The following is a 288358-nucleotide window of genomic DNA, read 5'->3' on the forward strand; positions in this document are numbered from 1 at the left end:
GCCAAACTTTGCTCGAGTCTTGCGTACATCTAGCACTCAGTTGCTTCCCTTCATGATGTATAGCCAAAGGGAAACATCCACAAAAGGGAATTCATATTTTGGAGCTCTCTTAAGAAAGGTGTTTCAATTCCTTAGCTTTTTTGTAGGATGACAGAACTGTCCACATAGCTCAGAAGAATACAGATGACATTCCTGGGTGGGTCTGAAAGTCATTCTAGCAACGACTGCCGTTCTCTTGACCCTCGCGCATTAGCAAGATATTATTGAAGTGACCTTGATGTGTAAGAATGTTGTTGAGCGGCTTAAAGGGGTACTCCGCCCCTAGTCGCATAAGACCCCGCTGACCCCTGCAATCTCGGCTACGGCACCCCAGACATCCGGTGCACAGAGCGAACTTCACTCCATGCCGGATGACTGGCAATGCAAGGTGAAGGCTCGTGACGTCACGGCCGTGCCCCCATAATGCAAGTCTATGGGAGGGGGCATGATGATCGTCACACCCCCTCGCATAAACTTGCATTCAGGGGGCGTGACGAATCACGAGTCTCCGGAGCTGCACCTGACACTAAACGAACGCCGGGTGCAGCAGGAAGATCACGGGGGTTCCCAGCAGTGGGACCCCTGGGATCAGACATTATCACCTATCCTTTGGATAGGGGGATAAGATGTTGAGGGGCGGAGTACCCCTTTAAATGTAAATGAGCAATGGTAAATTGGGTGTCTTGAAGTGCTTCTACCCTGCCTCTAATATGTTTTTATATCTGCTGTGATGTCATAGTTTCTTAGACATGTCAGACAACTGTTGCTTCACTGCAGATGAGGCACTAGCCTATTACACGATGGAAGGTTTTCTTTTCAAAGTATAATTGAGCATTTGAGTTTGTATCATGCTCTCCTTTTGAAATAGAAAATTCCCCATTAGCAGTGTACTTGGGGACACTTACAGAACACATGATGGCATAAAGAAAGTCCACTGCCCAGTGCAGGGGCCCAGATATTTGTAGGAGCAAAAAGGAATAGAGCAATCCTCCAGTAACCACAGGTCACATGGTGTCAGCGAGAGCAACAGAGAAATGTAAATGAAGAAAGGATGGGCCGCACTCACCAGCTTGAAGGTGAAAACAATGCTATTTCTTTATTTTAAAGGTGCATAGATTCACATCGAATGGCAGGACAGTTCACAAGATCCATAGCATAGAAAACAGGTGACAGCTGTTACGCGTGCGCACATCAGACCCTGCCCTCCTCAGTGTGTATCACCTTAACCCGTACAGGACCCAGGGCGTATGGATACGCCTTCTGTACCTGGGTCTTAAGGACCCAGGACGTACCTGTAGGCCCGTGGGAATTCCGGTCCCCGCCGCGCGCCGGGTGTGGACCAACCATGGTGACTGCTGATATCGATCAGCAGGCACCCCGCTCAAATGCCTAGGGGGGTCATCAGACCCCTCCATGTCGTCGATCGGCGCAAATCGCAAGTGAATTGCGGGTCTATGGTGATCCTGAATATAAGGTGATTGCAGTTGTCCATGACACCTACGATCCCCCTGATGGGATAGGAGTGAGGTGGCTGGGGTGCCACCCCTCATATCCCTGCTATTGGTCGTCAAAAGCGACGACCAATAGCAGATCGGGGGCGGCGGGGTTAATTTTAGTTTTCCCCGTTCGGCCCACCCACAATAGGCGGGGCAGGACGGGGAAACCGAAGGGGACCGGGCGCCGAAGTCCACTTACCCATCGGTGGAGGCTGCGGGATGCGATCGGCTGCGGTGATCGGTGCGGGTGGCATGTTGTGCGGCTGGCTCCCTGGATCCTATGGAAACCGGTGAGTTGCCTAGCAACATCTGGAGGGCTACAGTTTGAGACCACTATACAGTAGTCTCTACACTGTAGCCCTCCAGATGTTGCAAAACTACAACTCCCAGCATGCCCAGACAGCTGTTTGGGCATGCTGGGATTTGCAGTTTTGCAACAGCTGGAGGTCTACAGTTTAGAGACCACTGCACAGAGATCTCTATACTGTATCCCTCTAGATCTTGCTAAACTACAACTCCTAGCATGCCCACACAGTAGTTTGCTGTCTGTGCATGCTGGGATTTGTAGTTTTGCCACATCTGGAGGTCCAAAGTTTGGAGATCACTGTGCAGTGGTCTCTAACTGTAGCCCTCCAGATGTTGCAAAACTGCAAATCCCAGCATGCCCAAACAGCAAAAAGCTGTCTCAGGATGCTGGGAGTTGTAGTTGTGTACCTCCAGCTGTAGCATAACTACATTTCCCAGTATGAGTACATGCTGGGAGTTGTAGTTTTGCAACAGCTGGAGACACACTGGTTGGAAAATACTGAGTTAGGTAACAGAACCTAACTGAAGGTTTTCCAACCAGTGTGCCTCCAGCTGTTGCAAAACTACAACTCCCAGCATGCACGGCCTGTCAGCACATGCTGGGAGTTGTAGTTTTGAAACAGCTGGAGGTTTGCCCCCCCCATGTGAACGTACAGAGTACATTCACACGGGCAGGTTTACAGTAAGTTTCCTGCTTCAAGTATGAGCTGCGGCAAATTTTTCGCCGCGGCACACATTTCTAGCGGGAAGCTCACTGTAAACCTCCGCAAGTGCGAACGTACCCTAAAAACACTACACTACCACATAATAAAGGGTAAAACACTACATATACACCCCCTTACACTGTCCCCCCCCCCCCCCCCCCCCCCCAATAAAAATGAAAAACATATTGTACAGCAGTGTTTCCAAAATGGAGCCTCCCAGCGTTTCCGCACAGCCACTGACTGTTCAGCCATGCTGGGAATTTAGCAACAGGTGGAGGCACCCTGTTTGGGAATCACTGGCGTAGAATACCCCTATGTCCACCCCTATGCAATCCCCAATTTAGTCCTCAAATGCGCATGGAGCTCTCTCACTTCGGAGCCCTGTCATATTTCAAGGAAACAGTATAGGGCCACATATGGGGTATTTCTGTACTCGGGAGCAATTGCACTACCAAATTTGGGGGGGCTTTTTCTCCTTTTACCCCTTATGAAAAGGAAAAGTTGGGGGCTACACCAGCCTGTTAGTGTAAAAATTTAAGTGTTAAAAGGAAAAAAAGACCCCCAAAATTTGTAACGCAATTTCTCCTGAGTATGGAAATACCACATATGTGGGCGTAAAATGCTCTGCGGGCACACAACAAGGCTCAGGAGTGAGAGCACACTATGTACATTTGAGGCCTAAATTGGGGATTTGCACAGGGGTGGCTGATTTTACAGCGGTTCTGACATAAACACAAAAAAATAAATACCCACATGTGACCCCATTTTGGAAACTGCACCCCTCACAGAACGTAACAAGGGGTATAGTGCGCCTTAACACCCCACAGGTGCTTAATGAAAATTCTTCAAAGTTGGATGGAAAAATGAAGAAAAAAAAAATAATAATAATAATAATTTCACAAAAATGCTGGTGTTACCCTAAATTTTTCATTTTGACAAGGGAAAATAGGAAAAAAAAGCCCCCAAAATTTGTAACCCCATTTCCTCCTGAGTAAGAACATACCCCATATGTGGATGTAAAGTGCTCTACTGGCGAACTAAAATGCTCAGAAGAGAAGACGCACCATTGGGATTTGTGAAGAGAAAATTTGTCCGTAATTGAAGGCCACTTGTGTTTACAAAGCCCCCCGTGGTGTCAGAACAATGGACCCCCCCCCCACACACATGTGACCCCATTTTGGAAACTACACCCCTCATGTAATGTAATAAGGGGTACAATGAGCATTTACACCCCACAGGTGTCTGACAGATTTTTGGAACAGTGGTCTGTGAAAATGAAAGATCCAAAGATCTGTCAAACGCCAGTGGAGTGTAAATACTCACTGCACCCCTTATTAAATTCTGTGAGGTGTGTAGTTTCCAAAATGGGGTCACGTGGGGGGTCCACTGTTCTGGCACCACGTGGGGCTTTGTAAACGCCCATGGCCCCCAACTTCTATTCCAACCTAATTCTGTCTCCAAAAGCTCAATGGCGCTCCTCCTCTTCTGAGCATTGTAGTGCGCCAGCAAAGCACTTGACGTCCACACATGGGGTATTTCCATGCTCAAAAGAGATGGGGTTACAAATTTTGGGGGGCACTTTGACCTATTATCCCCTGTAAAAATAAATTTGAGGGAAAACCAGCATTTTAGTGAAAAAAAAAAAAAAATAATTTACATCCAACTTTAACGAAAAGTTGTAAAACACCTGTGGGGTGTTAAAGCTCACTGGACCCCTTTTTACGTGCCTTGAGGGGTGTAGTTTCCAAAATAGTAGGCCATGTGGGGATTTTTTTTTTTTTTGCTGTTCTGGCACCATAGGGGCTTCCTAAATGTGACATGCCCCCCAAAAAACATTTCAGAAAAACTCACTCTCCAAAATACCACTGTCGCTCCTTCCCTTCTGAGCCCTCTACTGCGCCCACCGAACACTTGACATACACATATGAGGTATTTCCTTACTCGAGAGAAATTGGGTTACACATTTTAGGAAGATTTCGCTCCTCCTTTTACCCATTCAAAATGAAGATTTTGAATTTTCTCATTCAATTTGCTGCTATTCCTGTGAAACACCTAAAGGGTTAACAAACCTTTTGAATGTCATTTTGAATACTTTGAGGGGTGCAGTTTTTATAATGGGGTCATTTATGGGGTATTTCTAATATGAAGACCCCACAAATCCACTTCAAAACTGAACAGGTCCCTGAAAAATTTCGATTTTGAAAATTTTGTGATAAAGTTGGAAAATTGCTGCTGAACTTTGAAGCCCTCTGGTGTCTTCCAAAAGTATAAAAACATGTCAACTTTATGATGCAAACATAAAGTAGACATATTGTATGTGTGAATCAATATATCATTTATTTGGAATATTAATTTTTCCTTATAAGCAGAGAGCTTCAAAGTTTAAAAAAAATGCAATATTTTCAATTTTTTCATAAAATTTTGGAATTTTTCACCAAGAAATGATGCAAGTATCAACAAAATGTTACCACTAACATAGAGTAGAATATGTCACAAAAAACAATCTTGGAATCAGAATGAAAGGTAAAAGCATCCCAGAGTTATTAATGCTTAAAGTGACAGTGATCAGATGTGCAAAAATGGCCGGGTCCTACAGTGAAAATTGGCTAGGTCCTTAAGGGGTTAAGTACTCTCACCTGGTGATGTGCACGAAGGAGGGGCACCAAGGTTTACAAAAATGTAAATTTCAAAAATACAACAAAAACAAATTCCATTATTTATGCAATGCAAAAAGATGAAACTTTACGACAAATCATTAAAACTTTACAAGACACTAAAATCCAGTCTTTCATTTAAACCGAGGTTCCCCTGTGCATTAGTTTTGATTATCCATCGAGCCTCTGTCTGTAGGAGGATTTTTCTCAAATCACAACCTTCTCTTTTAGACTTGTTCAAAACCTTGAAACACCAGATCCTTGCTGTCTCCACCGTGCGCCTCATTCATGTGAGCAATGAATCTAGGTGAACCTTTTCCCGAGCGCACGGAGTAGACATGTTCTCGGAACCTGGTGTGAACGGGTCTTAGTGCTGTAGAATCTTCCACAACTGCAGGTAAGTACATATATAACCCATGTTGTAACTACATGTTGTTAGAGATTTGACTGTTATGTCCACTCCTCCAACCTTTGTATATTTACCTGGTTTGAAGTTGGGACACCAAGAACAGGAGCCACAGCAGTGGTTCCCGATCGGGCCCAATCTGCATTGGGTTTCTATTCAGATTGGAACTTGCTTCTTGTTACCTGGTCTTTTATATTCTTACACCTTTGGAAGGTAATCATGGGTCTGTGGGGAACAATTTTATTAAGTTCTGTATCGTTTTTAATTAGAAACCAATTCTTCTGAATTATTTTCCTTGATTCGCCATTGGGCTAAATCTTAAAAGAATAATTCATTCTTTGCAGGAGTGGAATTGTGTCTGAGCTCTTTTTTTCTTCTTCCATTTCTTCCTCCACTTAGCAGATGACTTCTATCCTGCGACAAGGCTCTAGCTAGAGCTCTGTCTAATGTTTCCTTAGGGCAACTGCCCATAAGGAACTGCTTGTTTAACATGAGAAGGATGATAGCTGTCACGCCCCCTCCCATAGGCTTGCATTGAGGGGCGGAGCGTGAAGTCACACGGGGGCGGGACGTCACGCCGCTGGCTCTGCGGTCGACCGTAATCAGACCCGGAGCGAACACGCTTCGGGGACTGATTACAAACGTGGTGCCGTGTGCATGATCACGGGCGTCCCCAGCTGCGGGACTCCCGCGATCAGGCATCTTATCCCCTATCCTTTGGATAGGGGATAAGATGTGTAAGCACCGGCGTACCCCTTTAATCTGTCCAGCTTACCTCTTGATAATGCCTCAGTTTCTGTTCTAAAAAAAGGTTTAAATATTTGTATGGTTGAAAATTTTAATGTGGTTGATTTGAAAATAGACATGTTTAAAGCCATACGCAAGGAAAAGTTATTGACTCTACTATAAGCCTAGGGTGGGAAATACATCAACCCCCCCCCCCTTCATCATCCCCGCCTGTCATCATCACCTTGTCATCATCCCCCCCCCCCCCTTCATCATCACCGCCTGTCCTCATTTCCCCCCCCCCCCCCTTCATCATCACCGCCTTTCAATCCCTTCATCAGTGGTCTTCAACCTGCGGACCTCCAGATGTTGCAAAACTACAACTCCCAGCATGTTGTAGTTTTGAAACACCTGGAGGTCCGCAGGTTGAAGACCTCTGCAGCCTTCGTCATCATTCAGACCCCCCCCCTTTAGTTTTCTACTCACCTCCCCTCGGTGGCAAGGAAGGGTGAGCTGGTCCGGGCCATCTATGCTGCAGGGACCGTCCGGTGGGGAGGGTTAGTCGTTCCGGGCTGTCCATCTTCACTGTGAGGCCCTCTTCTCCGCTCCGGGCCCGACACTGGACTAGTGACGTTGCCTTGACGACGACACACAGGGACGTCCCTGTGCGTCGTCGTCAAGGCAATGTCACTAGTCCGGGGCCGGGCCCAGAGCGGAGAAGAGGGACAGCCCAGAACGACTAACCCTCCCCACCGGACGGTCCCTGCAGCATAGATGGCCCGGACCAGCTCACCCTTCCTTCCCACCGAGGGGAGGTGAGTAGAAAACTAAAGGGGGGTCTGAATGATGACGAAGGCCGCAGTGGTCTTCAACCTGGGGACCTCCAGGTGTTTCAAAACTACAACTCCCAGTATCCCCGGGCATGCTGAGAGTTTGTTTTGCAACATCTGGAGGTCCCCAGGTTGAAGACCACTGAGAGGGGATTGACAGGTGGAGAATTCACTTGAGTATAAGCCGAGGGGGGCGTTTTCAGCACGTAAAATCGTGCTGAAAAACTCGGCTTATACTCGAGTGTATACGGTAATCTAAAAAAGATGTTTGCTAATAAAAGGAATGTTAATTCTGCACAAATAAGACCTGAATGTGAGGTTCCTGTGTGTATCGGTCCCCTGGGATTCAGTGTGCTTAAAGATGCCCCAGAGAAGGATTTAAAATGTCTGGCTAATCTGGAAGAAGGTGATCCTGACTCCAGTAGCTCTACCAGTGGTCCTAATTACATACAGGTACAAGAATTTACGGGAGGGACTAGGTCTTTTTGTCCCCCACTCACCCCTGGAGGTAACCTCAATCTTTTTCAGACTAAGGTGGTTGAAGAAGATAGAGCTTTGATCTTTCCCACAGACCCTCACAATCTTAGCAGGGAAGAATATACTGCCCTGGAGAACTTAAGGAAGAGGAATGACATCGTTATTAAAAAGTCCGATAAGGGCAGTAATATCGTTATCATGACCAGTCAATATTACAGTTAAGCGATAATTGTACATATTTAAGATTGCGGGGTAACCCAGTGGAAAAGACCAAAGCAAATTTGCAAACATTGTTGAGAGGTTTTGTTGAGAGAGGCTATTTACAAAGCCAAGGCAGAGAAATTAATTCCCCAACATCCTAGCTTTCCGCGCTGGTACTTCCTGCCAAAAGGTGTATAAGACCTTGATCTCACCCCCAGGGAGACCTATAGTCTCGGGGGTGGGCTCCGTCACAGAGCCATTATCCAGGTATCTGGATTGGCTTCTGCGACCCCTTTTGCAGGAGATGCCAGCGCTAGTAAAGGATACTAACCAATTTCTGAATTGTTTGCAGAACTTAGCCTGGCCTGAGACCTGTCTGCTCGCATCAATCGATATCAAGTCGCTCTATACGAGCATACCACAAAAATTGTGAGTAGACTGTATTAGGGAATTACTGGAACATACAGGCAAACAAGAGGGTACCATTCAGTTTTTGTGATGCACTCACTTTTGTTTTGAACAACAATTCGTTTCAGTTTGACGGGCAGTGGTACACGCAAACGGGGGGTTTGGCTATGGACACCCTTGTGGTGTGTACCTTTGCCAATTTACACGTGGCTTTTTTTTAAAGTAAACTTGTGTTTTCGGAAAAAAATCCTTTCCTCAGGTTCGTCAGGTGCTATCTCAGGTTCGGGGATGACGTGTTCATGGCCTGGGATGGCACCGTGACGGACTCTGAGGATTTTGTATGGTATCTGAACACAGTAAATGATATGAATCTTAAATTCACGTATAAGATTGACAATGTGCAGGTGGAATTTTTAGATGTATTGGTGAAGATTAACAATGAACAGGTCACTACAATGAGTTATAGGAAGCCGTCAGCCTTCACTTCTCCAGCTATCATCCTTCTCATGTTAAACAAGCAGTTCCTTACGGGCAGTTTTTAAGGCTGCGCCGAATAAACAGTACGGATGAAGGTTTTATAACGGAGGCTGGAGAATTGAGGAAGAGGTTGCTTGCGAGGGGTTACCCTAAGGAAACATTAGACAGAGCTCTAGATAGAGCCTTGTGGCAGGATAGAAGTCATCTGCTTAGGAGGAAGAAATAGAAGAAAAGAGCTCAGACACAATTCCACTCCTGCAAAGAATGAATTATTTTCCTTCTCTTTTAGATTCAGCCCAATGGCGAATCAGATAAGGAAAATAATTCAGAAGAATTGGTTTCTAATTAAAAACGATACAGAACTTAATAAAATTGTTCCCCACAGACCCATGATTACCTTCCAAAGGTGTAAGACTATAAAAGACCAGGTAACAAGAAGCAAGTTCCAATCTGAATAGAAACCCAATGCAGATTGGGCCCGATCGGGAACCACCGCTGTGGTTGCTGTTCTTGGTGTCCCAACTTCAAACCAGGTAAATATACAAAGGTTGGAGGAGTGGACATAACAGTCAAATCTCTAACAACATGTAGCACCCCATGGGTTATATATGTACTTACCTGCAGTTGTGGAAGATTCTACATAGGTAGCAATAAGAGACCCGTTCACACCAGGTTCCGAGAACATGTCTACTCCGTGCGCTCGGGAAAAGGTTCACCTAGATTCATTGCTCACATGAATGAGGCGCACGGTGGAGACAGCAAGGATCTGGTGTTTCAAGGTTTTAAACCAGTCTAAAAGAGAAGGTTGTGATTTGAGAAAAATCCTCCTACAAACGGAGGCTCGATGGATAATCAAAACTAATGCACAGGGGAACCTCGGTTTAAATGAAAGACTGGATTTTAGTGTCTTGTAAAATTTTAATGATTCGTCGTAATGTTTCATCTTTTTGTATTGCATAAATAATGGAATTTGGTTTTATTATTGTATTTTTGAAATTTACATTTTTGTTAACCTTGGTGCACTGGTTTTGGCGCACTGCAGCAGGTGCATGAAAAGTGTCCCACGTTCCCCGGTTTGTCTGATTGCTCTGGGCTGACTCACGACCTGAGTGGAGCAATACAAGAGGGGTTGGAGTGCCGACTTCTGTTTCTTTTTGTACACTGAGAGCAGCAGAAAGCTGAACAGATAAGATATTGATATTAGAGATGGGCGAGCTTACAGTAAATTTGATTCGTCACGAACTTCTCAGCTCGGCAGTTGACTTTTCCGCCATAAATGAGTTCAGCTTTCAGGTGCTCCGGTGCGCTGGAAAATGTGGATACAGTCCTAGGAAAGATTCTCCTAGGACTGTATCCACCTTTTCCAGCCCACGGGAGCACCTGAAAGCTGAACTCATTTATGCAGGATAAGTCATCAACTGCCGAGCGGAGAAGTTCGTGACAAATCGAATTTACTCTAAGTTCGCTCATCTCTAATTGATATGTTGAGACTTCTTACACAGGTGGTCCTACCACTGTCACAACTGCTGTAGAGCTGGGGTAAGATGACTTGGGTTCAACCATAGAGACTATCTGCATACTATAGATAAAACAATGCTGAAGGCCACATTTATCTTTATAGCAAATTATGAGCGTTTCTCAGCAATGGCACCAATAATTAATGTGTAGATAATGCAGGAGGCTTAGTTAAGCTGTGGTCGTTTTTTTCGATAGAATAGCATAGTGATGTAATGAAATATGGAGCAAATGCAAAAAATGGCCATTAGATGGCACTACAGGGCTGCAAGAAAATGGGCAGAGTAATTTAGTAGTGTACAAGAATGAGTTATACATTTACTGCTGATAAATGTAACAGCTAGATTTAACTCTTTATATGCTGTAATCAACTGAGAATTTGGGGTACAGCTCTGAAAGAGGGGTACAGTGTTGCAAAGTCACAGGTGCTAATTCACAAGTGTACCAGTCCAAAGTTTTTCTGTACTCGATCCACTCTCCTGTATGTGCAAATGTGTGCTGCTAGGGAGTTAGGCCAGCAATAAAGTGACACCCCCTGTAGGTAGCCACTTACCAGTAATACTAAAGGTGTTCTAAAAAGTCCAGAAATAGTATAGTCATAGACACTCAACCTTGTGGGTCACACTCTGCAGTTATAAGCCACACTGAAGGTGGGTCCTCAACCCGGGAGATTGAGGTACTGGAGAGCTCCTTAGTAGATGTAGGACACTATGGAAAAAGCTACCATTAAAAGCTTATCGGTGCAGACAATAGAGGGTGGCAGTGAGAGGTGGTATGCAGGATGGCACCACTGCTTCCGTACTGCATCACCGGTTGTTGTAATGCAGGCCTCAGGTCCCTTCCTTCACATTGTCAGAGCGGGTGTGCTCCTCTTCTATATGATGGTGGCCACTGAGTCCACTATGCTCGCTACTGCAACTAGGCAACCCTAGTCTGTAGGGCCAGCATGCCACAGCTATATCAATACATGCCGGTTCAGAGCCACCAGCAAGCCCAGTGGATCAAGCCATGCAGCAGAAGATAGGAAGGTGGCAACAGAATCGGGTGGCAGACAGGTCAAACTACTTCTAGACATCCAGTCAGGCTCACTAGGGTGGTATGGAGCAGGAAGGCTCCCATTCATGGCTCTCCTTTCCTTGGCTGCTGGCTTTGCACCGGTAATCTGCATGGAAAAGAAGTGACATGGTCTCCCGCCGTATTGACCAAAGCTCTGGAACCACTACAGTACTGCATACAGGTGAGATTTTTACCCTAAGAAACTGAATGACATGGGACTTGCATATAGAAAAGACAAATTATTAAAACTAACACCTAAGGCTTCTTTCACATGGCCATTAGGACACTGCAGGGTGATGGCTGTTAAAGGCTGGAAAAGAAAAAAACAAAAATAGAGCCGAACGTCTGTTTAGGGTCGTGGCACAACGACATTGTGAGAGTAGCTAAAAAGGGAGAAAACAGGGTTAAAAAATGGCCATGGAATGGCCGAAAATAATGTTATGTGACAAATCCCTAATCTGTATTGGTGTTGTGCATTAATAACTCAATTATGAATTATGGTCATAAAAATTTATTATGAAAAATTATGAAAATTATTACAAATCTCAAAATTATGACCTGGTGAATTGTAGACAAAGCTAATCAATACAATTCACATCTGAGTCCGACTATTTCCTCAGATATCAACAAGTTTTTTTTATGACTGGATGACATTAACGCTGAAGGATGTCGTTTTGCAATATACAATAATACACAGGTATTATAAAGTATGCAGATTTATTGGTTATAAGATTATAAACATAAATGAGTAATAAACACAATGATATATGCAAATGAATATCAATTAGATATTAGTAAACAGTATAAGCTTGTTAATTGACTACATATACTGTATTTATTGGGGTATACCACGCACCGGCCTATAACGCGCACCCTCATTTTACCAAGGATATTTGGGTAAAAAAAGTTTTTTACCCAAATATCCATGGTAAAATGAGGGTGCGTGTGTGTGTGTATGTGTATACCCCGATACACCCCCAGGAAAGGCAGGGGGAGAGAGGCCGTCGCTGCCCGCTTCTCTCCCCCTGACTTTCTTGGGGTCTAGAGCCCTGCTGCCGCCACTTCTCTCCCCTGGCTATCTGCGCCGCTGCCCGTTCTCTCCCCCTGACTATCGGTGCCGGCGCCCCATTGCCGGCGCCGATAGCCAGGGGGAGAGAAGCGGCGCCGCAATGGGGCAGCGGCGCTGACAGCACGTCATGCGCCGCGCCGTGCAGCACATAGCAACGACACAGGAGACGCACACCAGAGGCCTGAAGCAGCGCGGACCCGACCCCGGCAACAGGTAATTATGCAACTGGGGATGGGGGGAGGCAACGGGGCAGCGGCGCCACATTGCCGGCACCGCTTCTCTCCCCCTGGCTATCGGCGCCGGCAATGGGGCGCTGGCACCGATAGTCAGGGGGAGAGAAGGGCTGGCAGCAGGGCTCTAGACCCCAGGGCAGGCAGGGGCAGAGAAGCCAGCAGCGCTCGCTTTAAATAATTGAACTACAGCGGTTTATCGGCGTATAACACGCAGGTAGACTTTAGGCTAAAAATTTTAGCCTAAAAAGTGCGTGTTATACGCGGATAAATACGGTAAGTAGAACAATACATGTGAGTAGTAAGTAACTTGTTAAAATAAAACAAAAGCCACTAGTTTAGAATATCATACAAGAAAAAGGTTACATATCACTCTATTCAGAGGAACCTCATGATATTAAGGTTGGCAATATCTAATCATAGACATATCAATATTTAGAATGCTAAATTCACTCCCCGCCCCCTTCTAACCACTACAAATTACATGACTCCAAGAATGGGGAAATCATCTAAGGATATAAATATGGAAGAAATATGATATATTTCCCCCCCCCCCCATTCTGGACTATTTTCTATACATTATCTTGGTAAGACAATTAGCAGAGATATATGATCTTGTTAGGAGGAAGAACTTGAAACAAGTTTCCTGTGTGGGACATATAGTTATAACACTTAGCTTGGGAAGTAGGAATTCTATCAATATGTCTAAGCAATTATTTCATGCTTTGATAGATTATTAGTCTTGATTCTTCAGCAGATAGAATGAAGTCTCACAAAACTATAATCTCAATATCGAGATAATTATTTTATTTTAATTTATATATTTGCCACTCTAAATGGTATAATACCATCGACATTTTCCCAATTAGTCTTAATTAAATGGAATACCATTTTTGTGTCTCTTACCAAAACTTTGTAAGAACCTTACTTCTGCTCTGAGAAACACTGAACTGTCCTTCTCATCGTCAGGGACAGCCATTGGGTCGGTACCATTTGATCAGTCTGGCTGGCAGGGATCTCACATGGCTTTCATGGCTTCCATCTTGTGGATCTCTTTGTGTTGTCTAGAGTACAGCCCTCAGCACAGAGAGTCTCCTGTCTCCAGTTCCCAGTTAGAGCAGTTCAGACTTCACCTTCAGAATTAGCTTTCCCTAACATCTGGTTTACCAGACTTTTTAATTAGTTAGACACACACTCCTAAATTGGAATTCCCCAATGAATGTAGGTTGGGCGTGTACATATGGTAATCATTATGACATCACTATACTACCCAGAATGCATTGAGCACATCACCCATAATGCTTTTCCTGTGGTGTAATGTCAACTACCCATCCACTAGGGGTTGCTATTGCATAAGCAATTAGCATCATTACCATTAAGGGTTAACTTGTCAATAATTGGTCTTAAACCAACATTCCACACGTGATTGATGGAACCATAATTAACAATTCAGGTCTTACTTTTGACATCTATAAGTAATCAAAACCTGGATTCTCATAGACATAGAGTCTCCAATTAGACATTTAAAATTTATTGAAGAGATAAGAGTTTGATGTAGGTCTCTTTCACAGATGTGTGAATGTTTTAGAGAATGTAACCAGACCCCTTATCAGTCTCTTGTCTAAACACCATAAATAAGCTGAAGTAAACATCTGTACTCCCCGACTGGCATTTATACCGTTTCCCCAAAAATAAACCCTACCCGGAAAGTAAGCCCTAGCAGGATTATCAGGGTGGGCTGCAATATAAGCCCTACCCCAAAAATAAGACCTAGGCCAGGAGTAATCAACTGGCGGACCACGGTCGCCAGTAATGACTGCAGACACCATCTCCCCCCACCCCCCGGCCACCTCCCACCCCCTCCTTTGGCTGGTCCCGCGGCATGTTACCGTAATTGAGTTGGGGCAGGGACGCTGTCGCTTTAAAATGTCCGCCCGTATGCACGGCTGACGTCACGGACATGTCCGTGCCCCCAGCTGCTAAGCAACAGAAGGAGATCCCAGGAGCTGCAGCTTCCATACAGTACAAGTTGCGGACACTACCGTATGAAGGTGGGGAAGTGCTGGTCTCCGCTGGGGATGAAATGCGTACCGTAGTTTATTATGGCAAAGGGGTGGGGGGCACTGTAGGAGAGTGGAGGATGACGGGGGAATGGGAGGATGGGGGGCTGTAGCAGTGTGGAGGATGGGGGGCTGCAGGAGTGTGGAGGATGGGGGCTGCGGGAGTGTGGAGGATGGGGGGCTGTGGGAGGATGGGGGGGCTGTAGCAGTGTGGAAGATGGGGGGGTGCGACATCCTCCACACTGCTACAGCCCCCCATGTTGTTCAAGGTACATACCGTAAATAAATAAGCCCTACCCTGAAAATAAGCCCTAGTGTGTTTTTTGTGACTAAAATTTATATAAGACCCGGTCTTATTTTCGGAGAAACACGGTAGTTGCAGTAAAGATGAAACTTCACAAATGTGGCCTACTTTAATTATACGCAAAATGGCCGACATCATGCTCTTATACTATGAAGCATATTAAACATAGTGATTCATTTTTGGGGCTCAATTAGCTGTACTTAGCACGACATTGGTCAAGGAGATGATGCCGAAACCTGGTGATAGTCTGATGAAACCTATTAAGATGGACCCCTAAAGAAGACAATCACATTTCCTCACTCATTTGTGGTGTAGGGGAAAGGACCAGGGGAGATGCCAACTATCGCTCCAACGGTCAAAGCACAAGTATACGTAAACACATTTCTTGATAGACAGAAGAAAAGGGTAGATGCCAGCGAGTAAAAAACTTCACCTTTATTTAATCATATTAAAACCATTGACATGCAGAATCTTCAATACAGAACAAGGATACAATCTTTGGAAAAGGCGCCCGGCATGTGTTCAGGTCATGTGACCTTTCATCAGATACATTTCTTGATACTTTAATTCCAGATCTCAAACTGATTAAAACCTTGACTGTAAAAAAAAAAATAATTGTTCCATGATAACATTCCATCCTACAAAGCTGATCCTTCAGCCTTGGTTTGTGAAAACTAGAACTAGCGTGATGTAGGGTAAATGTTAGTCATGTCCATGGCTCAAAGAATTCAAACTGTTCCGAATGCTGGAGCAGGGAGCTCGTGATGTCATAACCCTGCCCCCTCATCTCATCACACCCCGCCCCTCAATGCAAGTCTATGGGAGGGGGCGTGACAGCTGTCACACCCCCTCCCATAGACTTGCATTGAGGGGGAGGGGCGTGACGTCATGAGGGGTGGGGCTATGACGTCACAAGCTCCCAGTGCCAGCTCCAGCATTCGGAACAGTTTCTTCCAAGCACTGAGCAGCGGAGTACCCCTTTAAAAGGAAACATGAAGCTCAAACTAGGATTTAATTTGTTGATTATTTCATATGTTTTTCCTTCTACACGTTTTGATGAAAGAACACAAGGTACTGACATGGTGTAGTAATCTAATCTAAATAAATGTCTAGCTGATAAAAATATTTACACTTAAAAATTACTTCAGAGAGAATGCGGATAAACGGAAATTTTATTTACAGGTACAGAACTAACAAAACACATGAAATGCAGTGCTAATGCAGATACAGGTAAATAACACCTTTTTGCTCATTCCATAAATGACTAAAACTAAATACTGCAAACACTGTTAAACGAGCGTAAGAAAACTATAGAGCACAGCAAAAATTTTTCCACCCCCCCCCCCGATTTATTTGTCACTATGTTTGAATACCCTTAGACATCTTATCCCCTATCCAAACGAGAGGGGATAAGATGCCTGATCGCGGGGGTCCCGTCGCTGAGGACCCCCGTGATCTTGCACGCCGCACCCCGTTAAAATCAGTCCCCGGAGCGTGTTCGCTCTGGTTCTGATTACTGTCGATCACGGGGCCGGAGCATTGTGAAGTCACGGCTCCGACCCCGTGTGACGTCACGCTCCGCCCCCTCAATGCAAGTCTATGGGAGGGGGCGTGGCAGCTGTCACGCCCCCTCCCATAGACTTGCATTGAGGGGGCGGGGTGTGACATCACGCGGGGGCGGAGTCATGATGTCACGTTCTTCCATTCCCGTGGTCGGGGGCCAGAACCTCCAGCGCTGCCGGAAGCAGATACAGGTGGGTGCTGCATGCTATATTGCGGGGGTTCCCAGCGGCGGGACCCCCCGCGATCAGACATCTTATCCCCTATCCTTTGGATAGGGGATAACATGTCTAGGGGTGGAGTACCCCTTTAAGCTGTAGTTGTATTTTATATGTCAATACATGATACACATTTCTTTGCAGTTTATCCTTTTGCTTTTTGTTGAACCAACAGTTATCATTCCTGTACCCCACATGCACATCTGCTTGGCCACACCTTCATGTGTTCATAATGGAGAAAGGAAGGGTAAGCTGAGAACAATAGGTTTGGCCAGTTTAAATCCACCATTGCTGACATCACCTGCTGGGGGAAGTGTCCGGAAGCCCCCATACACATAAGCAGTCAGCTGGTCCTATGAAGTCGGAGATGGCTTGACTGACTTTTTTTTGACTGTCGTGTATGGAAGCACTCTTCAGCTGGTCCCAAAAATTAACCCTGACTGTGCCTTTAACATATTTGGCTGAATGTATTTGTAATTTATGGCTAAGGGTACATGTTGACTTTGGTCATGCGTCACAAAGATCGCAGTGTTACACTGATGTTGCATGTAATGTTAGTGAATGGTATTGCATTATGACACTGCGACACAACAAGTCGAAAAACATGCATTGTTGACAAGTTTTTGGTCCTAAGTTGCATGCAACTTTGCTACTATTGATCTCAATGCAAATCCTATGCGGTTGAAACCTGCTTGCGACTTCTCTGTAATGTTTTTTTCTTCTTTTCATAAAAACAGCTAAATCACAACTATAATAAAGTTAGTTGATATAATGCAAGTTGCTGTTGGTGTGTATCCCTAGCAATATGAAATAGGGTCAAAAGTCCCAATTAGTCAGTGTTAGTTCCCCAGGGTTGAATCAAACCTGTCCATATCTGCCAAGCCTGTAGATAGTGAGATCAGTTGCCAAGAACCTAATGTTTGTGGTCAACCAAAGGAGCAAGACCCTTCAAGAGCAAGAACACTACCAACTTGATTTTTCTAAAAAAAAAAAAAAAATCTTTTTGGCCTACTTGCTAAGTTATAACTCGCTAGTCTCTGTGTGGTTTTTAAAGTACTTTATATATTAACGGAGGCCTATCTTTCAATATCATATCGGTGGTGGTCCAACTCCTGCCAACCACAATGATCAGCTTACTGGGGCAGAGCACTGTGCATTATGTAGTGGCAGTGCCTGGTATTGACACGCAGTTCTGTTCCCTTGTACGAGACAGCTGCGGTATCAGGTGCTGTCAGTACAAAACTTATGGGCGCAGATTTATCAAACTGTGTGAGGAAAAACATTATTTTTCTATCGCAACCAATCACAGCTCAGCTTTCACTTCTAAAGCTTAAGATAGGAAAACTGAGCTGTGACTGGTGACTGAGGGAAATCACTTCTGTTTTTCTCTAACACAGTTTAATAAATCTTGGCCATGGAGCTGTAGCTGGTGGTTAATAAAGAGGACAACATTTTCAATACTCAGCTGGTTAAGAGGATCAACTTCTGGCACTTCAGCCAAAAAAAGGCTTTCCACCATTAATGTAATTGGAAAAGCTGCAGATTTTGGCGCATGTTTTGTGGAAAAACGTGCATTTATTTTTCTGTGTTATGCAGCACTCTGCTATGCCCTACCACTAAGGTGGGGGTCTTATTGCGATGGTGTGGCCTAGTGCCATGTAGATCTGATAAAGTGCACATGACCCACAATCCCTGACTGTCCATTTGTTGTAAAGTTTTTACCTGCATCAAAATAATGGAAGTTTGCTGCACCTCATCTGTGAGTGCTACTTGTTTTCTGTTGCTGTCGTAGGAATTTTTGCATTTCTTAAGTTAGAGCACCTCGGCTGGTGAGCGGTAGAATCTTTTACCATCATTAGATCCTGCCTTTCTGCCTTCGTGTGTGGTAAATGTTGGTTGTGCTGACCACTTTTCTTTCTTATGCCCTGTATTTGCCTGGTTATAGATACAGTGGGGCAACTAAATTATTTAGTCAGCCACCAATTGTGCAAGTTCTCCCACTTAAAAAGATCAGAGAGACCTGTAAATTTTATCATATGTATACCTCAACTATGAGAGACAAAATGAGAAAAAAAAATCCATAAAATCACAGTGTCTGATTTTCAAAGAATTTATTTGCAAATTATGGTGGAAAATAAGTATTTGGTCACCTACAAACAAGCAAGATTTCTGGGTCTCACAGACCTGCAACTTCTTCTTTAAGAGTCTCCTCTGCCCTCCACTCGTTACCTGTATTAATGGCACCTGTTTGAACTTATCAGTATAAAAGACACCTGTCCACAACCTCAAACAGTCACACTCCAAACTCCACTATGTCCAAGACCAAAGAGCTGTCGAAGGACACCAGAAACAAAATTGTAGACCTGCACCAGGCTGAGAAGACTGAATCTGCAATAGGCAAGCAGCTTGGTGTGAAGAAATCAACTGTGGGAGCAATTATTAGAAAATGGAAGACATTCAAGACCACTGATAATCTCCCTCGATCTGACTCCACACAAGATCTCACCCCAATGGTGTCAAAATGATCACAAGAACGGTGAGCAAAAATCCCAGAACCAAACGGCATCGGGGTTGGGCGGTTGTTGTGGTTTCTAGTGAATGACCTGCAGAGAGCTGGCACCAAAGTAACACATGCTACCATCAATCTCTCCAAAGGAAACAGCAACAATCGCCAGGTCCAGTATAGTAGCAAACTGATATTTATTGCATCAATAACAGCAACGTTTCGGCTAAAAGTGAGCCTTTCTCAAGCATAGTTCAAATGACAATGAGTCAAACTTATATATGCTACCATCAGTAACACACTATGCCATCAGGGACTCAAATCATGCAGTGCCAGACGTGTCCTCCTGCTTAAGCCAGTACATGTCTGGGCCCATCTGAAGTTTGCTAAAGAGCATTTGGATGATTCAGAAGAGTATTGGAAGAATGTGATATGGTCAGATGAAACCAAAGTAGAACTTTTTGGTAAAAACTCAACTCGTCGTGTTTGGAGGAGAAAGAATGTTGAGTTGCATCCAAAGAACACCATACCTACTGTGAAGCATGGGGGTGGAAACATCATGCTTTTGCTGTTTTTCTGCTAAGGGACCAGGACGACTGATCCGTGTTAAGGAAAGAATGAAAGGGGCCATGTATTGTGAGATTTTGAGTGAAATCCTCCTTCCATCAGCAAGGGCATGAATCTTTCAGCATGACAATGATCTCAAACACACCGCCCGGGCAACGAAGGATTGGCTTCACAAGAATCATTTCAAGGTCCTGGAGTGGCCTAGCCAATCTCCAGTCTCAACCCCATAGAAAACCTTTGGAGGGAGTTGAGGGTGTTTCCCTAGCGGCAGCCCCAAAACATCACTGCTCTAGAGGAGATCTGCATGGAGGAATGGGCCAAAATACCAGCAACAGTGTGTGAAAACCTTGTTAAGACTTACAGAAAACATTTGACCTCTGTTATTGCCAACAAAGGGTATACAACAAAATATTGAGATGAACTTTTGTTATTGACCAAATACTCATTTTCCAGCATAATTTGCAAATAAATTCTTAAAGAATCAGACAATGTGATTTTATGGATTTTTGTCTTCTCATTATGTCTCTCATAGTTGAGGTATACCTATGATGAAAATTACAGGCCTCTCTCATCTTTCTAAATGGGAGAACTTGCACAATTGCTGGATGACTAAATACTTTTTGCCCCACTGTAATACTGTAGCCTAAGAACACAAATATTAAAGGAGAAATGCGGCAGAAAACTTTTACCTTCCCCTGTTCCTGGGCTGCAAAAAAAAAACAACTTTAGCTCACCTTCCTATGTTCCCCCGATATCGGCGTCCCGTTCCTCCAGTGCTGCTCAGGTCCCTGCTTCTTAGGCTCGAAACGTCACACTGCGATAAGCTGAGCGCACTTTCATTTAAGGAGCTCGGGCTTGCTCCTTACATGACAGTGCACTGAGCCTATCACCAGCCGAGGCAGGACATCACTGCGGCCAGAAACACGCTGACCGCAGTGTGACGTTTCAAATCTAAGAAGCAGGGACCCGAGCAGCACCAGAGGAACGGGACGCCGATATAAGCACAACGGGGAAACATAGGAAGGTGAGCTAAAGTTCTCTTTTTTTGCAGCCCGGGCACAGGGGAATGTAAAAGTTTTCAGCTGCATTTCTCCTTTAATATTTATTTATTTGCTGATTGATTTATTACTTTTTTCTCCTGAACTTACTGTGAGGTGCAGCAGTCTGCTGTACCCGTCCAGCTTCATAAGGCTCATAGAGTTGAATGGAGTGGCAGTGTGTATGTTCATCCAGATGGCTGTATGACCTCTGTTCTCCTGATCAATAATGGTTCAGTCAGACCCCTTCAACTTAGACACTCCACAGGGTAGGTGATGTGTTATTTTTGGGAAACCCCTTTACGAATTAATTGAAGAAATCCACAACAAATCCATGCAAATGTAAAAATTTACATTGTAAGTGTGCAATGGCATCCCGCCTGACATATCTTAAATCATGGCAAGGAAGTAGCAGGAAAGAGCGCAAAGGCAGAACACAGCACATCACAACTTGCTGCGGGCAGCAGATTAGTGTTCATTCTAATTTCTGTCCATCTCGGAAGCGAATACAATGGTAGCGTAAACCTGAAAACTGGACCAATGTTAGAATGTATGAAGAATGACTTTTTTATGTAATGTGTCTGGGTATGTGTTGTTGACCTGAGGAAGCAATGGCACCAGGATACACAATGGAAAGAAACCTGCCGTGTGGGATATGGATTATAGTGACACCACATTTCCTACCATGAGAGCACCTGATTAGAAGGCCTTTGAAGCAGGGGTGAATGTGTAACTAACTGGCAGTGAGCTGTGGGTAGAGAATAATGCCTATCCTGGAGTAGAGACTGAGTAAGTGGCCTGAGAGAGAGACACTTATGAGGTAACAATAGCGGAAAGTTCCTGTTGCAGATGTCCAAATGACAATGTTTACACATTGCTTTCTCAGCTGTCTTTTATACCAAAAAGGTTAATTATTTGGTTCATTAATGGTCCAAAAGATGGGCACAAAATGTTTTTCCAGTTATTGAGTTCAGTAGAAAAATGTACTGGGTTTTATGGTTTTATGTGTTTTTTTTGCGCCGAAAATACAGGAACCTGATATTTCCTCGGGAAAACCTGGACACCTGCTTAAATCCATATATATATAACACAGTGTGTGTGTATATGTATGTATGTATGTGTGTATATTCCAAAATAACTTACAAACAGCTAGAGATATTTCGATAATATTTGGTCACATGTTACTTATATGTTAAACAAAAATATATAATAGTTAAATTAACCCCTAACCTACCCCATATGTGAAGTATGGGGTTTTTGTTTTAAGTCCCATGCAAGTATATAGGACTTCTGGTGCCTTACTCCTCAAGCTCCACATCTCCTGGTGAATGCGTCAGTCCGGCCACATCCTCCCTGCATTCCATGCCCGATCTTGCAATGACACGCTCACCCGTTAAGCCACACCCCTTTTATTTTCATCTTACAATATCTTTACCAAAACGCAGCTCCACCTGAGGTCGGGATATGAGGCTTAGATATGAGGATGGGATATGGGGTTGGCATATAAGGAGGGGATATGAAGACGGGATATGAGGTCGGAATATGAGGAGGGGATATGGGGTCAGGATTTAAGGATGGGATATGAGGACATGTCCTACATGTCCTCCCCCACTAGGACATGTAGGAAAAACTCAGCTAGTTAAAATATATAAAAGAAAAGATGGCAATCTTTTGGAGCACAAATAAGCATTTTGAAACTGCATTTTGAAACTGCAAGAGACATTGCTTCAGGGAAAAAATTACAATGGGGAGATTCTCAAAAAAAAAAAAAAAAACTACTGTAATTTCTGTTCCAGCGATATTATTTACACCTTTTTTTTTCTCCTCACATTTTCAAAGGTCTTTTGTGCTGCTTAGAAAATATGTGAAAATTAATTTTCGCGCCACCTTTAAAAAAAAAAAAAAAAAATTTCCGCACCAATTTTTTTTAAGTTGTTGCAGCCATATTGGATTTTTTTGCAACAAAATTGCTGAGTATGGTGCCAAAATTTACATCCCATTCCATGGTTACTAGTGCCGAGACAAGCGATAACTGTATGAATAAAGCATTTCTTAGCTTAAATGTGAGTGCAATCACAACAACAAAAAATCCCCAGGGATTCCAGGGCAAATTATATGTAACAACAACCTTTAGGGGTCGCCCCCCAAGGGGTTAACCCTAAACTAGAAACCCCCCTTAAAACTGAATTTTATTAAGTCATTTAAAATGTATGAGCTCTGGTATAGTGATTAAAAACACAGCTAGTAGTTGCTTATATAGTATGCTTGCATCCTATAACTTCTTTAGTAGTGATAGTATGCTTTAACAGCACTGATCTGCGGATGCCGCTGTACTAACAGATGAGCACTGATAGCTGCTAGTTAAAATATGAATAGCCCTCCGCTTCCCGACGTTTCGTTGGATAGACCAACTTTATCAAGGTACAGAGGCTAATGGCCGTTCGTTTGATCCGCTCTCCCTTTTATATCCTCTGTTAGTGATGTCAAAACCACTGCATTATTGTGCGACGATTATTCAGCCTATCTAGACTCAAATGACGTGACTGACCAATCCGGTCATGTCACGTCACTGTATATTGATATCATCCCTACCAATCATCATTCTTTATCCCCCGTTGCTCTCACTACGTGTATATGGTGCGCGGCGCATGTCTCCGCACTTAACAATAATCAGTCACAGTTGCGGACAGTTGCGCATGTCCGCTCCACGGTAATCTGCCATGTAGGTCTGTCGCGCATGTCAGTGGACTTAGATTCAATCTTAGATTCTGTCAGTGACTGCGCCTGCGTCCAACCCAAGATGTCCCGGTGGCAAACTCTGCGCATGTCTGCGGACTTAATTGTTTTCGCCAATGATGGTAAATATGGAATGCATTTAGTTGTTCTGAGAATGCTATTGGTGACTTCCGCACATATACTATCTGCGGATTTAGTCCTTTTCACCAATACAGGTAGTGAGTTCCATAAGTACATCGCATATCTGCAGGATTTGTTATTCTAATAGATATTATTATGCCTGTGTAGACTTAGTTGTGCCGGGGATCATAGTGATGAAAATTGTTAATCATTAGTCCTGGATTTAAAAATGTGAATATTGACAGTGGGTGTTGGTGATGCTAGAAACTAGCTATATACATAGAGTAAATATTTTATTGTACTTCCATATAGAGGAGTATTTGCTTCTGCTGATGATGAATATTATTCATCCAATGATTCTAAACATTTAAAGTATAGATGCTAATAGTGAATATTTAAGGAAATACTGTAGACTGATACTAAGATCTAGTCTTTTTAGGAGGACCATCCATAAGGCACCCCGAACAGAAGCCGAACACCACCACAGACTCCAACCCCCCACCACCACAGACTCCAATACAGTGACGTGACATGACCGGATTGGTCAGATACGTCATTTGAGTCTAGATAGGCTGAACAATCGGCGCACAATGATGCAGTGGTTTTGACATCACTAACAGAGGATATAAAAGGGAGAGCGGATCAAACGAACGGTCATTAGCCTCTGTACCTTGATAAAGTTGGTCTATCCAACGAAACATCGGGAAGCGGAGGGCTATTCATATTTTAACTAGCAGCTATCAGTGCTCAGTGCTGAATTAATAAAATTCAGTTTTAAGGGGGTTTCTAGTTTAGGGTTAACCCCTTGGGGGGCGACCTCTAAAGGTAAATGTAAGTGCAGGTGCAGTGACCTAGAAAAAAAAAAAATATATATATATATATACATATATATATATAAGAATAATTTTATAACATTTTTCAATAATAAATATTTCTTTAACCCTTTAACGACGCAGGACTTATATTTACATCCTGCGCCGGCTCCCGCGATATGAAGCGGGGTCGCAGCGTGTCGGTCCCGGCGCTCATCAACGGCCGGGACCCACGGCTAATACCACACATCGACGATCGCGGCGATGTGCGGTATTAACCCTTTAGAAGCGGCGGTCAAAGCTGAACAACTTGCAAAAATAAACATATGTGGTATCACCGCGTGCATAAATGTCCGATCTATAAAAGTATATCATTAATTAAACCGCACGGGCAATGGCGTACGCGCAAAAAAATTCCAAAGTCCAAAAAAGCGTATTTTGGTCACCTTTTATACCATTAAAAAATTAATAAAAAGTGATCAAAAAGTCCAATCAAAACAAAAATCGTACCAATAAAAACTTCAGATCACGGTGCAAAAAATGAGCCCTCACACCGCCCTGTATGTGGAAAAATAAAAAAGTTATAGGGGTCAGAAGATGACATTTTTAAACGTATAAATTTTCCTCCATGTAGTTATGATTTTTTCCAGAAGTACGACAAAATGAAACCTATATAAGTAGGGTATCATTTTAACCGTGGACCTACAGAATAAAGATAAGGTGTCATTTTTACCGAAATATGCACTGCGCAGAAACGGAAGCCCCCAAAAGTTACAAAATGGCGTTTTTTCTTCAATTTTGTCGCACAATGATTTTTTTTTCCGTTTCGTCGTGAATTTTTGGGTAAAATGACTGATGTCACTGCAAAGTAGAATTGGCGACGCAAAAAATAAGCCATAATATGGATTTATAGGTGGAAAATTGAAAGGGTTATGATTTTTAAAAGGTAAGGAGGAAAAAACGAAAGTGCAAAAATGGAAAAACCCTGAGTCCTTAAGGGGTTAAATAACTTACTTAAAATATTACTTAAATAACACCTTTTCCCCAAAAAAACTAAGAAAACATAAACAATAAAATTACAACCATTTCTGTGATTTCTACACTCAAAAAGTTGGTGAACTTTTTGATGTAAACTGGACTCTCACCTCTTTGAAAATATCATGTAAAGAAGACAATATACGTGGACACGCCCACTTTTACAAAACTGAGGTGAACAGTGTAAACCACGGCACAAAGCTCTTTGAAAATGTGGTTGATACTTTTTGTGCCAAAATTTTGGCACAAAATCGATTTTTTTTTTTTTAGCTCAATATTCTTTGAGAATCTCCCCCAATGTGCCAGATAAATGACAGCATACGCCACTTTCTAAAATCAAGCTGCCGGGAACCTCTGCTTACTTTTCATTTATTCCCCCTCATTGTATTATTTAACAGCTGTTATTTAACAAAAAGACACCATTTTTAAGCAAAATATGGATGAAACAATTGCCCAATCCTTTGTCCACCATTATGCTCCTCCGGAACACAACCTTCATGCTAGTCACGTAACTTTATGATATACAAAAATGTATTGTTCACATTACAATTCTTGTATTTTAAAATGGTGTTTGAACCAGAACACACAAAATCTAAAAGATACAATACTGAAACAGCATAAACAGGTCGATCAGAGATCACACTTTGGTCACAACAGCTAGAGACACATGTATTTACAGCTCTGACCAGAAATACAAATGAGCAACTAATACTTAAATGAGTTAAACAGCCCCGATGTGGAGGATTCCTTAGGCCCGGCTCACATATACAGTACTTGGCAGTTCAGAACCCCTCCACTGTTACACAATCACAGAAAAATTGTCTGACATTGTTTTCCTCTAAAGAAATAATTCCAGAATCTAAAATGTATGTGCATTAATTCTCTAAATCTGAAATTTGATAAATAAATGCCAGACAGAGCTAGTAGTGATTTTCAGGAAGAAGAAAAAATAAATACTTTCTCCATGATACGCCTGTGTGAAATTAATAAACCTTTATATTTTACTGACAACTGACTTTTATATGCTACATTTTATTCAAATGAAAAAGATACTGAAAAAGTATCAAGAAAATAGCATGTATAAGCCAAGAGCCTTCTCTCTCGGCTTCATCTGGAGACCAAATTAGATGTTATGTTTGGCCCCCAAAACAGACTACAGTAAAGAAAGGACCCTGACATGTCATTTAAAAATTTTACATTAAAATTTATTGTGCACACAGCAAACTACTGTATGCCAAAACCAGTGATTGGGTTTGTTTTTGTTTAGTTGAAACTACACCCAAAGGATAGGGGATAAGATGCCTGATCGCGGGAGTCCCGCCGCTGGGGACCCACGTGATCTTGCACGCGGCACCCCGTTTGTAATCAGTCCCCGGCGTGTTCGTTCCAGGTCTAATTACCGGCGACCACAGGGCTGGCGGCGTGTGACATCACGCCTCCGCTCCCGTGTGACGTCACGCTCCGCCCCTCAATGAAAGCCAATGGGAGGGGGTGTGACAGCTATCACGCCCCCTCCCGTAGGCTTGCATTGAGGGGCGGAGCGTGACGTCACACGGGGGTGGAGGCGTGATGTCACATGCCGCCGGCCCTGTGGATAGGGGATAAGATGTCTAAGCACCGGAGAACCCCTTTAAGTGTATGTAAAGCTCTAAAAGTGACCAGTGCATGAGACAATTAACATCTAGAAGGCACAATGATTGTGGGACTAGCATGTCCTGATAGCCAGCGTCTCATAAAATATAGTAGGACCCCCAACTGGTTCCTAAACTAGTGATTGGAGAAAGAGTAGGCCCTCATGCAGTAGATTTTTCCATTGTAAACCCATAGAGAATGTGCAGCAATGTCACATTTCATGAGGATTTTTATGCAAATTCACTGTGAATTTTACATTGAAGAGCAAATCCATGGGTTTACTATCAAAATCGGTCACGGAAAATTCTACAACATATCTCCTACATGTAGTCTTAAATATTGGCACTGCATGCCAATTTCTGTGCCGAAAAATTCTGCAGTTGTGGATGAGACTTCATAGCAATTCCACCATTTGAGAATCAGAATGACCTTATCTAGAATGGTTTTCCGACTATTCCATCCACTACCAAGTTGAAAATTCTGAGAGAATCATTGACATGTAAGCACCATCTCCTCTTAAAAAACAAAAACAAAATGACAGTAGTGTATAAAAAAAAAATAATAATAATCACACTGTGTCAAAGACAGTTTCACACTATACGTTAATATGTGTTAAAGTGGCTCAGTGCAGTGCCCTCCAGTACCCTCGCATTTAGGGTTTCTGTTTTGTACATAGAAAACTATATTCAAGAAATCCACTTTATCACTGGTTTTAAAGGGGTACTATGCTGCTCAGCGTTTGGAACAAACTGTTCCGAATGCTGGAGGCAGGAGCTCGTAATGTCATAGCCCCGCCCCCTCATGACGTCACGCCCCACCCCCTCAATGCAAGTCTATGGGATGGGGCGTGACAGTCACCACGCCCCCTCCCATAGACTTGCATTGAGGATGTGGGGCGTGATGTCATGAGGGGGCGGGGCTATGACATCACGAGCTCCAGGCGTCGTCTCCAGCATTTGGAACAGTTTCTTCCAAACACTGAGCAGCGGAGTACACCCGTTTAAGATTCTTTACATATTTCACTATATATTTTAGTCGCTGCCATTTAAAATGAATATGCAGAACAGGCTCCGCTACAGCAGTACCAGACATTGTGCTGAGGAAATCAGAAACACAGCACACGTTGACTATTGATACAGACGGATGAATGTGTCACCATATATTACATGACATCTGTATCCATTACTTTTCGCTATGTTAATGGACTTGTTTAAAAAGGCACAAAGCCTAAAGTCTGTCTTACATACATTTGTTTAGTGCTTGTATGCAGTTTATTTTTCCTTATTCTTCAGTGACATCACTGACAGGACGAACAACAAAATCCCTGCTCCTGCGACCACTACACTATCTTACAGACCTGCAGTTCTGGGAACCCTATTTGTCATACATATTCGTGTATTACATTAGCGGCGCTTTACCTTAGGTTTACTGTTCTTTTACACTTACTCTTGATACACCTTACATGCTACATCACTGATGTCTATCTGATTTACCGATCAGACTCCTATAGAAAAAATACCCAAATGTTCACACTAGATACAGTACAGCAGTTATACAACCTCTACATTTAAGAAATGACATACACCTAGGAGGTAATAACTATACAGCGATGTACAAAAGATAAATAATTTAAAATTTGGAATGTTTTTCCTATATGTTACACTTTACATTCTGTATCTCTACAGGTCAGACATCTCTATAGTGTTAATTGTCCAGGCCAAGAATTTTCTTAGGCTTCCGGTGTTTGGAGATTGCCTTCCAGATCCTGCACAGAGGTCCACCCCTGGGATATGGAAAGAAGCATCAGTTTCTGCATGGAGTTTATTACTGCAATCTATTAGTATTAGGCTGTGTTCATAAGAACTTTTTTACTCAGTGTTTTTAGCTAAAACCACAAGTTAATCCAAAACACAAAAAAAGAATCCAAACCTTTCCACTCCTGAGTCTGCTTAAAAAATGTCCAAAATAAGGACTAAATGCTGAGTAAAATACTACGTGTTACCCCAGATCCCCCACTCATCAGTCACCCTGAAAAAGGAAATGAAGTATCTAGATTGGATTATGTTTTTCTCTCTGACCTATAGGGTATGCATAGGTATTACATGGGGTCCTAAACCTTCCTTACCTCCATCCCTCCCCATCACTTGGACTGATATTTTCACATTTGTCATGATTTAGAACTGTGCCATACCTGAGTTTTAGATTTTTCAGGTCTTCTTTGGTGATATCATGAAGAACATCATTAAGAGTATAATCTTCTTCAATAAACTGGAAAATGAATACATATAAAAGAAGTCAGACAACATTAAAATGGTACAGGATAGAGAATGAGATGTGATGAGTTACCTGCTCCACAACCTCTTCGCCAGCCCCTTGCTGTCTCAGCCAGTCCATTAGTTCTTGGTCTCTATTTATGCCAATTGACACAAAAGATGCAGATCTTGGAACATCTAAAAATGTTAATCAAAAATGCAAATACAATGATCCATATTGTTTCATAAAAAGCTCTGGGTAGAAACCAAGAAATGTCTTAAGTTGGTATACGAATATTTACCCATACTAGATTTGATCTGAAGGAGGTGCAAGTCATGGCTTCTTTGTTCCAGGCATTGTTTTAAAAGAAACTGGTATTCTTTTTCCTTTTGAACAAGCTCTTCCAATAATCTATGATAACAAAAAAAAAAAATAATTGGTCCCTGAATGAGGCAATTAAGGAAAAATTGTCAATTTTATTAGATATAAGTTACAATATTAACTATGGTCATAACCCACTCTTTATTAAAAATGTTTTAAAAGTATTTATTTTACATTTTTGCATTTTAATTAACAAACACCACCAAAAAGGTGGAACAAGGTAGAACATATACAACAGAATACGTAGGTCCCAGAGACCGGCTCTAGCACAGTGACAGAGATTCAGAGTATGCAAAAATATGCTCCAGTAAAACAGAAGGGCACATCTGAGGCCCAACTGTAGGAAGCCCAACACAGACAGAGAGACACACACACACACACACACAAGCACTCATCCCTGTAACCCCAACTCAGCCCCTTCTCGTAAAGAACCGCAGCACACTACAGAAGACCTACTGGGATAGTCTAGTCAGGGGGTCTGTCGACACATCCAGCAAAAGCCAGGGGGTCCATACCTTGTCAAATTATTTAGGGCACTTACAACTCACATATAGAGCCTGGTATAACGGGACATATTTATTAAGCAAAGTTAGCCAACGAGACATCACTACCATCTTACGGGCACAGAATAGCAGGAAGCGAATTATTGAGCGTCTAGGCGAACCAGAGACCACCTCATTAATGACTCCCAGCAGGCACACCACAGGGGTGAGTAAGAAAGGGAAGTCTAGATTATCAGCCATAAACCCCATCACCTCCCTCCAGAAGAGAGCAGTGACAGGACACTCCCACAAAGCATGCATAAAAGTACCAATTTCCGAAGAGCAACGGAAACACAGAACAGACGGAGAAACACCAATGCGCTTCAGCTTAGCAGGAGTATAATACCTCAAAACATATCTAGACTGGATCAGCATATCTCTGCTACTGTCTACAGTGGAATAATAAGAGCCTTCAACCTCCTTCCACTGACTCACAGACAAATCCGGGATATCAGCCACCCATTTATGCAAGGCTTGTGAAAAAGGGCTAGGCTCCAATGTCTGGAGGAGTGTATAGGTCTGTGTAAGGGGTTTAGAAAGATCCGTAGTGCCCAGGAGAAGATCCACATCAGAAAAAACAGGAGTAAATTCCTGGGAGCCAAACTCCGCCTGAACGTCATGCCGAAGCTGAAGATAACTATAGAAGGCATTTCCAGGGATATATAACGTTCCTTCATGTCCGAGAAGGATAAGAAAATCTGATCCTACCCAAGCAAGTGGATCACAAATTTGACTCCATGAGAATCCCAGAAACTGGCCTCCTGTAACCCATGAAGGTGAGAAAAATTTACATTTCCCCACAGGAGATACCGTATATACTCGAGTATAAGCCGACCCGAGTATAAGCCGAGACCCCTAATTTCAACCCAAAATCCCAGGAAAAGTTATTGACTCGAGTATAAGCCTAGGGTGGGAAATACATCACCCCCCCCTGTCACCATCCAGACCAGTCATTAACATCCTCATCATCATCACCGCCTGTCATCATCCAGACCCTCATCATCATCACCTGTCATCATCCCCTTGTCATCATCCCCACCCCCTTTCATCATCCCCACCCCCCTTCATCATCCCCTTGTCATCATCCCCACCCCCCTTCATCATCCCCTTGTAATCATCCCACCCCCCCTTCATCATCCCCTTGTCATCATCCCCACCCCCTTCATCATCCCACCCCCCCTTCATCATCCTCTTGTCATCATCCCACACCCCCCCTTCATCATCCTCTTCTCATCATCCGCCCTCAGTGGTCTTCAACCTGCGGACCTCCAGAGGTTTCAAAACTACAACTCCCAGCAAGCCCGGGCAGCCATCGGCTGTCCGGGCTTGCTGGGAGTTGTAGTTTTGAAACCTCCGGAGGTACGCAGGTTGAAGACCACTGCGGCCTTCGACATCATCCAGCCCCCTCTCACCCCCCTTTAGTTCTGTACAGTACTCACCTCCGATCGGCGCTGGTCCGGTGCTGCAGGACTGTCCGGTGAGGAGGTCGTCCGGTGGGATAGTGGTTCCGGGCTGCTATCTTCACTGCGGGCTCCTCTTCTCCGCGCTTCCGGCCCGGAATAGAGGCGTTGCCTTGACAATGACGCAGAAGTACGTTGGCAATGAACGTACCTCTGCGTCGTTGTCAAGGCAACGTGACTATTCTGGGGCCGGGCCCGAAGCGCTTAGAAGAGGCCTCCCCGGTGAAGATAGCAGCCCGGAACCACTATCCCACCGGACGACCTCCTCTCCGGACAGTCCTGCAGCACCGGACCAGCGCCGAGCGGAGGTGAGTACTGTACAGAACTAAAGGGGGGTGAGAGGGGGCGGGATGATGTCGAAGGCCGCAGTGGTCTTCAACCTGCGGACCTCCGGAGGTTTCAAAACTACAACTCCCAGCAAGCCCGGACAGCCGATGGCTGCCCGGGCTTGCTGGGAGTTGTAGTTTTGAAACCTCTGGAGGTCCGCAGGTTGAAGACCACTGCGGGTGGAGAATTCACTCGAGTATAAGCCGAGGGGGGTGTTTTCAGCACGAAAAATCGTGCTGAAAAACTCGGCTTATACTCGAGTATATATGGTACCAGAGTCTGTGCCCTAGGAGATACCAGAGTCTGTGGAAATTTACTTGACACCACGGACCACACTTTAGCTATAGTTTGAATGAGAATAGGAAAGGAAGAGCAAGAGTGATACCTGTAGAAAGTATTAATAAGAGCTTCATTGGAACCCATAATTGCTCCAGCCAAGGCTGTCGCCGAGTTCGACAAATCCAGATCGATCCAACATGCTGCATAGACCAGTTGGGAGGCAAGAAGATATTTATAGACATCAGGGGCAGCTAAGCTGCCATGCCACTTAGGAGCCTGGAAAAGAGCCCGACAAAGTCTGGGAGGTTTTCCCTGCCAGTAGAAGGATCCCAGAGCACCACATAATGTAATAAAATATTTCCTAGGGGATCATGGGAGCTAAATGAAAAAGATAAAGGAATTTAGGGAGGTAAATCATTTTAAATATATTGATCCTGCCAGCTAGGAAGAGAGGAAGTGAGGACCAGGCCTTCAACCGCTCCACAGTGGAGCATAAAAGCGGCTCCAAGTTCAGGGACATATAGTCCATCAGGGAAGCAGTTATCTCCACTCCTAAGTATCTAAAAAACCACCTACACCCCTGCCGGAAAAGATGAGAGGAGGGGGACTCCAGACGAAAATGCCATTAGGGAGGACTTAGCCCAGTTGACCCGCGAGCCGAAATCTAACTAAACCGATCAAATAGGTCAATAAGGGACAGGAGAGAACCCCCAGTGTCCGCTAAATACACCAGTGTGTCATCTGCAGAAAGGGAAACCTTCTCTACCATAGACCCCCTGGGAATACCACAGATAGCAGGGACCCTGCATTTTGCTGCCGCCAAAGGCTCCAGCGCAAAAAGGATGGGTAGCAGGCACCCCTGCTTTGTCCCACGACCCAGGAGAAAGGGAGTAGAAACATCCAAGTTAGTGCGAATGCGGGCCCTAGGACTATCATATAGAAAGATAGAAAGTGAACCCAAGCACAAAATCGGGGACCAAACGCACCAAGTACCTCCCCCAGATAGGGCCACAGCAAAGGCCTTGAAAATAGCCAGACTAACCACCACACCTGTAGGAAAGCCCTCCCCTACCGCTGGTATGTTGAGCTGTAGACATTCACATTCACATCAGCACTCTTCTTTAATAACTATGCATTTCAACACTGTAAATGGACCAGCAGTATATTTCTGTATGATGTCAGAGTTAACATGTGAAGCTGAATTGAGGTTCAGAGTCTCAGGAACTTATAGATGCAGACTGAATGACACCTTAGACTCTAGTCAAGCAAGCCACATATTAAAGGGGTTATGTCAAGACTAAAAGTTATCCTCTATTCACCGGATATGGATAACTAACTGATCAGTGCAGGTGTGACCACTGGGTTCTCCATAAATCACAATAATGCAGGTCAGTTGTCACCATTATGAAAGGAATTAAAGCACACATGACCACTATTCAATTTACTTTCAGCGCTTGGCAATGTTTGGAAGTCCCATAGAGATTTATTGGAGCAGTGGTTGAGTATGAACCCGCAGCTACATTCATTCAGGGGACAGCTGCTCTTAGGTCTTCTGAAAGTTTGACTGCTGAGATTGTGGCATAACCTTTAACGTGTCTGAAGAGTTTTCTAAAGGCACAGGTATGCTTTATGTTATGGTTGACTTTAAAATGGTTCCCTGCTCTTGAAAAAAATAAAGTGAAACATTTTGGTGCACTTCTCGCAACAAATAGTAACCACTTCAGCCTTTCCTTTCCATTAATTTCCATGTTTGATGAAAAAAATAACAGATAAGAAAAACTGATCTCCCACAAAGTGTAGATTCATCTTTATTTTTGGTAAGGCTTTAGTAATTTTACCTGTTAGTCTCTTGTTTCAGTTTCCCAAGCTGTAGGTTTAGCTGGTGACCCTGTGTCTCATGTGAAACCACTGAGCTAAGTGTGCTAACACCAGATGTGATGACAGCCTCTTCAGAACTAGTCTGCTGAACAGGCTGGTACTCTTCATCTTCCACTTCTTTATCCACTCCCTCACACTCTGATGCAGGTCCCAGGTGTGTCCTTAGCTCTGTGCAATATATGGAAAGATGACAGGATAAGAGCTTCTCAGTACTTCAATATAAGAGCTTCAATATACTGACTAAAAACAGAAAAGGAGCCCTCAAAATCTGGTATTGCCACAAAAACAGGGCCGGTCCTACAATGGGCCCTGCTGGGTCCATTGGACCCAGGCGGCACCTTCACAGGGGTGGCAAATCGCCGCCCTGGGAAGATTTTTAACAGGCATTTTAATTTAAGATTAATTCTATGCCCTCCTCCTGAACTCACCACCTGTCCTGACTGATGCTCTAGTCTAAGTTAGACTAGAGCAGCATTCAGTACAGGACAGGTGGTGAGTTCAGGAGGAGGGCATAGAATTAAGCTTAAAGTGTACATGTCATTAACAAAAACTTTGTACATAATGTAGATAATACCATTATATGTATATTTGTAATATACATTAATTAAAAAATGTGCTGTTCCTGCAGCTATTGCATGTATGTGTCTCTGTGACAATGCTGAATGTAGGAAGTGAGGGTAGGACAAGCAGGGCTCTGTGCAGGCTCTCGAATTGGCAATCATCCTGCTGTGTGAGCCATGGGCATGTGACAGAGCCTCACTGCACAGGGTCCTGCTTGTCCTCAGTGCACAGAGCCCTGCTTGTCCTCAGTGCACAGAGCCCTGCTTGTCCTCAGTGTACAGAGCCCTGCTTGTCCTCAGTGTACAGAGCCCTGCTTGTCCTCAGTGTACAGAGCCCTGCTTGTCCTCAGTGTACAGAGCCCTGCTTGTCCTCAGTGCACAGAGCCCTGCTTGTCCTCAGTGTACAGAGCCCTGCTTGTCCTCAGTGTACAGAGCCCTGCTTGTCCTCAGTGTACAGAGCCCTGCTTGTCCTCAGTGTACAGAGCCCTGCTTGTCCTCATTGTACAGAGCTCTGCTGGTCCTCAGTGTACAGAGCCCTGCTTGTCCTCCGTCTACAGAGCCCTGCTTGTCCTCAGTCTACAGAGCCCTGCTTGTCCTCAGTCTACAGAGCCCTGCTTGTCCTCAGTCTACAGAGCCCTGCTTGTCCTCAGTATACAGAGCCCTGCTTGTCCTCAGTGCACAGAGCCCTGCTTGTCCTCAGTGCACAGAGCCCTGCTTGTCCTCAGTGTACAGAGCCCTGCTTGTCCTCAGTGTACAGAGCCCTGCTTGTCCTCAGTGTACAGAGCCATGCTTATCCTCAGTGTACAGAGCCCTGCTTGTCCTCAGTGTACAGAGCCATGATTGTCCTCAGTGTACAGAGCTCTGCTTGTCCTCAGTGTACAGAGCCCTGCTTGTCCTCACTGCAGAGCCCTGCTTGTCCTCAGTGTACAGAGCTCTGCTTGTCCTCACTGCAGAGCCCTGCTTGTCCTCAGTGTACAGAGCCCTGCTTGTCCTGAGTGTACAGAGCCCTGCTTGTCCTGAGTGTACAGAGCCCTGCTTGTCCTCAGTGTACAGAGCCCTGCTTGTCCTCAGTGCACAGAGCCCTGCTTGTCCTCAGTGCACAGAGCCCTGCTTGTCCTCACTGCAGAGCCCTGCTTGTCCTCACTGCAGAGCCCTGCTTGTCCTCAGTGTACAGAGCCCTGCTTGTCCTCAGTGTACAGAGCCCTGCTTGTCCTCAGTGTACAGAGCCCTGCTTGTCCTCAGTGTACAGAGCCCTGCTTGTCCTCAGTGTACAGAGCCCTGCTTGTCCTCAGTGTACAGAGCCCTGCTTGTCCTCAGTGCACAAAGCCCTGCTTGTCTATTCACACTTGCTATATTTGGACTCCTCACAGAGACACACATGCAATTTTTTAACCAATATATATTACAAATTAACATATAATGTTACTTTCTACATTTTATAAAGTGTTTTTGTTAATGACCGGTACACTTTAAATATATATATTTTAACATTTATATTTGCAAATATTTTACTGTTAGTTGCATTTACCACCCCAGTACAGTCCTCTCTTACCCTTGGAGCAGTCCTATATTGCATATTTTCCCCCTATTGTACACATTACTGAATTGTGCTGCCTTGGTGCTCTGTGATATTGATATGATGCAGTATAATGTGAATTGTATTGCTGTGGCGCTCTGTGATACACTCATATGCTGCAGATTCATGTGAATTGTATTGCTGTGGAGCTCTGTGGCATTTACTTGCTTCTCTCATATACACAATAGGTGGAGGTCAATCCACTGGGATGCCACCAACTCTTAGAATGAAAGGCCTAGCCCCAAGTAAGTTGATTTTGTTTCGTGTAGGATTAAACATGTAAAATCATTTTGACGTTGTAGATGGATTGACACAATATGACCAAAATGTTCACTAAAACCTTGGATTTATATGTAAAGTAAATAAAGGAAAAGCATTTTAAAATAATCCATAATATTTACATATGTCTTTGCTCTTGCTGACAGCTGCTATAATTTTTATGTATGTTTACCACTATTACTACCAGCATCCTGTCCACCTACCAGGAATAAGAATAGTGACAGCTGCCTGCACTGCACGTCGAATAATATTATCCATTGCAAACATCCAATGAGGCCGGATTAAGTGGTTCCTTAGGACTTTATTAACCTGAAAAGATATTTAACCAACAAAGAATACATAAAATACAAGTGCATCTTAAGCTACATATACATCATGTACATCTAGTACGTTGGGAATATACATAGGGGGAGCTATTTATCATTGTATGTGTAAATCAAGTTATTTTTCCTGCCATTTAAATGTGTCTATGTCACGTGTAATTCCCTCATATTTATCAAAAAACACACATGTTCTTCATGAATGGCTTAAATTTAAGCAAGTTTCAAGGTGTCTTGGCTGGAGTGTGATTGAACAAAAATGTGGGTGATTGCGCAAAAATTTGTAACAATTTTAAATTGTCTCATTTGATAAATCAGCTACCACTGCAAAAGTGACATTTCTTTTGACTTTAACCAAAATACTTATTATAAAATAACATATGTGACCCTCATTGCGTCAACATTTACCACCAAAAAAAACTGGGTAAGGGTGGTTTCACACCACGTTTTGTACTTTCGGTTCCCGTATATGGCTGGGAGTAGGGGGCGGGGCTTAATCGCGGCGCCCGCATTCAGCCGTATGTCTCTGAGCCGACCGGAGTGAACCGCAGCCTCTGGTCGGCTGCGTTTTCGGCCATATGTGGTTTCCCGACCGCCGGCAAAAACGTGGTCGACCGCGTTTTTGCCTACGGTCGGGAAACCGCATATGGCCGAAAACGCACCCGACCAGAGGCTGACGTTCACTCCGGTTGGCTCATAGACATGCATTAAATACGGTTCCCCTATACGGCTGAGTGCGGGCGCCGTGATTAAGCCCCACCCCTCCTCCCAGCTGTATACGGGAACCGTAAGTACAAAACGTGGTGTGAAACCACCCTAAAAAAAAAAACAATAAATCTCCCTCCCAAGAAGTCTGCCAATGCTTACAGTATGGTATGTGTGCAGTGTGCCCATTCACTTTTTAAGTTTTTGAACCTGGCAAAATAACTTAGTCTTTAGCAGGCTTAATTTGGGCCATGTATGTTGGTACAATTTTTTTTCTGGCATCCCAACAAACACTTCTGACATACTGCCCGAACATGATGTAAATCCAGCTTTATGATACTACTATATTACTGTATTTTTCTACAAGTAAATGAAAAACATCAGTAACTCTGCAAAATACAAAAACTGAAAATACAGCACCTTTTTTACAATAATATAGTAACACCAGCATCATATCATGAGTCATACTAACTACTTACCGCATCCTGGAAACCGAACAGGACAAGCTGGATTTGATTTATAGATGTGCTGTCAAAGTCGAGATCCACTTTGAGCTTGGATATGGTGGAAGCCATAACTCTGTGCTCTGGAGAGCGGATAAAGTCCCTCAGGATACTAATAATCTGTTTGATGTGAGTGACTGACAGCTGCACGTCTTCTGAGCTCTACAGGATATAATGTGTGACATTATTTCTACTTATGTATCCAACCATATAGTACAAAACACTTTGCTAACAAGTTCTTTTTATTGTTGGTAACTTCTAGGTTAAAGGGGTACTCCAGTGAAATATTTTCAAATAAACTGGTGTCAGTAAGTTAAATAAATGGAAAAGAGAAGACCAGCTCACCCCGCCCTGGACAGATGGAGCACGGATCCAGGTGCTGGACACCACTGGTAAACAAAGAAATGTAGAATCCAGCTCTTGTGCAAATAAAATCCAAGATTTATTCCATTAAGACAACACAGGAAGTTACGTGTTTCAAGCGCAGAAAGCGCTCTTAATCATCATCCTAAGTATGACTAAGAGTGCTTTCTGCGCTTGAAACGCGTAACTTCCTGTGTTCCTGTGTTGTCTTATAGGAATAAATATTGGATTTTATTTGCACAAGAGCTGGATTCTACATTTCTTTGTTTTCCAGAAAGTTAAATAGATTTGTAAATTGCTTCTTTTTTAAAATTTTAATCCTTACAGTACTTCTGCTGTATGCCCTGGAGAAAGTTGTACAATTCTTTCCAGTCGGTCCACAGTGCTCTCTGCTGCCATTTCTGTCCGTGTAAGGAACTGTCCAGAGCAGAAGAGTTTGCTATGGGAATTTGCTCCTGGCACAGACAGAGGTGTCAGCAGAGAGCACTGTGGTCAAACTGGAAAGAACTACACAACTTCCTCTGTAGTATACAGCAGCTGATAAGTACTGGAAGGTTTAAGATTTTAAAATAGGTGTAATTTACAAATCTATTTAGCATTCTGGCAACAGTTGGTTTAAAAACATTTATTTTCCACTGGTGTACCCCTTTAATGGGGTTTATGGGGTTTAGGTAATTTTTACTCCAATTTATTTTAAACAGAAAACAGTTTTTCCATAGTTTATTGCTTATACCAGTCTTTTCCAAACAGTGTGTCTCCAGCTGTGGCAAAACTACAACTCCCAGTATGCCCAGACAGCCTTCGGCAGTACATCTCCACATTTATATGTAAATATAATATAATATAATGGCCCTGATTTCCTACGAGTGGAGTGGAGTTTTTTGTGTGGGTTTTTTCCTGACAGGAATTATTCCATGGTAATTACTAATTTTTCCCTACATTTTGCATTTTTATTTTTAATGACTGTTCTGAGCTGTTGGGATTTCCAGAGCCCAAATCCACCACATTTTACATGGGAAGATTACTAAATTTGTTAGGATCGTCAGGAACACACACCTTTTTTTACAGTCATACCACTTTTCCTGCGGCCATGCACCCTTTTCATCGATCAAGTGTAGCTTCTGTTCTTATCAGTGCTAGATTTGGGGCATTTATGTAGAATGGGTGCTGCATGGAGGGGACAGGTGTACCAGGGCGTTCCGGGGCTGGTTCTGAGGAATCAGTTTGACGACTGCCCCGATGTGACCGGTTTCCCTCCGGGTATCGCCATGAGGCTGAGAGGGTCTAGAGCCGTGGTACTTTAGTGCCTCGTGGAGTGGTGACCCCGAGGTGCCGAAACTCACTGTGAGAATTGGCTCACTGAGTGGAAGCACTGGCACCATGAACTCTTCACCTTTGTGGCACTCACCTCTTGATTCCCGGCTTTCTGGGTAGGATCAGAATTTTTTTTATAGATCCGGATGGATGTCTGGGCAGTATACCTGCACACATTCACTTATTTCTTTCTTTTTTGTCACGGTGTCACTTTTTGCGTGTTGTGTGTTCACAGGATTGTTAGGATGTGGTAACCCTTCTGGGTGTCTCTCCTAGCGCAGAAAGCGCTCTTAATCATCATCCTAAGTATGACTAAGAGTGCTTTCTGCGCTTGAAACGCGTAACTTCCTGTGTAACCCTTCTGGGTGTCTCTCAAGCGCAGAAAGCGCTCTTAATCATCATCCTAAGTATGACTAAGAGTGCTTTCTGCGCTTGAAACGCGTAACTTCCTGTGTTCCTGTGTTGTCTTATTGTCTCTCCTAGCGGTCTAGGGGAGGTGTGTGTGGCCATTAGGTTCCTCACCTCCCTGCAACAACCCCGGGTACTCGTGCATGGGCAGGGTACTGACCGTTATCGGCTCTGTTGGCAGATACCTTGGCTAATGCCAAGGGAGATGCCGGGAGAATTTGTGGTCCCTTAGTAGCTTTGGCGAAAAGGGACATCGAACCTGGAACCTTGCAGGTACCTTTTGGTCCGGAGGCGAAGGGTTAGGTTTATTGGGGGCCTCTCTCCTGTCGGAGAAGGGCTTGCAATAGACCGCATCCTTGGTGCACGTTTTTTTTTTTTGTGTAACACGTTTGCCCTTTTTCTTGCACTTTGGGTGATTCGAGAGCACGTTCCTCGGCTCTTAAAAACATGCACCCTTTTCAGGTTTTCTAACTAAAAGGTTTTCTAAGTAAGTTGGTCAGGGTTTTTTTAGATTATTTTGGTCACACGTTCTGGTGCATGAAGGGTGCAACAAAATTCTGGAGAAAAAAAAACAAGAAAAAATAGTTGGGATCACATTAGTAAATGACCCCCATATATATATACTTTCTTGAAATGCCTCTTTTTTCCCAATGTCATCATTAAACTCTTAATTTCTTATTTGCCAATAGGCAAACAAAAGAGCTTGTTTCCCATAAATACTCATTAAAACCTAATTTTTATTATATTACTTATGTAGTATATGACAACAGGATGACAAATTAAGAATTTCAAAAGTCTATGGTCCAGATTTATCAAACTGTGTGAGAGAAAAAAATGTTTGCGATTTTTCCACACCAACCAATCACAGCTCAGCTAATGAACCCTGGTAAAGTGAAAGCTGAGCTGTGATTGGTTGCTATGGGAAAATCTCTCCACTTTTTCTCTCACACAGTTTGATAAATCTGGGCCTATATCTCTTTGTGAGAATTATTACCACCTCAGTGTGTAGCTGACTCAAGCTGCGAGTAGATATTTACTTTAAAGAGAAGTGTCACATACAAAAACGTATCCTCCTGTACGGGCCCAGGCTCTCCCCAGAAATGGAGCGTGTGCACCCCTGCACAAAGCGGTGGCTGACATGACCCCTCCATACGTCTCTATGGGAGAGCCGAAGATAGCTGACCCCTGCACAAAGCGCCATCAAGACGCCCTAGCCGGGGGAAAGCTGGGGCCCTATACAGGAGATCGCGGGGGTTCCCAAAGCTTCAGGAGGACCAGCAATGCTCCCAGCTTCTACTTGGGTATTAACCAAAGTCTCATCCAGAGAGCCGTAACCTAGCAGGAATCCCTACCAAAGCAGGGACTTGGGGTTGCAGGCAGGTGATAAACCTGAGGGCCACAGACACCTCCCCTAGACCTCCAGAAAGACACAAAGAAGAGCATTGCACACTGAAAAAGTTCTTGTGACTCACAATAACAAAAAACACGCAAAAAATAACACAGTGACAAACCCCCCCCCCCAGAAGTTAAATAAAGTGGATGTGCACTGTGACATACAAACTAGACATCCAGCCGGATCTACAAAAGTTCCTAAAGTGAAAGATGCAAAAAGTGAAACAGTGCCCGAGACTAAATGAGGAATGCTATAAAGGTATAGAAGGACCTATTATCCTTGTAGGTCTGAAGTAAATGCTGTATAATATTGTACCTGCATAAGACATTCTTGCAGATTTGAGGACACTTTATTCTGCTCTTCTTTAAGGATTTTGAATAGTATCGCACGACGTTCACTATCCTTTCGGAGGAGAAACAGACCAGAATCCCGTTCATCAGGAGAAGGGGGGGTACTTCTGTCTTCTGATACCGAGCCATCATCCGGCACACTGTGTGTTAACACAATGATTTAACAGAATAAGGACTATCTGCATCTGTAATTTCCAGTCTCACAATGGATAGATAACGTGTATTGAGTACTTTTGCTTGAAAATTCGCTTTTGCCATAGAAAATCTTTGTTTTCTAATTATTTGTGCCCTCCAAGTTTCAAGGAAATCAGACATCAGGGTTGCCCATTGTAACCTGCTGGCACTGGGGAATAATTTATTTTTGTCTACATCTTGCAGCAATGAGCAAAAAAAGAGCATATAGAAGCTACATCCCTGCTGAGGGTTTTCCTGCACATTTATTAGAGGGCATTCATAATGGACCTGCTGGACGGGCATAGCAGTGTCCTTAGGGGCTAAGAACATACTCACGGCAATGTGGACAAAAAACACACACAAAAAAAAAAAAAAAGGAGGGGGGGGGGGGGGGATGAGCATGACCAACATTATTACCCAGTACCAGCAGGTTAGTATGTGCGACCTTGATGTGAGATATCCTTTTATTCCATGGCTGAGAAGCTAGAATTCATGAAGGTACTTACAATACTACATGCTTGAATGGAATTTATGATTTCTTAGTAGTTTTTACACTCATAGATCAACGGTGAAGGGCAAACATAACATTTTCTACATTTGTTTTAACTCTGTTTATGACACAATGTCTACTGATATTCCGGCTGAGCCACAATCTAACCTACAGTAAAAAAAACAAAGCAAAACAAACATCACCAGTGCAAAAAGATGGATATACTGAAGTGAACTTAGCTTAAAAATAAAATACACAATGCGGTATGCAGTAAGTACTTCTGAAATGCTGCTATTTTAACCTATGTTTTTTAATACTTGCCAGTTTTAGCAATTACACCGTAAATGCTAAATAGCTAAAACTGAAAAAAAATACAACGGCACCATTTCAAATACGGCCAACCACAACACAACGAAATGTGTGCTTTCCCTCTTAGTCTGCAGTGTCATATGTGCACTCACCTTAATAAGTTGGACACAGGAGCTTTGTTGGAAGGACTTTCAGAACTGGATCTTTTAGCCTTATCAAAGAATAGTTCATGCTTTGCATCAGAGTCAGGCGATACTGATCCATGCTCACTGCTACTGCTACCAGCCAGTTCTCCGGGCACTGGCAGTGGCAGAGATGCACTGCGATTGTAATCTGTAACCATAATATCGGCCTTATCACTATGGAATTAAACAGTTTTTTTTTTAAATGCAAACCATACTGGTTTTGGAGACATTCTGTTTGCAGTAAGGCCGCTCAGACATGCACTGCGCTTCCATTGACGGCAATACATTTTGGGGACTCTAGAATTTGAAATTTTGAGGCAAAAATTCAGCAGTGTGCACAGCGCAGCAGAATACCATTGATGACAATGAGTGGTGGAAATTCTGTAGTGTGCAAGGGGCATTATTCATGTACATAGTCACTAATACATTAAGGAAATCTTCTAAAAACAATTCTTATTAGAAAATCCAATAACATTTTATAAAGTTTGTGTCATATGACAATAAATTTAATAAATGTTGCTGAGAAGCATTAGATCATTGTACATGTTGTGGATGTGCGACCATGTCTGTTTTCTTTATTTGAATTCACATTGTGTTTTCTTTTTTTGTTGTTTTACTTGGACTGCACTCTGCCTCCCCCTCAGCCCAGCCCTATATAAATTTGCAGGAAGCTGCACAGGGCCCCTTCCTTTCTGGCCGTCTCCCAGTCTGACTGGGAGCACATGGTAAGTGAGCTTTTACACCTTGTTCACACTGGTTTGGCGCTGTGTGGCATCCATTGCTGCTGTGGCACCGTGTCTATGGGGAGGTGCGGCCCTTGGACTGGTTTGAGTGGCATTGGGGTGCTCTGCCAGTGGGTCATTCCCCCTGTGGGCACTGGTGTTGCGGCGGTGGTGGTCGCCACCTAGTGCTATGCCATTTTATGCTAGAGATGCTAGGGACCCGCTACTTATAGGTGGCCGTGATGTGGCTAGCGGGCTTGCACTTCATGATCATAAAGTACACTAACGACCTGTTAGTTTAATAAATGTTGCTGAGAAGCATTAGATCATTGTGCATGTTGTGGATGTGTGACCATGTCTGTTTTCTCTATTTGAATTCACATAATAAACAACACTACTGGCATATTGCAGTGTATAATGAAATTGGATGATAAAAATTCAATAACATTTTAAGAAATATAAACAAATAAAACATTCCAAGTTCATCTCTTAAAAAAAGCTTTCCCATGGAGAAAAAACAAAAAGCTGCACATACACTGGTACTGCTGCATCAGTAACAACCCAGACTATAAAATTGTTCCACACAAAAAACTAACAAAAAAATTACTTTTTATATTCATCCTGCCTTCAATAAGTGGTATGTATCCTAACATAGTCACAATGAAAACTTCAACTCATCCCGCTACAAATAAACCTCTATACTATCAACTATCATGTTATTTAAATCCCAAAGTGAATCATGTAAAAATAAAACTTAAAAAACAAAGGTGGAATTCCGCTTTTTTCCACATTAGATGTACCTCAAAATTGTGTCATTTAAAAAATGTCCCACAAAAAAAATCCATAATACAGCTCAATGTAAAGAAATAAAGTTATAGTGACAATAAACAAAATAAAGGCCTTAAAAAAGGGATACATAAACTATTATTAGATACCAAGTAGCAATGTATGTAAGAAAATTTGGTAGGTTTGATATAACTTAAAGGGGTACTCTGCTGCTCAGCGTTTGGAACAAACTGTTCCGAACACTTGAGCCGGCGCCGGGAGCTTGTGATGTCCATGATGTCACGCCCCGCCCCCTCAATGCAAGTCTATGGGAGGGGCGTAACAGCCGCTACACCCCCTCCCATAGACTTGCATTGAGGGGGCGGGGCGTGGTGTCATGGGGGCAGGGGCTATGACGTCACACGCTCCTGGTGGCGACTCTAGCGTACCGAACAGTTTGTTCCAAATGCTGAGCAGCGGAGTACCCATTTAAACCTAAATGTGATAAAGTTACCACTTACTGCACCAATTTTACTAGTAAAAATGTCCTATGGCTCACACTGTGCAAAAGTCTGTGTAAAAGAGTTTAGTTACATCTCAGTAATCTCAACTATTTAATTACTTGAGATTTAGCACATCGAAGCTAAGCCTTACCAAGGACACCGCTCTGGATCAAGCACCTTACATAATTTTATAAAAGGAAAGTATCTGAAAGTCTTTGTGAAAATGGTTGTCTATCTGACGGTGATGATTATTCAACCCCAGTAACTTCAGCTTATTCCTCTGCCTGAAGCAATATATTGATATACCATCCCCCTGATTGGGATAGCAGCACTAATCATGTCTCATGTTCACACTTAGTATCTACTGTAGTAAATTTTTTTAATTCTGCTAATTGTGTATGTTACATCTGGTTCATATAGGAATTCTGCATGGACAGGAAATCAATAATTTCTATGGGAAGAAAAGAGATGCTTTATTGGATAAATTCATTCATATAACCTATGGTCTGATCCCAGTACTTAAATGTGAATTGAAAGACAGTAGCCAAAATGTTTAGAGTCTAAATACTAATAAAACCCCCTAAGCAATTGAAAACTTTTCATGCTTCAACCTTTGGTGAAGTCTACAACATGTCAACCAGCAGACACTACTATGGGGAAACTGGCAATACCTGTAAATATGTGGCTTCTAATGACCTTGATGGGAGCTTTATGAATCCATACTCAGTGAGCTCCCATGTAGAGACCTAAATCAGGATTGAGATCCTGCAGGACCCAATAAAGAAAACTTGCGGGCGATAATGAGGTTGTTGTGGATGGAGCAGGTGGTAACGTGTATGCCTGCCGATGCCACTGCAGACCTGACCTGGCCTGACCCTAGTTATACGGCCTACCCAAACTTCTGTCCCGATTCCTAGCTGAGCTTACCTGGGGTCATGTTCTGTTCATGCACTGCGCAAGCATAGCCTCTTGTCCTGCATTGCTGTCTCCTTCCATCTGGTACTAGCGTGGCACTGAAGAGATGATATGCGCCATAGTATGTCCCATTCGTACTACGTATAATGGCCACAGCAGAAGTGAATTTTTGTGTAGTAGAAGCCTGCCCTGGAGGACCTATCACCTCACCAGCTGGTACATATAGTAATACAATACAAACAAGTACACTACTCATGGTTTTACACAGCCACCTTAGTGCCCAACTGCCCACCAGACAACACCATATACTGACTGCAGTAACACTTCTATAGTACCTGAGGGGGACAGTTTGCCATTCAGGAGCAGGAGCTGTCTCACCCAGCTGAATAGCAAATCTGCTTATAGCTGTGTCTGTAATGACTACAGATTTAAGAGTCATTACAGGGTCTGATTGTCACACAAAGCTTTCCCAGTTGTGAAGTTCTTTCCAGTCTGACCACAGTGCTCTCTGCTGCCACCTTTGTCCATGTCAGGAACTGTCCAGAGCATGAACAAATGCCCATAGCTATTCTTTCCTGCTACAGACAGTTTCTGGCACGGACAGAGATGGCATCAGAGAGCACTGAAAAGAACTACAGCAGCTGATAAGTACTGGAAGGCTTATGATTTTAATATAAAAGTAATTTACAAATCTGTTTAACTTTCTGGCACCAGTAGATTTGAAAACATTTTTCGTCTGGAGTAGCCCCTTTAAAGTAGTGGAGTACCTCTTTAAGTATGTAAACACCTGTGTGTGCTGCATATACATCAATGTGAACTTACTCACACTTTATGTGCTTAGCCATTAAAAAAATTACATTTATTAGCCATAATGTCTATAGTCTTGCAATGTTTTGTAAGTGTGCAGATGGAAATATCTTTTATTGTAGACACTTGTCCAATCTTTACGATAACTAGGTACAATGAACAAGGTTATGTAAGGTAATATACTGCATCTCAATGGGTTTGTTATTAATGGGAGTTTACCTGCAGGCTTAAATGCTATTTTACTTTTCTTTCCTTTATTTGCTTGCTTCAGAAAGAAGTCTCTCAGCAGGTCGGCTGCTGTTGCACGCTTTACTGGATCAGGCTCAAAACACAGCAATATAAAAGCTCTGGCCTCAGCAGACAAAGACTCTGGAATTTCTGGGTGAATTTTAAACATTCCCACCTGTAAAACAAGGAAAACAGAAGCCATATTTAGTATCCATATATGTAAATAATAGAAATAAACAAGGTGTCCTAGTAGCCACAAAATCTACCCCTCAAACTTCCACAGTAGTCACAAGAGTTGTCAGGAAGCTATAGACAGACTATTGACAGCTGCTGCACATAACTTCCTGCATTGGTGTCTGCTACAGAAATGTATGCACCCAGCATATGCAAAATGTGATTGCTTCATATATTTAGATCTAGCTGTCAAAATCGAACAGATCTCCGATGGAAGGGCAAAATGTCAGCATGAACAGAGCCTTACTGATTCTGAGAAATCTCGAAAAATAAATAAATAATAACATATACAATGTACCTTAAACATGGCAGCTTGTGGTTCTCCCAGCTCATGGAATGGAGGCCTTCCTGTTGCCATTTCAATAATAGTACATCCGAGAGACCAGATATCAGCAGGAGCACCATATCCTCTAGGCCCCTTATCAATAATCTCTGGAGCCATGTACTGTAAAGTGCCTGAAATAATAAGATTATATTTGTAAATTAAAGCAGAAAAAGTTCATTATATTCAGGAATAGTATTTGGAAAATAAACAGAGGTAAGGTAACATAAACACCTTACTAAGAGCTTTCTGAATTACTGCAGTTATTGCTTGTTTTACTATTAGGCCATTCAGATTATCCAGCAGGTATTTTCTATTGAAAGCCTTATTGCTGAATCCTGCTCACCTTAGAAAACTGTGGATATTTAATGTACATAAAACGAGATGGAAGGCTTCTAATTACAGCTTGCCAATAATAAGATTAGGGATCCAGTCCAAGCAGTCTCCTGGGAAGGAGTCAACACATTCCGCAGCTGTCACTAACCTGCAGTAGTAACTTTCTGCAGCAAGTAACAGTCAGAAGTTCAGACGGCTTAGAGGGAACAGTAGTCTTTATGTTAAGCGTTCAGTTAATGTACACTGCGTTTACTTAAGGGCCACTAAATTCCACAAAAGGAGTCTGAGCTGTGAAACTAAAGTAATAGGATAACACGTAGTTGACAAAAGCATTTAGAGGCAACTGATCAATCTCCTGATGAGACCCCAGAGATCAAAAAGCAGATCAGAAACGTGATTCAAGTCATATGACCTATATGACAGACTGCCCTATGCATTCATCAGTGTGTCCTCACAGAAAGTCTGCCGAACTGCACTATGCCTGCTTTGTTAGATTGGCACTTGCTTTCCACTGAGAGATATGAAAGTAAATTTGGACGAAAATAGTAAATTTATTGTCGACACCTAATAAATAGTATTTTCATCTAATGTGCAACAAAACACCATTAAAGTGCCATTCATATCTCATTTCCGTGCCACAATACTGGTATACATTGGAATACAGGCAAGAAGGTAGTCCAACACATAGCACTGCATATGTTCATGTATCATGCTTATTGATTACATTGCTTTCATGTCAAAGGGGTACGCCAGTGGAAAACTTTTTTTTTTAAATCAACTGGTGCCAGAAAGTTAAACAGATTTGTAAATTACTTATATTAAAAAAACTACATCCTTCAAGTACTTATTAGCTGCTGAATACTACAGAAGAAATTATTTTCTTTTTGGAACACAGAGCTCTCTGCTGACATCACGAGCACAGTGCTCTCTGCTGACATCTCTGTCCATTTTAAGACATGTCCAGAGTAGGAGAAAATCCCCATAGCAAACATATGCTGCTCTGGTCAGTTCCTAAAATGGACAGAGATGTCAGCAGAGAGCACTGTGCTCGTGATTCAGCAGAGAGCACTGTTTTCAAAAAAGAAAAGAATTTCCTCTGTAGTATTCAGCAGCTAATAAGTACTGGAAGGATTAAGATTTCTTAATAGAAGTAATTTACAAATCTGTTTAACTTTCTGGCAACGGTTGATTTAAAAAAAACAAACAAAAAAAAAACCCTTTAATCCTGATTGTGTAATTATTTGGGTATATTTTATATTAATTTCTATTTACTATCAATTATTGTTTGGATATGCATCTACTTATTTTTGCTTTACCTTGGGTCCCTCTTCCTATGACCAGGGGCACAGTACAACAGTGTGGGCTATAACTATCTGTATGTGCCTAATAGACAGATGCACTTAATGGTCCTGTTTAAAAAAAAAAAATTTTTTATCTCATTTATATTTATTTTAAACAGTTATTTCTTCTGCAATCATGCCAAAGCAATATAACAACGGATGAAAAGTATGCTGTATTCACTCACACTGAACACTAGGGGGCAATCATGGAGAGATTTTAAAATCTGTACTGGGAAAAAGCACTCCTAACTGTAGCTGCACTAGGAGTTATATATGAGTCATCTGTGATCATCACTGCATGTAAATGGATCCCAGATTTATCTCCATTGAAAGTTCCCATTTCAATTGACATGAATGGATTTCCAGCTTGGAAAAAAATCCCATCTTTACAAACTGTAGTGTTTAAAGCCACCTTTACACGGCACTTAGTACACAATATGTGTCTAAAGTATGAAATATCAGAAATCATCCTTTACTTGCAAAGGGCATAATTTGGCCACTTTATTTCTGGGGTATGTCTGGTTATCAGATACAGTCTATTAGTTTTTCGTAAGCACTTCTTTAACTTTTCTTTAAACCTCATCCCATGAACTGTACAGTACATTGTACTTTCATTTCTCATCATCTCATGTATTTAGGTTGTGGCTAGGAAGATGTGCACCCACCTCTCGTATCAAAGAGATAATGCTCTGCCATGTAATGACACGGACAGATGTATCCTACGGAAATAAATATGCTTTTACCTCTCCCTGAGGTCATCCCTGTGATAAAATCAAAGGCCTTCTTCACATACATCAGCTATCTGTCAACGTTTCCCTCAGAGGTATACCGGAGGAAAACTGATGCTAGAACTGATCCCATTTACTTGAATGGGACAGTTCACAATCAACCAGCATCTCAGTTTGGGCGCCGGATGGTTGATCTCGCCGGACCAGGTGCGGATGCTACACAACTGATGCCAATTGATGCACTTCTGGCATCAGTTGCGATGAGTCTCCCTGGATCCGGATGCCTGATATATGTAATTCTAGCCAAAGTGGGATATCCCTTTCTTGTCCCCTTGCAATCTGCAATCAGATTTGATTGTGACATTTTACATATAGGGATCCTATGATCTATTGACATCATGTTATAGGGGAGGAGTTGAGCAGACAGTTTTTTAGGGAAAGTTCCATAATAAGTTATTCATGTAACTCTCTGGGTTAAGTGGGCGGTCCTACTCAGTGATTGACAGATATCAGTGTATTTGAATGCATATAGAGAGCTGTCAATCACTGATTACCACTCAACTGACTGTAGTATGACATAAAAAAATACAGAAGAACAGTCTTGTCATTTTTTATAATGCCTTGCTATACAGCAGTGGTTTCCCATCTAGGAATCTTCAGTTGTTGCATAACTACAACTCCCAGCATGCACTCACGGACATCACTACAGTACAGTTTAAAGGGAAAATATAAACAGACACAAAGTGAAGACATCAAAGAAAAGAGTCTAATAAAATGATTAGGCACTGAAAGAAAAGAGCTAATGATGCTGAACTTACAGTCATCAACACTGACCTCAGTAACAAGGGAAACATAATAAGCAAATTATTACCAGTAAAGGTCTCGGTGCATGGGTTTACTCCAGCAAGCCGCTTTGATGTCCCGAAATCGGATATTTTTACTACTCCACTGTATGTGTTGACTAGGACATTGTCACCCTAGATAAAAAGACACTGATTATATAATTGTGACATGATAATTACAGGATTAATTTCACCCTAAATGTACTGCATGGAATAAATAAACAATGAGGTTCTATCAGCTATACAGTAGCAACGAGGCAAATGTACACATTCAAAATATCAATTTACATTCTACATTAAAGCTGGCAACACATCAGAGATGTTAGATGGTCATTATCTGTTCACATGTGTGGCTTACCAGTGGATTTGTTGTGGATTTTCACCTTAATCTTAAAAACGAAAGCCAAAATTTAAGCAAATCTACAACATGTGAAATACCCTATCACTGGGGCATGGATTGCACATGGGCGTGTGAAGTCGAACTGTGAGCTCCGGGACCTGCTCACTTTTACCAGGACTTCAAGCTATTCTCTGCTCCTCACAGCATGTGCAGGACATGCAAAACTGATCCTAAACCGCTTCATTCCCCTGTGCAGTCCCGTGTTTGCTTCACCTGCTGGCCTTGGATCCAAAATGGTGCTGCCTTTAGTGGTGCGCCAAATCAGGGGACTTCCCTGCCGGAGCTCAGTCAGCCCTTTCCACAGCTCCTCTCTACCCTGTGCAAGAATTCCATACTCCCATCCATCTTGCAGGACTCAGTCAGCCATTGGGGATATAATGCCAGCTGAGCAAAGATAAAGGCCATGATGCAGGCCCTAACTGTAGGTACTGTGTTCTTTTCTTTGTAGGCCTCATTCTGTTTTCGGTAAACAGTAGAATGATGTGTTTTACCAAAAAGCTCAATCTTGGTCTCATTTGTTCACAAGACGTTTTCCCAGAAGGATTACTGCTTATCCATTATCCGGAATTTCCTTCGTTGACACCTTTCATCAATTTTTATCTTCCACGCCCAGGGAGATTAGCTACAGTGCCATGGGTTGCAAACTTCTTGATAATGTTGCGCACTGTGGAGAAAGGCAAATCTAGATCTCTGGAGATGGACTTGTATCCTTGAGATTGTTGATATTTTTCCATAATTTTGGTTCTCAAGTCCTCAGACAGTTATCATCTTCTCTTTCTGTTGTCCATGCTAAGTGTGGGACACACGGCCCCATGCAAAGACTACGTGAACTTCTCTCCTTTTTATTTGCTTTCAGGTGTGATTTTTTATATTGCTCACACCTGTGACTAGCCCCAGGTGATTTTAAAGAAGCATCACATGCTTGAAACAATCTTATTTTTCCACAATTTTGAAAGGGTGCCAATAATTTTGTCCAGACCATTTTTGGAGTTTGGTGTGACATTATGTCCAATTAGCTTTTTTCCCTCCCTTTTTTTTTGTTTAGTTCCAATACACACAAAGGGAATAAACATGTGTATAGCAAAACATGTGTTACTGCAATCCTTTTCTGTGAGAAATTTTCTAGAAAAGTTTCAGGGGTGTCAACATTTATGGCCATGATTGTATCTCTCGCCAAACCCTGGTGATGCTAAAACCCCTGCTGAATGCCGCTAGGCAGTATGGAGCCACATACCGCTGGGGTCATCCCTTCCATCTTGTTCTCCATAAAGCTGGGGCAGAGTTCCTTCTCAAGTCTCCTGCTGATCTGCCATATGCCTTCCTTTTCCTGAATGGTGCTCCGATGCTTCACTGCTCTTCTCCGTCTGCAACCCGTAAATCAAGCCAACGGGACAGAGCCACGGCTGGAGCAATGGGGAATGACAGGAATGACAGATATAACTTAATATCTTCACCATCCCTGGGGCAAAAACATCCCGCGGGGATGGTGAGGATACTGATTTCCGCATATATAAAGCGTTATTTAGCGTTAAATACGCTAAAATCTACTGACTGGTTGCCTTTAACACCAGGAACCACTCTGAAGATTGGACTTTTAGAGAGAATATTTTGGGTCTGGAGTGTATGGTATGTACACTTTCTTATATTTGTTTGGGGGGTGAGAATGATTATACATATGTTTTTGCACTCCTGTTGATTTTCTCAACCTGTATGCCCTCCCATACTTCCATGCCCACTCCCTTACTCTAACTACCGTACTTCTTCCTTATCGGGCCCTGAGTTGTCCTTGTTGGTCCCCTCCCTCCTCCCTACTTTGGAATAGGTTTTCTCCGATGGCTCCCATCGCCGTGGTCTCTCTGAAAGCACAGGGCCTGAATATCCTTAAGAAGCGCTCGGCTCTTTTGTGGCTATTATGGAGTAAACAAGCCTCACATTTATGCAGGAAACCCATTTACATGTCGATTAACTGCCTCGCCTTTCCAATCATAGGTTTCCGGACACTTACCATAGCTGCTTTCCTGACTCTTCCTGTGCTCCTGCCTGACAACAGAGACAGGAGGAAAGCACATCATTTATGGGGCCCCCTGAAGAGGCTATAATGTCAGGGGAGCAGAGATTCACTGCATGTGGCAGCAGCAGTGACACCTTAAAAAAACTATGCTGTGCTCCCTGACATACTGTGAAGCTCTGCCTGCTGTGAGACACTGTGCAGCTTCTCCTGCTGTGTACTATTTACAAATTCTTTATTAATGAAGATCAACCACGCCAACCTGAGGTTTTAACACCTCTCTCTGTGACATCACGAAATTGCATGACCAATAAGATTGTCAAATACTAGGTATGCCCCAAAATAGAAATCAAGTCCACAAATCCAATTGTTTATACTTCGTGACAAATAAGGAATACTTACTTCATCCTAATTGGTATCCTTGACCAGAAGGTCCCTGATGACGGCCGTGTTTCAGGCTGTGCAGATCAAGCTGCACGAAACCTTAGTCTCCGAAGACCGGATAAAATATGTGGAGCACTTGCATGGGAATATATGCGCACAGTCCAATGCGCGCCGACTTACTTTACAGAAGCACCTGCCGTGAGTGTGATTTCACTGATGTGTATAAAGAAGATGCACACGGACTTATTCTCAGTAAGTATCAGTTTTGTTAGCTGCGCACCACAGTGATTTGCATGGACATGAGATTTATCAAACCCTGTCTAGAAGAAAAGTTGCCCATAGCAACCAATCAGATTGCTTCTTTCATTTCAGAAAAAGCCTGTGAAAAATGAAAGAAGCAATCTGATTGGTTGCTATGGGCAACTCAGCACAGGTTTTGATAAATCCCCCCCTATGTCTATAAATACTAGGATTCTGAAAGTGGTGTATCTTTCTATACAATGTAGAACCTATGGAACTAAGTCATGGTGAGGACTCCCTAGTGCACTCACCTACATAACAAGTAAATGTATATGTGTGTGTGTAAATAAAATAATGTATGCGTACCTATGTTTACATAGCTTTGTATCATTGAACTTATTAAAAAATTACACTGCTCAAAAAAAAAAATAAAGGGAACACTTACACAACACAATGTAACTCCAAGTCAATAACACTTCTGTGGAATCACACTGTCCACTCAGGAAGCAACACTGATTGACAATCAATTTCACATGCTGTTGTGCAAATGGAACAGACAACAGGTGGAAATTATAGGCAATTAGCAAGACACTCCCAATAAAGGAGTGGTTCTGCAGGTGGTGATCACAGATCACTTCTCAGTTCCTATGCTTCCTGGCTAATGTTTTGGTCACTTTTGAATGCTGGCAGTGTTTTCATTCTAGTGGTAGCATGAGACAAAGTCTACAACCCACACAAGTGGCTCAGGTAGTGCAGCTCACCCAGGATGGCACATCAATGCGAGCTATGTCTTTCAGCGTATTGTCCAGAGCATGGAGGCACTATCAGGAGACAGGCCAGAACATCAGGAGACCGTAGGAGGGCAACAACCCCGCAGCAGGACCGCTACCTCCGCCTTTGTGCAAGGAGGAGCACTGGCAGAGCCCGCAAAATGACCTTCAGCAGGCCACAAATGTGCATGTGTCCCGTCAAACGGTGAGAAACAGACTCCATGAAGGTGGTATGAGGGCCCGACATCCACAGGTGGGGGTTGTGTTTACAGCCCAACATCGTGCAGGACGTTTGGCATTTGCCAGAGAACACCAAGATTGGCAAATTCGCCACTGGTGCCCTGTGCTCTTCACAGATGAAAGCAGGTTCACACTGAGCACATGTGACAGACATGACAGAGTCTGTAGACACCGTAGAGAACGTTTTGCTGCCTGCAACATCCTCCAGCATGACTGGTTGGCGGTGGGTCAGTAATGGTGTGGGGTGGCATTTCTTTGGGGGGCCGCACAGCCCTACATGTGCTTGCCAGAGGTAGCCTGACTGCCATTAGGTACAGAGATGAGATCCTCAGACCCCTTGTGCTGGTGCGGTTGGCCCTGGGTTCCTCCTAATGCAAGAAAATGCTAGACCTCATGTGGCTGGAGTGTGTCAGCAGTTAGTGCAAGAGGAAGGCATTGATGCTATGGACTGACCCGCCCGTTCCCCACACCTGAATCAGATTGAGCACATCTGGGACATCATGTCTCGCTCCATCCACCAATGCCACGTTGCACCACAGACTGTCCAGGAGTTGTCGGATGTTTTAGTCCAGGTCCTGGAGGACATACAGGCACGTGGAGGTCACACACACACTACTGAGCCTCATTTGGACTTGTTTTAAGGACATTACATCAAAGTTGGATCAGCCTGTAGTGTGGTTTTTTCACTTTGATTTTGAGTGTGACTCCATATCCAGACCTCCATGGGTTGATAAATTTGATTTCCATCGATAATTTTTGTGTGATTTGGTTGACATCACATTCAACTATGTTAAGACGAAAGTTTTTTATATACGATTAGTTCATTCATTCAGATCTAGGATGTGTTATCTTAGTGTTCCCTTTATTTTTTTGAGCAGAGTAAGTCAAAATGACCCTATTCTGACCCCTATAACTTTCTTATTTTTCAATATACCAGGATTTTTTTTGGGGCCCTGATCTGTAATTTTTATCAGTACCACTTTATCGGTGACCAATTCCCGAAAAATGCAATAAAAGGTTACATGTATGTGATCATTAACATTATGGCCCTGATTTACTATTGTAAACCCGACCTGTTTTGTCGGGCTGTGCGCCAAAATTTGTGTATGCGCCAGAATGTGAGCCACAATTTCTGTCTGAGCCAGACTATGTGCCAGAATTTACGCCAAAAAATCAAGACCCCAACAAACTCTCCATTTTATTGAGTGAACCGAAAAAAGGGGAATGGCAGCAGGGAAATGGGGGCATGGTCACCAAAAAGGGGGCTTGTTCCCGACATTTTCAAAAAATCCCAACATATTTACGAAGGTTTCCACAGAAAATGTAGTGGATTTCAAACCACAGGGGAAATCCTACAGTTCAGAGCATGTGTAAAGAAAAGCAAAATGTAGGGAAAAGTGCAAAATGTAGGGAAACCTTAGTAAATAACGTGGAAAAATATCTGTTGGGAAAAAAAATCCACAAAGAAAACTACACTCCGCTCTTAGTAAATCAGGACCAATATTTTAATAGTTCGAACATTTCTGCACGCAACAATATGAAATATGTTTCTTTTTTTATTAGTAAAATAGGAAAAAGGGGTGATGTATTTATTTTTATTGGGGGAGGAGCTTTAAAAACATAAATTTTTTTACATTTTCAAACAGCGTAGCACTGATCAGTGTAATATGGGATCCATTTTTATAGCCTGGCAGAAGGCAGACCATACATATTGATCCCAGAAAAGTGGCAGGGAAGAGGAGGAAACTCCGACTCCCATCTTGACTTATCGGACCCCTGCAATCGTGTTGTGGGTGAACTGATGATTGGAACTGAACAGTTGAATTACAGAGGTGCTCATTTGAACCCCAACAGGAAGGGACCTTTCAAAAAACTCTAAATGCCACAATCACTATTGATCGTAGATTTAAATGACAAGCATTGGACACTTCTTAGCAACCGCTGTGTATGAAAATTTTTGTATTTAACTATCGTAGAGTCCAAGCAACTCCTTTACACTGCTGGCTGTCATGCTGCATTTAACCTATTAACATAGATCCACACAGCTTCCAGCCTTATTGATTTTACCATCATAACTCATGTCTGCATACAAGAGGATCCAAGTAGTCTCACAATGCTACTGAGCATGTATGACCAACTGTACAGAACAAATTACATCAGCCTTAGGCTTCCTTCAAACTGCAGTGTGACCGCCGTCGGGGGAGCCGGGGAGGATAGCGGGAGAAAAAATACTGCTTACGCTGTCTTTTTCTCCCGCTTCCAAATAACGGCACCCGATGGACCACTTTATAGTAAATGGGATCCATCGGGACCCGTTATTGCCCGTTGTGCTCTGTCCTGATTACGGCCGTTAAAGGCTTAAAAAAAAAAAAAAAAGATGGCCGTTTATGGTCGGGGCGCAGAGGCAGTGTGAAAGTAGCATTAGAGGAAATAAAAAGAAAACCAGGGGGCAGCAGCATAGAACGTCTGTGTCAGCAATATCTACTCACAGGAAGATTGGTTATAAATTTGACCTCACAACATATATAAGTAATCCTGGAACAACTTTATTCTTATGTTCAGATGCTATTAAAGGGGTACTCCACTGGAGAAAAAATTTTTTTTTAATCATAACACTCAATTTTCCACCTACAGACTCATTTGCGCCACCAATTTTATTTTGGAATACCATTATTAATTTCATAATTTTGTAAATTTTGGGGGCTTGCGATTCTATGCAGTGCACTTTTCAGTACAAATGATACCATCTCTTTTTCATCATCTTTATTCTGTAGGTCCGTACAGTCGCAATGATACCTAATTTATATAGGTTTTATTTAAATTTACTACAAAAAAAAAATATAACTACATTCACCAAAATTAGTATGTTTAAATTTGTCATCTTCTGACCCCTATAACTTTTTATTTTTGCGTATACGGGGATGGCTCATTTTTTGTGCTGTGATCTGAAATTTTTATCGGTACCATTTTTGTTTTGATGAGAATTTTTGATCACTTTTTATGCATTTTTTTTGTATATACAAAGTGACCAAAAATACGCAATTTTGAACTTTGGAATTTTTTTACGTGTACGCCATTGACCGTGCTGTTTAATTAACATTATATTTTTGCAGTTCGGACATTTACGCATGCGACGATACCACATATGTTTATTTTTTAAATGAGAAAAGGGGGGTGATTCAAACTTTTATTAGGGAAGGGGTTAAATCACATTTATAAAAAAAATTTTTTTTAACCTTTTCGTAGATTTTTTTTAGTTCACATAGGGGACTATTACATGCAATACGTTGAATACATACACTGAACAATGCTATGCCATAGCATAACATTGATCAGTGTTATCTGTGCTCAATTGCTCAAGCCTGTATCTCAGGCTTGGAGCAATCAAGCGACGATTGGACAACAGGAAGGAAGGTAAGATTTCACTGTGGCGGTCCCGAACAAACCCTGAGTTAACCGGCAACGGCAATCTCCTGCGGCATCTAAAGGGTTAAAGGGGTATTCCAGGAAAACACTTTTTTATATATATCAACTGGCTCCAGAAAGTTAAACAGATTTGTAAATTACTTCTATTAAAAAAATCTTAATCCTTTCAGTACTTATGAACTTCTGAAGTTAAGGTTGTTCTTTTCTGTCTAAATCCTCTCTGATGACACCTGTCTCGGGAAACGCCAGTTTAGAAGAGGTTTGCTATCGGGATTTGCTTCTAAACTGGGCGTTTCCCGAGACAGGTGTCATCAGAGAGGATTTAGACAGAAAAGAACAACCTTAACTTCAGAAGCTCATAAGTACTGAAAGGATTAAGATTTTTTAATAGAAGTAATTTACAAATCTGTTTAACTTTCTGGAGCCAGTTGATATATAAAAAAATGTTTTTTCCTGGAATACCCCTTTAATACCGGACATCAGACTGGTATTAGCCGCGGGTCCTGGTTGCTGATAGCAACCGGGACCCACCAGGTATGATGCGCGCTCAAGCCTGTAGTGCATGTAAATATATGTCCATTTGTGAGAAGAGGTTAAACAGATTTGTAAATTACTTCTATAAAAAAAAACTTCATCCTACCAGTACTTATTAGCTGCTATATGCTCCACAGGAAGTTCTTTTCTTTTTGAATTTCCTTTCTGTCTGACCACAGTGCTTTCTGCTGAAACATCTGTCCACTTTAGGAACTGTCAAGAGCAGGACAGGTTTGCTATGGGGATTTGCTCTTACTCTGGACAGTTCCTGACATGGACAGAGGTGTCAGCAGAGAGCACTGGACAGAAAGGAAATTCAAAAAGAAAAGAACTTCCTCTGGAGCATACAGCAGCTGATAAGTACTGGAAAGATTAAGATTTTTAAATAGAAGTAATTTACAAATCTGCTTAAAGGGGTATTTCAGGCCAAAACTTTTTTTTATATATATAAACTGGCTCCGGAAAGTTAAACAGATATGTAAATTACTTCTATTAAAAAATCTTAATCCTTCCAATAGTTATTAGCTTCTGAAGTTGAGTTGCTGTTTTCTGTCTAACTGCTTTCTGATGACTCACGTCCCGGCAGCTGTGCAGCTCCTATGGGGATATTCTCCCATCATGCACAGCTCCCGGGACCTGACATCATCATTGATCAGTTAGACAGAAAACTTCAGAAGCTAATAACTATTGGAAGGATTAAGATTTCTTAATAGAAGTAATTTACAAATCTGTTTAACTTTCCGGAGCCAGTTGATATATAAAAAAAAGTTTTTGCCTGGAGTACCCCTTTAACTTTCTGGCACCAGATGATTAAAAAAAAAAATTAAAAAAATTTAAAATAAAGGTTTTCAGCGGAGTACCCCTTTGACAATGTCTCCCCCTAGTGCTGGACCCTATACAACTGCAATGACTATTTTGTTTACAATGTCCATAATACATTTTTATTGTGGAAAAACCCTATTAATAAATAATAAGGAATCTGTGAATTCATCTACTAGTTATGCTGCCAAAATATTTAACATGGATATATAAACTTTACACTCTTAAAGGGGTATTCCGGCAAAATACATCTTATCCTTCACCAAAGGATTTGGGATAAGATGTCTGATCGCGGGGGGCCCGCCGCTGGGATTCTATGCGGGGTGGCATTCTATGCAGGGCTGCGTCTCAAGTCTCCAAAACCTCTTTGTTTCCGGGACTGGAGACGTGACGTCACGCCACGCCCCCTCCATTTATGTCTATGGGAGGGGGCATGACGTCACATCTCCCGTCCTGGAAAAAAGAGGTTTCCAAGACTGGAGACGCAGCCCTGAAAAGAATCCCAGCGGCGGGCCCCCCGCGATCAGACATCTTTGGATAGGGGGATAAGATGTATTTGGCAAGAATACCCCTTTAAACTGTATTTGAACATTGGATTCTAAATAACTTATACCTCAGGTGCACTGCTATTTTATAATGTAGTACATTGTGCCATCTGTTTTAGAATATTGCAGATGCAATTCACCACTATGGTTATATTGTGATGTTTGCCTTTTATGTTATTTTAAGGTAATATTTCTCAATATCTTACACTAAATAAATGTGACCATGCTTTTGTAACTATTATAAACGCATTTCACTGTAATGAATCACTACATCAAAATATACAAGGAGTCAACACAGATCACAACTATTGTGCGTTTTCTAGTCTAGGCAAGTTACAACTACTGTTTTAATGCATGCAAACAATTTGTGGAATTTAGTCTGTGTTCTACAGTTGTGGCCAATAGTTTAGAGACTGACAAATACTTTGGTTTTCACAAGGTTTGTTGCAGTACTATTATGGATTACTATTGGTATACTGAAGTACTATTAGAAACATTTTACACATTTTTAAACACTTGACAAATACTTTAAGTTTATGCAAAGACTCAATCAATATTTACAGAGTTGACCCTTCTTTTTCAAGACTTCTGTAATTTGCCTTGTCATGCTGGATCCAGCATCTGGGCCAAATCCTGACTGGATAATCAGTGCTGCTGACATGCTGCAGGAAGTACAGGGATTGGACTGCAGGAGACTGAATAAAGATATTTTCTCTGATGAAGCCCCTTCAGATTCTTTGGAACATCTAAAATAATGGTTGCCCTGAGAAGAAATGGCGAGCACTTCCACGAATCCTGTGTCTCGTCAGCAGTAAAGCACCCTGACACCTTTCATATGTGGGGTTGCTTTTCATCCAAGGCAGTTGTCTCAATCACAATTTTACCTAAGAACACTGCAATGAATAAAGAATAGTATCTAAACTTCTCCAAGAGTAACTCTGCTCAACGATCCAAGAGCAATTTGGTGAGGAACATTGCTTTTTTGCAACATAAGGGTACATTCCCACACGGCGTATTTGCTGTGTATTTGCTGCTGCGTATTTTATTTTCCCTGCTGAAGTCAATGGGTAGGAAAATACGCAGCACCAAATACGCAGCAAATACGCAGCAAAATACGCCGTGTGGGAACGTACCCTAAGGGAATATTATGCGGCAGAGTGATAACTAAGTGGCTCGATGTACACAATCTTGAAATGCTGTGTCCATTGTAGTCAATCCTCAAAAAGTTAGTGGACAAACTGAAACACAGGAATTGTGACATCAGTCAGGATTTGACACAGTATGCCAGTGCTAATTGCAGAAGTCTTTAAAAAGAAGGGTCAACACTGTAAAAATATATTGTTTCCATAAACCTGAATCATTTTTTCAATGGAAGTTTAAAAACATATGGAATGCTTATAACTGTAACCACAGAAAAATCTGACAATGATGGAGAAAACTTTGTGAAAACCAAAATTTGTGTTACTCTTAAAAATGTTGGCCATGACTGCACATAACTTATGTACATAAGTGTGCGATATGTGACAATGATAAATCATCCAAAATCTATGACACAATTTGCAATGCATATTCCCACCATGAGAATTGCGACAAGTCTAATACATTTTTTTCAAAACCAGAAAATTGAAGTAATGTCCGTTTTTGTGTCTTTGTGTTTTTCTGTTTTTGGGGTCTGTTTAGACTCTAGCTTTTGTCTGAGCAGTTTGCTATTCTCCTTGGCTGGGGAATAGTTAAATTAATAGCCAATTGAAACTTGTGTGTGTATTTAAACCTAAGCCTTGCTGCACTGAGGTTGCTGGTGATTACTCTGACTATGTTTTATTATGCTGATTAGCTTTAGTGCCACTCTGTTTCTGTCTGCTTAATCATGGACTTTGTATTTATATTGTGGTATTTCTGAGTAATATTGTGATATTCCAAAGGATAGGGGATAAGATGTCTGATCACGGAGGTCCTGCTGCTGGGGACCCCCGCAATCTCTCATGCAGCACCCCCTATCATCAGCCTCTCGAAGCGAAGATCGCTCCGTGTCTGATGACTCACGATCACGGGGCCGGAGTATAGTGATGTCATGGCCCCACCCCCTTGTGACGTTAGGCCCTGCCCCCTAAATGCAAGTCTATGGGAGAGGGCATGGCTGCAGTCATGCTCCCTCCCATAGACTTGCATTGAGGGAGCGGGGCGTGACGACACAAAGGGGCAGAGCCGTGACGTCCCAATACTCCAGCCCCGTAATCCTAAATCATCAGACAAGGAGCGATCTTCGCTCCTTGAGGCTGATGATAGGGGGCTCTGCATGAGAGATTGCGGGGGTTCCCAGTGGCGGGACCCCCACAATCGAATATCTTATCCCCTATCCTTTGGATAGGGGATAGGATGTCTAAGGGCTGAAGTACCCCTTTAACCAAAAAGCAACAGGTATGGTAAATTATATAATTTCCTGGTTTACCCTAACGACCGGATCGTCCACAATTTTATTTTGTGCAAAAAGTAATGTTAATGCCTCCGTAATACTACAATATTGTAAAATCCCATACAAAGACATTTAAATTACCTTTATATCTCGGTGAACTATTTGATTCTCATGAAGATACTTCAATCCTTCCAAGATTTGTTTTGTATAAAATTTAATGGTAGGTTCCTTCATTGGGCCCCATTTAGATCTCAAAAGAACTGAAAGGCTACCTGTTAACAGAAAGAGACCTTTATCCAGGTAATGGAGTTATTCATTTATAAATCTAAGCAGCTTTGAATCCTGCACTGAAATATCAGTGAGAAGAGACGCAACTGACGCTGGGTGTACAGCTGCCGAGGCAACTGTATGATGCTCAGTGAGTTCCATGGGTGAGCCCCTTTCTTATAAACGAAACTTGTGCACAGAACGTGCTGGGCATCCTATGGTTGTCTCAGAAAATGTGCCACCCAGCGCTAGTTTGTCTCTCCACATTGATATGTGAAGAATGGGCGGGAGAGCAGCACATTCAAACAACCAAAAATCCCGGAATACACCTTTAAGTATATTGAGCACAAATATGAAACACACCTCCTGGGACTTGTTCCATAAAGATCTTGATATATCCATCTTCTGAAACGGAGCCAAGATATTGAACAATGTTGCGATGTTTAAGATATTTATGAAGTGCAATTTCTTCATGAAGTGGTTGGGAATATCTGTAAAATGGCAAAATATTTTTCATTACAACTTCTAAATAATGTCATTATCACCAGTCTATTTCTAGGTACGATTTTTCTACAGTACAGACATACAAGTATGAGACTCACCTACTGTCTCTTTCTGGTATCTCCTTGATTGCTATACGGACCTGATTGCTGAGATCACGGCCTGCATATACTACTCCATAGGTACCTTTGCCCAGGATCACTCTGTCTCCATTTCCATCATAGTCATATTCATACTGAAAGCCATACAAATCAACATACAATCATCATATCAAGAAGCATATAATAATTGCATGTAGCAAGGATCATGCAGAAAACTATTCTAATATTGAGTATAGGACTAAAATAAGCCAAAATACATGTATGTTCCTGAATGGAGTAGTGGTTTTGCTTAAAGGACATCTGTATTGCAATATAACTTATCCCCTATCCTTCGTATAGGGGATAAGTAATAGATTGCGGGGGGGTCCAAACGCTGATGCCCCTCCGCGATCTCCTGTATGGGGCCGTGGCAGTATGCTGGAAAGGGGGCGTTCCGTCCCCGCATGATGCGGCAGCTAACACGCCCATAGAGATACATGGAGGGGGCGTGTCTGCCACAGCTTTCTGCTGGGGACGACACTGCACTTCCTGCAGACTGCGGCGGCCCCATCCAGGAGATCGCGGGGGGCCCCAGCGCTTGGACCCCCCGCAATCTATTACTTATCCCCTATCCTTTGGATAGGGGATAAGTTATATTGCAATACAGATGTCCTTTAAACAAAAAGTTATTTGCATTTTATTAATGCAAGTGTGTCCTCTTCAGGAGGCCCTCAGGTAGGTATTATATGTACTGTACTACTTCATATGCATCTACTCACCTCTAAAGTGTCACCATCTGCTTCACCCTCCAATTCTACTGTGCTACCTACAACATCCGTGATGATTTCTTTCACAAGAGTACAAAACCTTTATAAATGGCAAAATGATTTGTTAAACACTTTGCTCAATATACACAGCAGGTAAATGATGCTAAAATAAATGATGCTATTAGAATTTATTTGTAATGAGAAATATGTATAAATGTGTGAGATCAGCTCAATAGGTGCGGTAAAACAGGAACTCTTTATTTCAACCAGCAAGCAACATACAAGACAGAAAAGCTGATGCATTTAGGGTCCATTAGGGCCCTTAGTCATGGCATGGCTAATTACAAAAGGGGGATGTGCAGCCAAAAAAGATGATTTCATTGGCTACACTAAAGATCCAATCCTGTTAAACAGGCTGATTATCGTGAATGAGCTATCCTTGGAAAGGTCTTTTGCCCAATAATCAGCCTGTGTAAAAGGAGGAAAAAAAATAGAGTTCTGTGCAAGTAAAATATAATGGGAGAATTCTGCTCTGAGACATGCAGAAATCATAAGCTGGACTATAAAGGCTGTAAATCAGCATCGGTACAAGATAGGTTGATCATATTAAAAGTCCCTGTAACTTAACTCTGTGGGTACAAATTGACAACTTCCTTTCAGCACAACTATTGTATATAAAAATATGACTGCTATTATAGACATGAAAGATATAGAGATAGATAGATAGATAGATATATTACCAGACTTAAAACTGTAAGGTAGAGCTGGCACATACAAAAAGCCTCTGCTCTGTAGGTGCACAAACGTCTGTATGAAAATTTCCATGGGAAAAAGTCAGCAGTGTTTGTGTTTCTATTGTCAGGACTTTGCTGACTGAGACGTGAAGCTTTTGACACTGGTGTGAAAAACAAGTTCACCTAGTCTCCATTCCTACGGATTCGAAGCTTTCTCATGCAAAATTCTGCCAGCTCACCATACTATCTGCCAGTACTGTTCCAGCACAGATATACAGACTGTAATCAGGGTCACATAACATGTGCCCATGGACTGGCACAACCCCCTGCCCTCTTCAATACTCCCCTTCCAAAGCCCTTTATCACTAACACATTTCAAAAATATATACCTACCTACTGCACTGGTCCTCAGTGGAAAAGTAAATTTGAAAGTCATCAGAATTGTCATGAACATACAAGAAGCAGCAACGTTCATCAAACTTTGAAATGCTGCAGGAAGAAAAATGTTTTGGTCATTTTTATTTTATTAAAAAAGAAATGTAAACTAACAACAAAGAAAGAGGATTAATATTTCAAGCAAATAAACACAGTGTACACTATATACATTCTTTTATTCCACAACTATTGTTCTTTTCTGTGAAATACTACAATTGCTTGTAAATTTCTCTAAGGTGAAATTCATTTAGACTCCTACAACACATCTACAAGCTGTTCTACATAATCTTATCTACTTAATGTTCTATTTTGTGTTAAAGGCTATGGACACTTTTGCATGCAATTTTATTTATTGTTCCCTTGTTTCTTGAATGCAGAATGATACAGCTTTATATATAGTCTTCATTACAAATTTGCTACCACTTAGCTGCTGCTCAGAGAATAATTCATGTCTGTTAGAGGGATTTTTTGTGCCCTTAGTGTTAGAGATAGCAGCAACTGCCATGATCTTTCTTGATCACGGCACTTAAGAGGTTAATGATGGACATCGGCAGCAGCCATTACTAACAGATTATGAAGCGACTGCAGCTCCTGCGCTTATTTCACAGAATGCAGCTCAGGACGTAAATGTACATCCTTGATCATTACGTACCAGGGCAAAAGGACATACACACGTATTGGCCGACATTTATCACTGTCTTTATACTGTTTATTGTGTCTAGAAAAAGCGCAAAAAAGGCACAAGCAGGGTTTATTTGCGCCTTTTTTTGTGCCTTTTGGTTTACACATTTCTGCTGATTTTGAGTTGCAATCCACTGATTTTGGCAATAGACATGATATGGAAGGGTTTTATGAACTGCGCCTTTTCACAAAAAGTAAAAAAGGCGCAAAGCCACTGAAAAGTCTCTAAATGTACACCAGCCCAGACTTAGCTTAGCTTTTTGGTGTATGTGAAGAGAGAAATTTCAGAAAATTTGACCTGCACAAAATGTATCAAATGCTCTGTGACCATTTAATAAATACGGTGCTCCTACACATTACCAACACACAAAAAAAGGTGTAAAAAATGCTTCACTTACACCTACAATGATAAATGCCGGCCATTGTCCCTAAGGGGTTAAGGATTCCCCACCATTCCAGTTCTGATGCTTCTAAAGTCCCCCATTTTAAGTTTTTTTTTCCCCATTATAACAGCTAAGCAGCTCAGCCAAGATGGTGGTCTGCATAATCATGTACAGAAAACATTGTATAAAAAAATCAACAATAAAAAATTTAAACAGAAAAAAAAAGTAAAAACAGGAGATACTTTTGCTTCTAAAGGGGTTCTATGCTTGGACAATCCTAATTTGTTCGAGGGGTCTGTTGACAAAAAGTAGATAATAAAGTGTTTTCCTGCTGGGACTCCATTAGCTGTAATTAGTCTTGCCTTGTAGGTTGTAGGCCCTCATGGGAAGGACCCTCTCTCCCTCATTATTAGTCTGTCATGTTCTCTGTTAACTGTACTTGCATTTGTGTTTTAACCTCTAACTAGGGGTATTATAAAAATAACTAATAATACCTGGGCACAAATTCCCTATAGGATCACACAGTGATTATTTACATTATTGGGTTGTCTGTGTGAGGCTAGGGCAACATGAAGACTTTTGCCACAATATGGATCACAAAGCTGAATTGTGCTCTCTGAATTGTGTGACTTCACAGCTTATGAGAGTAAATGAGGTCGCACTGCAACCACCATGTGGTTATGACTGTGAACTGCCTGATGTCTGAACTCCCCCAGTCCACCTGCAGCTCTCCTGCATAGACCGAATCGGTCGTCACATCACCTGGTCTCCATATAGACCGAAGCGGTCCTGGGATTACCTGGTCGTGTCTGCCGACAACTGGAACGGTGAGCGCTCCGCACCCCCCTTTTTTCTCTTTGATGTGTTTTTGATATGACATTCGCCAGAAATCCATCTCCATCTAGTAATGTTCGTGGGCAGTTGTAAGTCGCAACATGACCCCACTTGCCTTCTGAAGCTGCGATGCAGCTGAGTGACACAGAGATCTTTAGGTTGTGTGACTCATATTGCTGGAGAAGTAATGATATAGCCCTAGACTAGCCTAGAGAGATATCTGTATAACCACCCCACTTAACCCCTTAAGGACCAAGTATGTATGAGTACGTCCATGCGCCCTGGGTCTTAAGGAACAGGCACATACTCATACGTCCGTGGGAATTTCGCATCCCGCCACGCACTGGGCGGGTTGCGAAACCAGACGCCTGCTGAAATCGTTCAGCAGGTGTTCGAGGCAAACGCCGAGGGGGGTCCCGGGAACCCCAAAAGTCGGCGATCGCCGCTGATCGGGCAATCTGAGGTGATTCCAGTCATTCCGGTCAGTGGTGACCCGAAACTAGATGGTGTTCGGCGGTGTACGATACACCGCCAATCACCTGCCGTTGCTGGGGAGAGGTGACAATACTGTCACCTCCCCAGCAACGCTACTATTGGCTGGCGATCGTCTGGCCAATAGTAGCGCGGCAGAGGAGGGGTTAACGGTCCCTTCCCGCTGCTGCACCCGCTCTCTGTGTTCAGTCAGCGGGTGCAGCAGTGAGGAGAAGACCGTGGATCCCCCCTCGGAGCTCCGGAGCCCCCCTAGGAGCCTTACAATAGGGACAGCGGACTGCAGGGACAGGTAGGAGTTAATAAATGGAGCTGCATGCGCCATCCGTTTTTTTTTGTTGGCAGCAGCTTTTTTTTTCTTCTTTTAATAACCCCCCCCCCTGACCCCCTAATAGGTCCCCCAGGGTCCTATTAGGGTCTGATCCCTTCCCCCGGGTCCTATTAGGGGTTCAGGGAGCTGCGTGCTCCACCCCTTTTTTTGGGAGGCCGCAGCTTTTTCTATTACTGTTATACACTTTTCACAAGCACCACACACTACATACTTTTTTCATCAAATTTTGGGATTTTTCACCATGAAAGGATCCAAGTTACCACAAAAATTTACCACCATGTTAAAGTAGAATATGTCACGAAAAAACAATCTCGGAATCAGAATGATAACTAAAAGCATCCCAGAGTTATTAATGTTTAAATTGACAGTGGTCAGATGTTCAAAAAACGCTCTGGTCCTAAAGTGTAAAATGGCCTGGTCCTTAAGGGGTTAATAAACTTAAAACATACCATAAGGAGGATATTTGGGAAGATTTATCAAAACCTGTGCAGAGGAACCAATTGAATCACTTCTTTCATTTTTCAGAGGCCTTTTCAAAAATGAAAGAAGCAATCTGATTGGTTGCTATGGGCAACTGGTCAAATTTACATTTGATAAATCTTCAATATTTTTTACACAATCCATCATTGGTCGGGTGGCATGTAGATTAATAGGATTTATTTGAAAGGTTGTCTTGTGCCCTAATGACGCAGCTAGTAACTGTATAACATTTCCTATTCTTTATCACTATACAACAGTGCTGGATTGAGAAGCCACCTAATATATTCCTCTTTAATTTTTTTCCACCTAATTTATTCCTCTTAAATATTTTTTCAAGTATCACATTCTCATCAGTTTCACCTCCTATTAAATCTTAGGTCAATTACCTGTGAAGAGATATTGGTGCACCATGCCAGTTATTTACAGAAAGTACTTTGAAAGATGCTATTCTCTTTATTGTTCACAAATTTTTTTTACAATAAAGAGATTTCTAAAATTGTTTGAAATTATACTTTTATAATAGAGCAGCAGGGCCGGCATTAGGGGGGGGGTGGGGGGGCAACCGGGGCAGTTGCCCAGGGCCCCCATCCAAAAGAGGGCCCTCTGAACATATTAACGTCCATATTTACGTCAACAAATCGCGGCAAAATACAGTAGTGAGAATCAGTGGCGTTGTTAGTGGGGTCCATCCCTGTCACTCACTGTGCAGCTGTAATGAGGAGCCTGGTGTAGTCCCCTGCTGTGCATCTTCAGTCTTCTTCTGTCCTGTACGAGCTGGACAGAGAGGAGGGGGAGAGGCAGATCAGCACAGCAGCCTGCAGAGGTCAAAGGCTATCAAAGCCAGGAAGCTGCCTGTTCCATTTATCCCGTCCTCCTCCTCAACACTTCAGCTGCTTTAGACACCCCTCATTCACAGCTGTCCCACGATCAGAGTAAAATATCTTGGAGGAGACTGGCTACATGAAACATTTAGAGGTAAGTACATGTATTACAGTGGTGTCCAAATTGAGTTCATCCAGCTGTTGCAAAACTACAACTCCCAGCATGTCCAGACAGCTATTGGCTTTCAGGGCATGCTGGGAGTTTTGCATGGATGTCCTCAGTTTGGAGACCACTGGTGTATTGTATGATTTTATGTAAGTGCATAAGTGTGGTGTACTTGTGAATAAATGTGTGTAAGTGGTGTATGTGGATGCTAGCGTGCGTGTATGCCTCAGCTTTTATCTATGTACATAAAATGCGAAAAAAGAGGGCGCATGCGAGCGGCTTACCGGAAGAGACGTGGGTGATGTAAGCTCCACGCCAGTCTCACCTATTTAAGCCCTAATCAGCGCCCTAAAGGCTCCACACGCTGTGGTTTCAGTGCGAACTGGACCTGGTCATGCCCAGGAGGCAGCGGTCACGAAATAAGAACCTCTCTCAGCGTCTTTCTCAGTCCATTCCGGACTTTTTCAGAGCCTCCCCGAAACCCAATATGGCGGCGGCGGCAACCTCCCCACACCGCTCTGATATGGCGTCTGATGAAGAAGGGGAGCCGGACCTGGCGCAGATGTCCCCGGCAGATATGTTCCGCCAGATCAAGCAAATGTTCCAGTCGGAGCTCAGAAAAGCTGTCTCAGACTTCGCGGCGCAGCTTCAAGATCTGGGTCAGAGAGTCTCCGACAATGAAAACAAGTTGGACGACTTAGCAGAGGCCGCGGAGTCTGACCGCCGGGATATCGATCTGCATACAGCCAAGCTTGACGCTATCGAATTCAAACTTGAAGACCTGGAGAACCGCTCCCGCAGAGCCAATATTCGCATTCGGGGACTACCTGAGTCGGAGACTAACCTGAAATCTGCGGTCGACGCGATGTTCCAGGCCCTACTGCCTCAATATGAGCCCGAGCTTCTCCGTATGGACCGTGTCCACAGAGCCCTGGGTCGCCCGAGATCCTCTGAGATGCCGAGGGACGTGGTCCTCCGACTGCATTACCCGGAGGTGAGAGATCCCCTGCTCTTTGCCGCCCGCAACCTGACAGCGCTACCTGGCATGCCTGCTGAAGTGCGCCTCTACTCGGATTTATCCCCGTCCACGCTGGAAAGGCGCAGGACATTTCGCCACATCACGCTAGCCCTGGTCCGGGAGGGGGTGAAGTATAAATGGGGATTTCCATTTTCCCTCATCTGCCAACTTAAGGGATGCCCCTACCAATTTCGCTCCCTGTCTGAGGCCCAAACTGCCCTCACTAAAGAGGGTATCCCCTGGACTGCCCCGGAACAGCCTCCTGCAACCGACTTGCCTCGGAGGGGCCCCCGACCCGCCAAGTCCTGGACCAGTGTTCCCTCGACCCAGCGTAAATCACAGCGGTACCTGGGGATGGCCCCTGAAGGTTGACTTACCGATACCCGTGACCCCCTCTCATCTGGCGTCCTGAAGCCACCGATCCTGGAAGGGCTGGTGTGACTGGACTGATGTGACCTTCGTTTCATTCAAGAGATGGAAGTAAGCGGAGCCGCTATATTATACGGCTTCGCTTTCCAGTTTGACTTTTTTCTGTTTGTTCAGTGTTTTGTTTGTGGTTTGATGTTGTTAATTTTTGTTCGTCAGAGGGTCCATGTGTTCTATGGTTGTTTTGTCTTTGCGTGTTTGTCCCGTCTCCGCATTGCCTGGTCTTCTGTCTTATGTGTAAGATAATTTCCCATAATGTCAGGGGATTTAATTCCCCCCCCAAACGGAGGAAAGCTTTCATAGATTATAGATGCTACCGCCCTGATATAATTTGCATTCAGGAGACTCACTTCTCTCAGTCCTCCTGCCCTAGCTTCCTCCACTCCCAGTACTCCCGGTTATATGTCTCATCTTTTGTCTCCAAAAGCAGGGGGGTACTGATTTGTTTGAAAAATATGTTGCCATTCTAGGTGACCCGCGTTAATACAGACTCCGAAGGCAGGTATGTCTTGCTGTTGGGCACCCTGTATGGTAAGCAGATCTGTTTACTTAACTCTTATGCTCCTAACTCTTCTCCTATTTCATTCTTTCTTTCTCTCTGCTCTTTACTCCTATCATACTCTTATGATGTTCTGGTGTGGGCGGGAGATTTTAATTTCGTCTACGATGGCGACTTGGACAGGTCCTCCCCTAGTCCCTTAGGTAGGTCTAGAGCGTTGCAGAAAAGGTTGGTTTCGGCCTTCCATTCACTTCAACTTGCTGATGCATGGAGGGAGCACAATGGTCAGGCGAGGGGGTATTCTTACTATTCATCCTCCCAGAAAAATTACACTCGCATAGACTGGCTACTTCTCAACACCTCTACTCTGCCGTGCCTTCTGTACGCGAGACACATTGCCTCTCCCTGGTCTGACCATCAGATGATATGTGTAGAGCTGGATCTCGTAGGTGGTCCTACCACACCTTTCTCCTGGAGACTTAACGAGTCTATGCTGACTAACCAGACAGTTAAACGTTCTCTTACAGCGGATCTCACATCCTACTTTTCCACCAATGCTACTCCAAACTCAAACCCGATCTGGGTATGGTCTGCCCACAAGGCCTTCATTAGGGGAAGGCTCATATCGCTAGCCTCATACATGAAAAGAGGTCGCTCCCACCTTCAACATACGCTACACAACAAGCTTTCTCGACTCACCCTGGCTCACCAGCGTGCTCCCTCTCTTTATCTCCACAATGCTATCCGGGATACCAGATTGCGACTGGATGCTGTCCTGTCCACCGGAGTGGAAAAAGCGCTTAGGTGGACTAAGGCCACATACTACCGCTATGCCAATAAGCCGGATAGGTTGCTTGCCAATATGCTCCGCAGCAAACAACGGCTTAATTATGTTCACACCATTCAGTTGCATCCTGGTTCCCGGTCTTCCCACCCTGACAAGATTTACCAGACTTTTCACTCTTACTACTCTAGACTCTATTTTATCCCTGACCAGTCGCCTACCTTTGCTCCCTGTCTGAACTCTTTTCTTGACTCTACCTCCCTCCCCTCTCTCACTGACCCCGAGAGGAATCTCCTTAATTCTCCGATCTCATACGAAGATGTATCAGATACGATTGCATCTCTGAAATTGGGAAAAGCCCCTGGCCCAGATGGCCTGTCTGCAATGTATTATAAGAAATTCTCTCCTATTCTAGTTCCCCATCTAGTTAACCTTTATAATACCCTTTTCAAGGCTCCCTCTTTGCCCCGAGTACTTAGATGCCCTTATAACGGTGATCCCCAAACCCCAGAAGGACCCATCCCTGGTCTCTAATTACCACCCAATCTCCTTAATTAATTTGGATACGAAGATCTTAACGTCTATCCTGGCACGCAGACTGAACACTATATTGCCCCGTGTTATTCACGCTGACCAAGTGGGCTTTATACCGGGGAGACAGGCGGCGGACAATATTAGAAAGGTGCTGGGGGTAGTACATTGGGCCTCCTCCACTTCTACTCCTGTTATGCTATTGGCCTTAGACATAGAAAAGGCCTTCGACTCAGTTTTCTGGCCATACCTCTCTAAAATGGGGTTCACTGGGCCCTTTGTACACCTTCTGCACCTGCTATACTCCAACCCTACGGCTTTTCTCAAACTCCCTACCTCTTCCCCTTCCCCGATTATAATTAAGAGGGGCACTCGCCAGGGATGCCCGTTGTCCCCTGCTCTTTTTGCTCTGGCGATGGAGCCCCTGGCGAGATCCCTACGAGCCTCCCCCACTGTGCTGGGGGTTACGATTAAGGACTCCATCCATAAACTTTGTTTGTTTGCCGATGACCTCCTTCTCTCCCTGACACACCCCCTATCATCTTTACCTAACCTGTTTCGCCTACTCACTGACTTCTCGACTTGCTCGGGCCTCCGGATTAGTCCATCTAAGTCTGAAACACTCTATATACACGTTCCTCTCCACACGCAAAAGTTGATTTCCCTTAACTTTAACTTTCCCCCTCCAATGCCTACCCTGTCTTATTTAGGTGTTCGTATAACCCCGGCGGTTGCTTCCCTCTATGGTGCGAACTACCCGCCCCTATACAAATCTATCCGACATGATATCCGCACTTGGGACAGGCCATACTTATCATGGATCGGAAGAGTAAACACGGTTAAAATGGTGATTCTGCCTAAACTACTATACCTGTTTCGCACTCTTCCAGTTCCGGTCTCGACGGCGGATCTCAAGTCCCTCCAGTCCGATGTCTTTAGATTTATATGGAAATCCAAGACCCCCTGCATAGCACGTAATGTAATGTACCTTCATAAGCGTTTAGGTGGTATGTCCGTCCCCAACTTCCAAAAATACTATTATGCTGCCAGACTAGGACAGATGGCCTGGTTCCTGGCGGATAGCGATACCCCCATTTGGGTTCACCTCGAATCCTCTCTCCTCTCTCCCCACTCCTTCTCTTCCCTAATGTGGTCTACTCAACCTGTTGCTAAATACGTCCCTTACTCTGCTCTTCTCACTCTTCATTCCCTTTCCCTTTGGCGACTGGTCCGCTTTCGCTTTCACTTACAATCTTGCCCTCCTCCCCTCCTACCCATCCTCTGTAACCCTTTTTTTCCACCTGGTCTGGCTCATTCTTCATTCCGTTGGTGGTCTTCACAGTCCCTGACTACTGCTCATCAATTCCATACTCGTGGGGTTCTTTTTTTTTTTGTCAACTGTAATTTTTATTAAAGATTTTCACATAAAAAATAGAAAGTTAGTAAAACACATTCAAAGCATAATCTGGGGCAATGCCCAGAGCGATCACATCAGGGCAAATGACAAGCTAAGATAGAGACCAGAGCATTCAGAAACAGTTGTAGTCCAATACAACTAGCCCCAATCCCAGATAACCCATAAAGACTGTAGTGAATGAACATAGGTTTATAGCCAAATACTCAAAGAGAGAACTAAGACTCTACAACACGAAGACAAAGAGAGAAGACAGAAACAAAGACAAAAAGGAGACAAGGACAACAGAACCTCGAACAAACAACAACAAACAAACAAACAGAAAGGGGGGGGGAGGGGGAACAAGGAGGGAGGGGAAAGAGGGGGGGGGGGGGGAAGGAGGATGTCAGTACCGCCTCAGGGAGGTTGCCTGTCAGAGAAACGGTCCCATGGTTCCCAAACTGAAAGGAAGGCAGGGATAATATTATTCAAAGAGGCAGTGAGGTATTCTAAAGAGCGTATATCACGTATTCGGGAGAGTAGGTCCGATTCAGAGGGAGGAAGAGTCCTCTTCCAGCATTTAGCAACAAGTGTCTTAGCTGCCAAGAACATATGCATAGCCAGTTTAAACAGTTTCTTGGGCAGAGCAGAGTGTGAAAGGTGCAAGAGGTAGACCTGAGGGTCAGGAGGGACCGAGACTCCAAGAACATCTGATACCAAACAACTCACTAACTCCCAGTACCCCGTGATAAGAGGGCAGGACCAGAAAACATGAAACAGAGAGCCCAAACCCACCCCACAACGCCAGCACTGGGGGGGGGATATCGGGATTCAGCCTATTCAATAACTCTGGAGTATGGTACCAACCCATAAGTAATTTGTATTGAGTCTCCTTATAAGCCGTACATATAGATGCCCTAGAGGCCCGCTCCCATATTATCTTCCATTGAGGGAGAGTGATAGTAGTATTAAGTGCCTCCTCCCAGCGAGACATATAGCGATGAGATACCAGGACTCCCTCCTGAGGTTGGATTAGCAAGGAATAAATATCGGAAAGAAGCCCCCTCGCCTGAGGTCCACCACGACACAGCCGTTCAAACCCCGTAGGGGAAGATACCACTAGCGCACCCAGCATGGAGGACATAAAATGTCGTAGCTGTGAATAATGAAAACGCTCAGACGAGGGGAGATCCCAACGAGACTGTAACTGAGAGAAGGGCAAGAGGGTACGCATCAAAGGATCAACTACATCCGCCCAGCAAAAAAGGCCTCTAGACCCCCATTCCCTTACCATAAGAGAGGTCCGGCCAGGGGGAAAACTAGGATGATAAAGGAAAGATTGAAGAGGGGAAGAGGGAGACAGTAATTTAAATTTGACTGAACAGTAATTCCACACATATTTAGAAAATGCCATAGGACCCAGGAGAGGGGAGAGAGTAGGAGCAGAGGCAGGAAGAGTCCAGAGGAGAGCGTTAGGGTGGATAGGCGCTAACCACAGCTTCTCTATTTCCATCCAGCGGCTGTAGGCATGATAGGTGGACCACGCCGCGAGATGGCGCAAATGGGCAGCCCAGTAATACTTCACTACATCCGGGACCGCCAGACCCCCAAACGCCCGCCCAGCCAACATCACGGACATCGGTAGCCGATGCCTTTTACCGTCCCAAATGAACCGAAAAATAGCCACCTGTAGGGAGCGCAGGGCCGACAGCGGGACCCGAACTGGCAGGGTTTCAAAAAAGTAGAGGAGTTTCGGAAGGACAGTCATTTTCACCGCAGCAATGCGGCCAAAAAAAGAAATATATTGCGAGCGCCATTTTTCCATAAGGGCACGGAGATCCCTGAATAGGGGGAGATAGTTGGTAGAGTATAGTGAGGAATAGTGAGAGGAGATCCAGACCCCAAGGTATTTAATAGCAGAGGGAGACCACCGAAAAGAAAAGTTAGAGCGTAAAAGAGTAGAAAGATGAGGGGGAAGGTTAAGAGGAAGAGCCTCTGACTTAGAAAGATTTACCTTGTAGCCAGAAACCACCCCATAGTCATGCAGGACCCTATAGAGAGAAGGAAGAGACAGTAGAGGTCGAGAAAGCGTAAGAAGGACATCATCAGCAAATAAACAAACCTTGAACTCCCTATCATGCAAGGAAATACCAGTTATGTCCGGATCGCCCCTGATCATGGCAGCCAAAGGCTCAATACAGAGTGCAAAGATCAGCGGGGATAACGGGCAACCCTGACGAGTCCCATTAAACAAAGAAAAACGTGGGGTTCTGATGACAAAAGAAGTGTTTACTCTACAATTTCACCCCCCGCCCTCAGAACTCTTCCGAATGCACCAGATCTTTTCCTTCCTACATTCCAATTTTCCTGCACGCACCATACCACAGTTGACTAGGTTTGAACGTCTTATGCTATATAGTCCTTCTAGACGAGGACTTCTAGCCATAATATATGGTTTGCTAAATTCTCCCCCACCCGACACTAAACTGTCGTTCATGCTTCAATGGGAGGCTGATTTCCATATGGAGATGTCTCTAGAGGAATGGAGGGAGTGCTGCGATACCTTGAGTAGAGGGAGCTGGCAAGTGTCCCTTACTGAGACGTCACTGAAAATATTACATAGGACGTATTATGTTCCCACGAGAATACATTCCATCTTCCCCAGTGCCTCTCCCTTATGTTTTAGAGGTTGTGCAGATAGGGGAACCATGCTTCAAATGTGGTGGACCTGTCCTCTCGCTAAAGCTTTCTGGACATCTGTTCTTTCTATTCTTCACTCTGTTCTCTCTTTTCGCTGTCCCCTCCAACCTGCTTTTTGTCTCCTCGGCAGACGGCCGCGCAGGATGCCCAACAGCCAGTTTAGATTAGCGCAATTCATACTGCTGGCTGCGCGGATCCATATAGCAACATGCTGGAAGAGCCCAGTCCTGTCTATTGATAGAGTAGTTGATAGAGTTAATGATATTCTGATCTTTGAAAAAATTAACGCGGTTCGCGCCGACATGATGGCCTCCTACGAGAGGGTTTGGTCTCCTTGGATGTCATCCTCCTATTGCCCGGAGATTCGCCATACCTTATCTCTAACGTAATCACTGACAACACCCGTTCTGTTTTATTACCCTGCTGTCTGTTTTCGTCCACACATGCTTGACCCATGGACTTGTTTATTTTCCTATTTCCTTTTGTTCATTTGATTTAGCCTTTTTTGTTGATTCGGGCTGCGTCCCGATACTTTTGCTTTACTTTGGTATTGCTACCTTCTTGCCTATTACAATAAAATTGGTTGATTTGACACTAAAATGCGAAAAAAAGGAGTTTTCCAGCAAAAATATTTTTTTTCAATGAATGTGTCCAGGCTGTGGGCCAACAACTGGCGAGCAGCAATACTGTCTGCAGCCCACGGCCTGGACACATTCATTGAAAATGTTTTTTTTTTTTTTTGCTGAACAACCCTTTTAATGATCACCAATACAACTTTTTAAGGAGATCATAAAGGGTTCAAATTCTAGCCTGCCATGTTTTAATGACAGCACTAGAATAGGGCAGCACAGTCACCCACTGTAACTACCATAACCCGAGACATAAGTCTTCCGCTCCTGGTAGATTAACCCCTTACATAATGAGAGTTTAAGTGGACCATTCATCAGCTTCCTGGCAACACGATCACTAGTGCTGATGGGTGTCTATGGCAGCAAGGGGAGGACTGCCATGTGTGTCAGGGGTGTTCTGCTAAAATAACTATTAAAAAAGTAATTAAAAACATTTTTTTAAATACCCAAAGCCCCCAAAACAATTTTTTTACTACACACTGGCTGAATTCACACATAGGAAAATTTGCTAACAATAATCTGCAAAAAAACAGACTCCCCTTTTTTTTTTTTTGTGCCTGCTTTTTTCACGTAAAACAAAATACAAAAGTACATTTTCCTTAGCAGTAATGAGCAAAGACCAGGAGGGTCAGCACAGCAGCTGTGGGGGATCGAGAGAGATATCACTTCTTTTTTTACTTTTAGGTTGAAATTGTGCTCACAGTTTCTGGAGAAGGGGGATGACACCATTTTCTACCGCCCCGGTTGACACTGATCCCAGCAACCCCACTGATGAGAATATAGCCCGAAATCTGTCCGGGTTGCACAGAGCCCATAGACATCACACAGTTACTTTGGATCTTCTAGGACCTTTGGTGACATCATCAGGACTCCAAGCCAATAGGAGTCATCCCAGGTCTTGAAAGATACATACTAAGTCTGTGTGTGCTGTCTATGGGCTCAACAAACATAGGAGAGGAGAGTAGAAGGTAACAGGGAAAAGGATGTGGGGGGGGGGGGGGGGGGAGCTCCATAGGGAGCCGTGTATATTTACAGCTTAGAAATAAATGTTTTCATAAATTGTACAGCGAACCCCAAAAAAATATTATTTTGTGGGGAAATTAAAAAAAAAATACCACAGTTTTGCAGCTTTTGGGGGGGGGGATATCATTTTTAGGCAGAACAGTTTATGTAAAAAATTTTATATTTTATTTATTCTGTATGTCAATACGATTAAAATGATACCCATGGGTACATGCTTTACTATTATTGTACTGGTTTAAAAAAAAACTCAACTTTTTAACAAAATCAGTATGTCAAATTGCCCTATTCTGGGATGCTTTTACTTATGAATTTGATTCCAAGATTGTTTTTTGTGACATATTCAACCTTAAATTTTCATGGTAAATGGTAAGTGGCAAATTTTTGGTGATACTTGCATCATTTCTTGGTGAAAAATTCCCAGTTTTTTAATTTTTACAAGGGGTAAAAGGAGAATATTCCCCCCAAAATGTGTAACCCAATTTCTCTCGAGTAAGGAAATATCCCATATGTGAACGTAAAGTACTCTGTGGGTGCACTAGAGGGCTCAGAAGCGACGATGGGTTTTTGGAGAGTGAATTTTGCTGAATTGGTTTTTAGGGGGCATGTTGCATTTAGGAATCCCCTATGGTTTCATAACAGCAAAAAAAAAAAAGAACACATGGCAAACTATTTTGGAAACTACACCCCTCAAGGCATGTATCAGGGGGTACAGTGAGCCTTAACACCGCACAGGTGTTTCATGACTTTTCCTTAAAGTCGGATGTGTAAATGCTATTTTTTTTCTTTCACTAAAATGCATTTTTTCCCCAAATTTACCATTTTTACAAGAGGTAATAGGAGAAAATGCCCCCCACAATTTGTAACCCCATTTCTTCTGAGTATGGAAATATCCCATATGTGGACGTCAAGTGCTCTGCTGGCGCACTACAATGCACAGAAGAGAAGGAGTCATAATTGGCTTTTTGAAAGCAAATTTTGCTGAAATGGTTTTTGGGGGCATGTCGCATTTAGGAAGCCCCTATGGTTCCACAACAGCAAAAAAAAACACATGGCATTCTATTTTGGAAACTACACCCCTCAAATGTTTGACGACTTTTCGTTAAAGTCGGATGTGTAAATAAAATTTTTTCTTCACTAAAATGCAGGTTATAGGAGAAAATGCCCTCCAAAATTTGTGACCCCATTTTTTCTGAGTATAGAAATACCCTATGTGTGGAGTGTGGATGTTAAGTGCTCTGCGGGCGAACTACAATGTTCAGAAGAGAGCATTTGTTTGGAATGGAAGTCGGGGGCTATGTACGTTTACAAAGCCCCCATGCTACCAGAACAGTGGACAACCCCCCCAAGCCCCCCCCCCAATTGTGACCCCATTTTGGAAACTACACCCCTCACAGAATGTAATAAGGGGTGCAGTGAGCATTTAAACCCCACTGGTTTGACAGACTTTTGGAACAGTGGGCTGAGCAAATGAAAAATGTTATTCAAAACGTCTGGAGATTCATTGCTACTTGCATGTATATTTCTTTTGTAACTCCAGGACAAACTCCAGGACTCCATACCATCATACATGTTCAAGTTTTTACTCTATATGATCACATAATCTACATTTGTGCCCTCATCCCCCACTCTTCTGCCTGAGTATTCTGCTGTACCTGAGTATTCTGCTGTGTGTTTTTAATGTACTTTTAATAATTTTTGTATCTCAATAAAAATATAATATTATTTGCACAAATATTGGTTCATTATGGTCTCTGTTGTTGGTGTAGATCCTTGTGAAAATGAAAAATTTGGGATAATACCGGCATTTTAGTGAAAAAATTAATATTTTTAATTTTCTACGAAAATTCTTCAAACACATGTGGGTTGTTAAGGCTCACTATACCCCTTGTTACGATCCGTGAGGGGTGTAATTTCCAAAATGGGGTCACGTGTTTTTTGTTTTTCTTTGCATTTATGTCAGAACCGCTTTAACCAGCAGCCACCCCCGTGCAAATCACCTCAAATGTACATGGCGCTCTCTCACTCCTGAGCCTTGTTGTGCAGAGCATTTTACGTCCACATATGGGGTATTTCCGTACTTAGGAGAAATTGCATTACAAATTTTAGGGGTCTTTTTTTCCTTTTACCTCCTGTGAAAATAAAAAGTATGGGGCAACACCAGCAAGTTAGTGTAAAAAAATTTATTTTACCTTTTTATAAGAAAAAGCCCCCCAAAATATGTTAGGCAATTTCTCCCGATTACGGAAATACCCCATATGTGGCCCTAAACTGTTGCCTTGAAATAAGACAGGGCTCCGAAGTGAGAGAGCGCCATGCGCATTTGAGGCCTAAATTAGGGATTTGCATAGGGATGGACATAGGGGTATTCTATGCCATTGATTCCCAAACAGGGTGCCTCTAGCTGTTGCAAAACTCCCAGCATGCCTGGATAGTCAATGGCTGTCCGGCAATACTGGGAGTTGTTGTTTTGCAACAGCTGAAGGCTCCATTTTGGAAACAGTGCCGTACCAGATGTTTTTCATTTTTATTGGGGAGGGGGGGCGGGGGCAATGTTGGGGTATGTGTATATGTACATTAACATGGGCAGGGGTTCACAGAGAGTTTTCCCCTGGGAGTTTGAGCTGCAGTGGACAATTTGCTGCATCTCAAACTTGCAGTGAGAAACTTGCTGTAAACCCCTCGCCCATGTGAATGTACCCTGTACATTCACATTGGGGGGCAAACCTCCAGCTGTTGCTAAACTACAACTCTCAGCATGCAGTGAGAGCAGAAGGGCATGCTGGGACTTGTAGTTATGCAACAGCTGAAGGCACACTGGTTGCAAAACACTGAGAGTTTGTTACTTAACTCAGTGTTTCCCAACCCGTGTGCCTCCAGCTGTTGCAAAACTACAACTCCCAGCATGCATGGTCTGTTAATGCATGCTGGGAGTTATAGTTTTGCAAAAGCTGGATGCACACGGGTTGGGAAACACTGAGTTAGGAAACAGACAATGTTTCCCAACCAGTGTGCCTCCAGTTGTTGCAAAACAACAACTCCCAGCGCGCCCAGACAGCCGAAGTGCATGCTGGGAGTTGTAGTTTTGGAACAACTGGAAGAGAACAATTTGGAGACCACTGTGTAGTGGTATCCAAACTGTAGCCCTCCAGATGTTGCAAAATTTCAACTCCAGGCATGCCCAGACAGTCCAGGCATGCTGGGAGTTGTAGCTCGGTAACATCTGAAGGGCCAGATTTTACAGAACTACTACTCCCAGCATGCCTGGACGGTCTGGGCATGCAGAGAGTTGTAGTTTTGCAATATCCGGAAGAGCACAGATTGGAGACCAATGCACAGTGGTCTCCAAACTGTGGCCCTCCAGATGTTGCAATACTACAACTCCCAGCATGCCCGGACAGCCAAAGGCTGTCTGGGCATGCTGGGAGTTGTAGTTTTGAAACTCCTAGAAGCAGCAGTGGAGATCACTTTACAGCGATCTTCACTGCTGCCTCTGATGCAGCTGCTGCCTACTCCACTTGCCTGCCGCCTGTCCCTGGTCTCCGTGCCTGCTGCTGGTCCCAGGTAAGTTCCGCCGATCAGCCACCACCCCACCCTCCCCCGCCACATTGTCCCCCGCAGCTCTCGGGGTCATCTTCCCCCGCTCTGCCTGGACTTCTAGGGGTGGGCAGAGCGGGGGATCTGAACTTTCACCCCCCCCCCCCCCAGTCAGCTGAGACACTGTGATTGGTCCACAGGGACCAATCACGGTGAACGTTGACCAGGACCATTCACAGATGTTCCTGGGGGGGCTTGCAGAAGTTGTCTCTCACCGGTAACAGGAGTTCTGCCTGTTAACCCGTGCGTTGCCGCACATCGCCGGGTTAACTGAATGACTTATATAAACGTCAAGATGCGCAAACTACCTGCATAACTTGACGTTTATATAAGTCATTCTGCGGGAAGGGGTTAAAGTTTATTATTTTTACTCTGGCAGCCTGGACATAGTGGATAACATTTTTTTTACTGAAGTTCTCCTTCAGGGTACGTTCACATGCTCGTAACTAGCAGCCGGTTTCCCACTGCAGAAAAACCTCTGCGGGTTACGCTACCATTCATTTCAATGGGTCTGCAAATCTGCCACTATTGCGGACTGTCCATGTGCCCAAACAAGTGAATTGTAGCATAATTTGCAGTGGAAACATACTGCTAGTTACAAATGTTCTCTCAACCCCTTAAAGGACAACTGCAGCGGTATGACACTTATCCCCTATCCACAGGATAGGGGATAAGTGTTTGACTGCGGGGGGTCCGACCGCTGGGACCCCCTGTGATCTCCTGTACGGGGCGCCGCCATTAGCACTCATGGTGAGCGCTAAGGCGAGTAGCGTCGACCTAGAGGTCAACGGTAACGCCCTGTCTCCTCCCCGTCCCCCACACAGTTCTATGGGGGAGGCGGGGAGGCATGATCGCTGCCTCTCCGCCTCTCCCATAGAGATGTATGGAGGAGTGCAACGTCATGCTGCGGCCGGCACGCCCCCTGCACGGGACAGCCGCGGCCCCGTACAGGAGATCACAGGGGGTCCCAGCGGTCGGACCCCCCGCGATCAAACACTTATCCCCTATCCTGTGGATAGGGGATAAGTGTTAATCACGCTGCAGATGTCCTTTAAGGACTCAGCGTTTTTCCGTTTTTGCATTTTAATTTTTTCCTCATCACCTTCTAAAAATCATAACGCTTTAAATTTTGCACATAAAATTCCATATGATGGCTTATTTTTTGCACCATCAATTCTACTTTGCAGTGACATCAGTTATTTTACCAAAAAATCCACGGCGAAACGGAAAAAAAAATAATTGTGCGACAAAATTGAAGAAAAAGTGTAATTCTGTAAATTTTGGGGGCTTCCGTTTCTACGCAGTGCATTTTTTGGTAAAAATGACACCTTATCTTTATTCTGTAGGTCCATACGATTAAAAAGATACCCTACTTATATAGGTTGGATTTTGTCGTACTTCTGAAAAAAATCATAACTACATTATACGCTTAAAATTGTCATCTTCTGACCCCTATAACTTTTTTATTTTTCCGCGTATGGGCCGGTTTGAGGGCTCATTTTTGGTGCCGTGTTCTGCAGTTTTATTGGTACCATTTTTGCATTGATTGGATTCATTGATCGCTTTTTATTCATTTTTTATGATATAAAAAGTGACCAAAAATACGCTATGTTGGACTTTGGAATTTTTTTGCGCGTACGCCATTGACCGTGCGGTTTAATTAACAATATATATTTATAGTTCGGACATTTACGCACGAGGCGATACCACATATGTTTATTTTTATTTACACAGTTTTTTTTTTTATGGCAAAAGGGGGGGGATTCAAACTTTTATTAGGGAAGGGGTTAAATGACCTTTGTTAACTTCTTTTTTTCACTTTTTTTTGCAGTGCTATAGCTCCCATAGGGAGCTATAGCACTGCACACACTGATCTTTTACCCTGATCCCTGAAAAGCCATAGCTTTGCATGGATCAGCGAGATAGTGGCTTGATTGCTCAAGCCTGTAGCTCAGGCTTGGAGCAATCAAACGCCTATCAGACGTGACAGAGCAAGGTAAGGGGGTCTCCGCTTGCGTCCTAGCTGATCGGGACATTGCGATTTTATCGCGATGTCCCGATCAGCCTGACTGAGCTGCCGGGAAGCGTTTCCTTTCACTTTCAGACGTGGCGGTCAACTTTGATCGCCGCGTCTGAAGGGTTAATAGCGCACGGCACAACGATCGGTGCCGCGCGCTATTAGCCCAGGGTCCCGGCTATAACTAGCAGCCGGGACTAACCTGGTGTGATGCATGGTCACGGCGTGATGCCGTTTTAAACACAGGGACTGGTCTCAGGGCGTACAGGTATGCCCTGAGACCTTAAAGGGGTACTCCACCCCTAGACATCTTATCCCCTATCCAAAGGATAGGGGATAAGATGTCTGATCGCGGGGGTCCCGCTGCTGGGGACCCCCGCAATATACCATGCGGCACCCACTTGTTTCTTGTCCGGAAGCGCTGGAGGGTCTGGGTCCCGTCCACGGGAACGGAAGTTTGTGATGTCACGACTCTGCCCCCGTGTGACGTCACGCCCCATCCCCTCAATGCAAGTCTATGGGAGGTGGCGTGACGGCCGTCACGCCCCCTCCCATAGACTTGCATTGAGGGGACGGGGCGTGACGCCACACGGGGGCGGAGTCGTGACGTCACGCCCCGTCGCCTCAATATTTACAATAGATCTTAGATTTGGACCCTGATATGTTTGTGTTATGGCCTTTGATGCTTTTCCCCTCATTGGGATCTCAGGCCGTATTCACATGGTGCGTGATCAGTAACCTAGTGCTGTGTATTCTGCATCACAAAACAGGAAACCAGGAAAATCTTTGGTCACACAATTCGGGGGCCCCATTTTTAATTATGCCCAGGGCCACACATAGTCTAAAACCGGCCCTGCAGAGCAGGCTACAGTAATGGGAGGCTTATAAACCACTGGGAGCATGTAAGCAGAGGAACTACTGGGGTTAACACATGTACACTACTATAATCATGTTTTAGGACACTGCATGGGTGCTGCCACATGGTCCGCCTACCATATATGCTATATGAACTGCTAAATGTCTGTGATTATTGATAGTGTACTGCTATGCGTCTATCACTATTTATTAAATAAACATACTTAAGATATAACCATACACATTGTAACTGGGGAACAGAAAAAAACCTTTAGTCTTCATGATATCCTATCTTACTCTATTAGCAACAGCAGGCAGCAAGGTGCATTGCTGAAATCTGTGACTTTAGGTTGTGTTGTTTCAGATGTTTTTTCTGTGGTGGCTCCGAGAAGCCAAGGTCTGTTATAAATCTACACACTGAACTGAGGGCAACACAAATAAAACATGAAAAAGATTTCATCTGTGATTAAGTAAAAGAGTAAATGGGTAAAGGCAGACACAATTCACAGCTCATAAACTAGTCATGTTCCAGGGACACATCCATGAATTATCTGGAAACAAGCTACAATTTCTTGCAGACCTTCCTGTCATTGCTTGTTGACAGTGCACACTGTGATTAAAACCATGAAGACACCAACTGAGTATTTTCCTAACCTCTTCTGAAAGTGTGTGTGTTTTGGACCGTACAGCCTTGTTTGGTCGATTTCTCTTACCTTATACCTCTGATAGAAGACGCAGTGAAGTTCCACTCATGAATTCCTTTCTGAAATAATCACAACAGAAAAATTAATAAAAAACTAAGCATACTCATACTGTGTTCATGACCCAACTGACTTTTCTTTGTAGACATAAATGACCATGACTATCCCCAGCAAATTTGCCATTTGGTGTGGTTATAAAAACAATTATACAATTGTTATACAGGCTGGATGGCAAATATGGGGAACTGTGGTACAACCAATGCCTTAGCTTGTACTGGTGGCATGGCAAATGGACTGCACCTCACCTAGGGACCTTTATGGGGGCCCCATAACACATATGTAGACTGCCTTAGGGATATATATGCCCTGACGAGACATCAATCAGATGTACTTTATTTGTGGTCACATACATCTTACAAACTGGCAAATACAAATAAAATGTGTATATTTTTTGAAAGAGGTAATTGTAAATTAGTTTTATTTTCATATTATTTTTTAAACCTATTCAGTAGATGCATAGTCATTTGTCCTTTCTCTAGTTAACTATAATTCACTGCATATTTACATTTAAAGGGAACCAATCATCAGATTGATGGGCAGCGTCATCGCTCTGCTCCGTCTGTTAAGTGAGCGGAACAATGACGCTGCCCATCAATCAAGCGGAGGGAGCGTCGCTCCAGGCCGAAGAACGGGAGTTGGTGAGAAGAGCTCCCCGCCCAGGTGACTACTTACGGTCGTGGCGGTGACTAGTTTATAACTTCATATCTTCACCATCCCTGGGGGCAGGAGCATCCCCCGGGAATGGTGAAAATAAAGATTTTACCCTATATAACGCTTTGCCAAGCATTATATAGGGTAAAATCTGATTATTGGTTCCCTTTAACAACAGCAGTGAGTTGGAAAAACCATAGTACTCTGTATCAGCCAACCATTATATTAAACAACAGAGCTCTTACCATTTCCACTGGGGACACATGCCATAAAGAGACTGTCCTCTCATCGGCTTCCTTATTTATTGAAACATACGATGGCTGATAAACCTTAGTGGGCTCCAGGACAAGGACCTAGAATCATAATTTCCATTTATTTATAAGAGTGCAAAATAAAACAATAGAGATTTCATAAAAACTATTCATATAGTTTATAACCTGAATGATTATCTAAATAAATTTAAGCTATAAGTACTTTGGTGCATTTGCCATAGAAAGACAATTTACAGTATATTCAGATTTTTTAGGGTACTTTCACATGGGTTGGATATATTGGAGATCTGGATTCTGAATCCACAGCATATACATTTATTCTATGGATAAACTGTGGAGTTATTGTAAATTTTCCAAAATGCCTTTTAAAATAATGTGAAATAATGTGTATACCCCTTTAAACATGATGGAAGTATAAGACTGGAGGACGATTCAACCAACAAAACACAAAAAAAAAAGAGATTCAATAAGACTATTACATACTGGAAACCTCAGTCCATTTGTAGATTCTTTTGTGGCCTCGACAATGATATCCATCCAGAAATTCAGCCTTTCTTGTCTTGGAGAGTGCTCTGTATTGAGTTTCTTGAATCGCTGTATTAGTAGCAAATTCTGTACAACTGATCTCAGGTACCTGGCATGAAAAGTAGATATAGCCCAGTTTAAAGGCATTCATGATAATATACACAATACTGACTATAAAGGTTGGTTCACACAGACAAATAGCATGCATGTGTGACTCGTGTGGCTCTTCTTGAGCTTGTGGGGAGACCATCCCTGCAGATCCCATTGGGAGTCAATTGGAGCTTCCACGCTGAAAAGAATTGACATGTCACTTTTTACAGCTCATTTTCTCCACTCCTCTTAAAGTCAATGGGAGAAACTGAGCTGAGAATACATAAGAACATTATGACTAAAGCTCATAAAATCTTACTGCTTCTGACTGATACATATTTTTTGTACACATCTTAAAAAGTTGAAGTACTAGCTTTGGATTCATAGTTCAAGTGTGTGGACAAAAATTGTAAGGTATATTACGGCACAAAATACACTAAAAGAGAACTGTTTGTAGTGTTTGCCTAATCTTTGTATGGACACATGACCCAGGACTAATTTATTGAAGGACACATTATAAATGTACTATAAGCATGACATCTTACAGAAAAGGGTTCCTGTGTTTAATTTAGTTATCTTTGATCTACCTAGACATTGTATTAAAAGTCTGTAATACAAATCCGCAATATAGACATATTATAGCATAACTATCTCATCAGTATTATCTTGCATCAATATTAACAGTGGAAGTAAGCAAAAAACTATAATATCCGTGTTTTGGCTCATAAAAATTGATTCAAAATACTGCCGTGTGAAAGTGGCTTTTTACACGTCTTTGGGCAGCCAACTGACCTGAGCAATTTATGCAACTTATTCAGACTAAAAGCAGTCAAATGAAGTTCATTTCCTAAATGGACATTTGACATTTTGGTTTAAATCTCTCTGTGCTACTTTCTTTAACTCCTTTATGACAATTTTTATTTTTGGGTTAAATGTTTTTTCCTCCTCACCTTTTAAAAGCTTTAACTCTTTCAATTCCCAATCTACAGGGCCATAAGAGGGCTTATTTTGTATGTAGTATTATGTTTTCTTTGTAGTGAAACCTTTTATTTTACTACAAAATGTACAGCAAAAAAACAAACAAAAAACATTTATGGGATTAGAGGAGTAGTCTCATGGAAAAAAAACGTATCCCCTATCTGCAGGATAGTGGGGGCTGCCACGCCCCCTCCATATATCACTACGGGAGGGCCAAAGAAAGCCAAATGGCTCTTTCATAGAGATATATGGAGGGGGCGTGACGGCCCCCCGCTTCGGATGGGGGTTGTGATGCGCCGCTCCATGGGACTAAGACTCCCCCCCCATCTAAAACTTATCCCCTGTCCTGCGGATAGTGGATGAATTTTTTCCATGAGATATCTCCTTTAAATTAAAATTAAATTACATTTTAGGAGTTTCATTTTTATGAAGTACTTTACTGTAAAAATGACATTCTATTGTTATTCTGTAGGTCAGTATAATTACAGGTGCATTATATTATTCATATTTACATAGGTTCTGTTTAATCTAACTATTTTTAAAATGCCTAAAATCATTCTATTCTGACCCCTATACATTTTTATTTTACATGTAATGAACTGTATAAAGGGGTAATTTTTTGCCATGACTGGTAGTCTTTATTGGTACCATTTTTATTCAGATTAACTTTTTGATCACTTTTTTAATCACTTTTTTGTATATATGATGTGGCCAAAAAACAGCAATTCTTATATAGGTGGATACACCTTAATAAAATGGGAATGGTTGGTGATATCAACTTCCTGTTTGTGGCACATTAGTATATGTGAGGGGGGAAACTTTTCAAGATGGGTGGTGACCATGGCGGCCATTTTGAAGTCGGCAATTTGGAATCCAACTTTAGTTTTTTCAATAGGAAGAAGGTCATGTGACACATCAAACTTATTGGTAAGTTCACAAGAAAAACAATGATGTGCTTGGTTTTAACGTAACTTTATTCTTTCATGAGTTATTTACAAGTTTCTGACCACTTATAAAATGTGTTCAATGTGCTGCCCATTGTGTTGGATTGTGAATGCAACCCTCTTCTCCCACTCCCTGAGTTTTTCCAGCAAGATGGTGCACCACCACATTATGGGTGTCAGGTCCAAGCATTCCTAGATGAACAGTTTCCTGGAAAGTGGATTGGTTGTCGTGGGCCAGTTGAATGACCCCCAAGGTCTCCCGATCTGACCCCCTTAGACTTTTATCTTTGGGGTCATCTGAAGGCAATTGTCTATGCTGTGAAGATACGAGATGTGCAGCACCTAAAACTACCGATACTGGAAGCCTGTGCTAGCATTTCTCCTGCGGTGTTGCTATCAGTGAGTGAAGAGTGGGAGAAGAGGGTTGCATTCACAATCCAACACAATGGGCAGCACATTGAACACATTTTATAAGTGGTCAGAAACTTGTAAATAACTCATGAAAGAATAAAGTTACGTTAAAACCAAGCACATTATTGTTTTTCTTGTGAAATTCCCAATAAGTTTGATGACCCTCTTCCTATTGAAAAAACAAAAGTTGCATTCAAAATGGCCACCAGGGTCACCACCCATCTTGAAAAGTTTCCCCCCTCACATATACTAATGTGCCACAAACAGGAAGTGAATATCACCAACCATTCCCATTTTATTAAGGTGTACCCATATAAATGGCCCACCCTGCTGTATATATATATATATATATATATATATATATATATATATACAGTGGTCCCTCAACATATGATATTAATTGGTTCCAGGAGAACCATCATATGTTGAAACCATCATATGTCGAGTACATATGTCTATGTAAAAATGGTAATTGGTTCTGGGGCCTCGGAACCATTGTATGTTGAATACATATCTCTATGGGAAACTGAATATTGGTTCTGGGATGACCATTGTATGTGGAGTGTATGGGGAGTGTTTAACAAACCAGGGTGCCTCCAGCTGTTGCACAACTACAACTCCCAGCATGCATGTACAGCCATTGACTGTCTGGGCATGCTGGGAGTTATAGTTTTGCAACAGCTGGAGGCACTCTGATAGGGAAACATTGATGTATGGGGTGTATTGTGTGTTTATGTATTGTATGTGATGTGTGACATCGCATACAGTACTGTACAGTTCTTTAAATACCTTCAGGGGAGACAGAATGTCCTCCATTACGATCCTGCCGACTACAGCTCTATAGGAAAGGAAGGGGAGGGCAGCCAGCAGCTCATTGGATGCCTGCAGCAAGATGCTGCAGCTATTGGCTATGGCTGCACTGGGGGGGGGGGGGGGGCTTACACGGAGCTCACAGTGGAAGCCTGTATGAGTTAGCAGGACAGCATGTGAGTAACAGGAGGCAGAACGGGGCACACGGGGCACATTAAACAACTGTCAGTTGCTGAAGTTGTCAGCGCTGTCAGATAGCTGTTTGTACGATGGCCCCGGCACACAGCAGCATCATATGTCGATGCTGCCTTCAACATACGATGGGCTCTGAGAGGCCATCATATGTTGAAATGATCATATGTCGGGGCCATCATAAGTCGGGGGGTCACTGTATATATATATATATATATATATATATATATATATACGGTATATATATATATATATATATATATATATAAAAATTTGAATATTTTTACACAGGTTGTACATGTGCACCCTAGTTACGGTCAGGGTGTATGAATCGCACCAGCAAGCTGAGCACGCTTCATACCTATAATGCTGGACATGGATGAACTCCTGCATTAAACCATCTAATGTCATGATGATCAAAGTTGTGTCACCTAAAGTGGTTAAAATGCAGTGGCCGGTCCTTTGGTGGGGCTGATGGGACCTCAGGGTTCTTACCTGCCTACGTGCTGTTGTCTGCTTTTTCAGCCTGCTTATGCAGGCTATACCAGCAGAGCGCCAGTAACACTGATTGTTTAGTGTTTGCAATCAAAAGGTTGCATGTAATAGTTTACGTTGGGGGCTCAAAATAGTGACTTTTTTATTTATTTTAATTTTTTTTAAGTGTTAATAAATGTAAATAAGCATCTTCCCTTAAAAAAATTTAAAATCCCCCCCCCCCATTTTTCATTTTTTCTATAAAAAAAATTGTAAACAAAAATAAACATAAACATACCTATGTGGTTTAGCCAAGTGTGCACATGTCCCAACTATTAAAATATAACATTTAACGTAAATGTACAGTGAATGGCGTAAATGTAAAAAAATACCGAAGCCCAGACGTGCTGATTTTGGTCACTTCATAAACAAGAAAAAAATAAATGAAAACATGAGAGAACCAAAAAATGAGCCCTCATACGGCTGCCTATGCAGAAAAATGAAAGTGTTATATGGGTAAAAAAATTAAAATAAAATAAAAAGGACAATTTTTTGCATACTCATTTTCTTACAAAAAGGTATGATTTTTTAAAAGTAGTCAAATATATCAAAACCTATATAAATTGTAATATGATTGTTATAAATTGTAATAGTAATGTGAAGTATTATAAAAGTATTGTGCACAGCATAGAATTGTAAAGTCCCAAAAGTTTAAACTTTGCGGCTTTTTTTTTTATTTTGCCCCACAAATACTTACATAGTACACAATAATTACATAAAACAATTGTTCACACATAAAACAAGCTCTCATATGGCCCTGTAGGTAAAAAAAAAATTGAAAGACTTATGGGTATTAAAAGGGGAGGAAAAGACTTATGGGTATTAAAAGGAGGAAAAAATGATAATGCAAACCAAAACATTTTTTAAAGGCTCCTATAGGGACTTTTATAAAAAATCATTGGATTGCTTATACTGATCAATGCTATGCTATTGCATAGATCGTTTAATCAGAGCTCTGCGAATTCAGTCTGCGTGAGGCAGTCTGTATCAGCAGGGCTAATGTGGCAGGAACAGAGGGCTTTCAGAAGTACTCCTCCCCGCCATATTAACTGATCTGGGGTGTGGATGCCGATTAGTCACCTAAATCCCCAGGCAGCTGTCATTTGTCCTTTCTAATGGCAGGGACGCTATTAATTGTGGCATTTAAAGGGTTAACACTGATAGACACCGTCCATCGTCTATGATGTGAGCTCAGCTTCCGGGCTTACGTCGCCGTCTCTGAGTGCACATAATGCATGATGGAGCCACCTCTTCCTGGGATAATGTACAACAGCCCCTCTGATCCAGTTTGTTGTATCAGACACACATATGCAAAAAACATAAGAAAGAATTTTAAATAATACTAATAATTGTCCAGATAAATTGCTGTGTTGAAAACCCACTCCTGGATCTGGCTTAAAAACACTAATAGATATTCAGGTCAGTGCTGAGGAAGTTGACTGGTTGGCCATAGCAACCAATTAGATTCTTTTATTTTTCAGAGGCCTTTTCAGAAATGAAAGAAGGAATCTTATTGGTTGCTATGGGCAACTGGTCAACCTTTCCTCTGCACAGATTTTGAGGAATCTCCTCCTTAATCTCTATTTGCTTCATACAAAATTTCACAAAATTGTGTAATGTCCGAATGCATACCATATTACACAGGGACAATAAAAAGGATTACGGTTCTGTAATATTAAGCCATAGGAACTCCATGTGCCACAAAGAGGATCTGTTTTCCTGTAGGTCCAAAAACAAGACTGCATACCAACATAAGGAAATCCTTTTTATTTGAACGAGGCTTTATTTGTTCTCTAGCAGTAACTATAGAGTACTAATGTCTTACCAAACTGGAGGCTTTAGTTTAAAAAGGCGCTCGGCAGCCTGTACGGCTTTCCCGATGTCACTGGCCAACATGCTGACATTGAAGAACTGACCCACATCCCAGTAGTTGTTCATTTTTTCCAAGCTTCCTTTTCTTCCCAGCAGACTGTTCAGACGAACACCTTAAAAAAAAAAAAAAATAAGGAACCTCATAGTCATGAACCTTTCAGTAATCTCAGGGCAGTCTGTTAAACTGAGAAATGTATGCAAAGATAATGCTGACTAAAACCAGCCACCTACACTTTTGGCATTTGCATTCAGTCTCATTGTTCTACTTTCTTTATGGAACCTTCTCCTCTCTGAACACAAGAGTTACCATCACAAAGCTAGTATGAAGATAAATTATACAAACCAAGTAGGATGGCTCAGAGACACTGCTTCTCACATAGTAGACTAAAATGAATATAGGATAAACGACTACTATTAAAATCGGATAAGAAGATAATAACCACACCTCTAGGACACTACCATTAAAAATGGTACATGATGTTATTGGAAAATACTGTACTTCAATTTCTTAAGGTATTTATTAAAACACATATATACATAAAAATTTAACAATGATAATAAAAGAACATATAAATATGGACTAGTAATGCAAAATCTACCACTGGGCCCTAGTGGTAGAATAGATGTAAATAGATAAATCACTGCTACTGGATATTATAGCGCTATTACTGAATATAGTTTTACAACAGATCTGTTAGTTCGGCAATTGATAGTCCGGCACTCCTGGTTAGATGTTGCTAAAATGAATGGTTGATAATCTGACACTTCTAGTTAGGCAGTCTCAAGGATAGCTAAAGATATCCTATACAGTTCTTATATGTATCTCTCACTAATCCTCCGGCCGTTGGTCTTGTGCTGCGGTGGACCCACATTGATGTCAGCGATAGCTAGGGATATCCACCTATACAGTTCTTATATGTATCTCTCACCAATCCTCCGGCCGCTGGTCTCGTGCTGCGGTGGACCCACTTTGATGTCAGCGATAGCTAGGGATATCCACCTATACAGTTCTTATATGTATCTCTCACTAATCCTCCGGCCGCTGGTCTCGTGCTGCGACGGACCAACTTTGATGTCAGAGATAGCTAGGGATATCCACCTATACAGTTCTTATATGTATCTCTCACCAATCCTCCGGCCGCTGGTCTCGTGCTGCGACGGACCAACTTTGATGTCATGCGGCTGTTGGTTTGATGCGGGCGCTGTAGTCGCTCTCTGGGATACAGTTGCCAGAGGATTAGTGAGAGATACATATAAGAACTGTATAGGTGGATAAATAATAGTATAGATATTAAATAAATAATTGTCTGGATCGTGCTTCAATAATAATAATATAAACAATTTATTAAAATAAGATAAATAAACTACAATTAGTTACTTCTCACAGGGCCCATGTGAGAAGAACATATACAATAAAAACAACCTTTAAGTAATAATGTGCATAAAAATGTGAATAACAAAATTAAGACAATGTTAATGGCATAATGACAATGTCACTGGCATATATTTGGTTTCTAATGTGCAGCTGGTGTTAAACCGCTGGTATATAGGCACCAACTGCACAATAAGCAAAATATAGCTGAGGGTGCCTGTATACTCGTTTCCCTCTTTAGAATATAATGTATGCTTGTAATAGTTCAACAATTTGCAACAGTTTCAAATGAAAGTTACCGATCCTTGTTGTGGCAACCTGGGCAAGAGGCGCTGTTTCCACAGTGTGTAGATGGTGCCGGTACACTGGGTCCTCTGTGCAACGTTCCAGGTGGTGATGGTAAAATCCAGCAAGGTCCTGGTGGAAGCGGTGGCGATTGGCGCTGGCAGGCGCCGATGGTCACAGATCGCCGGGAGGACGCTGGCGCTGGCAGGCGCTGGAGATGGTAAGTCCTCACCGCTGGCTAGATGGAAACGGGGACCGTACACTGGATACGAGGAGCTCACCTCGTGTTGCCGGCGTGTGACGTCAGCTGCTGCTGAAGCCGGGTTCGTTGCACTAGAAGTAATTGGCAATATTTGGACCGGACTGATGCCGGACTGGATGTCCTGATGGTCTTAGCAGTTTACAGGCGATAAACCAGCCGTGGTGGATAGGCACAATTCATAAAAAATTATATATGCCAGTGGTCATGCCCAAAAGACTAGACGCGTTTCAGGGTTTTTTAATGTAACCCTTTCCTCAGTAGTCAACCCTGACTACTGAGGAAAGGGTTACATTAAATAACCCTGAAACGCGTCTAGTATTTTGGGCATGACCACTGGCATATATAAATTTTTATGAATTGTGCCTATCCACCACGGCTGGTTTATCGCCTGTAAACTGCTAAGACCATCAGGACATCCAGTCCGGCATCAGTCCGGTCCAAATATTGCCAATTACTTCTAGTGCAACGAACCCGGCTTCAGCAGCAGCTGATGTCACACGCCGGCAACACGAGGTGAGCTCCTCGTATCCAGTGTACGGTCCCCGTTTCCATCTAGCCAGCGGTGAGGACTTACCATCTCCAGCGCCTGCCAGCGCCAGTGTCTTCCCGGCGATCTGTGACCATCGGCGCCTGCCAGCGCCAATCGCCACCGCTTCCACCAGGACCTTGCTGGATTTTACCATCACCACCTGGAACGTTGCACAGAGGACCCAGTGTACCGGCACCATCTACACACTGTGGAAACAGCGCCTCTTGCCCAGGTTGCCACAACAAGGATCGGTAACTTTCATTTGAAACTGTTGCAAATTGTTGAACTATTACAAGGATACATTATATTCTAAAGAGGGAAACGAGTATACAGGCACCCTCAGCTATATTTTGCTTATTGTGCAGTTGGTGCCTAGATACCAGCGGTTTAACACCAGCTGCACATTAGAAACCAAATATATGCCAGTGACATTGTCATTATGCCATTAACATTGTCTTAATTTTGTTATTCACATTTTTATGCACATTATTACTTAAAGGTTGTTTTATTGTATATGTTCTTCTCACATGGGCCCTGTGAGAAGTAACTAATTATAGTCTATCTTATTTTAATAAATTGTTTATATTATTATTATTGAAGCACGATCCAGACAATTATTTATTTAATATCTATACTATTATTTACTCACTTAGAAGGTCCGGGCAACTTTTCACTATTGGTTTTTCCTTTTTTGTGCAATTAAGGTATAGTTGCATGCCCTAGTTTGACCTCGGTGTGTACTATTTATTGTGAGCTGCACATACACCCCTTTTTTTTCTCTGTATAGGTGGATATACCTAGCTATCTCTGACATCAAAGTGGGTCCACCGCAGCACGAGACCAGCGGCCGGAGGATTGGTGAGAGATACATATAAGAACTGTATAGGTGGATATCCCTAGCTATCGCTGACATCAATGTGGGTCCACCGCAGCACGAGACCAGCGGCCGGAGGATTAGTGAGAGATACATATAAGAACTGTATAGGATATCTTTAGATATCCTTGAGACTGCCTAACTAGAAGTGTCAGATTATCAACCATTCATTTTAGCAACATCTAACCAGGAGTGCCGGACTATCAATTGCCGAACTAACAGATCTGTTGTAAAACTATATTCAGTAATAGCGCTATAATATCCAGTAGCAGTGATTTATCTATTTACATCTATTCTACCACTAGGCCCGGTGGTAGATTTTGCATTACTAGTCCATGTTTATATGTTCTTTTATTATCATTGTTTAATTTTTATGTATATATGTGTTTTAATAAATACCTTAAGAAATTGAAGCAGGGTCTTTTCCTATAACATTATGTACCATTTTTAATGGTAGTGTCCTTGAGGTGTGGTTATTATTTTCTTATATTATTGCTCTAAATTAACCCTTGGGTATCGGTAAAAAACCACAGATACCTCGAACATTTTTGCTGTGAGTTGTACACAACCTTTCTTTTACTATTAAAATCGGAACTACTAGCTTTTTGAATCTATCCAGTTCTTGAGATATTAGGACATCCGGTAAAAACTAGTAAGGGTGGGTTCACACTACGTTTGTAGTGTACGGTTGCTGGATCCGGTTGGGAGGGGCGACAACCGACCGCTCCCATATCCCAGCTGGATCCGGCCCGAACCCCATTCATTTCAATGAGCTGACCGGAGTCAAACGCTGACTCCGGTTGTCTCATTTTTCCCTGTATATGGTTTTCTGACCGGTTTAGTACAGACAGACCGACCAATAGCAGGGATCTGGTGCGGGTCTCCTCCTTCTCCCTCTCCGCCAGCTGCGGGCACTCAGGATCGATCCTTGGTTAACCCTGTAGACGCTGCGGTCACTGAGACCGCAGCATCTATTAGGGTAACAGAGGGAGGGAGCTCCCTCTGTCACCGATCGGCGTTCTGCAAAGTGAAAGCAGACCGTCGATGGTTGCCATGGCAACCGGAGGCCTTACACTGGCCTCCGTTGTCATGGCAATATGAACGATCAGTCCCTACCTAACATAGGGACTGATCTATCCTATGCCTGTCAGTACTGATAGACATAGGCATAATTCAATGGAGTACAGATGTGTACTCCATTGAATTATGAGCATAATAGTAAAAAAAACAAAAGTGGGGAAAAAGTGAACAAAATGTAAAAAAAAAAAAAAAGTGAAAAAAATTTGAAAAATAAAACAAATTTGAAAAAATTAAATAAAGTGATATAAGTGTATAATACAACCCCAAGAATAGTCCCCCCAAATACATCAACATGTCCTGCAAAAAAAGAGTCCTTACACAATTGCGTCGGTGAAAAAATAAAAAAAGTTGCAACTCACAGAATGCGGCGACTTACAAACATGATTTTTTTTTAAATAAATGAACTAAAATATGAAAAAAAGTATATAAATTTAGTATCGCCATAATCGTATCAACCTGCAGTGTAACGTTAACATGTCATTTATACTGCATGACGAACAACCTAAAAAATAAAAAACATCCGCCGAATTGATTTTTTTTTCTGCATACCACCTCATAAAAATTTTTATAATACCACCTCATAAAAAAATTAATAAAAAACAATCAGAATGTCCCATATACCCCAGAATGGTACCAATGAAAGCATAAAACTTGTCTTTGCCTTGGTCATTAAGGTCAAAACAGGCTATTGAGTAAAGGGGTTAAACAACACAACTTTATACAAATAGTAAACCTCAACCTTTCTGCTAAATTATATTTTTCATATTTACCTATTTTCCGAAGTTCTATGGAAGTCTCAAACTGCTGCCCAGCAACAATAAGTAAAACAGCAAGATTAATTCCCGAGTACAAAGATGGTTGAAGATCAAAACCTTTTCGATACCTAATAGAAATAATGTTCTTATTCAGTAGTTTTATCTTAACATGTAGAATGTCATTAGCTGCAAGTATAAATATTCAGCATATATAAAACATATACAAAACCAAATGTCTCTTTTTACTCACATGCTCACAGGTAAAGTAAGTCTGTGTCAGTTTTTAGATATGGCTAGAGAACAGATAGGGAGATAAAACATACAATATGTTTGGTGGGTAAACGATGTTTATTGGCACATTGGCTAGTTTCTAGGATGCCCACGATAGATGAGGTGGTTCAACAAATGACCCGCTGTCGCCATTTGGACCATATTGATAGTAGTAGGTTAGCGGATAGGAATGCGAAGGCATATTTCAAAAAGTGGAAGGGATATATTTCTGTGTTCCTAACGGATGATGCCATTATTAAAATTGTGAAACCTTTTCAACACACTGAATGGTATCTCCAGAGATCTCTTGCAGGAACCTTAGGTAGACTGACTCTACCACAGTGGTGGATGGCATAACGTAGGTTATCTTTCAATAGTTAAAAGGTGAAAAGAGTTGAGGATGGGTGACCTGAATTGTCATGTAATGGTGTATGCGGTTGCATCCCTGTTATACCTGAGAATGCACGAGGGAGGGAGGGGGAGGGGGGGATTTGTTTTGGTGTTGATGGGGTACTATATACTGAGCATTAATGCTGAGATGTTTTTGTTTTTTTTTGTTTTTTGTATTGTGAAGATTTTCATGATGTTTGTTCAATGATATTGCCGGGGTGTTGGAGCCCTAGGCCTATTGGCTTCATATAAATGTAAAATGTTTTCTTTTGAGGACTTTAATAAAAAGTATATTAAAAAAATAAAAAATAAAAACATACAATATCTGTCTCTTAGCTGATGGCTGTTTGCAACGTTGTAAAATCAAGTTTTTCTCCCAAGCTTAAGTGTCAAAGAGGCTGCTCCGAGCTGCAGCATGCATCGCTCCTTCCTCCTCCATCCCTCTTAGCCCTGCATGAGTAATACAAAGTTTGGCTTTCAGCACTGCGCCCTGAACATCAATCATGCAGGACAGGGGGAAGTGGAGGAGATAGGGAGTGTGCATGGTGCAGCTTAGTGCCACCTCTTTGACACCTGAGCTTGGAAGGAAAACTTGATTTTATAACTTTGCAAACAGCCATCAGCTTAGGCCTCTTTCACATTGCCGTTGGACTCAACTATTTGGAGTTCCGTCTGCAATCCAGCCTGAGGTTTAGGGGAGAAAAAAATAGTGCAAGCACTATTTCTTTCACTGATAAAATCCTCTAAAATTACCGGGTCACTGACAAACCCCATGAAAGTGAATGGGGTCCGTAGCCGTTTGCATCAGACCCATTTCGGGGTCCAATCGGCTCTTTTTTTTTTCCAGCCAATCGGACCCTGAAACTGGTCGGATGCAAATGGACCCTTAAGGGGTCGATGCAAACAGACATGTGAACCTAGCCTTAGAGACAGGTATTACAGGTATCAATTGTTTTATCTCCCTATCAGCTATCTGTTAAAGGGGTACTGCACTGGCCATTTAGTTCCAAACGCTGTTTTTGCGCTGCGGGGGTCAGCCACGCCCCTGGTGATGTCCCAGCCACGCCCCGTCAATGCAAGTATATGGGAGGAGGGGTGACACCCCCTACCATAGATCCCCGCAGTGCAAAAACAGCGTTCGGAACATTTAGTTCCGAACACTGGCCAGTGGAGTACCTCTTTAATGTCTGTAGCTCCGAGTATGATATAGAGATGACAGATTCCCTTTATTTTCTCTGCTAAACTATATGTAATGAATAAAACTCCCTTACAAAAGTAGATATAAATAAATATAGAAAATACAATTTGTCTTAGGTATCACTTGCTTGAATAATTTATCATATAAGATTATTTGTGGTAAGAATGGATTTTTTTGCTATTTGTGATTTTGGAACATATAGGAATGTACAGGACTCCACAGATCTCTTGTTTTGAAGTTGTTTTTCCAATGTTTAGATGCAGATATGACAGCTTTCATATGGACTATATAACTGCTGTGTAAACTTCCCCTTCATTTGGTCCTGTGGTTCTTACTATGTTTTGTTTACTGTTTATTGTTTTACTGTTCTTATTAAGCTAAAAAAATATAACTATAAATTTCTGTATATCCATCTTACCATTCAATTGCACTGTCCCTGCTCTTTGTGTCCTTACAGTCAGAATCTAGAAACATGTCTTTATAAATCCGTCCACACAAGCAGAACATATCGGGCGCTGGTTGATCACAGGCCTGCAGCACTTGAAGCATCACATGTAAGGCTTTCTCTCGGTCACCAGCATTATTCCTTCTAAAATGTCAAGAGATGTTATAGTACAATAAATTATTTTAATTTATTTACAACTGGGGCTACATTGGGACATGTCTTGCACAATTTCTCCTAAATAATGTCTAGTAATTCTTGGAGTTTTACAGGAATGTTCATTTTTCACAGGTCTCTTTAAAAGTAAAAGAAGCAATCTGATTGGTTGCTATGGGCAACTGCACCACTCTTCCTCTACACAGGTTTTGATAAATCTCCCCCATAGTGTGTAAACATAGCCTAAAACTGGCTTTGTGTTTCAATTTCATTCATAATTTGCAAGATCTCTGACTGCACACAGGCACACGTCTAGTTCGAGTTGACCTTGTTATGATAGGTGCAGACCTTTCTCAGTTGGACATGATCAGAACATGCTTTTAGCCTCTGGATGTAGGCAATAGATGTTTCCATTGACTGAGAAAGCACAGAGGTCTTGAAAATATTAAAGGAAGAACTTCTTAATTATTCAATAAAGAAACTGATATTAAAAAATATAAAATTACATAAAAATGACTTTAAAAATATAATGTAAATATGGTTTGGGATGTTTTTCGATAACAGTTGGAAGCACTTTTTAACTTTTTTTTTTTTTTTTTAGGCACTTCACTTATTATCAGTGAGTGATCCTGAGCACTCTACCTGTTGAAAACCAATCAGTTGACAGGATAGGCCCAATCAGTAAATCAAGCTAAAGCTAAAGATAGTGAAAAACGGTGCCTGAATCTCAAGAGCTGTAGCTTCATGTGGATGATGTCAAGTGAGTATTTAGGAAGAGGACAAGGGTCTTCTTTGACATTAGATCTTCTTGATATGGGTGAAAACAGTCAACATTTTCCAGAAAAAATAAAAATTTTAAGTGAAAAAAATCCTCAAAGGTGTCTCCAGTAAAATACATCTAAAGAAGCGACATATGGCTGACTACATAGTAAGTTAGTAACTACATACCACAAAGCCATTCTGCTTTTATTAGAAATAAAGGCTTTGTTATATAGAGCAAATAAGTCATTCACATAAAAGGATGTAAAGGATAAAAAGCTTTCCCAGCTAGAACAAGTGCAGTATATGGGCACCTAATGCACTGCATTTCCTAGTTTTAAAACTGGAAACATCACGAAGAATAGACTCAGCATCATTATCTGTTGGGTTGTAAAAGATAACCCCATGTCTGTATTTACAACCAGATAAAACAAGTATATCCCACACAGTTTGCATTAATTAAAACTTCCTGCGGCCAGACCCATGAAAAGGTCACTGTACAGTGAAAAGAAGAAAAAAGCGTTTGTATGTGAAAAGCAAACACATCTCCTAAGCTTAAAAGCCACTTGCAGGCGTGCTGGTAATCACCACAGGATTTGGAAAGTTTACTGCTCAGTTTTCAGTACGGATTATGATTTTTTGATCCCCTGGTATCCAGGAATAGGCTAATGTACAGTATAAGAAATGAGAGTGTTTGTTCTGTAAGCACTGCTAGTTACAGCCAGCTGCTTCCAGTAATGCTAATATTACACATGCCGACAACTCAGGAGGATGACATTATGTCAGGTGACTCACGCAATCCTACCTGCCGTAAGTCAAAACAATTGTTAGTTAACTAACTGACACCAGGTATCAAAAACAGAAAAAGCAGAACATCAAAATATAAAAAAATTGTCATATTCATATTATTTTAGTTAGTGAGGATAGCATTTGCAAATAGAACACCTTGTGCCTAGTCTCTTAATACCAAGGCATTTGCGTTTTCAAGAGAACTTGCCAGAAAATGTTCAACCCCTAAACAATGACAAATGCCTTATATCAAAGAGTAAGAGGTTTATAAACCTGTCCCAACATACTTTATTATATACTACAACAACAAAGAATTCAAAGCGCATCTGTCAACTAATCTGACCCCTGTAAACTAGTCCCATAAGCACATGTTCCTTACATACCTTTATTTTAGTGTTCTGACTACTACCTACCTAGCTATTCTGGGGACTACCTACCAAGCTAATAGGGACTAACTACATAGCTTAAATGGGGGTCTACCTACTGCCTACATACAGGGGTCAAGTCCTCAAAAAAAAAGGTGTGGGAACTCACCCAAGATTTCTAATACACCCCCCCCCCCTTCCCCCAGTTTGCGCAAAAAAACAAACAACAACATCCAAGACTTGACACCATGCACAGTTCCAGGCCTCTTACAGGCCGCAGGCATACAGCTGCCTAGGGTTTATAAGAGTTTAGTAACAGGGCAAGACTCATTGCTCAGTCACAGATTTTAACCCTCTGTGCTATCCTACTAGGGGGCTGTTCACATCACCATTCAAACCTACGCTTAGAATATACAAAAAGGGTTGCCAACACATTCTGTAGGGTACTTGAAGTGGTCTATTTCACTTTAATGGCCTAAACGAAGTCAACAAGTGACTAAGTTTAAGTCCATTCCCTTCATGTATATGTTTACTTTGCAGCACTGTAAAGCACAGCAGACTACACTTTTTAGTCACACTATGTAAACATATATACATGCAGAAAATGGACTAAACATAGACACTAGCCCTTGACTATGTTTAGGCCACTAAAGTAAATTAGGGCATCGCCACTACACCGCAGTATATGTTGACAGAATATAATACCTTAAGTGTAAGGTTAAATCATGATGTGAATATATAGGACCATATATAGTAGCCAGAGAAGGAGAGAACAGAGGTAACTACTGTCCCCTACCCCCACTTCTACAGATATTCCCACATACAGTGACCATATAATGGTAGATATCAGCTGCACACAGGCTCTGCAGACCATATAAGCGATTACATACAGTTACATCAGGTGACTAGCAAGTGACATCTTCTCTGATCAGTGTCGGTTACTTTCCTTTTTATTCTCCATCCGGCCCAGAATGGCATGACGATTAATTCCAGCCACAACTCGTCTCCACAGAGCCTGCAAGACAAACATTTTAGACTCTGCACTTTTCCAGCACCTATAGTGCCCCAAACAGTAATAATGCCCCCCTGTAGAGATTACCAGCCCTCCTGTATAGCCCCCATATCGCAGTAGGCCCTGACCGAAGTTAGTTACCATCACAGTCCAACTCCACAGTAGTGGCTGTTCTGCTCCTCATTGGCGGCAGTCTCAGCACGTCTACTCCCAGCAGCCATTGCCCTGTTAAAGTGGTAGAGGTCGGCTGCATTCCTAATGCGGCAGTGATGGCCCTGGGTGACTGTCACTGAAGAATACACACTGTAACAAATGACCTTTCTGATAAAAATAAAAAAAAACTGCAATAAACCCTTCATACAATTAAGGACACTGCCCATTTTGGCCTTGAAGACACAGAAAGTTAACTTTTTTGCATTTTGATTTTTACCTCCCCCTTTCTAAGAGCTATAACTAATTTCGCCATCCACAAACCTATAAGAGGCTTGTTTTTGCACAACCAATTGTACTTTGTAATGACATCACTCATTTTACTATAAAGTGTATGGCGCAACCAAAAAAATATATACGCAATTTCGCAAGCAGATTGGAGACGGGACCCACACGGAGCAAGTGAGAGGACCTCTAACAAGGGAGCAAACTGATTGGACCTCAGCATACATGTTACGGCGTAGCCAATCGGTTTAGGGGGACAGTGATTGCGGCACTTAAGGGGTTAATAAAGGAGAACAGCAAGAACGCTGTTCTCTGTCATTGACTTACGTGCGCAGCGGCAGACAGCTCCTGCACTCGCTTGATAGTCGGTATGCTGCTCAGGATGTAAGTGTACTTCCTGGTACATTAAGTACCAGTGCACCAAGATGTATATTTAACTTCAATGGGGGAGATTTATTGAACCCTAAGCAGAGGAAAAGTTGACCAGTTGCCCATAGCAACCAATCAGATCGCTTCTTTATTTTTTTAAAAGGCCTCTGGAACATGGAAAAAGCAATCTGATTGGTTGCAATGGGTAACTGCACCACTTTTCCTCTGCACGGGTCTTTATATATCTCCCCCAATGTTCTTAAGGGGTTATCATTCTGATAATACACTGCAACAAAAACAACCTCCTTATGTCCCTATCATCATGATAACACACTGTAAAAAATCTCCTCTTGTAATCTCCTTACTACTGGGGTGACACACTGTAACAAACCCACTCCTCCTGTAATCTTCTTATAACTGGGGTGACACATTGTAACAAACCTTCTCCTCATGTAATCTCCTTACTTCTGGGGTGACACACTGTAACAAACCTCCTCCTCATGAAATTACCTTACTACTGGGGTGATACACTGTAACAAACCTCCTCCTCATGCCATCTCCTTACTACTGTGGCGGCACACTGTAACAAATCTCCTTCCATGTAATTACCTTACTAATGGTGTGACACACTGTAACAAACCTCCTCATGTAATCTCTTTACTACTTGGGTGACACACTGTAACAAACCTCCTCATGTAATTACCTTACTACATGGGTGACACAATGTAACAAACCTCCTCCTCATCTAATCTCCTTATTACTAGGGTGACACACTGTAACAAACCTCCTCCTTATGTAATCTCCTTACTACAGGGGTGACACACTATAACAAACCCCCTCCTCATGTATTCTCCCTACTACTGGGATGACACACTGTAACAAACCTCCTCTTCATGTAATCTCCTTACTACTGGGGTGACACACTGTAACAAACCTTCTCCCCATGTAATCTCCTTACTACTAGGGTGACACGCTGTAACAAACTTCCTCCTCATGTAATCTCCTTACTACAGGGGTCACACACTATAACAAACCCCCTCCTCATATAATCTCCTTACTACTGGGATGACACACTGTAACAAACCTCCTCTTCATGTAATCTCCTTACTACTGGGGTGACACATTGTAACAAACCTCCTCCTCATGTAATCACCTTACTACTGGGGTGACACACTGTAACAAACATTCTCCTCATGTAATCTCCTTACTACTAGGGTGACACACTGTAACAAACCCCCTCCTCATGTAATCTCCTTACTACTATGGTGACACACTGTAACAAACCCCATTCTCATGTAATCTCCTTACTACTGGGGTAACACACTGTAACAAACCTCCTCTTCATGTAATTAACCTACTACTGTGGTGATACACTGCAACAAATCTCCTTCCATGTAATTACCTTACTGGAGTGACATGTGACCTCTCCTCCAGCTCAGCCCCGCCTCCTCCACAGCCTCACACAGGTCCTTCATTCTTCTCCTCCACAGCTAAGCTCCGCCCCCAACATGTGATGGTGACATCATCACAGGTCCTACATCTCCAGCATCTAGCAGTCCGGGCAAGAAAAGGAGACGGAGGGAGGGTAAGAATAATTCAGAGGTCGGTCCTGCAGGACTAATGTAACAGGGACGGCATTCCTCCTCTGGAAAAAGCAAAGGAATGCCGTTCCTGTGCGTTCCTGCAAGACTCGAGCCCTGCCTCCATAGCTTATATGGGAGTTTACATATAGGGAGCATTTATCTGAGGGGTTTACCTACAGGGGACAACTATATCTGAGGAGCTCTACCTACTTGGGTCACCTGTGATGGGGGAAACTATCTAAAGGGCCCTGTCTACCTACTAGAACAACCTAACTATGTAATGAGGGACGGAGTATAGGGCCTACCGACTCTTCCCCAACCCAATTAACTACCCATTCTACACCAAAGGGCATTATTACAGTTTGGGGCACTAAAGGTCTTGGAAAAGTGGGCCTAAAATGTTTTTTTCCAGCAGGTTCTGCAGTGACGAGTTTTAGCTGGAAGAAATAATCAAGATGGTCTTAGTTGGAGAAGAAAAAGGTAAGTGAACAACTTTAACCCCTTAAGGACTCAGCCCATTTTGGCCTTAAGGACTCAGACAATTAAATTTTTACGTTTTCATTTTTTCCTCCTCGCCTTCTAAAAATCATAACTCTTTTATATTTTCATCCACAGACTAGTATGAGGGCTTTTTTTTTGCGCGACCAGCTGTCCTTTGTAATGACATCACTCATTATATCATAAAATGTATGGCGCAACCAAAAAACACTATTTTTGTGGGGAAATTAAAACGAAAAACGCAATTTTGCTAATTTTGGAAGGTTTCGTTTTCACGCCGTACAATTTATGGTAAAAATGACGTGTGTTCTTTATTCTGAGGGTCAATACGATTAAAATGATACCCATTATTATATACTTTTATATTATTGTTGCGCTTAAAAAAAATCACAAACTTTTTAACCAAATTAGTACGTTTATAATCCCTTTATTTTGATGACCTCTAACTTTTTTATTTTTCCGTATAAGCGGCGGTATGGGGGCTCATTTTTTGCGCCATGATCTGTACTTTTTTTTGATACCACATTTGCATGTAATAAACTTTTAATACATTTTTTATAATTTTTTTTTTAATAAAATGTATAAAAAAAAGTAGGAATTTTGGACTTTTTTTTTTTCGTTCACGCCGTTCACTGTACGGGATTCATTAACATTTTATTTTAATAGTTCGGACATTTACGCACATGGCGATACCAAATATGTCTATAAAAAAATTTTTTACGCTTTTTGGGGGTAAAATAGGAAAAAACGGACGTTTTACTTTTTTATTGGGGGAGGGGATTTTTCACTTTTTTTAAACTTTTACTTTTACATTTTTTTTTACACTTGAATAGTCCCCATAGGGGACTATTCATAGCAATACCATGATTGCTAATACTGATCTGTTCTATGTTTAGGACATAGAACAGATCAGTGTTTTCGGTGATCTTCTGCTCTGGTCTGCTCGATCACAGACCAGAGCAGGAGACGCCGCGAGCCGGACGGATGAAGGAGAGGGGACCTCCGTGCGGCGTTATGAATGATCGGATCCCCGCAGCAGCGCTGCGGGCGATCCGATCATTCATTCAAATCGCGCACTGCCGCAGATGCCGGGATCTGTATTGATCCCGGCACCTGAGGGGTTAATGGCGGACGCCCGCGAGATCGCGGGCGTCGGCCATTGCCGGCGGGTCCCTGGCTGCGATCAGCAGCCGGGATCAGCCGCGCATGACACGGGCATCGCTCCGATGCCCGCGGTTATGCACAGGACGTAAATGTACGTCCTGGTGCGTTAAGTACCACCGCACCAGGACGTACATTTACGTCCTGCGTCCTTAAGGGGTTAATCAGAGATGTTACCTGTCAGTCACCAGACACTGTAAAGCACTGTAATCACTTATATGGTCTGTCGTGGTAATGATGGCTGTAATTATTCTGTCACCTTTGTATAGGAGGTCCTCCTAAACTCAGGTGAAAGGATGACAGCTTATTGCTGTTAAAGAGGTATTCCCATTATGCATGCGTTGGCGTGGTTAGTGTTGTAGTTGAGAGTGTCGTTAGGGACATAGCTTGTCCCTCTTGCTCTCAGCAAAAGTTGGAAGGTGGTGCTGCTCTTCTGGAGAGTAACACAAGCCCTTGTTGATAAGTTTCGGGATCGACCTGCATGCTATGTATCTGCCTACAGTGCGCAGTTGTGCCAACCGCTGGAACCTATCCGCAATCTTGAGAATGAGAATCCAGAGTCTCTTCTCAGAATGAAGGTCACTCTTATGCACTGCCACTTGACTCATCGTCTATAGGGTTGCTAGAGACAGCTGTACATGTCTATCTTTTGTAGTTCCTGGGGGGACTTTCCACCTACAGACATACCTGCCTAATGGGGGAACTACCTAACTGCTGTGGAAGACATGCTTAACCCCTTAAAGACCAAGCCCATTTTGGCCTTATGGACCAGACCAATTTCATTTTTGCATTTTCATTTTTTCCTCCTCGCCTTCTAAAAATCATAACTCTTATATTTCCATCCACAGACCCATATGAGGGCTTGTTTTTTGCGTCATCAATTGTACTTTGTAATTACATCACTTATTTTACCATAAAATGCACGGCGCAACCAAACAAATATTATTTATGTGGGAAAATTAAAAAGAAAAACGCAATTTAGCACATTTTGGAAGGTTTTGTCTTCACGCTGTACACTTTGTGGTAAAAAATTACATGTTTTCTTTATTCTGTGGGTCAATACGATTAAAATGATACCCATGTTATATGCTTTTCTATAATTGTACCGCTAAAAAAAAATCTCAAACCATTTTAACAAAATTGGTATGTTTGAAATTGCCCTATTTTGACCACCTATAATTTTCTCAATTTTCCGTATATGGGGCGATATGAGGGCAAATTTTTTGCGCCGTGATCTGTAGTTCTTATCAGTACCACTTTTGCTTAGGTTATATTTATTATACATTTTTTATTAAAAAAAAATTTGTAATAAAATGCGACAAAAAGCAGCAATTTTTGACTTTAAATTTTTTTTTTACGTTTACGCAGTTCACCGTACGGGATAATAAACAATATATTTTAATAGTTCAGACTTTTACGCACGTGGCGATACCAAATATGTGTATTAATTATTTTGTCATGCTTTTTGGGGGGTAAAATGGGAAAAAAAACGTTTAACTTTTTTATTGGGGGAAGGGATTTTTCACATTTTTTTACTTTTTTATTTTACATTCTTTTACTTTTTTTTTTTTTATACACTTTTTATGTCCCCATAGGGGACTATTCATAGCAATTAGTTGATTGCTAATACTGTTCAGTGCTATGTATAGGACATAGCACTGATCAGTATTATCGGTGATCTTCTGCTCTGGTCTGCTCGACAGTGCAGTGATCGGTATTGATCATGGCATCTGAGGGGTTAATGGCGGACATCCTCGCGATCGCGGATGTCCGCCATTACCGGCGGGTCCCTGGCTGCTGATAGCAGATGGGACCTGCTGCGCATGATGCGAGCACCGCTCCAATGCTCGCGATCATGGCGGCGCGTAAATGTACATCATGGTGCGTTAAGTACCACGTCACCATGACGTACATTTATGTCAATTGTCGATAAGGGGTTAATATGAAACCTATCTACCTAATGGGGGACCTACTAACTTACCTACCAACTTCTTATTTTTTCTATGGGGCCACATAAATACAATGTAGACCTCTGGTGGGTACAATACATGAACAGTCACCCAGCATGTATCAAGTTAGGATCCCACGTGTAGACCGCTTCAGTATCTGTGTCTGAGCTCTTAAGGTCAGTGAACAATCAGCACATAGGGGGAGATTTATCACAACCTGTGCAGAGTAAAACTTGTCCAGTTGCCTATAGCAACCAATCAGCTTGCTTCTTTCATTTTTAGGAAGGCCTGTGGAAAATGAAAGAAGCAATCTGATTGGTTGCTATGGGCAACTGGACAACGTTACCTCTGCACAGGCTTTGATAAATCTCCCCCATAGAACATAGTTGAGGAAAGCCTATCATATAAGAGTACAACATTTCAGGTTGCAGACTTTTATGAAGAGATGGGGTTTTCAGGTTCTTTTGAAGGTCTTGATAGTGGGCAAAATTGATCTGTCTGTGTAATGAGTTCAAGAGCATGGGGGAAGCTTGGGAGAAAACTTAGATGGTTATATAAGGAGCAAACAGGGAGACAGCACAGAAGGAAGTATTGTAAGAATCAGAGATTACGTGAAGGGCAGTATCAGGAGGTCAGCTCAGAGATGTGTAGAAGGACAGCCTTTTACTTTACTGATAGCAGTTAAACCAAAATTTACTTAGCAACAGGTAGCAACTGAGGGGAGAGTTAGAGGAGGAGCAAGAAGAGAGGTAGAGTAATTGGACAGCAGATTTGAGGATGGATTGTAAATGAGCCAGGGTGTTGGATGGAAGGCCTTTTATTTGAAATTTTCTATGTGTTCCCTTAAGTACACACATACCTTTCAAATAATAATAATAATTATTTTAATTTTTTTAACAAAACGTGTTTCCTATGTAGCTGCCTTGACAAGTGACAGCTTTTATTGTAAGGGCTGTTTTTGGTTTAGTTAGATTTAGCAGCAGGATCTTTGACTAGAAACCCAGTGCCATTTCTTCACAGTGCCATTAATATCCAGTGCTGTAAAATAAGGCCTCTTAAGCCTGAAATCGGTTCAATGTATGGATACACTCTCTCTACTTCACAGGTCCCCAGTGAGGGGTTTATTGCCAAGGAGAGCTGGCCAAACATCCTTTCTTTCACATGCAGAAATGCTGAACAGATGAGAAAGTCACTCTTTGTAGTGGCTCACTCCTTTGGATGATCCCCTCTATGATGTTCATGAGACCTAATAATGCATAAGAAAAGGGTTGTGTAGATTGAGTGTAAATGTGTTTATTCTATTTTCTGCACATGAATATGGGTGCAGTAATTATGCCTTAGCTGCTTTTAACAAAAATAGAGGTATAGATAAAATTTAATCAAAATAGAGAAGAAGAAATGTTGCACTCACCACTGGTCTGTTCCTACAGTACTGTATATTTATTTCTGAATTTTGTAGATACAATCAAACATGAACGACCAGACCAGTTGGTGAGTGCAATGTTTCTTCTTCTCTTTATGATTGACTGTTTAGGTTCTATTCTAATCTATGTATATGCACCCCAAAGGAGACAGGAGGTGATCTATGACCATCAACTATTGTCAATGATGGATCTTGTGATATCTATATAGGTGTTCAGGTGCCCTCAGATTACAGTGGATGAAAGTGAATGACTTCAACCAAAACGATAATTTGTCGGATTAAATTTAACAATGAACAATCATTTTAACCGACCGATGACAAACTGTTATGGTCTGAAAAGAAGTCAGTCATATAACTATAACATATGTGAAACTTTCGGGTGACAGTTGGAAGGATGATTGCTTGTGAACTCAAGATCTTTCGATTAAGAGTAATCTTTAAAGAAAGAATATTCTCAGAATGTTCCTAGAATATTCCCAGAAAGATTGTCCTTTGCCTGATGTCCCTTATCATGTTTGGCCAGTTTGAGTAACCATCAACAGCCAATATGAACTAAAATGCCTATGGCTGCATCTGTGAAACAATCATTCATCAGACAATCATTTCTTCAATGGTTATTCAACCAAAAGGTTCAAAAAAGTAAATTTTACAGAAAAAAAATGATTTAACCTGTTCAGGATGTGGGGCGTATGCATACGCCCTGCATCCCGATCGCCCGGAAAATAGGGATGATCGGAGCTGTCAGTGACAGCCCCGATCATCCTGAGGGATAGGAACGAGATTGCAGCTCTGCGATTTCCTCCTATCCCCTGCCATTGGTCAGAAATGAATTCTTACCAATGGCAGCGCACGACAGGGGGTTGCCATGGAAACCCCCCCGCTCTGCCCACCCCTAGATGTCGGGCAGAACAGGGGGAGAAGATGGAGGCCAGTACCTGAAAAGAAGATGGTGTGGGGACCTCTGATCACCGGAGACATCCAGCAGAGATCACGGCGCAGGTAGGGGGGAAAGAAAGGTGCCCAAACGGTAGCCCTCCAGATGTTGCCAAAATACAACTCTCAGCATGCCTAGACTGCGCAGGCATGCTGGGAGTTGTAGTTCTGTAACATCTGTCCCTTCAGATTTTGCAATTTTCATGAACATTTTAAAAATTGCTGCTATACTTTGAAGTCCTCTAATGTTTTCAAAAAGTAAAAATATGTCCATTTTATGATGCAAACATAAAGTAGACATATTGGGGGAGATTTATCAAAACCTGTGCAGAGGGAAAAAAGTTGCCCAGTTGCCAATAGCAACCAATCAGATCACATTTTGCAGAGGCCTTGTTAAAAATGAAAGAAGGAAGCTGATTGGTTGCTATGGGCAACTGGGCAACTTTTTCTCTGGACAGATTTTGATAAATCTCCCCCATTGTATTTGTGAATCAATATAAAATTTATTTGGAATATCCATTTTCCTTACAAGCAGGGAGCTTCAAAGTTAGAAAAATGCTAAATTTTCATGACATTTGGGGATTTTTCACCAAGAAAGGATGCAAGTAACGACAAAAATTTACCACCAAAATAAAGTAGAATATGTCACGAAAAAACAATCTCAGAATCAGAATATTCGGTAAAAGCATCTTAGAGTTATTAATGCTTAAAGTGACTAGAGATGAGCGAACTTACAGTAAATTAGATTCGTCACGAACTTCTCGGCTCGGCGGTTGCTGACTTTTCCTGCATAAATTAGTTCAGCTTTCAGGTGCTCCCGTGGGCTGGAAAAGGTGGATACAGTCCTAGGAGACTCTTTCCTAGGACTGTATTCACCTTTTTCAGCCCACCGGAGCACATGAAAGCTGAACTAATTTATGCAGGAAAAGTCAGCAACCGCCGAGCTGAGAAGTTCATGACGAACTGAATTTACTATAAGTTCGCTCATCTCTAAAAGTGAAGGTGGTCAGAATTGCAAAAAAGGGTTCACTCCTTAAGGTGAAAAAGGGCTGTGTCCTTAAGGGGGTTAAAGGGGTACTCCCCTGGAAAACATATATATATTTTTTTTTATTAGCTTTTGTCAGAAAGATAAACAGATTTGTAAATGATTTGTATATAAAAATCTTAAACCTTCCAGTACTTATCAGCAGCTGTATGCTCCACAGGAAGTTCTTTTCTTTTTGAATTTCCTTTCTGTCTGACCACAGGGCTCTCTGCTGATACCTCTGTCCATTTTAGGAACTGTCTGGAGCAGGAGAGGTTTTCTATGGGGATTTGTTCCTACTCTGGACAGTTCCTGACATGGACAGAGGTGTTAGCAGAGAGCACTGTGGTCAGACAGAAAGGAAAAAGAAAAGAACTTCCTATGTAGCATACAGCAGCTGATAAGTATTGTAAGGGATTAAGATTTTTTTTCTATAGAAGTAATGTACAAATCTGTTTAACTTTCTGGCACCAGTTCCTTTAAAAAAAACAAAAAAAAAAACGTTTTCCAGTGGAGTACCCCTTTAAACAACATGTAATTGTTTGAGGACAAACCCCCTTTTAATGGTGCCAAGCAGTCTCAGCAGTTATCTGCTGTCAGCACTGTGCCATCTATCTCTGAGCTAAATAGCTTACAGTCGAGCCTTTTGTCAGCAGATCATTGGGATATCATGCCTAACAAGCAACTGCTTAGCATTAAACATTTAGCCATTTGACACTTATTTTTAAGGTTTTGGTCATTTTTCTTTGCAGAGAAGAAAAGAGACATGTCCACACTTCCAACACGAAGCTTGAATTAACTGAAATGAATTTTCAATTTGAGGCGGGTAATATCAATACTTTAGTGACATCTACCAGCTGTGCAACAGCCAGAGATCTCTACACTTTGTATCCTCCTCCTTGCAATTGTACATATATCCAATTAAGATTGACTTGTCTTAAATAAGACAGATAAGTAGCATGATTCACAGCCTCCCTGCTTGCACAAGCAGAAACATATTAAAGCTATAACTTACGGTACTTCAAATCTCATAAACATTAAATATTTCTTTATCAATATAAATGTTTCTTAATGTATGTACGGGACTTGTCAATTTTCATTGATTACACAAGAGCAACAGATACCGTTTATTTTTCTTTACATGAATATTTACCTCAGATCTAACAGGTCAGCAAATAAAGTATACCTGTTGCTCTAAAACTTTTTGACAAGTTGAAGAAACATGTCAAAACATTTGATCGGTTGGGGTCAGAGAATTCAGACCCGAACCAATTAGAATGAGCAGGGAGAAATGTGCAGCTGACCAAGACAACCCTATAGACATACATTGTAAGTCTGTCTCGCTTAGCATGCTCTTCTCCCAGCTAATTCTAGCTATAGATCGTGGTATGAACACTCAGACCTTGACCAACTTTTGACATGTCTCTAGAGCAGAAACTAACAATAACATAAGTAATGTCTAAAGGCTGTCTAAATCCCAGAATCTTACTGTAACACTCACGGTTCAGTAGACAGGAACACTGGTGGTAGTAGATCCGCTGGACCTGTGTGGCAGATGATGCGGGCCGTACCAGGGAGCGGAGTCTAAGGTGCCGCTGGTTTTCACCAGAGCCCGCCGCAAAGCGGAATGGACTTCCTGTGGCAGGTGGCACCCAGGTTGCTACCCCTGGCATGAATCGACCACACAGGTGGCTGAGGAGATTTGAGGTACAGATGGGAAACAGCAACTTGTAGTCTGGATATAAGAAGGTCAGGGCTGGCAGCACAGGTGCGTAGTCAGGAACGAAGCAGGAGGTCAGTAGGCAGGCGGCACAGGAGCAAGGTCAGGAACGTAGCAGGAGGTCAGTAACAAGGCAGGGCAAAACACAGTAATGCTTTTCCAATGGCACAAGGCAACAAAGATCTGGCAGGGATATGGGGGAGGAGCAGGAACTTATAGAGGAGACACAGGTGTTGCACATAACCCCTTAAGGACCTGCGCCATAAATGTACGGCGCTGCATAGTGTCACTTAACGCCCAGTGTACATTTGCGTGGCGGCTGTGACTTGAGCACAGGAGATGCGCTCGCTTTATTCCCGGTGAGTTTCGGCAGCTGTCAGCAGCCGCGGACCTGCCGGTCATGGCGGATATCAGCTATCGCGCTGTTGTCTGCCTTTAACCCCTCAGATGCCATGATCAATACAGATCACGGCATCTGTGGCAGTTCTAATGGCTGATCTGATCACCCGCGGCACCGCCACGGGGATCAGATCAGCCAAGATGGCGGACGGCGGTCCCCTCAACCTGCCTCTGTCCGTCTCCCGGGGTCTTCTGCACTGATCTGCCTTCCAGCAGACCAGAGCAGAAGATTGCTGATAATGATTACTAATGATTACTATAAATAGTCCCCTATGGGGGCTAAAAAAGTGTAAAATAAATGTAAAAAAAGTGGGGGAAAAAAGTGGGGGGGAAACGTGGGGGAAAAAAGTGGGGGAAAAAAGTGGGGGGAAAAGTGGGGGGGAAAAGTGAAAAAGCCCCTCCCCCAATAAAGTTTTAAATCACCCATTTTCCCCATATTAATATAAAAAATGTAAAAAAAATCTATAAAAAATAAACATATTTGGTAAATGCGTAAATGTCCGAACTATGTATATATAATGTTAATGATCCTGTACGGCGAATGGCGTAAAAAAACAAACAAAAAAAAAAAAATATAAAAAACTCCACTGAGCCTCTACATATTATGTGCACCTTTATGATATACAGTGCCTGTACTCCTCTTCTTTCTTCTCCTGGTGCCGGAGACGCGCTGCTTCTGCTTTTGTCTGCCACCAGCTCAGTGCGCATGTTCAGTGCTAGAGGCAGGGAGCGAGCTCTGTGCCTCTAGTGAAAGCAGAAGCAGCGCGTCTCCGGCACCAGGAGAAGAGGAGTACGGGCACTGAATATCATAAAGGTGCACATAATATGTAAAGGCTCAGTGGAGTCACGCCGGCCCACACATCATGGACATCGGGGGTGGGGGGACCTGGATGTCAATCACACAGCGGTCCCTGCGCTCACTTACAGGGGATAGGCGTGGCGGAGGCGAGGCATTACGATCCCCAGCCACGCCTATCCATCTGTTGCTGACCGCACGATAAAACTATTTTCCTCCTGATAAAGTGTGATTAAAAGCAGCCAAAAGTATAGCTGCATTACAAGTGTTATCATCTATACTATCATGGTATTAGTCTGGGGGGTATAATATCCATGACAGTTGCGCTTTAAAGTGACAGGAGTTGAGCGAAGAAAAAAATACTGCAGGTCTTATTTTATTCTCTGCTTGATTCCTGAAAAACAGTGACCACCAGACGGAAACCTCAAAAACCCCTTTAAAAGTTCATGTTGTGCAACAGGTCCATTGTTTGATGCTAGAACGGAGCTGCAACAGAACTCCAGTGCAGATGTGCACTTAGTCTTCCTTTTGAAACTTAAATAGAGATAAAGTCAGGGCTGGCAAAAGCAATTCGACATGTTATATTGTACTGTTGTCAGACCTCTATGCAAATACCTTCAATAAACTGTAATAGTAACAGTCTTGTCTTTCTACCTTGTTCTGGCAGCAGGAGACTTTAATGTAAGAGCAGTGGCAACAGAATGTTCCCATATTTTATTTATTAACAGGATTAATGGCTTTGCTTAGGGCACAGTGTTTATTCCTCTAAGTAGAGTTCTTTGGTTTAATTATTAGTACTGGGCCATGAATTAGGCTAAAGAAAATTCTGTCTATGCAAAAGAGTTTTTAATAGTCTCGGGCGACTTATCGCTCCAGGTCGTTTTATTGTGCCAGAGGCATTAATATAAGGATAGAACAGAACTAAGGATAGCTTACTGTCATAGCAAGGACAGGACGTCAAAATGTCTAAAGACCATCTAATCATTATACATTAGTCCAATAAAAATAAGCCTATGAATTATACATTCATTAGCTCATAAGTGAAGAACAAAAGGAAATGTGAAATGCAGCAATAACATGTCTGTGCCCTTTTCCATGCAGTAACAATGACAAGTTAGTTTCTACATTGCAGCAGCTAGTGGCTATTATCTCCATGAAATATATCTTTACCCACCAGAATGTATGTCAGCCATATGTTAATGTTTCGTACAGGTATTGGCTGGAAGTTGCATCAATCATGTGACATCCAGGATAAAAAAAAATTGAGTAACAGCTTTATGTGACCTAACTAGGAAAAATGTAAATTATCATATTGCTTTCTTGGTGGTGGTGGTGGTGGGGGTGGTGATTGTGGTGGTGGTGGTGGTGGGGGGGGGGGGGGGGCGGTTCTACGATAGTGAACCAATAGTAATGGGTAGATTTTCTCTGGGCATTTTTTGTCTATCAAATATACATCTTTGTTTTTTGTTTTTTTTATATATGTAATCACTCTGTAGTGAAAACATGACGTATGCTCCAATAATAGGCAAGATTTCCTTTCCATCTGATTAGTTACAGATCCTACTTCTTGAGGCAGGCGTCAGGATGATGCCTTTGTTTTCCTGTACACAAACATCTGCCTGCTGCTTTTCATAGATTTACAAGAGCTTTACCAATTCACAGTTACTGACATTTTAATGAACTTTTCCTGCATTACGCGAGGTTCATCTTAGCAAATTACATGTGCTCACTGCACCCTTTTACATGCCAAAAACACAGGAGAATAAAGCTGAAACATGAATATAAAAACAGCTATAAATGTGTGATGTACTGCCGACAAATTAAAGGGCACCATGAAAAATTTGTGTTGTATAATAATAAACTGAATCAAGTAGTAGAAAGGGGGTGTCCAGCTCCCGGTAGAAAAAAATCCAGAAAAACTTAGCTTTTAATCTTGCATATTAAAATGAAAAAAGATTTACAAAGCGTTTCACTTCCATTTAAGTGACATGTCACTTACCACTCTGTGGTAATCTTTTTTCATTTTAATATGCAAGATTAAAAGCTAAGTTTTACTGTTTTTTTTTCTACCGAGAGCGGGACACCCCCTTTCTACTACTTGATTCTGTTGCTACGGGACGTAACGGCTTCCTGCATCCGTGCTCCCGGAAAATCTTTAGATGTGTCTACCTATGGACTGATTGGTGAGCTGATCATAGTTTTTTGCTCCTTTCTATAATAATAAACTGTTATTATTCATGAATTATTGGCAAAATTCTTTAGGGGCAGCAATGACTATTGTTGATTACTTTGACCAGTTATTCGCCTTTGAATAAATAGGTAAATCAGTCCTGTTGACCTTCAATGCACCCCAACGAGAGAATAACACACTCTTATCAACTCCTTAATTAAAATATGTTGGGGATCAAGTATCAGCAATGGTAGGGGAATGTGAGAAATAAAATCTACAAACACTTTTAGCAAAATTTTACCAAAAAGTCAAAGTCTGGAATGTGAAGGTACTTCAATCATCGGAGAAGATTATTAAACATGTAGTGGTAGACAGATGTTTGCTAGTAGCATTAGAGGGGGGATGTTTGAAGAATCATTCTAGTGGTTTCTCTACGTTGTTGACATTGGTGGAAAGTAAGACAGCTCACAAAGGTTGAGCAGTGTCATACACCTACCCTAATATGGCCAAATATGTTGTATCCTGAAATTAATAACATGCTAAAATTTATCTCTGGGGTTCTAAAGGGTTCAACAAAGTGTTGGGTTCAACAAAGTGTTGTGTCTCTTTACAGAGATGAATCTGAAATCCTGAAAACTCAAACAGGAGAAAAAATTGCCCAAACAACAGTTTTTGTCATTACTAGGTTAACCAAAATCTGCCTATTAAAATGGTCACATGTAATTCTATTCTTAGGTCACGTGCTCCCGGCGCCGGCTCCAGCATTCGGAACAGTTTGTTCCAAACGCTGAGCAGCGGAGTACCCCTTTAATGTTTTATATCAGTGTTGCACTGTGTGCATTTAGCAAAGAACTGCAGATTTTGCTGATTTAGGCATAAAGAAATCTGGGGGTTATTCACTATTTTAACATTATTACCCTGACATACACACACACATAAAAAGTAACTTTTAAAAGACATTTAAAAAGAGAAAACATTTTATGGTTAGTCACTTTAAATATGTGTTTTTGACCCCAAAAAGGGATTCTTACCGATTGAGTGCGAAGGCATAATGAAACTTAATATTGTGTTGATCTGCCAAGTCACAAGTTGGCAGCATTTCCAGAGTTTCCACCAATTTAACCATGGCATTATAATCCTAAAAATGAAACAAATGTTCATGCTCTGTGTACACAGACCACACACAGAAACATTCAGGAAGCACGATGTTCATTACATTGCTACTTCATACTGTAATTCATTGTGTGATATAATTACAAAATATATAAAAGTGGTTTTCTGTGGTTCAATACAAATTACATTACACCAATTGCTATCTGCTTTGTCTTGCCAATATTTCATTAGTCATCTAATAGGCAACTAAGGCAGATTAGAGATTTCCCTCGTGAATACACCGGTTCATGGAAACCACAATCTCTCTTTATTTTACACTGTTGTGCGTGTGTGTGTATATGTATATATATATATATATATATATATATATATATATATATATATATCCACATATATCAACACAGGAACACAATCAGCTTCCGGTGTTAATTGTGAAAGAGAATGTGATCTCATTTAATTAGATTTGCGTGAGAAAGAACATATCAAAGGAAAGATTAAGAAAGTCCTAAATGGAGGAGGAGCATATAAAGAAGACCAAGCCATTTCATGATCCTGTACTGCTCGAAGAATTTACCATACAGTAGTCTGCCTTTATTACAACTTCTCAGTTGCTATGCATATTTTGCCTAGAATTATCCATGGACATGTGGGGGCCTGTTTTTTGTTGGACAAGAGGTATTTTTTAAAACTCTCCATTTAGTGTACATAAAATGTATTGAAATAGGTTTTAAAGATTTTTTTGGTGTGTGTTGAATGAAAAAAAAATAAATGCACTAAAAAAATGACACGTTAAAGGGGTTGTCCAGACCCACAAAATTTGCAGCAGCCCAAGCCTATAACTAAAATTCTGTGGGGCCTGATAACCCATTTAACTTTATTCTACGGGTCTACAATTACTGCAATACAAAATCTATATACCGTAGTTTCTCTCATATGTCTCATATGTTTACAACCACTTTACATAAAAAATAAAAAAAAAGTCATATCATGAGAGCCATGGCTACAGTTCTTTCTCTGGAGATGTGTAAGAGTTTGTTTTTTGTCGGATGAATTGACATTTTCATTGGTAACATTTAGACTAAGTTTCTATTTGTTTTTTTGTCCTGCGTTTCTTGGTTTGGAAAAAAACGCAAGAAAAAATGCCTGCATCTGGCGTTTTTTCTGGTGTTTTTTCATTTGTGTGGAAATTGCATTTTTGGCAGTTGGCAGTTTTTTTTGGTACCCAAAAATTTGTAGTGATGGAAAAAAAATGCATTTAATGAAATTTAAATTTTTTATAACAAAATTTTAATTAATTTTTAACCTCTTAAGGACGCAGGGCGTATGGATACACCCTGCATCCCGAGTCCTTAAGGACGCAGGGCGTATCCATACGCCCGTGGGAATTCCGGCCCCCACCGCTAGCCGGTTGGGGACCGGAGCCGGATGCCTGCTGAAATCGTTCAGCAGGCACCCCGGCATATCGCCCAGGGGGGTCATTATGCCCCCCCATGTCGGCGATCGCCGCAGATCGCTGGACAATTCAGTCCAGCGATCTGCGGCGATTCCGGGTCAATCGGGTCTCCAGTGACCCGGTGACCCGGAATTACTGGCTGTTCGGGGCCGTCTCTGACGGCCCCGAACAGCCAGAGCCTGCAGGGGTGAGGTGGCACTGATGCCACCTCACGATCGCCCTGATTCGTCGGCCGGATTACCGGCCGACCAATCAGGGCGCCTGCTGCGGGCGTCACTCCCGCACCCGCTCCGCCCCTCTTCCGGAGGGCGTGAGCGGGTGCGGGAAGACGACCCCGGGTGCTGGGGACCCCGATCCCCGGCGTCCATGTTGGGATCGGGGCCCCAGGAGCGATGGCGGCGGCGAGGGACAGTCCTGCGATGGAGCAGCAGCAGGAGGTGAGTTACAGCCTCCTGCTGTTGCTTAGCAACAGCTCCCAGCATGCAAAAAGGGCATGCTGGGAGCTGTAGTTATGCAACAGCAGGAGGCAGACCACCACAACTCCCAGTATTCCTTTATGGGCATGCTGGGACTTATGGTTTTGCAACAGCTGGAGGCACATTATTTCTATGGAAAAGTGTACCTTCAGCTGTTGTATAACTACAACTCCCAGCTTGCACAAACAGCTAAAGTGCATGCTGGGAGTTGTAGTGGTGCATCTGCTGGTTGCATAACTACAACTCCCAGCATGCCCGTTGGCTGTCGGTGACTGCTGAGAGTTGTAGTTTTGCAACAGCTGAAGGCACACTGGTTGTGAAACTTAGAGTTTTTTTTTTTTACCTAACTCAGTGTTTCACGACCGGTGTGCCTCCAGCAGTTGCAAACTACAACTCCCAGCAGTCACCTTACACCATGCACCATACATGCTGGGAGTTGTAGTTTTGCAACAGCTGGAGGCACACTGGTTTTGAAACACTGAGTAAGGTCACAAACTCCGTGATACATAACCAGTGTGCCTACAGCTGTTGCAAAACTAAAACTCTCAGCATGTACAGTCTGTCAGCGCATGCTGGGAGTTGTAGTTTTGCAACAGCTGGATGTCCCCCCCAATGTGAACGTACAGGGTACACTCACATGGGCGGAGGCTTACAGTAGGTATCGGGCTGCAAGTTTGAGCTGCAGCAAATTTTCTGCAACAGCTCAAACTGCCAGCGAGAAACTACTGTGAACCCCCGCCCGTGCGACTGTACCCTAAAAACACTACACTGCACTAACACAAAAAATAAAATAAAAAGTAAAAAACACTACATATACACATACCCCTACACAGCCCCCCTCCCCTCCCCAATAAAAATGAAAAACATCTGGTACGCCATGGTTTCCAAAACGGAGCCTCCAGCTGTTGCAAAACAACAACTCCCAGTATTGTCGGACAGCCGTTGACTGTCCAGGCATGCTGGGAGTTTTGCAACAGCTGGAGGCACCCTGTTTGGGAATCACTGGCGTAGAATACCCCTATGTCCACCCCTATGCAATCCCTAATTTAGGCCTCAAATGCGCATGGCGCTCTCACTTTGGAGCCCTGTCGTATTTCAAGGCAACAGTTAAGGGTCACATATGGGGTATCGCCGTACTCGGGAGAAATTGTGTTACAAATTTTGGGGGGTATTTTCTGCTTTTACCCTTTTTAAAAATGTAAAGTTTTTGGGAAAAGAAGCATTTTAGGTAAAAAATTTTTTATTTTTTTTACATATGCAATAGTCGTGAAACGCCTGTGGGGTATTAAGGTTCACTTAACCCCTTGTTACATTCCCCGAGGGCTCTAGTTTCCAAAATGGTATGCCATGTGGGTATTTTTTGCGGTCCTGGCACCATAGGGGCTTCCTAAATGCGGCATGCCCCCAGAGCAAAATTTGCTTTCAAAAAGCCAAATGTGACTCCTTCTCTTCTGAGACCTGTAGTGCGCCAACAGAGCACTTTTCACCCCCATATGGGGTGTTTTCTGAATCGGGAGAAATTGGGCTTCAAATTTTGGGAGGTATTTTCTGCTTTAACCCTTTGTATAAATGTAAATTTTTTGGGAAACCAAGCATTTTAGGTAAATTTTTTTTTTTTTTTTTACATATGCAAAAGTCGTGAAACACCTGTAGGGTATTAAGGTTCACTTTACCCCTTGTTACGTTCCTCGAGGGGTCTAGTTTCCAAAATGGTATGCCATGTGTTTTTTTTTTTGCTGTCCTGGCACCATAGGGGCTTCCTAAATGCGGCATGCCCCCAGAGCAAAATTTCCTTCAAAAAAGCCAAATGTGACTCCTTCTCTTCTGAGACCTGTAGTGCGCCAGCAGAGCACTTTTCACCCCCATATGGGGTGTTTTCTGAATCGGGAGAAATTGGGCTTCAAATTTTGGGGGGTATTTTCTGCTTTAACCCTTTGTATAAATGTAAATTTTTTGGGAAACCAAGCACTTTAGGTAAATTTTTTTTTTTTTTTTTTTACATATGCAAAAGTCGTGAATCACCTGTGGGGTATTAAGGTTCACATTACCCCTTGTTACGTTCCCCAAGGGGTCTAGTTTCCTAAATGGTATGCCATGTGGGGTTTTTTGCAGTTCTGGCACCATAGGGGCTTCCTAAAGGTGACATGCCCCCCAAAAACCATTTGACGCTCCTTCCCTTCTGAGCCCTCTACTGCGCCCGCTGAACAATTAACATGGACATATGAGGTATGTCCTTACTCGAGAGAAATTGGGTTTCAAATACAAGTAAAAATTTTCTCCTTTTTACTCCGGCCAGTGATATGAATAGAACATCACTCATTCATATTTTCCGCCCAGAGTGGGGATTGGCCGTATGGTTGCAGCCAATCACAGCTCTCAGAGGGAAATATGAATGGGTAAATGGCCGGCCAGAGTATAGTGCAGAGATGCGAGCGCTGTATAGACCTGCTCTGTATCTCTGCTATAGACAGGACAATTGTAACGGGTGTCAGTAGTGAAACCCTCTGTGATCTGTTCTTACCTGCAGGTACTACTACTCCCAACATGGAGAACACTCTGCTCCATGATGGGAGCTGTAGTACCTGAATTAATAGACAGATCGCAGCGAGTGTAACTTCTGACACCTGTTGCGATCTGTCTACTAATGCAGGTACTACAGCTCCCAGCATGGAGCAGAGTGTGCTCCATGCTGGGAGTAGTAATACCTGCAGTTAAGGAAAGATCACAGCGGATGTCACTCCTGACACCCACTGTGAACCTGCTGTATAATGTATAGATGCGGCCGGCCGCTCTTCTATGGTCTCCTTCACTGAAGTATATATATAGACATATTCAAATTTCCCACAGAAAGCTGTGATTGGCTGGAACCATCTGGCCAATCACAACTCTCTGCAGGAAATATGAATAGGTGTATATATACGGCAGTGCAGGGGACCATAGAAGAGCAGCCGCCGCATCTATACATTATACAGGAGGATCGCAACAGGCGATCTGTCAATTAGTACAGGTACTACTACTCCCATCATGGAACTGTGTGTTCCATGCTAGGAGTAGTAGATCTACCAAAAAAAAAATAATAAAGAAAAAAAAGTGAAAAACACACACACACACACACACACACACTACATTTTTATTATTGCCGGCTACATTTTTAGGTCCCTGCCCGCACACATAAATCGATCCCTGTTTAAAAATGTATAAAAATTTGGTAATAAAAAAGATACATTTCGTTAGATACAATTTTTTCCATCACTACTGTTTTTTTTATTATTATTTTTTAAATGGTACCCTACGATATCTCCATCAATTTTTTGGATCGCTAAAGTCCAAAAGAGAATAAAAACTGCCTGAAAAAATGCCAAAGTTAAAACCCACATGGCGTTTTTCTTGGCGTTTTATTTTATTCCCATAGACTTCTATGGGAGAAAAATGCCATGATTTCAGGGGAAAAAACGCCAGTGGCTCAACATGCTGCAATTTTGCAAAACCACCAAGGAGCTGAAAAACACCAAAAAAGAGTGAAAAAATTGCAAAAGGATAAAAAAAAATACGCCAAATTGAAAAAGTGGAAAAATAATTTAGTGATTTCTCATTGATTTACAGCTAACATCTAGCCGTAGTGTTTTTGGATGAAAAAAAGCCATGCGGCAGAAATGGCGTTTTTCTTGGCATTTAAAAAAAATTTAAAAAATTAAAACAAGTAGAAACTTAGCCTTAGAATACTGCTTTTTGAACAATTTTTATAAATTTTTCTATGTGGAAGGGAAGCAGGATGAACAAGAAACCATATTACATTACAACATTACATCACTAGTCAGGTGTTAAGAGGAAACCAGTCTTTGCTTCAATGGGTGAGAGGGAGATCATACTTCAAGAATTATAGTTTTGCAACAGCTGGATGCAGCCTGGTCAGAAACACTGGTCTATTGCATGGAAAGGATCACAGGTGTTTTTCAATGGGTGGGGTGGCTGATGTGTGGGAGGGAGAAAAGTGACCTCACACAAACAAGGAATCATGGGAATTGTAGTTCACAAAAAGAGCCGCAGCCTAATGGTAATCTCACAACATAGCCATTTAGCCCCAAGACAAGCACAGATCCTTTCTAAGCATGTCCATTACTGTTTGCCAGGTACATACTAAAATCACCTTATGATGGATAACCCCTTTAAAGATATCTCCAGTCCGGGCCAGTGCAGTAAAAAGTTGACCGGAATATACAACTCATTCCTGCGGCTTCAGACTTAACATTCTTGGGCTTATGTCATGCAGAACAGAAAGTAGGATCAGCATGCAAAGAAGACTGGCTCAGCACTGATGCATGCAAAGAAATGTAGATTATAGTACTATGAGCAAAAGAAGTTGAGAGCACAAGGTAATATCTGGAATCAGAAATGCAGTGGTGAAAGATCAGGCAGGTGAGTATGGGTTATTTCTAATTTTTGTGGCACACAAACTTTATACAAAACACTAAACTTTGTCCCCAGTAGACCCCTATAAACGCCAAATCCATAGATCTACATTTATCTGTATAAATATTACACCTTCTTGGTCTGTTACCTGGATATCTCTGTATGACAGAAGCAGGTTTATGACAATATCTGATGTCAGGACCTCAGTGTTGTCCATCCGTAGTTTTATGCGTGCTAGTTCTTTGGCAAGTTCATCCCCTTGGTACTTTTCTCTGGCCTTCCTAATATCATTAAGCAGAGTTTCCTTATAGTACGCACTATGAAATGAAAGAAAAAGCTCTACATAAATTGGTGTATCATAAATCTTTGTTTTTCAGAAGAAGCAACTTTATGTATCTCCATTAAAGTCCAAACTGAATAAAAAATAAATAAATAATAATAATAATAATAATAATAATAAAAAAGTGAAAAAAAAAAAACAGTTTATTGATCTTATGCCAGTATAGTCTCAATTATTTGAAAAATGTTTTGGTTCTAATGAACATTTAAATCAACAATAAGTTCACTAAAGCTGTCAAAGGATCTTGCAGAATAATGCTGGGTTGACTTTAACCTGCCAATGTCTCTAGAGGTGTGTTTACATGTAGTGTACACTCTGCGGATTTCAATCAAGGAACCTGTAGGTAAAATCTACAGCAATAACATTCACCTGAACCTTCTGTCAATCATTGGACACAACACTAAATCCGCAATAAAAAGCATGAAATCCACAGCCTTGGGATCAAATCTGTTTGGAACTGTTTCAGATAATGGCCCTGATTTACTATTGTAAACCCGACATGTTTTGTTGGGTTGTGTGCCAGAAGTGCGCCAGAATTTGTGCCAGAATTGAAAAACAACGACTAACTCTCGATTTTACTGAGAAAACCGGGAAAAGGGGCGTTGTTGTCTAGAAAAGTGGAAAGGGGGTGTGTCCCTGACATTTTAGGGGATTAAAACCCCACAAAGAAAAATACCAACAATCTTAGTAAATCAGGCCCAATGTAGTAATCATTAATACAAAAAAACATGTTTCATTTTAGAATGTCAAAAGAAGTGACATGCCAGCGTTTTATGGAGAAAAAAACCAGCAGTCTTTAAATGTAACAAAAACATGTCCAAGTTAGAGAAATATAATGGCCAAACTTGGCTCTAGCTTCTGAATCATGTCTTGTGTATACAATACAGTACATCATAAAAATCTTTGAAAACTGAATATTTAACTTACCATGATGTAACATGTATGTCTTTAAGCAGGCTAATAAATCTGTCAATCAAAGGAACACACAGGGGTCCTAACAGGTTGTCCCAGTTGGGTTGCATGTATTCTGAAGCCCTACGTTGGGCATCACTTTCACAACAAAAGTAGTCACCACAAGGCGTTGCAATGTATGAAATAAAGTAGTAGTTACCACTCGAGGCCTGAAAACAGTGGGAGAAAAAAAAATCGATAAACCAGAAATACCAGAATCAACACAGCCCGAAAATGTTTGTTTAAAAACAACTCAGAACTCCTATTTGTTTCTTTACTAGTAGCTTTAAAGATTTCAGACTGCTCAGTATAAAAATTATCCTGGTAAAAGAGCATTTGTATTACAATTACAGTAAATAATTCGATTTAAAGTGTACCTCTCATGAAACAAACTTTTTATATATTAAAAACTAGCTGAGTACCCGGCATTGCCCGGTTTTTCCTTCCTAATCCTTTTTGGGGAGGAAAATAAACAAAGGAGGAAGCTTTTGACTTCATATGCAGTCCTCATATATTGTTGTCATATCCCAACCCCACATCCCGAACTCCTATCCTGTCCTCCTATCCCGACCTCCTATCCCGTCCTCCTATCTCGACCTCCTATCCCGACCTCCTATCCCGTCCTCCAATCTCGAGCTCCTATCCCGACCTCCAATCCTGACCTCCTATCCCGACCTCCTATCTTGACCTCCTATCTCGACCTCCTATCGCGTCCTACTATCCGGACCTCCTATCCCGACCTCCTTTCCCATTCTCATATCTCGACCTCCTATCCCATCCTCCTATTTCAACCTCCTATCCTGACCTCCTATCCAGACATATGCAGTCCTCATATATTGTTGTCATATCCCAACCCCACATCCCGAACTCCTATCCCGTCCTCCTATCTCGACCTCCTGTCCCGACCTCCTATACCGTCCTCCTATTCCATCCTCCTATCCCGTCCTCGTATCCCGTCCTCCTATCCTATCCTCCTATCCCGACCTCCTATCCCGTCCTCCTATCTCGACCTCCTATTCCGACCTCCTATCCCGACCTCCTATCCCGAGCTCCTATCCCGACCTCCAATCCTGACCTCCTATCCCGACCTCCTATCCCGTCCTCCTTTCCCATCCTCATATCTCAACCTCCTATCTTGACCTCCTATCCCGACCTCCTATCCCGACCTCCTATCCCGACCTCCTATCCCATCCTCATATCTCAACCTCCTATCTTGACCTCCTATCCCGTCCTCCTATCTTGACCTCTTATCCCAACCTCCTATCCAGACCTCCTATCCCGTCCTCATATCCCGTCCTCCTATCTTGACCTCCTATCCCGACCTCCTATCCCGACCTCCTATCCCGACCTCCTATCCCGACCTCCAATCTCGAGCTCCTATCCCGACCTCCTATCCCGACCTCCTATCCCGTCCTCCTATCTTGACCTCCTATCTCAACCTCCTATCCCGACCTCCTTTCCCGTCCTCATATCTCGACCTCCTATCTCGACCTCCTATCTCGACCTCCTATCTCGACCTCCTATCTCATCCTCCTATCTCGACCTCCTATCCTGACCTCCTATCCAGACCTCCTATCCCGTCCTCCTATCCCATCCTCCTATCCCATCCTCCTATCCCGACCTCCTTTCCCGTCCTCATATCTCGACCTCCTATCTTGACCTCCTATCTCGTCCTCCTATCTCGACCTCCTATCCCAACCTCCTATGCAGACCTCCTATCCCGTCCTCATATCCCGTCCTCCTATCCCGACCTCCTACCCAACCTCCTATCCCGACCTCATATCTCGTCCTCATATCCCGTCCTCCTATCCCGACCTCCCATCCCGTCCTCATATCCCGACTCGTAATATGTGTACCAGGTAATGAAATAGCTCCAGCCGTACGGAAATTATATGGGAACATTTCCCATTGATTTGCATGGGACTTTAAAAAAAACCCTGATCCTCACAAATGGGGGTAGTTAAGGGTTAAATTAACTATCCTATATTTTAAGGACATATACCGTATTTATCGGGGTATACCACGCACCGGCCTATAACATGCACCCTCATTTTACCAAGGATATTTGTGTAAAAAAAGTTTTTTACCCAAATATCCATAGTAAAATGAGGGTGCGTGTGTGCGCGTGTATACCCCGATACACTCCCAGGAAAGGCAGGGGGGGAGAGGCCGTCGCTGCCGGCTTCTCTCCCCCTGCCTTTCCTGGGGTCTAGAGCCCTGCTGCCGGCCCTTCTCTCCCCCTGGCTATCGGCGCTGCTGCCCGTTCTGTCCCCCTGACTATCAGTGCGGACGCCCCATTGCTGGCGCCGATAGCCAGGGGGAGAGAAGCGGCGCCGACAGCCAGGGGGAGAGAAGGGGCAGCGGCACCCATTGCCGGCGCGGCTGCCCCGTTGCCTCCCCCCATCCCCGGTGGCATAATTACCTGTTGCCGGGGTCGGGTCCGCGCTGCTTCAGGCCTCCGGCGTGCGTCCCCTGCGTCGTTGCTATGCGCTGCACGGCGCGGCGCATGACGTCACGCCGGAGGCCTGAAGCAGCGCGGACCCGGCAACAGGTAATTATGCCACCGGGGATGGGGGGAGGCAACGGGGCAGCGGCGCCGGCAATGGGTGCCGCTGCCCTTTCTCTCCCCCTGGCTGTCGGCGCCGCTTCTCTCCCCCTGGCTATCGGAGCCGGCAATGGGGAGCCGGCACCGATAGTCAGGGGGACAGAACGGGCAGTGGCGCCGATAGCCAGGGGGAGAGAAGGGCCGGCAGCAGGGCTCTAGACCCCAGGAAAGGTAGGGGCAGAGAAGCGGGCAGCGACGGCCTCTCTCCCCCTGCCTTTCCTGGGGGTGTATCGGCGTATAACACGCACATAGACTTTAGGCTAAAAAATTTTAGCCTAAAAAGTGCGTGTTATACGCCGATAAATACGGAAAGTAACATGTGACCAGCATATGTGGTAGTCTCCTGTCTATTGTGCTCCTAATTTATCAAAGGTCTCACAGCCCTTGATAAATTCTGTGCTCAGACTTCAGGGTCTACAGCTTAAACTGCATTTAGACCTGCTCCAACATGGTCTGACATTTCAGCGTATTTTGGGCAAATGCGACTTGTCGCACAAAAGTCGCACTTGATAAATTCAGCACCAATGCATTTTCCAATGCATTTCTGTCTAAAATAGACCTGCATGCATCATGTTCTAAAAATCCTCTACAGCAAAAGTCGCAGAAAAGTCGCACATATTTAGACTGCGACTTTCTGTGCGACAAATTTAGACAGGAAAAAACAGTCTAAATCCTTTGATAAATCTCCCCCAGTGAGTCTGAAATCTGCTCTGTGCAGCTACCAGCCAGTCAGTCAGACAGGCAGGAGGGAGGGGGAGCACTCAGCTCATACACAAGCAGGGAGCAAACAGAGAGGATACATTCCCTCTTCTCTTTTTCTCAGTTCCTCTCCCTTCTATACACTTTCCACATGGATAATTATACATGCACTGCTTTGCTATGACAACCTCCTCTGCATTGTGCTGTTGAATTGAGCAACTGTAGAGCATAGAAAAGAGGTATTTTTAGTTTGTTTTTTTAAGCAAAATAAATGCAGGGATAGAGTTTATCAGGGACAGATGGGGAGGCGGATTAGGGAAAGTTTAGATGGTGATAGGTACTCTTTAAGGGTCTATTTACACGTACTGTATCCTACTCCTGCACATATTTGATGCACAGATTTTGAAGATGCATTTTTTTTTGCTGCATATTTCTTTATTTTCCCCCCAAAATATTTTAATTGAGTTTTACGACAGATATTACATTATGCAATAAAATAATACATCATAGATAGAATATTAATAGTAAAAGCTGAATAATGTATTAAATTCCCATATAAACTATGATGTATAATGTCTTACATAATTGAGTAAATATGAAAAATAAATAGCTAAATTTCTATGCTTATAATGTATCCCAAGTAATAATGATAAAGTATCTAGAAGGAGTTTATGGTTGTGGTTTATGCAACCATGTATGGAACAAAGGGTAGTAGAATCCAGCTCTTGTGCAAATAAAATCCAAATTTATTCCAACACGGCAACACAGGAACACAAGAGAGTTACGCGTTTCAAGCACAAGAAGTGCTCTTAGTCATACAACAAATTAAGGAAATACATGATTATTTATAGGTAGAGCAATCACACTGGAACACATATCATGTGGTCTGATGGTATTAACTCCTTCCAAGCTTTATAGTCAATCTACATAAAATACATAAAAAGTGATAAACTTTATTAATAAATATAGTGTAGAAAAAATAAAAATGAGTCAATATGAAGATAAATATGAGCCAGTTAAAAGGCTGTCATAGGAGTCAAATAAATAAATGAAAAAAGTGCATACATAAACAAATAAATGAATGAGTAACAAATGGGGGAGGGAAAAATAATCAAATAATAATAATATGCCACAAACAGAAGCCCAAACACTAGCGACATCAGTGGGAATGACCAACGTAGAAGGTAGAAAAGTTACTTATTTATAATTACTATCAAAATTAGAATATGAATATATTTGAATATATTAATAATGTAAAACAACATCCTGACGTTTGTTCATGCCCAATGGTGCACGCGTTGAAAGTTTCAAAATCCAAAATACCTCCCTGTTTAGAAGCTTCTGTTTCATCTAAAAATAGCTGAAAACTGTAACGATGCAAAACTACCTTGATGCATCTCGGCACAATGTTTCGAAACTGCAGATACATTTTTAGACGAAAAGGGAGGAATGTCAGACAAATGTTTACCGAGTCTCAACTTGAGTGGGTTAGTCGTATAACCGACATACTGCATGCGGCAGGTAATGCATGACACCAGATAAACCACATAAGTGGTATTACAATTAATATACTGTTTAACCCGTTAACGACCATGGACGTCTATGCTCGTTCAGTGCCGTTAACGGGGTATGACGTGGGCTCCCGACTCGAGCCTGTGTCATACAGGCCGGCCCCCAGCTGATTCTTGTAGCTGTGGGCCGGCATTAATAGCCGACATGGGGCGATTGCCGTGGCCGGCTATTAAACCTTTGGATCGCCGCTGTCAAAGCTGACAGCGCGTCTAAAGGTGTCTTTATCCCATCCCTGGTGGTCCAGTGGGGGAGGGGGGGGGCAGGCTTTATCAATCGGGTGCCGAGCACACAGATCAATGTGGTTCTATAGAACCAATTTGATCTGTATGAGGAATCAAACGATTCCTCCTAAAAGTCCCCCCCCCCAAAATAAAGTTTAAAAAAAGTTTAAAAGTACACACATTAACCCCTTCATTATTAAAAGTTTAAATCACCCCCCTTTTCCCAAATTCCATCTAAAAAATATATAAACATAATAAAAATAAACATATGTGGTATCGCACGTGCGTAAATGTCCGAACTATAAAAATATATTGTTAATTAGATCGCACTGTCAAAGGCGTATGGGCAAAAAAATTCCAAAGTCCAAAATAGCGTATTTTTTGGTCACATTTTATACCATAAAAAAGGGAATAAAAAGCGATCAAAAAGATTGATTAAAACTCCAGATCATGGCGCAAAAAATTAGCCCTCATACCACCCCGTACGCAGAAAAATAAAAAGGTTATAGGGGTCAGAAGAGGACAAAAAAATCTATATCGGTCGTACAGTTCCTGCGTGCCCGAATCATCTCACTCACCGGCAGGTTCTTAATGACATGCGGTGGGTGACACGAGCGGGCACACAAGATTGAGTTAATGAATGTGCTTTTGCGATATGTTCTAGAGAAGATCTTTTTACGTTCAACATCACCTCTTAAGTTAAAGGACAACTGTAGTGGAACACTTTTATATGTGCCCGGGTCTCAAAAATAAACAAAATAAACTCATACATACCTTCCTACGAGCCCCCGTTGGTCCGGCACAGGCCTCACGGTCCAGCAGTGCTGACCTCATTCCACTTCCTGGGGACGGGGACGCAGCAAAGCCGTCGGCGTATCACCGGCCGCAGCAATGTCCCACCCCGGCCTGTGATAGGCTGAGCCCACTGTCATGTAAGAAGCCGGCCAGAGCTCCTTACATGACAGTGGGCTCAGTCTATCACAGGCCGGGACATCGCTGCGGCTGGTGATACGCTGACGGCTCTGCAGCGTCCCCGTCCCCAGGAAGTGGAATGAGGTCAGCACTGCCGGACTGTGAGGCCTGTGCCAGACCAAAGGGGGCTCATAGGAAGGTATGTATGAGTTTATTTTGTTTATTTTTGAGGCCCGGGCACAGGCATATATAAAAGTGTTCCACTACAGTTGTCCTTTAAGATCCAAAAAAGAAACAGTGTGATCATGGTGTATAACTGTAAAGCATAAAGGTGTGATACAGACATTAAATCCTGAAATGTCTTTCCTTCATTTGTTGTTTGACTAAGAGCGCTTCTTGAAACGCATAACTCTGTATTACTGTGTTGCCACGTTGGAATAAATTTGGATTTTATATGCACAAGAGCTGGATTCCACTACCCTTTGTTCCATTTGCTTACGGGTGTTGTCCAGCACCTGGATCCGTGCTCCATCTGTCCAGGGTGGGGCGAGCTGGTCTTCTCTTGTAAACTAAATGACTGAACACAGCTTTAAATCCTGTGCATCAAATATTTGCAGGATATTGTACATGAGAATAGACCGTCAATAAGTATTATGGTTTCAGAAAATAAAAAAGCATATTCTTTGTAGAATAATAAGGTATACAATATTTTCAATATACTTTCTATGTTGATACCTCACAGTTCAAACGATTTACGTGTGTTGTCACTTAAAGGGGTACTCCACTGCTCAGCGTTTGGAACAAAATGTTCCAAACGCTCAAAGCCGGCACCGAGAGCTCGTGATGTCATAGCCCCACCCCCTTAATGCAAGAACGTTTTGTTCCAAATGCTGAGCATTGGAATACCCCTTTAACCCCTTAATGAACTGTGTTTTGGTTGTAAACGCCAGACACTTTTTTTTTAGCAAGTTTGCCCACATGGTGGTTTCCTTGCGCCACCAAAATTCTTACTGAAGCTTTTTTTTTTTTTTTCCCATGACACATAAGGATATTTTAATCCCATTTTATAGGAATAATGCTGATCAGGTCTTTAGTTTACAAACATATTCTTCTCTGCAATAATACAAAGGCTAATTCTTGACATTGTTAAAGTGTACTTGTCATTATGAAAAATAAAAAATAAACTCTACATTTCGTAGAGTCAAAAGTTTGTTTAGAGTGTTTTGACCCTTTGACCGATCCAGTAGAATGCTCCCAGCTTCTCTCCTCTCCCCTGTTTTTTTATGACACATAAAGACCGAGACAGGCCCATAGCCCTCCATGATCCCATGGGCTTAGATTATGAGACTGCCAGGAAAAAAGTGCACACTTCTCCCAGCTCATTCTAGTAATGGGTCGAGGTCTGAACACTCAGACTCTGACTGATACAACTTTTTATATGTCTCTATGACATATCGAAAGTGTTTTTTAAACAAAAGGGCTTTTAGAGTTTTACAACATGTGGGGACATGTTGACCAGTTGCCCATAGCAACCAATCAGCTTTTTTCATTTTTGAAAAGGCCTCTGCAAAATAAAAGAAGCAATCTGATTGGTTGCCATGGGCAACTGGTCAACTTTTCCTCTGCACAGGTTTTGATAAATCTCCCCCATTATTTTTAGCTGGTAAACAAAATAGAAGACGGGAAAACAGAAATGTGATTTAGTACGTCACTAATGTAAAAATAGGATTGTGAAGAAGGGCTGTGGCCTTGAGAATGAATGTGGTTTCTTTGGTTACCTTCTCTAGTTCAATTAACCTAAAGACAACAAGTTATGTAACAAGCAGTAAACACAAAAGCACAGACAGCAACCACTTTCTCCAAATATTTATAGATCCCAAGTTTAGGGCCCTTGAGTTAAAAATAGACAAAATCAGAACTAGCATCTCCAGTGAAAACATACATGTCCCACAGTAAAATTATATCCCATTAGTCAGACATCTCTGCTTATAGAAATACATCTCACGAGTCAATATTTATTGAAATCCAGTCGGCTAATATAACAAGGCGGCTAATATAACATTTCAAGCACTGATAGATGATACATAACTAGGACACATATTTACTTTTTAAACAGAACTAATTGGAATTCACTATTTAAAGATATATTTCAATGTCCATGCTTATTTCTCAATACATGAAGTGAGTGGGAGGTAGGTATCATTAATAACAGGGTGACAGTGCGGGCTGCCATGCGAATCCTTCTGGGAGATGTCAATGCCCTTGAAAAGACATTGGAAATACTGTTATAATTTAGCAGGTCAGAAAAAGGGTGAAGGAAAGTCCTTGCAACCCTATTGTGGCATATTAACCAATGCTGGTGAACCACCAAGTGGCATGGGATTTTAGTAGGGTGTGTGCAACAGGCCATTTGTGAGACAAAGGTTGTGGAAAAGTATAAAAATCTTTCATAAATAATGTGCACAGTGTGCAAATTGCATAAAAGTCCCCCTTTTTGGATACTCATGGGCAATTTGTAAGTGTCACAAAAAGTTGTGGGAGGAATTGATGAACATGGCCCTTAGCTAGACCTGAAATGTATTATGGTATGGGAACAGCCTTCCTCATCATCATTTCTTGCATTCTTGTATTATGTAAATCCAATGAGTTTTAGGCTTCTTTCATATCTGCGCTGGACGTTTCATTAGGCGTTTCGTTCCAGAAACCATCAAAATTGTGGATAAAAAAATGTAGGCTGTACTACTGTGTGCAGTAAAATGATAGAAATCCTGACAGGAAGTCAATGTGGTCTGTCGGGTGCCTATGTCCAGCCCATGGCACCACATACATTTTTGTTGTTTCACTCCTATGACAGAGGAGAACAACAGAAAACCAAACAGTATTGTGACCCTTGCCTAGTATGGTGGTATACATTGTATTATAAATGATATTTGTAAATGTGCCATGTTAGGATGTGACCAAGAAATAACATTAAAAAAAAATTAAGAGGTTATCCCAAGTTAGGTACAGGATAAGTGATAACTAGCTTATAGTTGAGGGTTCAACTACTGCGACGCAAGGACTAAGATCCCTTGTTCTTGAGCTGAATGAATCGGCAACATGCATGCTCATCCACCACACCATTCACTCTATACATGATTTCTGCTGACAGTGGAGTGGAGTACAGCTGTAATGTCTTTTTATTTGTTTTTGTATTTTTCTGTTTAGGTGTGTATTCACACACTAGTTTGTTCAGAGAAGTTTGCTATTCTACCTGGATAGGGAATAGTTAATGCTCTGAACGAATGAGAAACTCAGGTGTGTCTATTTAACCAGAGTTCTCCTGCATTCTGGGGCTGGTCACTTAGTGCAATACTTCTATGTCTGTTTGTGCTATATCCTGACTATGTCTGCTTGAGCATTTACCTTGTATTTATCTTGTCATTTTATCTGGGTTTTTAATCACGGTTATATAGCATGCTCCTTGTATTTTAGTCTGTGTTACATTAGTCGATTTTAGGATTGTTTGTTTGTTCTGCTCTGTCTGTGTTCACACTGTGTCTGAGTCTAGCTTGTACCCTGTGCTCTGTATGTTATATTCTTGTTTGGTATTCTGGAGTCTATTCAGACTCATCCGGTTCTAGTCTAGTGTTTCATGTATTATATTTCTGTTTCCTACTGGGTCAGCATTTTGTCCACATGGTGGAGTGTGTCCGCTGGCCAGTAGCGTATTTGGCTTTTTTATATTTGGCTACTCCTATAATGGAGTGGGGTGTCCAGTTTGCATGTTCTGTGTCCCAGCATGACCAGTGTCCTATAGTTATATCCTGTTTGGTTTATCTGATCTTTGTCCTTTGTACTTGTATCTGCTTGTGATAGTTCTTAGTAACTTACCTAGTATCTCTGTACTCATTCTGTTTATTCTGGTTTTGTGACTTTTGGCTTGGCTTTTGACTTCCCTTTGATACTGTTACTGTACTTCGTGCTCTCAAGGTTTAGACTCGGCCCTCTGACTATGTATTTTTGTGTGCGTGTTTAGGTTTGTTTTCTGTTAGTCGTGTACCTCCAGCCTTTCTCGACCTTTTGTCAGTTTTGTAGTTTATTGTTTTGACTTTTTGACTGTCCCTCACTTATTTAGGAAGGGACTGTAACCTTGGTTACGGTCCTGTCGTCTAGGGCAGGTACGTAAGTAGGCAGGAACAGGGGAGTGGGAGAGAATAGTGTGCCCAGACGTGACAACAGCATTCTTTATAGAGAGTGAGCTGAGCAAATGGTGAGTATGCGCCACTCTATTCATTCAGAGGACAAAGGACCTCTGTTCTCATGATTAGTGAAAATATGACCCTCCCGTTAGTTATCACCTATCCTGTAAAAAGTGACAACTTATAATTTTTGGATAACCCCTTTAAAGAAAGAAAAAGTTGACTAAGCACAAATGCTACCAGTGATTGTTCTATTAGTTAATTTGATCTTAATAAAGCAAATTAATTGGTGTCCCCTATCTCAATTGTCACAGACAATAACACTTTGGAAGTGTAAATTGTGCCAAATTTATCACAGTATGATAGCTTTGCAGCAGTCAGGGTATGCTCACATTACAGAATTCAGAAACATTTCCTCAATGAATTCCAGGCCCTTGGCCACGGTGAATGGAGAAAAAGTAAGGCTCAATTAGTGCTTATTTTCTGTGGAATTTATCTAAAGGGATTTTACTGAACATGTTTAATCTTTCAACAAAATTTAAAGGGGTACTCCGGTGGAAAACATTTTTTTTCTGGCTCCAGAAAGTTAAACAGATTTATAAATTACTTCTATAAAAATGTTTAATCCTTTCAGTACTTATTAGCAGCTGGAAATTATTTTCTTTTTGAATTTCACTGCCCTCTGTCCATGTCAGGAACTGTCCAGAGCAGGAGAAAATTCCCTATAGCAAACCTATGCTGCTCTGGACAGTTCCTGACACAGACAGAGGTGTCAGCAGAGATCACTGTGGACAGACAGAAAAGAAATCCAAAAATAAAAGAATTTCCTCCGTAGTATACAGCTGCTAAAAAGTACTGGAAGAATTAAGATTTTTAAATAGAAGTAAATTACAAATCTGTTTAACTTTCTGGCACCAGTTCATTAAAAAAAATGTTTTCCACTGGAGAACCCTTTTAAATCCTTGTCGGAAGTTCTTTAGCGGAACTTCAGCTGTATGAACATAGCTAAAGAAAATCCATTGTGGTCAATAGGAGTATGCTGCACATACACACTTGTCCTCCTTGTGCCACCTCATGTATTGCAAAAGCTCTTTACTCACTTGGTGTACCATTTTCTAAAACTATCATATCAATAGCAAAACACTTTGGAAATGGCAAAAGTTTGCATGCTCCATTTTATGTTTGATATTTTAGCATTTTTCTAAAACATTCTCACTATAATATCATCACCTCAAATATTAAGGTAATTAGGAACACCTATAACACTGTACGATCCCTCTTAGAAAATCCCATTACCTGAAACAATTATGGCACTTCTGCAAATGGGAAAAAATGATGTACAAGCACACCCACATTAACTGGAACAAATCTGTGTAGCTAGATAGAGATACAGCACACTAAGTGCTAAGTAAAGCATACAATACTGTTCTGTGCAAACATTACTGTGCTATGTTTGGCAGCTGACTAGTTTTCACTCACATTGTTGCCTACATAAGTGGAACATTTTTCATATCTTTCCTCTAGGTCTTTATTGCCGGTTAACTTGAAGGAACCATCTAATGACTCAAATAAAGAGGATATTGTAATGAGACAAATATTTGACTGTTTAAATAACTAACCTTTTATTTATTGTCCAAACAAATAATAAAGCCTCCAATGAATGACCTTCTGAAGAAACTAAGAAAACAGTTGATATCAATTAAGGGTAGGGTCACACGTGCTGTATTTTGCTGCTGTGTATTTTCCTATCCATTGAAGTAAATGGGTAGCAAAATTAGCTACAGAAAATATGCCGCAAAATACGGCACATGTGACCCTACCCTTACAGATTATAGCGATGATTTAGTATAACTGTCTTACACTTCAACTAGACAGTCCGCAATTGCACCAGATATATTACAGTGGATCAGGGTGTTAAGTAAATCTGGCACATCAGTAGATTGTCTAGGTTTAGACCAACTATTAGTTGGCTTACTTTATGCCAAAGTGTGCACCAAAATTCTGTTGCACAGCATTGCATTGAAGTCATTTTTTTTGTGTAGACTGCCAGATGTGTTCAAAAAATTTGGTGCAGCACACATTTCAAAAGAATTTTGCCTTGTTTGCATCATATCCGCTGCGGCCCGTCATTAACGATAAGGTCCCAGCTACTGTTAGTCGCCCTCCCTCACCGCCTATGAAGGGAGCACAGCTCCTGCATGTACATTTATGTCCTTGTGCATTAATGCCCAGACAGAGAAGGGCATACATTTACGCCTAGGGGCCGGCATTTATCATTGTAGGTGTAAGTGAAGCATTTTTTTACACCTTTTTTTGTGTGCTGGTAATGTGTAGGAGCACCAAATTTATTAAATGGTCACAGAGCATTTGATAAATTTTGTGCAGGTCACATTTTCTGAAATTTCTCTCTTCACATACACCAAAAAGCTAAGCTAAGTCTGGGCTGGTGTAGTTTTAGAGACTTTTCAGTGGCTTTGCACCTTTTCATAAAACCCTTCCATATCATGTGTATTGCCAAAATCAGTGGATTGCAGCTCAAAATCATAGAAATGTATAAACTAAAAGGAGCAAAAAAGGCGCAAATAAACCCTTTTGTAGACACAAATAAAGACAATGATAAATGTTGGCCAATGTCATCTAGGGGGTTTCAAATCTGGCACAATCTTAGAATGTTTGGTCTTAGTAAAGCTAAGCCAGTTTCCCTCTATCTTCTAGAAATGCTTGCTAGGGGTCTATTCACAAGCAGAATTTCCGCACATCCGCACCAATTCCGCTTCCGCATTAATTTGAGTGGTCTCTGGCTTGTGCGGATTTTGTGCGGAATTGGTGCCGAATTTCAGAAGTGTAAATGGGAGTAGGGAATCCCATAGAAGTCTATTGGGCTTTAATTTGAGGTGGAATCCGCATGCGGAAACTCTGCCGTATGAATAGACCCTACGACACATGCATGTACTATTCTCCTGCATGTTCATTATTACAGGGAAACTGACAGAAACATCAACCACACTAACCTGCTTATAGAGGGTAATAGTGCAGGTAACGCTGATTCCAACTCCGGTTACCTTTTAAAAAAATCCATTGTGCCCTGAGTTCTGTATAAAATTTCTTATATGAAAATCATCCTTGTGCTACATCTATGCGTTCCCTAGCCCCTTGGTGCATCAATCTGCCCACACCAGCCCTCTGATACATTCTCCTTTATAAATATGCATGTTCCTCTCCTCACCACATCGCCGATATGTGCTGTGTCTGCATCATGAAGCTGTTTCCCCACTATAATGACACAGATGCAGCAAGTATCTGCATACTTATGAAGTGAGCGTACCACAGGGCTGGTGCAAGTGAGCAGAATGGTGCACAAAGGGGCTGGGGAATGCCCGCATGCACCAATAAGATAATATACGTATTAGAACTTATGAACATAACTCGGGAACGGCACAACATATTTTTAAGAAGGTAACTCAAGCTGGAATCAGCATCACCTGCACTATTACCCTGTATAAGCAGAAGAATGAACATGATATCCCTGTTCTGAAAAATCTGGTAAGGGGAGGGAGTTAGTAAAAAAAAAAGCACTGTCTTTTACATTTCTCACTCTAATGCTGCTGCTGGCATAAAGCTCCCCGCTGTCCGGCACTTCTGGGTTTAGGGACATGATGTCACACACCAGCTTAGCCAATCAGCAGCTGAGGTAGGACATCACTGCGGCTGCAAGGAAGGTAAGAGGCAAGTCATTTTTTTATTTTTTTACAAACCCTCTTCCTAACCAGATTTCAAAGAGGAGCTTTTTGTCAGACTACCCCTTTATATCTGGCTCATGTAAGACATGTGGAAAAATGTATAAGACTCTAAAAGTGTCTATAAGTTTTTACACCAATTCCAATATTGGCTTATAATGTTCCACTTTCTGGGAGTCCAACCACTGGGACCCACTGCGGTCTCCTGCACGGCGCTCTGGCTCTTTTCATGCAGAAGTCACCCCCCCCCCCCCCCCTTCGAGCATCTCTATGGGAAAGCCAGGGACACACGAACACTAAATTTGTGTATTTCTGGCTCTCCCATACAGATGCATGGAGGAGGAATGTCGACCCCCCCCCACTCCAAGCAAGAGGAGAGCTGGAACACAGTGCAGGAGATCACAGGAATATTGCAGTGGTCAACCCCCCCCCCAATCCTTAATTTGACCCATTTGATTATTCTTTCTGGTGCATAATTAAAGTGTACCTGTCAACAACAAAAACATTTTATATAATGTAGATAATACTATTATATGTATATTTGTAATATACACTGATTAAAAAAAAATTATATTTTTGTCCCTGCAGCTATTGCAGGTGTTTCTCTATGAGGAGGCCAAATACAGGAAGTGTGGGTGGACAAGCAGGGCTCTGTGCAGTGAGGCTCTGTGACATGCTACGGGCTCACACATTAGGATGATTGATAAGCCAGGAGCCTGCACAGAGCCCTGCTTGTCCTGTCCTCACTTCCTGTATTTGGACTCCTCATAGACACACACAGGCAGTAGCTGCAGGGATAGCACTTTTTCACCCAAAAATATACACATAAATTATCCAAAATCTGCCCAAGTTTTAGCCACAGTGGAAAATGCGCAGCAGACCCCATTGAAGTCAACAAAATTTTGGAAAATATCAGCCCATCTGAACATGCCCTTAGGCTATGTTTAGGCTGGAATTCCACTAGATTTTTTGGGGAAAATGCCAAGAAAAACACCAATTCTGCCGCATTTTTCAGCCAAAAAACACTACGGCCAAATGTTAGCTGTAAATCAATTAAAAAACGCTAAATTCTTTTTCCACTTGGTGTTTTTTAGTTTGCCGATTTTTTTTTTTATCCTTTTGGCGTTTTTTCACTCTTTATCAGCTCCTTGGCGGTTTAGCAAAATTGCAGCATGTTGAGCCTATGGCGTTTTTTTCACTGAAATAGTGGTGTTTTTCTCCAATAGAAGTCTATGGGAATAAAAAACGCCAAGAAAAACGCCATGTGGGTTTTAACTTTTTTGCAGGCGTTTTTTATTCTATTTTGGACTTTAGCGAGCAAAAAAGTGATGAGATACATTTTTTAATAACATTTTGTAGGGTACCATTTAAAAATAATAATAAAAAAGATACAGTAGTAATGGAAAAAATTGTATTTAACGAAATTTATATTTTTTATAACAAATTTTTTATAAATTTATGTGTGCGGGCAGGGCACTAAAAATGTAGCTGACAATAATAAAAATGTAGTGTGTGTGTTTTTCACTTTTTATTCATTGTTTTTTAAATTTTTTAGGTAGTACTACTACTCCCAGCATGGAACACACTTTTCACTGATGGGAGTAGTAGTACCTGTACTAATTGACAGATGGCCGCTCTTCTATGGTCCCCTGCACTGACGTATATATACACCTATTCATATTTCCCGCTGTGAGCTGTGATTGGCCAGATAGTTCCAGCCAATCAACACTCTTCTATGGAAATATGAATAGGTGTATATATATATATATCAGTGGAGGGGACCATAGAAGAGCGGCCGCCCGCATCTATACATTATACAGGAGGATCACAGCGGGTGTCAGGAGTGACATCCGCTGCGATCTTTCCTTAACTCCAGGCACTACTGCTCCAAACATGGAGCGCACTCTGCTAATAGATTAATAGACAGATTGCAACAGGTGTTAGAAGTTACACTCGCTGCGATCTGTCTATTAATGCAGGTACTACAGCTCCCAGCATGGAGCAGAGTGTGCTCCATGTTGGGAGTAGTAGTATCTGCAGTTAAGGAAAGATCACAGTGGATATCACTCCTGACACTCGATTGTCCTATCTATTGCCGAGATGCGGAGCGGCTTTCTCCTGCACTATAGATCACTCATTCATATTTCACATCACTGGCCGGAGTATAGTGCAGGGATGTGAGCGCTGTATAGAGCCGCTCCGCATCTCTGCTATATTATGGACGATTGCATCGGGTGTCAGGAGTGACACCCGGGGCGATATGTCTATTAGTACAGATACTACTACTCCCATCATGGAACAGTCTGTTCCATGCGCGGAGTAGTAGTACTACCTAAAAAATTAAAAATAGAGAAAAAAAAAGTGAAACACACACTTTATTAAAAATAAATTTTAAATACATTTTCTCCCATCCCTACTGCATTCTTTTTTTTTTTTTTTGGTACCCAACAAATTTTGGAAAAAAAAACGCCAAAGGGGCCAAAAATGCAATTTCCACTCAAATGCAAAAACGCCAGAAAAAACGTCAGATGCAGGAAATTGCACTGGCGTTTTTTTCTGGCGTTCTTTTTTCTGTGAAAAAAAATGCAGGAAAAAAAACAAGTGGAATCCTAGCCTCTCACAGGCAATGTCAGCACAGAAAATTCCCATGCGTACATTGCTGGCAGAACATGCCGACGCTAGGACCGCTCGGAAATGCGCTGTCTCATTGACTGTAATGCATTTCCGTGCAGAGTCCATAGAAAGAATAGATATGTCTATTCTTTCTGCAGACACCAGAATTTGAATTTCCGTGCCAGACGATTCTGGCGTGGAAAATTCTGCTATATGAACAGCACAGCAGAATCCAGCTGAAATCCTGCACGGAAATTGTGTCGTATGAACATAGCCTAAAGCTATGTTCGCACGATGGAATGTCCACACAGAGAATCTCCGTGTGGACATTCTGAAAATTGCGGGGTGCCCGCATAATATGCCGGCACTAGGACCGCACAGGAATGCGTCGTCTCATAGATGGCTATGCATTCCATGCAGACTTTGCACAAAGAATGAACGTGTTCATTCTTTTGCTGACATGGAAAATAGAATTTCCGCGCCAGAAACATCTGGCATGGAAATTCCGCCATGTGCACAGCGCAGAAGAATTCCATTAAATTCAATGGGACTCTACTGTTCCAGAATCTCCATGCTGGATTCCAAAGCAGAATCTGGCACGGAAGTTCTGAGGTGTGAACATGGCCTAATAGTGCATTTTAACTATATTGGTACACCTGAGGACAATTGCTAGTTGCTGCAACTTTCGATCTGCTTCTGAACATGGATCCTTTAACAATTACTATTCAAGCTGATCTATACACTATACTTTATCCAAAGAATAATACAATTTCCAATGGTAAAAAAGGATAACTTTCATAGCACTGATGTTCCACAATACTGCGCATATATTTTAATGATAGGAAACAGTAACGGTGACTGTAAATCCATGCTCTGTCAACCATATGAATGATAGAGATTAAACTCCCTCTGGTTTTATTAACCTCGGAGCTCATAGTAAGGATCCAGAGATTGTAATTGCTTGGTCTGGGGGAGTGCAGTGACCTATACAGCTGCCTTCTAAGTTGTCTTTCATGTATACATTCTTCATAAGATAACCTAAGGCTATAGGCTGGATACTATGATTTGTTACTTCCCTTTATGATAAGAAAATATGACATCCCACGGGAGCCAGAAACCAGCTAGGTCCAGCTTAATTACATAATCATGAACGAAAGAACACAAACATGGCACAAAAAGAAAAAAACTATACTAACACAACCATGGACAGATGAAGTGACTAACATAAAAATGACTAACTCTAGTCAATGGCTGCTGCCAAGGAATGGTATATATGTTAGGTAGTAGATATTTTGTAAGAAGGAAACATGGCCAATCATCAGGAAATAAAAGATTTTACAAGGGCCAAATTGCGATGGCTAGACAACTGGGTCACATCACCTTCAAAACTGCAGGGAGGACTTTTGTGAACAGGTGACAGGGTTTTGAGGGTGCCCAAGGCTGACTGTTTGTGGAGAGGGAAGGCTAGTCCATGTGGTCCAATCCCATAAAAGTTACTGTAGCAAAACTTGTTCAAAAAATTAACACAGATTAAAGGGGTATTCCAGGAAAAAAAACTTTTTTTTATATATCAACTGGCTTCAGAAAGTTAAACAGATTTGTAAATTTCTTCTATTAAAGGAGTAGTCCAGTGGTGACCCAGTGGTGAACAACTTATCCCCTATCCTAAGGATAGGGGATAAGTTTGAGATCGCGGGGGGTCCGACCGCTGGGGCCTCCTGTGATCTCCTGTACGGAGCCCAACTCAACTTCAGCAGCTCATAAGTACTGAAAGGATTAAGATTTCTTAATAGAAGGAATTTACAAATTAGTTTAACTTTCTGGAGCCAGTTGCTATATATATATATAAAAAAAAAAGTTTTTTCCTGGATAACCCCTTTACCTATTGCACCAAAAAACTGGCTTACATGATTTGCACCACAATTAACACGTTTTAGGCCCCCTTCACATATGTCTGTCCTCTGGCTGCTTTTCCCTCCGGGGCTGTAGAATAAGGACCAGAGAAAAACTGATTGTAGAACTGATCAAATCCATTTCAATGGGACAGTTCACATCCATTCATCATCTCAAGATGGACGATGGATGGTAGAACATGGCGCATTGGCATCTTACTGCGTCCCCCTGTCTGGCATGCACAATTGATGAACGCCGGATCTAAACAAGTGATGCACTTTTGTCATCAGTTGTGGCGAGTTTAACCCCTTAAGGACCAGGCCATTTTATACCTTAAGGACCGGAGCGTTTTTTGCAATTCTGACCACTGTCACTTTAAACATTAATAACTCTGGAATGCTTTTAGTTATCATTCTGATTCCGAGATTGTTTTTTCGTGACATATTCTACTTTAACTTAGTGGTAAAATTTAATGGTAACTTGCATCCTTTCTTGGTGAAAAATCCCAAAATTTGATGAAAAAAATGAAAATTTTGCATTTTTCTAACTTTGAAGCTCTCTGCTTGTAAGGAAAATGGATATTCAAAATATATTTTTTTTGGGTTCACATATACAATATGTCTACTTTATGTTTGCATCATAAAATTTATGAGTTTTTACTTTTGGAAGACACCATAGGGCTTCAAAGTTCAGTAGCAATTTTGAAATTTTTCACAAAATTTTCAAACTCACTATTTTTCAGGGACCAGTTCAGTTTTGAAGTGGATTTGAAGGGTCTTCATATTAGAAATACCCCATAAAAGACCCCATTATAAAAACTACACCCCCTAAAGTATTCAAAAAAACATTCAGTAAGTGTATTAACCCTTTAGGTGTTTCACAGGAATAGCAGCAAAGTGAAGGAGAAAATTCAAAATCTTCATTTTTTACACTCGCATGTTCTAGTAGACCCAATTTTTGAATTTTTGCAAGGGATAAAAAGGAGAAAATTTTTACTTGTATTTGAAACCCAATTTCTCTCGAGTAAGCACATACCTCATATGTCTATGTTAATTGTTCGGCGGGCGCAGTAGAGGGCTCAGAAGGGAAGGAGCGACAAATGGTTTTTGGGGGGCATGCCGCATTTAGGAAGCCCCTATGGTGCCAGGACAGCAAAAAAAAAACACATGGCATACCATTTTGGAAACTAGACCCCTCAGGGAACGTAACAAGGGGTAAAGTGAACCTTAATACCCCACAGGTGATTCACGACTTTTGCATATGTAAAAAAAATATATATTTTTTTTACCTAAAATGCTTGGTTTCCCAAAAATTTTACATTTTTAAAAAGGGTAATAGCAGAAAATACCCCCCAAAATTTGAAGCCCAATTTCTCTCGATACAGAAAACACCTCGCATGGGGGTGAAAAGTGCTCTGCTGGTGCACTACAGGTCTCAGAAGAGGAGGAGTCACATTTGGCTTTTTGAAAGCAAATTTTGCTCTGGGGGCATGCCGCATTTAGGAAGCCCCTATGGTGCCAGAACAGCAAAAAAAAACCACATGGCATACCATTTTGGAAACTAGACCCCTCGGGGAACGTAACAAGGTGTAACGTGAACCTTAATGCCCTACAGGTGTTTCACGACTTTTGCATATGTAAAAAAAAAATTTTTTTTTTACCTAAAATGCTTGTTTTCCCAAAATGTTTACATTTTTAAAAAGGGTAATAGCGGAAAATACCCCCCAAAATTTGAAGCCCAATTTCTCCCGATTCAGAAAACACCCCATATGGGGGTGAAAAGTGCTCTGCTGGCGCACTACAGGTCTCAGAAGAGAAGGAGTAACATTTGGCTTTTTGAAAGCAAATTTTGCTCTGGGGGCATGCCGCATTTAGGAAGCCCCTATGGTGCCAGAACAGCAAAAAAAAAACACATGGCATACCATTTTGGAAACTAGACCCCTCGGGGAACGTAACAAGGGGTAATGTGAACCTTAATACCCTACAGGTGTTTCACGACTTTTGCATATGTAAAAAAATATATATTTTTTTTACCTAAAATGCTTGGTTTCCCAAAATTTTTACAATTTTAAAAAGGGTAATAGCAGAAAATACCCACCAAAATTTGAAGCCCAATTTCTCCCGATTCAGAAAACACCCCATATGGGTGTGAAAAGTGCTCTGCTGGCGCACTACAGGTCTCAGAAGAGAAGGAGTCACATTTGGCTTTTTGAAAGCGAATTTTGCTCTGGGGGCATGCCGCATTTAGGAACCCCCTATGGTGCCAGGACAGCAAAAAAAAAACACATGGCATACCATTTTGGAAACTAGACCCCTTGGGGAACGTAACAAGGGGTAATTTGAACCTTAATACCCTACAGGTGTTTCACGACTTTTGCATATGTAAAAAAATATATATTTTTTTTACCTAAAATGCTTGTTTTCCCAAAAATTTTACATTTTTTAAAAGGGTAATAGCAGAAAATACCCCCCAAAATTTGAAGCCCAATTTCTCCCGAGTACGGCGATACCCCATATGTGGCCCTAAACTGTTGCCTTGAAATACGACAGGGCTCCAAAGTGAGAGCGCCATGCGCATTTGAGGCCTAAATTAGGGACTTGCATAGGGGTGGACATAGGGGTATTCTACGCCAGTGATTCCCAAACAGGGTGCCTCCAGCTGTTGTAAAACTCCCAGCATGCCTGGACAGTCAACGGCTATCTGGCAATACTGGGAGTAGTTGTTTTGCAACAGCTGGAGGCTCCGTTTTGGAAACAGTGGCGTACCAGACGTTTTTCATTTTTATTGGGGAGGGGGGTTGTATAGGGGTATGTGTATATGTAGTGTTTTTTACTTTTTATTTTATTTTGTGTTAGTGTAGTGTAGTGTTTTTAGGGTACAGTCGCACGGGCGGGGGTTCACAGTAGTTTCTCGCTGGCAGTTTGAGCTACGGCAGAAAATTTGACGCAGCTCAAACTTGCAGCCGGATACTTACTGTAATCCTCCGCCCATGTGAGTGTACCCTGTACGTTCACATTGGGGGGGGGGGAACATCCAGCTGTTGCAAAACTACAACTCCCAGCATGTACGGTCTATCAGTGGATGCTGGGAGTTGTAGTTTTGCAACCGCTGGAGGCTCCGTTTTGGAAACAGTGGCGTACCAGACATTTTCATTTTTATTGGGGAGGGGAGGGGGGCTGTGTAGGGGTATGTGTATATGTAGTGTTTTTTACTTTTTATTTTATTGTGTGTTAGTGTAGTGTAGTGTTTTTAGGGTACAGTCACACGGGCGGGGGTTCACAGCAGTTTCTCGCTGGCAGTTTGAGCTGCTGCAGAAATTTTGCCGCACCTCAAACTTGCAGCCGGATACTAACCGTAATCCTCCGCCCATGTGAGTGTACCCTGTACGTTCACATTGGGGGGGGAACATCCAGCTGTTGCAAAACTACAACTCCCAGCATGTACGGTCTATCAGTGCATGCTGGGAGTTGTAGTTTTGCAACAGCTGGAGGCACACTGGTTGTGAAACACCGAGTTTGGTAACAAACTCAGTGTTTTGCAACCAGTGTGCCTTCAGCTGTTGCAAAAGCTACAACCCCCAGCATGTACGGACAGCGGAAGGGCATGCTGGGTGTTGTAGTTATGCAACAGCTGGAGGCATACTACTTTGGCTGGGGATGCTGGGGATTGTAGTTATGCAATAGCTGGAGACACACTGGTTTACTACTTAACTCAGTGTGCCTTCAGCTGTTGCAAAACTACAACTCTCAGCAGTCACCGACAGCCAACGGGCATGCTGGGAGTTGTAGTTATGCAACCACCAGATGCACTACTACAACTCCCAGCATGCACTTTAGCTGATTGTGCAAGCTGGGAGTTGTAGTTACACAACAGCTGAAGGTACACTTTTCCATAGAAAGAATGTGCCTCCAGCTGTTGCAAAACTACAAGTCCCAGCATGCCCATAAGGGCATGCTGGGAGTTGTGGTGGTCTGCCTCCTGCTGTTGCATAACTACAGCTCCCAGCATGCCCTTTTTGCATGCTGGGAGCTGTTGCTAAGCAACAGCAGGAGGCTGTCACTCACCTCCAACGATCCTCGCCGCATCAGGTCAGTCTCTCGTCGTCTCCGCCGCCGCCGCTGCTCCTGGGGCCCCGATCCCAACAGGGGCGCCGGGGATCGGGGTCCCCAGCACCCGGGGTGCACGTCCCGCACCCGCTCACGTCCTCCGGAAGAGGGGCGGAGCGGGTTGCGGGAGTGACACCCGCAGCAGGCGCCCTGATTGGTCGGCCGGTAATCCGGCCGACGAATCAGGGCGATCGTGAGGTGGCACCAGTGCCACCTCACCCCTGCTGGCTATGGCTGTTCGGGGCCGTCTCTGACGGCCCCGATCAGCCAATAATTCCGGGTCACCGGGTCACTGGAGACCCGATTGACCCGGAATCCGCCGCAGATCGCTGGACTGAATTGTCCAGCGATCTGCGGCCATCGCCGACATGGGGGGTCATAATGACCCCCCTGGGCGATATGCCCCGATGCCTGCTGAACGATTTCAGCAGGCATCGGGGACCGGCTCCGCTCCAGATGGTTGCGGGGGGCCGGTAAAAAAACCAGACGTTCTCATACGTCATGTGTCCTTAAGGACTCGGAAATGGAGACGTATGAGAACGTCATGTGTCCTTAAGGGGTTAAAGGGGTACTCCGGTGAAAACCTTTTTTAATTTAAATCAACTGATGGCAGAAAGTTAAACATATTTGTAAATTACTTCTATTGAAAAATCTTAATCCTTCCAGTACTTATTAGCTGCTGAATACTACAGAGGAAATTCCTTTCTTTTTGGAACACTGATGACATCACGAGCACAGTGCTCTCTGCTGACATCTCTGTCCATTTTAGCAACCATGCATAGCAGATGTATGCTAAGGGCAGCATGGTGGCTCAGTGGTTAGCACTGCTGCCTTGCAGTGCTGGAGACTTGGGTTCAAATCCCACTAAGGACAACAATAAATAAAGTGTTATTATTATTATAATAATGTCAGCAGAGAGCACTGTGCTCGTGATGTCATCAGAGAGCATTCCAAAAAGAAAATAATTTCCTCTGTAGTATTCAGCAGCTAATAAGTACAGGAAGGATTAAGATTTTTTAATAGAAGTAATTTACAAATATGTTTAACTTTCTGCCACCAGTTGATTTAAAAGAAAAAAGGTTTTCACCGGAGTACCCCTTTAAGGCTGTGTTCACTGAGCCGGAAGTCAGACAGAAAGAAGGGGGGCATGACATTGTGAAAGGACATGTCTTAAAAAAAAAATCAGATACATTATTGAAAAATTTGTGTAACAGGCAAAGTTGTGCAGCTCATAATACAATACTATTTTAGGAGTGCTGAGGTTAACTGTAGTACACAAACACCTTACGTGCAGTAGAATTCAAGACAGAAAAGGAAAACAGTCCTCAAAGCACTTCTATAGACTTGACCAACTCTGAGTATTCTTGTTTTCACAGTTATGTCATCAACTGTAACGTTGACCATGACGCTCCTGCAAGGAAGGCGATTTCTTAATGGAAGCATCTAGCATGTTATGACTGCCAGATTCCCATGGAAGATAATTATAATATCCAAATGCCCTAGCTGTTGTTATATGATATGTTTATATGGGTTTAGGAGTATGTCCAATCTAACATCTTCTTTATTGGTGCCTCCATTGAGGGGCTCAATCAGTCTTTGGCTCTTAAAAGACCAAGGAACGCCTCTCCACATAGGGCGATGGATGTGTTGGGTCCTGAGAGAGTCAAAGAGGAATCAAGATTCTCCTCTTTGGAGGAAGATGACAGCTATACCTACTTCTTTCCTCTTAAGAAGACCCAAAGATTGCTTAAGTCCATCAGGGGGAAAGAACGTGATGTTGACGCAGTTAAAGCCTCAGACTCTGCCTCTAGGCAGCCTAGGGCCTTCAAAGAGGATGAGTCCCTCCTGTCCATCATGAAGACAGAGTAGAAGAAATCGGAGAAAGGTCCTGTTCCCAACAAAAGACTCAAAACTATGTTCCAGTTGCGCGAAGATCAACTTTCTTCCTGGGGGCCGGTTCCCAAAGTGGACATAGCCATCCAAACTGTGTAAAAGGACAGTCGTTTCTGCAAACCATGACTTCAAATCCCATGCACTAGAAAGCCGATTGTGCACTTAAAATCCCCTATTCCACTGCTTTCGCTTCTGCCTTGGTGGCTATTTCTTGTTTTGCCTCCGTCAATAGGCCAATATCTCAAGAATCCCTAGTCAAGAGATCCATTAAATGAGCCTTAAGACTGCAGCTCACAATAATACAAGTTATTCTGCTTGGGAGTTAACGGTTGCGCTCAATGAGTTGTCATCTCTCCCCTTTGAGCCTTTAGATAAGTTGGACTTGAAATTTGTTACCTGGAACGTTGCCTTTTTACTGTCCATTAATTCTGCAAAGTGAGTTGGGGATCACCCAATCCTTCTCCACCTTCAAACCCTACGTTAAATTCCTACAGGATTGGGTGTTGCTGAGATTACTGCCACGGTAACCTGTTTCAGTAATATTAACCAGGAGCTCATCTGTAAACCAGCTTCCTGGAGCTTTCACACCACTTTCATCTCACACTATAGTATGAATTCTATGTCTCTTTTGGGTGGACAATATTATCCTCTGTCATGCATGAAGTACGCTTAGTGTACGAAACAGCTGTCACGGTCTGGGTGTCTCCAGTGTCCAAGATCCCCTGCTCTGTTTGATCTGCGCAACTTCAAAAAAAGAAGAGACTTTATGCACAGGAATCTGATGAGTGCCATCCTTTATTTGTCTTCTGGTATATATTGGATGCTAGCGCTCTGTGTATTCACGCCAGCAGAGTGATAAGCTTAACTAACCTGAACCATAGCAGAGTCATTAACCCCTTAAGGACCGGGGGTTTTTCCGTTTTTGCATTTTCGTTTTTTGCTCCTTGTCTTTAAAAAATCATAACTCTTTCAATTTTGCACCTAAAAATCCATATGATGGCTTATTTTTGCGCCACCAATTCTACTTTGTAATGACGTCAGTCATTTTGCCCAAAAATCTACGGTGAAACGGGAAGAAAAATCATTGTGCGACAAAATTGAAAAAAAAACGCTGTTTTGTAACTTTTGGGGGCTTCCGTTTCTACGTAGTACATTTTTCGGTAAAAATGACATCTGATATTTATTCTGTAGGTCCATACGATTAAAATGACATCCTACTTATATAGGTTTGATTTTGTCATGCATGAAGGAATGATACATGCAGGAAAATTAATATGTTTAAAATTGTCATCTTCTGACCCCTATAACTTTTTTATTTTTCTGTGTATGGGGCGGTATGAGGGCTCATTTTTTGCGCCGTGATCTGAAGTTTTTAACGGTACCATTTTTGCATTGATAGGACTTATTGATTGATTCATTTTTAAATGATATAAAAAGTGACCAAAAATGCACTATTTTGGACTTTGGAATTTTTTTGCGCGCACGCCATTGACCGAGCGGTTTAATTAATGATATATTTTTATAATTCGGACATTTCCGCACGCGGTGATACCATATATGTTTATTTTTATTTACACAGTTTTTTTTTTATTGGAAAGGGGGGGTGATTCAAACTTTTAGGGGAGGAGTTAAATGATCTTTATTCAATTTTATTTTCCACTTTTTTTTTGCAGTGTTATAGGTCCCATAGGGACCTATAACACTGCACACACTGATCTTCATCATTGATCACTGGTTTCTCATAAGAAACCAGTGATCAACGATTCTGCCGCATGACTGCTCATGCCTGGATCTCAGGCACTGAGCAGTCATTCGGCGATCGGACAGCGAGGAGGCAGGAAGGGGCCCTCCCGCTGTCCTGTCAGCTGTTCGGGATGCCGCGATTAGCCGCGGCTATCCCGAACAGCCCGACTGAGCTAGCCGGCCACTTTCACTTTCACTTTTAGCCGCGCGGCTCAGTCCTGAGCGCGCGGCTAAAGGGTTAATAGCGCGCGATCGGCGCTGCGCGCTATTAGAGGCGGGTCCCGGCTTCACTATGACGCCGGGCCCGCCGTGATATGAGGTTACTGTGTAAACCCGCGTTATATCAGGAGAGCAGGAGCAAAGACGTACCGGTACGTCCTTGGTCCTTAAGGGGTTAAAGGGGTATTCCAGGAATTTTTTTTATTTGACAATGCCACAGGGGCTGTAAAGTTAGTGTAGTTCATAATATAGTGTCTGTACCTGTGAGTGACGGTTTTCTCAAAATTCTTATGTGATTTTCACCCCAATATTTATTTTTACCAGCATACAAAATGACTGCTGTCTCTGATATTTCCCAGCTTGCAATGCGGCTGAGACCTGACTCACTAGTCAGCTGATGACAGGGAGCCTGTCTGCTTCAATGGGTGGAGGGATCAATCTGCAACTAATGAAACAGCTGTAGGCACCCTGATTGAAAACCACAAGACTTTTGTTTCAATGGCTGATGTGTGAGAGGGAGGAAAATGGCATTGTGGGATTTGTAGTCAAAAAAAGAAAAGTCAAACAGGAAATACAAGTTCACAAAAAGCTAGCCACTGTGTTATGGTAATCTTATGACGTAGCCATTTAGCCCCAAGACAAGTGCAGATCCTTCCTAAGCATGTCCATTACTGTCTGCCAGGAACGTACTAAAATCACCTTATGGTGGATAACCCCTTTAATTACACCTTGTCAGCTGTCCGTTCTGTAATAGGGTCTGCTGTGCCGAACACTCTTGCTTCTGCATAGATTTATTAGACAGCCTGAACCACTGGGTTAAATCTAAATTAACAGGTAGGTACCAATTAAAAAACAAATACCAGTCTGCACTAAAAATAAAGAAACAAAAAAAGCAGCATATATGAAGTAGTATCAAAGTGAACAATTTTATTCAGGTTGTGAATGAACAGGTTGTGAATGAACCACATTCACAAAAATTACAAGAAAAACAAGACCAAATGTTAAAAACACCTGTGTGCCAACCTGTGCAACTAGGAACAGTAAGACTAACATGACTCCACAGAAGGAAAAGCACCCGTTCTCTGCCATGTAATCCACATTTCAATGATTAAAGGGTGCCATATATTATTATTATTCCCTCCTATAAAAGTATCCAATCTAAGTATATAATATAGTTATGCCCATTTTGAACTGACAACAGTATAATCTTGACTTAAATGCTATTCAGGTCACTTTCTAGCAACCTCCTCCTTATCATCACACACAGAACAGGAAGGAGCCGCTTAGTTTTAGGCCTAGTGGCCAAAATGAAAACAGTTAGATTTCAGGATTATTTTAAAATATAGTTGGTAAAATAGAAAATTAAAAAAATATCACCAAAAAAACTTTAAAAAAATTATTTAACATAAAACTTTTGTTTAAACGATAATCATTTTCTGATGACATATTCCCTTGAAGCAACACTTCACTGCCCAGCCAACTGATCTGATTACTACTAAGCTCTATTCTTGCATTCTATCCATGAACTCAGTTGGCTTTTTGAGATCGCACTATGTACCCTGATTCAATCCTGTAATAGGATTTAGCAGATATTCTAATTAATATATTTATAATTAATATGTGCTAACAGTGTGTATATATATATATATATATATATATATACACACTGTTAGCACATATTCATTGTATCATATTTTGGCCATTCCCAACTCACAAACAAACTATCCTTTCCCCTATGCCCCACTGTCCGAGACAAGTATTGTCTCTACTTAACGCCTGCTCACCTACTATCCTTTCCTCTGTATTTCTTCATACACACACTAAAGGTTTACTAATTTTGTAAGCTGCAAGATTTTCCCAATTAATCCACATCCCTGCAATGTAATTCGATGTGATGTGGGAACAAAATCTTCTACAAAACTACTGTGCCTTGGCTATGACTCATGAATGCTAGACTTGGCCCAGGTTCAGATGCACAGCGTCTGTATAGTAATAACAAGTGAACATCTATTACGCATCAGGCAAGGAAATAATATGCAGCTACAAATCCTCCTCATGACCATTAATAGAGATGTGAAAACACTTAGCCTGGATTCACACATTATAAAATTTACCTGAAAAAAAAATAGCTATGAAATATTTTAATATAATAATTGTTCACTATAAGAGTCTATGGATAAGCATTCGACAGTGTTCAAATATGTACATTATTCAAATGTTGGAATTACAGCCATTATTTTAAACAGTGTGTGCACTGTTGCCTGCTTTTACATTGGTGGAGGTTCAACTAAACCTCTGAAATTCAGCTTCACTATGAACACCACAGCTATGCACGATTAGTAGTGGCTTTGCCTGGCACTACAGCTTACTACATGTCAGCATTATTGTTACGCCGATCGCTCCGGGTCCCCGCTCCTCCCCGGAGCGCTCACAGCGTTCTCCTGTTCGCATCGCCCCGGTCAGACCCGCTGACCGGGTGCGCTGCGATAATGTCCCTAGCCGGGATGCAATTCGCGATGCGCCCGCTCGCGATGCGCATCCCGACACGCTTACCGGACTCGCTCCCCGTCTGTGCTGTCCCGGCGCGCGCGGACACGCTCCCTAGGGCGCGCGCGTGCCGGTTCTTTGCGATTTAAAGGGCCGGTGCGCCACTGATTGGTGCATGGGTTTTAATTAGTATGTTCACCTGTGCACTTCCCTATATTACCTCACTTCCCCTGCACTTCCCTGCCGGATCTTGTTGCCATTGTCCCAGTGAAAGCGTTCCTTGTGTATCCCTAGCCAGTGTTCCAGACCTCTTGCCGTTGCCCCTGACTACGATCCTTGCTGCCTGCCCTGACCTTCTGCTACGTCCGACCCTGCTCTTGTCTAATCCCTTGTACCGCGCCTATCTCAGCAGTCAGAGAGGTTGAGCCGTTGCCGGTGGATACGACCTGGTTGCTACCGCCGCTGAAAGACCATCCCGCTTTGCGGCGGGCTCTGGTGAAAACCAGTAGCAACTTAGAACCGGTCCACCGACACGGTCCACGCCAATCCCTCTATGGCACAGAGGATCCACCTCCAGCCTGTCGAATCCTGACAGTAGATCCGGCCATGGATCCCGCTGAGGTCCCACTGCCAGTTGTCGCTGACCTTACCACAGTGGTCGCCCAGCAGTCGCAACAGATAGCGCAACAAGGCCACCAGCTGTCTCAACTGACTGTGATGCTACAGCAGCTTCTACCACAGCTTCAGCAACCATCTCCTCTGCCAGCTCCTGCACCTCCTCCGCAGCGAGTGGCCGCATCCAGCCTCCGTTTATCATTGCCGGACAAGTTTGATGGGGACTCTAAACTTTGCCGTGGTTTTCTCTCGTAATGTTCCCTGCATTTGGAGATGATGTCGGACCAATTTCCAACTGAAAGGTCAAAGGTGGCTTTCGTGGTCAGTCTTCTGTCTGGGAAAGCCCTGTCATGGGCCACACCGCTCTGGGACCGCAATGATTGTCCTATTGATCTCCTCCCTGGTACTACTCCACCCCGGGGCAGAATCCATCCTCTGTCTGGTCCGGAAACACAAGCCATGACGGAGTACATCCAAGAGGATTTAAAAAGGGGATTGATCCGCAAGTCTTCCTCCCCTGCCGGAGCAGGGTTCTTCTTTGTCTCCAAAAAAGACGGTTCCTTACGACCATGCATTGATTACCGCGGTCTTAATAAAATCACTATAAAAAAACGCTATCCCCTGCCTCTTATCTCGGAACTCTTTGACCGCCTACGTGGCGCCAACATCTTTACCAAATTGGATTTAAGAGGTGCATATAATCTCATCCGCATCAGGGAAGGGGACGAGTGGAAGACCGCATTTAACACCAGAGATGGACACTTTGAATATCTGGTTATGCCCTTTGGGCTTTGCAACGCCCCTGCCGTCTTCCAGGACTTTGTAAATGAAATTTTTCATGATTTACTATATACCTGTGTTGTGGTCTACCTGGACGATATTTAGATTTTTTCTTCTAACCTAGAAGAACACCGCCGGCATGTCCGCATGGTTCTTCAGAGACTCCAGGACAATCAGTTATATGCCAAGATGGAGAAATGTCTCTTTGAATGCCTATCTCTTCCCTTCCTAGGATATATAGTCTCTGGCCAGGGACTAATACCCAGTTATTATATACACTGATCACAAGAATCTCTCTTATCTTCAGTCTGCCCAACGGCTGAACCCTCGCCAGGCTAGGTGGTCGTTGTTCTTTGCCCGTTTTAACTTTGAGATTCATTTTCGCCCCACTGACAAGAACATTAGGGCTGACGCCCTCTCTCGTTCCTCGGATGTCTCTGAAATGGAAGCCTCCCTGCAACACATTATTCCTCCTGACTGTCTGATCTCTGCTTCCCCAGCCTCCATCAGACAAACTCCTCCTGGAAAGACCTTCGTCCCTCCACGCCAGCGCCTCAGGATTCTCAGGTGGGGACACTCCTCACATCTCGCTGGCCATGCTGGCGTCAAAAAATCTGTCCAGCTCATCTCTCGTTTTTATTGGTGGCCTACCCTGGAAGCAGATGTTGCTGATTTTGTTCGGGCTTGTACAGTCTGTGCCCGGGACAAGACTCCCGGTCTCCTTCATCCTCTGCCTGTTCCTGAGCTACCATGGTCTCAGATTGCTATGGACTTTATTACTGACTTACCTTTATCCCATGGCAACACAGTTATTTGGGTGGTCGTTGATCGTTTCTCCAAGATGGCACATTTTATCCCTCTTCCAGGTCTTCCTTCTGCGCCACAGTTGGCGAAACAATTTTTTGTGCACATTTTTCGCCTTCACGGGCTTCCTACCCATATCGTTTCGGATAGAGGCGTTCAATTTGTGTCGAAATTCTGGAGGGCCCTCTGTAATCAGCTTAAAATCAAATTAAACTTCTCGTCTTCCTATCATCCCCAATCCAATGGGCAAGTGGAGAGAGTTAATCAGGTTCTTGGTGACTATTTGCAACATTTTGTTTCCTCCCGCCAGGATGACTGGGCCGATCTCCTACCACGGGCCGAATTCTCGTACAAATTCAAAGTCTCTTGAGTCCTCCGCTAAAGACCCATTCTTTGTGGTGTACGGCCGTCACCCTCTTCCCCCCCTCCCCATTCCCACGCCTTCTGGTTTGCCCGCTGTTGATGAGGTGACTCGGGACTTCTCCACCATCTGGAAAGAGAATCAAAAATCTCTCATACAGGCCTCATCCCGGATGAAAAAACATGCCGACAAAAAAAGAAGAACCCCTCCTGTCTTTTCTCCTGGAGACAAAGTGTGGCTCTCCGCCAAGTATATCCGCTTTCGTGTCCCCAGTTATAAACTGGGACCACGTTATCTTGGACCTTTTAAAATCAAATGCCAAATCAACCCTGTCTCCTACAAACTCCTTCTTCCTCCTTCTCTCCGTATTCCCAATGCTTTTCAGGTCTCTCTCCTTAAACCACTTATCCTTAACCGCTTCTCTCCTAAGGTTGTTACTCCTACTCCTGTCTCCGGGTCCTCTGACATCTTCTCGGTTAAAGAAATTCTGGCATCCAAGATGGTCTGAGGTAAAAGATTTTTTCTTGTAGATTTGGAGAATAGCGGCCCGGAGGAGAGGTCATGGGAACCCGAGGACAACATCCTTGACAAGGACCTTATCTACAAATTTTCGGGTTCTAAAAAGAGGGGGAGACCCGGGGGGGGGGGGGGGTGGATGGGGTACTGTTACGCCGAGTGCTCCGGGTCCCCGCTCCTCCCCGGAGCGCTCATAGCGTTCTCCTGTTCGCAGCGCCCCTGTCAGACCCCCGGCGCGCGCCCGCCGGTTCTTTGCGATTTAAAGGGCCGGTGCGCCACTGATTGGCGCATGGGTTTTAATTAGTATGTTCACCTGTGCACTTCCCTATATTACCTCACTTCCCCTGCACTTCTTTGCCGAATCTTGTTGCCATTGTGCCAGTGAAAGCGTTCCTTGTGTATCCCTAGCCAGTGTTCCAGACCTCTTGCCGTTGCCCCTGACTACGATCCTTGCTGCCTGCCCTGACCTTCTGCTACATCCGACCCTGCTCTTGTCTAATCCCTTGTACCGCGCCTATCTCAGCAGTCAGAGAGGTTGAGCCGTTGCCGGTGGATACGACCTGGTTGCTACCGCCGCTGCAAGACCATCCCGCTTTGCGGCGGGCTCTGGTGAAAACCAGTAGCAACTTATAACCGGTCCACCGACACGGTCCACGCCAATCCCTCTCTGGCACAGAGGATCCGCCTCCAGCCTGCCGAATCCCGACAATGATAATCTTGACAAGTCACTGCAGAAAGCTGCAGTGACTTTTAATACCAAGCATAGCCCTTTATAAAAGTACAGAGCTGTGTCTGATAATGTTGGAGATGTGGTGCAATAAAACTGGCTGAAGCTGCATTCACACCACGTTTTTGCAATACAGTTCCCGTATCAAGCTTTTGATGAAAAACTGATTCCTCAAAACCGGACTAAACTGTATCAAAACGTGTGTACAAATTTTAACCTGTATACGGTTAAAAACCATATATGGTTTAAAAAATGATGTCCGATTGCATCAATTTTTTAAAGAAAAAAACGTATACATTTAACTTTTTCACTCCATTATGAATAAAGTTTCACTTGTTTGATTGAAATTCCCAAAAAAAAAAAACCAGTGAAAAGTCAAAAACCATCTGGTAAAAACCGGATGGAAACGTACGCACATACGGTTCTGTACGGTTCCTATTGACTCCCATGTTAAAAAAAAAAACATATACGGTTTAATACGGTTTTTCATCCGGACCAAAAACCGTGGTAGGCTACGGTTTTGGGAACGGGAAGAAAACTGACAAAACAGTACAGGATGCAAAACGGACACAACCTGATGCATCTTTTGGCATATGGTTTTTAATGGAGAGTCAATGCATACGGTTTTCAATACGGTTCCATACGGTTTTCACATTGGAACTGTATTGCAAAAATGTGGTGTGAATGCAGCCTTAGATGCAGAGATATGTAGTCAGACCCTCATCAATCTCGCCTATCCTTGGGATAACCCCTTCAATAGGACAAAGAATACTCAGTCTGGGTCAGCCTTGCTTTATTACTAAAGCTTATAATACCTCTTTATTACAGAAAATATATATACAAGTATATTCATCAAAACATCTGAAACATACAGTCATGGCCGCAAATGTTGGCACCCCTGAAATTTTTCTAGAAAATTAAGTATTTCTCACAGAAAAGGATTACAGTAACACATGTTTTGCTATACACATGTTTATTCCCTTTGTGTGTATTGGAACTAAACCAAAAAAGGGAGGAAAAAAAAAGCTAATTGGACATAATGTCACACCAAACTCCAAAAATGGTCTGGACAAAATTATTGGCACCCTTAACTTAATATTTGGTTGTACACCCTTTAGAAAAAATACTAAAATCAGTTGCTTCCTATAACCATCAATAAGCTTCCTACACCTCTCAGCCGGAATGTTGGACCACTCTTCGCAAACTGCTGCATGTCTCTCTTATTGGAAGGCACCTTTTCCCAACAGCAATTTTAAGATCTCGCCACAGGTGTTCAATTTGATTTAGATCTGAACTCATTTCTGGCCACTTCAGAACTCTCCAGTGCTTTGTTGCCATCCATCTCTGGGTGCTTTTTGACGTATGTTTGGAGCCATTGTCCTTCTAGAAGTCCCAAGATCTCAGACGCAAAACCAGCTTTCTGACACTGGGCTGTACAGTGCGACCCAAAATCCATTGGTAATCCTCAGATTTCATGATGCCTTGCACACATTCAAGGCACCCAGTGCCAGAGGCAGCAAAACAACCCCAAAACATCATTGAACCTCCACCATATTTCACTGTAGGTACTGTGTTCTTTTCTTTATAGGCCTCATTCCATTTTCGGTAAACAGAAGGATGATGGGGGAGATTTATCAAAACCCGTCCAGAGGAAAAGTTGCTGAGTTGCCCATAGCAACCAATCAGATCACTTCTTTCATTTCTCAGAGGGCTTTTCAAAAATGAAAGAAGTGATCTGATTGGTTGCTATGGGAAACTCAGGAACTTTTCCTTTGGACAGGTTTTGATAAATCTCCCCCGATGTGCTTTACCAAAAAGCTCTATCTTGGTCTCATCTCTCCACAAGACGTTTTCCCAGAAGGATTTTGGCTTACTCAAGTTCATTTTGGCAAAATGTAATCTTGCTTTTTTATGTCTCTGTGTCAGCAGTGAGTTCCTTCTGGTTCTCCTGCCATATAGTTTCATTTAATTTAAATGACAACGGATAGTTGACACTAACACTGATGCTCCCTGAGCCTACAGGACAGCTTGAATATCTTTGGAACTTGTTTGGGGCTGCTTATGCACCATCCGGACTATCCTGCGTTGACACCTTTCATCAATTTTTCTCTTCCATCCATGCCCAGGGAGATTAGCTACAGTGCCATGGGTTGCAAACTTCTTCATAATGTTGCGCACTGTGGCCAAAGGCAAATCTAGATCTTTGGAGATGGACTTGTAACCTTGAGATTGTTGATATTTTTCGATAAGACAGTTCTCTTCTCCTCTTTCTGTTATCCATGCTTAGTGTGGCACACACAGACACACAATGCAAAGACTAAGTGAACTTCTCTCCTTTTTATCTGCTTTCAGATGTGATTTTTATATTGCCCACACCTGTTACTTGCCCCAGGTGAATTTAAGGAAGCATCACATGCTTGAAACAATCTTATTTTTTCCGAAAGAGTGCCAATTATTTTGTCCAGACCATTTTTGGAGTTTGGAGTGACATTATGTCCAATTAGCTTTTTTTCCTCCCTTTTTTGGTTTAGTTCATATACACACAAAGGGAATAAACACGTGTATAGCAAAACATGTGTTACTGCAATCCTTTTCTGTGAGAAGTACTTAATTTTCTAGAACGATTTCAGGGGTGCAAACATTTACGGCCATGACTGTAATGAAAATGGCTGCTATAGCAATAACAAACTCAATGGCTTTACATGTACAACACTTGTTATATGTTATATATGTCTAGAGATTTCTTCTAGTTAATAAACAGTTAATGAGAAATGGACAGTTAGCCATGACCATTATTGAATCAACTTAGACTTATAAGATAACCTTTTTACACTGCAGGCGCTAAACACACTTCCTTTAGTCATGTGAGTGCTACTACTAAACTAAGAACCAACACTCCCAAATATCTTATACATCATAGAAACATAGAATGTGTCGGCAGATAAGAACCATTTGTACCATCTAGTCTGCACAATAATCTGAATCCTATGAATAGTCCCTGGCCCTATCTTATATGAAGGATAGCCTTATGCGTATCCCATGCATGTTTAAACTCCTATTTTGCAGCGACCACTTCTGCAGGAAGGCTATTCCATGCACCCACTACTCTCTCAGTAAAGTAATACCTTCTGATATTACTGCAGAAACCTTTGTCTCTCTAATATAAGACTATATCCTCTTGTTTTTCATTGTTTATATATACTCTTCTAATATAGACTAATACCCTGTGAAAGGAACTGTTAAAATGTGTTTTATCATAAAATATTTTCACATACATTCCCACATCCTATGGTTTCTAAACATAAATGATTAGATTTCCTCCACAGAAAAACAATGGATAGGAACAGGCCTTGTAGAGGGCCCAAACAATGTCCATAGTGGTGAATATTTTATGGTTACTGAAGGCTTATTTTGGAAATGTAATCTAACAGAATTATTGAAATAATCTCCACCAAGTTGCTTCTATACTCTAAATAATACAGTCTGCCTGAGTGCTCACTCTTAAAATCTGAATAATAAATCCCCAAAACAACAGGATAGATTGGCAGTGGCAGCTATATATGATTTGGATAAAAAGTTCTAGAAGGAAACAGCTTCAATTGGTTCATTAAACATGATTTACGGTATCATTTAGGAAATTACTCTATTCTTATATTTTTGTGCGGTTAAAATACCAGACATACAGACATATAAGACCTTCCTACCTGTTACGCCGAGCGCTCCGGGTCCCCCCTCCTCCCCGGAGCGCTCGCAACATCCTCGCATTTGCAGCGCCCCGGTCAGACCTGCTGACCGGGTGCGCTGCAATACCTCCCTCAGCCGGGATGCGCTTCGCGATGCGGGAGGCGCCCGCTCGCGATGCGCGTCCCGGCTCCCGTACCTGACTCGCTCTCCATCGGTCTTGTCCCGGCGCGCGCGGCCCTGCTCCTTAGGGCGCGCGCGCGCCGGGTCTCTGCAATTTAAAGGGCCACTGCGCCACTGATTGGCGCAGCTGGCTTAATTAGTGTGTTCACCTGTGCACTCCCTATTTATACCTCACTTCCCCTGCACTCCCTCGCCGGATCTTGTTGCCATTGTGCCAGTGAAAGCGTTTCCTTGTGTGTTCCTAGCCTGTGTTCCAGACCTCCTGCCGTTGCCCCTGACTACGATCCTTGCTGCCTGCCCTGACCTTCTGCTACGTCCGACCTTGCTCTTGTCTACTCCCTTGTACCGCGCTTATCTTCAGCAGTCAGAGAGGTAGAGCCGTTGCTGGTGGATACGACCTGGTTGCCACCGCCGCTACAAGACCATCCCGCTTTGCGGCGGGCTCTGGTGAATACCAGTAGCAACTTAGAACCGGTCCACCAGCACGGTCCACGCCAATCCCTCTCTGGCACAGAGGATCCACCTCCAGCCAGCCGAATCGTGACAGTAGATCCGGCCATGGATCCCGCTGAAGTCCCACTGCCAGTTGTCGCCGACCTCACCACGGTGGTCGCCCAGCAGTCGCAACAGATAGCGCAACAAGGCCACCAGCTGTCTCAACTGACCGTGATGCTACAGCAGCTACTACCACAGCTTCAGCAATCATCTCCTCCGCCAGCTCCTGCACCTCCTCCGCAGCGAGTGGCCGCTTCCGGCCTACGATTATCCTTGCCGGATAAATTTGATGGGGACTCTAAGTTTTGCCGTGGCTTTCTTTCGCAATGTTCCCTGCACTTGGAGATGATGTCGGACCAGTTTCCTACTGAAAGGTCTAAGGTGGCTTTCGTAGTCAGCCTTCTGTCTGGGAAAGCTCTGTCATGGGCCACACCGCTCTGGGACCGCAATGACCCCGTCACTGCCTCTGTACACTCCTTCTTCACGGAGATTCGAAGTGTCTTTGAGGAACCTGCCCGAGCCTCTTCTGCTGAGACTGCCCTGCTGAACCTGGTCCAGGGTAATTCTTCCGTTGGCGAGTACGCCATCCAATTCCGTACTCTTGCCTCCGAATTATCCTGGAAAAATGAGGCCCTCTGCGCGACCTTTAAAAAAGGCCTATCCAGCAACATTAAAGATGTTCTGGCCGCACGAGAAATTCCTGCTAACCTGCATGAACTTATTCATCTGGCCACCCGCATTGATATGCGTTTTTCCGAAAGGCGTCAGGAGCTCCGCCAGGATATGGACTTTGTTCGCACGAGGCGGTTTCTCTCCCCGGCTCCTCTCTCCTCTGGTCCTCTGCAATCCGTTCCTGTGCCTCCCGCCGTGGAGGCTATGCAAGTTGACCGGTCTCGCTTGACACCTCAAGAGAGGACACGACGCCGCATGGAGAACCTATGCCTGTACTGTGCCGGTACCGAACACTTCTTGAAAGATTGTCCTATCCGTCCTCCCCGCCTGGAAAGACGTATGCTGACTCCGCACAAAGATGAGACAGTTCTTGATGTCTACTCTGCTTCTCCACGCCTTACTGTGCCTGTGCGGATATCTTTCTCTACCTTCTCCTTCTCTGCTACGGCCTTCTTGGATTCCGGATCTGCAGGAAATTTTATTTTGGCCTCTCTCATCAACAGGTTCAACATCCCGGTGACCAGTCTCGCCAGACCCCTCTACATCAATTCTGTTAACAATGAAAGATTGGACTGTACCGTGCGTTACCGCACGGAACCTATCCTAATGTGCATCGGACCTCATCACGAAAAAATTGAATTTTTGGTCCTCTCCAACTGCACTTCTGAAATTCTTCTTGGATTACCGTGGCTTCAACGCCATTCCCCAACCCTTGATTGGTCCACAGGAGAAATCAAGAACTGGGGTACTTCTTGTCACAAGGACTGTCTTAAACCGGTTCCCAGTACTCCCTGCCATGACCCTGTGGTTCCCCCTGTAACCTGTCTTCCTAAGGCTTATATGGACTATGCTGACGTGTTTTGCAAAAAGCAAGCTGAGACTTTACCTCCTCACAGGCCTTATGACTGTCCTATTGACCTCCTCCCGGGTACTACTCCACCCCGGGGCAGAATTTATCCTCTGTCTGCTCCAGAGACTCTTGCCATGTCAGAGTACATCCAGGAAAATTTTAAAAAAGGGTTTATCCGCAAATCCTCCTCTCCTGCCGGAGCTGGATTTTTTTTTGTGTCCAAAAAAGATGGCTCCCTACGTCCTTGCATTGATTACCGCGGACTTAATAAAATCACGGTAAAGAACCGCTACCCCCTACCTCTTATCTCGGAACTCTTTGATCGCCTACAAGGTGCCCACATCTTTACCAAACTGGACTTAAGAGGTGCTTATAATCTCATCCGCATCAGGGAGGGGGACGAATGGAAGACTGCATTTAACACCAGAGATGGACACTTTGAGTATCTGGTCATGCCCTTTGGCCTGTGCAACGCCCCTGCTGTCTTCCAAGACTTTGTTAATGAAATTTTTCGTGATCTCTTATATTCCTGTGTTGTGGTTTATCTGGACGATATTCTGATTTTTTCTGCCAACTTAGAAGAACACCGCCAGCATGTCCGCATGGTTCTTCAGAGACTTCGAGACAATCAACTTTATGCCAAAATGGAGAAATGTCTGTTTGAATGTCAATCTCTTCCTTTTCTAGGATACTTGGTCTCTGGCCAGGGACTACAAATGGACCCAGATAAACTCTCTGCCGTCTTAGATTGGCCACGCCCCTCCGGACTCCGTGCTATCCAACGTTTTTTGGGGTTCGCCAATTATTACAGACAATTTATTCCACACTTTTCCACTATTGTGGCTCCTATCGTGGCTTTAACCAAGAAAAATGCCAATCCCAAGTCCTGGTCTCCCCAAGCGGAAGACGCATTTAAACATCTCAAGTCTGCCTTTTCTTCTGCTCCCGTGCTCTCCAGACCTGACCCATCTAAACCCTTCCTATTGTAGGTAGATGCCTCCTCAGTGGGAGCTGGAGCTGTCCTTCTACAAAAAAATTCTTCCGGGCATGCTGTTACTTGTGGTTTTTTTTCTAGGACCTTCTCTCCGGCGGAGAGAAACTACTCCATCGGGGATCGAGAACTACTGGCCATTAAATTGGCGCTTGAGGAATGGAGGCATCTGCTGGAGGGATCAAAATTTCCAGTTATCATATACACTGATCACAAGAATCTCTCCTATCTCCAGTCTGCCCAACGGCTGAACCCTCGCCAGGCCAGGTGGTCGTTGTTCTTTGCCCGTTTTAACTTTGAAATTCATTTTCGCCCTGCTGACAAGAACATTAGGGCCGATGCCCTCTCTCGTTCCTCAGATGCCTCGGAAGTAGAGCTCTCTCCGCAACACATCATTCCTCCTGACTGTCTGATCTCCACTTCTCCAGCCTCCATCAGGCAAACTCCTCCAGGGAAGACCTTCGTTTCTCCACGCCAGCGTCTCGGGATTCTCAAATGGGGACACTCCTCCCACCTCGCAGGCCATGCGGGCATCAAAAAATCCTTGCAACTCATCTCTCGTTTCTATTGGTGGCCGACTCTGGAGACGGATGTTGTTGATTTTGTGCGGGCCTGTACTGTCTGTGCCCGGGATAAGACTCCTCGCCAGAAGCCTGCTGGTCTCCTTCATCCTCTGCCTGTCCCCGAACAGCCTTGGTCACTGATTGGTATGGACTTTATTACAGACTTACCCCCATCCCGTGGCAACACAGTTGTTTGGGTGGTCGTTGATCGATTTTCCAAGATGGCACATTTTATTCCTCTTCCTGGTCTTCCTTCAGCGCCTCAGTTGGCAAAACAATTTTTTGTACACATTTTTCGTCTTCACGGTTTGCCCACGCAGATCGTTTCGGATAGAGGCGTCCAATTCGTGTCTAAATTCTGGAGGGCCCTCTGTAAACAGCTCAAGATTAAATTAAACTTCTCTTCTTCTTATCATCCCCAATCCAATAGGCAAGTAGAAAGAATTAACCAGGTCCTGGGTGACTATTTACGGCATTTTGTTTCCTCCCGCCAGGATGACTGGGCAGATCTTCTACCATGGGCCGAATTCTCATACAACTTCAGAGTCTTCGAATCTTCTGCTAAGTCCCCATTTTTCGTGGTGTACGGCCGTCACCCTCTTCCCCCCCTCCCTACTCCCTTGCCCTCTGGTTTGCCCGCTGTGGATGAAGTGACTCGTGATCTTTCCACCATATGGAAAGAGACCCAAAATTCTCTTTTACAGGCTTCATCCCGCATGAAAAGATTTGCCGATAAGAAAAGAAGAACTCCCCCCATTTTTGCTCCCGGAGACAAGGTATGGCTCTCCGCTAAATATGTCCGCTTTCGTGTCCCCAGTTACAAACTGGGACCACGCTATCTTGGTCCTTTCAAAGTCTTGTGCCAGATTAACCCTGTCTCTTACAAACTCCTTCTTCCTCCTTCTCTTCGTATTCCCAATGCCTTCCATGTCTCTCTCCTTAAACCACTCATCATTAACCGCTTCTCTCCCAAACTTGTTTCTCCCACTCCTGTTTCCGGTTCTTCTGACGTCTTCTCCGTGAAGGAGATTCTGGCCTCCAAGACGGTCAGAGGGAAAAAAAATTTCTTAGTGGATTGGGAAGGCTGTGGTCCAGAAGAGAGATCCTGGGAACCTGAGGACAACATCCTAAACAAAAGTCTTATCCTCAGGTTCCCAGGCTCCAAGAAGAGGGGGAGACCCAAGGGGGGGGGGTACTGTTACGCCGAGCGCTCCGGGTCCCCGCTCCTCCCCGGAGCGCTCGCAACATCCTCGCATTTGCAGCGCCCCGGTCAGACCTGCTGACCGGGTGCGCTGCAATACCTCCCTCAGCCGGGATGCGCTTCGCGATGCGGGAGGCGCCCGCTCGCGATGCGCGTCCCGGCTCCCGTACCTGACTCGCTCTCCGTCGGTCTTGTCCCGGCGCGCGCGGCCCCGCTCCTTAGGGCGCGCGCGCGCCGGGTCTCTGCAATTTAAAGGGCCACTGCGCCACTGATTGGCGCAGCTGGCTTAATTAGTGTGTTCACCTGTGCACTCCCTATTTATACCTCACTTCCCCTGCACTCCCTCGCCGGATCTTGTTGCCATTGTGCCAGTGAAAGCGTTTCCTTGTGTGTTCCTAGCCTGTGTTCCAGACCTCCTGCCGTTGCCCCTGACTACGATCCTTGCTGCCTGCCCTGACCTTCTGCTACGTCCGACCTTGCTCTTGTCTACTCCCTTGTACCGCGCCTATCTTCAGCAGTCAGAGAGGTTGAGCCGTCGTTACAGCCGTCATGCCCCCCCCCCCCCCCCATAGACTTGCATTTACGGGGCTGGGCGTGACATCATTAGGGGGCGGGGCTATGACGTCACGAGCTCCCGGCTCCAGCGTTCGAAACAGTTTGTTCCAAACGCTGAGCAGCAGAGTACCCCTTTAAATGTTAAATATATCCAATGATAAGCCCTTACTTTCCACTTTGGTCATTCTGAAAATTACTTAACAGTGTGAAGTTGCTCACATAACTAATAGACTAAGAGTATAAATATTGGTAGGGTATGGATTTAGTAAATGGAACTAATGTAGGATATATTTATACGTGCATTATTGTATTTACATGTAGTAAAGGACTTGGCTATTATCCATGACCTTTCTTTTTTACATTACATTTTACAATTAAACAATGGCTTTGGTTCAAGTTTGACTCACGCATGACACAAGAAACTGGAAACTGTAGTATGTAACTTGTCAAAGCCATGTGTGAAGGATGAGTGATCTTGGGACATAGAGGACAGAGAAGTGATGTAATAGGATCAATGGAGCAACAGAATGAAGTTCATGGCCAAAAATAGTCAAGTGATTTCTTCTCCTGGACATGTGTGTGACTGTGACAAACAGCTGAATACAGCTAAATCTAGTTGATGCAACTAAAAATAGTAATGACGAATCAAATAAATAGTAAGTCAACAATATCAGACATAGAATATATATTGTCTACAGAACATATCATGTTATATTATTATACACAATAACCAGAAGAAAAAACATAATTGTGCCAGTAGGTAATTTGAAAGAGAGTTTAACCCCTTAAGGACGAAGCCCATTTTGGCCTTAAGGACGCAGAAAATTTTATTTTTACGTTTTCATTTTTTCCTCCTCGCCTTCAAAAAATCATAACTCTCTTATATTTTCATCCACAGACTAGTATGAGGGCTTGTTTTTTGCGTGACCAGTTGTCCGATGTAATGCCATCACTCACTTTACCATAAAATTTATGGCGCAACCCAAAAAATACTATTTGTGTGGGGAAATTTAAAAGAAAACCGCAATTTTGATAATTTTTAAAGGTTTTGTTTTCACGCCGTACAATTTATGGTTAAAATAACAGGTGTTCTTTATTCTTTGGGTCAATACGATTAAAATGATACCGTGATAACCTACTTTTCTATTACTGTTGCGCTTTAAAAAAATCACAAACTTTTTAACCAAATTAGTACATTTAAGATTCCCCTATTTTGAAGACCTATAACTTTTTAATTTTTCCGTATAAGTGGCGGTATGAGGTCAAATTTTTTGCGCCATGATCTGTATTTTTATTGATACCATATTTGCATATATAAAACTTTTAATAAATTTTTTATTAAATTTTTTGGGAATAAAATGTTATAAAAAAGCAGCTATTTTGGACTTTTTTTTTTTTTTTTTTACGTTCGTGCCGTTCACCGTACGGTATCATTAACATTTTCTTTCAATAGTTCAGATATTTATGCACGCAGCAATACGAAATATGTATATAAAATATTTTTTTAACGCTTTTTGGGAGTGAAATAGGGAAAATGGGACAATTTACGTTTTTATTGGGGGAGGGGGTTTTTCAAATTTTTTTTACTTAATTTTTTTACTTTTATTTTTAGACTTTAATAGTCCCCATAGGGAACTATTTATAGCAATCACTCGAATGCTAATCCTGTTCAGTGCTATGTATAGGACACAGCACTGATCAGCATTATCGGTGATCTTCTGCTCTGGTCTGCAGGAAGGCAGATCAGAGCAGAAGACTCCCGGGAGACAGCAGAGGCAGGTGAGGGGACCTCCGGCTACCGTGCTGGATGATCAGATCGCCGCGGCAGCGCTGCGGGCGGTCCGATCATCCAATTAAGTGACCGCGATGCTGCAGATGCCGTGATCTGTATTGATCACGGCATCTGAGGGGTTAATGGCGGACATCTGCGGGATCGCGGATGTCCGCCATTACCAGCGGGTCCCTGGCTGCAATCAACAGCCGGGACCTGCCGCGCATGATCCGGGCATCGCTCCGATGCTCGCGGTTATGCTTATGACGTAAATGTACGACCTGGTGGGTTAAGTTAAGTACCACGTCACCAGGACGTACATTTACGGCGCTCGTCGTTTAAAGGGGTTGTCCAGGAATATTGAACAAGAGCTAATGTCTTCCAAAAACAGCACCACCCCTGTCCTCAGGTTGTGTGTGGTATTATTTTCCATTCACTTCAAAGGATCTTAGCTGCAATACCACACACAATGGGGGAGATTTATCAAAGTTGTCTATGTCCCGCATCAATATAGACCAAACTACAGAGGGTTAGGCTAGTCTATTGTGCACTTAATTTATCAAAAGTGGCACGGCTGTTGATAAATTCTGCGCACGGACTTTGGGATCCATGGTTTAGACCCCAAAGTATTTAAACCTGCTTCAGTATGGTCTGACATTTCAGCGTGCATTTCGGCGGATTGATAAATCTAGCACCAATGCATTTTTCTGTCTAAAATAGACTAGAATGCATCATGTTCTGAAAATCCACTAAATCAATAGCCGCGAAAAAGTCACACGTATGTAGACGTATGCGACTTTCTGTGCGACAATTTTAGACGGGAAAAAACAGTCTAAGGCTAGGATTCCACTTGTATTTGTTTCCTGCATTTTTTTTCACTGAAAAAAATGCCAGTGCAATTTCCTGCGTCTGACATTTTTTCTGGCGTTTTTGCATTTGAGTGGAAATTGCATTTTTGGCCCCTTTGGCGTTTTTTTCAAAATTTTTGGGGTACCAAAAAAAAATGTAATAAATAAAAGGGAAAAAAAGGATGCAGTAGGGATGAGAATTTTTTTTTATTTAAAATACATTTTTAATAAAGTGTTTGTGTGTGTGTGTGTTTCACTCTTTTTTTCTCTACTTTTAAATTTTTTTAGGTAGTTCTACTACTCCGAGTATGGAACAGACTGTTCCATGATGGGAGTAGTAGTACCTGTACTAATAGACATATCGCCGATGCGATCGTCCATAATATAGCAGAGATGCGGAGCGGCTCTATACAGCGCTCACATCTCTGCAATATACTCCGGCCAGTGATGTGAATAGAACATCATTCATTCATATTTTCCGATTGGCCGGATGGTTGCAGCCAATCACCTCTCACAGAGGGAAATATGATTGAGTGATGTTCTATTCATATCACTGGCCGGAGTATAGTGCAGAGATGTGAGCGCTGTATGGAGTCGCTCTGCATCTCTGCAATAGAAAGGACGATCACAGCGGATGTCAGGAGTAACACCCGCTGTGATCTGTCCCTTACTGCAGGTACTACTACTCCCATCATGGAGCACACTCTGCTCCTTGCTGGGAGCTGTAGTACCTGCATTAATAGACAGATCGCAGCGAGTGTAACTTCTGACACCTGTTGCGATCTGTCTATTAATGCAGGTACTCTAGCTCCCAGCATGGAGCAGAGTGTGCTCCATGTTGGGAGCTGCAGTACCTGCAGTTAAGGAAAGATCACAGTGGATGTCACTCCTGACACTCGCTGTGATCCTCCTGTATAATGTATAGATGCGGCCGGTCGCTCTTCTATGGTCCCCTACACTGATGTATATATACACCTATTCATATTTCCTGCAGAGAGCTGTGATAGGCTGGAACCATCTGGCCAATAACAACTCTCTGCAGGAAATATGAATAGGTGTATAAATACAGCAGTGCAAGGGACCATAGACGAACTGCCGGCCGCATCTATAAATTATACAGGAGGATCGCAACGGACTCGGGGCGATCTGTCAATAAGTACAGGTAGTACTACTTCCATCATGGAACAGTGTGTTCCATGCTGGGAGTAGTAGTACTACCAAACAAAAAAATTAAAAAATTAAGACTAAAAGTGAAAAACACACACACACTACATTTTTATTATTGCCGGCTAAATTTTTTAGTGTCCTGCCTGCACACATCAATTGATCCCTGTTTAAAAATTCATAAAAATGTTGTTATAAAAGATATATTTCATTAGATACAATTTTTTTCCATCACTACTGTATCTTTTTTATAAGATAGGAAATTTTATTAAAAAAGGCATCTCCATCACTTTTTTAGATCACTAAAGTCCAAAAAATAAATAAAAAAGCACCTGCAAAAACGCAAAAGTTAAAACTCACATGACGTTTTTCTTGGCGTTTTTTTTTACTCCCATAGGTTTCTATGGGAGAAAAACGCCACAATTTCAGGGGAAAAAAACGCCATAGGCTCAACATGCTGCCATTTAGCAAAACCGCCAAGGAGCTGAAAAAGAGTGAAAAAACGCCAAAAGGATTTTAAAAAGCCATACTGAAAAACGCTAAGTGGAAAAAGAATTCAGCGTTTTTTCATTGATTTACAGCATACATCTGGCCGCAGCATTTTTTGTCCGAAATTAGGCAGAATTGGCGTCCTTCTTGGCGTCCCCCCCCCCCCAAAAAAAACAAGTGGAATTCCAGCCTAAGACTAAGTTTCCATTTTTTTCTGGCAGTTTTTGGAATACTGCCATTGCAGTTTTTGAGCCAAAGCCAGAAGTGTATTCAAAAGGAATAGGACATATAAAGGAAGGACTTACACTTCTCCTGCCTTACGGATCCACTTCTGACTTTGGCTCAAAAACTGCAGTGGCAGATATCCAAAAACTGACAGAAAAAAAACGTAGCCTTAAAGGACATCTGTAGTGCAATATAACTTATCCCCTTTCCAAAGGATAGGGGATAAGTTATAGATCGCGGGGGGTCCGAGCGCTGGGGCCCCGCGGGATCTCCTGAACAGGGCCGCAGCAGTGCGCTGGAAAGGGGGGGTTCCATCCCCCCATAACGCGGCGGCCAACACGCTCCCTCCATGTATCCCGTAGAGTTACATGGAGGGGGCGTCTCTGCCGAGGCTTTCTGCTGGGGACGAAACTGCACTTCCTGCAGACTGCTGCGGCCCCGTCCAGGAGATCCCAGGGGCCCCCAGCGCTCGTACCCCCAGCGATCTATAACTTATCCCCTATCCTTTGAATAGGGAATAAGTTATGTTGCGTTGGAGTACTCCTTTAATCCTTTGATAAATCTCCTCCAATGGCCCTGGTTTTCTTTGTGTTTTGTTTTTTTTCCCCCAACAGATATTTTTTCATGGCATTTACGAAGGTTTCCCTACATTTTATACTCTTCCCTACTTTTTTTTTTTACACATGCTTTGCATCTGTGGGGGTTTCCTCAGCTCAAATCCACCACATTTTCTGTGGAAACCTTAGTAAATGTGTTAGAATTTTCCGGCCACGCCCCCTTTTCCAGTGACCATGCCCCTTTTTTGGATTTTCTCTGTAAAATGGAGAGTTGGTCGGGTTTTTTGTTTTCAATTATGGGGCAAATTCTTCTGCAGAACCGGTGGGGTTTACAATAGTAAATCAGGGCTAATATGAGGACAGGAGTGGTGCTGTTATTGGAAGAAATTAGCTTTGTTTTTTTTTATTACTGGACAACCTCATATGTTTAACTATCATCGCAACACACCAATGACATGCGATTTTTTTTTATTTATTGAATTTTTTCACAAAAAAATAAATACCAATGTCCTTAGGGCATCAATAACAGTGAATCGTATAAAACAACAAGGTAGCAAATTTGCAACAAATGCACAGTCAAAGGCTGGGTTCACATCACGTTTTCTCCCATACGGGAGCACATACGGCAGGGGGGACCTGAAACCTCGCGCTCCCGTATGCCTTTCTATGCGCTCCCGTATGTAATTCATTTCAATGAGCCGGCCGGAGTGAAACATTCGGTCCGGTCGGCTAATTTTTGCACTGTATGCGCTTTTTCCCCGGACCTAAAACTGTGGTCAACCACAGTTTTAGGTCCGGTTGTAAAAGCGCATACAGCGCAAAAATGAGCCGACCGGACCGAACATGTGGGAGAAAACGTGATGTGAACCCAGACTTAATAAGGACATGTGTCACTTCCATGTTAGTTAGTATTGCTACCCTCCCTCCAATCCCCTCATGGATTTGGCCATCTTTTGTCACTTTTCATAGAAAACATCCTATTCATTGTAACATGGAAGTTACAGATGGCTAGTAACTGTCCTTCTGCTCCACTGTGAAAAACAGTGAAGCTATGCCTCCTCGATCCCCCATCTGTCTGTGCATTGAGGCCAGTGCTCCAGTCCATATCATATCTGCCTATGGAGAAGCATGTGACCATATGCATAACTCCTCCATTGGCATCCACTGTGCACAAAAACTAGTAAAGGCACTGGAGGAAGCAGAGTAACATATATGGCCACAATATTTTTTTGTCCTAATTTCTGCAATACCTAATCCGAAAAAATATTATACATAAAACATAAACATTTTTTATACTCACTGTGTTCTTCTGAGCCACCATATCCTTAAAATAAAACAAAGATATTCAGGTAAAATCGGCAACCAACAGATTTCATTTAAAGATAAAAAAAAACTCAATGTAATTGCTAAAACTGCTTGAAATGCTTAACACTTAATAAAATGTGTTCCCTATCCAACAGATAGGATAAAAGTGTCTGATTGAGGGGGGGTGTCTGACTGCTGGGACCCTGATGATCTCCTGAGTGGGGCCCATCTCTTACCTCCTAAAACAGGCTCCGCTGCTTCTCTGCAACATGGCTGGTGATAGGCTAAGCGGGCCATCACTTTTGTACAGCAAGAGCGCATCTCCAAGCGAGGGGGCGGAAGTGCCCAGTAGAGAAGCAATGGAGTCTGCATTAGGAGAGACAGGTACCCGTAGAGGAAATTGCCTTCTTTTGCAGCTTCTTTTTTTATTTTGAAATCAACTTGTGTCCACTTTAAATGGGTACTCCGCTGCTCAGCGTTTGGAACAAATTGTTCCGAACGCTGGACCCGGCGCCGAGAGCTTGTGATGTCATAGCCCCACCCCCTCACCCCCTCCCGGTGCCGGCCCCAGCGTTCAGAAGTTTGTTCGAAACGCTGAGCAGTGGAGCACCCCTTTAAGACCTCCTGTTTACTGGAAATACCCCATTAATATATTATTTAATAATATATTACTGCATAGCTCGCTTTTTGTTACTCCCCTATTTTCATGGCAAACTCTTTCTGCAATTTATAAATCCTTAGGAACCAGCCTCTTTATTTTTACCCTTATAATTCAGCCTTAAAGGGGTTATCCAGCGGGTTGTGGTTTCTTTTTTCAATAGTATGCCCATTCTGTAGTATATAACAAAACAAACCTTTGCTTACCACCCGCGCCACAGCAATGCCTTTGGTGTTCTACTCCGGGCCCTGCAGCGTTCGTCATCTTGAGCAGCAGTCTGCTGTGTCTGGCCAGGGAAGCACCCGAGTCCAGTGTGTGACACTGCTGCTCAGCAAATCGCTGACCGCAGAGATGTCCCACCTCGACCAGCGATTTACTGAGCAGCAGTGCGGCACACTGGACCTGGGTACTTCATGGGCCCCACAGTCATGCTGCGGGGTACCGGAGATGGAATTTGGAGGCATTGCAGAAGCACTGGTAAGTAAATGTTTGTTTTGTTATATACTACAGAATGGGCATACTTTTGACCCCCCTGCCCCACCAGCCGCTGGATAAGCTCTTTCATATTTTTAATGTTTCCATTGACACAGTCATTTGCAGGCTGCATCTTCTGAATAGGTTTTATTTTACCATATAAATGTATTGTGTAAGCAAGATTTATTTGACTTTAATGGATAGGAAAATCTGATGCAGAAAATACTGAGGTGACCAAAAAACTGCAATTTTGGCATTATTTTCAATATTTATTTTTAGATGATAAATGGAAAACATTTTTATATATATATATATATATATATTTCTCACTCCTAGAGGACACATACCGTACATGTATACTTTGTTTAAACACCCAGATACCACAGTTGTTATTGACTGTGGCATCTAAGGGATTAAACTGAAATATCTCTGATCCCAGCCACTGTTGGCAGGTGTTAATTGTAGTACACAGCAATCGAGTTAACATGTGATGTTTTGTCCCGATTTTGCTTTGGTTTCTAACACAACTTCCATTTAGCATTTCTCTTGCAAAAAGTAAATAAATAAATTTAAAAAAACAATAAATCAAGTAGATTCTATTCTGGGTTCAAAAATGAACGTAACCATATTAATAAGATTTACCTTGAGGGATAATGATGTATCAGCGTCTGTATCGTGATATATAATAACATTATTTGCCATGTCGAAGCTTTCTCGTACCCCAAGGTGGTAGAAAAGAGAAGGCTGCCTTCCCACATCACTCATGTCCACTACAGCAACATCTGCAATAAAAAGAAGCTTTACTATTATTGGACTTCAGCTGCCTTTAATCCCGCTTGGTTTTATAGCCATTTCATAGAACTATGTTAAAAAAAGGTTTGTCCAAAGGCACAAAACCCCTTTATTAAAAAATAAACAAAACATTATTTGGGCACTTTCACAGAGCAAAAATACCCTTAGGCTGTATTATTCTTTACAAAAATACGATAAATAAATCAAGTAATAATTAGGGACGTATTATTGCAAAATAACATATATTAAAGTCTATGGAAAAGCGACCGTCATAACACATTGCATGACATAGCAGACGTAATTCCCAAAGGTCAACATAATGATGAGCATGTTCATTATTTGCGGTCGTAAGAAATAATGGCTGGAATAACAAAATCCGACCGTAAAACAGAGAAAAACAAAGTTGTTGTTAGAAGAGGACAGAGCTTATACCCATTAGGCCACAATGGTACAAAATCCGTCTGGAGATATTGAGTGCGCGCAGACATTGCTGTCCCCATAGAAGGCAATTTTTGCGGTAATTCCACAAATTCCGTAGTGTGCACTGTGCAGCGGAATTCAATTGCCAGCAATGGGATTCTGCTGTACCGTTTTTTCTGAGTGGAACTCCACTCTGGATTGGAAGACGTGGTCGTGTAGAATGATCTCCTCGCTCACCAGACCTTAGCCCCCTTGGACTTCTTTTTCTGTGATGTGATAAAGGAGAAGGTGTACTCAAAGGAACACACCATGAATGCGTTTAAATTGACGGAAAAGTGGAATTACTGCATCGGATTCATGTGAATCTTGTGCACGAAGCTTTGCATCACAAATTAAAATATTTATTGCAAATATGCATTTTGGCTATGTGTCCAGACTTCAGGGGCACACTGTATAAGAACGCACATGGTGCACAAATGCCCCCCAGATAACTGAGGCTTGTATAGAAGTAACAGTAGAGGAATATTTTATGCATAACATACATCTTATGCAGTTCTGCCTTCATTCTGGTTGAGTTTCACTGGGAACACTAGTGGTGCTATAGATTGGCTTCCATAGAAAACTGTAATCGGGACTGTAGTATATCAAGCTTTCATTTTATTTTAGCCTCTATAGATTCATATAAATAGATGCACTTCCTCTGAGAAAACAAGTCAATAATTCTTCCCAACAAATCTTAGAGACAGCCTGGGAATTGTTCTGATGCAGAAGAATGTTAACTAGAGCTGAGCGGTAGGATACAAAGCATACTGAATACTCCAACAGCAATGCCTGAGAGATATAATGAAATCCTCAGTAGAAGAAGGGGTAAAATAAAAAGTTTTCTATATAAAGTCAATGCTCAAATTCATAGGGTCATCCCAAAAAATGATTATTATTAAGGATTAAGTAGTATGGGTACTGTATTCAAGACAGGCTTCTAGATGAAGATAGTTGACAATGGTATGACCGTACAATGGTAGTAGGTCACCAGCAGCTATGTAGTCTCAGCCCCAAGGCCATGTTCACACTTTGAGGCTCATGGCAGGATTAGGTGCATGTTTGCCAGCATTGCATGTGAACAGGGTCTCAGCTATTACGAATATGGATTCTGTGCTCAAAAGCTGCAGACTATCTCCATACAATTACAGTGGGCAAATCCATGGCAGAGATCTCAGTTCCAGCTGTGGATTTCTGCCAAGAATTATTTTAACAATCGAGAGTAAACTGCCCAAGTGAATTTTTTTTACTGTGGGAACATACCATTAATATGCACAACCACACATACATCTACCCTTAGCACCAGAATGCCTTTACTGGGCTGACCTGACCACCATGATTTCACATACCCCCTGTCATTATCAAGGCAAGGAACACGCTGAAAAATACTGCAGAGTTTTTACAGCAGAACATGTAAGTTTTTGAACCAAAGCCAGAAGTGGATCCAGCAGAAAGGAAAAGTCTTTTCTATTTCTCTTGAATTCATACATTATCTAACAATGTTGCAAATTTTTTGCAGCTTTTGTTTTCACTTATTTTTACATATCTGCAAGGTTCTTACAAGTCCCCTCTCCCTTATCAGTTCCCAACATAAAGGCTAAATAGCGTATGCTGTACATCCAACTCTACAACACACACAACTACCAGTCTCCAGTGTATTAGGAGATCTGAACACAATTGGCATAAGAAACTGATGCTAACGAAATCTAACAAAAAGTTAAAAAGGAGGTTGTTGGTATCATTTATCACTACAAAGTCTCAGCATTATTTGTGAAGCCAAGGCACTGTGCCCATATGATCTCAATTGGCATGATGTGCCCTGCTATAACATATTCAATACAGTGTTAAATGTCCCTGGTGTTGCAGCTCATCCCTTTTTGTTCCATCAATAGTCCTCAATGTTCAAATCCTAGAGAACTCCTTTTGGTGCTAAATTTATCTCACCAAATACAAATAGTGAAAGAAAAAAAAGTTGTAGCTGCCTTTAGCAATCACTAGAGGGAGTATTTCTGAGTTCAAATTCTAAAATGTATACAGTCCCTTTTGTTTTTGTATCAAAATTGCTCCTGCATGTTATAACCAAGAGCGATGTACAGCTCAAAATGTGACGTTTTATTTAGTCTTATGCAAAACTTCTACATAACCTTTTTAGTATATAGTAAATTAACCTCCTACTGCAAATACAGTGCATTTTAAAGGGGTACTATGGCACTTACTTTTTTTTTGTAAATCCTGTCCAGGCTGCCGGGGGTCGAAGCATCAGACTGCAGCTCAGCTAATCAATGGCCGCAGCAATGTCCCGCCTCGGTCACTGATTGGCTGAGCAGCAGTGAGACGTATTAGGCCTGGGGCAAGGAAAAAGAATCAGGGACAAGCAGCAATACCAGAGGCACTAGGGGAACGGCGGGAGGTAAGTAGAGTTGTCACGATGCCGGCTGGCAGGAGGTGGATCCTCTGTGCCAGAGAGGGATGGCGAGGACCGTGCTAGTGGACCGGTTCTAAGACACTACTGGTTTTCACCAGAGCCCGCCGCAAAGCGGGATGGTCTTGCTGCGGCGGTAGTGACCAGGTCGTATCCACTAGCAACGGCACCTCTCTGGCTGCTGAAGATAGGCGAGGTACAAGGGAGTAGGCAGAAGCAAAGTCGGACGTAGCAGAAGGTCGGGGGCAGGCGGCAAGGTTCGTAGTCAGGGGAGATAGCAATAGTTCTGGTACACAGGGTATAACACACAAAGAACGCTTTCACTGGCACTAAGGCAACAAGATCCGGCAAGGGAGTGCAAGGGAGGAGACTAGATATAAGCAGGGAACAGGTGGGAACCAATTAAGCTAATTGGGCCAGGCACCAATCATTGGTGCACTGGCCCTTTAAGTCTCAGGGAGCTGGCGCGCGCGCGCCCTAGAGAGCGGAGCCGCGCGCGCCAGCACATGACCGCAGGAGACGGGAACGGGTAAGTGACCTGGGATGCGACTCGCAAGCGGGCGCGTCCCGCTGTGCGAATCGCATCCCCAACGGCCATGGCAGAGCAGCGCTCCCGGTCAGCGCTGACCGGGGAGCTGCAGGGAGAAGGACGCCGTGAGCGCTCCGGGGAGGAGCGGGGACCCGGAGCGCTAGGCGTAACAGTACCCCCCCCCTTAGGTCTCCCCTTCTCTTTATCGGGTAACTGCCTCCCCTGGGATGAGGACACCGGGAAAGGATGGAGGGATTCCTCAACGGCAGGCAGAACCGCAGGAGTAGGAATGGGGAGAGAGGGCAGAGGGCGGGACCTGGCACGGGGCAGTGTGACACCAGGACGAGGGCCATGAGGGGACACAGAAGCTTGCCTGATGGAACTGGGAGGGGGGGAGGGGCATTTCCTGTGGCAGGCAGAGTCCTTAATGACCTTAGGGGGACCAGATACAGGAGGAACCACAGAGTTACGGCAAGGGTTACTGGGAACCGGTTTTAGACAGTTCTTGGAACAAGAGGACCCCCAACTCTTGATCTCCCCAGTGGACCAATCCAGGGTTGGGGAATGAAGTTGAAGCCAGGGAAGTCCAAGGAGAATTTCCGAGGTGCAATTGGGGAGGACCAAAAGTTCAATCCTCTCGTGGTGAGATCCGATGCTCATAAGAAGGGGCTCCGTGCGGAAACGTATGGTACAGTCCACCCTGGCTCCGTTGACCGCGGAAATGTGGAGTGGCTTGACAAGACGGGTCACCGGAATCCGGAATTTATTCACAAAGGAGTCCCGAATAAAATTCCCAGAAGCTCCAGAGTCCAGGCAGGCCACGGCTGAGAGGGGAGAGCTGGCTGAAGTGGAAATCCGAACAGGTACCGTGAGACGTGGAGAAGCCGACTTGGCATCAAGAGACGCCACACCCACGAGAGCTGAGTGCGAGCGTGCGTTTCCCAGACGTGGAGGACGGATTGGGCAATCCACCAGAAAATGTTCAGTACTGGCACAGTACAAACAAAGATTCTCTTCCTTACGGCGATTCCTCTCTTCCAGGGTCAGGCGAGACCGATCCACTTGCATGGCCTCCTCGGCGGGAGGCCTAGGCGCAGATTGCAGTGGAGACTGTGGGAGAGGTGTCCAGAGATCTAAGTCCTTTTCCTGGCGGAGCTCTTGATGCCTCTCAGAAAAACGCATGTCAATGCGAGTGGCTAGATGAATGAGTTCATGCAGGTTAGCAGGAGTCTCTCGTGCGGCCAGAACATCCTTAATGTTGCTGGATAGGCCTTTTTTAAAGGTCGCGCAGAGAGCCTCATTATTCCAGGATAGTTCAGAAGCAAGAGTACGGAATTGTATGGCGTACTCGCCAACGGAGGAATTACCCTGGACCAGGTTCAGCAGGGCAGTCTCAGCAGAAGAGGCTCGGGCAGGTTCCTCAAAGACACTTCGAATTTCCGAGAAGAAGGAGTGTACAGAGGCAGTGACAGGGTCATCGCGGTCCCAGAGCGGTGTGGCCCATGACAGGGCTTTTCCAGACAGAAGGCTGACTACGAAAGCCACCTTAGACCTTTCAGTAGGAAACTGATCCGACATCATCTCCAGATGCAGGGAACATTGGGAAAGGAAGCCACGGCAAAACTTAGAGTCCCCATTAAATTTGTCCGGCAAAGACAGGCGGAGGCTAGGAGTGGCCACTCGCTGCGGAAGAGGTGCAGGAGCTGGCGGAGGAGATGGTTGCTGCTGCTGTAGCTGAGACTGAATCTGCTGTAGCTGCGACTGGAGTTGCTGAGTCATGGTGGTCAAGTACGACAGCTGGTGATCTTGTTGGGCAATCTGTCGGGCTTGCTGGGCGACCAGTGTGGGGAGGTCGGCGACAACAGGCAGAGGAACTTCAGCGGGATCCATGGCCGGATCTACTGTCACGATGCCGGCTGGCAGGAGGTGGATCCTCTGTGCCAGAGAGGGATGGCGAGGACCGTGCTAGTGGACCGGTTCTAAGACACTACTGGTTTTCACCAGAGCCCGCCGCAAAGCGGGATGGTCTTGCTGCGGCGGTAGTGACCAGGTCGTATCCACTAGCAACGGCACCTCTCTGGCTGCTGAAGATAGGCGAGGTACAAGGGAGTAGGCAGAAGCAAAGTCGGACGTAGCAGAAGGTCGGGGGCAGGCGGCAAGGTTCGTAGTCAGGGGAGATAGCAATAGTTCTGGTACACAGGGTATAACACACAAAGAACGCTTTCACTGGCACTAAGGCAACAAGATCCGGCAAGGGAGTGCAAGGGAGGAGACTAGATATAAGCAGGGAACAGGTGGGAACCAATTAAGCTAATTGGGCCAGGCACCAATCATTGGTGCACTGGCCCTTTAAGTCTCAGGGAGCTGGCGCGCGCGCGCCCTAGAGAGCGGAGCCGCGCGCGCCAGCACATGACCGCAGGAGACGGGAACGGGTAAGTGACCTGGGATGCGACTCGCAAGCGGGCGCGTCCCGCTGTGCGAATCGCATCCCCAACGGCCATGGCAGAGCAGCGCTCCCGGTCAGCGCTGACCGGGGAGCTGCAGGGAGAAGGACGCCGTGAGCGCTCCGGGGAGGAGCGGGGACCCGGAGCGCTAGGCGTAACAAGAGTTTTTAGTTTTTATGCTGGCAGCCTGGTCAGGATTTTAAAGGGACCAATGCTAATATCCCCTGCACAATAGAGTATGTAGCCAGTATACAGAACTTCCCTGCCTTCCTCCTCTCTGCTCCCATATGCCATCAAACCTTTCCCTCATATGAGCGAAGGGTTTATTAATATTTGTGAGATGGGAGCAGAGGGGGCAGAGGCAGAAAAGCTCTGTATACCAGCTCCTCCTCCTTTGCGCAGGGGGGATAAGCAATGGTACTTGTATACAGCCTGGATCCCAGGAATTGGATCATTGATCGGGGTAAGTTATACCTCTTATTTACTGGTTCACCTACATTATAACCATGTTTATTGGATTAAGTGTGGGTGAACAAGGTGTCAGTTTCTTTAAAAAAAAATGTAAATGCCAGAGTACCTCTTTAAGCATGTATGTGACCGGCTTTTCTTTATATAAAATAGGGCCGGGCTTAAGAATATTGGGCAGCCTAGATGGGCAGACAGATTCTTATCTGCTGACAGATTCTAAGTTTATTAAAAGATACACAATACCTCTGCAATTGTTATCAGACAGGGTATAGCACAGAGGAGTGCTATAAGACAGGAGAGAGCACAGAGGAGTACTATCAGACCAGAGAGAGCACAGAGGAGTGCTATCAGACAGGAGAAAGCACAGATGAGTGCTATAAGACAGAAGAGAGCACAGAGAAGTACTATCAGACAGGAGAGAGCATAGAGGAGCCCTATCAGACAGGAGAGAGCACAGAGGAGTCCTATCAGACAGGAGAGAGCACAGGGGAGTACTATCAGAGAGGAGAGAGCACAGAGGTGTGCTATCAGACAGGAGAGAGCACAGAGGAGTGCTATCAGACAGGAGTGAGCACAGAGGAGTACTATCAGATAGGAAAGAGCACAGAGGTGTGCTATCAGACAGGAGAGAGCACAGAGGAGTAATATCAGACAAGAGAGAGCACAGAGGAGTACTATAAGACAGGAGAGAGCACAGAGGAGTACTATCAGACCAGAGAGAGCACAGTGGAGTACTATCAGACCAGAGAGAGCACAGTGGAATCCTATCAAACAGGAGAGAGCACAGAGGAGTACTATCAGACAGAAGAGAGCACAGAGGAGTACTATCAGACAGGAGAGAGTACAGAGCAGTACTATCAGACAGGAGAGAGCTCAGAGGAGTACTATCAGACTGGAGAGAGCACAGAGGAGTACTATCAGACTGGAGAGAGCACAGAGGAGTGCTATCAGACAGGAGAGCACAGAAGAGTCCTATCAGACAGTAGAGAGCACAGAGGAGCACTATCAGATAGGAGAGAGCACCGAGGAGTGCTATCAGACAGGAGTGAGCACAGAGGAGTGCTATCAGACAGGAGAGAGCACAGAGGAGTGCTATCAGATGGAGAGAGCACAGAGGGGTACTATCAGACAAGACAGTTTACAGAGGAGTCCTATCAGACAGGAGTGAGAACAGTGGAGTCCTATCAAACAGGAGAGAGCACAGAGGAATCCTATCAGACAGGAGAGAGCACAGTGGAGTCCTATCAAACAGGAGAGAGCACAGAGGCGTACTACCAGACAGGAGAGAGAACAGAGGAGTGCTATCAGACAAAAGAGAGCACAGAGAAGTAATATCAGACAGGAGAGAGCACAGAGGAGTCCTATCAGACAGGAGAGAGTACAGGGGAGTACTATCAGACAGGAGAGAGCACAGAGGAGTACCTTCAGACAGGAGAGAGCACAGAGGCGTATTATCAGACTGGAAAGAGCACAGAGGAGTGCTATCAGACAGGAGAAAGCACAGAGGAGTACTATCAGACAGGAGAGCACAGAAGAGTCCTATCAGACAGTAGAGAGCACATAGGAGTACTATCAGATAGGAGAGAGGACCGAGGAGTGCTATCAGACAGAAGTGAGCACAGAGGAGTGCTATCAGATGGAGAGAGCACAGAGGGGTACTATCAGACAGGAGAGATTACAGAGGAGTACTATTAGACAGGATAGAGCACAGAGGAGTACTATCAGACAGGAGAGAGCACAGAGGAGTAATCGGACTGGAGAGAGCACAGAGGAGGGATATCAGACAGGAGAGAGCACAGAAGAGTCCTATCAGACAATAGAGAGCACAGAGGAGTACTCTCAGACAGGAGAGAGCACAAAGGAGTGTTATCAGACAGGAGTGAGCACAGAGGAGTGCTATCAGACAGGAGAGAGCACAGAGGAGTACTATCAGATAGGAGAGAGCACAGAAGAGTCCTATCAGACAGTAGAGAGCACAGAGGAGTCCTATCTTGGACAAAGCCATGATTTTATAGGCCATAATTTCTATAAAAAAGAAATAGAATTATCTTATGAATTATATAAGAAAGGTTAATATTTTGCCAAGATGTACAACACATAAAAAGTTTTTGTATATGACGGTGCCCATTTAAAACTTTTGATATATTATAGATTAATGTATGCAGAATAACTTTCCATTTGCATGTTATTAAAAAATCTGCTTCTTTCTATTTAATTTCCCACTTTGAAAAAGTGACCACTAGAGGTCTCCCTACCAGTCCTGGCCACAAGCCCTTTTATAGATTTCAGACTCATGCTGGAGTCCTAAATCTCAGACTGCAGCCGGGAAACAGTAAAGCTCAGCACTGCTCCCTGCCTGTCAATCAGACAAGCAGGAGCCAGCACTGTGCTCATAGCACAGCAGGGCATACTCCTGACTCTGCCTTACTGCATGCCCTCATTTATTTTACTATCTGAGCTCTCATCTTTCTTCTCTCTGCACATGCAGTTGTAAACAGAGAGGAGAAGATTCAGAGCTGCCAGCTGAGCTTGTCTGTGTCCTGGCTGCAGTCTGAGATTTAGGACTCCAGCATGAGCCTGAAATCTATAAAGAGGGCTTGCGGCCAGGACTGGTAGGGAGAGCTCTAATGGTCATTTTTTCAAAGTGGAAAATTTTATAGAAAGAAGCATTTTTTAATCACACAATTGGAAAGTTATTCTGCATACATTAATCTATAATATATCAAAAGTTTTTTGATGAAAGGTACCCTTTAGGGTACGTTCCCACACGGCGTATTTTGCTGCGTATTTGCTGCATATTTGTTGCGTATTTGGTGCTGCGTATTTTCCTACCCATTGACTTCAACAGAGAAAATAAAATACGCAGCAGCAAATACGCAGCAAATACGCCGTGTGGGAATGTACCCTTAAGGAAAAGTCAAGCTGAAGGGGCAAAGCAAATTGGCTATACAAGCTAGGGTTCCTAATTCCCCGCCTTCTGACTGAGGGCAATAGGTGACAGGGAGATAAGAATGGGGTGGAGAATGCAGTTCTGTAATCAGCCATCTTGGTGGTTGCAGTGAGAGCTTAGGTTAAGGGTGAAGATATACTTGGAAGAGCTTATCTTTGTTACTGTATGTTTATGTTAAAGCTGTGTTTCCCAACCAGTATGCCTCCATCTGTTGAAAAACTACAACTCCCAGCATGCCGGGACAGCCTTTGGCATGTTGGGTGTTGTAGTTTTGCAACAGCTGAAGACAACGCTCTAAACAACATTGGGGGGTTGAACTACTCTCTACTTCTGTTTCATTTACCAGACAACAACCCACTGACACTCCATTCATAGTGAGGGCACCGGACAACACATGGATCTGTACACGCAGAAGTGCCAAAAAAAAGGTTTCTTATCCTCTTATAGACCCTGTGAGAAAAATATATATATCACATGGTATCATGGAGGTATGTGGCAATAGTATCATTGCTTCTAGGGGAAATATAGTGCCTTAGAGGGGCACCATGTGGCAGCACCCAGAGTACCTATAATATGTGCAATAGCATGGACCCGGATGAGTTCTGACACTCTGTCTGCGCACTACAGTGCATGTGCCCTTTCTAGCAGGAAGGCTTTGTAGAATGGTACAGATGTGCATTATACCAAGAAGCATTGCATCTGTGCTACCCACGTGACCATAGACGTACTTACCATTATGCTAAACTCATTATATAAGCTCCTTGACGTACATTTTCAGCAACTTTCACATAAATCAGATTTTAAGCTGACATAGTTCAAGCTCGGACATGCCTTTCTATAAGACACTCAAAGAGCCAGGAATGTACACCTACACTAACCATCCTTCAGGAGAGGTCGTTTTACATTGTTCCCAAAATATTCAGAAATAAGAAGCAAATAATGAAAATATTAGGGAGGTTTCTAAAATTGCATTTAATTTTTATATTTATGGCACTTTTTTCAATTGACGTTTTTGTTTGTTTGCTTTCTTTTACATATAAAAAAAATATGCAGCCAAATGTTTGCAGAAAAGCAAAACTGAAATATAATAATAAACAAAACTTTTTTTGGCTTATGTTTTTTTATTTATTTATTTTTAGAGAGCAGTATTTTATAGTTATGATGTTATTTCATGCATTTTACCATAATCTTGAGGGGAAAAAAATTTAAAAAAAATTTGTAAAAAAAATAAAAAAGAAAAGTGCCATCCAAACCGGAAGCCAAAAAAGTGTTTCCTTTATCGTGTCACTTTGTAAATAAGGATAAAAAGATAGGTGTACCCCATAATTTCATAAACTTTTATAAAATAAAGACAATGGGGTAGATTTATTCAGAATGGCAATACAACTGTATGAAGATTGTTGGTGCAAAAAAGAGCCAGATGCTTGAGGAGCTGCACACCTCTTGATACATTTGGCGTATCTTTGGCTATATGTACAAATAGAAACCTACATAAAATACAGTAAAATACCTAGTATAAATGATAGTAAAACAGTTACGGTATCTCAAGCACCCAAACTGACATGAGGGACACAAAATGTAATTGTTTTGTACACATCTAGCAGACTGTGCAACCACAGAAAGCTGGAACAAGTCGGTTAATACATTTCCCCAAATGATGTTTTGTTTATAAATGGCCTAGAGCAGTGATCTTCAACCTGCGGACCTCCAGATGTTTTAAAACTACAACTCCCAGCCTGCCCGGACAGCCGATGGCTGTCCGGGCATGCTGAGAGTTGTAGTTTTGCAACATCTGGAGGTCCGCAGGTTGAAGATCACTGGCCTAGAGCATGCATAGGCAACCTTCGGCACTGCAGATGTTTTGGAATACATTTTCCATGATGCTTTGTCGACATTTTGGCTGTAAGAGCATCATGGGAGATGTAGTCCAAAACATCTGCAGTGCCAAAGGTTGCCTATGCCTGCAGTGCCTGGCCTAGAGCAATGATCTGCAACCTGTTAGGCTTCTTTCACACTACATAATTACTCCGTTTTCGAAGTTCCGTCAGAAAATCGTCAGTTACAAAATCCTATACGGCCGTTAGAAAATCCCATTATAGTCTACGGGATTTTTCTAATAGCCGTTTTAACCCGTTATAGCCCGTTATTTTGTCACAGAAGAACATAACAGGAGAAATAGTTCATGAAAAATCCCATAGACTATAATGGGATCTTCTAACGGCCATATAGGATTTTGTAACTGCCGTTTTACTGCCGATTTTCTGACAGAACTTAGAAAACGGAGTAATTATGTAGTGTGAAAGGGGCCTTACTCTCCAGCTGTTGCAAAACTTAAACTCCAAGCATGCCCTGACAGTGTTTGGCATGTCTAGGCATGCTGGCATTTGTAGTCTTCAACAGCTGGAGAGTCACAGTTTGAGGAACACTGTGCTAGAGCATAACATTAATAACAATGTTCCTGCCTAATAAGTCTGGCCAGTGTGGATGCCATAAAGGGTAAGTAACAAATTTCTCTATTGCATCTATGTGTTTATTACTCTATATTGGTCAAGTGATCACCAGTCTGACTCCACTGAGCCTGCATTTCTCGCTGCTTTTTTTTCTCTTTGCAGTAATTTTCCCTAAATTATAGCAAAAATGGAGATATAGGCCATCATTTACTATTGCAAACCCGACATGTTTTGTCGGGTTGTGCACCAGATTTTGCGCCAGAATTTGTGCCAAAATTGAAAAAACCCTGACTAACTCTCCATCTTGTTAAGAAAACCTGAAAAAGGGGCGTGGTTGCCAGGAAAAGGGGAGTGGTCTCCTAAATGGGGCGTGTTCCCGACATTTTCACAAAAACCCAACATATTTACTAAGGTTTCCACATAAAATGTGGTGGATTTGAGCTGAGGAAAACCCTACAGATCAGAGCATGTGTAAAAAAAAGCAAATTGTAGGGAAAGTGGAAAATGTAGGGAAACCTTAGTAAATACCATGGAAAATAAATTGTAGGGAATTAAAACCCACTAAGAAACCTACACTCAACTCTTAGTAAATAAGGGCCATTGTACTGCAAGTTTGCAAAATATGATAACATTTTTTTTTTAATTTTATACCATGATTTAGGAAAATTGCTGCAAAAACAGAAAATGCTGTACAAATGCAATTTGTAAACAGATCCTAGAGACATCAAATTTTCATAAAATGCCTCAGTTGTGACTATAGGTCAAATCAAATTTGCCCTATGGCAATATTTCTCTAGAAAACGCACGTTGTGTATGAAAATACATGAAAACTGAATGGTGTGAACTAACAGCAACCCACTAATGAGTTCAATAAGTTCACTTTGGTGATCTCCAACACTAGCAGCCTGATGAGATAACCCGCTGGAGTGATCAAATACCTGAACCTCAGCCAGATAATTCATGGGAAATGTAGGCTGCATTACAGAACCACCATCACTGCGCATTTGTAAACAAAAATGTCTATCCCATGCACACCACATGTAGGAAAATTGCTGCAATAACAGATAAAATGCATTTTGTAACTATATAGTATGTACTTTGTTACTGTAAAATATAATATTATACCTGGTATATTTGTAGGTTTATGACCAATGGGTTAATTTGTATTAAAAATGTAGCAGATACTTTACATATACATATATGCCCCGCAGGTAGAAACAGATGCTAAGAACGTTATCTAAAATCTTTGGCTAGGAACAATACTGTCTGACTTCAAAAATAAAATGAATTTAGGAATGGAACAGTCCAACTTCATACCAGAAACTATTCAATAATTAAAGGGGTTTTGGCATCATTTTATAGCCTCGGGTGCACTGAATCCAATAGTATTTTTCCTTTCTTGCCAAACCTCCCCAATCCTGAGATGTTGGGGTTTTAAAGGAAAACTGTCAGCCTTTTCACTGGGTTATAGTGCGGGTAAACAGAAGTCCAATGAGGGGTCACTTACTTAAATATGTCTGGTAGGTCCTGATATATGCCCCCAGAAGATAATCTGATGAATTCAGTGAATCGCGCGCAGGAGGCATGGCTTGTGACTCTCACGACCTACTGGACATATTTAAGTACCGTAAGTGACCTCTCGTTGGACTCCTGTTCACCCACAATATAACCCAGTGTATTGGGTTTAGTGTTGGTGATCAGGCTGACAGTTTTTCTTCTCTCAAAATAGACAGCCGGTGGGGAGGTGCAGCCCTGGGACTGGTTTGAGTGGCATTGGGGTGCTCTGCCAGTGGGTCGTTCCCCTGTGGGCACTGGTGTTGCGGCGGTAGTGGTCGCCGCTCAGTGCTACGCCATTTTATGCTAGGGACTTTAGGGACCCGCTACTTATAGGTGGCCGTGATATGGCTAGCAGGCTTGCACTTCATGGTCATAAAGTACACTAATGACCTATTAGTTTAATAAATGTTGCTGAGAAGCATTAGATCATTGTGAATAATTCACATATTAGCAATGCCACCTAATAACAGGTCTATCTCCGGAACCGGACCACTGTATGTGAGGGGAGTGGCTGCCTCCATCTTGGTTATGCACTTCGCACATTCCCCTAGATGGGTTAAAGCAGGAACTAACTGGATGCTTCTAGCCCAGGAGAGTTATGTAAGTAATGTTAGATGATTAGAAGGTATGCTAAGAACTTCCATTTGTTTATATGGCAATATTGCTGTTTAAAACTTCTATTGTACATTTAGTGTTCTGCAGTAACTTTTGTAATGTACATGTAGAGCTGTCAGTCTCTGAGTAGGATGGCCCACTTGACTACTTAGCCTAGTATGAGCAGAGATTAACATTAAGAAATTACAATTCATTCAAGAACTCCCCCCACAGAACTTTATATGAATCTGTTCAAAATCTCCTGCTCTATAACATGATGTCTGCAGAATGGACAGCCTTTTCAGTGTGGCAGGTTTCCTTTCGTTCACAAGGTGCACTGTTCTTGAGATTGCTGGGGGTACCACAGGTCACACATTTATTACCTATACTATTAGTGGGCCCAGCCTATTAAGCTGCATCATTGTGGAAATGCACTATAACTATGCACGTCTTTATTTACTGTGTAGGTGGGTGTGGTGAAATCAAGCTTAGCGCAAAAATTCATTCAGGAATTTCTTGTTGGTTTTCACCCTGTGGTGTCAAAGCTACAAGACAGATATAGCTTTTGTATTCTTGTTAAAGTGATTGCTTCCTATTTCCTGTGCCTGCAGATGATATGGTTGATAGACTTCCCTCCCACAACATGTGAGATTCCAGTCCTACATGGTGTAGATACTAGTGAATGAGAATGATTGGTCAGATAACTGGTCCAGATTTATCAATCTGTCTGAGGATTGTCTGAGACCAAAACTGTCTGGATTTCCCATAGCAACCAGTCACAGCTCAGGTTCAGGTAAAAGCTGAGCGGTAATTGATTACTATCGAAAAAATTAGTACGTTTTTGTCCTCAGACAGATTGATAAGTCTGGGCCAATATGTTGGCTTTTTCTACAAATATGTTCACATAAAAGTTTCTCATTACTCAACTTTGTATTGCTCCAATGCACCTAGAAAGCTGTCAGACACATGCAGCTGAATTGTTTTCTTAAAGAGAATGTATTATTACTGTCACCCTTACTAACCTGTTGGCACAGCACAGGCTGGTAGAGCAGGTGACACTGATGATAAAGATAGATACCTATTCCCGATCCATGGTCCCCTTATCCTTCTTATTCAGGCAGCAGGCTTGGTGTATGGGGGGGGTGCTCCAGGAGCAAGGAGCACACAGATGTCACTGCTGCAGCTTCCTCTATTGGCCCAGCTGTGATCAGGCTCGAAGAAGCAGCAGGGGTAACGTCAGCATGCTCCTGGAGCTCTGCCCATGCACTAGGCCTGCCGCCCAAACAAGAAGGATAACGGGCGGTCAGAGCCACGGATTGGGGGTAGGTAAGTATCGTTATCATCAGTGTCACCCACACTACAACTTTGTACCAGGTTAATGCAGGTGACACTGATGACTGATGTGTGGGAGGGAGAAACAAGACTTCACACTTACGAACAAGGAATCCTGGGATGTGCAGTTGAAGGGACTTAACTCCAACAGGAAATAGCCATTTCACAAAAAAATATTTGCAGCGTTCTGTTAGACTCACAACACAGCCATTTGACCCCAAGACAAGCACAGATCCTTCCTAAGCATGTCCATTACTGTCTGGTGGGTAAGTACTAAAGTCACCTTATATTGGATAACCCCTTTAAGTACAAATTCACTTCCCCTGGTCCAGAGTATGGGGTGCAAGATCTTCAATACGCTATAACAGGAAATGAGAATATCTCAAGACTTTACTGTGTATGTATTTGCTGACAAATTTCTTACAAACTTTGATGGTATGCATTTGCATATGTTTCTGTCAGTTTGCTGACAAATACTCAGAATGAAGTGCACTTAAGAGTCAGCCTAGCCTTGCTCATACTACTTTATATATACATGTGGATAACGCACACTACCTTATAAGTACATATGAACCAGTGCTTAGGCACAATGAGGGGAATTTGCGCTCTCAATTTTTGCGCAATACACAGGAAAATTTGCAGATATTTGCAGAAATAAGAAAGTGCTCCAAAATGTTTCACATTTTTCACCCAAACCTATACAAAAACCCATTGATAAATTTCTACCAAAGTTTTGACATGATACATGTGTTTACTTATCTGCGTCACTTTGATGACCTTTTCTCTAGCGTATATTACAAAACACTTGAGTCTGTTGATGACGGAGGATCTGTCTACTGTCTATTTTACTATATATTTCCGTTCCCCATAAAATAACTATTCTGGTATTTTTCTTTGACCTCCACTTTGTGCTGTTCCTTTGCTGATCCTTTTTATTGAACAATGTCAGACTGTGAAGGGACAAATCCTATTGAGAAGAGACATAGTTACACTCAGTTGCCAACTTTTTGATACATTTCGAGCTGGGATAAAAGGAGCACAATGCAGAGTCCTAAGAAAAGATGCTCTAGAGTTGTTGTTTCATGGTTAGGCTGGGTTCACATCACGATTTGACCTTCATATGCACAGACGATTTTGGAAGCTCAAATCGCCAGAAATCGTATCTGTGCATGGATAGGTACGGTCAGATATGGAGCCATTAACTATTATGGGGCTGCGGACCAGATCGTAGTCAGCTAGTGACTGCCACGATTTTCAGTCCGTGTCAAAAATCTGCCATGCTGAGAAAATTACCAGATCGTAGTCACTAGCTGACTACCATCGGGTCCGCAGCCCCATAATAGTTAATGGCTCCATATCTGACCGTACCTATCCATGCACAGATACAATTTCAGGCAATTTGAGCTTCCGTAATCGTATCTGTGCATTGGAAGGTCAAATCGTGGTGTGAATGCAGCCTTAATTAAAAAAATCTAGTAAAAGACGAGTGAAAAGAAATCATAGATTTGTTTCTTTATATCAATTTAGAATTTAGCTGGAAAATAAAGGGAATTCATCGACAGGTTTAGAGCCTTTTTTGGTGTTGAAAAGTCGCAGAAGTGTTTCTGTTGTGCAAAGTATGTGCTATACTTATTTTTGCTATAATTATTTTGACTAAAATGACTTTGGTACATACTTTTGTTTTTTTACTTTGCTGTGGTCGCTGATTTATCAAGTGTGACACTTCTTTAAAAAATCGCAAGTTTGTAGAAAATGTACACCAGCACAGAGTCTCACATTTTTTCCGCAACTGGGTAAAAAGTCTCAGAGGAGAAATCATACAAAGTGGTGATTTACTGTTTTTTTGCTTACGTGCGCCAAATTTATCAACCCCTGTCATATTATGATAACTTTATGGCACAAAAGTGAAACCGAAGTATGTATCTGTGCTCGGTATGGTTAACACGCTGCTGTCCACCTTTTTTTGACATGGAAACACAAAAGACAAGATAAAATAAGACTTGTGCAGGATGAGTGAATGAAAACAACGAATGAAGAATGCACTGTGTCACCTAAATTTGTGCCAGGGCAGCATTGCTTCATCTGATCTAATCCAGCCTGTAAAACAGGGGATGGTAACCGGATAAATAATTCAATGACTTATCAAAGGCACAGGGATTCTTTGCTGAACGAATCATATTTTACATAGAAAACAATATTCTTCTTATTACTCACTGTAAAGAAATAGAAAATACAAATAAATATATAATGATGAAAAATCATCTACAAGGTTAGATCTACACATGCATTTATGGATTTATCCAAGGCCACAAGCATATACGTAAGGAAGGAAAGGTACAAAGGAAGGACTGTAATGGTGCATTCACACTACGGAATTTCCTTCTTCAATGGGATCCTACTGTACACACTGCACCGTTACAGTCCTTCCATTGTACCTTTCCGCGTAGTCCTAGCAAAGAAGGATTTCAGTGCATCTTCCCGTAAAAACTGCGGAATAAAGTTCCGTGGAGTGAATGGGTCCTAAAACTATACCACATTTTGCTGGCTTCTAGACCTAATTATGGCTATATTACAGTGTTGTATGGACCCGCATTGCAGTTGTGCCTCCATTTGCCAAAACAGAGAAGACTGATTTACATGAAAACACAGTCTATAAGCACTTTCTAAACTGTGCTTTTTATGGTCCCAGTAGTTATGTAATTTCCCACATTATAGGTGGCTATTGTTACAGAGTAAAATGACAGGAGATGACTTTTTTCCTGTATCCATATAGTGTGAAATATAAGCATTCATTCTATGTAAGGCTAAGTTCACAGAGCTCTGTCACAGATGCAAAAGTTATGACCCGGACGGTCCATTGCACAATGGGCACCAATGGGTCACATTGACTTCGAATGGGGTCCGTCTGGTGTCTTTTGTTTTGCAGGAGCAGAGCAGGAGCAGAGAAAAATAGGACCTGCCATTTGATTCTGGAAATGGATTATGTGATCAGAGCTCCCAATATTTTTAAGCCATAAAGCCCATCCTCTTAAATCTATTTAAAAAATATATATTTCTTATTAAAATATTTAGGTTAACTGATAACATTCCACTTGGAAAGATTACACAATGGTGTCTGAGGGGTGTAGTTATTCTCAACAAATTTAACAAAACATATTTAAAAAGGCCCACTCTTAGAAACCCCATAACGTCTGAATGTATGCATTCACCTAAGTTTAGAATCTCTATAACATTGCAGCCACAGTGTATGGTACGGTACATTTACCTTACATTCTTGCAAAATGCTTTAAAGTCCCTGTTATGAAACCATCTACAACGTCACCATGAGTCATCTGGAGAAATCAATTCTGTATGGGCTTATGCCAGCCGAGTGCTAAATCGTAATTGCTATATTCACCTTTTGTTTTGAAAAGAAAACATGATAAATGTCCACTGTAGGACATTAAAGGTATAGTTTAGGGTGTTTTCACAGACCACTGCACTATTCCATTGTGTTGGATCCCGTACTGTGCACTATAAATATTTTTTTCAAACATGGATAAGTGGCATCTATAATAGGTACCAAACAGACACTGCACAATGCTAACACCAGCCCCCCCCCCCCCCCCCCCAAAAAAAAAACACCTGAAAAACTGCCACTGTGTTTTCCTGCATTTTTGTCCATCCCCCTTTTTTAACTCTTAATTTAATAAAAGATGTAAGAACGCTAGGAAAAAACACAGATGCAAAACTCACATTCCATTTTTACTGGCTTTTTTCCCCCCATAGACTTCTATGGAGGAGAAATGCAAAAATTTCAGAGAACAGATTGCGACATCTGCCACTGAGCTCAAAAAGGTAGGAAAACGCCAAAGAGGAGTGTAAAGTGCCAACAATAAAAAGGCCAAGTGGATATGAAATTTCATAAATCCTTATTGACTTGCAGGTAACATTTGGCCACAGCATTTTTTCACCAGAAAGACGCTGGGTGAAAACTTTTCATTGCCCTTTTTCTGCCCACACAGCCAAAAGGTAAATGACCTGATCATCCTATAGATGTTCACGAATGCCACAAGGCCTTTATTATTATTATTATCTACTTTCATATTTTCATAAGACTTGTGCTGGGATTTGTAGTTATGCAACAGCTGGAGGCACCCTGGTTAGGAAACACTGCTATAGATGTTCATCCGGAGTTGGATCTCATTTTCCAGCTATGACAACCTCTTTTGAGTAGGACTTCCTCAAGATCCTGAAGTGTCTGTGGGAAACTGTGTCCATTCAGCTATAGAGCATTTATGAGGTCAGATACCGATGTTGGATGAAAAGGTCCAACTTCTTACAAAGGTGCTTCATGGGGTTTGGGGGTCACTCGAGTCCCACCATACCAAACTTGTCCTATCATGTCTTTTTGACCCTAACTTTGTGCATAATTAGTTATAACAGGAAAGGAACGTCTTCGTAACGATGCCACAAAGTTGGGGGCATGAAATAGTCTTAAATTTCTGTATGCTATAGTAGGTGCTATACATTATAGTAGCAAGCATTCTCCAATAATCTGCCAAACCTAGATTCATATATCGCCAGGTAGTGATCATCCAGCTGAGGTATACCATTGTGCATGGTGTTCTTATGTTTGTGTGCAAATGCTTAAAGGAGAACTCCAGTTTACTAAAATGTATCCCCTATCTGCAAGGTAGGGGATAAGTATCCAATAACAGGGGGTCCAACTGCTCGGATCCCCCACAATGTCCTGCATGGCACCCTGGCTCTCATTGTGAATGAAGTGTGTCGACCACAGCACAAAGCGGTGGCAACACGCCCTCCCTATGCATCTCTATATGAGAGCCGGAGATACATAATTCGTGTATCTCCAGCTCTCCCATATAGATGCATGGAGTGGCGTTTTGACCACCGTTTTGTGCTGTAGTCAACATACCTCTTTTCATGCAGAGAGCCGGGGCGCCATCCAGGAGATCATGGGGGAGTCAGAGCGGCCGGACCCCCGGGATCGGACGCATCCCTTATCCTTTGGATAGAGGATATATTTTTGTAAACCGGCGTACTTCTTTAACCATGGAAATCCATGCAATGAGATCACAGATCAAATATTTCATGAACTCACTTGTGCCAGAGCACAAAGAACCTCAATACTGAGATATATCCAAAGTCACTGAACTAATACGACTACCAAAGTTTGTCTATACGAATGACATGGCGGTGTGCCTGATTTTATACGCCTCTTTACAATGGGTGTGACTGAAATACCTGAGCTGTACTATAAAGCTTTTATCCATTCAAGATAAATTATTGATAGCATTCATCACTCAGTGTCGCTAACCCTGTTGGATATATGATGCTATTGAACAATGTTGTAAACAAAGTGAATACAGTGAAACTTCTCCGAAAGACCTCCCCCTTGTCCAGACCAGATTTTTTGTTACTTATTTTGAGCTCCACCATGTATTGTTTATATTGGGCCGCTTCTTTGAGGAAACCACCTTCTAGCAACACCTACTTTTATGGTGGTTGTCTCAAAGAGGTTTAACTGTATACTTTTTAAGATAGAGGGCATGACAATACTGATGCAAGGAAAAAAAGATGTCTGCTACGTTGATGACATGATTTTGGGGTGTTTCCTTATTTTGTATCTTTCTTTGCTGACTGCATTACTCATTTTATCCAGCATTCTGTATACTGTACTTTTTTTCCTTTGAGAAAACATTTTATGGTGTAGGTGGTTAAATTAGTTCTGGGCGGTATGACCAAAAATGGATATCACTGTATTTTTCCAAATTATGGCGGTTTCACGGTAAAGGTCCTGTAACTCACCCATGCTGTATATGTAGGTATTGTCCCGAACCCCGAGTGCTATTTCACTCCTTCCTCAGGGGGCTACTATGTAGAGCCCTGCACGGGACTGGTTTTTCAATCCGAGTGACTTTTTTGACCATTCCCGCCCGCTCTTGCTAAAATGTTTGTCCAATCCTGCCCGCTCCCGCTAACATAGGAATGTACATACACTAGAGTGCAATGCTCCGTACAGAGGCGTAGCTATTGGGAGTGCAGCGGTAGCAGTCGCACCAGGGCCCTGCTGCCTAAGGGGGCCCCAAAGCACTTCTGCACCATAAGAGACCAGTATTATAAATGGATCATGGGGCCCTGTTGCAGATTTTGCATCGTGGCCCAGAAGCTACAAGTTACTCCTCTGGCTCCGTACATACTCCACAAGTATAGCGGTGTGTGTAGTACATTCCTATACATGGGGGGGGGGTATGTGCAGAGCATTGCACTCTAGTGTATGTACAGATGGGAATAGCAGTGACTGCAGACTCAGAGGCCCTAAGTCACTGACCGATGCAATGCTCTGCCCATACCTGCCCTACGGGGATGTATGAGGGCAAATGTTTTGCGCTGTGGTCTGTACTTTTTATCGGTACCATTTTTGTTTTAATGAGACTTTTAGATCGCTTTTCATAATTTTTTTATGGCATATGAAGTGACCAAAAAAACGCAAATTTTTTTTTTTTACGTGTACACGATCGACCATGCAATTTAATTAACATAATTTTTTAATAGTTCAGACATTAACACACACAGTGATACCACATACTTTTTAATCTTTTTTTTTTTTTTTACATTAAAAAAATTTACACTTTTTTTTATTACACTTTTTTACTTTTTGTTATAGCTCCCATAGGAAGAGCATTACACCCTAGGGTCACTACGGTGCAATGCTCTGCAGTCTGCATATACCCCCATGTGTATAGCAGTATGTGTGTGTACATTCCTATACAGGTGGGGGTATGTGCAGAGCATTGCACCCTTGTCTGAAGTACAGACTAGGGTGCAATGCTCTGCACATACCCTCCCATGTGTATAGCAGTGTGTGTGTAAATTCCTATACAGGTGGGGGTATGTACAGACTGCAGAGCCTTGCACTCTAAGGTCTGTAGAAGACACTAGGGTGCAATGCTCTGTCTGCAGTCTTCTCTGAACATACCCCCCATGTGTATAGCAGTGCAGAGCAGACTGCAGACACAGATGGGAGGATCGCCGACTGCCGGGACCGCAGCATAGCGCACAGCAAGTGTGTGCTCTAGAAGATTTTCACTTTTACCTTGTGAAAGGGGCCAGCAGTGGGCAGCAGTCCAGGGCAGGCTGATAAGGGAAATGAATGGCGGTGTGAGGTGGAAATTTGCCATGCATTACGGCGACGGCGGGAGGAGACAGTTAGGAGGAGCAACAGCCCCACCCTGGTGAGTGATTGGTGAATGTACTCGGAGGGTGGAGCTGCCACTGAGTCCACTGCTGCCACCGAGTCGGTATTGCGGTATATGAAAAATTTGGATCGTAAAACAAAAAAAAAAACGGTATTCGGTATGAACCGGTATACCGCCCAGCATTAGGTTAACCCCTTAACGACGCAGGACGTATATTTACGTCCTGCACCGGCTCCCGCGATATGAAGCGGGATCGCGCCGCGATCCTGCATCATATCGCGTCGGTCCTGGCGCTCATCAACGGCCGGGACCCGCGGCTAATACCACACATCGCCGATCGCGGCGATGTGCGGTATTAACCCTTTAGAAGCGGCGGTCAAAGCTGACCGCCGCTTCTAAAGTGAAACTGAAAGTGACCCGGATGCTCAGTCGGGCTGTACGGGACCGCCGCGGTGAAATCGCGGCGTCCCGAACAGCTGACCGGACACCGGGAGGGCCCTTACCTGCCTCCTTGGTGTCCGATCGACGAATGACTGCTCCGTGCCTGAGATCCAGGCAGGAGCAGTCAAGCGCCGATAATGCTGATCACAGGCGTGTTAATACACGCCAGTGATCAGCATAGGAGATCAGTGTGTGCAGTGTTATAGGTCCCTATGGGACCTATAACACTGCAAAAAATTTTTTTTTTTTAAAGTGTTAATAAAGGTCATTTAACCCCTTCCCTAATAAAAGTTTGAATCACCCCCCTTTTCCCATAAAAAAAATAAAACAGTGTAAAAAAAATAAACATATGTGGTATCGCCGCGTGCATAAATGTCCGAACTATAAAAATATATAATTAATTAACCTCTTCAGGACCCATTACGTATGCATACGCCATCACACCCTGGGTCTTAAGGACCCATGACGTATGCATACGTCATGGCGTTTTCCGGTCTCTGCCGCTCGCCGGGCAGAGATCGGAACCGGATGCCTGCTGAAATCCTTCAGCAAGCATCCAGGGCAAACGCCGAGGGGGGCCATGTAGGCCCCCCATGTCGGCGATCGCCGCAAATCGCAAGGGAAATCGCCCTTGCGATCTGCGGCGATACCGGGCTGATCGGGTCTCTGGGACCCGACCACCCGGTAATTTCGCATGATCCCGGCTGTCACAGACAGCCAGGACCATGCTAACGTATAGGAGCGAGGTGGCAAGCCGGCCACCTCCTCCTATACCCTGCGATCTGTCGGTTAGTTAACCGACCAATCGCAGGAGGGGGGGGGGGCGGTTACTTCCTCCCGTCCTGCCCGGCCCCTGAAAGTCCGGAGAGGACGGGTGGAAGACCGGAGGATGCGGCGGGGGACGGGGGAGTGCTGGGGACCGGCCCCGGTACTTACCTCGTCCCTGAAGATCCGGATCCCGGCGAGGAAGATGGCGGCGGCAGCGACAGGTGAGTAGATCTTCAGCCGCGGTCGGGCCCTTTACAGCAATGCACGTCGCCGTAAAGCGACATGCATTGCTGTAATGGGACCCTGTATACTACAACTCCCAGCATGCCCAGACAGCCCTTGGCGTCTGGGCATGCTGGGAGTTGCAGTTTTGCAACATCTGGAGGTCCACAGTTTGGAGACCACTGTGCCCTTCCAGATGTTGCAAAACTATACATTCTCAGCATGTCCTTACTGTCCAGGCATGCTGGGAGTTGTAGTGCTGTAACATCTGGCCCTTCAGATGTTGCAGAACTACAACTACCAGCATGCCTGGACAGTTTTGGCATACTGGGGGTTGTAGTTTTGCAACATCTGGAAGGGCACAGATTGGGAACCACTGTATTAGTGGTCTGCAAACTGTAGTCCTCCAGATGTTACAAAACTACAACTCCCAGCATGCTGGGAGTTGTAGTTCGGCAACATCTGGCTCTAAAGATGTTGCCGAACTACTACTCCCAGCATGCCTGAGAATGTTTGGGAGTTGTGGTTTTGCAACAGCTGGAGGCACACTGGTTGGGAAACATTGTTTCCTAACTCAGTGTTTCCCAACCCGTGTGCCTCCAGCTGTTGCAAAACCACAACTCCCAAACATTCTCAGGCATGCTGGGAGTAGTAGTTTTGCAACAGCTGGAGGTCCCCCCCCCCCCTGTGAATGTACAGGGTACATTCACATGGGCAGGGGCTTACAGTGAGTATCCGGCTGCAAGTTTGCGATGCAGCAAATTTTGCGCGGCAGCTCAAACTCGCTGTAACCCCCCGCCCGTGTGACTATACCCTAAAAACACTACACTACCACAAAATAAAATAAAATAAAAAGTAAAAAACACTACATATACACATACCCCTACACAGCCCCCCTCCCCTCCCAATAAAAATGAAAAACGCCTGGTGCGCCACGGTTTCCAAAATGGAGCCTCCAGCTGTTGCAAAACAACAACTCCCAGTATTGCCAGACAGCCAATGACTGTCTAGGCATGCTGGGAGTTTTGCAACAGCTGGAGGCACCCTGTTTGGGAATCACTGGCGTAGAATACCCCTATGTCCACCCCTATGCAAATCCCTAATTCAGCCCTCAAATGCGCATGGCGCTCTCTCTTTGGAGCCCTGTCGTATTTCAAGGCAACAGTTTAGGGTCACATATGGGGTATCGCCGTACTCGGGAGAAATTGACTAACAAATTTTGGGGGTCTTTTTCTCCTTTCACCCCTTATGAAAAGGTGAAGTTGGGGTCTACACCAGCATGTTAGTGTAAAAAAATAAACTTTTTACACTAACATGCGGGTGTTGCCCTATACTTTTCATTTTGACAAGAGGTAAAGGGGAAAAAAGCCCCCCAAAATTTGTAACGCAATTTCTCCCGACTACGGAGATACCCCATATGTAGGCGTAAAGTGTTCTGGGGGCGCACAACAAGGCCCAGAAGGGAGAGTGCGTCATGTACATTTGAGGTGATTTGCACAGGGGTGGCTGATTGTTACAGCGGTTTTGACAAACGCAAAAAAAACAAAACCCCACATGTGACCCCATTTCGGAAACTACACCCCTCACGGAATGTAATGAGGGGTGCAGTGAGAATTTACACCCCACAGGTGTCTGACAGATCTTTGGAAGAGTGGGCTGTGCAAATTAAAAATGTTGTACAGCCCACTGTTCCAAAGATATGACAGACACCAGTGGGGGGTAAATGCTCATTTTATGCCTTGTTACGTTCCTCAAGGGGTCTAGTTTCCAAAATGGTATGCCATGTGGGGGCTATTTTGCTGTCCTGGCACCATATGGGCTTCCTAAATGCGACATGCCCCCCGAGCAAAATTTGCTCTCAAAAAGCCAAATATGACTCCTTCTCTTCTGAGCATTGTAGTTCGCCCGTAGTGCACTTCAGGTCAACTTATGGGGTACCTCCATACTCAGAAGAGATGTGGTTACAAATGTTGGGGGGTATTTTCTGCTATTAACCCTTGCAAAAACGTGAAATTTGGGGGGAAACACACATTTTAGTGAAATTATTTTTTTTTTTTTTTACATATGCAAAAGTCGTGAAACCCCTGTGGGGTATTAAGGCTCACTTTATTCCTTGTTACCTACCTCAAGGGGTCTAGTTTCCAAAATGGTATGCCATGTGGGGGATTTTTGCTGTTCTGGCACCATAGGGGCTTCCTAAATGCAACATGCCCCCCAAAAACCATTTCAAAAAAACGTACTCTCCAAAATCCCCTTGTCGCTCCTTCGCTTCTGAGCCCTCTACTGCGCCTGCCGAACACTTTACATAGACATATGAGGTATGTGCTTACTGGAGAGAAATTGGGCTACAAATATAAGTATACATTTTCTCCTTTTTCCCCTTGTAAAAATTCAAAAATTGGGTCTACAAGAACATGCGAGTGTAAAAGATGGAGATTGTGAATTTTCTCCTTCACTTTGCTGTTATTCCTGTGAAACACCTAAAGGGTTAAAACGCGGACTGAATGTCATTTTGAATACTTTGGGGGGTGCAGTTTTTATAATGGGGTCATTTGTGGGGTATTTCTAATATGAAGGCCCTTCAAATCCACTTCAAACCTGAACTGGTCCCTGAAAAATTGTGAGTTTGGAAATTTTGTGAAAAATTGGAAAATTGCTGCTGAACTTTGAAGCCCTCTGGTGTCTTCCAAAAGTAAAAACACATAAATTTTATGATGCAAACATAAAATAGACATATTGTATATGTGAATAAAAAAAAAATTATTTGGAATATCCATTTTCCTTACAAGCAGAGAGCTTCAAAGTTAAAAAAAAATGCAAAATTTTCAAATTTTTCATAAAATTTTGGGATTTTTCACCAAGGAAGGATGCAAGTTATCACAAAATTTTACCACTATGTTAAAGTAGAATATGTCACGAAAAAACAATCTCGGAATCAGATTGATAACTAAAAGCATTCCAGAGTTATTAATGTTTAAAGTGACAGTGGTCAGAATTGCAAAAAATGCCCGGGTCCTGAGGTGTAAAATGGCTGGGTCCTTAAGGGGTTAAACCGCACGGTCAATGGCGTACGCGCAAAAAAATTCCAAATTCCAAAAAAGCGTAGTTTGGTCACTTTTTATACCATTAAAAAAATCTATAAAAAGTGATCAAAAAGTCAGATCAAAACAAAAATCATACCCATAAAAACTTCAGATCACGGTGCAAAAAATTAGTCCTCATATCGCCCTGTACGTGGAAAAATAAAAAAGTTATAGGGGTCAGAAGATGACATTTTTAAACGTATAAATTTTCCTGCATGTAGTTATGATTTTTTCCAGAAGTGCGACAAAATCAAACCTATATAAGTAGGGGATCATTTTAACCGTATGGACCTACAGAATAATGATAAGGTGTAATTTTTACCGAAATATGCACTGCGTAGAAACGGAAGCCCCCAAAAGTTACAAAATGGTGGTTTTTTTTCGATTTTGTCACACAATGACTTTTTTTTCCGTTTCGCCGTGCATTTTTGGGTAAAATGACTAATGTCACTGCAAAGTAGAATTGGCGACGCAAAAAATAAGCCATAATATGGATTTTTAGGTGGAAAATTGAAAGGGTTATGATTTTTAAAAGGTAAGGAGGAAAAAACGAAAGTGCAAAAACGGAAAAACCCTGAGTCCTTAAGGGGTTATATTATAGAGGGTCAATTACAACATACCTGTAAACCACATACGTGCACGGATTGTGTGTATAAAATGATGTAGCGTCCATGCACACAAAGGAATTATGCTCGGAAATTCCACTGCAGAAAATGTGCCTTATTTCCAATGCATGTAAATTCACATGCACAAGTTCACATGCAGTAGAAATTTTCTACTGATCTTGTCACACAAAACTTGCATGTGCTACATGTGGACTCTGCTGAAGATTTTGCCCTATCTACACTGAAAGTGATGTCAACAGTGCAGATTTACAAAAGAATTATTATGATGGATATGAAAATTCACATCATGCTGAATTTTCTGTGTGGGAAATGTCCGCAACTTGAGGGTGGCATTTGTAAAATATCACCCCCTTGCCTAGTACTATAAGGGTGAAAACACAAGATCCAGTGGCATTGCAGGTGGCTATATGTAGCGCCTACTTCAGAAATGCTGCTGTTAACCAATGTTTTTAAAACTTGTCAGTTTTGTCTATTTCAAAATCAGGTTGTAATTTCTAAAACTGGCAAGTAAAAATGTAGGTTAACAGCAGCATTTCAGGAGTAACTACATACAGCCAACCGCTACGAAAACTGCTTCTTGTGTTTTTACCTTCTGAGGATTTTTCAGTTTAAATCCGTGGGTAAAGTCAGCAGCAAATCCACCACATATAAATTTGCAGTAGCCTAAGAGTATCAGTAGCCTAAGAGTATGTTTACACAAGCCAGATCTACTGCGAGTTTCCCACTGCAGGTTTCAGCCACAGCAGACACACTGCAATCAGTGTAATCTGCTGCAGATTTTCCGTTGCGTGGATTTTCCGCTGCGTGGATTTTCCGCTGCGTGGATCACGCTGCAGAAAACCTACAGTGGCTAAAACCCCAAGCGAAAAACTAGTTTCTAATCCGCACCTTTTGCTAACTCAGGATGAATATGCTGTGGATTTTCTCCCAAGTCACAACTGCCAAAGTACATAAGCTTGAAAGAAAATAGACAGTCGCAGCTGTCAAATGCAAAAGTGTCAATTAGTAAGCAGTGAGACAAGATAGTGCTGTAGGAGTGGTCATTGAAGACCACCGAGAAAAGTACAACAAAACATAACATAAAAAACTAGGCACCAGGTAAGGCGCCAACTAAAATCGTTCAGAATTGCAATACAATAACAAGAAATAAGCTAGAACACAGCAGAAATTGAAACCACAGTATGAATGAGGAAGTCAGTACACACCTGAAGTGAGATGAAAATTGCAATAACAACTTCTCCCAAGGATTTGCATGTGGAAAATCTGCAGTGTATAACAGAAGCTGTAATGTGGATAAGATTTGTAGAAATGTTGTCCATATACAACACAAAAAAATCAGATTTTATGAAATGACGGCTGCAGCCCAGAAGACTACACACAATTGTGTGTTCACACAGTGTGGCTTTGGTGCGGTATTTGACATGTTTTTACTGCTTAGCTAATTATCACTTAAAGGAGTATTCCAGCGCAAAACAATTTATCCCCTATAAGTTATAGGGGGATAAGTTATAGGTTGCGGGGGTCCGAGCAATGGGGCCCCTCAGGATTTTCTGGACGGGGAAGCGGCAGTCTGCAGGAAGTGAAGTTTCGTCCCCAGCAGAAAGCCGCGGCAGACACGCCCTCTCCATGTATCTCTATGGGGTACATGGAGGGGCGTGTCAGCCGCCGCGTCATGCAGGGACAGAACGCCCACTTTCCGGCATACTGCTGCGGCCCTGTCCAGGAGATCCCGGGGGGCCCCAGCGGTCGGACCCCCCGCGATCTATAACTTATCCCTTATCCGAATGATAGGTGATAAGTTATATTGCACTACAGATCTCCTTTAACAAATAGAAAACTGCAGTAAACCTGTGTGCATTTTAGTTGCAGATACTGTTTTCATTTATATTTTTACTGCACTTTTTACTGCACTAAAGCTACACCATGTAAACACACCCTAAATGTATTACTTTGGTAAAATCAATCAGTAGCGCTACAAGAAGTCTCAGTGTAGCCCTGACCTGTATCTTCATCAGGGCCACTGTAACTAATGATATAACAATCGTACACCATGTGACATGGTGTAACATCTGTCACGTCTCTGCTCTTCAATCTGCGATGTCACTCTGAATTAGTGTGCATAGTCTACAACAAGGCAGACGTTAGCATTGCTATTTTGGCCCATACTTTAAGTGACACATGTAGTAGATTTATGGGCTGTTGCTACTGAAGAAGGAAAATAGCGGCTTTGATCCGCATCAGCCACTCTGCATTAACAACTGCCCTGTCCTTTTATCTTTTTGCCTGAATTATTTGAGATCTTCAGATGAGAAATAACACTCCCTGACCTTGATCCAAAGACACAAAATACAGGTATACAGGGCCACCCTCTATCCTATCTGTGGTTTTTACATATTCCTTAAAGTTCTTTATGTACCACATTATATCACATTCTTAAAGGGGTACTCTGGCCCTAATACATCTTATCCCCTATCCATAGGATAGGGGATAAAATGTATGATCGCAGGGGTCCCACCGCTGGGGAACTCCACAATCTGTCATTCCGCACCCACCTTTATGAGCTGTCCACAGTGCTGGAGGCTCCAAGTGTGAAGCGTGATGACCACGGGGCCGGAGTATCGTGACATCCCGACTCCGCCCCCGTGTGATGTCACACCCCACCCCCTCAATGCAAGTTTATGGGAGGGGGCATGACATTTTGGTGCACTGGTTAAAAGTCGCAGAAAAAGTTGTAAAGGAAGCACCATACAAAGTGGAGTACTGAAGTAAAAAATATGTACCAGCACCATAGTTATCACATGCCTTGCATCAGTTAATAAATTTGGCGCACGTGCACAGTTTCCAGCATACAAATTAAGGGGATACAAAGATGTTCACCTACACCACCCTTGATAAATTTCCCAATCATAATTACTTGCTGATTGCCCGCCAATGCCGATCCAACAATACACAGTCCTGGCTGAGCAGCACTTTCTGTTTTTTTTTACTTCGGAAACTTTCTAGTACACATTATTTTATTATAAATTCCTTGTCATTTGCAAGACCTCTGCTTGCTACTACTGGAGTAAATTGTCTTAAAAGGTGACAGGATCATACAAACAACCTGCAGACTAATAGATTTTACCTCCAGAAGTGAGATTTATGCTACCGATGAATTTAGCTCACAGTGAATGGCCTAATAAATAAAAATATGGCAACAACTGTATATATATATATATATATATATATATATATATATATATATATATATATACACAGTCATGGCTGTAAATGTTGGCACCCCTGAAATTTTTCTAGAAAATGAAGTAATTCTCAGAGAAAAGGATTACAGTAACACGTTTTGCTGTACACATGTTTATTCCCTTTGTGTGTATTGGAACTAAACCAAAAAGGGAGGCAAAAAAGCAAATTGGACATAATGTCACACCAAACTCCAAAAATGGTCTGGACAAAATTATTGGCACCCTTTCAAAATTGTGGAAAAACGAGATTGCTTCAAGCATGTGATGCTCCTGTAAACTCACCTGGGGCAAGTAACAGGTGTGGGCAATATAAAAATCACACCTGAAAGCAGATAAAAAGGAGAGAAGTTCACTTAGTCTTTGCATTGTGTGGCTGTGTGTGCAACACTAAGCATGGACAACAGAGAGGAGAAGAGAACTGTCTGAGAAATTCAGACTCAAAATTGTGGAAAAATATTAACAATCTCAAGGTTACAAGTCCATGTTCAGAGATGTAGATTTGCCCTTGTCCACAGTGCGCAACATTATCAAGAAGTTTGCAACCCATGGCACTGTAGCTAATCTCCCTGGGCGTGGATGGAAGAGAAAAATTGATGAAAGGTGTCAACGCAGGATAGTCCAGATGGTGGATAAGCAGCCCCAAACAAGTTCCAAAGATATTCAAGCTGTCCTGCAGGCTCAGGGAGCATCAGTGTCAGCGTGAACTATCCATTGATATTTAAATGAAATGAAACGCTATGGCAGAAGACCCAGGAGGACCCCACTGCTGACACAGAGACATAAAAAAGCAAGACTACATTTTGCCAAAATGAACTTGAGTAAGCCAAAATCCTTCTGGGAAAACATCTTGTGGTCAGATAAGACCAAGAGAGAGAATTTTGGTAAAGCACATCATGCCTACAAATAAGGCCTACAAAGAAAAGAACACAGTACCTACAGTGAAATATGGTGGAGGTTCAATGATGTTTTGGGGATGTTTTGCTGCCTTTGGTATTGGGTGCTTTGAATGTGTGAAAGGCATCATGAAATATGAGGATCTGTGTTGCACTGTACAGCCCAGTGTCAGAAAGCTGAGTTTGCGTCCGAGATCTTGGGTCTTCCAGCAGGACAATGACCAAAACATACGTCAAAAAGCACCCAGAAATGGATGACAACAAAGCGCTGGAGAGTTCTGAAGTGGCCAGCAATGAGTCCAGATCTAAATCCCATTAACCCCTTAAGGACGCAGGACGTAAATGTACGTCCTGGTGAGGTGGTACTTAACGCACCAGGACATACATTTACGTCCTAAGCATAACCGCGGGCATCGGAGCGATGCTGATCGCAGCCAGGGACCCGCCGGCAATGGCCGACACCCGCGATCTCGCGGGCGTCCGCCATTAACCCCTCAGGTGCCGGGATCAATACAGATCCCGGCATCTGCGGCAGTTCGCGATTTAAATGAACGATCGGATCGCCCGCAGCGCTGCTGCGGGGATCCGATCATTCATGACGCCGCACGGAGGTCCCCTCTCCTTCCTCCGCCCGGCTCCCGGCGTCTCCTGCTCTGGTCTGTGATCGAGCAGACCAGAGCAAAAGATGACCGATAAGACTGATCTGTTCTATGTCCTATACATAGAACAGATCAGTATTAGCAATCATGGTATTGCTATGAATAGTCCCCTATGGGGACTATTCAAGTGTAAAAAAAATGTAACAAAATGTAAAAGTAAAAGTAAAAAAAAAGTGAAAAATCCCCTCCCCCAATAAAAAAGTAAAACGTCCGTTTTTTCCTATTTTACCCCCAAAAAGCGTAAAAAACTTTTTTTATAGACATATTTGGTATCGCCGCGTGCGCAAATGTCCGAACTATTAAAATAAAATGTTAATGATCCCGTACGGTGAACGGCGTGAACGAAAAAAAAAAAAAGTCAAAAATTCCTACTTTTTTAATACATTTTATTAAAAAAAATATATAAAAAATGTATTAAAAGTTTTTTATATGCAAATGTGGTATCAAAAAAAAGTACAGATCATGGCGCAAAAAATGAGCCCCCATACCGCCACTTATACGGAAAAATAAAAAAGTTAGAGGTCATCAAAATAAAGGGATTATAAACGTACTAATTTGGTTAAAAAGTTTGTGATTTTTTTTAAGCGCAACAATAATATAAAAGTATATAATAATGGGTATCATTTTAATCGTATTAACCCTCAGAATAAAGAACACATGTCATTTTTACCATAAATTGTACGGCGTGAAAACAAAACCTTCCAAAATTAGCAAAATTGCGTTTTTCGTTTTAATTTCCCCACAAAAATAGTGTTTTTTGGTTGCGCCATACATTTTATGATATAATGAGTGATGTCATTGCAAAGGACAACTGGTCGCGCAAAAAACAAGCCCTCATACTAGTCTGTGGATGAAAATATAAAAGAGTTATGATTTTTAGAAGGCGAGGAGGAAAAAATGAAAACGTAAAAATTAAATTGTCTGAGTCCTTAAGGCCAAAATGGGCTGAGTCCTTAAGGGGTTAAACACCTGTGGAGAAATCATAAAATTTCAGTTATTTTTTTCCAAAGGGTGTTCAACAAAATATTAACTTAAGGGTGCCAATAATTTTGTCCAGACCATTTTTGGATTTTGGTGTGACAATATGTCCAATTTGCTTTTTTTCCTCCCTTTTTTTGGCTTAGTTCCAATACACACAAAGGGAATAAACATGTGTATAGCAAAACATGTGTTACTGCAATCCTTTTCTGTGAGAAATACTTAATTTTCTAGAAAAATTTCAGGGGTGCCAACATTTACAGCCATGACTGTGTGTATGTATATATATATATATATATATATATATATATATATATATATATATATATAGTCAGTTTCGCCCAATTTCAATGCCCATTTACCGTAATTTTTTTTTTTACATTTTGTTGTATAAATACACAAAAATTACAAATCAGCAACTTACATAACAATCCAGATTAAAATTTACCTAAGTAGTAATAATACCTTCAACTGCTGAACCTGCCCTTCCCTACCCTGACCAGAAAGGGGAGGGGAAGAACGCCAAACGAGCCCTGCGAGAGTATCAACCAATTCTCAGCATGTCTGGCTTCCAAACCTCCCAAATACTTGTCACTTGCTTCTCCCTTTTCCTATAGTTACATAGTTACATAGTTAGTACGGTCGAAAAAAGACATATGTCCATCAAGTTCAACCAGGGAAGAATAGCCCTTGGAAGAAATAGCCCTTGGAAGAAAGAATTTCATATATTTTTATCTTATCAGTCATCTTCAACTCAGCCCCATCCGATAATCATACCCTCGGAATGAGCACAAAATAGTAATTTTAATATAAGTATACTATTTTGCGTGTTTTCTACCAATCCTCCTTATATAGCATGTAAAAAAATTAAATCCAAATCATATCCAAAATAGCATTTAGATAATTACTTCAATTAATTTATCAAAATAAATCAGACCCCCCCCCCCCCCCACTCGTCAACCGTTTGTGCAATATATCTTATCCCAAACTGTAACCAAAACACCACATCAGGAATAGAGGAGAATTCCACCAATTCCAGATTATTCCAAATGGGAGTGACTATTGTGCTTCCCTTCCCCAAAAATGTTTTCCTAAATAATGTCCAACAGCCTAACATCCTTGTAAATGTTACAACAGATGCAACATGCTCAGCAGCAGGGTGAGATGTGTTCCTGAGACCCAAAGCAGTAAGAAGCCAACAACACATTGCACCTCCAGGAACACCTTGCTGCCAATAAGCCCTACAATAACTAGCTGTGATATATAATGCTGGAGAAGTATGCCAATATGGTCATAGTCCAGCCATTGCCTGTACAACCACTTCACCTTGTACACACATCCTGATTAAATATTAATGAAAAATGAAACACGATTATGATTAAAATTACACATTTCCTGAAAGTATTTTAAATGAAATGCAGGACCTCAGCAATGTCCCATGTTAACAAGAGAACTTTACCCCCACTGATTAGAATGGGCTCCTGAGATTCCGTCATAAAGCTATGTCCACATAGTGCAGCATGTCTGTGGCATGCAGGGATACTGCCAGGAAGGTATACTGATGTATATAGTGACATACGGGAAACAGATCTACTCTAATGTCTACTTGTGGATACGTGCTTTGTTTTTACAGACATTACCAATTGCCTGATTCATAGATCATGTGATGATTTTTCTTTGAATCACATGATTTTCAATGTAAAAAAAATCAACAAAATACAATACTTATATTGAAGGGGTTATCCACAATAAGGTGATTTTAGTATGTACCTGGCAGACAGTAATGGACATATCTGCACTTGTCTTGGGGCTAAATGGCTATGTTGTGAGATTACCATAATACTGTGGCTAGCTTTTTGTGAACTGGTATTTCCTGCTTGAGTTTTCTTTTTTTGACTACAAATCCCACAATTCCATTTTCCTCCCTCCCACACATCAGACACCTCACCCATTGAAACATAAATGAGCTGCACCCATTCAAAGACCTGTGGTTTTCAATCAGGGTGCCTACAGCTGTTGCATTAGTTGCAAATTGATCTCTCTCCCACCAAGCGATCGCTCCACCCATTGAAGCAGACAGGCTCCCTGTCATCAGCTGACTAGTGAGTCAGGTCTCGGCCACATTGGAACCTGGGAAAAATCTGAGACAACAGTAATTTTGTTTACTGGTAAAAATAAATATTGGTGTGAAAATCACATAAGAATTGTGAGAAAAACGTCTCACACAGGTACAGACACTATATTATAAACTACACTAACTTTACAGCCCCTGTAGCGCCATAGTCAAAAAATAAAATAAAATCCTGGAATACCCCTTTAAGTTGCATGTTGAAAAATCCCACTGATCCCAAAAATGCTAGAAAAAAATCTTTTTAGGGTCTGTATACTACAGAGGAAATGGTTTTCTTTTTGGAACACAGAGCTCTCTGCTGACATCATGACCACAGTGCTCTCTGCTGACATCTCTGTCCATTTTAGGAACTGTCCAGAGCAGCATATGTTTGCTATGGGGATTTTCTCCTAATCTGGACAGTTCTTAAAATGGACAGAGATGTCAGCAGAGAGCACTGTGGTCATGATGTCAGCAGAGAGCTCTGTGTTCCAAAAATAAAACCATTTCCTCTGTAGTATTCAGAAGCTAATAAGTACAGGACAGATTAAGATTTTTTAGTAGAAGTAATTGACAAATCTGTTTAACTTTCTGGCACCAGTTGATTTAAAAAAAAAAAGTTTTCCACAGGAGTACCCCTTTAAGGATTTGTGGAAAACTAATAAACGGTAAAAATAATTTCCCTTTTCTATAGCATCCTACTTCATGACGTCACCATGTAAGAAACCATACCAAATAAGAAGCTCAGGGAAGCACTACTGCTTGGAGAACTATATGTCTATTGGAGTAGTCCTGATTGACAGGCAAATGCATGTAGAGGAGCCCATGACAGAAAGAATGATGGATTATAAGGTTCTGGTATGGTTACTGCTAGGATGCAAGATGTTATCAGACCTAATACCTTTATGCACACACTTTTTCTAAAAATCTCAGAATATTTTTATTAGTTCTTTTTTTCTTTGGCTCTGGAATGCTTGATGTCTGGGACTTTCAAAGTAGCTGGACTGTAGTGGAAAGTTTCCCCTTTATATTAATGGCTTCTCTGGAACCACAGATGTATGGGGACATGGTGATAGGATTTTTTTTAAGATCTATGGAACATATCAGAACATCTTTTGGGAGCAGAGTAGTTATCATTTTTATTAATTCCATTTGGAGTCATCGGTAGACAATCCACTGAATCAAAATGTCATTGATTATGGTTTAGAAGGCCCTGTTGCGTCTTAGCTAGTAGTGACTGGGGGTGCGGGGGGCTGGAGTAATAGCCTCCGGTGACAGAAGATCCTGGACACCCCTCTGCATCTGAGCAGATTCTCTTTATCTGGAATTTATCTGGAGAAAGACTTTTGAGCTCTATTTTATAATCAACACAGACTATCTAATGGACTCAAGGATTCATGGTTACTTGGTCCCAAGAATTAGCAAAGTTCAAAATTCAAAGCTCCCGTCATTGTTTGGAGGAGGAGAAGGAAGGGTTGTAATTGGGATTAAAGAAGATGTTTTTCCTTTCCCCCTTGGGAAAACTACAATGTCCGGACTTTACCTTTTCCTTTATAATCTCTGGAGGGCTGTGTGTTCTTCGGGAAATCCCTTTTACTTATTTGCGGCACTCTTAGATAAGACTTTCCCTCATCATAATTTTAACCAGAGGGTACAACAAACCAAGTTAGCTAAGCAGGCAGATTTAACCTTGAATCTAACTGATTCCACTGATGCTTCTGTCAAGTAATAATTAAACAAAACTACCCTTGGGGTAGTAAGAGGTCAGTAACCAATAATACACTAAACCCCAGGGCCTAAGCCCGGGGTAAAAAAACCCTATTGCTTACCCCTAAAAAGTAACTTTTATTGAGTACTGATAAAATGTCCTAAAAATACCGCTTTAAAACTGATACCAGGTGTACCTAGTACTTATAACATTAAGGTCAAGAGAATAGTCTCCACTATTTCTCCAAAAATAGCCCTGCAGTGGCTAATTGTGTAGAGGGTAACACACTGGTACCACTTAAAAACAAAACACTATTGCCGCCTCTACATGTTTCGTCCGCGGCTTTCTCAAGAGGCAATGGTGGCAAAGGCAGCTGCCAAAATGGCGGAGGGGGTATTTATAAACCACCCTCCCCTTGTCATCAATGTGCGCCCAGGTTCACTCTCCAATGGAGTTCTATTTTACATTTATTATTGTCCAGAACACCAATAGAATCTCTCCCATACTTTAAACCATCTGTGTGAGTGACCTACTTACCAATCACGGTCGGGAGATTTCATGTCCAGGAGCCCGTCATGACCGCGTCATGTCCGCGTCATGTCCCGTCATCTAGAAGCGCCCGTGTTTACTTGCTACATCGTAGCGCTGCGCCAGGCATGTCTAATGTTGGCTTTCACGGTCTTAGTCTCCGCCTGCACTGTCCAGTCTATTGCGTATGCCCTAGCACTTAGAGAAAAACCTACCTTCTGGACTCCTGCATTGTCCTATGTATAGGGAAAATTTATATGGAGCAGCCTAGCGCACAGCGTGCTGATGATACACTTCAAATTCTTTACATTTCTAATTATACACTATATGAGGCAGAGAGAGACCTGCTGAGTAAGGGTCTGTCCTTCACACCGGTGCCAAGGATTGACCACTTCACCTGGGTGAAGGACGTTAACTTGTTTGAACGCAAACTTGCACTGCATAAATGGCATATACAAAGAGAGGGTGACTCTAGAACACATTTACAACAAGATGAGACAGTAAGACATGCCCTACATGAGCTCTTATTGGAAAGTGAAGGGAATGACCCTCGTTTCGAAGCACCTTTCACCGAACTAAAACCTAAATCTAAGATGACTCTTTGCTTCTCCCAATATCCAAATATTCAAATTTTTGTGGATATAGACACCGAAGAGATTAGTAGAATCCGTCCTGATAGGGGAAGAATCCACTCTAACTTGGTGAAAGAGGAACAATTGGCCTTGATTACCCTGAGAAATAACGATGACATAGTCATCAAGCCCAGTGACAAGGGCGGTAATGTGGTCGTTATGGACAAACAAGAGTACATCAATATGGTGATGGCGTTATTATCAGACCACACCAAATACGAGAAGTTGACATCAGACCCGACTGCGGCTTATCTACAAGAATACAAGAACCTCCTGTCTTCCGCTAAAGAAGACAGCTATATCTCCGAAGACAAATTCAAATTTATGTTTAATCCCCGTCCCACTATAGCCACTTTTTACGCACTTCCTAAGATGCACAAGTGCACTATTCCTATTAGGGGTAGACCTATTGTTTCTGGGAATGACTGTTTGACACAGGGTGGTAGTGTTTACTTGGATCATGTCTTTTCACCTTTTGTCACCACACTCCCCTCTTATTTGCGTGACACTAAAGACACTGTCCTTAAACTCACAGGTATCACAGTGACAGATACCACTATTTTAACAAGTCTGGACATTGAAAGCCTCTACAGTAATATTCGGCACCAGCTAGGACTCCAAGCTGTCTCCAGATATCTTAGCACCAAGAGTACACTTTTTCACGGGCACAATACAGTAACCCCCCGACCTACGATGGCCCCGACATATGATAAAATCGACATACGATGCTTTTATATGTCGGGGCCATCGCATTAACTGCTATCCGAAAGCGCAAAATGCTTAAGCTGCTGTCGGATAGCAGTTTAAGCATCCCGGACAGGTTCAATTACCTATCCCCGCTGCTCCAGGTCCACTTCGCGATCCTCCGGTGTCTTGCGCATCTTCTCCAGGGTCCGGGCCTCGCTTTCCGGCGTCGTTATTGCGTCACTACGCACGCCGCGCCGGCGCAGCAGCGTAATAACGTCACCAGAAAGCAAGGCCCAGACCCTGCAGAAGATGCGCAAGACACCGGAGGATCGCGAAGAAGACACCGGAGCAGCGGGACAGCAGCGGGAGCCCTTGGGACAGCGGTGAGGACCTGGTCTGGAGCGACGGGGACAGGTGAGTATAACTTCCTATACTTTACATTGCACAGATCCCTCAACATACGATGGATTCGACAAACGATGGGTCGTTTGGAACGAATTACCATCGTATGTTGAGGGACCACTGTAGATTTATCCTATCACTCTTGGAATTTAATCTCACACACAATTATTTCCTTTTCAATGGCACTTTCTATCACCAAATACAGAGCACCGCTATGGGGGCTTCTTCTGCACCAAATTATTGAACCTGACGAAGAGGGGTGCCCCATCAAAACACATTTTTCGACACCTGAAATAAAGCCTATAAAACATCACACCGCATCTGTGACTACTTCGGGTGTGCGCCAACCCAGCCACCATGTCGGATTTCACTGGACATCTGGCTAGCTCTGCCGGGAAACCCAGACTCCCCATCTGTCCAGTGATGTGGGAGCATCCTCCTCACATGGTGTCCTCATGAAGGGGAATGCTATGGAAATACTTTCTAGAGAGTGTCATACAGCCAACAAAGTGCACTTGTTATATGTTATCAGTATGATACAAAATACGAGTATCCTAGGTGGATTATACCCAGACAGGTATAAAAGTAAATGTCAACACACGCATGTCATACTTGCTGGAATATTAATCTCATAACCAGTTCTGTTGCTGCACCTCTTCTCTTTTTGCTATGTTCTGTACCACAATGAAGGAAGTTTGATGGGTATATGGCAATAGAGTTATGCCAGATTCACATAAATATGTGACACCGTATTGGGGCTATGGACCACAGACAAGCTTTTCTTAGATAAAAATGATGGCCAAAGGTCCCCCCAATGGAATTTTAATGGAACAGAAAAGATTCTGTTGTGGACATGTTTCCACACTTAAAAAAAACACACACACACAGAACATGCAGAATGTTTGGAGATACTCTGGATGGGGGTTTCTCTTTTCAAAGAGGTGGTCTTTTGGAGAGGTTTCACTGTATAACCAAAAAAAAAAAAATGGAAGGCGCCCACCTAGCCTGAAATACCAAAAACTGAGCAAACCCCATCTAAACACCTATACCCTAGGTGTTAAATAAATATTGTAAATTTAGGAAAAGAATGACGGTGCTCAAAGTTGGATATATCAAGAATGTTTTTATTAAAAATAACAATATAAAAATACATGAAATATATAGCCGTCTGAAAAGCCACAGGGCCCAAGTGGCTGACCTCTAGCTATACAAAAATAACAATTAAAACATGAAATAATGATACTAATAATACGAAATAGGTATAAGATATAGTGCCGTGGGGACTGCTGCTGAAATCAAGTGTAAAAAAATATAAAAATCCAATATTAACGTTAGTAGGGCATTGTGCCACTTGTAGTCCGTGCACATAAATGTTTTACACTTTTAGGTGATTATATATTTCGATGTCCTCGCAAGATGAATAGCGCTAATTCCAGCAAGGAATTTGGTAATGCACTTTGTGCCGGTAATTGATAGTAATGTTCAGCAAGTTAGAAATAATATCACATTATATAATGTGGCAGTGCTGTGCACCTCTCACCTATCCCACCGATCACAGGAGACGGGAGTGTGGATCGATGCGGTGCGATCCTGCAGCTCCTGGAGTTGACAGCGCAACTCTGATGTCACAGGCTCCATGTAACTTTGAGCACCGTCATTCTTTTCCTAAGTTCACTGTATAACAGTCTAGATTTCAGGAGTGTGGCTCACAGAGGAGTGTCTAGTATGGATACAGCTGTAGCAAACTCAGCTACAAGAAGTACTAGTCTCTACCAAATGTAACAAAAATGTTGCATTCAATGAAGGGCAGAGATCTTCAATATGATGAGAAAACAAAATACATGGTACATGCCATATTTGAGAGAAAATGTGTGACTTTCACTGAGAGGACCCACTGGACACCACTGACTTTAACCGGAAAAAAAAATTGTATCTTGATTTCTATATAAATTGTTTTAATTCAGAGAAATGGGCTCAGGGAAACCGAGGTAAGGCTAAGTTCACACAGCCGTTGTCCCCGTCTAGATTTTGTACGTTATTGCCTCCTAAACGAACCATTCTATTAACGGGTTAAAACTGATGCAAAGGGATGCCATTTAGTGGCATCTGTTTGCATCAGTTTTTCATCCGTGGTATAATGCCCCCCGCTGTGCTAGCTATGTATAATGCCCCCTGCTGCGCTTACATATGTCCCCCTAGCGAGAGCATACATAAATCCCTTGCAGCACTATCTGTGAATAGTAAACGATCAGTAGCACATCATGCTGCTGGCTGGGAAAGGCAGCGCAGTGCTGCTGATAGCATGCTATTCACAGATAGCGCTGTGAGGGACATATGTGTATAGAAGCGCTTCAGGGGGACAGTCATATATCCCTATATATCTGTCCCCCTGCAGCGCTTCTATACACATATGTCCTTCACAGCGCTATCTGTGAATAGCATGCTATTAGCAGCACATCTGTTGTCCGGGAAGCGGGCGGCATTGCGCTGCCTTTCCCTGCCAGCAGCATAATGTGCTGCTGATAGTATACTATTCACAGATAGCGCTGCAAAGGATTTAAGTATGCGCTCGCTGGGGGGACATATGTAAGTGCAGCGGGGGGCATTATACACAGCTAGCGCAGCGGGGGGCATTATACGTAGCTAGCACAGCCGGGGGCATTATACATAGCTAGCGCAGCAGTGGGCAATATAAATAGCTAGCGCAGAGGGGGGAGGCATTATACATATTGTGCTATATGTCTGGCCCCCCACTGCGCTAGCTATGTATATTGCCCACTGCTGCGCTACCTATAGATCTTGCCCTCCTGCAGTGTAGTGTAGTGCAACATTACAATCCTCGTAATAATGACCTTAAAAACCCAGCAGGAGCCCTGAATGTAGGGCTGGCCGGTATGACCAAATGTGTGCATCACGGTATTTTTGTAACTTTCAGGGCAGGGCTCTGTACACTGAGGACCAACAGGGCTCTGTGCACTGAGAACAAGCGGGGCTCTGTACACTGGGGACAAGCGGGGCTCTGTGCACTGAGGACAAGCGGGGCTCTGTGCACTGAGGACAAGCGGGGCTCTGTGCACTGAGGACAAGCGGGGCTCTGTGCACTGAGGACAAGCAGGGCTCTGTGCACTGAGGACAAGCAGGGCTCTGTGCACTGAGGACAAGCAGGGCTCTGTGCACTGAGGACAAGCAGGGCTCTGTGCACTGAGGACAAGCAGGGCTCTGTGCACTGAGGACAAGCAGGGCTCTGTGCACTGAGGACAAGCAGGGCTCTGTGCACTGAGGACAAGCAGGGCTCTGTGCACTGAGAACAAGCGGGGCTCTGTACACTGGGGACAAGCGGGGCTCTGTACACTGGGGACAAGCGGGGCTCTGTGCACTGAGGACAAGCGGGGCTCTGTGCACTGAGGACAAGCGGGGCTCTGTGCACTGAGGACAAGCGGGGCTCTGTGCACTGAGGACAAGCAGGGCTCTGTGCACTGAGGACAAGCAGGGCTCTGTGCACTGAGGACAAGCAGGGCTCTGTGCACTGAGGACAAGCAGGGCTCTGTGCACTGAGGACAAGCAGGGCTCTGTGCACTGAGGACAAGCAGGGCTCTGTGCACTGAGGACAAGCAGGGCTCTGTGCACTGAGGACAAGCAGGGCTCTGTGCACTGAGGACAAGCAGGGCTCTGTGCACTGAGGACAAGCAAGGCTCTGTGCACTGAGGACAAGCAAGGCTCTGTGCACTGAGGACAAGCAGGGCTCTGTGCACTGAGGACAAGCAGGGCTCTGTGCACTGAGGACAAGCAGGGCTCTGTGCACTGAGGACAAGCAGGGCTCTGTGCACTGAGGACAAGCAGGGCTCTGTGCACTGAGGACAAGCAGGGCTCTGTGCACTGAGGACAAGCAGGGCTCTGTGCACTGAGGACAAGCAGGGCTCTGTGCACTGAGGACAAGCAGGGCTCTGTGCACTGAGGACAAGCAGGGCTCTGTGCACTGAGGACAAGCAGGGCTCTGTGCACTGAGGACAAGCAGGGCTCTGTGCACTGAGGACAAGCAGGGCTCTGTGCACTGAGGACAAGCAGGGCTCTGTGCACTGAGGAAAAGCAGGGCTCTGTGCACTGAGGACAAGCAGGGCTCTGTGCACTGAGGACAAGCAGGGCTCTGTACACTGAGGACAAGCAGGGCTCTGTACACTGAGGACAAGCAGGGCTCTGTACACTGAGGACAAGCAGGGCTCTGTACACTGAGGACAAGCAGGGCTCTGTACACTGAGGACAAGCAGGGCTCTGTACACTGAGGACAAGCAGGGCTCTGTACACTGAGGACAAGCAGGGCTCTGTACACTGAGGACAAGCAGGGCTCTGTACACTGAGGACAAGCAGGGCTCTGTACACTGAGGACAAGCAGGTCTCTGTGCAGTGAGGACAAACAGGGCCCTGTACACTGAGGACAAGCAGGGCACTGTGCAGTGAGGACAAGCAGAGCTCTGTACAGTGAGGACAAGCAGGGCTCTGTGCACTAAGGACAAGCAAGGCTCTGTGCGCTGAGGCTCTGTGACACATTCCTGGCTCACAAAGCAGGCAGAGTGACAAGTAAGGAGCTTGCACAGAGCCCTGCTTGTCCTGCTTTCACTTCCTATATTTTATCCCAGCAGAGAGACACATAGACAATAGCTGTAGGGACCAAAAATATAAAAAAAAGATTAACCACTGTATATTTCAAATATCCATATAATGTTATTATCTACATTGTATTAAACGTTTTTTGCAAATGACAGCACCCATTTAAAGGGTACATCCAATGGTCCTGGCATTAGGATATCTGTTTAAAATTTGTGGCAACTTCTGAGCCTGAGACTTGTCCCATAAATATTGGAACATTGACACAATTCTAACATTTTTGGCTCTATACACCACCACAATGGATTTGAAATTAAACAAACAAGATGTGCTTTAACTGCAGACTGTCAGCTTTAATTTGAGGGGATTTACATCCAAATCAGGCGAACGGTTTAAGAAATTACAACAGTTTGCAAATGTGCCTCCCACTTGTTGAGGGACCAAAAGTAATGGGATAATTTGCTTCTCAGCTGTTCCATTACCAGGTGTGTGTTATTCCCTCATTATTCCAATTACAATGAGCAGATAAAAGGTCCAGAGTTCATTTCAAGTGTGCTATTTGCATTTGGAATATGTTGCTGTCAATTCTCAAGATGAGATCCAAAGAGCTTTCACTATCAGTGAAGCAAGCCATCATTAGGGTGGAAAAACAAAACAAACCCATCAGAGAGATAGCCAAAACATTAGGCGTGGTCAAAACAACTGTTTGGAACATTCTTAACCCCTTCAGAACGCAGGGCGTACAGGTACGCCCTAACGTCCTGGTACTTAAGGACTCTGGGCGTACCTGTACGACCTGAGTCCCGCTAACAGGGTTTAAACTGTTCTCACAAGTGGAGAACAGGTTAAACCCTGTGGGTCCCGGTTGCTACGGGTGCCAGGACCCCAATGGCTAATGCCGGGTACCGCCGATCGGGCCGATGCCTGGCATTAACCCTTTGATTGCGGCGTCTAAAGTGAAAGTAAACCAGAAAATACAAAGTGCATGCTAAAACAGAGATAGTAGATTAAAAGCTCAAACAAAGTGTTTCACCAAGCCTCCATTAGCAGCATAGCCAGCACGTTTGCAGCTAGACATCAGGAAGTCCATCAGTAAATGAAGGCAGGATGAAATGAAGTCTATCACCAGCCCAGAGGCTATACTGGGCTGACATTAAATAGACACACCCTAGGAGCTATTGGCTGAAAAAGCCAGAGGCATTAACTATTCCCTGGCCGGGGAATATAAAACTGTTCACACACAAGCAATCCAATAGCTGTGTGTGAACACAGACCAATACAGACATGACAGCTATCCTTCATATAAGATTGGTCCAGGGACTATTGATAGGATTCAGATTATTGGGCAGACTAGATGGACCAAATGTTTCTTATCTGCCGACACATTCTATGTTTCTATGGAGAAGGAAAGGAACATGATCCTAAGCATACCACCTCATCAGTGAAGCATGGTGGTGGTAGTGTCATGGCGTGGGCATGTATGGCTGCCAATGGAACAGCTTCTCTTGAATTTATTGATGATGTGACTGCTGACAAAAGCAGCAGGATGAATTCTAGTGTTTCAGGCAATATTATGTGCTCATATTCAGCAAAATACTTCAGAACTCATTGGACAGCGCTTCACAGTGCAGATGGACAATGAAACAAAGCATACTGCAAAAGCAACCAAAGAGTTTTTTAAGGGAAAGAAGTGGAATGTTATGTAATGACCAAGTCAATCACCTGACCTGAATCTGATTGAGCATGCATTTCACTTGCTGAAGACAAAACTGAAGGGAAAATGTCCCAAGAACAAGCAGGGACTGAAGACAGTTGCAGTAGAGGCCTGGCACAACATCACCAGGGATGAAACACAGCAATGTCTGCTGATGTCTATGCGTTCCAGACTTCAGGCTGTAATTGACTGCAAAGGATGTGAAACCAAGTATTAAAAAGTGAAAGTTTGATTTATGATTATTATTCTGTACCATTACTTTTGGTCCCTTAACAAGTGGGAGGCACATATTGAAACTGTTGTAATTCCTACACCGTTCACCCAATTTGGATGTAAATACCCTCAAATAAAGCTGAAAATGTATTGCAGCATAGTATAACCTGTAAAAAGTGAAAAAGTTTGTTCAATACATGTAAGAAGTGTAAAAAAAATTTCCCTTTCCCAACAAAACCCTGTATTGTCATCAAAAAAGATCAAAAACACAAACCATATACATAATAGGTATTGCCACATCAGTAATGATGTGTACCATAAAACTATAATGTAAATTATTCCACATGGTGAACGCTGTAAAAAAAAAAACAAAACACAACAAAAAAGCACAAAAATTCGCCAATTTTGGTACAAATAGCAGAATAAAAAAAGATCAAAAGGTAGCACGTATCGCAAAAATGATACCAGTACAGCTCATCCCGCAAAAAATAAGCCCTGACTCAATGGCGTCGGATGAAAAATAAAAAAGTTACGGCTGTTGGAAAATAAATGGCAGAAAAAGAATTTTGCTCAGAAAAGGAAAAAGAACATAGAAAGCTAAATAAAATGGGTATTGCTATAATCGTACTGACCCACAGAATAAACAGAAGATCCCTTTTACCGCACAGTGTACACCAAAAAAATAAAAAATAAATACTGAAATTTAGTTTTTCACAATATTTGGAAGTTTTTTTTTCAAAAAATGTTGCATATGTTAACAAAAACGCACCCCTTATATAAAGTACAATATGTCAGGAAAAAACTATCTCAGAATGGCTCAGCTCAGAAAAAGTGTTCTAAAGTTATTACCATTTAAAGAGACCCAGTCAAATAAAAAATAAATTAAAAAAAGCCTGGTCATTAAAGGGGTACTCCGGCGCTAAGACATCTTATCCCCTATCCAAAGGGACCCCTGGGGACGCTGGGGACCCCCGCGATCTTCCACACCGCACCCCGTTAGCATCAGCCCCCGGAGCGTGCTCGCTCCGGGTCCGATTGCTAGCGATCACAGGGACAGACCATAGTGATGTCACGGCTCCGCCCCGTCAATGCAAGCCTATGGAGGGGGCGTGACGCTAACGGGGTGCTAACGGGGTGTGGCGTGGAAGATCACGGGGGTCCCAAGCGGCGGGACCCCTGCGGTCAGGCATGTTATCCCCTATCCTTTGGATAGGGGATAAGATGTCTTAGCGCCGGAGTACCCCTTTAACTCCTTAACGATGCAGGGGGCACTATGGGGGCTATAACACTGCAAAAAAAAGTGTTAATAAATGTGATTTAACCCCTTCCCTAATAAAAGTAAGAATCACCCCCTTTTCTCATAAAAAAACATATGTGGTATCGCCGCGTGTGTAAATGTCTGAACTATAAAAATATATCGTTAATTAAACCGTACGGTCAATGGCGTACACGTAAAAAAATTCAAAATAGCGTATTTTTGGTCCCTTTTTATACCATTAAAAAATGAATAAAACGCGATTAAAAAAAAGTCTGATCATAAAAAAAATTGTACCGATAATAACTTCAGATCAAGGCGCAAAAAATTTGCCCTCAAACCACCCTGTACGTCAGGGGTCCTCAAACTTTTTAAACGGGGGGCCAGTTCACGGTCCCTCAGACCGTTGGAGGGCCGGACTATAGATAACAAAACATGAATAAATTCCTATGCACACTTATATATCTTATTAGTGGACTACCACTTTAAGTACACAGCACAGTTCCCCCCACATTAGGTTGGCAGTATATATCCCCCACATTAGGTTGTAGTTCCCCCACATTAGGGTTGGCAGTACAGTTCCCCCACATTAGGGTTGGCAGTACAGTTCCCCCACATTAGGTGCAGTACAATTCCCCCACATTAGGTTGGCAGTATAGGTCCCCCACATTAGGTGCAGTACAATTCCCCCACATTAGGTTGGCAGTATAGTCCCCCACATTAGGTAGTAGTTCCCCCCCACATTAGGTGCAATATAGTTCACCCACATTAGGTTGTAGTTCCCCCACATTAGGTGCAATATAGTCCCCCACATTAGGCTTGCAGTATGTTCCCCCACATTAGGTGCAATATAGTCCCCCACATTAGGTGCAGTACAGTTCTCCCACATTAGGTGCAATATAGTCCCCCACATTACGTTGGCAGTATAGTCCCCCCACATTAGGTGCAATATAGTCCCCCACATTAGACTGGCAGTATAGTTCCCCCACATTAGGTGCAATATAGTCCCCCACATTACGTTGGCAGTATGCTGGCCCACATTAGGTGCAATATAGTCCCCCACATTAGGCTGGCAGTATAGTTCCCCCACATTAGGTGCAATATAGTCCCCCACATTAGGCTGGCAGTATAGTTCCCCCACAATAGGTGCAATATAGTGCCCCACATTAGGCTGGCAGTATAGTTCCCCCACATTAGGTGCAATATAGTCCCCCACATTAGGCTGGCAGTATAGTTCCCCCACATTAGGTGCAATATAGTCCCCCACATTAGGCTGGCAGTATAGTTCCCCCACAATAGGTGCAATATAGTGCCCCACATTAGGTGCATTATAGTTCCCCCACATTAGGTGCAATATAGTCCCCCACATTACGTTGGCAGTATGTTCCCCCACATTAGGTGCAGTATAGTCCCCCAAATTACATTGGCAGTATAGTTCCCCCACATTAGGTGCAGTATAGTCCCCAACATTAGGCTGACAGTATAGTCCCCCAAATTACATTGGCAGTATAGTTCCCACACATTAGGTGCAGTATGTTCCCCCACATTAGGTGCAGTACGTTCCCCCACACTAGGCTGGCAGTATAGTCCCCCAAATTACATTAGGTGCAGTATAGTTCCCCCACATTAGGTGCAGTATAGTCCCCCACACTAGGCTGGCAGTATGTTCCCCCACATTAGGTGCAGTATGTTCCCCACATTAGGTGCAGTGTAGTCCCCCACACTAGGCTGGCAGTATGTTTCCCCACATTAGGTGCAGTATAGTTCCCCCACATTAGGTGCAGTATAGTCCCCCACACTAGGCTGGCAGTAAGTTCCCCCACATTAGGTGCAGTATGTTCCCCCACATTAGGTGCAGTATAGTTCCCCACATTAGGTGCAGTATGTTCCCCCACATTAGGTGCAGTATGTTCCCCCACATTAGGTGCAGTATGTTCCCCCACATTAGGTGCAGTATAGTTCCCCCACATTAGGTTGGCAGTATAGTTCCCCCACATTAGGTTGGCAGTATAGTTCCCCCACATTAGGTGCAGTATAGTTCCCCACATTAGGTGCAGTATAGTTCCCCACATTAGATGCAGTATGTTCCCCCACATTAGGTGCAGTATGTTCCCCCACATTAGGTGCAGTATGTTCCCCCACATTAGGTGCAGTATAGTTCCCCCACATTAGGTGCAGTATAGTTCCCCCACATTAGGTGCAGTATAGTTCCCCCACATTAGGTGCAGTATAGTTCCCCCACATTAGGTGCAGTATAGTTCCCCCACATTAGGTTGGCAGTATAGTTCCCCCACATTAGGTGCAGTATAGTTCCCCCACATTAGGTGCAGTATGTTCCCCCACATTAGGTGCAGTATAGTCCCCCAAATTACGTTGGCAGTATGTTCCCCCACAGGCATACAGCCTCCAGCCATAAAGTATGGCTGGAGGCTATATGCCTGTGTACTGCCCCATTTCAGTGTTCCGATCACCGCTCCTCGGGTCCGGCCATAGCAGGACCGGAGGATCGGTGGTCAGAACACCGAAGGGACGCGCCGCTGGTAAACACTTACCTACTACCAGCGCGCGCGTCCTTGCTTCTTCTCCGCTGCTCCGCGCTCAGTTGCCATGGGCGCACGCATGGGATGTCAGTGACGTCGCTGTGTGCACCTGCTCCCGGCGGTCCCCGCGTTTTTAAAGTAAACGCAGGCCGCAGGGACTTCACAGAGGAATCCTTGTGTTCCGAAAGCATCTTTCGGAACACAGGGATGTCCTAAGGCAAAAACACCTGGCGGGCCCGGGTAAATGCGCTCCGCAGGCCGCATGTGGCCCGCGGGCCGTAGTTTGAGGACCCCTGCTGTACGTGGAAAAATACAAAAGTTATAGGGGTCAGAAGATGACATTTTTAAACATATACATTTTCCTGCATGTAGTTATGATTTTTTCCAGAAGTACGACAAAATGAAACCTATATAAGTAGGGTATCATTTTAACCGTATGGACCTACAGAAGGTGCCATTTTTACGGAAAAATGTACTGTGTAGAAACGGAAGCCCCCAAAAGTTACAAAATTGTGTTTTTTATTAAATTTTGTCACACAATTATTATATTTCCCATTTCTCCGTGGATTTTTGGGTAAAATTACTGATGTCACTGCAAAGTAGAATTGGTGGCACAAAAAATAAGCCATCATATGGATTTTTAGGTGGAAAATTGAAAGGGTTATGATTTTTTAAAGGTAAGGAGGAAAAAATGAAAATGCAAAAACTGAAAAACCCTGATTCCTTAAAGGAGAACTCCGGAATATAAAAATTGTCCCCCATACTGCCGGCAGTAAAAAAATAAAGATGTACATACCGTCCTCCGCTCCCCCGGGGCCACCGGTAATCGTCTCCGGTCTCCGCCGTGATTCTCTTCATGGTTGCTGGTGGTCGGATGAATCATACTGCGCTCAGCCAATCACCAGCCGCAGCAAAGTCCGACTCGGCCAGCGATAGGCTGAGCGGCAGTGTGAGAACGCTTCAGGACACAAAATTCTTCACTACATCGCCACCTGCTGCCGGGGTCGAAAATGTCACACTGCCGCTCAGCCTATCGCCGGCCGAGTTGGACTTCACTGCGGCTGGTGATTGGCTGAGCGTAGTTTGACTCGCCGACCACCGGCAACCAGGAAGAGGATTACGGCGGAGACCAGAGACGGTTACCGGAGGCCCCAGGGGAGTGGAGGAAGGTATGCACATCTTTATTTTTTTTTACTGCCGGCAGTATGGGCGACAATTTTTATATTCCGGAGCTCTCCTTTAAGGGGTTAAAGGGGTATTCCAGGAAAAAAAATGTTTTTTCTTTTTTCAACTGGCTCCAGAAAGTTAAACAGATTTGTAAATTACTTCTATTGAAAAACTTAATCCTTCTAATAATTATCAGCTGCTGAAGTTGAGTTGTTCTTTTCTGTCTGGCAACAGTGCTCTCTGCTGACATCTCTGCTTGTCTCGGGAACTGCACAGAGTAGAAGAGGTTTGCTATGGGGATTTGCTTCTACTCTGGACAGTTCCCGAGACGGGTGTCATCAGAGAGCACTTAGACAGAAAAGAACAACTCAACTTCCATAGCTCATAAGTACTGAAAGGATTAAGATTTTTTAATAGAAGTAATTTACAAATCTGTTTAACTTTCTGGAGCCAGTTGATATATAAACAAAAGTTTTTTCCTGGATAACCCCTTTAAGGTAAAAAATGGGTCCATCCTTAAGGGGTTAAGGAAACCCTGCAATAAGGTGGTTAGTTTTTCATTGATCATGAAGTCATTCATCACTGGACTTCAGAGGAGACAAGGGTTTGCTGCCTTCAAGCTCTTGTTACGGTCTGCTTGGCAGTAAGAAGGAAGAAATGACAATGTTTTTGCTTTGTGCAGCAGCTAGTTTATAGCTAGGACAGTAGAAGGACAATAGTAATGTCACATCACATATCGGTATGTCTCCTGAGTATGTATGTATAGCCAAGTGGCAGAGTTGTCTGTCATTTTCCTAGAAATACAGTATAAATACATAGAAATACAACGCCCAACAGTGTTGCACTACGTATTCCATGACATGTGATAGGTCTACGGCAGAGGCTCATGTAAAGACTGCCTTAAAGGGGTACTCTGGACCTAAGACATCTTATCCCCTATCCAAAGGATAGGGTATAAGATGTCTAATTGCGAAGGGATCTTGCAATCTTGCATTTGGCACCCACCTCTTTGAGCTCACAAACTGCCAGGTGCCGACCACGGGGTCGGAGCATTGTGACGTCACGACTCCGCCCCCGTGTGATGTCACGCTCCGCCCCCGCTATGCAAGTCTATGGGAGGGGGCGTGACATCACACGGGGACGGAGTCGTGACGTCATGATACTTCGGCACCCGGCAGTTTGTGAGCTGGCAGCGCGGCGTGCAGCTCAAAGAGGTGGGTGCCAAATGCAAGATTGCAAGACCCCTTCGCAATAAGACATCTTATCCCCTATCCTTTGGATAGGGGATAAGATGGTCTTAGGGTCGGAGTACCCCTTTTAAAGAGTCTGTCGTCCATCATTCCGTTATATCAACCGGTAAGACAGAGATTTTCCCATCTTCCTGCTGCAACACAATCCCAACAGATCCATATTTTTTACATTGCAATTGTATGGACACAGGATACCAAAGGAGAGGCACCTCATAATTCCTGCTCCAATATCCTGAAGGTCATTGAAGGGGATTTTGTATGCCATTTTTCAAGTCCCTTTTGTTGTGGGTTTTTTGGCGGACACGAGCATAATTTATCATATGTGTGATAAATAATGCGCAAGTCCACCAAAACTAACAAATTGACTTCACGACACTACTTCTTGCTTTGTTAGGCCCCTTTCACACTACAGGTATCATCCTGTAAAAACCTCCATTATTACTCCCGGCAAAAAGTCCTGAAAACGGCCGTCAAAAAATCCCATTCATATCAATGGGATTGTTTGTACATCCTTTTGCATCAGGTACGTCCGTTTTTACTAATTTCTGTTATTTTTGCCGGCACAAAAGACGGTGCATGCACTAATTTTTGATCAGGCAAAAATAATGGTGAAAAAACAGCTGTTAAAATTTAACATTGAAGTATATGGGAACTGGATGTTAAGTATACTACGGTTTTAGGTCCAGTCACAAAACTGGATATAGGTAAAAAAAATGAGCCGACCGGAGTCACCATTTGACTCCGGTCGGCTGATTAAAGTAAATGGAGTTCAGCGTTGGTCCGGCTGGGGTACAGGAGAGCCAGGTTTGCCCCTCCCCCAGCCGGATCCGGCACCCGTAATGTAAAAATGAAGTGTGAATGCTACCTAAAAAATGTTTCTACTATGTTTGGGGGGGGGGGGGGGGGAGGTTCCACCATTGCAATGTAATCTTGTGTATTTTATTTTTAAATCGCAAATGACAAATTTATGACCACTGCATGTAAAGTGAGAAGTCTTTAAACATCACTTATATTGTCGGTATAAAAACACAAGAATGCGCAAATCCAACAATCTAAAAATAAAATAAATAAATAAAAAATAAATAAATAAAAATAAAAAACAACACACAAATTACAGCAATCACAAGTAAAAAAAAAAAAAATAATTCATAAGTCTCCCCCATTGTTTTTCACATTAAAGTGCTTTAAACTTGTTCCCTAGCCACAGGACTAGGGATAAGTGTCAGATCATGGGGGTCTGACCACTTGGGCCCCCTGCAATCTCCAGAATGGGTCCCCTGACTCCCTGGTTTTGGATATAGCAGTGACTCGCACATGTGTACTACCCCTCCATTCATTGTCTGTAGATTGTCTATCTATTCTATTTGGCATCTCCATAGACCAATGTTTTCCAACCAGGGTGCCTCATGCTAATGCAAAACTACAACTCCCAGCATGCCCGGACAGCCTTTGGCTGTCCGAGCATGCTAGGAGTTGCAGTTTTGCAACAGCTGGAGGCACCCTGGTTGGAAAGCAGTATGGACAGCCTTATCTGTAGATTGCCTATCAATTCTTTTTGGCATCTCCATAGACCAATGTTTTCCAACCAGGGTGCCTCCAGCTGTTGCAAAACTGCAACTCCTAGCATGCCCGGACAGCCAAAGGCTGTCCAGTCATGCTGGGAGTTGTAGTTTTGCATTAGTAGTAGTTTTGTAGTTGTAGTTTTGTAGTTGTAGTTTTGTATTAGTAGTAGTTTTGCATGTAGTTTAGCTAATGAAAAACTACAACTCCCAGCATGCCCGGACAGCCTTTGGCTGTCCGGGCATGCTAGGAGTTGCAGTTTTGCAACAGCTGGAGGCACCCTGGTTGGAAAACATTGGTCTATGGAGATGCCAAAGAGAATAGATAGACAATCTACAGATAATGCTGTCCATACAGCTTTCCAACCAGGGTGCCTCCAGCTGTTGCAAAACTACAACTCCTAGCATGCCCGGACAGCCGAAGGTTGTAGTTTTGCATTAGCATGAGGCACACTGGTAGGAAAATGCTGACACAGACAATGAATGGAGGGGCAGTACACATGTACAAGTGACTGTAGTCGTTTGGGGTGGTCTGAAGATTGCAGAGATCCCCTTTAACTTTTTATTTTATGCATTTTTGTAGTACATAGATCAGTGTTTCCTAACCAGGATGCCTCCAGCTGTTGCAAAACTCCAACACCCAGCATGCCCGGTTTCCAGGTGTATGCTGGGAATTGTAGTTTTGCAACAGCTGGAGGCACCCTGGTTGGGAAACACTGACATAGATACAAACGCCAAGGCTTCAGAAAGTTCCTATCACATGACAGAAAGCAGAGATCTTGAACTCTTTTTCTTGCAGAACTTTTCATAATGCAAAGAATGGCAACTATAGTGACCTGAAAGGTGAGCGCCCCCTGCAGGCCGCCCAGTATCCCGCACACACCGCCCTCACCTGCATCATAGAAGGTGTCCAGCACCTCCGTCTCCCCGAAGTCCAGCTCCCCGAAGTTGACGCTGGTGAGTTGCGCCCCCTCACTGTCGCAGGCGCGGCGCAGGCACAGCAGGGCTCCGGACTCCGGGCTGCCTCCCATTGCCGCCTTCATGCTGTCATTGAGCACATAGACCACCCGCAGGGACCGCTGCTTACTCAGCCACTGGGCACCTTCCCCTGAGGAGGGCGGCTCGGTCAGGGCACAGCTCGTCGGTGCCCCACATAGGGGGCTGCACTGAGGCTCCACTGACCCGGGCACCCCCAGCTCTCCGGGAGCCGACACTGAGCTGAAGAGCCCGGTGCTGTCCATGCTGCTTCCAAGTGTCACCGGGTGTTGCTTGGTGTGTGGCGGGGACGGCTGTCACCTCATGGGCTCCACAGCTCCGACCTGTACCGTGTGCTCTGACACCTGTTGCCCCCGGCACATGGAGGGAGGACGCCCGGGGCTAGGGTGCGAAGGAGAGCGGGCACACGGGGGACATAACAGGCAGCTCTGTGGAGAGGAGTCCGGGGCTCAGGCACTGTGAGGGGGGATATGACGGCTCCGTGCTCTGCTCCGGGCGGGGGCGGCTCCTGCCTCCCTCCTCCACCCCACACCGGTCAGGACCCCCGGGGTCAGTCCAGCGGGGCAGGACAAGGGTGTGGCTGCTGTACGGACCGGGGAGGGGTGTATAAACCTGTATTCTCATATACACAATGGGGGACATGTATCATTAGGGGTCTACTGTAGACACTGATCTACCCCTTTACACTGCTGTCTAATTTACACTCTTGCTCAAGATTTAATAAAGTTGTGCACGTCCTTTAATACATTTTGTACAAATATAGAAGCACCCCCCCCCCCCCCCCCCCTCGCTCTACCGTGCACTTCTCTACCTCACAGGTGCACTCCTCACATAGCTAGAAGTGCTGGAGCGGCAGGGTGCGCCGAACAAAACTCTGCACAATAGCAAAATCATGAATCTTTATAAAGTCCACACCGGAGGATATTCTCAAAGAATTTTGCACACAAAAAAAAACAAACAATTTTGGCGCGAAAAGTATCGACCACATTTTCAAAGAGCTTTGTGCCGCGGTTTACATTGTTCAGGTCAGTTTTGTAAAAGTGGGTGTGTCCATATATATTATCCCTCATTTAGTATTGCAAACCGACATGTTCTGGGGCATTGCACCAGAAATTCTGTTTGCGCCAGATGTTGCGCCAGAATCTGCGCCAGAATTGAAAAAACCCGACCAAGGCTGGGTTTACATCACGTTTTCTTCCATACGTATGCTTTTGTATGCGCTCCCGTATGTCATTCATTTCAATGAGCCGGCCGGAGTGAAACGTTTGGTCCGGTCGGCTCGTTTTTGCGCCGTATGCGCTTTTACAACCGGAGCTAAAACAGTGGTTGACCACAGTTTTAGGTCCGGGGAAAAAGCACATGCGGTGCAAAAATCAGCCGACCGGACCGAACATTTCACTCCGGCCGGCTCATTGAAATGAATTACATACAGGAGCGCATACAAAAGCATACGGGAGCGCAAGGTTTTAGCTCCCCCCTGCCGTATGCGCTCCCGTATGGAAGAAAACGTGATGTGAACCCAGCCTAACTCTCCATTTTGCTAAGAAAACCCGAAAAGGGTGCGTGGCTGCCGGAAAAAGGGGCGTGTTCCCGACATTTTCACAAAAAAACAACATATTTACTAAGGTTTCCACAGAAAATGTGGTGGATTTGAGCTGAGGAAAACCAGACAGATCAGAGCATGTGTAAAAAAAAGCAAAATGTAGGGAAAGTGGAAAATGTAGGGAAACCTTAGTAAATACCATGGAAAATAAAATGGTTGTAGTTTTATTGTTTTGGGAGGTTTTTTTCTTAGTTTTTTTTTTGGGGGGGGGGAAGTGTTCTTTAAGTAATTATAAATTATAAATTTTTGGCTGAGCTTTTTTTTTTTTCTATTACTGTTATTACACTTTTTACACCAAGCACCACACAGTACATACTTCAACGCCACCCCCCCCCCCCCCCGCCACCGTAGAAAAAAAGCGATGGCTCGCCAGGTATTTTCGGCAGCAGAGGCTTACGCTTTTTTAGCCTCCGACTCCGAATCTGCCAGTGAGGACGAGGAAGATCCAACTTTTTTGTGTTCTTCCTCGCCCTCCTCATCATCCAGTAGTGATGATGAGTCCCCTGTACGGCGGCGGAGGCCACGCACCCCCCATGAGAGTGACCCAGTGGCCGACACTAGTACAAGTGGCAATGCCGCTCGTAATAGGAGTCCGGCCCCCCAGACAAGTGCACCGGAGCCCCCTTCTGATGACCCTGTCTGGAGCCCCCCAGAGGGTTATCAGCCACGGATTCCTGAGTTTGTTGGCGACTCAGGAATCCGGATTGACACGGCTGGCTTCACTGATCTGGACTTTTTAAAGCTTTTTTTCAGTGACAGCCTGGTCAATCACATGGTGGAGCAAACAAACTTGTATGCCCAGCAGTTCATTGCCCACCACCCCGATTCCTTTTTGGCCAGGTCCAATGAATGGCGCGCCATTGATGCAGCGGAAATGAGGATATTTTGGGGCCTCACGCTGCATATGGGCCTGGACAAAAAAGCAAGTGTCCGTCATTACTGGAGCGGGGACGTCCTCTATCAGACCCCGCTTTACAGTATGGCGATGACACGGAAGCGGTACGAGGCGATTCGGAAATGCCTGCATTATGCAGATAATGCGGCATGTCCGCCCCAAGGTGATCCCGCCCATGACCGGCTTTACAAAGTGAGGCCAGTCATCGATCACTTTGGGGCCAAATTTTTGGAGGCCTACGTACCGCTCAGGGACCTCTCGGTAGATTAGTCTCAGTTTAAAGGGGAGACTCATCTTCCGTCCAGTATATTCCCTCGAAGCGCGCACGGTATGGCGTGAAGCTCTATAAACTCTGCGAGAGTACCTCCGGGTACACTTGCAGGTTTAGAGTATATGAGGGACGAGATTCCCGTATTGAACCCCCAGATTGTTCCCCTACTCTGGGTGTTAGCGGGAAAATCGTTTGGGACCTTATGCACCCATTGCTAGATAAGGGTTTCCACATATACGTGGATAACTTTTATACCAGCATCCCTCTGTTCAAATCCCTTTCCGCTAGATCCACGTCCGCTTGTGGGACCGTGTGGAAGAACCAGAGAGGCCTCTCTCTAAATTTTGTTAAGCCTATCCCCAAGGGTGAGTCCTGTGCCCTGACCCATGATAACCTGTTGTTGGTCAGGTATAAGGATAAGAGGGATGTCCTTATACTCACCACTATTCATGGGAACGGCAGCAGCCCTGTCCCTGTGCGAGGGACCGTGGGACCGGTCCTCAAGCCCGATTGTATTCTGAACTACAATCGGTATATGGGGGGAGTTGATCTCTCAGATCAAGTCCTCAAGCCATATAACGCCATGCGGAAAGCACGGACATGGTACAAAAAGTTGCGGTCTACTTGGTACAGGTTGCCATGTACAACGCTTTTGTACTATCCCAGTATGCTGGCAACACAGGGACATTCCTCCAGTACCAAGAAGAAATCCTAAGGTTCCTGATCTTTGCTGACCGGGAAAGATCAGGCCGGACTTCCCAAGGGTCTGAAGTTATAGGCGCCAGAAAAAATGCAGAGTGTGTTACAGGAAGGGGATGCGGAGGGACGCCAGGTATCAATGTGACACTTGCCCAGATAATCCGGGCCTCTGCATAGGCTGTTTCAGGGAGTATCACACTTCCATGGAGCACTAAATTTGCCCTTTTCATTTGAATTTTCCATAATTTGACCAATGTACCAAGTCCAGAGTACATTCCAAAATATAACCCCCATAAATCATTAAATTGTCCCCAAAAAACCTGGAAAAAAAAACCTGATAAGACCTCTGGGGGTGTTTTTTCAAAAATGGGTCATAGGTCACTGAGTCACTATCATCGGGGACTTTTTTATGTTGCCTCAAATGCGCAGCGCTCTCTCTCCACCTGAGCGGGTGCGCATTTGAGGTAACAGGTTAGGGACGGCTACACACATCACATTCCCAGAATGATGACTCAGAGCATAGGGTTTGGGCTGGGCATATTTTTTTTAGTTTTGGCTATGCTCTGGGTCATCATTCTGGGAACATATCCTGTTTTATTATTTTACGATTTATAGTTTTCTGGCCCACTGTACCCCATATTACGGGCCTCTGTACCCCACCTGTCTACCCCAGTTACGGTCCGTTGTCCCCCATAGTGTTCCCCTATTTTAGGGCTCAGTGCTCCCCCCATTAATGCTCCTTGAGGGGGGTCCCACATCCTGGCTGCTATAATAAGCTCAAGGCCCCTGACTGACCTCCCACTCCAAGACCTGGTGTGCACCCGCGGAGCAAAAATCATCAAAAATTAAGGTATGTCCTTATTCCAAAGAAATGTATTTACACATTTTGGGGGGTCTTTTCTGCTATTAACCCTTGTAAAAATGTAAAATTTGGGAGAAAACCCACATTTTAGTGACATTTTTTTATTTTTTATTTTACATATGCAAAAGTCGTGAAACCCCTGTGGGGTATTAAGGCTTACTTTACCCCTTGTTACATTCCTCAAGGGGTCTAGTTTCCAAAATGGTATGCCATGTATGTTTTTTTTGCTGTCCTGGCACCATAGCGGCTTCCTAAATGCGACATGTCCCCCCCATTTCAGCAAAGTTTGCAAATGTGACTCCTTCTCTTCTGAGCATTGTGGCCCTCCTGCAGTGCACTTGACGTCCACTTATGGGGTACCTCCATACTCAGAAGAGATGGGGTTACACATTTTGGGGGGTATTTTCTGCTATTAACCCTTGCAAAAATGTGAAATTTGGGGGGAAACACACATTTTAGTGAAAAAAAAAGAAAACATTTTTACATATGGAAAAGTCGTGAAACCCCATAGGGGTATTAAGGCTCACTTAATTCCTTGTTACGTTCCTCAAGGGGTCTAGTTTCCAAAATGGTATGCCATGTTATTTTGCTGTTCTGGCACCATAGGGGCTTCCTAAATGCGACATGCCCCCCTAGCAAAATTTGCTCTCAAAAAGCCAAATATTACTCCTCTTCTGAGCATTGTAGTTCGCCCATAGTGCACTTCAGGTCAACTTATGGGGAACCTCCATACTCAGAAGAGATGGGGTTATAAATTTTGGAGGGTATTTTCTGCTATTAACCCTTGAAAAAATGTGAAATTTGGGGGGGAAACACATTTTAGTGAAAAAAATTAATCCATTTTTATATATGCAAAAGTCGTGAAACCCCTGTGGGGTATTAAGGCTCACTTAATTCCTTGTTACGTTCCTCAAGGGGTCTAGTTTCCAAAATTATATGCCATGTGTTTTTTTTTTGCTGTTCTGGCACCATAGGGGCTTCCTAAATGCAACATGCCCCCCAAGCTAAATTTGCTCTCAAAAAGCCAAATATGACTCCCTCTCTTCTGAGTATTGTAGTTTGCCCGTAGTGCACTTCAGCTCAACTTATGGGGTACCTCCATACTCAGAAGAGATGGGGTTACAAATTTTGGGGGGTATTTTCTGCTATTAACCCTTGCAAAAATGTGAAATTTAGAGTGAAACACACATTTTAGTGAAAATTTTTTTTTTTTACATATGTAAAAGTCGTGAAACCCCTGTGGGGTATTAAGGCTCACTTAATTCCTTGTTACATTCCTCAAGGGGTCTAGTTTCCAAAATGGTATGCCATGTGGTTGTTTTTTTTTTTTTGTTTTTTTTTTGCTGTTCTGGCACCATAGGGGCTTTCTAAATGCAGCATGCCCCCCAAGCAAAATTTGCTCTCAAAAAGCCAAATATGACTGCCTCTCTCTTAGCCCGTAGTGCACTTCAGCTCAACTTATGGGGTACCTCCATATGGGGTACCTCCTTATGGGGTACCTCAGAAGAGATGGGGTTACAAATTTTGGGGGGTGGGTATTTTCTGCTATTAACCCTTGCAAAAATGTGAAATTGGGGGGAAACACACTGTCAGGCCCAAGGCCTGATTATTAAAATCCTATATGTGTATTATAATTATAACTGTGTGTGATGGATCATCCAAGACATGAGTGAGAGGTCATTGAGACGGTGTGTCCTTTTGTGTATTGCATTTTATTGGGGGGGTCTGGCTGTGTGTTTACATCTCCTTTGAAGTCATGCACTCATATAATCAACCAGATAACAGGGCCAGGAAGAAAGAAGACCCCCTGGTGGGATCAGAGGGGAGGGGGGAATGGAGTCTCCCTCCAAAAAAGGCATATATAATATTTAACAATGCTAGACTCTGTGAGTTCAATGCTGTGGAACAAGCTGACAAGACCCTCCTAAGAACAGCTGGACTCTCCCTCTCATGGACTGATACCATCATGCTGTAAGAACTTCATTTTTGCTTTCTGAACTTGCCTTGCTAAACTCTTTTATACATTTTTGTAACTGTATGTCATTTGTTTATTTTTATGCATAGCACTGTGATACCTTTTATCAGATTAAATGTTTAATTAATCATCTCTGGTCTCTGATCTCTAAATATATGAGCTCACCTTTCTGAAGGCAGCTCTGGTGGAAACACGTTTATCTCAGGGTTAATTTGGTGACTTGCTGGGACTAGTAGTGGATACCCAGAGGTCTGGCGGCTTTAACCCTTGCACCATCACACTCTCTCTAGCGTCTCGGCTGGACCGATAGGGTGTGAGCGTGACAAATGGTGGCAGCATCGGGATATATTTAGAGATTTTTAGTGCTTGCTGGATTTTACCTGTAAGGAAATCTTAGCACTAAAAAAGAAATTGCATACATCTTCTTGTGTGTAAATTCCAAAGACAGAGCTCAGTGCTAGTTTAAAAGACATACAAAAAGAGTGCAAGACAGTTCTGTCCTCCCCATCTCCTGTTTTACCTCCTTTGTCTCCTCTCGGAAATATGGAGGCATATCGCAAGCAGTCCAAGCCTGCACTGGAGCTAATGTGCCAAGAAAAGGACATCCCTACTGCAGGAAAGAACAAGGAACAACTTATTGCTGATCTTGATGCCCGTGCAGAAGAGCTGAGTGACATGAGGCAAAGTCCTACAGCTGGAACTGCCATCCAAGGACTGATATCTCCTGGGGAATATAACATTACTCCTCATCAGGACAGTACTCCACATGAGGCCTTGGACTCTTATATGCGGACTGCCTTACAACACCTTGGGAATGTGGATGCCAATATGAAACTCCAACTGCTTCTCCAGTACCAAACTGCTGAGAGAGAGGCACGAGCCGCAGAAAGAGAGGCCCAGCGAAGGCATGAACTGGAGGTTCTGAGGCTGAGAGGGGATGCTTCATCCGCACGGAGTGATGTGCAGGATCAAGGAGACCACAAACCCCGCTTGGAACATTTCCCCATGTTGGAGAAAGATGGTGATCTGGATGTGTTCCTGAGGGGATTTGAAAAGGTTTGCCGGCAGTTCCATCTACCTAAGGAACAGTGGGAACGATATCTAACCCCACGGTTGCGAGGGAAAGCTCTGGATGTGTTTGCTTCCCTTTTTCTCTGAGAGTGACCAGGACTATGAGGCAATAAAATCTGCCCTGCTAAAAAGTTTTAATCTGACTCCAGAGACTTATCGGAAAAAGTTTCGGACTTTGCAACAAAGCGCCACAGAAAGCTGCACTGAAGATGCAGGTCAGCTAAGGACTGCATTCAGGCAATGGACTGGGGGACTACAAGTCACTACCTATGAGGCCCTGGAGGACTTGATGGTCCTGGTTCAGTTTCTCCAAACACGGAGCTTTGAAGCCAGAGAGTCGATTTTGGACCGCAAGCCCAAGACAGCAATGGAAGCAGCAGAACTAGGAGATGACTTTGCCAACAACCGGGCGCCAGCAGCAAAGCATTGATCTGCACAAGCTGGAGCAAGTACCTGGAGGGGAGCCACACAACCACAAAGCACCACCAGGTCAGCCGGGAAATTCTTGCCATCATTCCAAAAAGCAACAGGAGCCACATTGGGTCAGGGGGACACCCGCCGATGTTACAGATGCAACAATATTGGGCACCTGAGTGCCACTTGCCCCAACAAAAAGAATTCTCCACCAGTAGCTGGAGGACACACAGCCGTTCTTCTGGTTTCTGGAGCGGTGGAGAAAGGAGCGGATAACCTGCAGAGTGTAACTGTGGGTGACTGGGTGACAGTGGGTTTGCGAGATTCTGGAGCCTCCTTTACCTTGGTGCGGCCTGAAGTGGTGGATACAGAGGAAATCATCCCTGAAAGAACCATGGCTTTAAAAGGAATTAGAGGTGTGCGGCCTGCTGTGCCCATGGCCCGTGTGTACCTGGATTGGGGTACAGGCAAAGGTTTGCGGGAGGAGGGGGTCTCTGAGGACATCCATGTTAATGTTCTGCTGGGGAATGATTTGGGTCGGATGCACCAGAGGACACTACCTGCACATCGGATGGGCTAGGAGAGAGCCCTGTTCATTCTGAGGTACTGTGCGAGACTTTGGGAGACACTGTGAAATGTGGTACCGGGAGGGAGTGCAGGGTATTGATAAATGTTTACCTGTGACTGAACCAGTAATGTTTTCCAAAAGTGAAATGGGGTGTATTGTAAAATGTGGTGACAATGCATTGCCAATGCCAAAACCTAGTGGAGATGGGCTAGGGGGAGTGGTCGGTGTGCCACTGGTGACATGAGGGACCAGCAGTGAGTGATATGTCCCAATCCTGTGAGCCTAAGGAGGAGGAGGGAAGGAGTGATAGCCCTGTGTATGATGCCTGTATTGTTATGTCTGGAACTGAGGGGGAGGAAGGTAAACCCCAGGGAGGCATACCAATGGTGGCAGTGGTAACGCGTCAGCAGCATGCCAGGGCTGCAGCTTTAAAAGGAAGGATGGTGATGCAAGGGGCAAGCTGTGTGACTTGCAAGCCACAGCAGAGGAAGGTGGAGATGCTAGTTCACCTGGGGGAAATGTGGTCCCTGATACCACGAGATGGGGGAGGGAAATTAGCATTTCCAGGAAGCTCTGCACAGTGACCCTTCCCTTGAAGGGCTGAGACAACGTGCTGAACATACAGGTGTTGACACAGATGGGCATCGGGTATATTGGGGAAATTATATCTTGTACTGGGAGTCCCTTTCCAAAGGCATGCTAGGGGCCCAGGAGAGAGAAAGGCAGTTAGTGGTTCCTAGGCCGTACAGGAAAGAGCTGCTGAGGTTGGCCCATGAGACCCCCCTGGCAGGACATTTGGGAGTGGCCAAGACAAAGTCCAGGTTGACACACAATTTCTACTGGCCGGGTATGGGTACTGCTGTTGCCAATTATTGTAGATCTTGTTGTGTCTGCCAGAGGGTGGGTAAGTCTGGGGATGTTACTCGTGTTCCCTAGTGCCCCTACCAGTCATATCTGTACCTTTTGAACGAGTGGCAGTGGATATTGTGGGACCTCTGGCTATACCCAGCAGCACAGGGAAACAATTTATTCTTACTGTTGTAGATTATGCAACCAGGTACCCTGAAGCTGTTGCCTTATCCTCCGTCCGAGCAGATAAGGTAGCAGATGCTCTGATCAGTATTTTCTGCAGGGTAGGGTTCCCCAAAGAAATGCTCACTGATCAGGGCACCCAGTTCATGTCCAATGTCATACAAAGTCTCTGTAAGAAGGTGAATGTACAGCACTTGGTAGCAAGCCCATACCACCCCAAACAAATGGTCTTTGTGAGAGGTTCAATGGCACCTTGAAACAAATGCTAAAAACATTTGTAGAATTGGAGGGCAGAGACTGGGAAAAGTATTTACCCGATCTGTTATTTGCTTACAGGGAGGTACCCCAAGAGTCTACAGGTTTCTCGCCCTTTGAGTTATTGTATGGTCGCAAAGTGTGGAGACCCCTAGATTTAGTTAGGGGAGAATGGGAAGGGGGGCTACATGCCCCTGAGACTTCTGTGGTGGAGTATGTTCTGAGATTCAGGGACAGGATGCAGGCATTGACTGGGCTGGTACTGACAACCTCACAGCAGCACAGTACAGGCAGAAGTACTGGTATGATCGCAATGCAAGTATGATCGCAATGCAAGGGACCAGGTCTATGAAGTGGGACAGAAGGTAATGGTTCTGAACCCCATCAGGCAGAATAAGTTGCAGGCTGCCTGGGAGGGTCCCTTTACCATTTTACGGTGCCTAGAACCCACCACATATGTAGTAGCCCTTGATGAGAAAGGTCAGAGGCAGAGACAGTACCACATTAATATGCTGAAGGCATACTATGACCCTGAGGAGGTGGTACCTTACTTGATCTAGTGGAGGAAGCTAAGAGCCAGGGATCCCTTCAGGATGTGGATATCAATCCACAGCTCTCAGATGAAAGGAGGAGGCAGCTTAATCAGGTACTAGGCCCCTTCAGTGCCACCTTTACTGGGAGGCCCGGGCGAACTACTCTAGCCACCCACCATGTTGATACGGGGGCCCAGCCACCACTAAGACAGGTAGCCTACCGGGTATCCCCAGAGGTTAAAGCCCATATACAGAAGGAGATTGAGGACATGTTAGAGCTAGGGGTAATTAAGAAGTCAAAAAGCCCCTGGGCCTCCCCAGTGGTGCTGGTGTCCAAAAAAGACAAATCCACTAGGTTCTGTGTGGATTACCGAAGGTTAAATGCTGTGACTACCTCTGATGCTTACTCTATGCCCAGAATAGATGAACTACTTGATCAGCTAGCAGGTTCCCAATATGTGACTATCATGGATTTAAGCCGAGGGTACTGGCAGAACCCTATGACCCCAGAGGCCCAGGAGCGGTCAGCCTTTATCACTCCCTTTGGGTTGTTTGAGTGCTGTGTCATGCCCTTTGGGATGAAAAATGCCCCAGCCACTTTCCAACGACTGGTTGATCAGCTGCTAGAGGGCCACAGGGAATACGCCGTGGCCTACTTAGATGATATTGCCATATTCAGCAAGACCTGGGATATGCACCTGAGTCTCCTGGGCAAGGTGGTAAAGCAAATATCTGAGGCAGGGCTTACCATAAAACCAGAAAAGTGTCAAGTTGGCATGACAGAAGTGCAGTTTCTAGGACATAGAGTAGGAGGAGGGTTCCTATAACCTGAGCCCAGTAAGGTGGAGTCTATTATGGCCTGGCCAATTCCTAAGACCAAAAAACAGGTCATGTCCTTTTTGGGGACTACAGGGTATTATCGTAGATTTGTCCCAGATTATAGTAAGATAGCAAAACCTCTCACAGACTTGACAAAAAAGAAGGTGTCCAAGCAAATTACCTGGACTGAGGATTTTGATAAGTCCTTCATTGCCCTCAAGACTGCACTGTCCAACTCTCCGGTCCTCCAGGCCCCAGATTTCAGTAGGAGGTTTGTGGTACAAACAAATGCTTCCAATTTTGGTCTGGGGGCTGTTCTTAGCCAAGTAAACTCCAATGGAGAAGAACACCCCATTCTCTACCTAGTAGGAAGCTATTGCCTAGAGAAGTGGCCTATGCAGTCATAGAGAAGGAATGTCTAGCTGTGGTCTGGGCTTTGCAAAAATTACAGCCATACCTGTATGGCAGGGATTTTACTGTCATAACTGATCACAACCCTCTACATTGGTTGGACAGAGTGTCAGGTAACAATGGCAAACTGCTTCGCTGGAGTCTTATCCTCCAACAATATAATTTCACTGTCCAACACAGGAAAGGAAGCCTGCATCAAAATGCAGATGGATTATCGCGTCAGGGCGATATCTCTCTGTCTCCATCTTAAGGGGGAGGATTATTAAAATCCTATATGTGTATTATAATTATAACTGTGTGTGATGGATCATCCAAGACATGAGTGAGAGGTCATTGAGACGGTGTGTCCTTTTGTGTATTGCATTTTATTGGGGGGGGGGGGGGGTCTGGCTGTGTGTTTACATCTCCTTTGAAGTCATGCACTCTGGTCCCATCATATAATCAACCAGATAAGAGGACCAGGAAGAGAGAAGACCCCCTGGTGGGATCAGAGGGGAGGGGGGGAATGGAGTCTCCCTCCAAAAAAGGCATATATAATATTTAACAATGCTAGACTCTGAGTTCAATGCTGTGGAACAAGCTGACAAGACCCTCCTAAGAACAGCTGGACTCTCGCTCTCATGGACTGATACCATCATGCTGTAAGAACTTCATTTTTGCTTTCTGAACTTGCCTTGTTAAACTCTTTTATACATTTTTGTAACTGTATATCATTTGTTTATTTTTATGCATAGCACTGTGATACCTTTTATCAGATTAAATGTTTAATTAATCAGCTCTGGTCTTTGATCTCTAAATATATGAGCTCACCTTTCTGAAGGCAACTCTGGTGGAAACACGTTTATCTCAGGGTTAATTTGATGACTTGCTGGGACTAGTAGTGGATACCCAGAGGTCTGGCGGCTTTAACCCTTGCACCATCACACTCTCTCTAGCGTCTCAGCTGGACCGATAGGGTGTGATCATGACACATTTTAGTGAAAAAAAATAAATACATTTTTACATATGCAAAAGTCGTGAAACCCCTGTGGAGTATTAAGGCTCACTTAATTCCTTGTTACATTCCTCAAGGGGTCTAGTTTCCAAAATGGTATGCCATGTGTTTTTTTTTTTGCTGTTCTGGCACCATAGGGGCTTCCTAAATGCGACATGCCCCCCGAGCAAAATTTGCTCTAAAAAAGCAAAATATGACTCCTTCTCTTCTGAGCATTGTAGTTCGCCCGTAGTGCACTTCAGGTCAACTTATGGGGTACCTCCATACTCAGATGAGATGGGGTTAACAATTTTGGGGGGTATTTTCTGCTATTAACCCTTGCAAAAATGTGAAATTTGGTGGGAAACACACATTTTAGTAAAAAAAAAATTTTTTTTTACATATGCAAAAGTCGTGAAACCCCTGTGGGGTATTAAGGCTCACTTAATTCCTTGTTACATTCCCCGAGGGGTCTAGTTTCCAAAATGGTATGGCATGTGTTTTTTTTTTTTTGTTTTTTTTTGCTGTTCTGGCACCATAGGGGCTTCCTAAATGCAACCATTTCAGAAAAACGTACGCTCCAAAATTACCTTGTCGCTCCTTCGCTTCTGAGCCCTCTACTGCGCCCGCCGAACAATTTACATATGAGGTATGTGCTTACTCGAGAGAAATTGGGCTACAAATACAAGTATAAATTTTCTCCTTTTACCTTCTCCTTTCTCCTTTTACCCCTTATAAAAATTCAAAAATTGGGTCTACAAGAACATGAGAGTGTAAAAAATGAAGATTGTGAATTTTCTCCTTCACTTTGCTGCTATTCCTGTGAAACACCTAAAGGGTTAAAACGCTGACTGAATGTCATTTTAAATACTTTGGGGGGTGCAGTTTTTATAATGGGGTCATTTGTGGGGTATTTCTAAGATGAAGACCCTTCAAATCCACTTCAAACGTGATCTGGTCCCTGAAAAATAATGAGTTTGGAAATTTTGTGAAAAATTGGAAAATTGCTGCTGAACTTTGAAGCCCTCTGGTATCTTCCAAAGGTAAAAACACGTCAATTTTATGATGCAAACATAAAGTAGACATATTGTATATGTGAATAAAAAAAAATGTATTTGGAATATCCATTTTCCTTACAAGCAGAGAGCTTCAAAATTAGAAAAATGCAAGTTACCAAAAAATTTTACCACTATTTTAAAGTAGAATATGTCACGAAAAAACAATCTCGGAATCAGAATGATAACTAAAAGCATTCCAGAGTTATTAATGTTTAAAGTGACAGTGGTCAGATGTGCAAAAAATGGCCGGGTCCTAAGGTGTAAAATGGCTGGGTCCTTAAGGGTTTAGACATGCATGGGATAAGCATAAGGCTATCCTTCATATAAGATAGGGCCAGGGACTATTGATAGGATTCAGATTATTGGGCAGACTAGATGGGCCAAATGGTTCTTATCTGCCGACACATTCTATGTTTCTATCACATACTCAGCTCTGCTAGATTCACACTCACACACTCAGCTCTGCTACATATGCACACTCACACACTCAGCTCTGCTACATACACCCAATCACACACTCAGCTCTGCTACATACACACAATCACGCACTCAGCTTTGCTACATATATACACTCATACACTCAACTCTGCTACATACACACTCACACACTCATCTCTGCAAAATATACACACTCACACACTCAGCTCTGCTACATACACACATTCACACACTCAGCTCTGCTACATACACACGTTCACACACTCAGCTCTGCTACATACACACACACTCAACTCTGCTACATACACACTCACACACTCAGCTCTGCTACATATACACACACACTCAGCTCTGCTACATACACACAATCACACACTCAGCTCTGCTACATACACACATTCACACACTCAGCTCTGCTACATACACACAATCACACACTCAGCTCTGCTATATACACACAATCACGCACTCAGCTCTGCTACATACACACACTCAACTCTGCTACATACACACTCAACTCTGCTACATATACACACTCACACACTCAGCTCTGCTACATACACACACACTCAGCTCTCCTACATACACACAATCAAACACTCAGCTCTGCTACATACACACTCACACACTTAGCTCTGCTACATATATACACTCACACACTCAGCTCTGCTACATACACACTCACACACTCAGCTCTGCTACATACACACTCACACACTCAGCTCTGCTACATACACACACTTAACTTTGCTACATACACACAATCACACACTCAGCTCTGCTGCATACACACAATCACACTCAGCTCTGCAACATACACACATTCACACACTCAGCTCAGCTACATACACACAATCACACACTAAGCTCTGCTACATACACACATTCACACACTTAGCTCTGCTACATACACATTCACACACTCAGCTCTGCTACATATACACGATCACACACTCAACTCTGCTGCATACACACACTCAGCCCTGCTACATATATACACTCACACACTCAGCTCTGCTACTTACACACTCACGCACTTAGCTCTACTACATATACACACTCACACACTCAGCACTGCTACATATACACACTCACACACTCAGCCCTGCTACATAAACACTCACACATATACATAGACCTAACAGCTGTACCTCCTTCTCCCTCCCTGCACATACAGTGATATAGTCTTAGCTGTATGTCACCATGGTTACACTCTACACAGGTGCAATCTCCTGCACTCATCAAGATCAGCAGGTAGTTTGAATTTTACACAGTTACTTTGCACTGTGCCACCAGCCCTATAACCTGGTGTATTATCCTGGTGTATGGGGTTAGACTGCAGGTTAAGGGTGATCACATAAACATTGCATTGTTTTTAATACATGGAAAAGGTTTTAAATATCCCAGAGATAATCTGACTGGTGGCAGAAGCATCTGACACTTTGGTATGTGTGCTCCTTGATGTTCTATATTTGCGTTAAAAATGTCGGCAATGCACAAAGTTTGACAGTGTAAACAAGCCTTGCACAGATAATAAATTCGTGTCTACTGCATATTTCGCTCCACAGTGCACAAACAATAGAAAACATCTGAAAATGTTCCAACAAAAAGACGCACAAAAAAGTCGCAATGAGCGACATTGCTCAAAATTATGTGTCAAAAAATAAACATCAAAAAGGGGTAAAATCATTGCTAAATCTCCCCCAATCGGTACATATGTATATAGGGATGTACACAGGTCTGCATGACATAGATCTATGTGCAATCATATATACACACACCTGTGTACAGACCTATGTACAGACATATATAAAGACCTATATGCATATATACACACCTGTGTACAGACCTATGTACAGCCATATATACAGACCTATATACATATATACACACCTGGGAAGAGACCTATGTACAGACGTATATACAGACCTATATGCATATATACACACCTGTGTAGAGGCCTATGTACAGACCTATATTTATAGACCTGTGCACAGAAATATAAACAGACCTGTTTACAAACTATGTACAGACCTATATATACAGGCCAGTGTACAGATCTATGTATAGACCTCATATATACAGACTTATGTACAGATCTATGTACAGACCTTATAAACAGACCTGTGTACAGATCTATGTACAGACCTTATATACAGACCTATGTACAGACCTTATATACAGACCTGTGTACAGATCTATGTACAGACCTTATATACAGACCTGTGTACAGACCTTATAAACAGACCTGTGAACAGATCTATGTACAGACCTGTGTACAGATCTATGTACAGACCTTATATACAGACCTGTGTACAGATCTATGTACAGACCTTATATACAGACCTGTGTACAGATTTATGTACAGACCTTATATACATACCTGTGTACAGATCTATGTACAGACCTTATATACAGACCTGTGTACAGATCTATGTACAGACCTTATATACAGACCTGTGTACATATCTATGTACAGACCTTATATACAGACCTGTGTACAGATCGATGTACAGACGCTATATGCAGACCTGTGTACAGATCTATGTACAGACCTTATATGCAGACCTGTGTACAGATCTACGTACAGACCTTATATACAGACCGGTGTACAGATCTATGTACCGGCGTTATATACAGACCGGTGTACAGACCTGTGTACAGATCTATGTACAGACCTTATATACAGACCTGTGTACAGATCTATGTACAGACCTTATATACAGATCTGTGTGCAGAGCTATGTACAGGCGTTGTATACAGACCTGTATACAGACCTGTGTACAAATCTATGTACAGACCTTATATACAGACCTGGGTACAGATCTATGTACAGACCTTATATATAGACCTGTGTACAGATTTATGTACAGACCTACAGGCCCGGTTCTGCCTATAGGCAAAATAGGCAGCTGCCTAGAGCGCCCTCTTGATGGGGGCGCCACTCTGGCCACTGCAAGAAAGTTAATAGCCAGCCAGCATCCAAAGCACCCGCTGCTCTTCCGAAGCACCCACCCAACCAGCACCACCGTCATACCCAAACCTCCCCCTCCCCCCCCCCCTTCCCCGGCGCCATAATAATCTGCATTCTTCAGCCTGCTGGAGGAGCTCAGTGCCACCTCCCAGGTCAGACAAGCAGGTCAGGTCCGTCCAGTATCATGGCATTGCGTGAGCCTTCATGCATCTGCCCCATGAGTAGGAGGTTTGTTACAGTGTGTCAACCTAGTAGTAAGGGGGGACGTGTCAAAGGGCAGAGCCAATGGCCGGGGTCAAGGGGCTGCAAAATTAGCTTTCGCCTAGGGTGGCAAAAAACCTTGCACCAGCCCTGCAGACCTATGTACAGACCTTATATACGGACCTGTGTACAGATCTATGTACAGACCTTATATACAGACCTGTGTACAGATCTATGTACAGACCTTATATACAGACCTGTGTACAGATCTATGTACAGACCTTATATACAGACCTGTGTACAGATCTATGTACAGACCTTATATACCGACCTGTGTACAGATCTATGTACAGACCTTATATACAGACCTGTGTACAGATCTATGTACAGACCTTATATACAGACCTGTGTACAGATATATGTACAGACCTTATATACAGACCTGTGTACAGATCTATGTACAGACCTTATATACAGACCTGTGTACAGATCTATGTACAGACCTTATATACAGACCTGTGTACAGATCTATGTACAGACCTTATATACAGACCTGTGTACAGATCTATGTACAGACCTTATATACAAACCTGTGTACAGATCTATGTACAGTACAAACTTTTATACAGACCTATGTACAGACATATACAGGCCTGATTACAGACCTATAAACAGACTTTTATACAGACCTGTGTACAGACCTATATATAGACCTGTATACAGACCTGTGTACATAGCGTCACCTGTGTACCAACCTATGTACAGTGATACAATAGCCCCAGGTTACAATACAGTGGTGTTTTCTGGACCATTGTAACATGAAATCAGACTCAACATACAATGCTACGGACAGTCCAGATCTGTGAAACGTGTCAATGGCTGGAAGGACTGACCATCACAATGTGCATTTCACTTGTAAAACACCTGTACTATAGAAGTGCATGCACTGACTGGCTTTCTGGTAGTGCCTCCCTAGAGTACAGGGAGGTACTACATGTTTTGTACTCACTGCTGCCTTCAGAAATTTTGGAGCCCCTTACACAGCTTGAAGTTTGGCACCCCTCCCCTTGGCACGTGCTGGATTTTTATCATAGTATCTGGTGTAAAATGATACCTCTACTAAAGACAACATATTACTCCTGCTGTGACTAAATACCATCATACTGTAAGGAAATAAAAACCACTATACACATACCAGTAACACCAATAACGTCACTATACAAGGGATGAATGATTCCGCCACACCATGACCACTACCATTACCACTGAAAAATACTGCTGCATTGTTATTGAATAAAAACCTCTATGAGCTGTACACAGGTTGTGCAGACAGTATAATGGATTGCAGTCACATACAGGGGGCATCTTCTCTTCTTGGAGTCGCTCACTTTTTTTCTTTCTTCTCCATCTGTCTTGGGTCACCATGAAGATTTCTCCACCGAATCTGCTAGACAAACATTTTAGGCTCCTCGCTGCAGCACAATCCTTACCTTTATACAAACCCCCTACATGTGTTACATTTCCCCATATAGTAATAGTCCCCTCTTTGCCCCTGTATAGCAGTAGGCCCCTCATATTGCCTCCATATAAAATTAGGCCCCCTCTCATAGCTCCAATATAGTATTAGGCCCCAACATTGTCCCAATAGAGTAGCAAACCCCAAACGATTCCCCCAACGAATATTAAGCCAGAAACATTGCCCCAAGAGAATGCCATGCTCCTCTCATTGCCCCCAGAGAATGTCATGCCCCTCACATTGTCCACAGAGAATGTCATGCCCCACACATTGCCCACAGAGAATGTCATGCTCCTCTCATTGCTCCCAGAGAATGTCATGCCCCTCACATTGCCCACAGAGAATGTCATGACCCTCACATTGCCCACAGAGAATATCATGCCCCTTACATTGCCCACAGAGAATATCATGCCCCTTACATTGCCCACAGAGAATGTAATGCCCCTCACATTGTCCACAGAGAATGTCATGCCCCACACATTGCCCACAGAGAATGTCATGCTCCTCTCATTGCCCACAGAGAATATCATGCCCCTCACATTGCCCTCAGAGAATGTCATGCCCCTCCCATTCCCCACAGAGAATGTCATGCCCCTCAAATTGCCCACAGAGAATGTCATGCCGCTTACATTGCCCTCAGAGAATGTCATGCCTCTAACATTGCCCACAGAGAATGTCATGCCCCTTACATTGCCCACAGAGAATGTCATGCCCCTCAGCTCCATGAAAAAACAAAAAAATAAAAACCACTAATGTTTCCCCGCAGCACCTGTCCCTCCTCTTCTCTCCTGGCTTCCTGTGTGGACAGTGTCATGACGCACAGGACTTTTATATGTATGAGTAACATCTGCGCTCCAGCCAGATACGCTGGCCGTGAGCGCTCTCTTGTCTTGTCCCCGGTTGGGCTGGGATTCGCATTGCTGGACGTGCCCGCATGTAAATCCCAGCCCGTCACTCACCTCCCTGGTCTTCCTGTTCTCGCAGCCCCGGCGCGCGTACCCCAGCCTCCTAGGGCGCACGCATGCTGGAGTTCTTACATTTAAAGGGCCAGTACTCATTTAATTACGTTTCTACACCTGAACCCTGTCTTTAAGTATCAGCTCCTCCCTTTGCTCCCTGCCGGATCTTTGTTGCCTTGTGCCCTAGTGAAAGTATACTGTGTTCCTGATATCCATGTTCCTGATCCTTGTTCTGTTACCTGACCCTTCACCTGTGCCACCTGCCCTGACCTACTGCTACCTTGACCTTGTCTTTCCAGTTTCCTTTTGTGCCACGCCACATCCTAGCAACCTGTGTGGACGAGTCGTGCCAGGGGTAGCGCCTGCAGAAGCAAGACCATCCTGCTTTGCGGCGGGCTCTGGTGAAAACCAGCGGCACCTTAGACTCCGCTCCCTGGCATGGCTCACGTCATCATCCACACAGGCCCAGAGGATCCACCATCTGCCGTGACCCTAACAGTAAGATCCGGCCATGGATCCCGCTGGGGTGCCTTTGCCAGATGTCTTGGATCTTTCCACCGTCGTGGCTCAGCAGTTAGCCCGTCAAGTGCAACAACTGAATCAACACTCAGCCATGGTGCAGCAGCCACCTGTTCCTGACCCTCCTTCTGTGTCTGCAGCTTCTCCCGGGACCAAGCTTTGTTTGTTCTTGCCTTCTAAGTATGATGGAGATTCCAAGCTGTGTAGAGGCTTTGTGACACAGTGTTCTATCCATCTAAAACTCATGGCGGATCTGTTCCCGATGGAGCGCTCATTTGTGTTCAGTCTACTGTCTGGAAAAGCTTTGGCCTGGGCTACTCCTCTCTGGGATCGTAGAGATACGGTCTCCTTAAACCTGTCGGCCTTCCTTGCAGAATTCCGCAATGCATTTGTAGAACCTGCGCGAGCCTCCTCTGCCGAGACGTCTCTTCTGAACCTCTGCCAAGGGAACTCCTCCGTTGGCGACTACGCGGTTCAGTTCTGCACTCTTACCTCTGAACTTGCTTGGATCGACGAGGCCTTGTGTGCTACCTTTAAAAAAAGGCCTTTCCTCTAGAATCAAGGATGCTCTCGCTGCACAAGATTCTCCGACTAACCTGAGGGAACTTTTCCATTTAGCCACTCAAACTGATGTGCGTTTTGCAGAGAGGCAGGAGGAATTTCCTTTGGAAAAAGAACCTGCCCGAACATGGCAATTACCTCGTCTAGCACTGTCTTCCATCATCCACCCCTGCTGTCCTCTTTGCCTCCTGCCGAAGAGGCTATGGAGATGGACTGTTTTCGCTTTACGCAGCAGCAAAGATCCTGTCGACGCAATGAGAATTTGTGCCTATATTGTGCCAGTCCGGAGCACTTTCTCAAAGACTGTTCTGTACGTTGTCCGCGTCCGGGAGAACATTCTCATGTTGGACAAATAGGAGTGGCATCCCTTAATGTGAATATTACTTCTCCTCGCTTGACCACCCCGGTTCAAGTTTTTACCTCTGCCAAGACTTCTTTCATCGCTTCTGCTTTTTTGGATTCTGGTTCCGTTGACAACTTAATTGGTGCCTCCCAGGTCCATAAACACCGTCTTCCAGTGACGCGTCTTGTCAAGCCCTTCTACATTTCTTCTGTTAATGGACAAAATCTGAACTGTAAGATGCAATTCCGCACTGAACCTCTCGTCCTACAAGTAGGGGATTTGCCTAAGGAAAAGATTGAGTTTTATGTGCTACCATATTGTAATTCGGAGCTTCTTCTTGGTCTTCCTTGGCTTCAATGTCTTTCTCCACAACTTGACTGGAAATCTGGTGAAATCACATGCTGGGGACAATATTACCAAGATTACTGTCTCTTGCCTCCTCTTAGGCCTGCTAATAAAATCTTCAGAGCCGACGCTCTTTTCAGATCCTCCGATGTCGCAGGATTGGACTCCACGCCAAGACATAACGTTCCTCCTGTGATATCTTCTGTTCCCGTTAAACTCAGACGTAAAGTCTTGAATTGGGGACATTCTTATTTGCCAGTTGGTCACTTTAGAATACGGAAGACTCCACGATAGAAACCTGCAAGTCCCTTACAGCCTTTGCCCATTCCAGAAACCCATTGGTCTCATGTAGTTGGGAACTTTCTAAGTAGCAAAGAAGAGGGGGAGACCAAAGGGGAGGGGGTACTGTAACATCTGCGCTCCGGCCAGACACGCCGTGAGCGCTCTGTTGTCATGTCCCCCCTGCCGGCGGGGCTGGGATTCGCATCGCGGGACAAGCCCGCATGCGAATCCCAGCCCGTTACTCGCCTCCCTGGTCTTCCTGTTCTTGCATCCCCGGCGAGCGTGCCCCAGCTTCCTAGGGCGCACGCATGCCAGAGCTCTTACATTTAAAGGGACAGTACTATTTAATTTTCTACACCTGCACCCTGTCTTTAAGTATCAGCTCCTACCTTTGCTCCCTGCCAGATCTTTGTTGCCTTGTGCCCTAGTGAAGGCATACTGTGTTCCTGATATTTGTGTTTCTTAACCTTGTTCCATTACCTGACCCTGCACCAGTGCCCCCTGCCCTGACCTACTGCTACCTTGACCTCGTCTTGCCAGTTTCCTTTTGTGCCACGCTACATCCCAGCAACCTGCGTGGACGAGTCATGCCAGGGGTAATGACCTGGGTGTCGCCTGCTGCAGCAAGACCATCCTGTTTTGCGGCGGGAGTTTTGGTGAAAACCAGCGGCACCTTAGACTCCGCCCCCTGACACGGCTCCTGTCATCATCCACACAGGCACAAAGGATCCACCACCTGCCGTGACCCTAACAGTAATGACTTGCTTTATCTGTATTAGATATCTAAGTAGTTTTCTTTACTCCTCACTTTTTCCTATTTTTGGATGACATTTTGGGGTTTCAGAACCAATTACCAGGTTTCCATAGATTTATGGTCTTAACATACAATGGGCGTCCTGGAACCAATTAATACTGTAACCTGAGGGACCACTGTACAGACCTGAGTAAAGACCTATACACAGACCTATATACAAACCTATGTACAGATTTACTTACATACCTAAATACCAACCTGTGTGCTCCGTATGACAGTGTATAGATAGAGAATAGCACTCTATAGTATTGTGAATGGGAAGCTGATATTGGACGAGATTTCCTAAGATATCAACAATGGTCATAGCTCATAAAGTTACAAAAGGGAAAGGATGTATTTCCTAACAACAGAATTTCAAACAATATGTGGCTTTAGAAAAGCTTAAAAAGCACAAAAGAACATATGCAACTTCCCAGTGTGAACCTAGCCATATATGGAATGTGAACTCAGTTCTGACCTTCCTGATACTCTTACCGCTATACATAGGCAAGAGAGACTTTCAAGGGGTACTCCAGAGGAAAAAAATGTTTTCAAATCAACTGATGCCACAAGGTTATACAGATTTGTAAATTACTTCTATTTAACCCCTTAAGGACTGAGCCCTTTTTCACCTTAAGGACTGAGCCCTTTTTCGCAATTCTGACCACCGTCACTTTAAGCATTAATAACTCTAAGATGCTTTTACCGATTAATCTGATTCTGAGATTGTTTTTTCGTGACATATTCTACTTTATTTTGGTGGTAAATTTTCGTCGTTACTTGCATCCTTTCTTGCTGAAAAATCCCCAAATTTCATGAAAATTTAGAAAATTTTGCATTTTTCTAACTTTAAAGCTCTCTGCTTGTAAGGAAAATTGATATTCCAAATACATTTTATATTGATTCACAAATACAATATGTCTACTTTATGTTGGCATCATAAAATGGACATATTTTTACTTTTAGAAAAAATTAGAGGGCTTCAAAGTATAGCAGCAATTTTCTAAATTTTCATGAAAATTGCAAAATCTGAAGGGACAGATGTTACAGAACTACAACTCCCAGCATGCCTGGGCAGTCTGGGCATGCTGAGAGTTCTAGTTTGACAACATCTGGAGGGCTACCGTTTGGGCACCACTGTAACAGTGGTCTCCAAACTGTGACCCTCCAGATGTTGCAAAACTACAATTTCCAGCATGCCCAGACAGCCTTTGGCATGCTGGGAGTTGCAGTTCAGCCTTCCTAGTGGTTGCCACAGTAAAGATCGCATTACTTTCACTTTCATTCACCCCCCCCACCGTCGTTTCCCTACCTGAGCCGGGATTTCTGCAGTCTCCACGATGATCTTCAGTCCCCACGCCATCTTCAGGTAAGCCATGGCAACCCCCTGTCCTGCGCTGCCATTGGTCAGAACTCAGTTCTGACTAATGGCAGGGGATAGCACAGCACTGCGACCTCGCTCCTATCCCTCAGGATGATCGGGGCTGTCACTGACAGCTCCGATCATCCCTATTTTCCAGGTGATCGGGTCACCAGAGACCCGATCAGCCTGGAATAGGAGAAAATCGCATGTCTGAATTGACATGCGATTTTCTCCGATCCCCTCGGCGATGTGCCGGGATGCCTGCTGGATGATTTCAGAAGGCATCCCGGTCCGGTCCCCAACCGGCTAGCGGCGGGGACATGAATTCCCACGGGCGTATCCATACACCCTCAGTCCTTATAGACTTTTAAATGGGGGAGCATGCATACGCCCGCCGTCCTTAACAGGTTAAAGGGGTATTCCAGTATTTTTATTTTATTTGACTATGCTACAAGGGCTGTAAAGTTAGTGTAGTTCATAAAATAGTGTCTATACCCGTGTGTGACAGTGGCCTCACAATTCTTATGTGATTTTCAGCCCAAATTGTATTTTTAACAGCATACAAAATTACTCAGGTCTCAGGTTTTCCCAGGTTGCAGTGGGTCTAGACATGATATCACTAATCAGGTGATGACAGGGAGCCTGTCCTGCACCAATGGGTGGAGCGGACGCTGAGTGGGAGAAATATAATTTTGAAACAGCTGTAGGCACCCTGGTTAGAAAACACTGGTGTTTTGAAAGAATGCTACACATTTGTGTTTCAATGGGTGGGGTGGCTGATGGGAGAAAAGTGACCTCACACTTATAAGCATGGAACTATGGGATGTGTGGTTTGAGAACGAAACCCAACAGGAAATACCCAGTTCACAAAAATATAGCCACAGCGTTATAGTCACAACATAGCACAGATCCTTCCTAAGCATGTCCATTACTGTCTGGCAGGTAAGTACTAAAATCACCTTATGGTGGAAACCCCTTTAAATTCTTAAGCCTTACAGTACTTGAGCATGAAAGGGTTTACCGTTTCGCGGTTAAACACCGCTTCTACTGGAACCGCGAAACGAACGTTGTTCCATTGTCTGCTCCCTCTCTGTACCTTCTATCTGCTGATGTTGGTGAATAAATGAAAATTGCACCCACCTTGCGGAGTGCCATCCTTATTCATTCTTCTATGTGCACTTAAAGTTTTTTTTTAAGTAAAGATTTTGTAAAACTTGTATCTAAAATAACGGACCATTTATATCTGTTATTAGCCATTAAAACATCTGTTTATCTTCGTTAATACCTGTTATTTTTTAAACAGTTTTTTTTCTGAGCATGCTCAGTAGGAATAACGGATATGAATAACGGGTATTAAAAATGGGTGTTAATGGAAGTTACTTCCATCACCATAGACTTTAATGTTAACCCCTTAAGGAATTTTTCATTTTTGCACTTCTGTTTTTTCCTCCTTACCTTTTAAAATTCATAACGCTTTCAATATAGGTTTGATTTTGTTTTACTGCTGTTAAAAATGTATAACTTTTTGCACAAAAAATAGTATGTTTAAAATTGTCCTCTTCCGACCCCTATAACTTTTTTATTTTTCCGTATACGGAGATGGATAGGGCTAATTTTTTGCACTGTGATCTGTAGTTTTTATCGGTACCATTTTTGTTTTGATGTGACTTTTTGATCGCAATTTTTACATTTTTTGTGGGTATACAAAGTGACAAAAAAAACACAATTTTGGATTGATCAATGTTGTCGGTGCCTGATTGCTCCAGCCTGCCATGGCTGACTATAGAATCTGAGCACCAATCAGACAGCAAGGAGGCCTCCGCGGTGGACCCGATTAGCTCCTCTAAGCTGCCAGGATTGTTTTTTTATTTTTTATTTTAGATGCCACAATCAACTTTGGTGTCTAAGGGGTTTGATCATTGCTGATAGATGCCAGGACCACCCCACTTTGACGTGGGCTCAGCTTCTGAGCCCCCGTCATAGAAGGGGAGCGGCGCAGGGCATACATACATGTGTCCTTAAGGGGTTAATTTAATTACTAATGTTGTTAATGAATATCCTGCATGCCCGGGATTTTTCTCTGTTATTAATAACTGAAATGAAGCATTACCCATGCAACGGAGATTCAAAAAAAGACCATAGGAATGAATGGGATCCGTTATCTTCATGTTCATTTCCATTTCTTAATTTCTCTAATGGAATTAAGTAATGGAAATGAAAAATGCTGATGTGAACTCACCTTAAGACAAGCATGTTTTTGAGCCTCGGAACACACTCAAAGGGTATATTCACACGTACCATATCTCCTGCAGATTTGTTGCCTTTGAATCAATGCAAATAAATAGTTGGCACTGCATTTAAGGAGTACTCCAGTGGAAAACTAATTTTTTCAACTAATCAACTGGTGCCAAAAAGTTAAACAGATTTGTAAGTTCTGTTTTTGCTCATGATTTGCTCCTGCTCTGGACAGTTCCTGACACAGACAGAGGTGTCAGCAGAGAGCACTGTGGTCAGACAGAAAAGAACTATACAACTTCTTCTGGAACATACAGCAGCTGATAAGTAATGGAAGGATTAAGATTTTTAAATAGAAGTAATTTACAAATCTCTTTAACTTTTTGGCACCAGTTGATTAAATAAAAAAAATTCCTCTTGAGTACCCCTTTAAATCTGCAGCAGGTTCGATACATGTGTATGTACCCATAAACAGAGCCTAAAGCAGAGATTAGAAGGGTTGTTGCATTGTAAAATTTCCCAGGGATTTCTAAAAACCACAAAGAGTTTATTAGTTATATTTACTGGCTATGTTTTCAACACTGAACAAAACACATCAGAAAACTGTTCAGCCTGCCAATGCAATTTAGTAAACTACTAAAACTACTACTGGTTCTTTCAAAAACCATGTAAATGGAAGATGCAAGAGAGTAACATAGGGGGGGCACTTACGAGTCGGAGTCTCTTGGAAGGTGCAAACTTTGATTTCTTTAATAGGTGCATAGAAAATCCATAACGCAGGACGCCATTAATCACAGCGTGGTGCAGGACTGCACCACGCTGTGATTCCTGGCGTCCTGCGTTATGAATTTTCTATGCACCTATTAAAGAAACCAAAGTTTGCACCTTCCAAGAGACTCCGACTCGTAAGTGCCCCCCCTATGTTTCTCTCTTGCATCTTCCATTTACATTGTTATGAAGACTGTAATGGGGTCGAGCACACTGTGGAGATTCGTAGGTGTGCGTTATTAATGGAAGCCGACAGCACTTCAGGGGAGCAGTAACATACCTGAGAGTTAAATCTGATAGTGCCGATTGCTGTTTCTTTGTTTGTCTCTTTCAAAAACCAACTCACTTCTTACAATGCTTTTTTTTTTCTTTTCAGAAATGCAGTATACATTCATCTTAACCCCAACGTGTAAATTTAGCCTCAGGTGTGTAGTAGGTGGCTCTTCAGATTATCAAAAGGTTCCAGGATGTTGTTTATGTTGTCTACAGGCTACAAAGATGTCCATTCAAAAAAAGGACAGACTGCCCTAAAGAGCTGCATTTTTCTGTAACCCTATCACTTCTGAGTTTAATGTTAACTCCAGTCCCACAGAAAAACACAGTATATACTCACAAATGTGCCTAATGTAGACACTTTTATGCTACATGTGTCATATTAAAGGGAACCTGTCTTCTGATTTTACCATATATAAAGTGTGGACTAGATTTACTGTTTCCCAGATTTACAGTTACAAATGTACCAGAATTCTGGTGCAATTTGCATTAAAAAAAAAACAGTTTTATATTTCTTGCACCACATTTATTATGAGTTTTAGGCAATTTTTAGACAGTTTTCTGCTAGTAACACAATTTCCATAATGTATCCTCACTACACCACTACAATGGATATGAAACAAAGCCATCAAGCTGAAAAGTAAATTAACAAACTGACATAATTATAAATATAAGGATCATTTTAATTAAAGGGAATCGGTCAGCAGCTTAACTTGCACTAACCTGCTGGTACTTCCTGTTAGTGTAGGTAACTAAAATCAAAATGATGTTTACCTTATCTTCCTACGTGCGATTTTTCCCGAGATGTCATAAAAAATCCATATGTGTAAATGAGGCTCTTTGGGCGTTCACTATCCCCAAGGTGCACTGGATCATCTTCCCGACTGGTCCTGTTCTCATGCCTCCGAATGAATATTCAAATATTCCCTCTTCTACACAGCTGCCACGTGCATGTGTGGTGATAGTCGGGGTCAGCTAAACTAGTTATGGCTGGAGACTTCAGATCACTTGGTATCTCAGTACATAGCAGGTGAATTTAAATAGAGAAAACAGACATGGTCGCACATCCACAACATGCACAATGATCTAATGCTTCTCAGCAACATTTATTAAACTAACAGGTCATTAGTGTACTTTATGATCATGAGGTGCAAGGCCACTAGCCACGACAAGGCCACCTGGAAGTAGTGGGCCCCTAACGTCCCTAGCATAAAATGGCATAGCACTGGGCAGCGACCACCACCACTGCAACACCAGTGCCCACAGGGGGAACAATCCACAGCCAGAGCAGCCCCAATGCCACTCAAACCAGTCCCAGGGCCGCGCCTTCCCAAAGACACTGTTACGCCTAGCGCTCCGGGTCCCCGCTCCTCCCCGGAGCGCTCACGGCGTCTTTCTCCCTGCAGCTCCCCGGTCAGTCCCGCTGACCGGGAGCGCTGCTCTGTCATGGCCGTTGGGGATGCGATTCGCACAGCGGGACGCGCCCGCTCGCGAATCGCATCCCAGGTCACTTACCCGTTCCCGTCCCCTGCTGTCATGTGCTGGCGCGCGCGGCTCCGCTCTCTAGGGCGCGCGCGCGCCAGCTCCCTGAGACTTAAAGGGCCAGTGCACCAATGATTGGTGCCTGGCCCAATTAGCTTAATTGGCTTCCACCTGGTCCCTGACTATATCTATCCTCCTCCCATGCACTTCCTTGCCGGATCTTGTTGCCCTTGTGCCTAGTGAAAGCGTTTTGTGTGTTTAAAGCCTGTGTACCAGAACTTCTGCTATCTCCCCTGACTACGAACCTTGCCGCCTGCCCCCGACCTTCTGCTACGTCCGACTTTGCTTCTGCCTACTCCCTTGTACCTCGCCTATCTTCAGCAGCCAGAGAGGTGAGCCGTTGCTAGTGGATACGACCTGGTCACTACCGCCGCAGCAAGACCATCCCGCTTTGCGGCGGGCTCTGGTGAAAACCAGTAGTGTCTTAGAACCGGTCCACTAGCACGGTCCTCGCTATCCCTCTCTGGCACAGAGGATCCACCTCCTGCCAGCCGGCATCGTGACAGTAGATCCGGCCATGGATCCCGCTGAAGTTCCTCTGCCAGTTGTCGCTGACCTCCCTACGCTGGTCGCCCAGCAAGCTCGTCAGATCGCCCAACAAGATCACCAGCTGTCGTACTTGACCACCATGACACAGCAACTCCAGTCACAACTACAGCAAGTACAGTCACAGCTACAGCAGCAACAACCATCTCCTCCGCCAGCTCCTGCACCCCTTCCGCAGCGAGTGGCCACTCCTAGCCTCCGCCTGTCCTTGCCGGACAAATTTAATGGGGACTCTAAGTTTTGCCGTGGCTTTCTTTCGCAATGTTCCCTGCACATGGAGATGATGTCGGACCAGTTTCCTACTGAAAGGTCTAAGGTGGCTTTCGTAGTCAGCCTTCTGTCTGGAAAAGCTCTGTCATGGGCCACACCGCTCTGGGACCGCAATGACCCCGTCACTGCCTCTGTACACTCCTTCTTCTCGGAAATTCGAAGTGTCTTTGAGGAACCTGCCCGAGCCTCTTCTGCTGAGACTGCCCTGCTGAACCTGGTCCAGGGTAATTCCTCCGTTGGCGAGTACGCCATACAATTCCGTACTCTTGCCTCTGAACTATCCTGGAATAATGAGGCTCTCTGCGCGACCTTTAAAAAAGGCCTATCCAGCAACATTAAAGATGTTCTGGCCGCACGAGAGACTCCTGCTAACCTGCATGAACTCATTCATCTAGCCACTCGCATTGACATGCGTTTTTCTGAGAGGCATCAAGAGCTCCGCCAGGAAAAAGACTTAGATCTCTGGACACCTCTCCCACAGTCTCCACTGCAATCTGCGCCTAGGCCTCCCGCCGAGGAGGCCATGCAAGTGGATCGGTCTCGCCTGACCCTGGAAGAGAGGAATCGCCGTAAGGAAGAGAATCTTTGTCTGTACTGTGCCAGTACTGAACATTTTTTGGTGGATTGCCCAATCCGTCCTCCACGTCTGGGAAACGCACGCTCGCACCCAGCTCTCGTGGGTGTGGCGTCTCTTGATGCTAAGTCGGCTTCTCCACGTCTCACGGTGCCTGTTCGGATTTCTACTTCAGCCAGCTCTTCCCTCTCAGCCGTGGCCTGCCTGGACTCTGGAGCTTCTGGGAATTTTATTCGGGAGTCCTTAGTGAATAAATTCCGCATTCCGGTGACCCGTCTTGTCAAGCCACTCCACGTTTCCGCGGTCAACGGAGCCAGGTTGGATTGCACCGTGCGTTTCCGCACGGAGCCCCTCCTAATGTGCATCGGACCTCATCACGAGGAAATTGTATTTTTGGTCCTTCCTAATTGCACTTCTGAAGTTCTCCTTGGACTACCCTGGCTTCAACACCATTCCCCAACCCTGGATTGGTCCACTGGGGAGATCAAGAGTTGGGGCCCCTCTTGTTCCAAGGACTGCCTTCAACCGGTTCCCAGTACTCCCTGCCGTGACCCTGTGGTTCCTCCTGTATCCGGTCCCCCTAAGGTCATTAAGGACTCTGCCTGCCACAGGAAATGCCTCTCCCCCCCTCCCAGTCCCATCAGGCAAGCCCCTGTGTCCCCGCATGGCCCTCGTCCTGGTGTCACACTGCCCCGTGCCAGGTCTCGCCCTCTGCCCTCTCTCCCCATTCCTACTCCTGCTGTTCTGCCTGCCGTTGAGGAATCCCTCCATCCTTTCCCGGTGTCCTCATCCCAGGGGAGGCAGTTACCGGATAAAGAGAAGGGGAGACCTAAGGGGGGGGGTACTGTTACGCCTAGCGCTCCGGGTCCCCGCTCCTCCCCGGAGCGCTCACGGCGTCTTTCTCCCTGCAGCTCCCCGGTCAGTCCCGCTGACCGGGAGCGCTGCTCTGTCATGGCCGTTGGGGATGCGATTCGCACAGCGGGACGCGCCCGCTCGCGAATCGCATCCCAGGTCACTTACCCGTTCCCGTCCCCTGCTGTCATGTGCTGGCGCGCGCGGCTCCGCTCTCTAGGGCGCGCGCGCGCCAGCTCCCTGAGACTTAAAGGGCCAGTGCACCAATGATTGGTGCCTGGCCCAATTAGCTTAATTGGCTTCCACCTGGTCCCTGACTATATCTATCCTCCTCCCATGCACTTCCTTGCCGGATCTTGTTGCCCTTGTGCCTAGTGAAAGCGTTTTGTGTGTTTAAAGCCTGTGTACCAGAACTTCTGCTATCTCCCCTGACTACGAACCTTGCCGCCTGCCCCCGACCTTCTGCTACGTCCGACTTTGCTTCTGCCTACTCCCTTGTACCTCGCCTATCTTCAGCAGCCAGAGAGGTGAGCCGTTGCTAGTGGATACGACCTGGTCACTACCGCCGCAGCAAGACCATCCCGCTTTGCGGCGGGCTCTGGTGAAAACCAGTAGTGTCTTAGAACCGGTCCACTAGCACGGTCCTCGCTATCCCTCTCTGGCACAGAGGATCCACCTCCTGCCAGCCGGCATCGTGACAGACACGGTGCCGCGGCAGCAACGGATGCCGCACCTCACCAGTGTGAACAAGGTGTAAAAGCTCACTTACCATGTGCTGCCAGAAAGGAAGGGGCCCTATGCAGCTTCCTGCTACTTTATATAGGGCTGGGCTGAGGGGGAGGGGCAGAGTGCAGACAAAGTAAAAACAACAACAAAAAAGAGAGGGGAATAGAAAACACAATGTGAATACAAATAGAGAAAACAGACATGGTCGCACATCTACAACATGCACAATGATCTACTGCTTCTCAGCAACATATATCTCAGTACGTAGCAGCTATGTGCAGAAGAGGGATCATGTAGATATTTACTGGGGGGGGTGAGTAAGGATTGGGCCCGGAAGAAGAACCAGTGCACCTCGGGGCTAGGGAACACCCAGAATGCACCAAGAGCCTCATTTACACATATGGATTTTTAACATTTTATCAAGGACAGCAGCACCTATGAAGACTGAAAGGAGATCTCATTCTGCTGCTGTAATTTTTATCTTTAAAATGCATTCCCCTGCAGTAAGCCAGCAGATTGTCCATGTTAACTGCTTAGGTGGTATACAGTATACAGCCATTTATATAGATGGCTGTATACTGTATACAGTGATCAGATATCCACTTACCTCACCCTGTTTCTGCTCCAGTCTGTTTCTGTGTATCCCTGCCTCTAGTGGTGACGTCACTAAAGGCGGAACAAACCATGAAGATGACAGAGCAGGAACTAGGGTGGTGAGTCAGGCTTTGTTCACATCTAAAAAAATTTGCATGCCTTTTTGTTAAAAAAAAAAAAAAAAAAAAGGTTAAAATGTGAACCACTTTATGGACACTCTCCAAGGAGACCACGCCCAAAATGCAGAGGACTGCTTCAAATTCGATGGACTGTGATTTTTAACATAGGTTGTAGTTTTTTCAAAATTACTTATTACTTTACAGGCTTAAAAGTGGAACTCATCTTATAGACAGATTCCATTACTAAGCTGGCTGCTTAGCGTTAGCCTCAATTGTGCTTATCTCCAAATATTACCCCGGTACCCATCTTCACAGGGGTACCAGGAAGAGCCAGTACCCGGAGTGTAATAAATGGTACTCCCAGGCCTAGGCATTATATAGGCTGGGGAAGGCCAAAAATAATGATGCTTACCCACCCTGGTTTGCCCTGCTGTACAGTATACGTCGGCATCAAGTTTCGGGCGGGGTGCCGACGGATACGTCTAAGAGTGGTGATAACGCAATTGTGGTGAGGGTGTGATGAAGGAAAGATGTTATTACCCTAGGGGCAGATGGCATTAACCCCTTGTGTTCAGGACGCCAGCGCGTGGTTATCCTCTACACCACCCGAGGTATGGCTGCTGGTTCCTGGGCCAGGCGCGGAGCAAATAATCACTCCGATGCAAGGTTAAGGAACAACGGTAGCTTTACTGAGGCAGACAGTTGTTATAGTCTTTACAGCTCAGTTATGCCCAAGGAGATGACCAGTGACTTTAGAAGACTTGCGGGCTCGCTGGGACATGTAGTGGACTTGGACTCAATTATGCAGTCCCACGCTGACTTTAGACTTGACTATGACTGACTAGACTTCTTCCCTGTAGTTGCTTACCAGGTTTTGACTTTCACCTGAAGGGGTTCACCGTTGGTGGAAGCGTGGTTGCGTGGCTATCTCCTTTAGGACACCAGACACTCTCAGGTCTTGACTTTACTGCACCTCAGAACAGAACTCTGAACTGACTGGGCTAGCAGCTCCTCCCGGTATTTAAGGAAGCAATTTGGAGGACTCCCATAAGTCACCCACAAGTCACCTGGTCACTGACACCTTCCCTGGACACAAAGGTTTTGTAACCACATTTAAAGGCACATTAACATCAGAAAGATAAATTAATAAATAACATAAGGCACTGTTAAACATTTAGGGTCTTTAGAATGGAGGTGGACCCAGGGGGCACTGACATAGAGTCCGCCACACAGGACGGAAAAGGGCACAGGAGGGCAACTCCTGTACTGGGCCACCACACACTGGGAACCTACCCTAACCTCTCTCACGGTATAAAAATGTGATGCATGCAAATGAGCATCCCGGAGTCATGGGGTGGTGTCCATGCATCCCAGAGTCACAGAGCCTTTGCTGTGTATCTTCACAGCACACATTCAACCACGCTTACTGCTCTGTGATTGACAGCCCCTGCCTGTGCTTCAGCACTGTGTAAACTATCTATCACAGAGCAAAGTTTCTAATATATTTTTAATTCCCTACACCCTGTTGCCAATAGTTTCATATTGAAAACTGCCAGTGACAGGTTCTTTTTAATGCAATAGTTTTGTTAAACTCCTTAAAGGGGTACTCCACTGCCCCAGCGTTCGAAACATTTTGTTCTGAACACTGGGTGTGGGCAGCAGGTTGTCGTGAAATCACAGACGCCCCTCATGACATCACAACACGGGGGCGTGATGTTCCAAACGCGTGATGTTAAAACTCCTGTAGAGGGTACTATGCTGGCAGCCTAAATCACTGTAATATTTTATATTTTTTTTATATTATTTAATGCAATATGTTCAATTGTGGTAAATGAGGCCCAATATCTATGGGCACTGGTAGCAGTAGTCAGAGTATTTTTCTACAGAATAGGAAAGCACTGCTCAGTTACAGTATCTTGTCATTGTAAGAACCAGTTGATACTTGTAGTTTTTCCAATGCAGACTCCCAAGTAGTTGTTATGGCCAGCTCAGGCTTCAGCTGCTGACCAGATGAGGACGTTGGGTGAGTTCCAGAACTGCCACAGGTAAAAAGAATTCTGGGAACAAGTAGAACTTCATAGGAAACATTTAGCAAGGATGGTGAATGATTTTTCTACACCTTTATTTGTGTTGTGGTAATGTGTATGTAAACCAGATTTATTAACCCCTTAAAGGGGTATTCTGGGCAAAAACATTTTATCCCCTATCCAAAGGATAGGGGATAAGATGTCTGATCGCTGGGAGCACGCTGCTGGGACCCCCCACGATCTCCCTGCAGCACCTGCATTCTATGAGAAAATTCCCCAGCCCCCTAAAAAAAAACCTCCACATGGCATACTATTTTGGAAACTACACCCCTCAAGGAATGTAACAAGGGGTACAGTGATCTTTAACACTGCACAGGTGTTTGACGACTTTTCGTTAAAGTTGGATCTGTAAATGGGTTTTTTTTTTTCACTAAAATGCAGTTTTTCCCCCAAATTTTACATTTTTACAAGGGGCAATAGGAGAAAATGCCCCCCCAAATTTGTAACCCCATCTCTTCTGAGTATGGAAATACCCCAAGTGCACTGCGGGCGCACTGCAATGCTCAAAAGAGAAGGAGTTACATTTGGCTTTTGTAAAGCAAATTTAGCTGAAATGGTTTTTGGGGGAAATGTCGCATTTAGGAAGCCCCTATGATGCCAGAACAGCAAAAAAAAACTCCACATGGCATACTATTTTGGAAATTACACCCCTCAAGGAATGTAACAAGGGATACAGTGATCTTTAACACTGCACAGGTGTTTGACGACTTTTCGTTAAAGTTGGATCTGTAAATGAGTTTTTTTTTTTCACTAAAATGCTGTTTTTCCCCCAAATTTTACATTTTTACAAGGGGTAATAGGAGAAAATGCCCCCCCCCCCCCCAAATTTGTAACCCCATCTCTTCTGAGTATGGAAATACCCCATGTGTGCACATCAAGTGCACTGCAGGTGCACTACAATGCTCAGAAGAGAAGGAGCCACATTTGACTTTTTGAAAAAATATTTTGCTGAAGCCCCTATGGTGCCAGAACCGTGAAAAAAAAAATGTCCCACATGGCACACTATTAGGAATGTAACAAGGGGTACAGTGAGCCTTTACACTCCACATACCAGAAGTTTCTCATTTTTATTGGGGAGGGGGGGGGGGGGTATGTGTATATGTGTTTTAACTGTGTAGAGGTATATGTAGTATTTTCCTTTTTATTTTGTGTAGCGTAGTGTTTTTAGGGTGCATTCCCACAGGTGGAGATTCACAGCGAGTTTGGCGCTAGGGAAAGTGGAAAATGTAGGGAAACCTTAGTAAATACTGTGGAAAAATAATTGTAGGGATTTAAAACCCACAAAGAAACCTACACTCCATTCTTAGTAAATCAGGGCCATTATTGCAGTCCTGCACCCTTTAAAAAAATGTCAGACTCAAATGAAAAGTTTATATTGTATTATAAAAGGTGAAAATATCTCTTGTGCATCTCAACTGCTTTACTAACATTTACTACTTTTTTTTTAAAGAAAAAAAGTAACTGTGAATAACAGCGAGTACTGAACCAGGTACAAAATGTTGTGGTTTGTCAGATGTTTTGACACCCCACCATACTTCGATTTAAGATTTTCTTCAAATCCAAGGGAGAAAAATGCATTCAGTGTTCAATGGTATTCTGTCCTATGCCAAGGCAGACGACTCATACATTGTAGTGGGGTTTCTAAGTAAAAGTGCCAGATTCACATTCATGTGTGCAGCATTGTGAACGTGGCACGCATCACGTAATTATTGCTCCTTTCCACATTAGAATTACCCAGGCAAGTCATTTTTCTTCCAAACTCCCACATCATTATACTCTGCTCTACTGCCCTCTACTGATTCTTATCCGTTCATTACTCCTGTTATTTCTGAAAGGTAAAGGACTACAAGTGTGATCATGGAATAAATGAAAGCAACCAGTTATTCCGATTTAGAATGAAATGCTATTGTTTATTAACTATATAAGACCTATAAAGCATTCTGTAGAATTATAGATGTGTTCATACACAGCAAACAAAAATAAGAAAAAAATTCAAGGGAGAATGTTAACTTTCAATGCAAGTAACTATTATACCAAAGGGTTACAATTAGCCTATCAAAGATTCAGCTTCATTAACAGCTAGATTAAAATATCTCAGAACTTTTATTTATTCACTTATTTTAAACCAATATCTTAACACACTTGATAGGGTCCACACAAAAGTTAGTGTGAGTTAAAATCTCTGAAATGTTAAGACACAAAGGCTTTTAGATAACCTGACTAGATTGTACTGGTATGCTACACTGCTCAAAAAAAATTAAGGGAACAATTAAACAACACAATGTAACTCCCAGTCAATCACACTACTGTGAAATCACACTGTCCACTCAGGAAGTAACACTGATTGACAATCAATTTCATTTGCTGTTGTGCAAATGGAACAGACAACAGGTGGAAATTATAGGCAATTAGTAAGACACCCCCAATAAAGGAGTGGTTCTGCAGGTGGTGACGACAAACCACTTCTCAGTTCTTATGCTTCCTGGCTGATGTTTTGGTCACTTTTGAATGCTGGCGGTGCTTTCACTCTAGTGGTAACATGAGACGGAGTCTACAACCCACACAAGTGGCTCAGGTAGTGCAGCTTATCCAGGATGGCACATCAATGCAAGTTGTGGCAAGAAGGTTTGCTGTGTCTGTCAGCGTAGTGTCCAGAGTATGGAGGCGCTACCAGGAGACAGGCCAGTACATCAGGAGACGTGGAGGAGGCATTAGGAGGGCAACAACCCAGCAGCAGGACCACTACCTCCGCTTTTTTTGTGCAAGGAAGAGCACTGCCAGAGCCCTGCAAAGTGACCTCCAGCAGGCCACAAATGTGCATGTGTCCACACAAACGGTCAGAAACAGATTCCATTGGGGTGGTATGAGGGCCCGACGTCCACAGGAGGGGGTTGTGCTTTCAGTCCAACACCATGCAGGACGTTTGGCATTTGCCAGAGAACACCAAGATTGGCAAATTCGCCACTGGTGCCCTGTGCTCTTCACAGACATGACAGAGTCTGGAGACGCCATTGAGAATGTTCTGCTGCCTGCAACATCCTCCAGCATGACCGGTTTGGCAGTGGGTCAGTAATGGTGTGGGGTGGCATTTCTTTAAATGGGTACTCCGGCGCTAAGACATCTTATCCCCTATCCAAAGGATAGGGGATAAGATGCCTGATTGCGGGGGTCCCACCGCTGGGGACCCTGTGATCTTGCACGCATCACCCCGTTATAATCAGTCCCCGGAGCATGTTCGCTCCGGGTCTCATTACTGGCGATCACGGGGGCCGGAGCATTGGGACGTCACTGCCCCAATCACATGCCAGTGATCTGTGTAAAAGATCAGTGTATGTAATTGATATGAGCATCACCCGTACTACAAGCCTATACCAATAGATTAGTGTGGACGATGTTGATGACTAGAGATGAGCGAACTTCCAATAATTTGATTCGTCACAAACTTCTCGGCTCAGCAGTTGCTGACTTTATCCTGCATAAATGAGTTCAGCTTTCAGGTGCTCTGGTGGGCTGGAGACTCTCTCCTAGGACTGTATCCACCTTTTCCAGCCCACCGGAGCACCTGAAGCTGAACTAATTTATGCAGGCTAAAGTCAGCTCATCTCTATTGATGACAGATTTCCACTAAAGAAAATGACACCTCTTTTCTCTCTATCCTGAAAAAATCAGGTAGCAGGGAACAATAGATTTTATTCAGTTGTAAAACCCATTGACTTTAAGTGCAGTGTACCTTTTAACTGCATTATAAGTATCCGGTGTTTATGCATAGAAGCTTTAATTGAATTGGACCCTGTTCTCCAATACCTAGCACTCAGCAGCTGCGGTGTAGTTGCAGTGAATTATCTCTTCAGTGTTCCCTACAGCCATCTTCATATAAGGTTAATCAGATAATATGCTGGACAGTAGTTCCTGTTTGAACACTAAAAGCAGCTATAATGACGTGTAAATCAGCATGAGTCTCTTATAAACATTTACACCTTATTTTATCACGTATCAACAGCAAAAACAAAATAAACAAGCACTTACTTTATAATTAACCTCTTAAGGATGTAGGGCGTATGCATACGCCCTGCATCCCGAGTCCTTAAGGATGTGGGGCGTATGCATACGCCCGTGGGGATTCCAGAAAATCAGGGGGAACGGGGGTGTCCAAGACACCCCCGGTCCCCCTGAAGGGATAGGAGTTAGGTGGCAGCGGTTCCACCCCTCCTATCTCTGCTATTGGTCAAGACGCGACGAACAATAGCAGATCGGGGGCGGGGGGGGGGGGTTAAGGTTCGGTTCCCCCGTCCTGCCCCCCAACGGTACTCCGGGCAGTACGGGGGAACTGTAGCGTGACCGGCGGCAGCAGCAGTGGAGGTCCCTTACCTGATCGGTGCCGGCGGGAGGCAATGACGTGCGGCTCCCTCGTGGCTCCCTGATGAAGACTATGGAAGCCGGTGCCCAGACAGCCATTTGGGCATGCTGGGATTTGTAGTTTTGCAAGATTTAGAGGGCTGCAGTTTGGAGATGACTTTGCAGTTATCTATAAACTGTAGTCCTCCAGATTTTGCAAAACTACAACTCCCAGCATGCCCACACAGCAGTTTGCTGTCTGGGCATGCTGTGATTTGTAGTTTTGCTACATCTGGAGGGGCACAGTTTGGAGATCACGCTGCAGTGGTCTCTGAACTGCGGCCCTGCAGATGTTGCAAAAGTGCAAATCCCAGCATGCCGAAACAGCAAACAGCTGTCTCACCATGCTGGGAGTTGTAGTTGCGCTCCTCGAACTGTTGCATAACTACATCTCCCAGCATGCACTTCGGTGATCAGTACATGCTGGGAGTTGTAGATTTGCAACAGCTGGAGGCACCCTGGTTGGAAAATACTGAGTTAGGTAACAGAACCTAACTGAAGGTTTTCCAACCAGTGTGCCTCCAGCTGTTGAAAAAGTACATCTCCCAGCATGCACGTTCTGTCAGTACATGCTGGGAGTTGTAGTTTTGCAACAGCTGGAGGTTTGCCCCCCCATGAAAATGTACAGGGTACATTCACACAGGTAGGTTTACAGTAAGTTTCCTGCTTCAAGTTCTGGCTGCAGCAAATTTTCTGCCGCAGCTCAAACTCCTAGCGATAAACTCACTGTAAACCTGCGCCAGTGTGAATGTATCCTAAAAACACTACACTACACTAACACATAATAAAGGGTAAAACACTAAATAAACACCCCCTTACACTGTCCCCCCCCCCCCCCCCAATAAAAATAAAAAACATTGTATGGTAGTGTTTCCAAAACGGAGCCTCCAGCTGTTGCAAAACAACAACTCCCAGCATTTACAGACAGCCACTGACTGTCCAGGCATGCTGGGAGTTTAGCAACAGCTGGAGGCACCCTGTTTGGGAATCACTGGCGTAGAATACCCCTATGTCCACCCCTATGCAATCCCTAATTAAGTCCTCAAATGCGCATGGCGCTCTCTCACTTCGGAGCCCTGTCGTATTTCAAGGAAACAGTTTAGGGCCACATATGGGATATCTCCGTACTCGGGAGAAATTGCACTACAAATTTTGGGGGGCTTTTTCTCCTTTTACCCCTTATGAAAAGGAAAAGTTGGGGTCTACATCAGTTAGTGTAAAAAAGAATTTTTTTACACTTACATGCTGGTGTTGGCCCATACTTTTTATTTTCACAAGAGGTAAAAGGAAAAAAAGACCCCCAAAATTTGTAACGCAATTTCTCCTTAGTACGGAAATACCCCATATGTTGGCGTAAAATTCTCTGCGGGCGCACAACAAGGCTCAGGAGTGAGAGCAAAAAAGGCCTGCGTCTTTAAGGTGAAAATGAGCTGCGTCCTTAAGGGGTTAAAGTAAAACTCAACGTTTTTTGAGACAGTCCCCCTTTAGCAAAACTGCAGTGTTTCACAACTTACAAAGAGCTAGAGCTGATGACTTCCTTTGCCAGTGTATGACAGCATGAGTGAGCATTAGTCCATGCTTGAGAAGGCTCTTCTTGACTGTCGCAAAGCAGCCAGGCAAAACAGATAAAAGGGCAATTTTGGGGAAAGTTAAATAATAGAGTCACAAAGCTATCTATTAATATCAGAAATTTTAAACTACGAGAGTGTTGATGCACCTTTAGTATCCCTTAGCACTAGCATCTGTTGGATTGATGCCATCACAACAATATTTTATCATTTTTCTTTTGACTTGGGTGCATTCACACCACATTTGGCTAATACGGTCACCGGATGCGGCAGGGAAGTGTCAAAACTGTCTGCTACCGTATCTCTGCTGGATCTGGCCCCCATCTCTTTCATTGGAATGAGCCAACTGGAGTCAGATAGTGACTACGGACGGCTCAATTTGGAACAATATCCGGGTTTGTTGCCGAACTGAAAACCACGGCATTCCAGAAGACATATATTGTCGTCTTTCCCAAAAAAAGAAAGAAATGGGGGTTGCAGCCATCAATCATCTGCATTGCACAGTGTGTGCCAAAGAAATGAAAGCTGACTGCTCATTGGTTATCATTATCATTTAGTAAAAATTAGCCATTAGCCAAAGGGGAATTTTTTTTCTGCCAAGCAATGTCTTGAGTACTACAAGTATAAAGGTACTGATCATCCAGTTCTAACCTCCTATCTTAGATTTAATATGTCATTTGTGTCCTAGGTATAAATTAAAAGTCACAGCTTGCACAATTCAATTCCACGTTCCAGACTGGAAAGCAGCCACATAATAGTATTGGTGCGATAAACCTCTAAGGAGCTAAAGGCAATAACGGGAGACTTTTGTGAACATTTACTTGCCAAAACACAAGATGTATGAAACAAAAAAAAAAAGCAATTATAAAAATAGGATTATGTTATTACAAACCTGAATCAAATTCCTTGCTAAGATTTCATGTATTAATAATAGTCCGTAACTAATATTAAAATGGAATTACACTTTACTTGCCTTTCGTGAATGATATTTTGTTTACTATCCTTATGGAGCCATTGCTAGTATCGCATTTGAAGAACATGAGCCTCAATTGACCTATCTATTGTGAAGATCTAAGGCAGCAAAAGGCTTTCCAGGCATGCTGGGAGTTGTAGTTTTGCAACAACTTGAGGCACGCTGATTGGGAACTCATCTAAGGGTATATTTACATGACAGATTCTCCGACTGGAGATATTCTAGGAACTGACATAGGTGGCAATACAAATTTAAGCAGATTCCCAATGAACATCATCATCATTCTTTTGACGGAATTCGGAACTTGATTTTTCATGGCAGAATTTTCTGCCTCAGAAATTCAGCAGTGTGCACGGTGCAGAGGAATCCCATTGAAAGCAACAGGAGGCTGCTGCCCGGAATTTCTGAGAGGAATTTATTTCTCTGCTTGAAAATTCCATAGTGTATACATTATAATGAAAAAAAAAAAATGTATTATGGCTCTGTGTTCATTACTAAATAGAAAGTTTCAAGCGCAGCCACAATTTCGTAGTTGGACATAGAATGGACTGGCATTTTTATTGCTTTACCCTTGTGTAGCTTTCGTTTTTTTTGTGGTAATTGTTTTGCTACAAAAATCAATGTTCTCCTGCAGTTCTCTTGTTGACTGCAGCGGCTTAGCCTCCAAGATCTTCCCATATTTTGTGCCAGTCATTTTAATTTATACTATAGAAAAATCGCTGCGGAGAAGTGTTCCCACAGCATGGTGCATCCAAGACCATGCTGTAGGCTTGAAACGCACATATAGTTTTTGCAGTTTGTGTTGCAGTTTTGATGCAATTTAAGGCTACAAAATGTAACAAAAGATAGGTACGGTAGTTCAGCTCACCCCAAAACTCTATCCACGTCACGGCAGGTGCCGTGCCAATATATGAATTCCAAGATGACAGATAGCCAGCATGCAAGATGCAGATGAATCTCATTTATTGAGCATAAAAGTCAAAGACACAAAGATGGTGCTCACAGTCACACGTTTCAGGTGTTACCACCATCATACTAGACTAAGGGTGGTAACACCTGAAACATGTGACTGTGAGCACCATCTTTGTGTCTTTGACTTTTATGCTCAATAAATGAGATTCATCTGCTTCTCCCGATCTCTCATCTTGAAAGCTAAAAATGGATCCAGCTGGAAGAACTATAAATCTGGCCATACACATAAAATGAACGTGAGGCAAATTTCGTCAGGATGAGCAGACTACCCAATATGTGCAGTATGTCAGCCTTCCAACTGAAATGCTTGATCATTTTGTTCTTGGAGATAACTGCCTGACAGTACCTTAGGCTATGTTCACACATTGGGGCTAATTAGCAGTACCGCAAGTAATTACTGCTTGCGTTTTTGCAGTGAATAACTAAAATCAAGGTAAAAATTACAGATGATAACACAATTTACATAATTTACCTAATCGAAGTAAAAAATAAATATCTTTAACTAAATTTTGGTCATTTGTGGCAAAAGGCACACAGTAATTAGTTGTGGTACTGCTTATTAGCCACAATGTGAACACAGCCTTGCTTCTTCCATTGAATGGGGTGAAATAACTGTCCCGGAAATAATCATTTGACTGTCAGGTATTTTCTAAGCTTAAAAAGTACCTGCCACCAAGTAAACAGGGGAACTTATCTTCTCTGTGTGTTCCCCTGTCATCCTGAGTCCAAAGCACTTTTTTTTCCATTTTGGGCCATTATTTCTCAAGTTATTTCTTTCTAAAGTCTGCTCAATGCCCCTCAATGCAGGAGGGCATTACCAGGCAGGCATGATGTCACCTGAAGCCTGCATGTAAAGCTTCAGCCCTTCCCTGTTCTATGCTGCACTCGGTCTTGGAAGCGCACATAGAACAGGGAGCCAATCACAGTAGGCAGCCAGTGAGTCCCCTGCTCTCTGTTGTGCAGATCGCGAAGCATACAGAGAGAAGGAACATCGGAGCATGCTGCTTGCTGTGCACCCTGCCTACTAAACAGTGCATCAGTAACATGGTGAATTATATAAACACAGAGCCAGTTAGATTACAAAATATAAGAAGAAACGGAGCTCTTCTGGCAGTGTAAAAGTGTATGTGAGGGGCAGGGGGGACACCAGGCAGGGGGGCTGTGGTTATGTCTGTGTTCACAGAGCCCCGCTTGCAGCGTGCACAGCGCTCACTCCCGCCTGCATGATTTACAGGCAGGGAGCGAGAGATGAGGAGAGCCGCACTTCTGGAAATCGGACCAGTGCTGGCACTGGTCCTGAGGCTATGCAGCGCCTGCAGAAAACCATACAAGTGAGACTCCTAGTGGCCACTTTTTAAACAGGAAAAAACTGCTGAAAATATTGTTTTTTAATGAAGATGCAATTGCAATAAGGCTTCATTTTACATAAAGGAGGCAATAAAAAAAAGTTTTACTTGATGACAGGCACTTCATAAAGAAATGTATCATCAGAAAATGACCTATTATTTAAATAAACATTTTTTTTTCTTTAAATGGGCACTGTCAGATTTAAAAAAAACTTTAATGTGTTTTTACATCTTGGCAGGACATTAACCTTTCTCATATACTTCAAAAATGTACCTCCTTTTTATAGAAATGATGGCTTATAAAAAAAAATTAAAAAATAAAATAAAAATCACCGCTGGGTGTCCACATACCATCTAGAACATAATCCTGTCTGACTGCAGCACCACCTTTCTCCCAGGTGAAGCACAAGCTGGGACAAAGTCCAAGAAGTGAGTAGCACTCACTGTGCTCACTCCTGTCCTGTCTATCAGACTGTAGCATGAAAACAGAGAGAAGGAGGTTACAGAGCAGCCTGCAATGATTGGATGAAGAGACCCGGCACAACACAGCAGACTCTTGGACTCCTGAGCAGTGGATGTCAAAATGAGTGATCAGCAGAACAAAGGGATTTGTAAGCCAAATACAGAAGCTAGGCACATAAAAAATTATCTAATGAGTAAAATATATAAGCATAATTTTTTTCTGTGATATGATAGGTATGCTTGAAGAATTTTTGGTGATTTTTTTTTCAAATTCTCCATTTTACTATCTATATTCTTAAAAAAAAAAAATGAAATCTTACCATTTTCATTCTGACCGCTAAACCATATATGAAGTTGACACTTTCTGTTCTCTATGGATCACTTTCCTGCAGTGCCGTCCTTTTCATCACAGACAGGAATACAGTGACAGGTGACACCAGCATCAAATGTGAGTCTTATGACTGTGGCTCAGCTAATTAGGCAAACCTAATCCTCTGGATAGACTCTAGCAGCTTGAACTGCTGAGACTCATATGGGTATATCACATTATGTGCAGTTTTGATGCATTTTCATATTTAGAGAAATAGTGCCATTAGGGATTTTACCTATAATAACACTTGAGGTGTTTTTTGAAGTCTTCATGCTTTATTCACACATTGCCTTTTCACTAATTTTTTGTAGTATTTTTACAGCATTTTGGCCATTTTGCTGTCATTTTCCAAAATTCCAGCAAAACTATGCCTGTTTACAGTACGGCATACAGCATCTTTTTTTTTTTTTTTTTAGGCATCCATTAACGTCTACATTTTTTTCTTTTTAAGTGTACATAACTTTCTTTTCAATGTATGCCATATAATTGTGTATCATATATAAGTCAAACAATGGCATATGTACCATATAGGCAGGGTGCGCCACTACTATAGGACCCAGTGGACAGGGAACCTGGTCTCACTCTCATATCTACCAGACCCAGCTAATTATAAAGGGAGGGGTTTGGGTCACCATTATTTAGGCCAACAAGCGCCACCAAACTGCTGGTGTAGGCTACACACAGCTTCAGGGAGCAGAGTGTGAACTGGCAGTGGTAAAATCACTCGTTAGCGCCACCTGCACTAGAGTGGAACAGGATGTACCTGGCTGGGTGCTGATCTGTGCGGCAGAAGAGGTAAGTATGGTTTTTGTTTTTATTATTTTAGCAGGTGGAGGGTACCTGCCTACTCGGAAAGGGAGAGGGGACTTCCTGGCTAATCTAGGGCTACCTGCCTACTGTGAGAAATGTTTTCCTAATGGGGAAGACTACCTGCCTAATGGGGGGGGGGGGGGGGTGCACTACCTGTCTATTGCGGGGACTACCTGCCATAGGAGACATAACTGCCTTATGGAGGACTACGCCTGCTTACTAGGGAGACATACCTGCCTAATTAGGAGACTACCAGCATAGTGGGGAAAACACCTAACTGCTGTGGGAGACATCACTAATAACGGGGGACCTACTCATCTACACACATTTCCATTTTTGTATAGGGCACCAAAGGAGCCATTTTTACTGTTTCGGGGACGGTAGATAAGGAGATTGTATAGAGGTTGCATGTTGGAAAAGGAAAAAGTCTAAGATGTTTTTCTGGCACATTCTGAAGAAAACAGTCATGGCTGAAAGAAATCATCACAGCAACAAGAAGAAAAGTGAAGGAGAACAACTCCAAGAAAACATCACCTGTGAATCACTGCGGGTATCTGCTGCTAAATTGCCTTGAGGCTAAGTTTCCACATCTTTTTTTTTTGCAAAAACGCCAATAAAAAAAACGCCAAATCTGCAGCATGGCTTTTTTCAGTGAAAAAAACGCTGTGGCCAGATGTTAGCTGCAAGTCAATAGGAAAATGCAAAATGCCTTTTCCACATGACGTTTTTCAGTTTTTTTTTTTTTTTTTTTTTTTTTTTTTTTTATCCTTTTGGCGTTTTTTCACTCCTCTTTGACATTTTCCTGCTCCTTGGCAGTTTTTCAAAATCGCAGCATGTTGAGACTATGTTTTTTTGTTTTTTTTTTACTGAAACAGTGTTGTTTTTCTCCCATAGAAGTTTATAGGAGCCAAAAAAACGCCAAGAAAAACGCCATGTGGGTGTTTTTTTCACTTTAGCGATCAAAAAAAAGGGATGGAGATACTTTTTTTTAAAATAAAATTTGGTAGAATAACATTTAAAAAAAAAAGATACAGTAGGGATGGAAAAAATTGTGCTGAAAATTGTGCTGAAAACACCCCCCTCGGCTTATAATCGAGTGAACTCTCCGCCCTCAGTGGTCTTCAACCTGCAGACCTCCAGATGTTTCAAAACTACAACTCCCAGCAAGCCCGGGCAGCCATCGGCTGTCCGGGCTTGCTGGGAGTTGTAGTTTGAAACCTCTGGAGGTCCGCAGGTTGAAGACCACTGCGGCCTTCGACATCATCCAGCCCCCCCCCCTCACCCCCTTTAGTTCTGTACTCACCTCCGCTCGGCGGGACGGTGCTCCGCTGGTCCGGTGCTGCAGGACTGTCCGGTGGGGAGGTCGTCCGGTGGGATAGTGGTTCCCGGCTGCCATCTTCACCGGGGGGCCTCTTCTCCGCGCTTCGGGCCAGGCCCCGGAATAGTCACGTTGCCTTGATGACGACGCAGAGGGACGTTCATTACCGATGTCCCTCTGCGTCGTCGTCAAGGCAACACCTCTATTTCGGGCCCGAAGAGGTGAAGATGGCAGCCAGGAACCACTACCTCCCCACCCGACAGTCTTGCAGCACCGGACCAGCGGAGCACCGTCCCGCCGAGCGTAGGTGAGTACAGAACTAAAGGGGGTGAGAGGGGGGGGGGGCTGGATCATGTCGAAGGCCGCAGTGGTCCTCAACCTGCGGACCTCCAGAGGTTTCAAAACTACAACTCCCAGCAAGCCCGGACAGCCGATGGTTGCCCGGGCTTGCTGGGAGTTGTAGTTTTGAAACATCTGGAGGTCCGCAGGTTGAAGAACACTGTATCAGACATTGACAAGCAGTGATGATGAAGGTGGGGGGGGGGGTGCTGATGACATGTGGTGATGATGACAAGGGGATGATGAAGGGGGGGTGTGGGATGATGACAAGGGGATGATGAAGGGGGGAGGGATGATGACAAGGGGATGATGACAAGGGGATGATGAAGGGGGGGTGTGGGATGATGACAAGGGATGATGAAGGGGGTGTGTGGGATGATGACAAGGGGATGATGAAGGGGGTGTGTGGGATGATGACAAGGGGATGATGAAGGGGGGGTGGCATGATGACAAGGGGATGATGAAGGGGGGGTGTGGGATGATGACAAGGGGATGATGAAGGGGGGGTGTGGGATGATGACAAGGGGATGATGAAGGGGGTGGGGATGATGACAAGGGGATGATGAAGGGGGGGTGTGGGATGATGACAAGGGATGATGAAGGGGGGGTGTGTGGGATGATGACAGGGGGATGATGAAGGGGGGGAAGGGATGATGACAAGGGGATGATGGAGGGGGGGTGGGATGATGACAAGGGGATGATGAAGGGGGTGTGTGGGATGATGACAAGGGGATGATGACAGGGGGGATGATGTATTTCCCACCCTAGGCTTATACTCGAGTCAATAACTTTTCCTGGGATTTTGGGGTGAAATTAGGGGCCTCGGCTTATATTCGGGTCGGCTTATACTCGAGTATATACGGTAAATTAATATTTTTTAGAACAAAATTTTTATTAATTTTTAAACAGGGACCAATTTAAAATGTAACTGGGAATATTAAAATGTATAAAGGGGCCATTTAATTGTAAAAATATATTTTTATGTGTTTAATAAAGTTTTTTTTTTTATAACAGTTTTTCTTTATTTTTTAAATTTTTTAGGTACTACTATTACTCCCAGCATGGAACAGACTGATAGACCGATCGCGCCAGGTGTCACTTCTGACACCCGTTGCGGTCCTCCTATATAATCACTCCTCCTCTCCCCTGCACCGTACTCTGTGATGTGAAGTTCTCCAGATGGTGTCAGCCAATCACTGCTCTCAGCGGCATATATGATTCTGTGATGTGAAGATAACCTCACATCACAGAGTACAGAGCAGGTAGGGGAGCAGTGCGGCCGTGCCGCCCACTTCTATAGCTTATACAGGAGGATTACAGCGGGTGTCAGGAGTGACAACCGCTGTGATTTGTCCTTAGCTGCAGGTACTACTGCTCCCAACACGGAGCACACTCTACTCTGCAGATTTGTAAATTACTATAAAAAAAAAATCTTAATGCTTCCAGTACTTATCAGCTGCTGTATACTACAGAGGAAGTTGTGAAGTTCTTTCCAGTCTGACCATAGTGCTCTCTGCTGACACCTTTGCCGGTGTCAGGAACTGACGTCAGACGCCATCTCATAGTCGCTTTGGTCTCTCTCCCTTGCAAATGGGACAATCACAAGCGGCAGCTCTGCATGAGTAAGACCGGTGATACCACCGCTTGCCTCCTGTCATCAGGTTTACTGTGTTTAAGACAAACAGTCATTGGAGACATCACAAGATTGCCAGGTGTAAGTTATGCATAAACCATTGCTGTTTAAACGGCAGACTCTATTCTTTGGATCACCGGCCTCGGAGGAGAGGCATAACTAGTGCCTTGTTCACTATTACTATTTACGGACAATTACCATCTATTTGCACTACTTATATATGAAATATCAGGACTACAACAAGAACTGTCTCCACTATTGTACCTCAGTACTGGTCAGAATAACGGATGCCGTATTATGCAACAGATCTGAATGCAATATTTGCTGTATATTATAGTTTATGAATTATACTCCATATTATAAATAGCGATATGTACATGTATTATTTTAAGACATTTATTATATCCTCTCACAAGGGCCCTGTGTGAACATAGGATTTTATGAATATTTCTTATGAATATTTTCTATAACAACCTAGTAAATCATCCTTTTATCTGAAGCACGGTTCCCCAATTTATTCACTTTTAATTACAAACTTTTTTATAGATCATTTTTTACATCATGCACCATTTCTAGTATAGATCTGGTGGTGTCCAGGAGGTCTTGCTATTTGGGTATGTTTTTACTATTTGTGATAGCACCTTAGGGTATTGGTGGTCAGGCAGTATACCTTGGACTTACTAAGCTGTGAGCTGCACACAATTTTCTTTGTATCCTGTGTCAGGAACTGTCCAGAGTAGGTGCAAACCCCATAGAAAACCTCTCCTGCTGCCCACAGTTCCTGACATGGACAGAGGTGTCAGCATAGAGCACTGTGATCAGACAGAAAATAACTACACAACTTCCCCTGGAGGAAATATATACCACCACACAATAACTGGATAATTCCACCATACCGTACTGAATAAAACCATTTTACACAGACCAGTATTTCCCCTTACAGACAGTGACAATATATAGGTAGATACCAGCTGTACATAGGATCTGTATAGTATATAAGTGATTACATACAGTGGCCATATAGAGGTAGATACCAGCTGGACAGAGATCTGTATCCCATATAAGTTTTTATATACAGGACCATATGGCAGTAGATATCCGCTGTACGCAGGATCTGTATACCATATAAGTGAATATATACAGGACCATATAGCGGAAGAAATAAGCTGTACACAGGATCTGTTTACCATATAAGTGATTACAGTTACATCTAGGGATGTCCTCTTTCCTTTTCTTCTCCGTCCGGATCAGACCGCCATGTCGATCTCTGCAGGACAAACATTTTAGACTATGCATTTGTCCATTGCCCTCCCCTCCTCTACACAATATTTCCATCTATAGGCCCACAAACTGTAATTATGCCCTCCTGCATAGTAAAAGCAAGTAGGTAGGTAGCCAAGTAACTAGGTAGATAGATAAGGAAGTCAGATATTTAGGTAGCTGACTAGCCAGATAGGTAGCCAGGTATGTAGGTAAATGTTTAGGTAGCCAGGTATGTAGATAGCTAGGTAGTTAGGTAACCAGTTATGTGGGTAGGTAGTTCTGTAGCCAGGTATATAGGTAGCCAAAGGAAAACTGTCCGCTTGCTCCCCCCGCACTAACCAGCGCTACTGGCTAGTAGTGCAGGGGATGTTGATCAGTTTAATGCATACCATTGCCCAGATCCGCCCCTCCGTTCGCCCGTTATCTTCTTTCTTCTTGATATGAAAATTAGCTGCTAACTGGCACGGGCGGGGTTACTGCCTTCATCTGGCACTGATGTAACCGCCGCCCTGCCCGCAGCACCGCTCGGCTTATAAATATTCATGTTCTCCCTCTTAATCTCCCTCTCCTCCCCGCTAATTTCAGGACTTCACTGCGCATGTGCTGGCTTCCTGTCTACATCTAGAAGCCGCTTCAGCGCAGTGGAGTCCTGAAATCAGCAGATAGAGGGGGAGATGATGAGGGAGAACATAAATATTCATAAGCCGGGCGGTGGTTAGGTCACAGTGCCAGATGAAGGCAGTAACCCCGTCCGTGCCAGTTAGCAGCTAATTTGAATGTCAAGAAGAAAGAAGATAACGGGCAATTGGCGTGGTGGATCCAGGCATGGTAAGCATCAAACTGATTAGCGTCCCCCGCACTACCAGCCAGTACTGCTGGTTAGTGCGGGGTAAGCAAGCTGACAATTTTCCTTTAAGTAGCTAGGCGGCCAGGTATGTAGGTAGGTAGTTAGGTAGCCAGGTAGTTGTATATTCAGGTAGTTAGGCAGCCATGTATTAAGGCCAGGTATGTATGTAGTTAGGTAGCCAGGTATGTAAGTAGGTAGCAAGATATTTAGGCCAGGTGTGTAAGTAGTTAGGCTGCCAGGTATCTAGGCCAGGTATGTAAGTAGTTAGGTAGCCAGATATGTAGGTAGTTAGATAGCCATGTATGTAGGTAAGTAGTTAGGCAGCCAGGTATAAAGTTAAGTAGCCAGGTAGTTAGTCAAGTAGGTAGCCAGCGTCCCCATCTATGCAGTAGTGGATCCAGAGTATAGTCTCAGGAGGGGCACAAGCAGAGTATTTTGTGTTGGTGGACAGAAAATAAGGTGTTGCTTAGGGAACTTACAGGTAGGTAGTGTCCCCAGGTAGGTAATGCCCCCACTAGGTAGTGGCCCCTAGGAGGTTATACCCCCAGGTAGGTAATGTCCCGAAGGTAGGTAGTCATGCTCCCTGTAGGTAAATCCTCCAGATAGCTTTCACCTGTATGAAAATTCCCATATAAGCTATGTAGGTAGTAGGTAGATTAGTTTGGTAGTTAATCCCTATATTAACTAGGCAGTAGCCCCACATTAGCTAGGCAGCAGAAGTTCCAACATTAGGAAGGTACCAGAAGTCCCCCACATTCGGTAGGCAGCAATTCCCCCACATTAGGTAGGCAGCAGAAGTTCCCCCACATTAGTTAGGCAGTAGTTCTCTCACATTAATTACGCAGCAGTTCACCCACATTAGGTAGGTGGTAGTTCCCCCACATTAGGTAGGCAGCAGGCACTAGGTAGGCATCCAGGTCCCAACCCTCTGATCCACCAGATGCCTATGAGTGATGTTATCGGTGCCTGCAGCCTCTCTGTGTAGGCTGCACACACAGCTGAAAGCAGCACGTGTCTGCCTGGGGATCCCGGACGAGTGGCCTGGATCCCCAGAAGCAGTGGCAGGCCCTTTACCCGGCCGGGCCCTCAGACCATGTACCAATGGACCGGCCAGTTAGTCCATCCCTGGTCCTTGATAATGGGTGTTATCAATCATAGTTTATCTGATAACCTGACAGTAATCTCTTGACTTTACCGCAAGCAGCCTATTTAGCGACTTTTATGCATCTTTTGATATAGACAGTTTCACTCTTTTTGCCTACGTGTAGAACTTCTTTTTGACCATGCAGTAGTCACGTATTTATCATTTTAAAATTTTATCAAAAGTCGCTATTTTGTGCGCAAAAGTACTGTTTTAGGCACACAGTAGGTGTAAAAATAATTTCTACCTTCTGCAATTCAACCTTTAACTTCTTGTGGACAACAGCGTCCCACTCCTCTTCTTTGACAAGCACTCAGAGGCTGTTCCAGGTCATAGCTGGGTGGTCCTGGCAGCTATCTGCCACCAGGACCCATCTCTAATGCCAGACAGGCTTTAACCCCTTAGACACTGCAATCCAATTGGATTGTAGCATCTAAAATGCAAGTAAAAATGTCCCGGTAACTCTGTGAAAGTAAGAGCAGACCTGCGCAAAATTCATCATCCTGCTGCACCTTCTTGATAAATAAGATGCACACTAGTCAAACCCACCACCCAAATAAACGCGGGTTTGTAGACATTCTTTGATAAATCTGGGCCATAATGTTTACATGAAATCTTCCTAATTTAGTGTTATGTTTAGAAACAATGGTGTGTAGACAGGCACCCAAGTCGTAAGACTTCTTACATTATAAATATATATGTATTTTTTACAGCTTTCAAATATTTTTTTTTTTTTGTGGTTCAGTAACATTACTTCTAATGTGTTGCACCTAGACTCTATTTTAAAGGGGTATTCCAGGATTTTTTTTATTTGACTATGCTACAGGGGCTGTAAAGTTGGTGTAGTTCATAATAGTTCATAGTTGGATAAATGTAAAGTTATGCATCTGGGTACTAATAACCTGCATGCGTTGTATGTCTTAGGGGGGATTAAACTAGCAGAGTCACTGGTAGAGAAGGATCTGGGTGTACTTGTAGATCACAGACTACAGAATAGCATGCAATGTCAGGCTGCTGCTTCCAAAGCCGGCAGGATATTATCATGTATAAAAAGAGGCATGGACTCAAGGGACAGGGACATAATACTCCCCCTTCATAAAGCATTGGTACGGCCTCACCTGGAATATGCTGTTCAGTTTTGGTCGCCTGTTCATAAAAGGGACACTGCGGAGTTGGAAAGGGTGCAGAGACGCGCGACTAAACTAATATGGGGCATGGAACATCTTAGCTATGAGGAGCGATTAAAGGAGTTACAATTGTTTAGTCTTGAGAAGAGACGTTTAAGGGGGGATATGATAAACGTATATAAGTATATAAATGGCCCATACAAAAAATATGGAGAAAAACTGTTCCAGGTTAAACCCCCCCAAAGGACGAGGGGGCACTCCCTCCGTCTGGAGAAGAAAAGGTTTTGTCTAAAGGGGCGACACGCCTTCTTTACCGTGAGGACTGTGAATTTATGGAACGGTCTACCTCAGGAACTGGTCACAGCAGGAACAATTAACAGCTTTAAAACAGGGTTAGATACATTCCTGAAACAAAATAACATTAATCCTTATGCAGAATTATAAAACTACATCCCTTTCCCTTATCCCCTTACACCCTTCCCTTCAATTTCCTGGTTGGACTTGATGGATGTATGTCTTTTTTCAACTATGTACCTATGTATGCCTGATGAAGCTGGTTTTCCAGCGAAACGCGTTGCATGCCGGGAAATAAAGAACATTTTGCAATTGAAGTCTGTGAGCGCCGGTTTGATTCCTGTGCTGTTCCTTGGAGGGATCCTCTTGTAGCTTACAGAGGAACGTCTAGCCCTGGGAACGTATCTGACATAGCCACTTGTTGGCTTTGAGCTATTAACTGGCATTATAGGCAAATGTTTAGAGGAGCCTCTCTCCATATGTTCATTTTCCACCATGAAGAGTTAGCAGTATGTACCTTTATCGGATGGCTTTATGATTATGTGTAAAGACATACATATCTAGTAGGTTAGAACACAATATGGTAGTCATTTTAAGATACGGTTAATAATATTTTATGGTTTTATAGCTGTACAGTGTTTCCATAAAGATGAACTGTAATCATAAAACAAACAGAAAGAAGCAAAATAGGATGGGCAATGGTAAACCAACTATGCATAACTCCCTCTGATAGGAAAGGTTTATCTAAAAGGGCACATACACTTGTCAGTGTATTCACCTGACTGAGCAATTTCCTTTACATTGCATGTTTTGTATGTTAAGGCAAAGGATATGAAATGACTAGCAACCAGGAACACAAATGGAAATGAGTAGTCTATGACATGAAAAATACATGTTCACGTTTAGAAATCCTTTTTAAACATAATGATGAGAATAAATCAGAGTAACACCTACTGACATAAATCCTGGAGTAGTAACTCCACTGGGATGCTTTGGATTTGGCATTGGGTTGAGTCTATGGGGTCCCTAGATCTCACCCTTTAAAGAGATTTGGACTTAAGCAGGAAACTCCTAGGTCACTACACTAAGATTAGTCTCTGATAGTAATGGCTGTTGTATCCAAGCGTGATACTGTTAGAGAAGACAGATCATGCACTTTAAACGGCTGAGGTCAGGGTTTGTTTAACACGGGCAACAGAAGGAGGGTCAGGGCTGACTGCAAACAAAAATTGTCAGGAAACAATGGTCAGAACAAGCAATGAGGAAGAACCTAGCAGCCATGGTGCTAAGACAATAGAAAGTGAAAGACAATTACCTAGACGCCTGTTAAAGGGGATCAGATATCTAATAGTGTAAGGAAACATGGTACTTTGATATATCTGCCTGTGCTTCCATAAAAGAAAATTGCTGAAAATTATATCATAGAACTTCAGGATCTTTCTAAAACTTAGCATTTAATGGGTATGTAATAAAAGGAATAGTGAATAAAAAGGAATCCACAAAAAGAAACTGACTTACATATCAACATCACCAGTGGAAGTAATAATACAAATCAGACAATTTGATGGGGTGCTCATCAAGCATTCCCACTCAGAATTAACGCAAAAACTTCCTAGACATCCAAAACCACAGTCACACAGTAATAATGTATGTTCTTTCATTCTGAGTGAGGACATGGTGGATGTGCAATGAGGACTTTGGAATAACAGTTTCTTCTTGTAGACACCATTTATTCTTTTACTGCATTCTATATCCATTAAACATTAGGTTTTCCTTAAGTTCTGTAATATAATTTTCTGTCATTCTAGATGAAAACATTTTTGGATTATATCTGATTCACGTAGAAGAAGCTGCATTCTTGTGCCCTTGTGTTTTTTTTTGCTATTTTACACTGTATGTGTTTGAGAAATGTTATTGTGTAGTATATACCATGTTAACATAAAATCTAATGTAAAGAAGCTTTATCGGCTGCACCAATACATATTAGCATTGCCAAAGTGAGTGGGAAATAAGGGAATGATGGCACCTCCAGGTTAGTAACCACAGAAGTCCATGGCATGCCAGGTTTCTCTCTATGGTATACACAGTTTATGCTGATATGTATACTGTGTTCCCTTCTTCACCTAGCCCAACGCATAGTTTATCTTAGGGTAGTCATTATTAAGTCTCCTGAGTGTTTTTCACTCTCGAGTATTTGGAGTATTGCTGAAGGAAATGGACTTCATTCTCCAAGGCCTCCTGGTCGGACAGTTGTTTTTTTCTGGGCTTGTACGTCTTGCTGTAATGCCCTGATTTGATGACCACACCATGGGCACTTAGTCTGTACTGGCTCAGGATCTGTCTCTGGGATTTACCACTTATGGGGCATTAGTTTATTAAGTTGTTCCTCCATTTACTGATATATTTGTCTTAGCCCTTGTTTATTGCATTTTAGCTCTTTGGAGGCTATGCTGATTAATGTTTTGTCAGGCTGGGTTTTTCTGGGGCTTCTTCACATCAATAGGAACCTTGAATGTTTTTATATATATATATATGGGCCCAAAATGATTGTGGCTGCTTCTGGATTGCATTACTTGGCTGGTCTACAACTCCCGGATTGATGAATTTGTAGTCACAGGCAGGGGTACCTGTCCTGTTCTGTACGTAAGCAGTTGTGTAGCATACAAAAGTTGCCTGGCTAATTTTGTGTTTCTTATCTGGAACACCACCATGCAGACCCCACTGCATACATGCTGAGTGGAGACCAATATGACATACTTTTGGGTATATAGAGATCTATGAATCTGTTTGATGAATGCACATAGTCCTGTGCAAGTATTTGATATTCTTATTTCATGCAGTGCTATTGGTGCAGTTAGGGGGTTTGATATTATACCTCCATAACCTTTAATTTTGCAATTATACGTTTTAGTTCAGGGATTTGTTCCTGATTTGGGATATCTCTGTAGAGGTCCTTAAAATATTTAAGTAAGTTGTTGCTCTTTTGGAGGTAGTTTCTCTTACAATTGGTGGCCAGAATGAATTCAATTATTTTGGAGCTGGTTAACAGGGTTTCTTGGCTGAGGATAGCTCACCAATAATTTAAGCCTGGTAAACCCTGTTATGTTGGGTGTAGGTGTATTGTAATTTAGTTTATTCTTTCTTAGAATAGTTTTGTATTGCATTTATATGTCACCATAGGCTTAGGTCAGGCTGGTATTTCGCATCTCTGTGCTTCTCATTTGCAGCTGTTCTTCGCCTTCTGTAGTTCTTTGCACTCATCAGTTGTCAAACCATCAGTTGGGTTGTTTTCCTTTTGGCCTCTTACAGTTATATCTTTTCAAGTTGAACACTTCTGCCTTGAATTGAAACACATTAATAAGGTATTTTACAGT

The 288358-nt window shown here is 43.4% G+C and overlaps 1 protein-coding gene across 4 annotated transcripts; it reads right to left on the minus strand.

Annotated features, from left to right (window-relative positions):
• Positions 1-28098: 28098 nt before the first annotated feature.
• On the minus strand, positions 28099-232322 carry MAP3K15 (mitogen-activated protein kinase kinase kinase 15). Of its 4 annotated transcripts, none has more exons than XM_056558511.1 (29): positions 231704-232322; positions 176976-177115; positions 175197-175220; positions 126944-127137; positions 125825-125993; positions 119256-119362; positions 100660-100830; positions 98399-98511; positions 93180-93339; positions 87354-87504; positions 86844-86951; positions 85900-85949; positions 65491-65586; positions 64376-64463; positions 63618-63751; positions 63379-63506; positions 62890-63020; positions 50999-51104; positions 47700-47857; positions 47159-47342; positions 43195-43375; positions 42035-42209; positions 38218-38403; positions 36917-37022; positions 34259-34466; positions 29733-29842; positions 29525-29628; positions 29370-29446; positions 28099-28961 (listed from the first exon to the last, which is right to left on the minus strand). In XM_056558511.1, exons 1-29 carry the CDS (start codon positions 232050-232052, stop codon positions 28883-28885), a joined length of 3987 nt encoding a protein of 1328 aa, XP_056414486.1. In that variant the 5' UTR covers positions 232053-232322; the 3' UTR covers positions 28099-28882. The 4 variants fall into 4 exon arrangements, with proteins under 4 accessions (XP_056414486.1, XP_056414487.1, XP_056414488.1 ...); XM_056558512.1 differs by having other exon boundaries at positions 176976-177131; positions 231704-231819; XM_056558513.1 differs by lacking the exons at positions 175197-175220; positions 176976-177115; positions 231704-232322 and adding an exon at positions 131659-131766.
• Between the last annotated feature and the right edge of the window lie 56036 nt (positions 232323-288358).

Source organism: Hyla sarda, chromosome 2 (genome assembly GCF_029499605.1).
Source record: "Hyla sarda isolate aHylSar1 chromosome 2, aHylSar1.hap1, whole genome shotgun sequence".
In the NCBI taxonomy this organism is placed as follows: Eukaryota; Metazoa; Chordata; class Amphibia; order Anura; family Hylidae; genus Hyla; species Hyla sarda.

Coding starts and splice junctions, on each gene's coding strand:
- MAP3K15 (XM_056558511.1), bottom strand. CDS start 232,052: ATGGACAGCACCGGGCTCTTCAGCTCAGTGTCGGCTCCCGGAGAGCTG. Junction 125,994..126,943: donor GACATACATGTTACATCATG/GTAAGTTAAATA, acceptor TTCATTTCATAG/TGCGTACTATAAGGAAACTC. Junction 119,363..125,824: donor TGTCATACAGAGATATCCAG/GTAACAGACCAA, acceptor TTTCATTTTTAG/GATTATAATGCCATGGTTAA.